At 43.6% G+C, this 256,667-nt stretch overlaps 2 protein-coding genes and 1 long non-coding RNA gene across 9 annotated transcripts; 1 reads left to right on the top strand and 2 right to left on the bottom strand.

Annotated features, from left to right (window-relative positions):
* Positions 1-47,986: 47,986 nt before the first annotated feature.
* On the bottom strand, positions 47,987-51,284 carry LOC310895577. Its single transcript, XR_014580775.1, has 3 exons — positions 50,977-51,284; positions 48,866-48,949; positions 47,987-48,427 (listed from the first exon to the last, which is right to left on the bottom strand). It is a non-coding gene; the product is annotated as an uncharacterized lncRNA (long non-coding RNA).
* A 16,876-nt stretch (positions 51,285-68,160) lies between these two features.
* On the top strand, positions 68,161-162,142 carry ZBTB10 (zinc finger and BTB domain containing 10). 5 transcript variants are annotated; one of them, XR_014579209.1, is made up of 10 exons: positions 68,161-69,395; positions 76,228-77,125; positions 89,054-89,227; positions 91,354-91,529; positions 94,327-105,301; positions 129,625-129,776; positions 133,464-133,933; positions 141,391-141,496; positions 141,847-144,623; positions 146,438-162,142. XR_014579209.1 is itself a non-coding variant. In XM_083822991.1 (5 exons), the coding sequence occupies exons 1-5, from the start codon at positions 68,388-68,390 to the stop codon at positions 94,630-94,632; spliced, it is 2,562 nt and encodes an 853-aa protein (XP_083679117.1). In that variant the 5' UTR covers positions 68,161-68,387; the 3' UTR covers positions 94,633-107,112. The 5 variants fall into 5 exon arrangements, 1 of the variants encoding a protein (XP_083679117.1); XR_014579211.1 differs by having other exon boundaries at positions 129,625-133,933; positions 141,847-142,755; positions 144,483-144,623; XR_014579210.1 differs by having other exon boundaries at positions 129,625-133,933; positions 144,483-144,623.
* Positions 145,297-248,203, bottom strand: ZNF704 (zinc finger protein 704). Of its 3 annotated transcripts, XR_014579213.1 has the most exons (10): positions 247,527-247,939; positions 230,274-230,521; positions 186,176-186,279; positions 181,723-181,955; positions 178,187-178,287; positions 175,769-176,030; positions 169,557-169,661; positions 164,028-164,122; positions 160,966-162,316; positions 145,297-145,853 (listed from the first exon to the last, which is right to left on the bottom strand). XR_014579213.1 is itself a non-coding variant. In XM_083822995.1 (9 exons), exons 2-9 carry the CDS (start codon positions 230,498-230,500, stop codon positions 162,205-162,207), a joined length of 1,239 nt encoding a protein of 412 aa, XP_083679121.1. In that variant the 5' UTR covers positions 230,501-230,521; positions 248,062-248,203; the 3' UTR covers positions 159,352-162,204. The 3 variants fall into 3 exon arrangements, 2 of the variants coding, with proteins under 2 accessions (XP_083679121.1, XP_083679120.1); XM_083822995.1 differs by lacking the exons at positions 145,297-145,853; positions 247,527-247,939 and adding an exon at positions 248,062-248,203 and having other exon boundaries at positions 159,352-162,316; XM_083822994.1 differs by lacking the exon at positions 145,297-145,853 and having other exon boundaries at positions 159,352-162,316.
* Between the last annotated feature and the right edge of the window lie 8,464 nt (positions 248,204-256,667).

The raw sequence follows: 256,667 nt of genomic DNA, 5'->3' as shown, positions 1-256,667 counted from the left end.
TGGGGGAAGTGAGAACAAACAGCACGCAGCAGCCAGAGGTACCGACATTGCCACAGGGCCACAGGAACCTCTGACACACCCCCCTGCTTGCATGGGGACCTAAAGCCCCTAACCTCTTCTGCTGATGTTGCAGGTGAGCAGTGTCAGCCCTCGTGCTCCTATCCTGAGCACCCCCTCCTCACCCACAGCAAGCAGTGCCACCTCCTACTGCATCACAGAGCAAAACTTGTTTGCCTGTCCTCTCCGAAGCTGAGCCTGAAAGTTTATGGGAAAATGAGGAACACCTGGTAGCTGTTAACAGGAAGATGAAGGCAGCGGAGCAAAGCCTGTTTCACATCACATTCACGTGCTGCATTCTGCACAGTACCTGGAAAAGCACAGGAGAGGGCTTTGCCACAGCGGGGACGTGAAGGCTCAGCGGCTTTTCAGAGGTTTTCATGTTCCTTGTGAAAAACTGACCACATGGGACACATGATATGGGATGCATATATCCCTTGGTGAGCGTCACTTGGCCATGTATATGAATTATGAACACTAAACATTGGGGTGCGAGGCCAAGGTAGGCTCATTCATACAAAGGCTGTTCTGCAAAAGCTTTGTGGATCCAGCATGGGAAGCCCAAATTGTTCACAAACAAATTGGTTGAACACATTCCTGTTCTTAAACAAAACGCAACTTCTGTACCACTGAAGATCACCTCCTAAAAGAGCAGACAGCGCTAAGTGTGCAAGCACTGGTGACACATGCAGCTGTGGAAGCAGCGAGGTTTCAGTTAATGGACAGGAGTGACTTACACCACGATGATGGATGCTTGGGAGAGGTCTCAGAGCTGCTGAGAGCAGCTTTTTCTCCTTGGGACTGTGCAGGGATCTTGTGCCCGTAACGGCAGAGGTCTGAAGATAACGAGAGCTGGCTCATTCCAGGTTGCTTAGTTTCCGTGGTAACGATGATAAAACTCATGTCACATCCCGCTCTGCAAAGCCATGTCCCAAGGCCACTGCAGAGATTTGCAAGGCCCTGGAGGCTGGGAGCCCTGCTCAGATGTTTCTCTCAGGCTCCTTGGTACACTGATACATAAAGTGCCCTGGCACAAGCACCTGGTGCAAGCCGGGCTGCGTACGAGCTGCCTGCTGCGTTGCCTTGCCGTTCTTCCCGGCTGCAGCTGCGGCGGTTCTGGGGCAATGGGACTGGAGGTCTGATTAGCAGGGTAAGTCAGGGAGGTCTAGGAGATGCTCTGGGTGAGAGCTGCTCATGAAGACAGGCCAGCAGACGTTAAGTGTTGATGCTCTGAGGGCTTTCTTGCCCATTAGACACCATATTCTGAACCAGGTAACAAACAAACAAGAAAGTGTGCTTATTGACAGCCCCCAGGAGCAGGCACTCCTGAGGCGGTGTGCTGCCTCTCCCCTGTACCTTGCTAGAGCCCTCTCTGAATCTGAAACACCACCTCTCCTCCCCTGTGGCCACCATCAGGTTCCCATGCTGCAAGGAGCTCCGGAGCCGGAGGGGTTCGTGGTGTCCGTGCTGTGCAACGTGCTCCTCGCTTGTACTTCGCCTGCTACCAAAACAAGGCCCACAGGGAACTTAATGCGACATAGGAAAGGCTCTGCTATCAAAAGCTTTTTTGTAGAACCATCTAGTTTGGGAAAGGCCTTCAAGATCACAAAATCCATCCATCAGCGTGACCTGGTGAGTCCCACCACTAACCCATGTCCCTCAGTGCCGCATCCATCCCCACGTGGAGCCTCCACCACCTCCCTGGGCCGCCTGTTCCGATGCTCGAGCACCCTGTCTGTGAAGAAATTCATCCCAATGTCCTGTCTAAACCCCTCCTGGAGCAACCCGAGACTGTTTTTTAGCACAATATGTTTTCAGCAGAAAGCAAAATAAATTCCTAAGATTCGTGAGGACGGAGAATTAACCCTGACTTCCTCCGCTGATTTCCTGCACCAGCTCCCAGCGCCGTCAGCCAGCACAACTCACACTTCTTTGGTCTGTAAACACGTTTCAAGGCCATTTGAGCAGAATGAGGTGTGGGCGTTCGGGCTGATCTGTTCAGCGTTTCCCAGCTGGCCCCATCCTCCTTTCTGTCCTTGAGTTTCCCAGCTATGTCTGCGATAAAGTGTGATTCCTCTCCGCTGCCTCACGCCAAAGTCCCTCTCCAGGGCGGCCGGCGCTGGCTTTGGCTGGCAGCACACCTGAAAACACTCGCACTCAAAGAGAATACCGTGGTGTATGGGTGCCAGATAAATGTTTTCACTTCCTCCGATGGAAAATTATTCCCAAACAGAGCAGTAATAAAACCCCTTTGCCAGGTGTTCGGTCCCACAGATGTGAGGACACGCACGCTGAACCTGCCTCCTCCTCTAAAATGCAAAAGTCTTTGGCCCGGTGCAAAGTGCATGGAAAGATAAGCCCCAGGCCTGCAGGTGGAGCACTGGGGCCATTGCATGGTAGCATCAGAAGCTCCTAACACCTTCACATTCCTGTACACAATAAATACAGCTGCAGAACACAGCCCTCTGAAACTAGAGGGCAGCTGCACTTTGGTAGGGAACGCGGTACAATTGATACTAAAGAAAGAAGAGTCAATGAAGAGAAACACCAGCTGCAAGTATTAAAAATACTTTCCTGAAATAGATTCTTTATGTAAAAGCCTTGAAAGCAACATTTTAATTCTCCGAAGTTCAAAACCACCTCTGAAGGAGTCACAGGAATGTAACAGCAAGGCTTTGCTCCTCCTTGCAATTCAAAATTGTGTGTGGTGGGTCAAAACCTCTGAACCAGCCCCAGCTTTACAGTGCTTGCAGAGCTGGTTCAGCTTGGCTGGCAGAAGGTCAAGGTCTGGCTTTCAGGGCTCGGATTTGTGTGTTATCCTGCACAAAGACATTCCTTCAAGAGAGAAAACTCTGGCACAGAATAAGCCTCTGGCTTTTGCTGTTATGAGTAAGACACTTTGTGACTCCGTGTCTTGTTAAACGCACCTGCAAGGATTTGGTACCCTTCTGTCTTTCAGTTCACGTCCCTCACAAAAAAAAAAAAAAAAAAAGGTGCAGGGGACTTATGGCAGAGGTTGATAGGATCATGGCTGATGCAGCAAAGGAAAACAGGCAGCAACCTCCTCTTACAACACCAAAATGAGGAGGCATGGAACAAAACAGTTAACAGCAGCAGAACAGTTGTTCTGTTAACAACAGATAACAGCATGGAAAATGCTTCTCAGCGTAAGACAGCGTTAATTGTGGAGCATCCTGTGCATGATTAGCGGAGTTATTGGAGGAAAAAGGAAAAAAAAAATTATATACTGTTTGGTACAAATCAAGGTACCTGCTATTGCTCAGTAAACATGTTTGCTTTTCTTAAAGAAGAGATGGAGATGATGGTCAAAAGATGACATGTTTAAAATGTTAGAAGTGCAGAGCATGAATGTGAGCATCCTCAACAGCGACCATTGTTCCCCGACAGCATCCAGAGAGTTTCTGAAGCTACCTGCTGGTGTACTGGCCACTGTTATCAGCTTCCTCTTGTTGGACGCCAGCCTGAATAAAATTAAAAGCTGTCCTCTTATGTCATTCCACCCAATATGGGAAAAGATGAATCATGGTGACACTTAGTAGATTACAGACACTAGGAATTCTTTGATTTTCCTTCCCCTTTTTTATTTCCTGGCTGACTGAAATTTCCTAATCCCTGAAATACGAAGCTATGACTCCCCGTAATTTAAATTCCTTAATTGTGGTTTGGGTTTCTTGGAAGAGAGAACAAGGTTCACCCGCGTGCTCAGCTCACACCCCATCCCCACCCCTCCCTGGCTTCACTGAGCCCTGGTGTTGAGAGCTAAGGTAGCTAGGGCCGGGATGTTGTAACACTTGCAGGACGTTTTGTCTGTCTCTTTAAAAAGAATCTCTCTAACTGCAAGTCTTTAAAATTTTATTACTCTTCATGAACCTTATGCCCTTTCCAAGGCTCGTCCTTGTTTGTTTTGCAGAGCAGAGCCGCGCTCCCTGCGAGCTGCCAGCACGCTCCTGGCTGCAGGGCGAGCTCGGGTATCTTGTCTGCACCGCAGAGGCATCCCGACCCCAGCAAGAATGGGCCCTTACTGTACCAAATCCAGATCCCAGGAGCTCACGGGCTACATTTCAAGACAACATGTAGCCTGTTACTTCAGGCCATCGTTCAGACAGGGATCTCCAACAGCAACGCTAGGCTTTCAGCATTCAAACCAGCGCTGAAGAAAGGGATGCCCGACCTTCCCATGCTTAGTTCAGGCTGCAAAATCCACTGTGCATTTTAACAGACCAGTTGTTTCAGCCACCGTCTCCGTTGCCACAGACCCAGCCCCTTACCAGTTTGAGCTGCAGGGTGGGCAGACCCACAGCAGCTTTTCCAGCCGCCCGATGAAGGTCCGTAATTCCCCTTCCAGTTTCGGAGCCTCTGCAGGCGCTTGAGATTCCCAGATGCAGCGAAAGGCAGAACTTGGCACAGGGGTCTATTTTTGCTCCCGTTCTTTTTCAAGAATATAATCTGTTAAATTAAATCAAACATTTCCTCCTGAATAAACAAACCACTACATATTTTCCTTTTTTTCCAAATGTACCGTTTAATTACAACAGAAGAGGGTTTGGCAGCTCCAGCTGAAGACTGCCCCCGAAGCAAACAAACAAGCGAGCAAATAAAACCCTACAGAGCTCCTCAGAAGTCTATTTTTATATAAGGGACTACTTTTTTCAGTCTAATTTGGTGATGAAGCTTATGTATAAGATACCAAAATAACAGAACAGAGGATAATGAATATTCTGAGGTTAGCAATACCACAGTCATAAATCACAATTTATAACCAAAACACAGCAGGGGAGCAACTTCAAAGAATCTGATGAAGGCCACCTCACAACACCCAGACTTTGAAATACCCCCAGATCAATAACTGCATTAGAAGAACATTAGCGTTGTCTGAGAAGTCTGGTATATTTCCAGGACCATATTGTTTTCTCAAAGAGCAGATGTAGATAAAGATGGTTTTTACTCTAAGTAACTCTTTCAAGCCAATGATATTTGTTTTGCATTTTTTGAATTCTGCAGAATGTGTTCCAACATCCAATGTTTTCCTTAAAGCTCAGCTTCCAAGAATTATTTGGTTTTGAGGAATTTAAACTTATGCTTTTCAGTAAGATTTTAGAGAAAATTCTCCTTCATATTTGAGAAAGCCTGAAAATGTGAAGTCTCAGCCACTAGAGTTAAAAAAAAAAAAAATCCATTGTCAGATAAAGACCTGGTATCTCCTTTTATATGTCAAAATATATAGACTGATCTTCAGGAGCAAAACTTACCAGTTTGGGGGTTCAGCCATAGTGTATTTGAACTTAAAAACTCTACTAATTCTGTTTGAAAATGATTTCACACTTTTCCAATGAAGTGATTTAATTAAAATAATAAAAATAGGAAGCATGTTCACGAAATAATGAAGGAAAACATACAAACCACTTAAATGTATGCTATGGAGTCCATGATGTGTATTCCTAAGGGCTGAATGATGTCCAAAAGCGATAAAAACTCATTGTAGGGGATGATATTCTGAGTTTTTTAATCAGACATTGTTTGGAAAGTCTTTTTAGCAGTTTCAGCTCAGTCCTGCACACTACTGTCTCAGCAGCGCTCTGCCCTTTTTGGGAAAAGACACCCAATCATTTCTGGCTTCAGTCACCATCATTTTCCCAGAAAAGGTTACTTGGAATAAAAGTCTTAAAATTATGGCGGTGGTTTCATTTAAGGTTTTGTTTTGTTTTGTTTTAATTGTTCAAACTGAATTGGTTGCATTGCATGGGTAAAGACCTTTTGTTTTGTAAAATAGCCAAAAGGAACCAAAATGATGATTATGCACTCCTGATTGCATATGCAGTAGCAGAGAAGTAAAGAAGGAAATTATTTTTGTTCCAAAATGCTGAGGCAGAACTGGTATGATCAACCACAAGATAGACCAAAAGTAACACGAGCTGCTTTACGGCTCCAAACAATCAGTGCTTTAAAATGCTGGCCTTCACATGAAAGGAAAATAAGGAGAAAACAGAACTGAGATTCTTTTCCTTTGAAATACTTCCAGTAAAGGTGACTCCCTAATTTTGCCTGCCAGAGATAAGAAAGTATTTAGTGAGCTAATTAACCCGCCCTTCCCATGTAAACCAGCACAATGTCAGATTTCCATACCCGGCCATAAAACCCTCCTCCCGGCACGGGGCGCGTCCCAGCCCCAGCAGCGCAGGGACCCCCGGCACTGCCCGGCTGCAGTGCAGGGCGAGGCGGTGAAGAGAGGGGATGGGGAATGGCAGCAAGTTCAAATGCATGAAGGCATCGGAGGGGAAGGTGCCGTGAGGAGGAGTGTGCGCACTGGAAGGCAGCGGGTGTCCTTCCAGTGTCCTGTTTGTGCCTCCTTTCATCCTAAATCTGCCAATGCTTCCAACCTGACAGTAACTTCCCTACCTACATTTTGTAAAAAGTAATCATATTTATTGCAGGATTTGCAAGACTGGAAGGAAAAGCAACTTTGGCATCCAGACTGTTCCCTGGGGCTAGGTACCTGCCTCTCCCTGCAAAGAGGTGCTAAAAAGATGATGGCGCATCTGGTAACGAACTTGGGTTCAAAGGCACTTGAGCATACAGCTGTGCTTTTCCTTTTTGGCCTGTTCTGTTTTTTTTTCTCTTCTGGAAACAGAATTGCACCCTAGCTACAGCAGGGAAGCCCTAGATGTTTTTTTTTTCTCTTTTCCTCCTTATTAACCCAAAACAATGCTCCTTTCCATCACTAACCATCCTGTAGGCCCTTCCAAAGTGGCTTTTAATATTCTTTTCATCCTGAAAGAAATTATATGATGTTTTGTTAAAATGACATTGCTAAAAACGGTGCAAATTACCTATTCTAACTAACTACCTTTTCTTTGTTTACAGGATTTTTAATAACAGGTTAGGGATTTATAACGATGGTCCTCACCCTAGGAATAAGCAGGCTGTCACCCCTGTAGTCCAAATTCCTAATAAATACTTCCAACATAGCAAGATCATGCTTCCACCTTGGACTCTGTGGCCCATTTATTCTATCAAAGTTGACACAACAGAGCACGCCTGAGAGGCTCGGGAAGTGCTGCACTGAAGTCTGATGGAGGATCAAAGAGCAGAAGTCTCAGAGTGAGCACAAACTCCTTCTCAACTGGGAGTCTGTAAGTCTCGGAAGAGGTTGCTAAAAGAGTGCATGAGAAATCTGCTCCTTTCTAGCTCCTCTTGCTTGCCTGATTTCTTTCTCTCTTCCATCAGCAGCATCTCAACTCCAACTATTTTTCTTCTTAACAATGCCCTTTCCTCAGGCATTTTTTTCTAAAACCACAATGTAAGACCTTTGTGAACAAAACCCCTTAGCTTCTCTGGGAAAAATTAGTAAAGATGCAGCTTAAATTATCAAAAGTGTTATTTCATTAGTGTAGCTGTTTCCAGTTTCCCTGCTCAACTATACTGGCAAGATCATTTTCATTATCCTTGTGTAAGTCCACAGTACCTTTAGGACTAACTTCAATCCGTTTCCTTTGCCCATGCGTAGATCTGGTCTACAGTTGAGATGTTATACCTGTTCCCTTTGGTGCCCAAGCTCTGAAGAGCTCCAGCTATACGGCCAACTGCAGGCATTAACAGAGACGTAGTCTTAATCAGTGCCTGCTGGCCAGCTTTCTCAGGAACTTGGCTGTCCGTGGTTTCACCCCACAGGCAATATCTCAACACAGCTGCAGCTTCGCAATGCTCTGCTGCCGGCAGCTCTTTTAGCTTCTAGCTCTGCAAGTACAGTCGAGCACGTTTCCATCGTGTTTCTCTCTGCTTTTCCCTTCCCATCTCCCTGTGCTCCATTTCAAAGCTGGCACTTGTGGGAAGAGAATCCTTTAGAAGTCATCCTATACAGAGCGGTGGGTTCCCTGCAGAAATCAGAGGCAGAGGTTAAAGCAGAGGTAAGTTACAGTCCATACCTTGCTAAGCCACAGCGTACTCGGGTTTTAAAACGATCAGTTTTGATGTGGGATGTAGTTTAAAGGTTGACTCGCTAGGCCCCGGGGCTTCCAAGCAACAAGAGAGCTGCAGTTGAATTTGAGCTGTATTTTCCATGAGAACCTCCCTACCACTTCCAGTTTTCTGAAGCTGAATAAATCCTCTCAGAAGTCTGTATTTGCAGAGGCTTTTGGCTTGGCACAATGATTTAACTTTATTTCCCAGTGTGGGTTTTATCTTCTGTTTGTTTGTGCAATTTTTTAATGGCTTGGACTTTTCAAGTGCCTAAAGTGCTGCAACAGATGGGTACAATAACATTTTTATTAGAAAGCCTTACCAATTTGCTTTCTCCTTCAGCCCTTTCCAGCTGCTGATTTCTGGTACCAGCAACTGAAATGTACATCCGGTGTGTTTCCTTCTATATGCATCAAAACAAGAGTACGGATCCCACGCTTTCTGTTTGGGTCCGAATTATGCCTTTGAGGGCCCACATAAAACCCCAGTAACATCCCTCTAGGTGCCTAGCTCCTATGTCAGGGCACATTATGTGTCCACCAGCGTACCTGCTTCGTAAAGGGTGAGAACACCCAAGCTTTACAGCCTGCTTCTTTGCTTGCAAGTCCCTATACCATGAACCTTGCAGCTCATTCCTGTCATCACTATACAGTTCCCCAGCCTCAGCTTCAACCTTTCCCTGAAGCCTGCAGAGCGGGAGCTGGACCAGGGACTGTGCAATGACCCAGTATTAATGACAAATGCTAAGCAGCTTCAAGCTGCTGATTTGTTGCTAGAAATATTCTTCTTCAGCAGTATCGCAGGCTGGCCTGACACCACTGTGTCCTGCTTGCCAGAGAGCTGGGACTAAGGGAGAGGAAACCCAGTGCTAGGTGACTTCAGCTATTGTGGCTAGTTTTGAAGAGAGTCAAGGTAAATTGTGTGCAGTTTTACCTCACAGGCCCAGCTCCAAGGAGATCTTCCATGCCTCATGGTTTTTTAGGCCTCCCATGTAAAAAAGCTTGCTGAGCTAATACTGTTACTTTGTCTAGACTAGGCAAATCCCCCTTCATGTAAGCAAGGGATTAATCAAGGAGTTATCTCGTTAGCATAGCTGCTACCAGTTCTCCGAACACAATGAGTTGCACCAATAAAAGTACTATTTTTGGCCAATGTAATCTAAAAAATTTCTAAGTTCCTAGCCTCATTATATTTTTCAGTTGTATTATTTCCCTACATCCCTAACAGAGCCATAATAGTGATAACCGTCTCAGACCCAGATTTCAAGCAAGTCTTGCTGCATCTAACAGAATGCCTGCAACTAACTAACTTTCTTTCTTTTTCTTTCTTCCTTTCTTCCTTCCTTCCTTCCTTCCTTCCTTCCTTCCTTCCTTCCTTCCTTCCTTCCTTCCTTTCTTTCTTTCTTTTTCTTTCTTCCTTCCTTCCTTCTTCCTTCCTTTCTTTCTTTCTTTCTTTCTTTCTTTCTTTCTTTCTTTCTTTCTTTCTTTCTTTCTTTCTTTTTCTTTCCTTCCTTCCTTCCTTCCTTCCTTCCTTCCTTCCTTCCTTCCTTCCTTCCTTCCTTCCTTCCTTCCTTCCTTCCTTCCTTCTCTTTTTCTCTTTCTCTCTCTCTCTCTCTCTCTCTTTCTCTCTCTTTCTCTCTCTTTCTCTCTCTCTTTCTCTCTCTCTTTCAACAAAGCCTGTGAGTCAGTCAGCATTGCACTAGAAGCTTGACTCGGATATATGAACTTTGCTTATGTATCTTGCTATCCACAGTAATTTGTATTACTGAAGGAAAATGCTGAAAATACTTTTTGCACTATTCCTACAACTCCTTGACGAACCGATAATATTTCTGAATGCACACAATGAATAAAGTAGACCATAGAACAGTAAAATGAGCAAGTAAGAAGAAAAAGTTAATGCTTTACTTTGCTGAGAGCTGCTAGTGAATACTGCCACACAACCAGGTAACTTGTAATATTTTTCACGGGTAAGAATAATGCTGTGAATTCACTCCAATCCTTTTTCCTTTTGACAAATAATTGCTTAATTGCAACTTCTTACAAGAATACGCTCATCTTTTTAGCATGCGTTAATGTTAAGCAAATATAGGAGTGCAGAGATCCCACTCTAAAATTTCTACCTGAATGAGAACAAGTGAAAAGCATTCAGCTAAAGAGTGTAGTAAGCCTAAGACTAAACATATGGCAACAACAGGAAATAAATTAAACAGCGGGGTCCACATATTCTTCAGCATCATTGTACAATGCAGCAGTGTTGTAGTAACCCTGACCCTGGCATTTGTCAAGGTTCTTGCTGCTTTGTCCCATATTCCACAGTGATATTTGCTAGTAATGCATTAACAGAATTTACATTCCCAGAGCATGGAAATACTTTTTTTTTTAGCTCCTGACATTATAGACGTATCTTGAATCAACAGAGCTTGCCACTTACTCAATAATTAGAAATACTGTGGAAGGCAATATCTTCACAGCAAATGACTTTACATAATTTGATAATCACTAGGTCCCAAACGTTATTCTTGCTGTTAATCCATTCTGATTCGTTTTCCATTTCTACCGTATTTATCATCATATTATTGTTCCAAGGTTCTTCTTGATCTTTGGTTTTGAGACCAGCTGTACATTTTATTGCTCACAGTTTAAAAATAAATAAGTAAATAAAAATAGATTAAATATCAGTTGAAACGCTATGCTTAAAGAACATGTTTCAACTGCACTGTATCTGGAGGGTTTCCTGGGCACTCCTGTTATCTTTCCATTTTCCAGTCCTCACGGTAAGTCAAAGAGAGTATATAAGTGTAATTCCCCTCTCTGAGGTAATAATAATTAGATTTTACTTCACTTCCATCCTGGCTACAAATACATAGCACAGTGCCTCTTCATTTTACAGCTGACATTTATTGAATATGTGTCAAAATGTTTTGAAAATAGTTCATTATTCAGTGCTTGTGCTTTCCATGCTTCTTGGGTATTAAGGGTTCTCAGATTCAACAGCTTTTGGACAACAGATAAAGATAGTGCTAGCTGACCTGCATTTTCTTCCACTCTGTTTTAGTTTAAGTGTTTCATTCTTGTTAGTATTTTCAGTGTGAGTTACACCTTGGAGATGCCCTCAGGTCCTGCTGCAGGTGAGGAGAGGGAAAAGTGACCACAGAGCAACACAGAGCTCCGTGCACATACCTGGGGACGGGCAGACCAGCCCCCAAAACACCCCTTTTCTTGGGACTTTCTGCCCAGAATTCCCATGACACACTTCCACACCTGTCATAGGTGTGTACGAAATGAGACTTCTGTACCAGTGACAATGTCCTGTGACAAGGTGGCAAGGATCGCTTGGGCCTTCAGCATGGCGTGGGGCCTTCTGTTGGCAGCGAGGCGGGAAGTGCAGATGCCTGCACCAGAGCTGAGTTACCCCTGATGCAGCTCCTCCTATTCCCCTTTGAATAAAGCTGACATATCTGGAGCTGGAAGCTTCAGAAGAGAAGAAGGCAATTTCCACCAGCTTGGTCTAGATGACCCTGTAGGATGACTCTCCCCTCTGATACCAAAGTGGTGACCTGAGCAGTGAAGATCATTCACCACCCCTGCTGGTTATGCAGTAGCTGGACTTGTAGCGGGGTTACTCAGTCAATGGGATACCTCTGAAGTTACAGGAGGAGAAGGCATCTTCTCCCTCGTGCCTTCAGAGTGGCAGTAGGTTTGCCAAATTGTTGCTTCATTTTTCTTCCAGGTGAATGCAGTTTCCCTTGTGTTACACACAGGCTCATGGCCTATGTTTGGGAGTGTGTGGCCATTAAAGACGCCCAGAAAGGTAGGTAAAGCTTTACACTGTTGACATTTGTTTTGGCAGAGGTTCTTTCAGCCTAAACGAGACCTTTGTTTCAGCTGACAGTCCAGCACAAGGCTTGCCGGTGCTTTACATGCTTGACATTTTTTGTGGCTAAACCCCATTTTACATGGCAGTGATATATCATCAGGAGAATACGGAGCTTTCTTCCTCGACCTTCTACACTTCCTGTTCTCACTTTTATAAGTAATTTCAAATATTGCTACCTGTTATGTTCCATTTATATTCAACATATCTCTCATGCCATTGTTGCCACTCAAACTGGCTACCTATGAAACTGAGAATCAAGATTTTTCTTTTGCAAAGAAAGTGCATTTTAAGCTTAAGTATCTCTCTTATTAATGGAAATTTCAGCATTACCCGCAACATACTGCTCCTCTTTCTGTCTTTACTTACTGTATGGAATACGCAAGTTGCAAGCAACTGCTCAAGAAGGGCTTTTCCTCCAATAAAACTGATCACAATCTGTGACTTCTCTGGACTTCGGGTTAAGTCTGTGATAAACCTGATAAACTCTTTGATAAACTGAGACATAATGATCACCAACCAAGTAAGGGTGTTAGATTCACAGCCTCAGTGGTCCCTATGGCTTTGCTTTCTACCAGTTTTTGAAGCAAATGGTGTCACAGCCGTGGTCATGCCACTTTCTGCCAGGAAGGGCTGAGTTCCCCCTCTCCTCCTCCTCCCTCGTTCCTAGGGCAGAGATGTGAAGAGACTCTCCCTCCAGGCCTGCCTGCCAAGAGCCAGGCTTGTCACCACTCGTTGTCTGCAAGTCTGATACAAATGCCCATTCACCTGAGGGATGAGAGTCTAAAGGCGACAGCTTCATTACCCAAAGACCTTCAACTGACAGGCAAGTCTGTCACTAAATACAGCATTTTATATCCTCTGCCACAGTCATTCATTTTGCCATAAGTGTACCATTAGGCAAGGTATTAAAAATAGACTTAATTTATGTTATAAACAGAAGATTTATTGCTGCACATACTGAGACCTTTATGGAGCAGTGAACAACACAACCATTGTCCCTGCAAAAACAATCTGAAGGGTTGGTGGGTCCCCACAGAGGACCCTGTAGGGAACAGGATCTCCATCATATGTTCTCAAAACAAATTGTTTCCTTAAAGTTTGTTTACATGAAAGAGAAACATCCTCCATGGATGCTCATGTGGACAGGGGAGTGCCCTCCCTCATTCTCCAAGACCCCATGTCCTTTGTCCTCCCTCCAGGAGGTGAGCAGATTTGGTCTGTGTTGTGCCTCTGGAGTCCCAGCTCACGTCTGGCAGACATTTGTTACCAGCTGCTCTTCCCTGCTGGGCTCACACTGGCTAGGTGAGAAAAGCACAAAGCATAAAATCACCACACCGAGGTCTGGCCATAAGAGGACCGAATACAGTTGAGAAAAGTCCAGAAAGACCAGCCTTGAGACGTCTATGGGAAAAAGAGCATCTGGTCTAGAGAAGGACGAGCTAGACCCAGGCAAAACCTCCCAGGTTAAACCTGATTTATCTCACTTAAAGGTATTATATCAAGCGGTTATGGCTTTTTTTAATTTTCTTTGAAGCAGCTGGTGTTTTCCCAAGATAACCCACTCATGGCCAAATCATAAGAGTTATATTTAGTGTTAAACAGAAAGTGATAGGCAATGATATTCCTTTAGAGCATGTTATATTATGACTAAAATACGTCAGTAACAGCTTGCTGAATCAGAAACTAAAATATCCACATATTTTGCTGGAGATCATCAAGAGGGCTGTCACCCAGTATGTGGTTTGCACAGTCACCCCTGAAACAACCTGACCTGTGTGACTATCTACCATGTATAACGCAAACCAGGTTTTGGGCTGGTTTTAAACATTTTTAAACAAAGCTTTATTTTATTTTACATTTTTTGTGTGTGTTTTCTGAGTGCCAAGATCTTCATAGTTCTTCAGAGCAGTAACTTGGCACACCAAATGAACGCAAGTAAAGGGCTCTTCTGCTGAGGTTTATTTTGCCTGTGCACAGTGCACTTGGGAGTGTTGGTTCATGGTTGTGCTGGGCAAAGACACAAAGAAAAGGGGCAAGCCTGCCTCCCGTGCTGGGCAGGGAAGGGGAAGAGAAGCTGGGGGAATGGCTGAACAGGCACAAGCCTCGTCATGTCGGGTAGATGCAGAAGAACAGAACGGCAATAAGCCTATGCGAGTCATCGAGGTGAGCTAGCTGCTTGGTGTCAACACCGAGCACTAACACAGCCTGAATCCGTCTAGCAGCCATTTACCTGGTAACTGATACTTTGGAGTTCAGATACCAACACTGGAATTTTTAAGCAAGAAAAGGCATATAGTGTTTGATAGTCTTAGAGGAGGCATGAGCTACAGACGACTGAGTGTGCTGCTCACCAGTGCTCTGGACTGAAGTAAACTCAGCGGGTACAGAGGTGGCTTCAGTGGAAACCACATCTCACAGCTTTTCCATGATGGTGTGAGGTTCCCCTCTGATACGCAAGGAGCCCTCCTGGGGCAGGCACCCTAGTGCCAGTGTATGCCACTGCCAGTGGAGCAATGCGGTGAACTCTGTGGGTACATGCCTGCCTTCCTGCCTGTGCCATGAGGAGCAAGAGGTGCACTGTGCGCCTGAAAACAAGGACCTTCAAGAGATATTAAAGGTCCAGACCGTGCAGACTGTCAGAGGACTTAGCCTCAAAGGCACTGCAGTGGGAGGATCGTGGGGGTGCTATAAACAGGCTGAGTACAGCCCTCTGCTGTGGTAGCAACCACACCATGTGAGGGCCTGCACAAATTCAGCAAGCTTACTCTTAAATGAGCTGGATTTCTGCTCCCACCCTCCTGTTGTAAAAGGCTGCTGTAAAATATGTTAGAAGTCATGCACTCTAGCAAACAAACTCAGGCAAACTGAGCAGCAGGAAAGTCTGTGCATCTCCTATATTTTGCTGAGTGCAATTTTTAGAAGGAAGGATGACACCTCCAGCATCCTGCCTGCCCAGGGAAATATGTCATTTCCAAGGAGCTACAGGGAGGATCATTGTCACAGAAAATTACCCTCTTGGCTTTGCTCCAAGCCTTTAAGGCTAAGATCTTCATTTACATCAAAGACACTGTAGAAACACACTTGGCTTGCAAGGTAGCAGAATTTGGGAGAAGCGATGGACAGAGTGTTCACTTGTTGACTCTAACAGTAGCAGAGCTGTCTCAGACACCGCTGCTTGGCTGCTTCCTGCTCACTGAAGACAAACGCAGACCCAGATATGCAAGCAGAAGCCAGGAGGTGGGCTGGTGACCTCCCAGATGTGTCTGCTCCAGGACCCTGCTCCACCCGGATTCCTGTGTGTGAGGGTCAGATACAGCTTAGGGCTGATGCGGCAGGAGCCAGCTTTCCAACATACTCCTGTTGTATGACTGTTCTGTTTTGGACAGGCTGTATTCAATGGCACTGCGGGTTTATTCCTAGCAGGAGCAAAAAATAATCGTATGAGTAAGGTGGTCCTTGGCTGTTCAGTCATGTTTGTTTACACGGAAGTGCATACATGTTTATGTCCCCAAAACAACCTGGACTTGAACAGTCTGCAGTTGTGTTGCTCACTCTTTCCAAGGCTGCTTTTCATCTCAGCTCTCCTTGCCCAAATTTTTTGTCCCCAGGAGATCTGTCTCAGGGCAACTCTCTCCATTACTTTTTTCTTAATTTTCCTGGCTTCCAGCCCCTAATATTCTTCAACAGCCAACCTGATTTCACCAGCACTTGCAACCCATTCCATCAGGCCATGTTTTAGTTCCTGGTGATTTTTCAGGCCATGTATTTTGTAAGTTCCTACCATTTTTAGCTATCACAGCCTTAGAGGCTTTCCATCTAACATGGAGAAACCGTACACAGATTTTCCAGTGTTTTTAATGACGTCTATGTTATCTATCTAGAGAAGGCTATTTAATTTCAGCTTGAACTGGCCCCTGTTTGAGTAGTAAGATACACTTATAATCACTTTGCATGGATGGTAAGTAGTAAAGGCCAGATCCAACAGGACTCAGGAGAAAGTTTGCAGTGAAAAATTATTGTGAAATAAGCAGAAGCATGTAGAGCTGCATACTAATTATTCTGTACTTCCTCCTCCATTGCTCTTAACATGCTGTGAGTTCAGAGAGGTTTATCCCATTTTGGACCTTCAGGTGCCTAAAACGGTATTCATTGCAACCTGTTCAACTTCCACAGCTCCACCTCAGCCAAGAACTTCCTAATATCAGGACTTGTTTCCATTTCCTTCTGCATTTCATGCTGCCACAAAAACATAAAGTGCTACCTCTGAGCATGCTGTGGCAAAGCCCAGACTTGACGGTGGAGCTCAGCACCTACCCAAGGCTGAGGTGCCTGCGTTTGGGAAACCAGGTCCTCCACGCCCATACCCGCACCAGGGACACCATCTGCTGCGAGCACGCCTCTCGCCCACAGGACAGCTCTGCACGAAGGCATTCCTGCTCCCTCTCCCTGAGCACGCTTCTCTGTGCAGGTGGTGGCAGCTGGGCCTGGGAGAGAAGGAGCCACTGACCAAGTTAGGTGATAGAAGCACTTTGAGACCTAAATTGCCTTCGTAACTCTGGTTTTCTGAATTATCAGAGACTTTTAGCAATGTAGGGTATTACATTACTAATCATATACAAGTATCTACTACAGGCCTGATGCAGGGTAGCATGGATTTGCCAGAAATATGTCCTTCCATGCATTCCTGCATTAACAGATTGCTGAGAGTTCAGTGTATTAGTGATTATGCAGCTATGGGGAAGTGAAGCAGACACTTATTAAACATTTTAAGATGTTTTTCTTACCAGTCAATAAAGTGCTGATTATCACCGTCTTTTCCATAATCAGGAGATTTGTTATTCATTAATTCTCAGCTACCTACTAATACAGGATTTACACTTTACAGAGTTTTTTGGTTGGTTGGTTGTTTTGTGGGGCTTTTTTATTTTGTTTTGTTTTGTGCAGCCAGCCCTTTACAGAGACGTGTGTGTATGTGTGTGCAGTCATTTGATGATTTCTGAAGAGGCAGCTGAAGGTGAGAGCTAGCTGTAGGCCAGGTAAGTGGGAGGCAGGAAAAAATTTCAGTCCAAGCAGCCAGCAGTGACCCGAGGAAAGAGCTCTGCCTACGTCATGAGTAATGCAGCTTGATAGGAGCAGATCTGCAGAGTGAGACAGCTCGTGCTGAAAACCTGGCATCCACGCTCTGTGCCTTTCAGGGGGTTGCTTAAGCTGAGTTCTTGACTGGATCAGCGGACCAAACATGCGCCTGTGGTCTGAGCACATCAGACGTGCTTGTGGAGCACACCTTGCAGCTTAATTCATCTGAGAAAAATCTAGGCTCCAAGTCTGCTACACCAAGTGTAGGGGACAACTGGACAATTTGTTTCAAAAGCACGTTCCTCACCTAAAATGCTAATGTATATACGGCAAAAGAATGCTTGAAATACTCAGAGAAGCAAAGTTATCCCTGTATAAGAAGAATGAAGGTACGGGTTCACTATAAATTGCAGCTGATGGAAAAAACAACAATAACAAGCTGTTTGCAGTTTCTTCTTTCTGCATGCCTCTGCTTCTTTCCTGGTAGACCACAAAGGAAGCTTGGGTGCTTAGCTCTGCACTCTGGACTTCACTAAAGAAGCCAGCCATCCAGAAGTAGGATATTGCAATGCAACCTTGCAGTATTTAATAGTAAGCAATTTTGCTTTAAATTAAACATTACTCAGCTCGTATTTCAAACAGGGGAGAGCAACATTTTGCTTTCAGTTACTCTGAATGCATACCAAGGCAAGATTTATTCGATAAATATTCAAATAAACCGTATTCACTGAATTAGTTTTTCTTCCACTCTTTACTTCTGTTTGCTATCAAAAGTTCCATTATGGATTCAGCTCAGTTTTCCCCTGGAGGCTGTAGCCACAATAATATTGCTTGATGCAAATAGGTTGTGGTGACTGAAATTTTTACTCCAGCGAGCATATTGCTTGGAACAGGCTGCTCCCTCCCGCGGTCCAAAAAACTGCGAGGGGATGACTCACACTTGACAACTGCTACTGATCTCATTTCCCTTACTCACACCCCACAGTTTGTGTACGGTTCTATTTTGAATACTGGGATGTGTGAACGTGCCCTCAGTCTTTCTTTTCCAGCCTTGGGAGCAAAGAAGGGATTTTCTTTCTGTTCGCGGGCTGTTGCTCATCTCACGAACGTGGGGTCCATTTACAGCAGCACGATGATAGTTTTAACTTCGGTTTAACCCACAGCAGCTGCATGTGGTATTTTCAGAACTACTTCCTGAGCTTTTCCAAGATAGACGACCAGGTGGAACTGCACCAGGCTGGGTTTTAAGGAGCGACATGCCTGCATTACCCACTCGGAGCCGGCGGCCTCCATGTGTAAGGATCTGCAGGCACACGACGTGCTTCCATCCTGGCATGTAACCAGAGCACTCTTGTGGTCTTCCCCGCTTAAAATCAGCCACAAAGGTTTCATGCTGCAGTAATCCTCCTCGGGTCATGTCTACTGTAGTGGTTCTCCTGTTGCCCTTCCCTCACGGCCTTTGCGCTGCAGGTGACCTGCTGCCGGCTTGCCCTGCCTGCAGTCCTGCTGGGCTCCGTGCAGACAGACGTCAATACAAACCCTGACACGGGCACACAGGCATGCTCCTGCCTCAGGAACCAGCACACCGGGCCTCGTCTTCCCTCTTGCCCCGTGCTTCTGCGTTGTGTTTCCTCCCGGAGCCACTCGGAGGCCTCAGAAAAGGAGGTGACCTGGGGAGCTGCGTGACCCCGGCTACGGCAGCAGGCGGTTTTGAGAGAAGTACTGAAGAGACCAGTCAAGCAATAACCCAAAGCTACAAAGATGACTTGGAAACCTGAAGAGAAAATTACTTATTGCATAGCCCATATTCTGGGATGGACTGGGTTTATTGACGTGAGTCACACACACACACAATATTCACTTCAAGCCTTCCATTTAGTAGCGAGCATATACTTTTCAGTCTCTGCTGTCATCCCACAGCTAAGCAGTCATTTTCTGTTGAAATTTTAATAAAATCTTCAGCAAAAGCTTCCATCATGCAGGTTAAGGGAAGGTAAACAGGTTTGCTCGGAATAAGGCACAGTTAGCTGGTGCTCCTTATCCTAGTTTTTTTGCCATGCTAGCAAAGTCAGGCCTTTTCCATTAGGGAGGAAGCAATGACAATTTGTGCTTTTTCCAGGCACGCTGCATTAATATTGTAAAATCCACAACAGCACTACCTAGGCCTTGGTGCACAACACAGGCCAAACCACTTGATGAGAATATCTTTTTGCAAAAGCTCTGTGCATACACCAGGCCTCACCGCGTTGCCAATTCGATAGTGCAGACACACTCCAGGGCCCAGCAACTTATTTTTCTATTGCTGCAGCAGCCACTGTGCCCAGTGCCAATATAACAACATATTTCCCCCTCACCTGATCCTTTGCAACACTGTCATGAGCCCAACACCTGGCAGACAAGCTGTGAAGTATTTTATAAAAGGGCCAGTGTGGCACATCAGAAGGGTCCCTGTGTATGTAGGCAGCCCGAAGCTGGGTCGCCCTCCCCAGGCATGGCCACAGGGGACTGAGCTACAGACATCCCGTAGTGAGCAGTGTGGCCACGTAGAGTACACAGCAGTGAGCAAGCTCTGTATCAGCTTGCTCCTGGTGTATGGGCCAGGAAATATAAATATATCCTGAGTGACTACGGGCAAGGTCTTCTTAGCCCTGCAGGAAAATGAAGGAGGAGAACTGGAGAAGGTACGAAGAACTGAGAAATGGTAAGAGAAGAAATAAGGAGACACCAAGGAGGACCTAAAGAGAGCAGTGCACTGAAAGCTCTGCTACAAAAATATAAATAATTCAAGAAAACTGGTGAGAAAAATATCAACGGAGGCTGTGGTGTGAGCTCATTGCACAAAATAGAGCAGGGGGGAGCTGCACTTAAAAGATTCCTGATGCTATGAGAAGAGACTTCCCTATCCCATGAAGTTTATTAAATATCCAAGTTTAGACCTGTAATAAGGCCAAGCACTAGTACTCAGCTCCTCTGTTAATATTTAATACCTATTGCCAAGAAAGAGGATGCTGTCTGGCAGTACAGCTTCAGTTACCAACAAATTAATGAGCACAGAATTACAGATATCTGGTTATTGCTAGACAAGTGTGATTGTGACAAAGTGTTATACACATAAGCTGTCCCGTGCTGCTGCCATTTGCTGAAGTAGCCCCCAAAATGTGCATAGTCAGTGACTAACCACATCACTGTATCTGCGTATGGTAAAAACGAAAGCCTTTTAAATACATGTAAAGCAGAGTTCAGTCCTTCTATTTTAAGGGGAAGGGGGAAGCACGTCTAAAGATCAGGCACAGCAGCTGGTGACAAGTGGACATCTTGCAAATCGAGGCCTCAGTGTGCCACATCAAAAAAGCCTATGAGGATGAGAGCTTCAAGAAACTACAAAGGTGAGAAGAACGAATTGTTACGCTATACATGTACTTACACACATCGTAATCTCAGACAGACAGAGCAAATCAGAAATGAGTAGTGAGCTTCAGCATGAAGAAATGAGCTTGGAGGTGCTATATATATATTAGTGACCTGCAAAAGAAGGTTATGTGTAACAGCTGAGGTGCCAACATTTGCCAGGTAACTAATTTTGTACCTAGGTGACCACAGATAGGACTAATTTCTAAATGAGCTGGGAGACTTGTGTGAAACATAGCATGGTGAGAGACTGGAAAGGTTAACGTGAACTTATTCCAAAACTGTAATAGAATAAAATGCAAGTATGTAGCTGAGTGTCGTGCAATGCCATACTGCTAGCTTTTCATAACGATGTCCTCTCTGTGCAGGATGGGTGCTTTATACCCAAGTTATAGGTACTTCTGGGGTAAGACTGTTTCTGTTTAGTATTTATTTAGTGCCAGGATGAAGGGAGGCTATATGCCATGTCTGAAGCCCAAAAATATTGTTACAAGACAGGGCATGACAAGGGCATTTTATCTGCATATCTTTTGCATTTCTCACTGTACTTGGACCTGAAATAGCCATTCCTGGGAGTGGAATTTTTTCAGACATGTTTTTCCTGCATCCTACTTATACTAATACTGATAATAGTAGCTATAAATATAATAAATATAACAACATCAGCAAAGTAAGAATAGCTTTTGTGCCATCTATACTAGTTCCTTCCCTCTCTATTTTATTGAACAAGACACAGGAACAGCATCGCCTGTGTTGTGTGTCCTTATTTGCTTCCGCCTTCAAACCATGGAGCAGGTTGAAGTCAGCTCTTTTAAAACGCCAACAGAGCTTATGGCAATGCTGCTCTTCCTACTACAGCTCTGCTACAGGTCCAGGCAGACTCGATGAGATCATAGCCAGTAGTCACAAGCACTTACTGTTTTGTCTTGATTTCTCGAGTGCTGTATCATTCATCACAACACCATCTTGGAAAAACAGATAAGAGGTCCCAGTTGCGTTTTTTTTTTTTTTGTGTGTGTGTGTGTGTGGTTTGGTGTGTGGGTTTTTTTTTTTGAGTGTGTTTTTGTTTGTTTGTTTGTTTGTTTGTTTGTTTGTTTTTACAGTTAGCTTAATTTTCCAGCTCCTGGAAATAACTGATTAGATGGAAATCTCATCTTTCACTGAGTCATTTTATCTTCCTCTTCCCTGAAAGACTTTGAAACACCAAAGGCTCAAAGAAATGAGAACAAATAACCCCAAAAGTTCCTTATGTCTCTGAGAGCCTAAGTAACAGTTTTGAGGTCTGATTCATTATTTGGGGGTGGTTGAGGTTAGAAATTATGCAACCAACAAGCCTTTCAAGTCAAACAAGTACAGTAGCTGTAATTACTGAAAAACTTGTGCAGAGAAACTTCTCCAGGTTAGGCACACGTGTCTTGAGGCTATGTGCATATGTATACACATAGACGTGTATGTATGAATGAATGTGTGTATGGTTTTTCCCGGAAGGTCACTTCCATTGAAACCAGTCACCACCACCTCAGACAGGGCAGGCTTAGCCATAATTTTACAATTAGTGTATTTTGTACGGCAGTAGCTACAAGCCCTCCACAAGTATCCGTAGGGAGTGCAGCACCGAGCCTAGCTAGACACTGTATGCACAATTTACATGGCAACGAGCCCCCACCCGGCTTTGAACAATGGCCATTGTCACCCTCGGAAGGGCTGCAAGGCGCTAAATTCGCTCGCCCATGCTGCAGGGTGCGAGCTCCATCCTTTCATTCCAGGGGAGCGCTGATAACACCTTGTCAGGAACCGCCAGCTAAACACTTGTAAGGGAAAAAAAAGACAAGCCTACTGCTGATAAAAGATAAAACCGCCACATAAACTTAACTGAGCTCCCCTTATCTTGTTATCTCTTAAATTAGCAGAGTTCAATCTAATTAAGTGCTCGCATGGAAGAAGCCCAAGTTGTGGTGTGACTAATCAGCTTGGAGCCTCTTCCAACCGCAGCGCCATGGGGCCCTACAGGAGGGAGGGAGAAGCCCCAGCTCCTGCTCCTCCGGGAGGCTCCGCAGCCTCCCTTCCTCCTCCCGAGAGGCTAGGCAGACAGACAGGCAATTTATGGATGCAGTTTGTACCTCCAGAAGGAAATTCTGCTGGATTATTGCAACTCTAAAAACAAACCCAGCAATCAGCATATATATACTTGTGCCTTTTTGCTGTTATCAGCTGTATTTATTACGGCAGGACTGTTGCCTAATACAATTAAACTGATAAGCTACATTACATCGAAAGCAGAAGTTTCTATACCAGATAAGGCCTAGGGAATCAAACCTTATGAAGGTTTATATACAAGGGCAGTTGATAACCTACTGTTACGGATTCTTCCAAAACGCCCAAGAACTAGTTAAAAAATGTGTGATTCGGAGCAGACCGGGACCCCAAAGCTGAGGACCAGTAAATTCAACAGCCAACACCACACAGGGATGCCATGTGTTTAGCACTTGCTCCTGATGGTTTATGACCTCCTGCTCCACATACCTGGGCCATATAATGACTACACCTTATATATAGGTGGTCTTTTACACAAGTCTACAGCAAGGCCTGGAATTTGCACAGCTGGATGTAATGATCAGTTGGAAGTGCTCTGTCACCATGCCACAGATTTATTCCTGTACTGATGGCTACAGCAACTGTTATATGCTGTCATATTGTCTGGCATCAGTGAAGCCAAAAAATAACCTTGAGTGCAGCATGGGCCTCGGTAACTCATGCCCAGGTCTGCAGATGATGCAAATACTGAAATTGAGACTTAGCACGGCTGTTACAGAGTGTCTCTAGAGCAGCCCAACATACATGAGATAAGTTCTGGTGCTAGTGAACATCACCTCCAGTAGCACCAGACCTCTTCTGACAGGTTACTGGGATTTGCTGCCAGCCCATGCACAGCCCAAGCCCCAGCGAGGCTGGGAACCTGCACGCTCTGCTGGGAAGGAGAGCAAGCTCTTGTATTTCTCTCCGTTTGCCTGGAGGGGGGGGAAGCCTGCAAATGAAAACGTCAACCTGCTTCTCCATTTGAACGTACTACAAGGAGGAAAAAAAAAAAAAAAGTAAAGAAAAAAAAAAGCTGAAATGGAAAACAGTAGAGCCTCCCGCACTGGTCGGCCTCAGCTACTAAGGGGGGAGGGAATGGGGGGATAGAAGCAGGCATCTGGTGTTCCCAGTTGTCATCTGAGCTGTGAATATAAAAACCTGTGAAGCTCAAAGGCGGTGAGCCCCGCACAGCTCCGGGAACAAAGACCAGCTCAGCCCCTCACCTGCAGGCCAGCTCGGTTATTTGTGTCCTTATCTAGGTGAGAAGGTGACACCCCTTTATGCCCCTCTCCCCCTCATTTGGCTGTCACAACCTCAGAGCTTTGAAGCCCCCTGCCCACCCAGGAGGTGAAGCAGTCCAGCTTATAAATCCCCTTCACAAATCCCCTTGCCATGACTCTTGGAGAGGATCGTGGTGCCTGCACGTTGCCAGAGGTCCTGGGGGCTCTGAACACCTCGAGGGAGCAGTCCCACGTCGGTCCTGCCTCACAGCAAGGCCAGGCCCGATCACAGGGCCTCACCCGGAGGTGGAGGACAAAGTGCTGGCGTGCAGACGGTGCTCCAGTGCGGCTCTGCACCGACTGCTGTGGCTGTACACACATGAGCAGCCTGGAAATGGCATCTCCTGTCATTCTGGGCAGGCATCGCAGGCACTGACACCTCCGCCAGTGCTGGCCACGGAGCCTCCACGCATCAGAGGCAGCGCAAGCGTTCCTCAGGGCTCAGCACACCCTTGCCATAGGAGCCCTGCTGCTGGGGTGTCTCACACTGTCACGCTGAGCTCCGTGCGGCTGAAGCCAGACGAGTACGAGGCAGAGGGGCATGCGGCCATGCAGCAGTTTTGTTTCGAGCTGTGGGAGAAAGGGGAGGGATGCGGCCATGAGAGATGTGGCGGACAGAGCTGGTGGCACCTTGTCACAGTTAGTGCCCGCGCCCAGCTGCTGCCTCTGCAGAAGCAGCCAGGACCTTTCCCTTTTGGTACTGAAAGCTGCAAGAAAAGGATCTTGCCTCTCTTCAGTGTCCTAATGGCCACCTCCCAGACTGGGATAACTGGGACCACAGACTTCTGCGTGGTGGCAGCTGTTGGCTCACAGGAGGAAGGGACAGGCAGGAGCTAGGCACTCACTCACCTCATTTTTTTGTTGCCTCCTTCCCTTATTCCTCCAGGGCAAGAACAAAGCCGATACATGCCTGTGGGGAGGGATGGAGTTACCAAATTGCAAGACAAAAAGTTACACTTGAAAACTGCTGCAGTGGTTACAGCATGTATTATGAACATAAACACACACACATATATCTGTTTCTTCATCTGTTTAATCCTGTTTAGGAGACCACAGCTCCCGACATACGGGAGGAAAGCAGGAACAAGCAGCACATTAAGGAAGGGATCCCGCGTTGTGTCAGCCGCAGCACGTACACCCAGACTCCGTACAGTGGGCACAGAGTCACACTGTCCTGCCATCAGTATCTCTTGTACATTTAAAGCACAATTGCCATCATATTCTGACGAGCTTTAAAGCAGATGCTGTTAGTGTAGGTGCTCACCACCAAAAGCACTTTTTTCAGATAAAAAGCATGTCATGCGTGAGCTACCGTGAAGTTTCAGCCATTTAAATATCTCTTGGTGTTTAAAACAACAAAGCGATTCTTTATAGATTTACCAGACCATGGTTAAAATAAACAGTAGTGGCCACACAAAATATTCCCATTTCATGTCCCATTTTTAAACAAAAAGAACCAGAAGCTGTTGGTGCAGGATCAATCTATGGTCTTGACTGAATAAAATTAAATGGGCTGTATAAAATAAACCGCTCACATGCAGCTCAGGTGCACGTTACTTCAGCCACGTGCTCCAACACCCAGGAGCTACCATCCGTGGAGATGTCAGCCATCGGGCAGCAGTTCTGGCATCCCTCCTGGCTGTCCCATGTGCGCAAAGTGTCTCCACTGGCTGGTTTTCGCTTTAGAAGGACGTAGGGGGAGGCAACAGCTGTGGCATTGTCCGGGTCTGCCACCTCTGCCTCCACAGCTGCCCTGTCGGTCTCCTCGCGGCTCCCTGGCCTTCACCAGCACAGGGACGCGCGGCTCTGTGGGGTATTCCCAACAGCTGCCCCTGCCTGTTTACCGTGAATGAGTGCGCTGACATCTCTGCTTGGTCGCTCCTCTGACACTCGAGGCTGAGCGGGATCGTGCACTGGCAAAGCAGCAAATGTGTTAGAGGGCAAGGAGTGGCACCCTCTGCCAGCGGGAGGAAGGCAAGGTACCTCAGCAGGCTGCAGAGCAGCTGCTCTGTTTGGCACTGGATAACTTGGGATAAGTCCTCAGGAACTGTGGTACCACACAGAAGATTCAAGGGGACTGAGAACCTGGATAAATCAGGCTTACATTAAGCAGGTTTATCTCCAAACACAAGCAGAACAAGCACTTGCAGGGAGCCAGGGACTGCAGCTACCCACCTTGCCAGCCTCAGACAGCCAGGTGTCCTTGGCAGATGTAGCCTGACTCCTTATCCAAAAACAAGAGTAACAAAACTCGGTGTCATGTACAATGCTGAAATCCTCATCTGACTCCTAGAATTAATTATTTCCTCTCCTGTCACCAAAGATTGGCAAAAATTACATGCTCAGCACATGCAGGTGGGTAACTCTCAGTGTAGTTAACCAAAGAGTAGAAAATAAAACCAAACCCAATAAACATATTATGGGCAAGGAAAAAAAAAAAAGTATAAGCTTAATAGGAAAATGTCATGGATAAATGGATTGAACAGCAATTGGAGATTTAGAGTTTAACTCCAGACATGCTATGAAGTCTTCTCCGAAAAGCCTGCTGCAGTTCAAAGCAGAAGCATGTGGGTTGTTCCTCTACCCTCCCCAGGGCAGATAAGCAATCAAAACAAACGCATTTATCTGAGGGATCTGCTAATCCTCTGCATAAACAGCATTTCACCATGCAAGTTATAGTGGGCTTAGTGTTCCTTGAGCATTGAGAAGCTTAACGCTGCACTGCAGTCATTATCCTGTGAGCACCACCACAAAATCCAAGCCCTGTTTGCACGTCCTAAGGTTACCCAGGGCAGGACATGGGGACAAGGGCCATGTGCTCTCCGTGTTTCAGTCCACCAAAATCCCTGCTGCGTGGCCACGAGAAAAGCCAGTACGTGGAAGGAGGCTGGCACGGGCTTTGAGGGAGACAAAGGATGTGTATTCACTTTCCCTTATCTTAGCGAGCATATTCATGAGGACGTCTTTCTCCCAAATCCAAGGAGTTTGATAGCTTTTTCTTTCAGTGTTCTAATAACAAAAGCTGTGGGCAGAAAGCGCTGAATTATGGCACAGCACGAGCCTCTGCCCTTGGGGGCTCAGGGCTAGAGGCAGGGAGGCAGAGCTTTACTGGGGCAAGGCGAGCAGAACCGCCTCGGAAATGCTGCCAAACCTGAAAGATGAGGGGATCCCAGCAGAGCATACCCTGCAGCCCCGAGCAGCCACGTGTGCTGGCTGAGGACGTTGAAAGGTGAACAGAGAGGGTCACCCTTCTGGGAAGTGAAGGCACCTCCCCTCGGCAGCCTTCGCAAGGGATTTCTGCCACCCTGCCACCTTGCCATGGTGCCCATGGGCATGGCCTTGCCCCTCGCAGCTACAGACCTTCCTGGCCCTGGCCCTTTCCTTCCCTACAGGTGCACGGAGCCAGCCTGGAGGCATGGCTTAGCCGGGGAGGTAAAGGTCTCTCGCTGGATCTGGGGCCTCCCAGACACAGGCGGGTTTTATCTGGGAGCGCACTTCTCCACACTGACCCTGACCACGTCAGTCCATTTTGAACTTTGCCTCGGCTTTTGCAAGTGAGCTGCAAAGGGCTGGAAGGAAAAGGAGAATCTCCAGAACATGGAAGTGCCCCGCCGTGTGCTCCCCCGAACGCAGGGCTTTAATTCCGAAAGAGGAACCAGGCAGGACTGGTAGGGAAGCTGAGGGAGAGGAAAAAATAAAAGCTTGTTTCCCTATCTGCCACACTGGAAGACAGCAAAGCCACTGCGTAGGGCGTTACCCAGACACAAGGAGCTGAAATCTGGTTGTCACCTGTGGCAAAACGAATCCACAGTCAGACGGGTCACCTGCTTATGGACGTGCCTCCAGCAGTGTTCAATATGGACATGGACAGACAGGGACAGGACAGACGGAGCCTTAGCCAAAACCATGGTGTATCTCGAGTACGGCCTAGAAATTGCAAAATAACCATAACCTCTGCGAGGAACAATGCTCCAGAGAAACCTCTGAACCAGGAAAGGGAAAAGGAAGGGCTGAGAGGCTGGGGGAGCTGATCTCCTGAGCTCCTCTCGAGACACACGAGGTGCGTGTGGTGCTGTGAGAGGCTGAGTCAGCGCTAAGCAGCCCTCGGGTAAAGCTCTGCCGGAGGGAGGCTGGGCCCAGGTGGGCCCCGGCCATCACATGCGGCGGGAGGGCGTTATCACCCAGACCTCAGCAGGGAGTGGGTCTTTCTCAGAATGAAAAAGGCGGCTTGGCTTTGATCCTATGGTCTGGACTAATCTATCTCTGTCAGGAGCTGCTTCTATTTATCGCTGCCCTCTGAAATGCCGTTATCCCAATCACAGCGAGTTAGGTGCCGTTCTTTTAAATACGTGTGCATAAAGGCAAATTGATTTTCCAAAAGCAGGGAGCTGATGCCAAGCCTGGGAAAAGATGTAATCACAAGCTTTTCAGATACCATGCACTGGGCATTCATTAAGCAGATTTCATTTATAGCTACCAAAGGTAATTGGGGATAAAAGGTATCCTTTTTCCCATTTGATAACTGAGGTAACTGAGGCACAGAAAAAATGAAGTGACTTGTTCAGGGCTATATAAAAGTCTTGGCTGTGGCTAGGAACAGATACATTACTGGCTCCTAGCCCCAAGCTTTTTTAGTATCTTTGCTACATTTTCCTCTCAAAAAATCAGCCTCCATTGAAGACCAGCAAATTCTGTGAGAACAACATCAGAAAGGTTTCTGCAAGCAGCAACCTACCGAATCCTGCTTTTCCTGCAGCTTTGCATCCTGAGAGCCAAGCTTCTCACCCCCGACAGACTCCCACGACACCAACACCCTTCCCCCCAGCTCCCTCCCACATCTGCTTGTCTCCCCCAGCCCAGCCGCAGCCCCTGGGCAGCCCTGGCGTTGCCTGAGCATTGCCCCAGCATCCCCGTGCTCACCACCCAAAGCCCCCGGGATGCCGGGCTCTTCAGCAGAGCAGGCTAAAACACCGTAACCAGAGCACTCATCGCTACCTACCGCCGTGGAAAGCGCTGCAAATTTTCCTGTTCAGCAAGCCGCTCAGTGGGGCATTTTGGAAACAGTGTAGTTTTTTAATGCCAGTCCTGTTTATCTCCCACAAAAGCAAGGCAGACAATGAACTCCGTTACAGTGCTGCTTCGTGGATGTCCCCCAGCAGTGTGCCGGCTCCCGGTGCATGTGTCACCACAGGAAGGCAACAAAACCACGACTACCCCTGGCCACAGGCTGGTGGCCACGCAGTCAGGCATGATCTTATCTCAGCACAGACCTTGGGGCATGCCCCGGCTGCTCCGAGGTTCCCATCCCATGTTTGTAGGAGTGGCACTAGTGTAAAGTGCACTAATGACCAGGGATTCAATAGAAGTCATTAAAAGGTGGTTAATTATACAGTTGTTTTCATGGCTCTTCACGCATTGTCTTGTTTACTGGCTGAGGCAGTGATATTGATAGGAAAGATATAAAAGGGGAAAAGTGGCCCAGAGTTATCAGCCTGCCCTTCTGTTTGCCTCACACCAGCAGATTTTGCCTCACCCTGGATGTGACCACAGTCCAGCAGAACACACAACCTCTTTACATTACATTTATTACTGTTGTCTATACCTGCTAAAGGGTTGACCAGATGATCTTTAAGGTCCCTTTCAACCCAAACCTTTCTACGATTCCATGAATCTATTACTGCATGTACTCTGATTACTTTTTTTTCTTCATATGCTCTGTGTGGTTAAAGATGTACCTTAGTCTGCCTCTGCAGGCAGAAGATTATCAAAAAAACAGGGCGTTTAAACCAGGTAGCATGGACTGAGTGAGAAGCCTCAGAGTCCTTCTCATGGCATCAGCACAGCCATCCTTCTTAAGGTCTTGCCGTCTACATCAAACTGAAAATAGCACACTGTCTAGTCTAGTCCAATGGCAGAGACTGTGATGGCACTTCAGGCACGTTTTCTGAAAAATACTGAAATTCCTTCCATTGGAAAAGATCCACTTTTCCTTCTTTTGCACACTCCAGCAGTGACAGTAAATGCAATAGCTAGGGACTGCCAAAAGCTTGTAAAACTTGAAAACTGAGAACTGCAACCTGCCACCTTGGAAGCTGGGAATAGTGGAGTGTACCTTTGTGTACGCAGAGGTCAGCCACAGAATGACAATGAGGTACATCTGTGAAACAACAATGGAAATGGACAAACATGATCACAGGATGCACCTGTTAGGGTATTCCCAGGAGAAAAAAGGGGCACGAATACCATACTGCAAGATTTTGCTTAGGGAACCTCTGAAATCTTGATAGTGACTCCTTTCATCTGCACACACAGAGTATGATTTTAAACTAGGACACATGAAGAGAGGAGTGACCGTAACTCTTCAGGCATGGTAGTAGAAACTCTAGCTTCAAGCAAAATAAACCCTTAAATCATAATGTGAAGAGCCAGGCCACGTGAGATCACTTCTCCTGCTCTTTATCTTCTACTGCTTTTCCTCATTTTCTCATTTGTTGTTCCACTGTCATCTCTTGTCCTCTCCCTTCCCCTCAGACCTCCCCACTGAGTGCTCTCCCCTCCAGCAAATGCTCCTCATCTTCACCTCCTACTCTCACCGTGTCTCTCCCACTCTCAGGCCTTGTTCTCAGCTGGACACCCAAATGATGAAGAGACCTTCATCGTGCAAGAGGACCAGCGTGGCAATGAGACTCGGAGAACAGAAAGTTGAGGAGAGGCCTCTACTTTGGGCTGAGTGTGACTCCTGGTGTACGGCAGCGTTGCACGGCCTGATGGTGCTGCTCGTGCCATTGCCCAGCTGTAAGGCAGAGACTCGACAAAGGGTATCAGCTCCTCATGTGGAGGAGAAAACTTTCTGCATGACCGCGTGACGGGGCTGCCTGTGACTCAGGGGTTAGATCCAATGACCCAGGTGGACCCTTCGAGTTACTTGTTTCTTCATTACCTCTCACACATCCTCAACATCCCCAGATTTGCAATCTAGGACTTTACCATGGGAAAAACAAAGCCTTCAGTTTAAGAAGCTCTGCCTCCAGTTATTTAGTTATTAAGAACAAAACAAAACAACAACAGCAAAACAGTTTTGCTGTTGGGCATAGTTTGTTGTTTTCTTTAATGTGTAGGTATTTCTCAGATCCTTCTGACAAACTTGATAGTAATCAGCTCATTATTCATCTCGTGCTTTAAAGATCATTACTAACCTCTAGAATTATTCCTGCCAGCAGAGCAGAAATCCAAGCCCCAATATTATGTAGTCATCCTAAATTGTATTACCATAGCTGGGAAGGGGAAAGTAGTTTGTACCAGACCTCATTTTAAGGTGGACTTCCATAACTGCTCAAAGTTGAAGGTATTATAGCATTCGAAGATATTATAGACCTGTGGAGAACTACACTGTGGCTGAATGCAGTAAAGTTCGCCTTACAGGAGGCAGCTTCAACACCTTGACCCAACGTAGCAGGTTCAAGTGATCACAATAGATTCAACAGGAGCCATTAGCTGTGATCTGTTTCAAGGGTAATCTCATATATGCCTTTGAAAGACATTTCAGATAGAATCAGGTTCGTTACATGACTCCCTCTTTGTGTTCTTTGGGGTCACTTGTGGTTGTTAGTCATCCGTATCTCTCTCTTAGCCAGGTGCTTTCCATTTAATGCCAAGATAATGCTGGACGGCGTGCCTTCTGCACAACGGCAACAGTAAAGCCCCCGCGACGTCCTACCAGCCGGGCTGCCTTACTTAAATCACCGTCCGGCCAGGTAACCACTCACACGTCCCAAGCAGATGAGCGGTTGCATCTGCCTGGAAAGAGGAAGAAAACCCTTACAGGTCGTTCTCTGCTGCTGGCAAAACCACATTCACTGTAACAGACTATCACAGCACAGCATTTATTAGTGGGTAACTGTCGCGTTACCTGAGAACGCCCAGAATTACCCATGAAATTCCCCAGGAACCTCAGGTGCACCTTAGAGTGGCTTGTTAGTGGCTTATCCTGCTATACAGCCCACTGCCCTTCACCTTCTTCATGTCAGAAACAGATGAACCTAATGTTTTTCTACTACAAAAAAAATAAAAAGTTTGTACTAGAAGAAGAAGAAAAATGCTTAGAATTACATCTCTAATTGCTGTTTTATCTTACTAGCGTTTCATTTTTTTTTTTCATAAAATATTTACCAGATGCGGCTTCCTTCTTGAAGATTGCTTTTTCACATTTCCTCTTTAGAAACCTAAAGTGTGATTTAAGCCACAGTTTGTGGGCAAATATTTGTTTCCAGTTCCTTTTCTTTCATAAATACCAATGTTTTGTAATCCAGTTTGCTTCTTAACAAAAGGAAGCAAATAACTAGATGCGAGAGCCCCCAGGTGATTTAAAATGCATTTCTTTGTGACTTTTTATTATTATTATTCCTCCCTTTTATGTACCTTCCTAAGTATTTAACGAAAAAAGGAGTTAGGTGGTTATTTGCATAGCATTTGCTTATTTTTTCAGTTCTCACCATCCACCTGAGACAATGTAGATAAAGCATTACCAACAAGCCAAACAGATCCGCTTTTGGCTTAGGCAGCTTAAGCTCTTCCAAACTGAGTAGATGCATCATTTTTGCTAAAGCATCTTCTGAACAGACGTGGTTCTACTCACTGGTGGGTAGGTAAGTTCTTTGTGAGTATTAGCGAGTGTGGAGAGAGAACACAGCTGTACAGAAATTAATTACTTTTGCTCATTCACTGGACAAAAACTCAACTGGATAATGATTTACAGCTGATGAATCTTTAAGCCATTTGTTGCTACTTACTGGATTACTAGACATCTTGCTTCACAGAAAGGGGAAAAAATTCAGAAATGTAGGCTCGCAATGAAATTCACAGTAGGCATTGCCCTAAGCTTGTGTCAGCGTAAGAAAAATGTCAAGGGCGAAATGAGCATTAAAGCTGTTCCACTCACTGGAGACCAAGTCCCTCGTTAATGAGTTACAACCATAAAGCACTTCTAAGCTGTACTGCCCTATTTCACTTCCTCCTCCCCGGCACTGCTCTGCGCTGGCCACGTGTACCTCCTGGAAATGGGGGCAGGCGATGGGGATATCTAAATGAAATGAAACAGGCTCCCTTTGCAGAAGAGAGTGAGTAATACCAACCAGCAAGAAAGAGTGTCCATTCGTACCTTTTTCATTTTATTTCCTCTTGATTTTATTTGCTGATGACACCAGTACTGGTAGCATTGCTATTTCCTTAATGAAGATGGAAGTTTGTTTCGTTCTGGTGTATTTGGAAAGTTTTAGCACTAGTTACCATTAAAAAAGAGATGGTTAAAAAGAACATTAAAGGCTGCAAAGCCAAATACTTACAAAAATTAGCCCAGACCATAATGATTAAAATGAGAGAGCGCATTTACACAAGGGTCTAGTTGTTAGTCACACAGGAACTTACTGTTTGAGTGGAATTCTTGCCTAACTGGGAATGGGATGGTGAGGAACAGTCCATGAGTATTTAGTCTACCTATACTTTCCAATCCCCCTTCTCCTACCCACGACACACTACTGAAGCCTTGATCCGAAGGCACAATTATTAATTTCTTCCCAGGCTGTCTTGCAGAAGTGCCATCTTATTATCCAAGCACCCAACAAATTAATTTATTTTTTCACAGTGCCTCTCTGGGAAGAAGAGAATTGCTGTGAATTTCTCACTTCACATCTGACAGCTGAAACATAATTAGCAATGCCCACAATATTTTCATAAATCAAGCAGCCGGATCTCAAGCAGGCAGTCTGGAAGGGAGAAAAACCAACAGTAGCAACTTCTGAAAAGTCTGATTTTAGCAGCTTGTGCAAGATTTCTGTGAGCCAAGGACAGAGCAGAGTTCTGCACTGCAACATCTGTTTCCTTGCTGTGCCTCTTTCAGCTCCTTCAACTAATAGAGCCAGGTCCAACAGCTTCCTACACTCAATGAACCTGACCTATCTCCAAAACAGGTCCATGATGTCCATCACTTCAGCTGGGATCTCAGGAAAATTCCAAGTAACCATATATTTAAGCTCCTGAGCTAAAAAGAGAGCAGGAGTTTGACTTCCCTTGTGTGTAGTGGCCCATTGGCAATAGACCTCAGCATTTCCCTGGATCTCACTAGCCAAAATTCGAGGTTGGCTTTTCCAGTTTCAGCTCCACAGAAGCCTTCCTGACCGGTCAGGAGATGCCAGGGCTTGCTCCCCAGTGACACCAACCAGTTGAAATGGGCAAGTAAGGATGATCTCAGGCCAGTTCAGAACGTACCCCAGGTCGTGACCATAATTATCCCCTTAGAATAAACAACAAAGCATACAAAGTGGGAGATGAAAAAAGATGACTTTGCGGTTCGGTGTTTCCTGCTGCACAGATGTATTTAAGGTAGTGTAAGTTCCCTCACCCTCGTGATGTGACCAGTAACACCTTCCTCTATATTGCTTTCTCACTTACTCACTGATTCATCTCAGCATTTTTAATTGTTGGTTTTAACAGCAGAAAATGTTGAGAAATGAGAGAAATGAGAAACCTTGTCTCACGTAAGGGTCACCCCTTAACAACGAAGCAGTCTCTAGTTCTATTAATACCCACCTTACTTAAGCAAAATATTAAGAAACTGAAAAAAGCAAAACCTTCTGACGCAGAAGGAAGTGAGAAGCTCGTGTACGCTAGACTTCTCCCAGACAGGTTTACATCCCTCATCTCCATAAAGCGGAAAAGTCTTAAGAAGTGGGGCATAACCAATGAAGTAACCTCTGGGGCAAATCACACTGAAATTATTCATTAATTGTTGCATTTCTTCACTGCGTAGACTTTAAAAAAAAAAAAAAAAAAAAAAAAAACACATGCCTGACTTGTTATGTTGTGTTTGACTGTGGTGAGAGAAAGCCTCAGCATGGTGTTTTGCTGGTGCTGTGCATCCAGCTGGCGGTGGGCCAGCGAAGCAGCGGCGCTGAGCCCCAGCCCTCATCCACAGCCCTCAGAGCTCCAAGCAAGAGCTCGTCCAAGGAGCAGGGAGCCGGCTGTGCCGCCCTCACTGCCTGCGTGGGCAGGGAGGAAGCCAGGAATGCTGCGGCGCGGCTTGGGGACAGAAGATGGGGAGATAGCAGGGGCCACCAGCGGGTGTGTGGGATGAGGGAGCTTCCTATTCCTCCTCCTTGGGCCCTGGGCAAGGACAGCCCAACCTATAAACAGCCATGGGGGCTGTCTGGAGAAAAAAAGCTCCTTGCCCTCTGATGGGAGAGGTGGTGTTTGGGGAGAAAAAGATGTTTGAGTTTTGCCTGAAGCCACAGCTATTTTTAATATAGCTGCTGGACTGTTTTCCAGTCATAAGGTGGAGCGGGTCTTAAAGCATGACAAACTGTCACTGGTTAGCACGGCACACTCACTGCAGGGGATGTTGCATTTCATGCCTCAGTTTACACTGATCTCATTCGTAAAGTGATCAAAGAGAGCTATGAAGAAAAAGAAAAAAAAAAAAACCCAACCTTCAGCCCTCCTAAAATGTCTTCTGTTTACCTTTTTTGCTGCTTTTTAAAGTAAACCTTGAGTGAACAATGAATTTCTGCAACTCCACTGGGCTTTAGTTTTTCCTCATGCCAAAGATTTAATGGAAAAATGACTCTAAGAGGGGAGGGGCCATGGTGTCCAAGGGAAATATACATCCACTGCAACTCCCCCTCATTTCCCCTTAGGAAATGCATTCTGCCAAGAGATGCCAAAGGTAAACTGTACCATATGCCTGACACCACATCCACCTGGCTGACATACTAGGCTCAAAACAGATGAGAAAGCACATAAGGAAGCACACACATACACAGGCAGAAAATGCCATTAGGAACAACCTAACCGGTTAGGGGTATCTCTGTGCATTGGCTACATTTACATTTCAGATGAATGTGCAACCGCAGTCACATACAAGCTCAGGGACCACAGGCAGGTTGCGTTACATACAGAAATCCTACACAGTGCCGATGCTTAGGAGATGCTTCAGGGAGTCAGTTCCTGTGGTGGTATCGCACACACCACAGGAAGCCATCTCAGATCCACAGGAGGCAGGAAACCTTCAGCCTGTCCTCCTGCAGCTCATGCCCTGGTGGGACAGTCTAGTTATTATTAAAAATGCAAACATAAAGTTGGCTGCTGTGTCTGGCAGATTGGGTGTTTAAAGCCCTTGACAGTGGAAGGTCAGCAGTAGGTAGAACAGCTACAGATCTGGTTACGGACTTGCTGTAAGACCCAGACACAATTTGCTGGAAAGTTCGAAGCAGATATATTCAGCCTTTCTCAAGGCTGAGCTTAGAAGCCAGATGAAAAGGCAGATTCAGACATTTCACTGCTCCATCTCGGTGTGTGGCCCACAGGACTTGGACTCAAACCTCTGGTCTGAAAGGGGGTCCTGTTGGCTGGCTGTGTGTAACTGATGTATGCACACTAGCACGTACAGTCAGCCATAGCACGGAGACTGTAAATACCGTGGATATTACGAGCCAGGACACAGACACTTGCTGTTCCCAAGACCTCCAAACCTCCTGCAGTAGCCCTGGGTTTCTCTGTACCTGCGATAATATGTGAGAAGGAGAAATTTTACAGAAACAGTACAGCAACGTGCTTTGTTAACCTGTATGACTAAGGCTGTGATGTTTGTCTTACATTTTCTACTCAAGATAAGAGCTTTCCTCCACCAACTGCTTTTCTTTAGTTCTGTGTGGACTGGTTTGCCTGTAAGAAGCAATATATAAACAGAAGTTATCATTTCTCAAAATAATTTCCTTCTATCTTATTTGCACTCAGTGTTTATCCCTTTTAAACAACTTTTACATCCATTTGCAAACGTGCATATACACATTTGTATGTAAACATACACATAAGAATGCACACATACAAATACACAAATTCCCTACAGAAATTAACAATTCACAAATTCACTAAATGGTAAATGCTAGTTCTTTAATACTCTTACATATACTGTACAATATACTATTTATTACAGTAGAGCTGAGGAGTTCAATTAATTACTGTTGGTACAGTAATTTTTATTTTCTTAGATTACATTTTCAAGCTTCTCCTCTTCGCAATGTCTGATTAGTTTTAAAATACCAATAAATGTCCAAAGTGCAGTGGGAACTTTGCATAGTTCTTCCTTTACTCTTTGCAGACATTTTAAAGGAATAAAATCACTTTGAAATGCTCAAAATATTTTAGGTTCTGATTGTTATTTATTGCTCTCCTCCTTTTTTCCTTGCTCAAGACCAGTGTCATTTCTGATTGCCTTCCATAAAAAGTAAACCTGTAAGAACTGACACTTGAGGGGAAAAAGAAAAAAATGACCTGTGAAGATTTTGCATATTTCCTCTATGAATTCATTCCTGTGAAGTCATTTACTGAGTATTTCTGCGTCATCGATTCTTGAGAAATTTTTGATAATATTACAATCTGATAATTTGAGAGGTAACGCTTTTACTGGCCGACAGGTCTCGTGGCATTTCAGCTGGGACAGAGCCTCTGAGGCCACCTCAGGGTAAAGAGAGGTGGCTTTTTAAGAGTGTCCTTATGCCTTGGCAAGTCCCGGCTGCCTTATTTCATGTCAGGCAGCACTCCAGTCATTGACTAACTGTAAGTTCTGCAATGCACAAGGACTCTTTGAATTCCTCCTTCTGAGGGTGACTCAGACTACAGGAATTTAGGCTTAAAGTAATTCACGCTCAGTTACCTTTATAACTTGTCCTTTAATTAACTGATGCATGCAAGAAACCTGTTCTCCTGGCTATTCAAAAGGTGGCTATTCAATATTAATCCATGGTCTTGTACTGTATCAACAGTCACCAACACAAATTATTGCAGCTACCTGACTTGATAAGCTTGGACACAAGTGAAGTCACTGTAAATAAAGGAACATTGTTTCAAGCCAGCTTCTCCTATGAGCATGATTATAGATTTAAGGCCAATTCAAAACTGAGTTCCTAAAACATCATAGGATACTGATGACTATTAATTGTACACATCCTGAGCTGATGAAAATGATTATCTTTAAGAATAAATGAATCTGTTTTCTTGACCTGAACTCTGGTGGGAGCATTCACCAAAACACATAGAGCCCCAGCAAACTACTGCATAGTAGTACACTGACACAATAGCCCTGAATGTCTGCCTTCAGGATTACTTAGGCAACTCCTCTCTACTTCTGTACAGTGTTAACTGCCCGGTAAATTCCAAAAATGAATGTGTTTTACTTATGGGTGGAAAATGCATGATATTTTCTTAACCAGCAAATCTGGCTTGTAGGCCTGTTCGGAGCTGCCTGTTCCCACCTCCACACTGTTATCGTGCTGCTTTCACAGTTGTGCCAACACTGACTGTTTGCAGGGCTGCCCTATAAACAGGACCAGTGAACTGAACCGGGCTGAAAGACCTCCAAAATAAAACAAAACAAAACAAAACACATCTGGGGCTGCACTGCTGATGAAGAAAATGTTATGTGAAGCTATGGCTTCCCTCAGACTCTCCTTCAAAATAGTCTTATTTCTTTCATGAATAAAATACCTGAAGTTTCCTTACTATGGCTCCATTTTAATTCTCATTCAGGTCAGAAAGTATCAGCATGTCAATTTTTTACAAGGAATAGAAATTCCACTTTTGTATTGGGGTCAGTTAAACAACTGGGGCTCTTTCAAAGCAGGGAAAAGTACTTATAACGGCAGACAATGAAAACAGTGATTCTTAGTGGTATTTTTGACCTCTGGTGTTCATTTGTTTCCCCTTAAGACTTTACTTTTTCTTTTCCTTCGTTTATCTTGTGGAAGGATCAGACCTGCCTCACCTCATCATGATGTTTTCCTTACCTCTGGTAGATATGAACACAGAAGAAGGCCACGTGCCTCCATCTGCTCCCCTGCTGCCTCCCGAGCAGTCAGAGAGAGGGAGGCTGACACTTTATGAAGAACTGAGCCCATGTGGACCTGAAAATCTGCTCACCTCTCATCACTGGGGCTCCTCTCATCAGAGGAACCCTAGTCTCCTCTTAGAAAAGTTTCCTTCAGCTCTCTGTCTCTCATAAAGAAAGCTCAGGTTGACTCTCTCTCTGTCCTCCAGAGTGATCCAGCTACAGCCCCTATCTCCCAGCATCCAGGACATCTTACCTCTTCTCCCCCAAAGTACTTGACCCTCTGCACATCCTCCCGAGACCTGGTGGCACCAGGCCTTCCACCCTCCCACTCCACTTACATCCAGCACCCTAGACATTGCTGACAAATGCTGGCTATCCTCACCCAGCCCTTAGGCAGCAAATGGAAAACATACAGAGAAAGTCCAGACGTTGCACCTTCTCCTGCACCCCCATAAACCCACCTTTCACTCCGAATACCCAAATAAAACCCATTCACACTGCTTGTCCAAACTACATGACTTCAGGCAGACAGTTGCCTACCGTGGCTCTGAAACGATATATTTACTGTAAGCAGAGACATATGTTTATATAAATTATTTGCAAATCTGCACATGAGTTCATTCAAAAGTGAGCGTAAGATGTCACATGTGGAGATGTGAAGAATTTAGCAGCCCGATACCTGACGTCAGCCCACCTCTGCAGCCAGCTGGAGCGATAGCTGTGAGTGGACTGCTCCGGCCACCTTCACTCTGAAACCAGCTGCCTCCTCAGGGATAGTATTTTGGGTTTGTGTGGCAGTGCTTTGGTGGCAGGGGGGCTGCAGTGGTGGCCTCTGTGAGAAAAAATGAGGAGTTGCCCACATGTCTGGCAGAGAAAGGTCCAGCTAGATCCAAAACAGACCCCAACACAGGACAGTAAACAACATGGGTGGCACCTCTGTGAGAGCATATTTAAGAAAGAGTAAAAAAATCACTGAACAACAGCATCAGGGGGAGAGGAGCGAGAACCAGCCCTGCAGCCCCCCAGGTCAGTGCAGGAGGGCAGGAGGTGCTCCAGGCACGCAGCAGCAGTTCCCCTGCGGCCTGTGGAGAGGCCCCTGGTGGAGCAGGCTGTCCCCCTGCAGCCCACGGGTCCCACACGGAGCAGATCTCCACGCTGCAGCCCGTGGAGGAGCCCCCGGTGGAGCAGGTGGATGTGGCCTGGAGGAGGCTGCGGCCCATGGAGAGCCCCCGCAGGAGCAGGCCCCGGGCCGGAGCTGCAGCCCGTGGAGAGGAGCCCACGCAGGAGCAGGGGGTCTGGGGGGAGCTGCCGCCCGTGGGGGACCCGTGATGGAGCAGTTTGCTGCTGGGGGATGGACCCCGTGGTACGGAGCCGTGTGGGAGCAGTTCTTGAAGAGCTGCTGCCTGTGGGCAGCCCCCGCAGGCTCAGTTCGGGAAGGACGGCATCCCGTGGGAGGGACCCCACGTGGAGCAGGGGCAGAGAGAGAAGAAGAAGCTTCAGAGGTGAACTGACCACAACTCCCATTCGCCATCCCCCTGAACTGCTCAGGGGGAGGAAGTTGAAGAGTCATGAGTGAAGTTGAGCCTGAGAAGAAGGAGGAATGGGGGGGAAGGGGTTACTTTTATTTTTGTCTTTGTTTTTCTCCTTCCTAGTCTGTTTTTAATTGGCAATAAATTAATAAATTAATCTTCTCCAAGTTGAGTTTGTCTTGCCCATGATAGTAATTAATGTATGATCTTCCTGTTCTTGTCTTGACCCACAAGTCTTTTTCGTCATGTTTTCTCCCCCTGTTCTGCTGAGGTCGGGGAGTGAGAGAGCAGCTGGGTGGGCATTGAGCAAGTAGCCAAGGTCAACCCACCACAGCTAGACATAGACACCAGGTAGGAGTGAAGTTCAGTGTAGATGAAGAGCAAGCAGGGTACACCAAAGTCCAGATTAGGGAGTCCCCTGGGCTTTGTTTTGCTTTAATTCAGACTTGCTGAACTTGGTTTTCCCCAAGTCCTGTTCCTTCTAAGATGCCTTCACTTCACACAGTTCTGGGTAAGGAAAAGAACAAATCCTAAGGCCAAGCTTTTCAATGCATAACGCAGAACAGGAATTTCTACATGAAAAGTGTTGTCAGAGTTTGGAAGTATATCAACATGGAAACGAGGACCTTTTACCTTCCAGCAAGAAAAACCATCTTCCAGCAAAATATTTAACTCTGCTTTCAGACAGACAGTCCAATGTGGGTGAAGATGTGCTTATTTTGGTTAGACTCTCCTAAACTGAACTGTTTTGTGTGTGGTTAGGAGTGCTGGATGCTAGCTCAGTAATTTGTTAGTGGCATCTTGCGGTAAGTAGTTCTCGCGAGGAGGTTGACTAAGCAGCCAAAATGTAGGTCACCTGTGGGTGGAGTTCACAACCTCCCAACTCCACTGAAATCAGGATGCAGAAGCTTCTTCTCCTGCAGAATATTAAATTTGTCATGAAGCATGAAAACTTGGCCATTATATATAAGCATTCAGGAAAATAATTTAATTGAGTACTTGTTTATGTGTAATGACTTGTAACTCTTGGTCTGCTCCTAAATTACTTTTATTTAGGAGAATTTAAGGCCATGTGCAAAGACGTGGATCTTACTCTTCAGGGTTTAAATGTGCATGGGTATATTCGCAGTTTTAAAACAACAACAGCAACAAAAAAATTCTGTTAATAAAGTCAAAGTTCATTAGTCATACTTGAAAGGTGTGTCCTCCCCATTGCACTCACGGTAGTTCAGAGTGATCTTCTGTCTCTTAAGCTCTGATGGTCATTTGACTGGCAGGGCTTTGCAGCCATGGAGGGTGAGAGCTGTGAAGTTCTCCATCCAAGCCTGTCTCCCAAATGCCTGGCCAAACATTCAGCAAGGGCACTAAGGAGAAGGCACACATTTCTCAGACAACCATTTTAAAGAAGTTGTATGGCATAGTGCTAATCTCCGTCCTTCCTGATGCACATATTTCAGAAAACAACCACAACAAAACCAAAACAACAACAGAAAACAACCAAACAATGAAACAACAACAACGAATATCATTTTTCTAAACAAAGACACCAGAACGACACACCCTTTTATGTCTGCACACCCTCCATAGCTGCCTTAACTCCAGGCTAAACCACTTCTGTATATCTCCATAATCTTAAACCTTAGCAAATTAGAAAATAAATAGGTGTGTATGCATTTGAAATAGCACTTTCTCCTCCAGGCTTTATCTCTCTCTTAACTCCTGAAGTTGTCTGACAAGGCTGTTTGTTGGCGTCCCATCACACAGATCTACAGTGAAAAGGTTTCAGCAGTTTGCAGTGCAGATGTACCATTAGGATTGTCACTGGGATGCTCTGGGGGGATTTGTGAAAAACAACTGCCCCTAGAGAAGACATGAGCAGGTCTCTTCTGTGTGCAGAGGCTGCACAGGCATGGGGTAACTGTGTATAGCACCTCTGATAGAGCCCATATCAGACTTACTGATTAAAAAAACAGCTTCAGTTATCTCTCTGCCAATAGTAAACTCAGCAGGGCAGTTAAAAAGTGGTCTGTGTGATGTCTGTGTGAGATGTGCTGGTATGCTACACGGAAAAAAAAAAAGAAAAAAAAAAAGGAAAAAAGCTGGTGAGGATATCTGAAGACTTTCAACAAGCAGAACTTTTATTCCCACCAAATAATGCAAACAGAAACTTGTGCTTTATATTTGTAGTCTACTACCTTGAAGCTGCAACAGCGGTGGTTCAGGCTGGATATCAGGAAAAGGTTCTTCACCAAGAGGGTGGTTGCGTGCTGGAACAGGCTCCCCCGGGGCAGTGGTCACAGCACTGAGCCTGCTGGAGTTCAAGAAGCATTTGGACAACGCTCTCAGAAACGTGGTCTGATTTTTGTGTGGTCCTTTGGGGTCCCAGGAGTTGGACTTGATGATCCTTTTGGGTCCCTTCCAACTTGGGATATTATGTAATTCTACCTGGTGGGAAAAGGATTAACTGTAAACAAAGGTGTTTCATGAAAAGGAAGCACTACTGCTATCAACACCAGCCCTGTAAATACATTTAAATGTAAATTCCTGTTCTTTCTGCTCAGTCCAAGCTGTCAGACTGCATTGGGCATAGTCTCCCATCAGGCTGGTCCCTTCAAAGGGCAGGGATGAACCCGAAGTCCATGAACCCAAAGGAGGAAATAAAATATCAGCAAAATGACCAGCACAGACTAGTCAAGGGGGTGGGGGTGGGGTGCTGGGGAAATAAGAAGTTATTAGGCACTAAAGAAACTTTACAGGTAGAAACACAGATGTCCAAGAAGAGGTAGGTACCATGGGACGAGGCAGGTTTCTTGTCACTTGGGTGTGTAGGCAGACAAATTCCACCCAGGTAGCACACTAGGCATCAGATTGCTTCCCTGGACCAGCTGTATATGGACACCGTGTAGCCTACATGGGAAATATGTGGTGGAGCATGAAACTCATCTCTGATTTTCCAAATCCCATTGCCTTAACTGCAGACTCCTCTACCTCCAGTGATTCTGATCGCACGAGGCTGTTGCTTTGCCATAGCTATTTACTTCTCTGGAGTTCCTCCAAATTAGCACTGATACGAGAACAGAGATAGGCCCTTCCAACACAAAATAAACACGGGTAGTCCATAAATGCTAATCGCGCAATATACGTTAGGAGAGTACAGACTCCCACCCCAAAATGCTGACAGCTGGAGATTGTTTTCTTTAAGATCAAACACTGATTATTTTAATAGGCTTTGTCTCAGTAATCTGTCTTAACATTATGGTTAATATCTGACAATTATGCCAGATTAACATCCAAGAGTAATGGAAAGACTGAGGTGTATGTGTTCAGAACGGACTCCCATGAAGATAACATAGAGCTGTTTGCTGTCAGGGAAAGGTTTTCTATTATAAACAAGTACGTTGCTATTAATGTTGATGTATAACTACCTAGGAATAGCAAGTGGGCCCTTTGCAACTTTAAATGTTAAGTAACTATAGCATGCAAAAGCTAAGGCTTTGAATATAAAATTTATTAGGGTTTCTCTTTAAAAAAAAAAAAAAAGTAGATAATATAACAGCAAAAACCTGCAATGCTCTGCCTTTTCTTGTCTCCCCATCACATTGTTGCCCTACCTGTCGATTCAGTATTATATACATGCCTGGTCAAAGATTGAAACCAACAGAATCAGATTTCATAGGACGCTCGGGTATCTAAGGAAAGATGCAAGGGTGAGACAATGTACAGGAAGGAATTCAAACCCAATTGAAAAATAATAAAAAAGAGGATCTTCAGCCTGAGAATGCACAGTATGAGAAACAAGGGGGTACACGGATTTTATTTATATAGTCGTGCTTCATTAAAATGACATTCAGTAAAGTACATCATTAAAAATAACCCCAAAGATTTCAGGTTCCTTAACTAATGATGTTTCTGCCCAGCAAACTACAGCTACTGAAACATTGCAGAAATACTTCCATGAAGCTGCACCAAGAAGTCATTGGACAATACATATATAATATTTTAAGTACAACATTCCCCAGAAATATATTTTTTTAAAATCTGCTGGTTTTGCTGCTCATATCTTATGAATGGTTGGGCAGGGAGTATGGATGTGTGTACAAATACTGAAGTCCAGGACATTGATAAAGGCACAGATTTCCACTTCTGTTGTATGGCAAGTGTTTTGATCAATACAAAGACCTCTTATATTTCTGTGTTATTACTGGTGACCAAATCCTACAGTATAGTGAGAGAAGATATCTTTGACCTGTTGTTTGCCATGATTCTTCATAAGTTATTTAATTAAAACACATCATTAATACAGGATTTCCAGTGTGCACTGATGCCCTTCAGCATTCAGCCTGTGGTTCCTAGGCTCTGAGTATGATGATTGGACTGATACTGGAGATAGTGCTGTCAGTGCTGCCACAATTAATCGACAGTGCAAGCAGATTTCATGGAACCGCAGAATCACAGAGTGGCTGAGGTTGGGCAGCACCTCTGGAGACCATCCAGTCCAACCACGTGCTCAGAGCAGAGAAAATTGCTCAGGATCATGCCCACCTGGGTTTTGAATGTTTCTGAGGATAGAGATCCCACAGCTTGTCTTTGCATCCTGTGTCAGGGTTTGATCACCCTCATAATATATTTTTTTTTCTCTTAAAATTAAGCAGAATTTCTCGCATTTTAATTTGTGCCTATTTCCTCTTGTCATTTCATTGGATACCACTGAGAAGAGTCTGGTTCTTTCTTTTTTAATTGTTATGTATTTATTTTGTATATGTATTGTTTATTTGTCTTTTTATTATATCTGGTGTCAGATTTGAATTAGAATTAGGATAGTTCAGTTGGAAGGGACCTACAAAGATCACTGAGTCCAACTGCCAGGTCATAATGTTGTTATGTGGTTATTAAACATTATTCTGTCTTATATCTTGTTGTTATGCCTTTGTTACACCCTCCCATAAGATACTTCTCTACATTGAAAACATACCCCTCTGCTCAAAAGCCTTCTGTCCTCAAGATTTGTTTGCTTTCTCTTGGTGACCTTGGTGGCTTCCTAAATGCTGGCCCTAACTCCAGGATTCATTTGAGTTCCACAGGACTGCTCTTCCCCTTAACGTTATTTGGATGCATTATTGCTTGATGGGACAGCAGCACTGTTCTTTACAAACACATTGTGAAACCAAGCCTCAGGAACGACGTGATGAATATGCTGTTTGAACTACGTTTCTTTTCTTACTCACACAGAAGCCCATATGTCTTTTAAATACAGGAAAGAAAAACGCCTTCCTTTTGGCAAACAATGTAAGAAAGGTTCTGTGGGAAGGAAAAAAATAAAATAACAAGAGGTGGAATATAGATGCCACTTCATCATAATTTTGTCCCTGGGAAGCAATCCAATCCATATGACATATGGCTCAGATGCTCCGTACAACCGCTAGAGAGTAATCAAGTTCAAACACGTCTCCCCTCTGGCAACATACCACAGCGACTATGTGCACCCCAGCAGCGATTCGGTCTGCTCGCGTTTGTTGTTTACCTCTTCCACTAGCAACATGTGGGAGTAGCAGAAAACTTGTGCTCCCTCCTCCATTTGGCACCTTGGCCACAGAGCCTCCTTGGAGGATGGGTGCTGGAAAAACCATCGCCGGAGTTTCTGCGGTGTTCACAGCTGTCCCTCGAGGTTTAGGAGCTAGAGGCTGTGTTTTGAAGCATCTGTGTAGTCCACAGCCTGAATGCTGTGTCAGAAGAGCACTTTAGCTATCACCCAGTAAGGGCACTCTGGGTGAACATGCTCTTAGCTGGCCTTTGGGAGCCAGACAGCAATTAAAACCCATGGGACCAGGTAGAAAGCCGGTGAGAGGAATCCTCATGATAGCCTGGCAGCTGGCTTGTTTTGTTTATGGGACGGCAGAACTGATGTTCAGATACTACATTCAACATCAGACTACCTGCTGTGGGATAAAAGCTCGCTTCTCTTCTGCTGCCAACATGATGTCCTGTTCTCTAAACCCATCAATCTTTCAGAAACTGAGAGCAGCCTCAAATCCCTACCTCCAGCTGCCAGTTCTTTGGCTGTGAGGCTTCCTGGCTCTGCACTTCAGAGGCTTCTCTGTCTTTGTCTGATCCCAGGAGCTTTATATCTTGCACTGACTCAGTAAAACCTGAGTTATTTAAAAAAAAAATGGTATTTGGATTGCAAATTCAGGCATTCAAAAACCAGGAAATACTAGCTAGCTAGCTGAGACATTTCAGCTTTGTTCCCTTTTCATCCATTCTGTACTGCCCAGGCTGTCCTGTCAGTGAGCATGACAGCTACTGACTTTAATTACAGATCTGACATTAACGTCAACACCATCCTAAGCATGCATGGGGGGAGCCTTTGTAACCTAAATAACAGTAAGCCAGTCCTCCTTCCTTCCTTCCTTCCTTCCTTCCTTCCTTCCTTCCTTCCTTCCTTCCTTCCTTCCTTCCTTCCTTCCTTCCTTCCTTCCTTCCTTCCTTCCTTCCTTCCTTCCTTCCCTCCTTCCTTCCTTCCTTCCTTCCTTCCTTCCTTCCTTCCTTCCTTCCCAGCCACAGTAACCCTCACCATTGAAATATTGGCAGAATTTGGAGCTCTGAACCTTGCATACTGCATACTGAACTGAGCTTCAAGACTAACACCATACACCAAGAAGGAAAGCTGTATTCTTTAAGCCATGGAGAGGATGCAGAGCCCGAGCTCAAGTCTGAAGGAGTGTTGGTGTAGCTCCTGACCTTGTGATCTTTCTCCTTTTTGCAAAAGTTAGACAACTTCTGCTGTACATGCTGCTGCACAGAGTAATTAAGATCTTGGGATGTGGGCCATGCCTGCTTGCCATTAGTCTGTTCATTTCTTTCTGCTTAGGAGCTGAAGAGTAAGAGAAGTATTGGTGCTCCACTACCAAGTTGTTCCTGGAGCATGTGTGCTGTGTGAGGGAGGTAACCCAAAATCTCTTTCTCAACCCCCCATATTTTTTCCCCTCAAAAAGACACCCTCAGGTTGGGTGTCTTTGTTCTACATAAACAAATTCAATGCTTTATATTTGGAGAAGAAACTTGCATTCAGTTGACAAGTGATTTTCCTCAGTGAAGAGGTTCTTGATAATTATTTTCCTGAGTAAATAGGCTAACTAGTTTGAGTTACAATTTAGTACGAGTGGGCACCTTAAGCACTTTCTTGTCTCAAAATCTGGTGGTTTTATAAAATGATTTTTAATGTTTTTTTGATAAAAAATAAATGTGGAGCCAACACCCACTACTCATTGCATTCGTTATCCTACTTCTTCCCCAACAGGCTCCATTTGCAGTGTAATTAATGAAGTCCCTTATCATAAGGATTGTTGTTTTGTGACTGGCTGGTTTGTGTAGATAAAAACTTAATATAGTCCATGGTATGCTTTTCCTGAACAGTATTTTGTCAGCCATATGCTTGCCCTCTGCCAGGTTCAGATATACAGCCCAGCTGTCAGGATCAGAAGTTGTTAGGACAGATCTTGTGCAGTCAGACTCAACTCTCTGCTCTTCCTGGTAAATTATTTATACAGGGCATGCTGGTACATAATTTTATTTTGAGACACAGACCCTCGTACTAACTGTTATCAAAGCTGCCCATGGACTGAAAGATGTTAATGCAAGGAACACACACACACACATTAAGGTGGGCACACGATTTTGCTTCCCTAGCAACGATGGCGAGTTGTATGTTGCATGCTGACAGAGAAACAGAAGGAAAACAGCATCAAAGAGGCTTCACATTTGATTGCTCCTGAATCCTCCTGATTGCAGGTGTGTCACACACAGCAGTGACACCGCGGGGTGGCAATTCCAGTGGGAGGGCTCCTGCTGTCAGCCCAAATGCATCGCAGCCGTTTGACAAAGGGTGTTGAAGTGGTGCAAAATCTTTCTGCCAGTTCAAATGTGTTCAAGAGAAGTTTGAAGGGGCAATTTTGTCCCCAAAGACTTTATTTATATATTTATTTTCTGGTCACGTGCAACCCATCCTCTTCCAGATGGCATTAACATTACAGTTCTGCGTAATTCAACAGAAATAAAATTGTGAGTTCACATCAGACCCAGGTTAGGTTTGTAATGGGTAGTTACCCAGCATTGATGGGAGCGGAGCGATGTCCTGATATACAGAATAATCTTTGTACATGCAAATGGCTCAAAAGTTACAAGAAATAAGGTCTGATTTCAAGTCTTTTCAACAGTTGTATACTTCACCTTTGGCAGGCCGCTGAATTTCTTTGTCTCCCCTTTCTTACCTGCAAAACGGGAGCGATAATTACTTGCTGGTGTAATGAGATATGGATGACAAATGGGAAGGATTGCTATCACCCAAAGAAGTCTTAGCCCCTCAGTGTTAATTCACATCTATTAATTTGCTCAGAAGTACCCTGTTAGTCACAGGAGTTGCAAAAATGCTTGCTTCTGCTGCCACATATGTAGGAGTAGGTGAGGATTAACTCTCCTGAAGTTAATAACAAAGCCAGGCTGAGTAAATGCAGAATCAAACCTTCCCAGTAATGAAACACCCCAGACCCACTCTCACAGGAGCTGAACTTTCTCCAGCTACTTTCAACACCATTATAATCTCCTGTGACAAAAGTCACTTCTGCTCCTTGTTTTCCTTCAGGGACTCCCACAGATCCAACATTTCCAAACCCAATCTCTTTCCCAAGTCAACAACTTGATTTTCTCACCTGGAGAGCTTAGGTCACCAGTCTTGGTGTGCTCATTTTTTAATTCCCATGGACAGATACTTCACAACAAGAAGCTTTCACCACCTGTAGCAGGGGTGAAGATCACACATTGATTAAATCCAGCCACTCATTTATACAGTATCTATTTTACTCAACTATTGCTGAATAACAATTTCAAAAAGCTGAAAAGCAATGATATGAGGAAATCTTATACACATGATTTCCAGTGCTTATGGATCAGTGTGCGTGTGTGTGTACTACATGTCATCTCACAAAATAAAGAAAATTCTCTAATTGGATTTCTATAACATTTTTACGCCTCTTCCACAGGTTCCCAGCCCAGCCTGAGGTTCAGTGAAAATGTTGCTACCTTTGTGTAAAGTATGCATTTTTTTTTTTCTATTTATTAAGGTTTGAGGCACATATTATTTTCTGGGAATAAACCAAGCAGTCAGTAGCTCTGGTCTCAGAGAAACTCAGAGAAACTCAGAAAGCAGCCCTCAGGATGTGGTGGATGAGGATGCTCCAGAGCACGGATGCATGGAGAACAAACATGTCCCTGCACCAGGGATGGCAAACACTTGGGGTGACAGGCACCAAATACACTTGAGAAAAGACTGCAGCCTGTTACTGCTGGGACCAGTCCAGCTCCACCCAGGACAAAAATGGCTCCATTAATGCCCTGCACTGCCCACTAGGTACGTAGCCACAGCAAAGGCTAAGGGCAGAGGACAGCAAGCTGCAAATCCTTGCCTTATAAAGAGCATTTTGTCTCCAGCTGGCACCCGTGTGGTGTATACACAGGGAGAAACTGAGATGTTCCAGGCTCTGCTGTCATCTCGGGAGCAAAGCAATAACACACAGCCCCGTGCCTTCTCTCCATGGAGCTGGATGCTGGTGCTTGGCTTCTCTCTTAGCATCTGCCTTCGATGGGAGCGAGGGCAAAGCGCTGCACTATGTGGGACAGGCGCAGGGCCTGCTCCGGGCTGCTGGGCAAGCTGAGGGAAGAGAGGCACAGGGGTGCTTTCACTCAGCTGTCGAGCCCAAATGTCGAAGTCATTTTTTCCTGTCTTGAGAAGCATTCATGCAGCCCTGGTCTCAATGACCGACACCTCGCCGTATCCTGGCGAAGAGGCAGGACAGCTTGCTCGAGGGAACGGCAGAGGAAGGTCACCTCAGCGCTTCAGCCAGCTCAGCTCACGTCTTTCTAGCCAAACACCTGTGGCGGCACAGGGGAGCGGCCTTTCATCCCCAGCATGTATTTCGTGCCAGGAGAAGGCAACGCAGACGGGGGTTTGAAACACCAGCCCACAACCTGAAACTCTCAGACACAGCTCGAGGCGGCAGAAAGGCTGCTGCTGACAAAGGGAACGAGTCGTGTGCGATTGCTGTACAAAACTGTGTCACCATTGGGCCTGTTCAGCAGGGTGGGCCTGGCTCCCTGCCCCTCTCCTCCCTCCCTGCGGAGTTACAGGGCCTTGAAGGAAAAATCAGGCTGGAGGGCCTTACACAGTGCCTCTTCCAGGGAGAGATCAGGAAACTTTGCTTACAGAAACACTGGTCAACACCTGCTTTGGGGCACAAAAACATGTGGCTATGGGTGGTAACAAAACGCTTGTGCCCTACCGATCTGTTAGCATTCACTTCAGACCTTGCAAAGCCTGTGACCCAATCCCCTCTCATTAACAGAGATTTAGACTAAATGTGTATTATTTCCCTCAGACATATTGCACTGCATATGCCAACACATATCCTGTATTCAGTTCTAATTATACAAGCAGTTACCTTTTCTATTTACAGAAGGGGATGCTGGTCACGCAAGCTTTTTTTTTTTTTTTTTTTCTTTCCATTTTGGCTACATGAGTCCTTCTGACACAAATAAGCAAAAAACTTCTGGATCACTGGATTTTTGTTGAGAGCCACGTGTCAGCTTCAGGCTTATGTTAACTTGTTTCCTATCGAAGCAGTTCTTGTGAGCCCACCAGTGCTGTGTTTTCACAGCAAAGATTTTTCACAGCAAAATGCCACTGTAACTTCCTGTATGATCTGAGACAGGGCTGTACTCCGTGGCCGACACCTGCAATAAGAGAAGGAGGGGACCAGAGACTTACCACGTTTTATTGTTTTGATTTTTGCTTTTCTGGCCGGTGAGGGCTTTCGTGCCATTCCTAGGTCCAGCTGGAAGTAGGCCATCATATCCCATCCATTCCCTAGTGGGAGAAGTGCCTTGAGGGTGAAAAATATGTACGTTTCTATAACATATACATAGAAATATACAAGAAGGAAACACTTCCAGGGTATTTATAGCAGACTTGATACTTTTTAAGTAGCCTCAGAAGATCTAGGGAATGCTTAGGAGGGAATCAAGACAAAAAAAAAAGATCTTAACTTAAATTTGGAATTGTTTTTTAACCCTCTCCCTTTTCCCCCCACGAAATAGCCATGTGTGTTCTGCAGCCTGGAAAAAGACCAGCAGCAAATTCTGAAGGACAAAGAAGATAAACAAAGAGTGGTTTAAATTAGGAAACTGCAGATTGATGCACAGCATGCGTGGCTACAGCGAGAGTGAAAGCTGAGGGAGAGGCTTCAGGAGGCAGGCCTGAGTTTTGCCAGGAGCAGGATAAAGACTTGCCTGCAGCCTGGAAAGAAGCTGGGACCAGGAGCACCCAGTTCCACACAGCTGCTATATTTGCAAGACTAAAATTGTTTTCTGCAAAAACTTCAGTCGGGTTGATGTGGTATCTGCAGTTACAGTCTGGACTTCACAAAGAAAATCTAAAGTGAATATAGGCAGGTGATATTCACCTTTTAGAGCGGAGGGAAGTCATTTTAGGGGAAAAAAAAAAAAAGTTTGTAGTCAGTTCAGCTAGTGGGAAGGGCTGAAAATCATGGGCTTAGTAAAAGGGGCTTGATTCATTTTCCTAAAGAAAACATTTACTGTCCTCAGGGTGCCCTAAAGAGTCCAGTCTGACCCCGTTTACTACTCGGGTAGGGCATGGGCCTTCTGTAGGCCTTCTGCTTTACCCAGGAGTGTACGTGAATGTCTCAGAGAATCGTAGAACCATCTAGGTTGGAAAAGACCTTAAGGGTCATCAAGTCCAACCATTGACCTGACTTCACAAGTCCCACCACTAAACCATGTCCCTCGGTGCCACATCCACACGTCTCATAAATATCCCCAAGATGGGGACTCCACCACTTCCCTGGGCCACCTGTTGCAATGCTTGAGCACCCTCTTCATGAAGAAATTCCTTCTAATGTCCAGTCTAAACCTCCCCTGGTGCAACAGTGCCAGTCAGGACACGCTGGAGTACCAGCTACCGGTGTCCAGCAAAATTACCCAGGTCCCAGGCTGTCATAAGCAGAGCACTCATGACATTTTGTATAATGATGTAGTAGAAAAAGTATGCATACTGAGCAGGCTTGCTCACCGGCCCTGCTTTGAGCAGGGACTTGGACCAGACGATCTCCAGAGGTGCCATCCAGCCTCAGCAGCTCTGTGACTGTGTGGAAGACAGCTACATACTGTCTCTAAGTTATTATTTCTCCTCTCCCAAACTGTATTACACAGCTGATGAGCATATAATTGATGTCATAGTCAAGGTATTTGCCAGAAATAGTATACCAGTAATGGTAGTGGTAGACAGTAGACCACAGCTTGATTCTTACAAGCTTAAAAAACAAAGCCTTTGCAAGTCGTTCAAACATTTTACTTCAAGTGTAGGATATTCGCAGTTTAAATGCATTGTGTATAGCGGTGCTAAAACAGCTAATCATCTAAGGGCATTATAGTATGCAGATTTTAGGGAAGCCAGATGTTGTTTGAAGAATAACTAAGAAGATGTAGAAATGCTCACATTAATGATAGAAAAGAAAGGAATACTCAAGTGCCAGCAGCCTATAAAATAGCCCAAGGAAAATCTGGAGTGAGTTATACCGAAGGAATGTGTGTTAAGGGAGGAAAAGAGAGGGAACATAACCACACAGAGAAAGCTTTGCCAGTGCAGGCCATGCAGGACTGGTTAGAAATGTAAGACGGGATCTAAAAGAGAAGGGAATATTATCTAGCTAAGGTAAAGGTGGACATAAACAACCCATAACAAATGGTGACAGCTGAAAGGTTGAGAAGGATATAAATAAATGAGGAAGGTAATTTATTTGAGGAAGAACTGTAAAGGAGATGCAATCACATCTTTAGCGAAGTGTTTTTTTAAAAAAAAAAAAAAAAAGTTTTTCTAAGGGTGATCTCCAAGTGGAAATGGCATGAAAAAAAAAATTAAAAATTGAAAACTCTGAAGTGTCTAACCTGAAAAGAAAGGAAGGGAGGGAGGAAAGAAGAATGGGGAGCAGGGGCTTGGTGGGGTGGAGAGAGTGGGAGGGAGAGAGAGAAAGAGAGAGTTTAAGCAATGTTCGGTCTTTGACAGATTTTTGGAGAATGGAGGAACTCATAATCCAACTGTGTTAGGAACTAAATTCAGGGCAGAAAAGATTCAGATATACATGTATAATAAAATGTAAATTTTGTAAAGTGCAAGCGGGAAAAAAATGAAAGGTGTAAAAATATATGCCGTTCATGGCAAAGAAAAACTGCCACCAGACACATGGCCAAGTTCACCTTTGCGTTTGATCTGAGCTTGCCACAAAAACTAGGAGGTAACTGGGGAGTCCCTCCACTGCTCTGGGAGGCAGGATCCTCTTCCTGACCTAAGTCTGTGCCGAGATCCTTTGCAAGGGGTAGACTGTTACAGAGAGTGCTATCCTGACTCCGCCTCTTGAAGACTTTGTTAGAAGAATTTCTTAGGCAACTGTAACTGTTTCTTGACTACTTTATTCACACGGTGATGTTGGGCGTGGGACCAGGACAACGCAGTGAAATACAAAGGACAAATTCTATGGCATAGGCCATAAACTGGATGAGAGATCATACAGTGAAGTAACAGTTAAAAATGCAGCAAAATGCATCTGCACAACGGGAGGGTGAAAACAAAAGAAAGACCTTGGAAAAGAGATAACGAAAAATAAAAAGAAACAATCTTGCAAAGGTAAGTTTCACCATTGGGCAAGGCTGGTATCACTGTAGTCATTAGCCAAGAATAAAAGCCAAAACCAAACCTGGAAAGATGGGTTTGATTTGAAGAATTAGGTACTGGAGAGAAGTCTGGACTTTCTCCAGCTCCATTCAGCAGCCAAAGGTGTGAGCAAGACGAAAAACAGAAACCAGTCAATGCTAAGGAGTGTCCCAGATGCCAGAACGTGAAACAAGAAGAGTGAAGACAAAGAATTACAGAAGTAAGAGACACAAGGTCCGCAGCCAGCTCAGAGAAAACACTCCCTGCCTCAGATCACCGTGTTATTCACAGGAAATGCTACGGCGATGGAATTGATAGAGTGTTTCGCAGGGAAGTTCTTCCAGCCTGTGGTGTGACCTAAAAGAAGCTGAACCAAATGTGGTTTGATCCAGTGGCCAAAGCTATAACTTTCTAAAGAAATTTGGCATTCTGTCTGTGATGCTGCAGGCCACATGACCCCGGTGCAGACCATAAGCTGAATACCACAGATAAAAAATATTTTGCCAACATTTTACAAGAGCCTGCAGTGAAAAAAAGAAAGTGTTGGGGAAGAGATTTTCTTTCCAGCTGAGCTCCTGCCTTCTTCCCACATAGAAATATCCCTTTCCAGACTTCTCTGGTAGGATATGACCAAGGGAACCTCCTCTTTGTGGAGGAGGCAGGCTGACAGGCACCTACCCTCACTGAAACACGTAGCAGCTAGTGTCTGTCCCAAGTCACAGCATCTGCTGGGATTTATGGAGAAAACAGCCATGGTCACTAGCACTAAACCAGTGTATGTTACGTGTTCTGAGAGAGCTTGTCTACCTCTGCTGATCCCAGTCTACAAGTGCTTTGCAGACTCACCCCATCTCTCTGTTCTCCCTGATGCCCCGCATGATCTGGAACAGGAGGCTGCTCTGTTCCTGCCTTTAGCTACCCCATTGACTCATAAAGTGTTAAGTCACACATATAGGATGCTGAAGAGGAGACATCATCCATGATAAATGACCTCTGAAAGCAAGCTTTGATGATGCAGTCATGTAGGCCCGTTGGTGATGTGACAGACTGAAGACAGCTGATGCTGGTTGTGGGATTTTTTTCCGTGTTAACTCACGGCTTCGATGCAGGGTCATAACCTCAAAGAAGTGCAACTCCACTGTCCTGTAGCCTTGAAACAGTCAGAGGCATCTCCAGAAACTGCAGGTGAAATGTGTGACCCACTCATCATGGCATGGCATGAGGAGCACCCTCACAACTCAGAAGCAGGTTGCTGCTGCTGCCTGGATGCTTGCAGAACAGGCACAGCACCATGGCTCACCAGCTCAGCGTGGGCAAGGCAGCTGTGGGTTTATGGAGGAGTACTAGAGAGTCTCTTCTTAAAGACACAGACCTGAAAAAATGAAATTCAAACCATGTAAACATAGTTTAACCTATAATACGGACTGGAATATTGAGCAAGAATGTCAAACCTACCACGTGAGTCCACATGCTAAGTGATGAAAGTGCTTCATATCCACCTCAGAGTAAGAACATACACATGGGGATCAAAGCGTAGCTGGGGCATTGCCAGCTTATATCCCAGCTTGTTTGCAATAACGGGAGCATCTGTCTGTGCTTCATGCCACTGAATGCTTAATTGGAACAGGACACCTCCATTTTTCCTGAACATGTTGGTAGGTCCATAGTAATAATACTAATGCTAACACTAACACCACCACCACCACTAGTAGTACTACTAGCAGTAGTGGTGGTGGTGGTAGTGTACTACTACTACTACTAGTGATGGTGGTGGTATTAATGTAGTAGTAGTAGTAGTAGTAGTAGTAGATGATTCCAGGGACATATATATTTGGAGGGGAAGGGAAGCAGGAAGCACCTAAGGGGCCTGTAGTTCTCCTCTTCCCATTAGCATCATCTGGTTTAACATGCACTCCAGGCCATGTAATACTAGAACATCCTTGTGACTCCGCTTCCAGCACAGCCAGCAGCTGCGTTTAGCCTCTGTTCAAAGGACTGAGTCTGCATCTGTGTTTTTCGGTTTGCGCACACTGGCCAAAAAGCCATCTGGTAATAAGTGTGAAGCCACCTTTGCTGGTAGGTGAGGGAGCAAGAGTAGGGGAACCTTGCGTGATTTTAATTTCCTTTATAACTTGACAATATGATTATTTATTTATTTATTTGTGATGAGGATAAAACCAAAATTACACTAGATTTGCAGAAACATTCATCGATGATTCTTTTCCAGAAGTCTGAAGCGAAATTTCCACTGTGTAAAAACATATTACACTGGAGTGCCACTTACAGATTAGTTATGCCAAATATAATTCCTATTAGACTTTCAGGAACAGTCATGATTCACTCTAGTTCACATTTGATAGTTCTGTTTTCAAAGCACTGCACAGTCAAGAATTAATTATTTCACTCAGAACAGTAGGAAAAATCATTAAGAGCATTTGTTAATTGAGAAATATAACCAAAGAAGGCTATTGGTGATGTTTTTGCCAAGAATTTCAGAAAATAATAAAAAATAAATAAATCAAAAACAGACATTTGAGCAATATTGAAATAAGATTTACTAATTTCTTCAAACGTGCTTCTAGAAATAGCAGAATGTCATACTTCTTTTAATGGCAAGCGTTTCAGTATACTTTCCATCACATCATAATTTGATAGCTTTTTACTTTCGAAGTTAACAGTTGCTCAGAAATGAGGATTAATTCATTCAAGATTCAAATAGTTCACACTAACAGAATTAATCTTGCATTTTTGTTTTCCCACATTTGTTTGTGACTTCTATGTCTGTTGTAGATTTAAAATATTGGCTTTGATACAAAACATGCATTATTTATGAAATACTGGACAAGGGGCAAGTTGCTAGCATACTTACTGAGTTATTCCTCAAAATATTGTAGAAATGTTAACTAAAATGCCCTAACTCAAACTCAGATCAGCTTCAGAAAGATCATTTAATACCTGAGAAAAGTTAGGTGATAGGTTTATGCAAAACTTGTCAAGGAAGATCTTGTTTTACATCAGGCTAAATTCAGAACCCTCTTCCCCCGGGAAATTAAGAAGTGTCAGTTTCCATTTTCATCCTGTTTTATCATCCCAAAGATAGCTGGCATTTCAACATTTTCTGCATGAAACCAGCACTAACCACTACTTATTCATCACCAAGAATCAGACTTCAGCAATAGATGCAAATTCTGCTGCAGTTTTATTTCTTGTTACACTAGTCAACCAAGTTGTTAGTATTCTTCACCAATGGTTACTCTCCCACACTCAAAGATACCAGAAGATGCGTTTTACTGTTTAAAGGCAGGTCCTGAAAAAGCACAGAACACAAATTCCAAAGCTTTTAATCAAGAAATTTCATGGTAGAGAATCAAGTTGAAACAATGCTAAAAACCTTTGTTTCCAGTCATCTCAACATTAAACTTTCATTTCCCACTGCTCCATGTTTTAAAAAGCTTGTCGGTTCAAGTAAAGACGCCCTGTTCTTTGCCACAGGCATGGCAAGCTGGTCACACTACATCTTCTGTAACATACCAGCCAGAGAAGTCAGAGGGAAAGCATCATGCTACAGTGAGAGCTGTAGCACAGGAATTTCAGCCTAATGGAGAAATTGTGGAAAAAAAAATAAATTAAAAAATCACGTCCAAATTCAGATTTTTTTTTTTTTTGAAAGCACATCTTCTGACGTAAAACACAATTTTCTGGCCAGCCCTAGACTGCTTTCTTGTCATAATTGGGAAAGTGGTGCATGCAGCATGAAGTTAGGCTCTTCCCATTCCTACCCGCATCTGCAAACTAGGTGTTGGGTGAATGACTTGCAAAGAAAGGGCAGAGAAAGTCTTGACTCCAGGTTCATCCCAACTCATGCAGCAAGTAGGAGTCAGCCAGGCACCTAAGATGAAATAAACGTCACCCTTGAAGTAAAACAATAGTCTACCTTACCTTACTCCAGGAGGGCTGGGATTCACCGTCCCGTGTATTAGCTGTACATCTGGCTCGGAATACTTCTTTGAACCAATTTCAGGAGCAAGCAATTTGCAGATTGATCTATATTTAGAGTTGTGCCAACAACACAATCCAGCTGTACTGAAATATGACCCAAAAAAGGCTCTTAATGTGAGCTTGGTAAATTAGCCTATTTTACAGCCAGGCACAGCTAGAGTCAATGATTTATAGTAAATCACTCACAATTCTGCAGCCCGCATCCACTGCAGAAGAAAGAAAACAATAGAATAATCCTAAATAAGTAGTAAAAAATTTTAAAAAATGAATATATAATGCCTGTTGACCTGAAACAAACATTTCATTCATATTGGTGTAGATTTTTAATTTTGAGCAGAAAGAGTAACAACTCCAGTTTTCTCTTACACGCTAGCCTATTCACGTTCTCCATTGCAGCAATACCCAACTGCTTTTCAGTAGTGCATTAAGCAACACATTGTTTGTTCTCCCTTCCTCTGCCCCAGGGGAGAGGTTTGCAGAATGATTTGCTTTGATAATTTGGGTGCTTTTCTTTAATGTATATGTTGCAATGCCTTTATATCATAGAGGCTGGTTAAAGAAATCCTGTTTGCATTTGTACAATGATCTTTGTGATAGTCTTCAGCTCCTGAGGGAGTTCATTCCACACTCTGGGACAAGACTTTGAAAGCCTTTAACCTCCTGAGTGGAGTACATTGAGGCCAATGAGTAAACATTTTTTTTCTTGATTTTTGCCTTGCTTTTCGGTCTCGAGCTTTAGCCCATCCTTTGGATCAGCAGTCTCCAAAGCAGGGTGCAGGCCCCCCACGGGGTGTGCAAGACAACCCACTGGGGTTTGTGAAGAAAACACCTTTTGTGCCATTAATAAATAAAATAAGTTTTAAACGTTGTGTTTATTCCATCCTTATTGCATCCTTTTATAATTTCTATTTCTACTTATGTTTTATAATGTACATAGCATATTAGTACAGTAATACATGTATATAATTCATAATTAAATATACATATAATGGGGAGCGCGTGCTCAACATTTTTTGTTGATAGGGGTGTTCGATCAAAAAAGTTTGGATACCTCTATCTAGATCACGGTTCCCTGATGACACCACGCCCTAACAACACAAACTAAGATCTTGAGTTTCTGTTGGTGTTCTGTGAATCAATGCAAAACCAAAGATAGTTGTCAAGCATACTTAAAAGAAGCACTGTTGTTGTGGAGAATTGCTGTGGCCTTCCCATGCTACATGGATTTTCCTGGTGCCGGAGTCTCATGCGGATACATTGTAGGACTGTTGTCTAACCAAGGGGTGGTAGGAATATGAGAAGTGGCAATACAGATCTGCCAGCACAAGAGTCTCCCACTCAAATAGAGATAATTAAACACTGATTGCTTTATGGGTTCCTATTTGGGTATCAGGGAAAAAAAATAAATGAAAATTCTCACAAACTGTGGACTGAGCTAACTGTGGGGTTATGCATTCACACAAATTAAGCTAGAGCGGATGTGTAAATTCTCTGAGAAGTTTTCTGTGAGCACCACCTCCAACTTGCGGAGATTTTTGACCCAAGAGTTGATGCCATCATGTTGTGTCCTTAAAAACCCAAGGCAATTGCCTAAATGCGCATGTGAATGCCATCGGGTGACCAGTGCTAAGTGATCTAGCATTAGCACCTACTTTTGAAAGTGTTGCCTTCCAAAATCAAATCAAAGTATTTCTGAGGTGCCAGTTGTAATTCTTAAAATCCTTGTGTGTGTTGTGTGCCTGCAGGGCTCTTTTATTTACTCTGCTTTGACACAATTAGTTCAGTTATGCCATATGCCTAATCCCTAAGAACACCTACAAAATAAACTTACGGAAAGCCAAGTAGGCACTCTGATTTAATGCGGGTCGTACTGTAAATTCACCCACTCCCTCACACACAAAAACAACGAAATGCTTTCTAGTTTACTTACAACTTCCAGAAACGCCTGACTAGTTACACGGAGGTAAGCCTGAAGTCTTCCTGACTGAGCCAGAATTTTCCAAGCATTAGATTTCACGTTTTAGCAGTATTGTAAAAACAGATTTTCTTCCAAGTAAAAGCAGGCATGGCATTCTGAAACATCCTCTGGAAACAACTGCGTTCCTGGTGGCAACATAAAGTTGCAACCTCAGGTGCACAGATTAATTGATTACTAATTAATAGCCTGTCCATACCACAGGGAGGAGGGAAATAAGACGTTAAACAAGAATACTTCAGGCAGGCACCAGCAATAGCTCACAGAAGCTATCTGCTGACAGCAGGATATGATAGAGAAAAGGATATCAGCACCCGAAGCTCCTGGGACATGCTCCAGACCCATGCCATAGTGAAGGGAACAGGCACAAACATTTGGGCAACACCTTGCCAGGCACTAAAGGGGACACCCCAAGAAAGCCATGGATATTATTACTATAATTATGAATTAAACAGGGGAATTCAGGGGGCGTAAGGTCATCAACGCTGCTTTGTGGGAGCCCGTGCAGCACTCTGTTGGTACACACTTCAGCGCGGTGGTATGGCTGAGGGCTTTGATGGGGTTGGAAATGTACATGAGGGAGAGGGATGGCATGAGGAGAGTGCCCAGGCTTTGCTGTGGGCTGCTTCTCTTGCACTAGCGTGCTTTGGGAAAAGAGAAAAGGCAGCACTGGGTCGGAGGATGACTGGTGAAGTGCAAAGGGGACTTAAGTAAGGACAAAACTGAGCCTCAGGGCCCTGAGCCCACTCCCATCCTCCTGGGGGTTTGGCTGCCTGGGCTCGGGGCCAGCTCTAGGGACAGTGCAGCTGGTGACCTTGGGGAAAGCTCTTCCCGAAAGCTCTGCCGGGAGGCCTCAGCAAGGGCTGTCCCTCCTTCCCCTCCTTCCTTACTCCTTCCTTAGGACCTGTTTTTAAGTGGAGACTTCCCTCGGTCACCGCCCGAGTTGCGTTGCAGCTGCACTGCGGTCAAGCCTGTGCATCGCCTGCAAAAGATTCTGCAAAGAAAATCATGTGTCCATGTCTGGCATTGGCAGTGGCCATAAACTTGCAATGGTAGAAACTGCAACATCCCATAATGAGTAGTAGATCATTAATCACGTTTGGGAGTGTTGTCCTTGTTCCTTACTGACCTGGCATTAGCATCCTCGCTGACAGATTTCACTCAGTTTGAGGAACTTTGTTATAAATTTGATTTTCTGAGTGATAAAAAATATCCTGTAAAAACATTTTTAAGAACTACTTGAATTCCCCCCAGCAAATATAATTACAGCTGTTGTATAGAATTGCAGAATTAACAAAGTGTGCCATAACAAATGTGTTTGCTTAGTGTTGTTTTCTTGTCTTCTCCATAGACGTGGATTCATAAGGATCATCCTACAAGGACATTTTAATAAGCAAAATTTCCAAATTTCATTCCTGTCCATTACTGCATGGACTAAATCCACCCAGTTGAGGTTCTGCAGCCCATGATAACTGTAATAACTGCTCACTAATTAATACGAGGACAAATTAATGGAGGCAGAGAGATGTTTTCTAGGAACTTTGGTAACATAAGACAGAGTACCACTGACCTGCTGGCAGATTTAGAAATCAGCAAAAATGAATAAGGTTATCTAGGCAAACAAGCGATGGAAAGCAGATATTGTAACAAAGAGATGGCTAAATTGGATTACCTGAAGTCAGCAGTCAGAAAGTCAGGAGGAGGCTGCGCCCTGATTGAACGGGCACTGATCAAAGCCACGGGAAAGTGCCGTTGTCTGAACACCCAGAACAGGAGCTTCGTGCTCTTGATTAGAGTGCATCTTTCACAGCTCATTCACTCGCTGATAAAGCACATCTGTCTGAGCTGCAGACTGCAAAACGCAGGACTGTGAAGGAGAACCATCAAAGAAACACAAGACATGAAATACCAAGAACGGACTATTTTTTTCAGTGAGGCAGAACGTGAGATCCTATGGTTATAGGAGCTGACCTACATCCAGAGCAGAGGCCTGACCTGAAGACAGACAAAAAGGATCAGATCTTAATAAGAAAGAATCATCAAATGTTAGGTAAAAACAGGATACATCACTTTAAAAGGCGGCTGAAACTAAGAGGAAGTTCATTGCATTTGCTAAGGCTAAACTGTTGGTAAGGCTGTCTAAAAGCCCCAGCCTGAAAATACAAGGAAAATGTGTTCATGAAAGCTGTGGAGATTAGGAAAATACTGAAAAGGAGAAGAAAACAGAAAGTGGAAAATAGACTCTGCAACGTATCTGCCATACAGCGACCGTTCGCCAAAGACAGCAGGGGAATCTGCGGAAGGAGTGGAGCTGCCACGTGTCCTCTGGTTCTGTCAAGGTGAGGGTGCAGCCAGAGGGGAAGGCTCTGCGACAGGACGGACGAACCTGGAGAGACAGCGATGAGGACAGCTGCTCGCAGCCAGCCAGACAAAACTCTTTGTGGAGGCCTGTGTGCCACTGGGCCCCTCTGGGTTTGAGAGTAAGAGGAGTCACGCACACAGCAAGCATGAGAAAACGTGGGAACCAGGAAAAAACGCTGGACTCTGCGCTGCAACGTGAGCTTCTCTCCAGTGGTATAAAACCTGTGAGACACCAAGCCCCAAATGGACTGTCGCTTGGCTGACAGATATCCTGCATTCGGGGCTGAGGTTCTGGATAAAACATTATGGATTTAATTCTGCAGGACTACAGTTGTTGATATTCACCCGTCAGACCCTTTTCACACTGTTTTGAAGAATAAGAAGGCTTTAAAAGGGTTATAAATTCCATCTTTGAACACTTTAAAAAAAAAAAAAAGGAGGGGAGGGGGTGTATAAATTACATCACTGAACACTCTCAAATTCTTTTATAGTGCCAGGCCAATACAAAAGCACTTAGTATAAAAGGGAACTAAGCCAAGAATGTGTAACAGAAAAGGCATGAACATGTTTGGAAGAGTTAAAATATCCAGCAGCGTATGCAGGACTAAGTCATGCACTGGCATTGAGTTCGCAGACAGGTGTGCCAGTCGGTGACATTATCGTTCTTCCAGTTGTTCCTGAACAGCCCTCAGCCGAGAGCTTCCACCCCCACAGCTCTGTTGGCAAAAGCAATGATGTGAGTGCTCCCTCACCAGCTTCCAACAAGTCAGATGGATTAGCCGATGAGAGGGTATAAACTAACCTGCTCGCTTGGCCTGGAGCAAATTAAAGACCTCTTAACAAACCCTTTTACCAGCAGAGCTATGCCAGCAGTAACCACGGCATCTGAGATGGAAAATGGCACAGCTAGATCTGGAGCAGAGTGTCTGTCCAGGGGCTTACGAGTATTCACAAGTTATAGCATCTGATATGCATAATACTCGTCCATGTGTATGTTTTGTTCTGCAGCAAACGTAACACAAAGTAATGCAAATATACCTAAAGTTCTTGTGTTGCGGACTAGGCTGACTCACATTATCTCCTGCTTGCTCCGTGCTAAAAGTGCAAGGCAACAGTTACCAAGTGGTGGATGGTGAGTTTTAATTCACGATACCTTCCTGACCTGTCTGCGGGCACAAGGTGTGATTGTGCAAAATTAAGTACCTCACTGCATGTCCTGATTAAGGTTGTAAATTACTTTTCCCGGTATCACTTACAAGGTATTCCAAGAGGAATAACTGCACAAACTCAATTTGAGTTCAGTTTACTACAGAAACTGCTACTGACTGTAACCCAAATGGTCTTCTGGGAGTTTACAAGTTCTGTTATTGGGAATGGGGCTTACACTTCCAAAAGTCTTCTCTGATGGTACTCTGGAAGCAAGGATTGCAGCACAAGCAGAGGCACCCGTGTCAGGTTGAACCGCAATGAAAATTCAGCACGGGCTCCTTCCCAAGACAGCTGAACCTGTGCCACCCAAATCCACTCGGGTACATCTACTTCAGCTGCACCTGGACGTGCAGCACAGACAGAACCTCAGACCAGTGACGGCATCGAGGCTTGTGAGTCCTTTCTTCCCCGTCTTCAAGCATTATTTTCTCTTCCTGGTACTTGTTCTGTGGCATAGTGCTGCTCATACTACAGAGTGACTGCTTATGCTATCTATTTTCAGCTATAATCTATTTTTCCACTTTTGGCGTATCAGGACAAATGTGCATTCACTTCTGCCACAGTAATAAGGCTCCAATTCAGCCATGCTCACTGTGTTGTGTGATCCCCACAGCAAATAATCCCATTCTCTAGAGTAATGCTTTTATTTGTGAGACAAAAGCGCCTCTCCTCTTAGTGAATTTCTAGCTTCAAAAATCCCTTAACATGCAGAAGTATTTGAATTGAAACTTTCATGTGCCTGGGAACATAGATTTCCAATAATACAAAAGACATGTTAGTGGAGTTTCAACTCTTTAAAAAAAAAAAAAAATCTTGAATCTTCTTTGTTGTATGGATATCTGTTGCAGAATTGTGCTCTAGGAATCGGATAACATCCCATCGGCCTTTGAAGATATCTTGGAGGAGCCAGCCTCATCGTGAAAGCGGTTGTTAGGTCTTGGCAGGAACTTTGGGACACAAATCTCCCCAGAAATAACATGCTGTTAGTATGAGTAGCATTTTGCTGAAAATGCCACGATTGGTATACCCTGGAACCGCACGATGTCTCCCATGGCACGATCTGCTTCTCACTGATTTCTGTAAGAGTTGACTCAGAAGTTAAGTATTCTTCTCAGCTGCGACCAAAGGAAACGCTGGATGTGTGTATAAAGCTCACTCCCCCTGTGGCTTGCATACTGTCCCCAGTCAGCAGGATATTCTATATCGTGGGTTACACAAGTATGAGAATTTAATTCTCAGGGTCTCATACAATGAATTTTATCCTCTAAGAGCAAAAGATCCTATTCTTTGTGTAGGAGCTTGCCATTTGTTCACTGAAACCCTAATTCAGCAGAACATACAAACATGCTTTTAAATATTTTGATGGAATGGACTTTAAGTATTATTACATATGGAATTTATCAGCCATGACATTCATCCACTAAGTAGCTCTATAAACCTTTCTCCCCAGATATATATATGCAGTTGGAATGCTAAACAGGATTGTATGCACTATTCACTCCCTTCCATAGCATTATGCCCACTTAATTATTTTTAAACAAAGCAATGCCAGTGACTGGCAATGGCATAGTTTAGATTTGGGTTATTCTAGATTTGGTGCAAGACAGCACACTGCAGCAGCAGCATATGCAACACGATGCATCGATTGTTAATTCCGCTCTCCCATGTGAGGCGTGAGAGCTCTTCATTTACAGGAAGCTGAATCAGTTTATGATTTTTTTTTTTAACTAATGAACCGTGGGAGACTTGCTTGCCTGTCTGTAGTATAGGAGAAAGAAGCGGAAAGAACCATGGGGCTATCAGAGAAATAAGAAAGCTGCAAGTTTTATCCGTAGGATTAGATTTGTGACTGAACAAACCAGTTTTGCTGTCTGCAGGACTAGGGCAGTTAACCACTAAAGAGTTCTCTCCTATACTGTCTCATCAAAAAATGGAACAGGAAAGAGATTCTGGTTGTTGTCCAAACTGATGAACTTTGGTAGTAAACACCACTGACTCTCAAGAGACTATAGGGAAAAAAGGTGTGCTAAAAATCACCAGGAGCTGCACATCAGTGATCATTTCTACCTAGGAACCTTAGTAGCACGTGGGTTTGACAGGGGAACTGAAAAACTGTTGATGAAGAAACAGTGAATTAATGTTACTACAAAATAAATGCATTCTTGCTACAGCATCTCAGGATGCTTTTTGAAATATTTAGTCCCATCATGAATATAATACAAAACTGCATTTGCAACAAAGCAGTCTAAAAATAAAAACTTCTGCAGCAAAGATAAGCAATTTAATTATTTTTTTTTGTGACTTACTCAGTGACAAGAGTGCTATGCAAAAGTTAAGATTACCTGGTGAGACCTGTGTCCATAGAGTAAAAGTATCAAATTCACCAATACAATCTAAGTTCTGTTGTCACAAGGCCAGTAATGACCAATTAAAGTAGCCACAATGGTTTGAGTTCCCCACGTTGAGCACTCTGAATGGAGGAGGAACCCCTTGGAGGGAGCTGGCAAAGCAAGACAGTGGTGAGGTGATTTGGGAGGAGCTGTGCTACTAAATGGTTTCTGTGCAAAGAGTCCCGGAGACTCTGAGATGTTGTCCCTGAGCAGCCTCATGTATCGCTGGGGTCGGCCCCGCTTTGAACTCCAGAGGTTTCTTCCAATCTAAATTATTTTATGATTCTCTATCAATTTTATTAGCATTCTAGATTACCCATTGCACTTAAATGCAGATTATCCTTGCACTCCAACGTCGGGACCTACAGCTTGTTATCCTCCAGCTCCTCCTGTGCTGCCTGAGCATCCCAGTTCGCTCCGAGATGTCCATTTCAAGCACTCCCCTCCTGGATGCAGGGTACGTTCCCTGACTGCAACGCCTTTACCTCACGCATGAGTCCCGCAGGGATTCTTCGTGTAAGCTCACGGCAACCTGCACTGGTTTAAACATTCGGTAAGAAATAATCCACAGCAATACAATTTTCAAACGACTAAGAAATTCAAATGTAGGCATGTGCTGAGGCAGACGTCAGTGGACGGACACGTACAGACAAGGACCATGAGCTGCAGGGACGCAGCAGCACTGACACATCGCACAGCCCGAAAGTGGACGAGCCGCCAGTCCCGCCTGCGCTTTATGGACGCTGCACCACGGGAAGCTTTTGCTTCGGTGGACCCAGGTTTGAATCGCTATCTCCACCCTGTGCCCCGCTGAGGCACAGCAAATTTCATCTTGCTTTATCTCCCGTCCCTCCTCTCGCCCCTCGCCTAAATTTAGAGCATCCCTCCTGGAAATCCGACACTGCCTTTGACGGCTTCTGTGTTTATCCATGGGTGACTCTCCCCTCACCCCTGGAATTGTAGGACGATTTTCTCAACCAGTGCAAACTAATTTTCCACCAAAGGTCTCCTTTTCTCAAATAATAATTTGGCAGGAAAGTGACATACTATATGGCACTACCTACAGCATTTAAAGCAAACCCTCCTCAGAGGTTTAGGTTATTTCTCTCCCCGTGTCTTTCACAATACTGAAAAGAGTGAGCTCTCCGAGCGCTTTGAGGCGGAGGATTATCTTTTTTGTCACCGAACACTTGCAGACACCAAACCTGCGGCACCGTACCTCTTCACCTGGAGGGGCCCAGGGCTGGAGGGTGCCAGGAGGGGAAGGCCAAAAGGGCACTGCAGGCCCCGAAACACCGTGAGTGGGATAGGGGGCAGGGGGCTCGGCCGGCCATGGGTCTGCCCACGGATGGTGCCATAAAACCATGGGATGGTTCGGGTGGGAAGGACCCTACAGATCATCTAATTACAACGCCCTGCCATGGGTGGGACGCCTCCCACAAGGTCAGGCGCCCGGTGATGGCCTTGGCGCCTCTGCTGCTGTCCTGTTGCTGGCTCCTCTCGCTCCTCCACTTGTGTCTGCCCCGGAACCACTTGGTTTTGCCCCAACTCCCCTCACAAAACCGCTCGGTTTTGCCCCAAAACGCCTTTCTTCACACGTTCACTCCCCTCTCTCTGTGGGGCGCTCGGCTACCGTCTGTGTGAGCCCCTCACCACCCACCCCGCCCTCCCCGGAGCTTCCTTTCACCGATTTCGGTTTTATTTTACTTTATTATTTTATTATCAACGTTAACCCCTTCGGCGCCGCCGGGCCGCGCGGGGCGGGGCTGTGGGCGGGGCGGGCTCCCCGCGCGCGCGGCGGCTGCGAGGCGCCGCACGTGCCCGGCGCCTAACGGTCCCGCACGCGCCCAACGGTCCAACGGGCGCAACGGCCGCTCCGTCAGGCGGCGGCGGCGGCACCGGCGGCCGGGCGCTCCCCGCTCGCACCGGGCTGGGCTGGGCTGGGCTGGGCTGGGCCGGCGGCGGAGCACGGAGCGGCCGAGCCGCTGCCGTTAACACGGGACGGGACGGGGGGGGAGAAGAAAAAAGGGACGGGGGCCTTGGGGGGGAGAGGGGAGCCCCCTGCGCGTGCGCAGTGGGAGGAGGGGGGCTTGGGGAGGGGGGCTCGGAGGGGGAGGAGGAGGAGGGGGGGGGCTCAGGAGGGGCGGGGCGGGGTCGCGTGACGCGCCCCAGCTGTCGCGCGCCCGCCCCCCCCCCCGCCCCACTCCCCCCCCCTCCCGCCGCCGCCGCCGCCGCCCCCCGCTCGCGCTCCCCCTCCCCTGCGGCGGGCCCCCCGGTGCATTGTGGGAGCGGTCCGTTGTTCGCTTTGCCATTCGGCCTGATCCGGGGCCTGTCGGGACGGAAGCGCCGCCGAGCCGGATCCATTGTGGGCAGCCCGCGGCGGCGCCCAGCTAGGCCGGAGCCGGGGGGGGGCCGGACTTTGTTTCCCTCGGCCGCCGCCCCCCTCGCTCCCTCCCTCCGCTCCCTCCTCCCCGCTCCCTCACGGCGGCGGCTGCGACGACGGGCGGGGGGCGCGCGCCATGTTCGCGGAGATGAACCGGCGGACGCTGGCGTTCCGGGGCGGCGGCCTGCTCACCGCGGCGGCGGCGGCTGCGGCGGCGGCGGCGGCGGCGACGGGCGGAGGAGGAGGAGGAGGAGGAGGAGGGGCCGGAGCGGGCGAGGCCTGGGAGCCGCAAGCCCCCGAGGCGCTGAACGGGCGCGGGGCGGACGAGGAAGTGGAGCTGGAGGGGCTGGAGGCCGAGGAGCTGGAGGCGGCCGGCGACGAGAAGGAGCTGCTGCTGCTGCCGCCGCAGTCCGCCGCCGCCGCCGCCTCCTCGCCGCCCCCCGCCGCCGCCGCCGGCCCCATGTTCGCCGAGCGGAACCGCCGGACGCTGGCCTTTCGGGGCGGCGGGGGGCTCCTCGGCGGCCCCCCCGCCGCTAACAATGGCTGCGAGGCCTCGGCCTGGCCGCGGAAGCACTTCAACGGGCGGGGGGCGGACGAGGAGCTGGAGCTGGAGGGCGCCGAGGGCCTGGAGCCGGAGGGGCTGCTGGAGGGCAAGGAGCTGGTGCAGGACGGCGGCTCGCTGAGCGACAGCAGCGACGACGAGGAGGACGGCGAAGGGGGCAGCCTGGGCGACGGCAGCGGCGCCGAGGGCGGCAGCTGCAGCAGCAGCAGGCGGTCCGGGGGCGACGGAGGGGACGAGGCGGAGGGCAGCAGCGTGGGCGCGGGGGAGGGGGAGAGCATCAAGCACTTCCCGCTGGCCCGGCCCAAGTCGCTGCTGCAGAAGCTGCACATCTCCTTCCAGGGCTCCTGGCTCAAGGAGTTCCCATGGCTCTACTACTGCCAGGAGACCGGCCTCATGTCCTGCGCCTGGTGCACCGCCGCCGCGGCCGCCGCCGCCCCCCCCGAGCTGATCCTGGCCGGCGGCCCCGTCCCCGGGGGGCACGACGAGCTCTGCAAGGGCACCCGCAACTACAAGCGGGCCCTGCTGCTGCGGCACCACCTCTCCGCCGAGCATCGCCTCAACGAGCCGGGCAGCGCCGAGCAGGTAGGGGACGCGGGGGGGACGGCCTCCCCTTTCGCCCAGTTTTGTTTCTTTTTTTTTTTTTTTTTAATCCACGCTTGCCCACGTGTACGGGCTCCTTTACGCGGCTTCCTGTGTTCGTCGCGGCTGCGGCCGGCCTGGGCGCATGGGGGCAGCGAGTGCCCCGTGCCGAGCCCGCCCGCCCGTCCGTCTGTCCGTCCTTCGAGCCGCCGAGGTAAGCCGGCGCAGCAGCGGAGGGCAGCCCGCGGCGCTGCACTGATTGAAGGCGCCGGGCACCGCTTCCTCCTGCGGTCCCGGGGGAGGGGGGCAGCGGCCGGAGCTGGGCAGCACGAAATCCCGCTCCTTCGGGGCCCTTCCAGCGCCCTGCTCTTGGTGCCTTGCTCGGGTGGCTCCGGGCTGCGCCTCCCCGTTTAAATCTTTCTGCCGAACGCGGTGCTTTAGATTGAGTTACTTTGCCAGAAATCTGCAGTCGCAACTTGGTGTTTGTTTGAGATAAACATGTGGTTTCCCGAAAGCCACGTTAATACGCCAGCTCTCCTCCAGTGCTTTCGGACTAGTGAAACTCTTCGTGCTCCCTGCCGAATTCAAAATCACTGCGTTTCTTCGCATCTCTTACATGTAAGGCAGAGCTGACTGAGAGCTTTCCATCCGCATATGCTCTGAAGAATAGCCTTGCCGAATCGCTAGCCTCCTGCAGCCTTTCTCCCGAAGGATGTCTGCACTGCAGAAGTTCGCTCAGATTGGCTAACTGGCAGTAAAGTTGCCAGCAGGCACAAGCTGCTGTGCTCCAGGTTAGGTTACTGCTTGACCTGTCAGATCGAACCCGAGCTGTTAGGCGGAATTAATCCCCGCCTGCTCTGCTCTCGCTGTTTAGAGCTGAGTTTTCATTAAAATGCCTGCCGTGGCTGCAGTGATGCATCTGGACTCCAACTCACAGCGTAGCACTTAAATTGAGCTTGTCGCTCGAGCACGTTAAGGAGCTCAGGGTACCTTGGACAAGAGCTGCTATTCTAGTGGTTTGGGTGCGATATCAGAATGACAGATAAATGTTAGGTGAGCATGGGTTCTCTTAGAGCCAGTCAGAAAAGGGATACAGGTTTAATTTAAAACTCCTGCAGGACTTTTTTTAAAAAAAAAAAAAAGTTATGAAGTAATACCAGTTATCCAAAACAGTATTTTGGGTCCAGAAGTGCAGCGTTCACATTTAAGATGAGTAATGCTGCCTCTACAGTAAGTGCATTCACGGACTGAAATTCTAGGGCCCCTGTTGTTACGCACGTCCCATGGCAGGAGGTCGCTTTATCAGTTTCCTGCAATCTGAGTTTTGCTATTCTCTGCAGTATTTTGGCCTGACTTGCCTTAAATACCTTCAGCTTCTATTTTGAAGCTCTCATTTGTGATTTCTTTTATCTCCTAACATTTCAAAAACATTCTTTTTGGTCAGCGTTAGCGCGGTATGTTCTGTGCCATCCTGTTGTGAATGATTACCCTGCAAAGGTATGTCCTGTCGCTGCGCAGCCTCCATCTCACTGGATAATGCTACTTGGTGGCACAGTTGGAGGTTTCTCTTACAGCCCTTAGCTATGTGTAAATAAAACATATTCCAGGTGTTGTTTTTTTTTCCCTACTAGGCTTAATGCTCTTTCCTTCTGACCTTCTATCCCTGTTGTATCACAACACTAATATTGGGGAGGAGGGAGGAGCGGGTGGAATCTTATCTCGCACATCACAGTAGCCTAAAAGTTAATGTATTGTTTATATTTGAAGATTAACCTTTCACTGTCGTGGGAATCTTCATAAAAATGAGCCTCTGACTTTATACCACTGATAACTCGAGAAAAAATAATTGTAGTAACTGTAATAATGAATGAAAACGGTAGGATAGGTAAGATGTGTCAGTGGTTCTTTTGTACTTACTGATGATAAGGTTTGGACAAAGTAAGCTTTCAGTAGCTCTAGAAAGAGTGGTGATTTTGAGTAGAAAACAGGGCTGGATGTGTCCCTGTGCAAATACACTTCAGTTAAAAACTTGCTACGAGGGAGGAATTGCAGTTTTTCAAGAGTTCCTGTAGGGTTTTTTTGTGGTGCACTTCTGGGTTACACTTGCCTTATTGCAAATGTGATTAAGAATAACTGTTTTCTTTGCACTTTTTGTTTAGTTTTCATATCCTTTCACATTTTTAATAGCACTTCCGCTTATCTTGATCCATATGTTTAATCTAATACCAAAACAACAGCCATCTTTTTATCTTAACGCCACGACGCCAGATACTCGGAACAAAAGTGGGTAATGTGTACCCTGACCGTATTTCCAACGCACATAATGAGGCAGCAAAGCCTTTTAAATTTAATGAAATTTGGGAGAGATCTTTTAGTCTTTGTCTTAGAGACAACACCACATATGTATTCTTGACTTGACAAGCTCCAACTGCAGGGCATGTTTAGCAGCTGCTAATAAACATATGGCGGAGTGCCACTGTTGGAGAGCGGGGAGGAAATTGTAGGTGTTGAGACAGTAAAGCAGTGGAAATTTCTATAGGTCTGTTGGATATTACACATGAAGAAGTGAGTGATGATTTCAGTTTATTTTTGGGATACGTTTAATTTGGAATGCCAAAATACATCACAAGTGGTTGCAGCTGCTGTAATTCAAGGGTATGGAGCTGTCAGGGGTTGGTGCTTCTTCCGAAGACCAAAATCGTAACTCCTTTCTTTCTCATCTAGTTTTTAAAATAATCTCTCTCCGTGTTAAAGTTTAGAGAGAGATAAAATTCAGCAAGAAACTACCTTCAGATTTTTTAGAAAATGGACTTTTTTTTTTTAAACTAAAAATGAAACAATGACACTTACTGGGAAATGACTGCAAAATATTTTAATTCTGTGATGAATTTAGATCCATGAGTTGCAGATTTATCGGCAGTTGTTGGTTCTTCTCTTTAAAGCTGTTTCTTAAACCTTTTTTTTTTTTCTCTGGACATAATTTGAAGCCGAGCTTTGGAAATACTGCCAGAAAAGCTTTCTCCAGCCTAACAGGCACGTTGGTTTAAAGCAGAAGCTCTCCAAAAGGAGGAAGGCCTTTGATGTGTTATTTTTTCCATGTGAACTGTAATTGTTTGCTTTGTGTGAGCGGTGATGAATAGAAGTCGTGCTTCAGATGCAAAAGTGGCATTGTAGTGGTCTAAGTTAACTTCTTGAGTTACTCGCAGCAGAGCAGCCAGGAGGGAGTCAGGACCGCGGGGCAGGGGCTCCCGCCTGCCCTGGCTTTGCACAGTGCTCCCACCCGGCGTGGAGCCGCTCGACTGGGTGTCGGGCAGGGGCGTAGCAGCTCCGAACCGCTGGGTTTCGGGTGATGCTGCAGCACGTCAGGCAGCGGTGCAGCTGATAAGGCCGCTTTACGAGATGATTTTCCTCTGTAGCTGCATGTGCTGGAGAAATTCCTGACAGCTCGTTTTTGTTACAAGGTCCATTTTTCAGGTTGCGAATTGATTTGGGGGTGTAGAAAAGAGTCTGTAGAGCAAGGTGTGGTAATGGGGAAGGGATTACAAAAATGTGGCAAAACTACTTTTGGTATAGGTACAGCTGGGGTGGAATCTGCGCTTGGGTTGTTTTTGCTAACCTCCCCCTGCTCTTGCTCCCAGGAGGCAGAGCATGCTGATGCACAGGAGGGAAAGAAAAGCCGGTTTCTAGTAGCAGTTTTTGGTAGTCTCTTTCAGCTACTGTTAGCTTGTAGGCAGGTTTAATTAGTGAGTTATACATATGAAAGAGTCATTTGTCTTTGTGTATATTCAGAGACTGGTTAACTGGAACTGAGCTCAGTATTAGTTTCTCTGAGCAGTTTGTGTTCTGTTTAGACCACTTCTTCGTGTTGCACGCAGAGTGAAGCTTTTCAAACTTACTCTGTGAATTCCACACGTGAGAACACGATTCTTCATTTTCTAGATTTCTAACGAGTTTTTAAAGGTAAAGTGGTTGAGGTAACTTAAGCCCGGGGAATATTTTTGTCTGTATTCTGAAAATATAATTTGACATCTAAGGAAATACTAGTTTGTGTTTCTCACCAGAAAAACATTACCCTTATGATGATTGCTATGAACATAACGGGGGTAATAGAAGCTTGAAGTTAACTTTTCTTTGATTTTTCTGTAATTATCTTCTTAACTCTAATCTAGTAGATTGTATTGTACCTCTTCTGTACTGAGGGGAGATGTCTGAAACTCTCCAAGGGGGTTATTATGTTTCTTCCATTTTTCTCATGGTAAATGCTAACGCTTGGTTTCCACAGACTTGTTAGCTGTTGGGATGTTAGGGCTTTCATTTTGTTTGAGGTGCAGCATTAAGGTTGGCTGCTCCCGTAGCAGCAGTTAGCCAGTTGTGTTCAGTATTACAATCAGCTTAAAAAAAATCTTTCTGCACCCCATTCTGTAAAGCTCTGGGTGCCTGTGGTAAGCATATCTCTTTGCCCCGACACCCCCCATCTGTATTTCAGATGTTAGTTACACTATGTCTCTTACTTCCACTCTGCCTTCCGTTTTCATAATGAAGACTTCAGCCTTCTTTCCATAGCACATAAATCTGCAGGTCCTTTTTACCATGCTGGCTTGTCACTTTCTTAAAGAAATGATGCACTGTAAATCTCACTGTCCAGCTGGATTTGGTTGCATACACATCGTCAGTTAAAACGTACTCTATCACTTCTCTGTAATCAGGCATTGTAAAAAAGACACTGTAACCTGCCTCCTGCAGATTATTTTTAAGCTTTATGTGGCGTTTAACATGTTCCCAGATAATGAAATTCCGTCAGCTATTGTAGCCTGTACCCGACATGTGCTGTGTACGACGCAAGTCACTGATGTTTGATTTGGACTAGAGTGACAACACTTCGGTACCATCATTCTTGTTTTAATCTGATGCAAAGTCAGGGTGATTGGCACTTTGAAACTACACAGTGCTCTGAAATCCTCAGAACTTAATGTCACACTTAGTTGTTGCGCATCTGGGATGTCATTCCCGTTTCAGCAGTCTGATCTGGGAGAGTACTTGCTTTTGTCAGAGAGCATGTACTAAAATGCATTAAAAAAAAGTGTAAAAATGTATATATTAAAAAAAAAAAGCTGAGGCTGGACAAAGATCTGTTGCTTGTTTTCATGTAAAAACCTAATTGCTACTGGGTGCTTTCTGAGAAGAGATTTAGAAGCAACTCGAATGTGACAGCAAACTGAACTTTGTCTGCACGAGATGCTGAAAACTTTGTTTTGGTTTTGTTGGGCATTATTTGCTGCTTATAGATGTAAAATCCCTTTTTGGAGGGGGTAGTTACAACCTCAGTTGTTCGGTTGGCATCCCAGTGATCAACACTGGGACTGTATCTTGAGGCGAGTACTCATTTAATGCGCTAATTCCTGTGTAGTGGAGAGTGGCTTTTTGATATAGCTGCTGTAGTCCCGAAATAAGGGGAGTACTTTGCTTTACGATATATTTTAGCCCCAGTACACATTATGGGTTCTCGAAAGCCCATTACCTGTATCTGACCTGTAATGCTGAGGCAGTGGAGCTTTTAATACCTCTACCTTTTCTAATACGTGTGAGTCTCTGTTTTGTTTTGTTTTTTAAACAGAGGAAACAAACCAACAAACAAAAAGCGTAATTGGCAAAATATACTCTTCTCTCATTCAAAATCACTTTGGAGCCAGCCAGTTTTGAACTGTTCTTATTTGCTAGAAAAGAAGAGTCTTAGAGATCCAGCACAAAAACGACCCTGTCATCATCAGTGCTCTTGATGGCAGCACCGATCAATCAGTATAAGTATGGTCTCAAACATGCCAGTCTATGTTACCTTCTGCTTGCTTCTAGCTGCTGCTTTGTACCACATCTGAATCATCACTGTCTAAACATCAGTTACAAATTGCCCCAGTGCTGTAAAGACCTCTTGTTACTCATCAGCCTCTGCCTGAACTAATCTTTAATAACTCATTTCTTGGTGTTGGATTGTTTGATGCTACCGTTAGGAGATTTTTGAAGTCACTTTTGAGATCTCTTCTTGGAAAGGTTGTAGAGAGACACATAAGTACATATTGTCTGTATGATTAAATATTTAGCATTTAAAGATGTCGCTGCTAGGAAGTTTCAGTGAAGTTTGATTCAAGAAAGCCTTAGATAATGTCGCTTAACTGTTGTTTGCAGTATTCTGTCCACTTGTCTTCTAATACAGCTATTTAATACTAAACCTGCACAGTCAGAAAATAATTTTAAAAAGCACCCTAATTTGTAGAACTGTAGAAGAAATGTAGCTGTTGTTGTAACTACTCTGACAATATGTTTTCTTAGAACATATAGAACAGGTAGAGATTGGGAGATAAGACATCATATATTCATCTCTCAGCCTGAGCAAATGTTGAATCCATTATCAGGGTTGTCTTTTGACCTGTTAAAGTGGAGAGTTCTAAGGAAAAACAAAGAACTGGATATGGGAGAAGCATGTAGTTAAATCTTAGGAAAGGGACTCCACATCTTTAATGTATATGGCTTAACAAAGACAAGTACTTAGTGCTCAACTAAATCTTACCTTACTTTTGGCCCAAATTTTACTTCCTTTGTCCTTAGGGCAATTTTGCTAGTTCTGTCTTTGTTCCATATGGGAGAGTGGGGGGCGGAATGAGAACATGACTCTTAGTTTACAGAAGTATTTTTTTAATTATATATTCCAGCCTGTCTTTATGACCAAGATTATTTAAAAAAAAACACTCTAAGTTTAGTTCCATATCCTTATAATAGCATTGTATGATTAAGGAGAACATTCGTTAAGAGCTAATTATGGCTTTTTTTTTTCTAATTCCAGGAGTCAGAGTTACCGTCAGAACTGAATAATGAAGGATACTGTGATTTTAACAGCAGGCCAAATGAGAACTCTTACTGCTATCAGCTCCTGCAAGAACTAAATGAACAGAGGAAGAAAGGCATTCTTTGTGATGTCAATATTGTGGTGAGTGGGAGGGTCTTCAGAGCTCACAAGAACATCCTGGTTGCAGGCAGCCGCTTCTTTAAGACTCTGTATTGCTTTACAAACAAAGAAAGCCGTAACCAAACCACTGTTACCTATTTAGATGTTGTTGCTGTTCAAGGTTTTTCTGTCATCTTGGACTTCTTGTATTCCGGGAACCTCGTGCTCACGAGCCAAAATGCCATTGAAGTGATGTCAGTGGCCAGCTACCTTCAGATGACGGAGGTTGTCCAGTCTTGCCGCAATTTCATTAAAGATGCCTTAAACATAAGTATAAAATCAGAAGCTCCGGAGACCGTTGTGGTGGATTATAACAGAAGATCCGTTAGCAGGGATGGTATGTCTCCAAGGGATCAGAAAGTTGCCAGTTTCTGGGCAACACGAAACCTTACCAACTTGGCAAGCAGCATAAAAACTGAGAACGATGGTTACTCTATTGATGAGGCCCAAATGGAAAGCTACCAAATGAATGACTGCAGTTGGGTCCAGGACAGCTCACCTGAAATGGCTGAAAACGAATCTCAAGGCGAGGGAAAAGTTTTCGTGTGGAACGACATGGGCTCACAGGGACAATCAGTTCAAGAACCCGGAAAAGCAAGAAGGAAAAACCAAACGGCAAAGAGATTTATTTATAATATACCACCTAATACTGAAGAGAACTCGGAAGATTGCTCAGTGTTGCAACCGTCAGTCCCGTACCCAGAAGAAGATTTGTCTTTTATTAAAGAAGAAGCAGGTAAATATCGCGTAGCATCAGTCGTTATTTGAAAACTGAATTTTTGAACAAAGCACACAACAATGTAATTTTTATAAGGCTACATTAGGGTCTTTTACTGAAAATTAGCACACAGGATAATTCAGCAATCTGATTCTCTCTTGGACCGCAGCAAAGTGTCTTCAGCTAGAAAAAAGATTTGCCTTAGCCCATGCCATGTGGTATGTAACATACTTTTTACAACTGACTCTTGGGTTGCGGCTCCTTACCAACTAGTAGAAGCTAAACTCTTCACATCTCTATTTGATCTGTGGCTACAATTAGGCACAAAATCAAGGAGCAATAACTGATGGGCAATAATGCTAGCTGGTTGCATGGAGATTGTCTTTATAATTTTCTTTCACTGGCAAAAGATTTTTGGGGTCGTCTCCCTGAGTCTCAACAAGAAACAGAAATGACCTTTCCACTACTGCTTGTTGTAAGGATACCTGGGAAAATGCACAAGGAGTAATCCTGGCTAGTATAATATTGACTCTTGCAGCAGGTGTAGATATGAGAAGCAGATGGGAAAGAGATGCCACGATGACTTACAGGAGAGAGCATATCTTATTGTTGAACTGTTTTGCAGGCAAATCTTGAAATGTGACTTGATTCACAGCGTTTTGTTTTTTTCAAAGAATATTGGTTAATGTAAGTGCTAGAATAAAATTAAATGTATTTAAAGATAAATACAGTCACAAAGTTCTAAGCAGACAGTTCACAGTGTATTTAGAATTCAGGGTAGTGTAGCTTTTAATTATTATTACATCATATGAGTAGCTGAAACACATACTTAAAATACTGCTGTTTACCTGTATCACTTCCAGGTGGATTGGCAACTTTGAAAGTGTGACTCTGAACCTTGAATTTCAGAGCTGACTCCCAAATACAGTTAAATTAAAGGTAGATGTAAGGCAGCTGGAACAAAGTTCTTGAGACGCGTCTGTTTCTAAAGCCTTTTAAAATGAATGACCCCTTCAAGCATCTCAGGAGACTGTGGGTGTCCTCTGCCTCCCAGGCTCACAAGGTAGCATTAAGAGGAGAATAACTTAAGGAAAAACAAAGTCACTCAGACCTGTGGGCGTAGACTATTTTTGTAAGCCAGCGACAAGACAGAGTTGAAAGCAACCTGAGTTCTCAGGAAGGCCCAGAAACCTACATTCATTTTGGCGGAAGGAGGGATGACCTTAGCTTCTTCCTGTACCCCCAGTCTTGTTGAAAAACAAGGCTGAAAGAAATCCAGATCAGTTCTTCTGGGGCGCTGAAGCTCCTCAGCTCATGGTGCTGTGGAGCCTTTCTCTGTTGCTGGCAGCTGCCGAGGTGTGAAGAGGCGGTGGGTGGGTAGCAGTCCAGCAGAGGGCACGTGGTGCCTGTGCTGTGTTGTACCAGAAAGGATTCGTGTATCGTATAGACGTGAGCACCGCGACGGCATGTGACAGTGGAGCGGTGCAGACGGGAGCTATGGATAGCTCTATCTGTGGGAGCAGGAGCGGGCTGTTCAGGAGACGTCTGTTGTCAGCAAGTGGCACTGCGGGAGCAGATCTGGAGAAGCAGCTGTGCTGGGGAGCTAACACTGGCTCTGTGAGGGTAAAGGGGGGTTGCTTTTCTGCAGCCTTCATCTCTGAACTCGGGGTAGGTCCTCAGTAGCTGTTCAGTTCGGCTTGGGAACACACTTGTGAGGAGAATTTCCCGATCTTAGTGTACTTTGATTCACATTGTGGAGCATTCTTGGGCTGCGCAGGGTTTCTTCTGCGTGAAATGAAAATGAAAGCTGTGTTTGAGAAACGTGCCTATTGTGTGTCAACCACAAACAGCTGTTGGGTCTGCAGCACCAGGTTAGGTACAGCCTGAAGTAAAACAGCTCGAGCTGTGCGTAGTGGGGATGTTGGGTCCTCAGCACCCGCGTAGCACATCTGCCTGTGCTGGGCCGCACTGCTTGCTGAAACATGTTTAGCTGCAATGGCATGAGAAAGGGCAGCAGAAAGGCTGGAGCAGGAGTGGGGGACCTGAGGCGCTGTAAATCGCACAAATACCAAGTTCCTGACACAATTTAGCATGTGTTTTTTACTTCTGATTTATTTGGGGTAGACAGTCAACTCTTCTTTTTACTGTTGGAAATATCACAGAGAATAAGTATGCATCTAACAAACGGTGTCTCCTGCAACAAAAATAAATGCCTGTACGCATTCTACAGAATTTGAATAGCTGTTCTGGACCTTCCACGTAGGAATAAGGGATGATGGGGGCAGTGCAATAATGATCAAACAAGTTCTGAACTTGCTCAGTTTTTTTTTTTTTGGGCAGAAACACCAAGGTTTCCAGTCATTCATTGTGCTGAAGCATTAAATTACAAAATATATTCCATGCAACATCTTGATGGAAAGAACTGTGTTGGAGGCATGGGTCACGGTGAATTTGTGCTGAGGTGTCTGCCCAAAATCACTGAAAGCTCTGTGATTGTAGGGGATAAGTTTATTTTTTTATTAAACTATAAAACAGCATCAATTAATGATCTCCTTGGTACTTTGACTGCAATGTAAGTGATCCCAAGTACATAATTACATCTTTTCTATTAGTTCTAGAACTATTTTGGAAGCCATGTCTAATACTTTAATATTAAGACCTTTACTTTTATGAAGTTCTTTTGTGTATGCGTGTGGTTTGGAACGAGGAGATGCTGGAAGTAGAGCTTGGTACAGCTTACTTTCAGCTGTTCTCAGTGCTTCAGCAACCAGTGTTCTTTCTCCTTCGCTGCTTGCTAGCTTTTTCTTTGCTCTATGTGGGTGATAAGTGCATTTGTTCTGTAAAACACTCTTCTTTAATGGCTCCCTCCAGCCCCAAGTAAAGGTGCAGGAGGGAGGAGGAAGAGGGATAAAGAACGGAGAATTGGAAGAATGTCAAGAATGGGTTGTAGAATAACCTGCAGGTTATATGCTAACTTCTCAGTTGTGGATTAAATTTCCCGTGGAGATGAAAATCTACTAAAAAAAAAAAAAGGCACTGGGAGTTAAAAATCCACAAAAAAAATGTTTTCTGGAACAGATTTAAAACAATGCAGTTGGAAGAAAAAGAATGAATGGTAAGTTCTTGTGATGCAAGCTAAGAAATACACTCTCGCTGTCCCTTTGGCTGCTAAAAGAGAAAATGAGCTGCTTCTGTTACGCTTTGTAGTGTGCTGCTGGGGAAAACTAACACCAGCTGTGGTTATTAGATGTCTGATTACATGCAAAGTGAATTGCCCTGTCCTTGGTTGTGGTTTTAGGTTGTTTGGCTTTTCTGTGAGGGGAGAGAAATACCACAGGCGTGGTGGAAGGGAAGCCAGTATAAGAACATTCCGCTCATTACAAAAACTTAAAAACAAAAACCAAAACAGGATAAAAAACAAAAGCCACTACCTTGAGTTCTGTAGTAAATGGACTTTCCAGTTGGGTACTACTAGGTAAGTATTCGATAAACAACAATAAAAGTTTTCTGAGCTGTCACCTCTTGTCCCAGTAAAGCAAACGTGCTAAACTGCTGCTTGCTGAACGTGCGTTTTCCTGCAGGCATCCATCCGTAAGGGTATGTCAGCTTCTCCTTCCTCTCATCCTGCGTTGCCAGTGAGTTTGTATTTAACACCTTTCCTGCAAGAAGTAGCACTTTGGCCTTCAGATAACTCCATAAAGCTCAGATGGGTTTTAAATTCAGTGTGACATTTTCCTTCATTTATCTGCTTTTACTGAAGCCTTCAAGCATTCTCCAGTTTTAGCTACATTAATTAAAATAGCTGAGCTTCTCCCCGCTGAAGGTACCATCCATCTCACTATTTTCTGGTCTAGTTGATAATCTGTTAAAAATGTCTGCACTGTTTACAGCCGTGGTGCATCCTACAATTAACCATTTACCATGGTGGAAATAACCGTGCAATCAGTCAGTACCTCTCGGTCAGTTTGCAGTTCTTAAAAGCTCAGTGATTCCAACTGGTATTTTTAGTGTCTGTTTGTAAGTTTATTACCACTTCTTGAATCTGGTTTTCATTTGGGCTTGGTTTTTGGAGTGTGTGTCCTGTTCTTAGGCTTCAGAACACAACTGAAGTATTGCTTATGCTTTCCAGAGCTGACCGTGTTGATTCTTACGGACACTTTAACGGAGTATTCCAGTAGCTTTATGACATTAACACTGGATCACTTGTTAGCATGATTTTCAGGCCATATAATGCTGTTACGCATTGGATCAGAGGGGGCTCAAGGCAAAAGGTAACAAGGACAGGATGAAAACAACCTTCTGTGGAACAGGAGTTTTCTGGATAGTTTCATAGGAGTTCTTAAGGATTTGAATTCAGTTTGCTATTAAAGCAACTATTTTTCCAATATGTTACAAGCAGTGTCTCAAGCTGCTTACAAAAACGTAGTGCTAGTCACAGTTCTTGTCATATGCTGCTCCCTCAAGTCATGACTGGATCAGGACTTTGCAATAAGAATAGGTAACTTTGTATTTAAAGAAATGGAGCCTGATGGATTACTTTTTGTAGAGGTAAGTCCCATTTGACTGTCCCATTTAGAAAGAAAACAAATATACTAATAGAAAACTAAGCTTATTTTTCTCCCCCTCTTTTCTGATTCTATGACTCTCAGTCAGATCTTCCTCAGACGTCCGGCTGACACCCTGATTGAAAGATTTAAGTTGCTTAATGGACATTTAACCTCTATGTGCTTCATTTCTTGTCTAAGCTGGAAATGAAGGCCCGGGGGGGGGTTTTGAAAGGCACCTAAAGAGAATACAACACCTGGAAGTCAACTGCTTCCCTACCCCGTAAACTTGCCTCTCCTCGGGATGATCCTGAAGACGAGTAGATTCTCATGGAATGGACAGCCGCTGACCTCATAACTTTAAGGAATGTTTTGTGTATTCATATGTTGGGTTTTTCAATTAAAAAAAAAAAAAGGGCAGATGGGCTGGGGAAGAAGGTTATGTGGTGTCCACGGGCACTTGGATTCCAGATCAAGATTTGCACTTTGTCATCTGATTACACAGACTGTTCAAGTTCTGCTTTTTGCTTTTGCCATCTGCTGTAGAACTACTTTTTGTCTCAGTGCAATTGAAGCATAGGCAATACATTCAGTTCTAAGAAGTTATCGATCTGAAGAGTTGACTTGATCTTTCCACTACCTCTACTATTTATGAAATAGTGATGAAGCTGGGAACAGCGACATAAATAAAGAAAAACAGGGGCTGCGTATCTTCATGATTCATTTGGGGGACACAGCTGTAGAAGTGAGCTGTGCTGTTCCTTCAACTGCATTCCCTCCTGCACCTCAAAGATGTAGCTCAGTAAGTCACACCAAATTCATTTAATCATATGCTGAGCAGTGAAAGTGTTTTTGATCCAGATGTTTCAGATCCTCTTTGATCGTAGATGACTTCAGTGTGGTGCTTTTTTCTGAACTATCATGAAGATAAGAGTACAACTTCCCTGAAAAAGCGCTTCCTTTTCCTCCAGATAACCATTACCCTAAAAAAAATAAGGAAACAGTGGATAAAAACAAGACTTTATTTCCTGCATTCTTGTCTTCACATGTATACCCGCTCCCAGATGACATTTATGAAGCTAAAGGATAGGCAAAGGACTCTTAGTAATGGCTGTCTTCGCTGACATGGTACAGAAAAGCACTAAGTTCCTTATTTACCCTGCAGGTTTTCTGCCTTGATGGGCCTGTTCAATTCAGTTAAAATACCATAACGCCCCCTGAGAGCTTTTTGTGCTAGTGTGACCTTGTCACATAAGAGTTTGTAAAAGTATGAGTTGACCAATTGCTGTTCAGTTCCTTGGGTTGTTTTTTGTTGTTGTTTGCTGTTTGAGGGAAGGTGTAGGTCACCCTCAGTGTTGGTAGCTGTAGTATAATAGGTTGCAAGTTTCAAGTGGCGTGTAGTTGGTCTAAAATCACTCCTTTCAGCTCTGTTTTCAGTTTCTCTTTACTGCTGAGTTCTGGCTGCCCAGCTGCTCATGCTCTGTGTGCTGGGTGGGTTCTGCAACTGTAGAGGACTTGGAGTAGTTTTGTGGGGGTGGAGGAGAAGTAGGCAGCATTTCTTACTTGTGCCAGTTTCTGGCAGGTATCAGTAAATATATCCAACCAGAAATGTGTTCATATTATAGAAATTTTATACTATGAGTAGAATACTATGGCGTAGCAAGTTTATATTATGCTTGTTTGGGAGGGTTTTCCTGTTTGTTTTTTTTAAGCAGATCGGTGTTTTTACAGATCTGTGCCCCGATCTTGTACCTTGTGTTTCTTCAAAGCTCTGTGTAAAGACAAAATCTCTCAATATTCTTGGACAGAGTCAGACTTCGGCAAAATCTGTCTGGAATGAATGATACTGAGATACTCAGCACAAGAGTTTGGGTCTGTTGTGGTGCTGCTGCTTCTCAGGTTGCCTGCAATTAGAGAAGCTAGCATAAATTGAAACACTACTTCCTTAATATTTCCTTTCAACTATTTAGCATTAAAAGTTGTTCTGTTCAAAACAGTCTGCGTAGCAATGGTACCTGTGCTTATGTCCTTACGTAAGAATAAATACAAATCAATACAAGTTGGTCCTTGGTGTATTTGTCTTGACTACAAGCGACGCTGTGATAAGTTAGCGCAGCCTAGCAGCAGCGAAGGCTGGCCTCGTACTGGCAGAACTAGCAAGAACTAGCAGAATAAGCAGCAGAGCTGGCAGAACTAGCAAGTCCCCTGTGCTGGGGACTGGCAAGGCAACACTTGAAATATTGTGTCCAGTTTAGGGCAGCCCAGGTCAGTCAGCAAACTGGAGGGAGTCCAGTGAAGGGGCACTTGAGGTGGTTAGGGGGCTGCAGAACGCGTTCAAGGAGAGGCCCAGAAACTGAATTAGTTCAGCGTGAAGAAGCCCGAGGGGGATCTACCTGCAGTCTTTGACCACCTTAAAGGGATTCTAGAGAAAAGGAATCCAGCTGCTTTGCAGAGGTGCACAGCGAAAGGGCGAGAGAGTCCTGTCACAAGTTGCAGCAAGAGAAATTCCACATGTCCAAGCTGTTGACCACGAAAGCAGTTGGGTTGGAGCAGATTGCTTGGAGGGTTTATTGAATCTCCATCCTCGTGGATATTTAACACTTGGTAAGGTTCAAAGCAACATATAATCCAGCTTTGAAGCTAGCCCTGCTGTGAGCTAGGTTGAACTAGGTGACCTTCAGAGGTTCCTTCTGATCTCAGCTCTTCCTTGAGTCTGTTCCCTGAGACCAGTAGCTCCCCCCCCATAAATGATGTGGATGAGGATAGTTCTCACCCTCTCATGTTTCGCTGTTGTTGCCTTTATGGGGATACCAGCAAACTGGCTTTGTAAGCAGTGACAGACTGAATGGCACCCCTTTCTTGTGGGGGGGGGGGGGGAATATTATTTGGAGGGAATAATGATAAGCAAGCTGTAAAAGCGGGTTATTTATTTGGCAACGATTGCTGGTTATCTGGCAGGGTTAGTTGATGACAGTTCTGCCTCCATAGTCAAGGCAGTAAACCAGTTTTCATGAATGGGAGCTAGCAAAAATTAAGAGCAATTGGGAGTGGTACATGGAGTATTTGTAAGATTGCACTGGCAAAATATCTTAAGTTTGTCTGAGACGTGTGTTGCAAGAGGCAGCTGAGAAGTAATCTGCCTTGACCCCTTTTCAGAAGCAAGGTTAAAGATGTGAGTAATGCTCTGGGAACAAGCAGTACAATATATTTTCTTTCCTCTACCTTGCCAGTATGTAACTCTTGGCAGCACTGTTTTTTTTTTCCTGTCACATTACTTAACATAAGCAACAAATCCAGCTCTCTGAGAGCAAACCAGATTGTATCAGTAGATTACCAGTGCTCTCTTTACGATCCTTGAAAGCTCTGGCCTAATCGCTTATCTGATCTACTTTCTGGCTTTTTTTTTTTGAATTGATCTGAATAAGCAGTCAGTGTCAGAAAAGTTGGGGGAAAAAGCAGTCCTATTCCTTTTCTTCTTCCTTTGGCACTGTTTTTGGTGGTAATATGTATGAAGAAAACAGAAGCTGAATTCATGACAGGTAACTGTCTGCTGTGCAGTTTTGTATCCTTTCCTCTCATGCACCCTGCCGCCATACCCCTTTCTATAGCGACCTGTTCAACAGCTCAAATCATTGAGCTTCTCAATCTTTTCCCACTCCTTTCTTGAGGAGACTCCTTTCCTTCCCAGAAGTTCAGCTTATTTCTCGTTTCGGAAAAAACAAAACTATGTCCAACTAAGGATGTTCCTGCTCACATGTTCTTCATGGTGATATTCCCCTACCTGTTGCCCTGAAAACTGAAATTCAGCGTCTGACTTGCAGTTATCCTTTTGCCTGAGAAGTTAAAATGTAAAAGCCTTCCATGAAGTTCTGCTGTGTAAAAGCCCACACGACCACTTCATGGTATTTGGAACAGCCTTAATCTCTTCTCAGACTGACATGATGAGAGTTTTAATGCTGATAGTTAATCAGTTTGTGTTCTGTTTTATTATTGGTATTATTTTGGTTTGTGGTTTGTTTTTGTTTTTTTTTAAGGTCAGGTTGCTAATAGAAGCCTCTTCTCCACGCAGGGTGGAAGCATGGGTGGATGTTGGAGGCTAGCTGACATTTGAATGATTAACCTACGCTTATTTTAGGAACGAACAAAGCTGTAAAAAACTATCCTTAGATTAGGGGAAAGCTGTGGTCAGATGAACTGGTCTGAAGATACAGATTATTGCTCCTAATTACCCTGTTTTTTGGCCTTTCTCACTACTGTGTGCATTCTGCTGTGCCCCCCACCCCTCCCACCTGGTCTGCCCCCACAGCTGGGCATGGAGTTGCTTTCGGCCTCCTGTCAAAATCATCTGGGGTTGTGTTAACTTGACAGGAACAGCTTGGGTGGTGACTAGAGCTGCAGGTTTGAGAGGAGCCGCAGCCTGGGTGGGAGGACTGGGAGCGGGCGCTGCGAGCCCCTGGGGTTTGTGGCATCCCGCACGTGGCTCAGCAGCAGTCGGGAGCTGGTGGGGCTGTCGGCTGCGCGTCCGCCTTGGGGCAGCTACTGGAGCCTAGGCGCTGCACTTCGTTACGTGTAATTCATGTCTTCCCTGCGTGGACGAGCCATGAGATGCTAAAAATGCCTTTTTAGTGTTTTAGGCCTGTTAGACGTGTGCTCAATCTAGAAAGTAGGTTTTCTGGGTCAACAAATTATTTTGAGAAGGAATAAGCATTAGGTTTAATTATGATCTGCTTAATCCTGTGTTCTGCAGAGACTGAGATGTCTGTAGCAACCTCTTATCTCTTGTGGTATCTATACCAGTGTTCTTTCATGTTATAGCAGGTCTTCTCTTCAAATTGTCGTAGACAGACAGACTTAGTAGCTTTTTATCTGTGCTAGACTACAGCTCTGAAGTCTCTGGCTCTGTGCCGGGCCTCATGCTAAGATCTAGGTCTCCCGAGGGATTTGAGCTCCTAACTTCCCTCAAAGTCCGATACCAGCTGCGAGTGTAGATGTTCCTTGTGAAATTCCCCGTGTGTTCTCCTAGATCCATAAGAGCCATCAAAGTGGCAGTGTTATACATGTGCTTGGCTTGGTAGACCTTTTACTTATGGCCAGTCTTTGTATGTTTATTTTGAAGGAGGCTGTGTTATATTGCCTGTACACAGCATATGTGTTACACCTGCGAGCAGTCAAGGCCTTGGTCTGCTGATCTTGTAGGTCCTCCTAAAAAGGGAGGGGACGAGGACTGATTAAAATACTTTAATTGTTGCTCTTCCACTGTACAGCTAGAGACAGGACAGTCTGGGGGAGGGAGGGATAAAACCATGAAGAAAAGGTCTAACGTTTTAAACAAATTATAAAAAGCGTTTTGCTTTTCTATTAGCTCCTGAAGTCTGCTTTAGTTTGGAGGCTTTTAGCCTTGAAGTCATCATCTTTGCTTTTGCCCGGAGCTGTACAGCGCTGCTTCCTCACTAATCCTTTCTCGCATATTACAGAAGGAAGGTTTAGTGCTCACCTCAAAGGAATGTGGAGTTGGCATGCCTATAGGGTATCTGTTCTATTGCTTGAGCTGTTGAGGTGGCGTTGCGGGAGTATATAGCTTCAAGTTAGCGTAAGGACTTCTTGCCTCTTTTGGACGTAATGACGGCTATTGGAGTTTGTAGTTTAAAAGGTTTTTGTTAAAATGTTGTCCTCATTACTTTGTTTTTTTCTAAGGGGGAGGGAAGCTTAGTCTTCCCTGGCCCTTTCTCCCCCCCACTCCCCTTCTCTCTCCATGCCAAAATAGCTAGGTGGGTAAGTTAAAATACTGACATTTCTCTTACCTCGTCCATTCAAGCTGTGATTTTTAAAAGCTCAGATAGGTGGAATAGCTTTTTGCTCACTCTGTGGTTTGGCAGTCACAGTACAGCTTTGCTTATCATTTGCCGTTGTGTAAAGGACATGGCAGAATTCTAGGTTTCCTATTTGTTAATTTATGTCCTTTTGAACTGTCATCTTCTCATGTTGCAGCTGCAACTGCTGCTGCCAACTGTAATACTGCTTGAGTGTTAAATAAAGCTAGTATCTATGCCTAATGCTGTAAGGATAGATAATTTGTACTTTTCTCCAATAAAACGGTAAGTTATGAGTGTTTCAGTGTGCTGCTTATACTACTGGCTGTATGAAACTGTAGCTTACACTGAGAGAAGTTCCCTTCCCAGAAAAATCCTTGGAATGAGCAGTATGGGGACAAGTGAAAAAGTCTTTGGACCACGAAAACCTAGAGTCTCAGGGTGGAAAGTAAAAATAGATACATTTGCTGTGAAGTCCTTCTCGTGGTTTCTGACAGGAGTGATGTTGGGAATCCAGCGTGGTGAGGATCTCAGCACCATCCAGACAAATAAAAGGAAATCTGCCAGTTTCCATTGCAGTTTGTTTATTTAACAATTATGTGCCTGTGAGGAAAGTAATGGATTTATAAGTTCATGTTTTCCAGCAAACTCCTGTCTTGGGGATTGGGGGGGAAGATTGATTTGCTCTCTTGCCAGGGGAGTCTCTGACCTACAAATACAATTCTGTCAAATGCCTAGTGCAGTTTTTGGTGTACTATTTATAGTCCTTTTCTGTGTGATATATAATAGTGATTCTGTATTCACGCATGCAAATATTACTTGTTACAAAAGTGTGGAATTAAAACAAGGAAATATCTTCTTCTTTTCAAGGCATTGTTTGCTTCTGACTAATTTTGTTCTTTTAAAGGGGGTAAAAAAACTACAAAGGCCATACAACCTGCAGGAAGAGCTCGTCTAAAGACCAAATGTAAACACACAAACTGGTGTTTCAAGCTGGTATATTTCTAGTAATTATGGTCTCTTGAATTGATGTGGTTATAGAGCAATGGGGGTGATTATTCAAAAAAGGATTTAGACATAGCTGTAGGATACTTTGTATAACTAAAGGTATGTAAAACACTTTGTATACCACTGAGATAGTTTAAAGCAATAAAGCAAATCACACCTGTGGTAGAAAACAAGTACATTTGTACCAACTAGTAGACTGCCTGTGGTGGGCCAGATGGAGTCACTGCACTTAGTAGTTCTAAAGAGAAACCACTGGAAAACTTTTTAGCACTGGCGTGATGATAGCAAGGGAATAAGTATCCTTACCATAAAAGTTCCTGTGGTCTGAAAAAGGCTTTGAATTTTTTTCAGGTTGGGGTTGAAAAAATGATGCCATGGAGAGCAAGGCAGAGATCTAATTTCATTTAAAACAGGAACACAGCTTCCTTCATTTCAGTGCTGAAGATTATGTGAAAGAGGATTATAACCATTACGATTTTAAGGTTTTAAACTTTTTTGTCGCAGTTGAAGAAAGATGCATATTTTAAGATACAAACTGACTGATTAGAAGGAGGGAAGCTGAAGTAATACTGTGTCTGTAATAGGTACTTCAAGTGACTTCAAGTATGGACTGCTGCCGGGTACTTCAAGTGACTTCAAGTACGGATTGCTGCCGGGTACTTCAAGTGACTTCAAGTACGGATTGCTGCCGGGTACTTCAAGTGACTTCAAGTATGGACTGCTGCCAGAATCTTGGCCAAAAGAAGCTTGGGAAAATGGCAAGTATATCTGATACAGAGCAGGTTGTTTTTTGTCGCTGATAGGAGTTCTTGTGTGTTGCTGCAGGTAATACTTGATTAACTTCCACAGAGATTTATTAGATTGTGTGTTTACATAATCTTCTCCCACTTCATTTGCCCTTTTGCATAATGTAAATAAGACTACTTCTTTGGAGTGAGAGAGAGAGAGGAATTCAAACATACGGGAAAGTTAAAACAGAACATGACCTATATTGACTCTTGTATTGTGCCTGAATATGAAGGTACCTGAAGTCTTTAGTTGTCTGATAGCTTTTTTGTAAGCTAGCTACAGATTAAATAGGCTTTAAAATTGAACGCTTATTTAACTTTGTATCTTTGTATATAATTTTAAAAGCAGATCTCAGCATACTTCCTAATATTATAAAAAAACTTACAGTATTGGCTTTGAATACAATACAGACATAACTAAAGCCCTCATCAGTCAACTTTGTGGTATGTAGCCTACCCTTTTGCAGCTTGCGTGTCTTATTTATTCAAGTGAGCGATTACCTGTAATTATTTTCTGTCTGAAAACGTTTGGAATGTACCAAAAAAACACCACATCTTAAACTGTTATTGCTAGATCATCAAAATACGCAGTCTTTCTTAAAAAAAAAAAAAAAGAGGACCTTGAGGATGCATAAGACTGGGTAACAGTAATTCCTGCCTCTGTACGACTTTGAGATATTACTGGTATGTGGTTTATGGTTTACTTCAGATATTTTTGGTTTTACAATGGAAGAAATTGGGTCATCAGAAGGTGAAACTCACTAGTGGGTAAGGGATTCAAACTTTGAGGTCTTTTGAGGTCTGCCTGTTATTAGGCTGTTAAGTTCCCATACATCTTACAGCCCTGATGTCTGTGTGTCTGTCTGTCATACTTCAACAGAAGTATATAAAACTACAATTCAAACCCCTTTTTGAACTTCTTTTTTTTCCGTGTAACCCCTTACATGACATCATGGTGACATGCAGCTTGCATGGGTGCTCAGATACACCAAGACAAATTTTTGAATGCTAGCAAAATGTAACTTCCACATTATGATGGAAATTAATTTTTGAAGCTTTTTAAGTGGGAGGCATTATCTTAGATAGAGGTGTGCACGTAACAGACTGGTTTTGCTTTCTTCCTGCCAGCTTGCAAGTTAGAAACTCTTGTACATAGTCACGTGGCAATAGACCTTTTTGGATGCTTCCTTTGTAGATGGTTACAATCACGTTCATAAATTCTTATCTCACCTTTCTCAAAACCTTTGTATTCCTGTGTGGCCATCTTCATAACTGTCACAGCATCCTGTGCCTTTCTATTTCATATAGCAAGAGGCAGCTGTAGTAAACCTTGGTTTTGCAGATAACTTTTGGGCAAGCTGTGTTGTCCCTGGTCCAAGCAATGTTAATAGCTCTCTTTTTCAGAAGAAAGAACTGGGATATTGCTAATTCCAGAAGTTTTTTATGCTCTCACTATTTCTTCTGCCGTTAGACCAAGTTAGATTTTAGGGAGAGGCTAAGTAAGTTCTAACAGAGTAATCTAAACCAATATCTTATACCCTTTTAGCTGTTCCAGAATTATGCTACCTTTTACTATCCTCTTTTTTTTTTTTTCAATATTCATTCTTGCTTGGTTATACTTTTTTTTTTTCCTTTGATATAGATTCAGATCTTAGGGCAGGCACTTCTTGCACTTGGTTCTAAATAAATTATTGGGAGAGAAGATCAGAACTTTCTAAATGTCACAGTTACAGCGTTTCTAATCGTGAATAAAGTGTTTTCTGGTATAAATGACTTCTGGGAAGTGTAACACTGTTAATCTGTAGTTAACTCACTCTGACTCATGAAATAATACTACTTTTTCAAAGAATTGATCTGTACTCCTGTTCTTAAAATTCCTTGTTTACAATTATGTATTTTTCTAGCAAGATCATACGTGCTGGACCCACCGGTAGTTGTGGTTTTCTGCAGGCAGGCATTGTTCTGATTTGGCTGATGAAAAGTCACGTGGGTGCTTTATTGTTTTGGCACCTGCTTATTTTTGTGCACCAGGCAGAACATATTGAAATAATCTTGTGTTTCATCATCTTTTCTCCTGATGGCTTATTTTCTTGTAGGCGATTCCTCTGCTTTAATCATGAACAAGTTGAAGTGTCCACACTGTAATTATGTAGCCAAATACAGAAGAACACTAAAGAGACACTTGCTCATTCACACAGGCGTGAGATCATTCAGTTGTGACATCTGTGGGAAGCTGTTTACTCGGAGAGAGCACGTAAAGAGACATTCCTTGGTAGGTAACATCTGTGTGTGTGTGTGTGATGCACATGTACAAGCGGGGTCGTCATTACATTGTGACAAATGTAAAACTGTTTTATATTAATCTGAAATGAATGAAGATAAATGTCTCTGTCATAACTGCCTCATATTCTTACTCCATGCAGTAAGTGCATACAGTAGAATGCAGTACCAATTAAGACAGTCTCTGGAATTCTGATAGATAATTTCATGATTACTTTGAAAGGATCGTGAGGGTTGCAGGATATGCAAGTATCCTGTAGATAATGAAAGGAAATTTTGCTGTAATGTTACAGCAGTGGAATAGCACATCTGCATATTCTATGATGTTGCACCACTGTTTTCTGTGAGGACACGCTGTTAATCAAGAATTGCACATCTTGGGGTAGTTCTGAAATACTTACTTCACAACTAGACAATGCTATTGTGTATGATGTGCTTTAAGATTTAGGTTAGAATGAAAAGTATGTGACATACAGACAGTAAATAAATACCCTTCTGAATTGACATTTTACAAGTACCATATACTCAACAGTTGAGCTTACCTGTTGCATAATTGGGAATCAATTTGAGTACTACCTATCTGAAGGTTCAGAGAGCCTATTATCTGTCTTGGGTTTTTAGCAGGTACTTTCTAGTCTGTAAGGAAACAGGTGAGATTTCATTATTATATTTACTGTATAACATCTAAGGTGTGTTTTAGGGGAGTAACAGAAGTAAGATCATATTGGTAGTGAGAAGGTGGTAGCATTTCTCCAAGCTGTGATCTCAAAAATAAAACAAAAAACAACAAAGAACTCATTTTGCACATACTCAAAATAGGCTACTGCGTGGAATAGAGTAATTTGAGCTTTTTCTCCGTTTTGATGTCTTTCCTCAGTCCTTTGAGAATCAGTGGGTCAGCTTATGAAGGTTTTCCACAAAGTCTGCGTAGCCTCTTTGCTTTTGCCTTGTGGTTCCTAAATGAGTAGAAAATGTGGTTGTGAGCTTTCAGGTTTTCATGTGGATGCAGTAAAGAGCTGTTGGTGCAAGTTGTCTTAACTTTCCTTTCTGTCCTGTGCTGTCATAAAATAGACTTTCTGTTAGCCAGTAATATTTTCAAAAGTAAGTGATAATGGGAGTCATAAGAATATAATTCTAGATGATGCTTAAGACCACTGTAGTAATCTTCAGTTTTCCTTAAACTGTTGTACAGGTACGCAAGGCATATGTTAATAGTTCCCAAGTAAACTTTGGAACTGCCATCTTTCTTACATTCTGCTTCACTTCTCTCACCTTAAATACACCTTTCCAGTCTGAATCTGCTCCCTCTCGTCCTGCTGGTGTGGGCCACTGGGCGTAGGCTTAGATGCTTGAAGGGACAGGAGTACCTATGATGTTGTTGAGTCTGAAGGACACTGTTCTGTAGCATGTGTAGGTGACTGCAGTGATGGATGTGGTGATGGTATGTGGCTTTTTTTGGCTGGGCAGAGGAAGTAAGGTTGTTATTGCCTTATTGTTGGTGATACCATGTGTCCCAGGAGCTAATCTGCTTCTTCCTCCAGAAGATAGTAACAGTAGGTTGTAGTTGTTGTACAAGGATAAGTAGAGTTGGACTTTAGGTTTCTGTCCTGTCCTATCTGACCAGTTTTTTTAAACTAAGGAAGTTTTACTGGAAAAGGAAGTTTTACTGGAAAGGAGGTGAAGTCAGACAAAACGAAAATCACTATAAAATGAACTCAGTTAAGCCCCGCTGATGGATTTGGAACTTTTTTTTTTTGCCATTCAAGGAACACCTCAGGCATTTTTTGCTTTGTGTGAAACAGTATCATAACAAGCTTAGATGCTGGGGAAAAGGGGAAAAAAAAAAAGAAAAAAACAAGTTGTATCAATTGTACAGATTAAGAGGGACTGAAGTAACTATTTGTATCTTGACCTTGCTTTTTTTCCGCATGTGGGTGGTACTTTCTCTTGTATCTAAAAGAGCAACTTTTTCAACATGACCTCAAATGGGGTATTTAAGCACATAATTGTAACCTGCTGTGTGGACACCAGACAAGAAAAAAGCCTTCAACTTCATTTTTTTCCAGGACAACAACTATTGTTTATTGTTGCCCAGTTGAATTACTTGCAAGAGTAACGTACTCTTGAATTCATTTCTCCCTGTTCTTAAAATGTATAACAGCAACTACCCTGTTAGAATTGCATTATTGGCTAAATGTTAAAATTTATGTTTAGTCAAGGTAGTCAACAGTGGTCTTCTAACTTTGCACACAGGCTCACTCAATGTCAAGGACAGAAAATTCAAATGGGAGTGAAAAGGTGTTGTCGCCTTTGGTTTTGCTTGGCTGGCTTGGGGCTTGGGGGTGTAAAAGAGGGATCTTGATCTTTCAACTCAAACAGAATTTAAACTCCTGCTTGTTTATAATTTTTCTGGGCTTAAAATTGTAATGGCAATTTTCTAAATGAGCAGCATGTCTGTTATGATACTGAGCACAACGTAAGCGCTTGTACTTGTTCGTAGCGCCATTTGGTGTCTTGGTCTGAACCGTGAGCAGTTGTAAAATGAATGCTCACCTGCTTACTGGACAGGCAGCTATTCAGCTACCCGCTGCACAGTGAGGAGGTGGCTTAGGTGTGGGAATAGCTGATGTAGTGAGAATGGAGCTCTAGCACTGCTCTTCCTCTGAACAGTGTTGAGGTAAAAAAAAAAAATGTTTTTTGTTAGTAATTAGTACTAGAATACTACTGTTAATATGTACAAGCACAATCTGATGTACGTATTTTCACCTTGTAATCTTTCTCTTCCTTAGGTGCATAAAAAGGATAAAAAGTATAAATGTATGGTGTGTAAGAAGATCTTTATGCTAGCTGCCAGCGTTGGAATAAGACATGGATCTCGACGCTATGGAGTTTGTGTAGACTGTGCAGATAAATCTCAACCTGGAGGGCAAGAGGGAGCAGACCAGGTGCAGGACACAGATTTCCCTAGGGATGAAGAATACGAGGAAAATGAAGTGGGAGAAGGTGATGAGGAGCTTGGTGATGATGTAGAAGAACAGAATGACCAGTCTCGATGGGATGAATCTGGGGAAGTTTGTATGCCTTTAGATGACTGACAAGAGCATATGGCTTCAGGGTGCCGGAAATGGACGCTATACGGATTGACTATTTGAATTTCTGGACTGAAGGCTTGCGAAATATGGTACAGGCTGGATGGTAGTTATGTTGCTGTGAAAAATGTAGGGTCAAAGCCTTATAGCAAAAAAGGATTATTAATTTTTTTATGATATTTGCACAGGACTGTACAGCATACAACCATTTGGTTGAATTATACAGAGTCCTCACATCTACAGTCAGTTATCAAAAGAAAAATGTATTTTTTATTATTTATAGGATATAGCTACTTGGGTCCTATTCAGACATAGTAGTAACTGTACTTACATTACACATTCATGTATCTGTTAACATGAATGAAGAAAATTGCAACTTGGTATGGAAATACAAAGACAGCTTCCCCAAATCCACTCATACTTTATTAATGAACCAGTGAAGCTAATTTGGGATAGTGGCTTTGTTCCCACAAGCATGTCTTTGCCATACAAACCTTACCTCTCCCGTACTCCGATAGGTGAAAGCCAATTACTTAAATATGCATCACAGATAATGCCAACACCTTATTGAAATTTGGTTTTAAATCTTTTGGCTCTAAGCCAGCAGGTGGTACAGGTGATAAGCACTGGAGATGTTAATGATGGCATTAATTTAGAGTCTGTTTCTTCACAATTTTGAATTTTCGAGAAAGTTGCTATTGACTTACCAGTTCCAAAATAATCTTGCAGAAGAAATGACCGATTATTAATTTAATAGACTGATCAGAGAATGGGTAACTCTTCTGCCACTTAGTCAAAAGAGATAATCATGCTAAAAAGTATCTGATGTAATAAAGCTTCCTTTTCCCTCTAAGGTTCCCCTCACTCCCCAAACTTTTTGACTCCCCTGCTGTATACCTCAGTCCCACAAAATGAAAATACAAGAAATGGAGAAAGTGTCATATTAAACAACTTTTTGGTATATAATTTCTTGTCCGCTTTTTGGCTAGTTTATGTGATATGAATTGGACACTAGGCTATTGTGCCCATCGTCTGTCATTAAAATGAACACAAACTATTTTTTATTCTTTTGTATTTAATGGGATATTGCTAGCATTTAATATAAATCAATTACATTTAACTTGTTGACTTAATTTGCTGGATTTTTTTTAAAGAAAACAAAACAAAGTCCAAAGCAAAATAATGCTCTTTGAGTTGTCTTTTTCAGGATGATATGCTCCCTATACTCTTTGTTTCAAATTTTCTATGAGGCATTTAAACTTGAATTTTTGTAGCCACGTGGATTTTTTTTTCTTAAGCTTGTAATATTGTACCAATGATTTCAGGCCTCTTTCACAGGGAGGGGAGGGCATTACATCTTTATCTTAAACTCTTCGGTGTTGTCTAGAGTAAGGCAAATGAATTCAGGCAATCATTGGAACAATACATCTGATGTGCTATTATGTCACAATGAGTAAATATGCAGAGCATTTATCATAACACATAGCTAGGCCAGTGTGACAGTACTGTATAAAAACCAATCGAGGGTCACCATATTCTTCAGCTTTGTTTAATTTTAAAATGAGTATATTTTTTTCCTATTTTATATCAGGTAACTAAATTATGCTAGTTGTGTGGATAACTTTGAACTATGCTTTGACGGACAGAATCTTAATGGTGCTCCATCTGATCAAAGTTGGTATGTATTTAAAGAGACAAGCTTTACTGTTGTCCTTTACATCAGTAGAACAGTAACGTAATGTTAAGACATTGTTTTTGCTGATTGAAGCTGAGATAAGTTTGAACTACAGTTATATGGGAATTAAAATACTTTTTTATCATCAATTTGCTTCATTGTTAGTTTCCACATTATTGTAAACCTGACAAATGATTAGTTTTTGGGGGTGGGGTGGGCGGGTGGGGTGCTTTTTTTTCTTTTACACTGAAGAACACATCTTATTCTCATTGTTCTAGACTGAAATGAGTAATGTGTAATTCTGGTGGGGTCCAAAGTAGAAATTAGTTGGGCAAAGATGATATGAATGAAAAAGTATTTTAAACGTTTAAGTAATGTTCTGCTTTGTGAATATGTAAGTATAGCATAAAGATTTTTCCATCCCATTTATCCCCTTTAAAACCATAGTTTACAATTGGTAGATCTGTCTATATATATAAATATATATATATATATATGAAATTCACCTAAATCTGCTTTATTAGAATACTGCTCACTTAATGCTTAGAAACTGGACCTGGCTCTACACTCTTAATGTATCTTCCTTTTGTTTTTGTTTATTTTGTTTGTTTTCATTTGTTTTTTTATTTTTTTCCCTTGAGGTATGAACTTTTTCTCTTGGAACTGAATCTTCTTTTACTACTTAAATCATTTATGTATATCTGGTAAATTATGACCAAATTTGTTGTTAGACTGCATACAGTAAATTGAAATATACACTTGGTACACTACAGAATTGTTGTGCTTTTATTCTGGTTACCTTTGCAAAAGCAGGATTTATTAGAAATCAGTGTAATTTATAAATATTTTATTCACTGGCCTTAATATACTGTTGCATTGTGACAATCATTGTTTCCTTGGTAATATTTAACTGCTTGCCTTCAGAAGCTGCATGTAATTGCTCTTGGTAGGGTTGGAGGGAGAGGGATGACTACTGACATGTGATGCTAGCTCTTTAGGAAATGGTGTGAAATAGTTTAATGGAGATCCACTCTTCTCATGCTGGAGAAAAAAATTTGGTTGCTATCTGCTGTCTTTATTTTCTGATCTGTTTCTTCAGATGCTGTTTTAAATATATTACTTCGATTGGGAAGCTCTAAATTAATAGATGAGTTTCCTAATAATTACTGTAAAGGGGATAGCTCAAATTTCTTTACTGGTGTAAAAAGTAGGAAGAAATTTGTTTGCACTCGAAATCATCTTCCTCTTAAGAAATGCTGGAGCTATGCTGTAGTAAATATGCCAATTTTAAAAAACGAAGAAAAAGGGTACTGCCCTGATAGTGCCTCCTGTATCAAATTAAACCATCTAGAAATGTGTCTAGTTTTGCTTTTTGTCTTCTGATGAAATACTTTTCAAACCAAACACGAGAGTTGCTTGTTTGGGGCAATGCTATACAAGAGCAGGTTTCTGGAAAGAATCCCGCATGTTGAAGTCAGACAAATGCAGAATTCTGGTGTTAGGATTCCCCCCTTTCCGTGGCTGTTCTGTTGTAAAGAAATGCTGTGGAGAAGGTGGGTCTTCTCGGTTGTGTTCTGGTGATTGTCTTCTAGAAAGAAATGCGCAGAGCACTTTCTGGCAGGAAGCTATGATGCAAGACCGAATGAAATCACTAAGTAATCACCTTGATTAGAAGTCCCTGTCAAAGTAAGTATAATTGAAGGAAGACAACTTAAAAACATGCCTTACGCCTATGTGGAATTAGTTACTACAAGCATTTTCCAGTTGTAATGTCAGATGCAGCTTGCAGGCAAAATGTTTGTTTTTCAATTGCATGTAACATTTGTATATTTAAACTAACAAGCAGATCTTCTAGTAAAAAAAAAAAAATCTGAAGTGAAAACAGTTTTGAAAGCTGAAGATGATGCTTGGTTGCCAGTACTATGATGCACCCTAAGAAATAGGGGTTAGAATTATTGGTCCTAATAAGTGTGTTGGTACTTTGCAGATGCATATACTTCTGCCAATGCACAGTTTTGAGTTCCTTATTGTCTGTCCCCATTCCTTCTGAAAAGAATGAGCATTATGAGGTGAAGAAAACTTTGGGACCAGAACAGTGGAATCTGAATGGCTTTTAGTTGTGTGGTTCACCACTGTAATTCTGGTTAGCAGAAGATGCTTTCTTTGCCTAGCTTTAAGTTGATAAGTCTTTTAATTTAATTCCTTAATATGGACAATCTCTCTGGTTTGCTTTGTTGGAGTTTTTTTCCCTCACTTTTCCTGTTTTAGCAGCTTGGTAACACAAGTTTCCCATCTATTCTATAATATTTGTGTAGTGTGCTGAGTCCATGCAGATGCAGAGTTCTCTTCACAAGACTGTACATTATTGAGTGGTCCTTTTTACGTTTTTATATTTAAATGGCTGTGGAAACTAATGTGAGAAATGACAAGAAGAAAGTTGACACCTACCTCCTCGTCCCCTTTGAAAAACTTGCCATGCCAAAAGAAAGTGAAAAAGGAGAGAGATGTTGAACGCAATGTGATAAGAAAAAGGCTCTTGGATTTGAGTTATTTGAGTAGTATCATTTAGTTATTTTAAGGAGTATTTAAGATGCACAATTTGGTGACAGCCTTCTGATGAAGAAAGAAACCCAGTTTTGATTTTATTTGTCTTCTCCAGATTGTGGTTTAGGCTCTGCAGCAATAGTACCATTGAGCAGTTTTTCTGGAGGTAATTACCATATACTCTAGTCCTAGTATCCTTCCTCACTATAGGTGTAATCTGTTACCAGTTCTTTGAGAGATTTGAGTTATATGTAATTTAATAGCACATTACTGAGTTGCACTAAATAGTACAGTAAAGGTTAAATATTGACACAATGGATAAAAAGAAATAAGTTGATTTTCATATAACTTTCAACAAACCTGTAATAAAATAAGCCTTTCTGTAACAAAGACGACATGGGCTTGAAATACAGGGGCAGGAGCATTGGTGAGCCGAAGACTTTGAGGTGTTGAAGATCATGTATGTAATTCACTGTTTTTTTAAATGCTTCATGTTTATATATTATCGGAAGGATAATATGGCAAAAAATAAATAAAAAAAACCTAGAAAATAAAATTAGCTTAAGTACTTTGTATTTAGCATTATTGGAATTGGAAACAAATGTTTAAATTAAGCTAGACATAATGTTTTGCTTACCTGAATTGCTTTGGATTAGCCACTTCAGAATACAGACTTAAATAACTTTGCACATATTCATACGTAAACAATTCCAAGAATTCTGATAGTTTGTGCACCAGTTTTTAATTTATACTGCAAATGAATTTAAAAAAAAAAAATCCATTCCATCTGTTTTTTCTGTGCCGTGCCTATTCACCCTTCATAAGTAGATGCAGAGAGACTTCTTCAGATGTGTGTTAACGTACAATTATTTCCTGCAAATGACTTAATCTCTGCTTCTGACGTATAGAGTTTAAGGTTATAGATTAAACTTCATTCATAATAAGGCAAATCATTTTAAGGTAACTAATAGACATGTACCAGAATCCTAAAAAATATCTACCTAAAACTGGATTTTAGACAAATTTCAGCTCAGTGTTGAGAAGATCACTTAATGGGTGCCATAGACATAGCCTGATGCATACTGAAGAGATTGGCCCCCTTCAGAAATGGTCGTTCTGTGTGAGCCCAAAACCTTTGCCATGGTGGTTTTTTTCCTTCTTTCCAGCCTCACCAAGCTCAGGTGATTGGAAAAAGTATTTTCACCTACATTTCTCAAAACTTCTAGGCTGATTAATGCTGGATGTGTTTGAACTGATACTTATCCTTCTGTCATCTTCCTAAGTGAACATTACCGTCATTGGGTTATGCACAAGTGGATTCCTTCAGTTGTTCAAAAAGTGATCAGCCCTTTGTCAGTTCTTTCAAGGACTTGAGAATTTCAGCGTTTTGTTTGCCCTCTAGATAAAGTGTTAAATTCTGTGTCCTCGACAGATGTCTGCTTGTACCTCTTGACTTGGATGCTGGGGTTTTGTGGGGGCTCCCTGATGAGCTTTTCCTATTCGGTAGCTCTGCACAGCTTTCTATCTGATATGCAGAGAAGATGTATAAGGAAATTATGGGGAAGAGTCTCTCTGGTTTGGGGTTTGGTTTGGGTTACTGGAGAGTAACTTGTAAGCTGTTAAACTTTTGCATTACTTTTAAAGTCTGAGTGGTGTTTTTCAGGGAATTGCTTTTAGCTTTGAATATATTTTCAACTTTTGAATGAAGTGCTATGTAATAATGTGAAGCTATGTAATAATGTGAAGTTTTATTGTTGAATTTATGTAAACTGTTGTTTTGCATGTTAAGAAAATATACTAGGTGACCTTTGTGTGCTAGGTGACCCTGCCTGGCAGGGGGCTTGGACCAGATGATCTCCAGAGGTCCCTTCCAACTTCAGGCATCCTGTGATTGTGTGAAAAGAGCTTCAGATTCAACACAATAACATTAACTTTGTAGTTCTAGCTAGAAAGGAGTATCAGGAAAATACGTATGTGAAAATTCAGCAAATTCAATCACATTTTATAGGAATTAAAATAAGGATAGCGAGCGCCAGTAGAAGACAAACTGCAAAGTTTGTAATAAGATCATGGAAAGAGTCGGAGCTGAGTGAAATGGTCTCTAGCAGCTTTCTTAATGGACATGAAGTCTAGCTGCATTCATCAAGGGCAGGAAAAGATGCTTATCTTTGCAGCATGGTTGGATTAATGTTGCTGTAAAACTCTTAACTTGTCAAATGCTGACCTTTGAAAAGGATAGATTTTTACGTGAAATTTATAAGCAGTCGACCTTGTTTTAGCCCTCTACCTTGGAAACACCTAAAGGACTGGCTGCTAAGAGTTACTAAGACTTGTGCTGAGAAACAGCCCAACTTATTTTCAAATCAAACTAAGAGGTGTTTTTTTTTTTGAGAATGTGAGTGATTATGTCATCTTAAAGTCTTTATTTTCCAAATTCGTACAGTAGAGGCATAATACTGTTCATTCAAATATTCACTCTTAAGATTTTTATTGATACTGAATGTCAAAACTGTCAACTTCTAAACCTTATGTTTTTCAAAGAAAAGTTGTAGCATTAATATTGGAGCTGCATTTGCTTCAAGGTACTATTTGTACGGAGAAAACATTTCAGAGAACTTAGTCTTTATATGCGCAGAATGAAACGAAAAAGTATAATTTTCATGTTCAGATGCAAGAAGCATTTTGTCATTTCTGTGATTTGTTAGAACCATAAAACCTCATAAGAGGAGCGAGATGTGATTAACATCTCTTATCCTTGAAATGCCTCCAGCTTGGAAGGCTTGCTTGTTACCAGACAGTGTGTGCTGCATCCTCCCAAGATACTGTCTCCTGAGGTTCCGGAGCATTTGAACACACCTAAAGTTCCTTCTTCTGCGAATAGATTGGAAAATATTACCAGTGAAGAAATGTGTCATGAAAGAAACCCTACCTGGGGATGTTTTTTCTTGTTTCTAATTGCTGAAATTTAAGAAGAATGTTTCTGAAGAACGTTTCTACTTTAATTGAAAGACTCTTTTTTTTACTTTAAGGAACTATTTTGTTATGGAATGCTGATTTGATGAGTGACCTGCATGTGCTCTTTGAGTGTTGTCATAACTCTTCTCTGTAAGTTATTCTCTGCATCCACTTGAAAAATTAGACTATTGAGGTCATAGGTTATAACATTAATATGTCTATGCAGACAGCGGATGTCATCTTCTTGCCCAGAAATGTAGGTAATTGGAAAAGGGGGTGGAAGGTTTATCTTTAATTTCTGAGTAACTGTAATTTAGGGAGACACTTGCTTTTAAAGCTTAATTAGATGTGTTATGCCAAGCTATTTATAAACTGCATGGTATATATAACATTAACGAGGAAGTTTGCAAAAGTTACCACTGCCATATTTAACTGTATTTCTTCCAAATCTACTGGAGTTTTAACCTCAAGGTCATTTTTGCCTTCATTCCTCTAACATAATTTGCAACTTCATAGCATCTACTCACATTTTGGAACTGGCATGGTATGAATATATAAAGTTCACAAAGCAGCTGGGAATAACTTTTTTTTTTTCTGTTGAAAGGTATTTTTCTGCCCCGGATTCTTCCTGGAATGCTGTTTTTCCCTTTCTGGAAGACATGGAAAGGGATATGGTACACAGTGTATGCGTGCATGGGGAAAAAATTGTTAGCTTGTAGGAAAGGCACGTATTCAGACTAGAAACAGACTTTCCCCCTGGAATTGTTTTTGTACATTCCTCTGAAGCGTTTTAGTTTTGGACCCTAAATAGTAGTATAAAGAAACCACTCGTCATTCTGAGCTGATACGCTGATTTTGGTGCTTGTACACCACTTAAGTAAATAAAAATAGGATCTCATTGCAGTGCTACACAGGTCTTAACTGTAGTTATCATTGTTTGCACTGCCTTAATAATATTAGCTACCTAAATGGTATGATCCGATTACGGTATTTGACAGAGCTTTTTAAAAGCCCATTTATTGTCCATTTGCGCTGTAGCCTGCTGGGTAGTCTTGGGGAAGTTATTTCACTCCTGCATATGTCTTTCTGCAATTCTGTCGGTGTCTCTGTCGTCTCTGTTCCTAAAGCTCTCCGAAGTGCTGAGAGGAGCACTGCTTAAGAACCGAAGTATTGGAGCACCAGTGCAAATCTGTGGTGTCTAATGAGAATTATTGGAGGTTCCTTCTCTTTGATGTACACTTTGAAAAGAATCTAAAACTAAATGTGGTTTTATGTTACCACATCAAATGGTTTAACTGTAGAGTCTCATCATTGTGATGGATGATGACTCATTTCTTTATCATCACAGGCTAAAATCTCAACCAACTGTTCTCTAAGAAACACTTCTACGTGTTTATCTTGCACTAAAGACTTTTATTTCTGTTCACAGGTTGGAATTCTCCCGTCTTGCTCCTAGCCATCTCTTTTTTTCTAGTTCTGTTATCTACCTCTAAAGCGATTGCCCATTTAGATCCACATAACTTCGTTTCTCGCTGGCAATGGAGACACAAATGCTCTGGAAAGAAGTTCTGTAGCATGAACCCGAAGTGGAATTAGGGAGAACTGGGTCTGTAATGCTTGACGTGAGCTGATAGCTGCAAAACTTGGTTGCTTTAATTAGCATGATTATTTTGAGGAAGAATTAAACAATAGAATTATAATATTCTTTGACATTTATGTATCTCCTACTGGGCTAGATGGGTGTTTTTGTTTTGGGGTGGTTTTGTGTGCGTGTGATTTTTGCCTTGCTTTTACTCATGTTAATGAATATGATTTGCTTTCCCCATATCTACCAAAAGTAAAAGTTAGAGTAAATATTTATAGTGGTCTTGAACATTGGCCAAACAACTCTCACTGAAAATCATCCGCAAATCTTTTGAATGCTGAAGATGGCTAACGTGGTGCAATTCTTAATAAATAACTTGGAAGGAAACGATACCTTTTAGTTTTGGATTTGATGCTGGGCTTCTTGAGCAATTCTTACAACATTTTAGGGAAAATATCTTAATGTAGTTTGGGGGTTGTGTGCAGACAGCATTTAGAACCATATTGCACTAATTGTGAATTTCTGCAGGTCGTTTGTGTTTCTATTACTTGATACAGAGCTCTCAGAGCAACGTGTTTAATAACAGCAAGTGAGCACGTGATTGCCAGACCTGACCCAGAGCCTGCCAGTCAGCTCGCCTGAGAACGGCAGGAAGCAACTGAAAATATCATAGGAGAGGGAATCCTTCGCTTCTGCACAGCAGGGAGGAGAACCCCTGCTTTTAAGAATTCCTTTCACAGTAAAACTGCATGGAATTAGATTTATGTACTTTGGAAGGCGGAAGGACTGAGTCAGCCCTGCTGGAATTTGAACTTTTGTGCTAGGGCGCTTAGATATTTCTAGTCTGAGCTTACCCCACATCTCTTCTAACAGTATACGAGAGCTTTGTTACTGCGCTGTAGCTCTGTCTGCAACCTGGTGTTGCAATGAGAGGCGCAGATTTTGTTTTTAAACCGCCCGGCTTAAATTCCAGATTTAAAACTTTAAAAGCAAATGAACAAAAAAAGAACCAAACGAAAACCTGATTCCACTCTGCTTTTGAGAATCCGCTCAAATGAAAGACATCCTGGATGAAGTCTGTATTTAATGCAATTGATACAAAAATAAAAGATAAAAATACTCAGTACCTTTTCACATGCAACAGGGGCTTTCATCCTGCAGTTGTTTCTTCAGATAAGCAAGCTTAACCTTAAGTTGCTGTCCTTTGTTCCTGTCCAGAGGCTAGCTGAGAAACTCACTTTGAAATGCGGCTGCTTTCCACCTCTCAGCTGCCTTTCCTGTCCCAAATCAACCATCAGTCTCCTCATACCACATTTGGCTTATTTGATAAGTATAGTTCGAAACTTGGTAATTTTTATGCTGTAAATAATTTCTTAGAGAGGAAAAAAAAAAGCCATACTGTTTTTCAGGTGCTAAAAGGTTGTTGCTGGACATTTGACCTCTCAGTGTTCAGGATGGCCCCAGCAATATCTTATTAATGCGTTTAATATTAATGTAATATCAGCTGTGCCTGAAAGCAATCTCCAGTGGTTCCGTGCCAAAATGTGTGCCTTTAGGCACAACTGCAGTTATGAATAAAACATGACACAGAATGTACTTGTCTTACAGAAGTGCAGCAGATCTTTCAGGCAGGTGAAGTGGAGGAAACGGAGGTACCAGGAAAGCGCGAGGTACTGAGATGGAAAGCACCGTCAAACGGCCTTGCGGCATGAAGGGCTCTTTGCCAGGAGGCAGTAACGTGCCCCTCCTATAGAGCCTCACTTTCTCCGTAGCGTTCCCTCTGAGGAGCAAACCCACATGCACGTCAGGTGTCTCGCTTTCTCTCCAGGAGAGATAACTCTCCCTGTTCCTTAATTCTCACCCTTCCTGAAATAATGTGGGGAAGAGTATGACAGCGCTGAGACTTGAGTTATTCGGTAAGCCCTACGTCGTGAGAGGTGGCGTATGCTCAGCTGTCTACGTTAGATACCAAGCTTTCTCTTTTTAATAGAGCTCACGTTATGTAGGTGATATGGATGACAGATTGCACCTTTACAGATTTTATGTCAAGCCTGTACTACTGCGTCTCGTCGCTATTAGTGGAGTTGGTGACTGATACGATGGATTTATTGGCATCCCATATCTTCTGTTGTTATCAGCTAAAGAGCAAGGGTCGGGGATTAAATTTCTGATTTAAATCCTTTTTATGATGTTTGCCTGCTAAGCTCCCAGTGCTAATAAGCTACTTTACTCTTAAGCTTTATCAGTTTGCTACTACTGTTGTTAAATCTAAGTGAAGTACAAGTCAACCTTGTTAGGTCATCGTGGTTTAAAAGAAATAATGAGAGAATCAGCACGTATGCTGTGAAAAGGATGTCTGCTTTTACTCCCAGCTCTAGCTTGTTTATAACTTACTGTACTCAGACATTATTTTCAGAATAACAACAATTTTCTGAAAACTTACCCATGCCCATTTTCTCACATAGCTGTGACTCAGCAAACCATAAAGCAATCCTAACCCATTTTTTTAGTCCTCTTTTTTTTTTTTTTTTTTCCCAGCTTACTCTGAATGAGTGTGCTTTAAAAAAGAACTCTGAGTTTCCTCCTGGCTGGCAGTACTTGAGGCTGTAGACAACAAGCAAAGAGATGTTGCACGGGCTGTGAACGAGCAGGGTATTTCTCCTCCCTGCAGTCTCATACATTCTCACCTATTTTCTTTGTTTTGCTTCAATATCCTACTGTTGCTCCTTTTTTTTTTTTTTTTTGATGAAGCTGAAACCAACAAAATAACTATGTTTACTGTATCTTTAAAAATTCCTTTTTAAAAGTTTTTTCTGGTGTGTAACGTTTCTATCAGAAGTGGAGACAGAAACTGGAGGGGGATGGAGAGGTGTGTGTGGGGGGGAAGCAAGTGGCAGTGGTTATAGCAGGGTTAGCTCCCTGAAATTGTGGATGTGATTAATGTGACTTCTTTCTAACATCATAGAAGAGGAAAACTGACAACCCCTGCCCTAGAGCTTTCCAGATTCATTCCTATGCATAGGGTATTGTGATACTTCTGCTCTCTTAGGGCAGAATATTCCTCTGAAAATCCTGAGGCACAAAACTGTCTGCTGATGAATGTTCGGTGTTAGCGTCTTGCTGAAGAAGGCTGACTAGGCAACAGCTATCGCCATGCTGGAAATACTTATTTAGCCATTGTCTGTTACTGTGTGTTAAATACTTTTTGAAATTGTGGAGACTGAACATTGGACCAAATCTTGATACGACTTCCTTATACCCTGCTATCCTAATTTTGGTACAAACCATGTTTTTTTTCTTTTTTTCTTTTCCTTCTGTTGGCTGTGCAAGAAACTCCCAGGTGAGATTTGCACACACGTGAGCTGTCAGACACGACCCGAGTGCCTGCTTTGTTTGTTGCAGACCAGTTTGGGGCAGGTGGGCAGAAACTATGGCATGGTAAATCTCATTCAGCTTTAGCTCTGTGCCGAAACTCAGCAGCTTTCCAGGCCCCTGAATTTGAACCTGCACAGGATCCACTTTTTTTTTTTTTTTTCTCTTGAAGAAAACCCAAGTTGCCATTGGCTTTTATATCCTTTCCCCTGGGAAAAGTATCATTACTCCAGTGCAGACGCTTTCCTTACTGTTCTGGGAGTTGCAAGGTGGTGTCCTAGAACAAATAAACTATGGTAGGTATTCTGATAAATTGTCACCTGGCATAAAAGAGTATGTTTATATACAGCAAAGCTTGTTCAGAAACATTCTCCTATCCATCTTTCTATCATGCTGTGTTCATAGTAACATCGAATGCAATCTGACTTTGGTCTGATCAAATCTTCATCAAGTTTGTAAAAGTTAAACATTAATGAGAGCCTGACAAAACTTATGAAGCCTATTCAGAGTGGAAAACAAATACGAAAAACTAAGCTGTACTTGATTTTTCTTGCACACAATTTCTTAAAATGTAGTTGTACAAGCTCGTAGCTAGGGTTAGATTGGAAACCACTCGTAATGACTCCAGCATTCACAAAATCGCGAATCAAAGCTTGATCATGCAAAGTGTGCAACTTCATCAACCAAGTTTTATAAACGTATTCTAAATGTGTGGCAACAACTCAGCCACCTTCTGGAGCTGGTGTCGATTTTGCTGTGATAACGCAAAGCAGGGACTGATCGCACCCCTCTCACAGGGGGAGGAATGCCTCCAGCTGCGGGAAGCGAGTCGGTGCCTTTGGCCGGGCTGCCAGGTTTAGCGAGGGCGGGAGAATGAAGGGGGGAAGAGACAACTTTGGGGCCTAAGATTCAAAACAGACAACGTCCGAGTTCATTCCTACCTGCGCAGCATCAGCTGGTGCAATTTAAAGAAAAAAAACCAACAGTTATGGGTGGAGACTTTTATAGCCACTTGTGATATAACATAAAATGCTTCACCTGGTGTATTTTTGAGGTGTCTTCCCCCCAGCTGACGTGCACCATCTGTCAGGTTTGACTGAAAGCACAAGCAGAAAGTAATTGTGGGAGCGCCCCTCACACAGCGGATCACAAGCCTTCGCCCTCCCGGAGACACGGGGCTGAGACTGAACCCTGCTTAAACAGGGCGGCCAGTGCTTTTGTTTCTTGGCAATGGACCCTGCTATGAATGCAGGAGATTAATTTCAGTCCCATCTTCAGCTTGCACCCTTGGTGAGGGTCCTGTTGCTGATCAGTTTCCCATCTGGAGTGGTGTGGCTTTTCATAGCTCCTGTACCTAAGCTTTCTCCAGCAAAACCTGCACAGTCAGGCACCTGTGGCTTACGTTAGGTGTGCAGACTACCCAAGTTAATATGGAAAAGCATTAACTTTTTTTTTTTTTTTTAAATCATACAGAATTTAATTTGTGATTCCCATGTAAGCCAGGGAAAGGCAGCTATCACCCTAAAGCAGCAAGGGCCAGGTGCAGGGCCTACAAAGAGATGTTCTGAAAAAGCAACCCTGATATTGAGCTGTTTCACTTAGTAATGGCATTCTAACACTTAAGTCCAAGTGCTTTTTAATAGACCTGTAAGATTTTGCAACAGTTCACTCCAAGTTAATGTAATTAGATATGCCCTGGCCTCTGACCAGGTAGCCCTTCATTACATGCCATTGTTCGTTTGTTTGGCTGTGTATGCCCTTACACAGACCTGCTGCTCTTAGCAATTGCAATTCAGAGTCGGGGATTTCAAAACAAGCTATCCAGAACAAATATTTAATTCTGGTTCATTCATTTTAACCTCTTAAAATGCTACTTCTTTCATTTGAAGAAGCTTAATCAAATGTTTCCTGAATTTTGAGTTCAGTTTATAGGCCCCGATTCATTTAGGCCCTAAATATTTCAGAATGTTTATCTTGAGCGCTTTCACAAATCTAGGTCTTAATTCATGTAAATATGTGCGGTCTGATGCATTCCTACTCATCACTCTGAGTATGCTAAAATACTGGCCAATTCAAAAGAAATCTACCGTATAAACGTAAATGCTGAACTCCTAATTAAACACTTATTACTTCAAGTCATCTGGAGCTTTGGGTGTTTCTTGACAGTCTTAAGAGTTTGCAATGGCCTTAATACAAAACAAATGCACAACAACTCTAGTGTGGGGAAAAAAGTAGCTAAAGAAATCAGTCAAAAGCGGCAGCTTTACCTTGTTGGGCAGCTGAGCTCCACCACCACCGCACTCTCATCCCCCTCCTCAGAAGAAGAGGGGGAGAAGAAAGTATGCTGGGGAAAAAAAAAAAAGCTCATGGGTTGAGATAAGGATAATTTAATTAAAGGGAGAAAGAAGAGAGGAAAAAAAACAAAGGCTATGTGGAAGCACAGAGAGAAAAAAAATTTTCTCTACTTCCCATCAACAAGTGGTGTTTGGCCACATCCTGGGAAGCAGGGCCTCGATACGCATAACGCTTGCCTGGGAGGACAGACGTCTTCATAACAAGAGCCCCACCCCTCCTTCCCCTTTTCCACCTTTTATTGCTGAGTGTGGCATCGTGTTACAGAATATCCCTTTGGTTGGTTTAGGGCAGCTGCCCTGGTGATGTCCCCTCCCCACCTCTTGCCCACCCCAGCCTGCTGGCTTTTGGGGGCTTGGAGGGAGTCCTGATGTGGTGCCAGTATTGTTCAGCAATAGACACAGCACTGGTGTGATACCAGGGCTGTTCCAGCTACATGTGCAGAGCACAGCACTGTGTGGGCTGCTGCAGGGAAAGGTGACTCCATCCCAGCCAGACCCAGCACAGCAGTGAAAGCCATTGCTCTCCACGTGCTTTCTAATTAGGCTGGCTGGTAAACCTCAACTTGAGCATCCTATTTTCAACTCATAAAAGGCTGTGAAAGTCAAAGTTAGGAATTAAATTCTGGTAAAGAGCTTATATCACTTCACTTCTTTTTCCAAAAGATGTCAGTGGTTTTGTGTAGCCCTTGCTGGGCCTCTGGTATTTGTTTTCTTTGCGAAACGTCTTCAATGGAAATATCAGCCACCTTCAGCCTTGTAACATCTTCCATAAATAACAACTTTCTTACCATTTGCATTTGTGTAAAATAGTCAATCATCCAGATTGCTGCTGCGTGGATTTTAATCTGTATTCTTTATATTGGCACAAAGTATTCTCTTTTTAAATTTATATATTGAGTAACATTTTGGAAAATCAGAGGGAGAAGAATAAAAACACAATGGTGTTTGTAGTTAAATTAGAATGTGTCAAAGAATGTTAGTCTTCTTTTTAAGTCACTTTTAAGAGTGAGTTTTCAGTGAACAATTAGTTCTTTCTTAGAGACGAAATATCTTCCTGTAGGCCCACCATTCCCTTTCAAGTATTGCCTCAGATTTTTTTATCCTTGTCAAGAAGTGATGTAAGCACATGTGATTTGATTTGCATGGAATCTTGACCAAAGTCAAGTAGCAGCAAGACCCAATACTTTGTCCTTCACTTTTTTTTTCTTCTTTTTTTTTTTTTTCAATAGAAGACCTTGGCAAGATTACATTTACCTTTAATCTACATTTTTTACCAAGTGCCAGTATTGATTTTAAAGCAAACTGTGTTGTTGAGTCACACTCTTGTGTTCAGTTTTGTCTCTAATTCTCCAGTCCCCGAGATGCTATTTGATTTCAGGGTTGTATTGCGTACACTGTATTGCTCTAGCACTGCTATCTATGCAACTGCCTTTGGTCACCATTGGGGAGCACGACAGTAAGGAATACAGCTTCAGTCTGAGCCAGTAGGGCATGCCTTAGTCTTACAATACCCAGAGAATTCTGAGTGCCTTCTGAAATTTTGCCTTGTGATAGACTATTTTCAAACAGTTTCACCTCTCTGTACTTAATGATCTTAATATTCACACATTAACAACAAAACAAAAAAACCTTATTCTTAAAAAATGCCTTTAAAATGCCTTTGTGACAGTCATAGGTAGGTGCTATCTGCAGGATTATATTTAAATACTTGACAGAGTTTGCAGATGTTTTCAGAGTTTGATTTTCTGTACCTAAAACCTTAGCATGGCTGTCACCCTTTCCGAGTTTCAGCTGGATGTTATTTATTTCTGCCTGCTGCTGCTAAAAAAAAAAAAAAAAAAAAAAAGGAATAAAAATTCTGTGTTTTTTTTCTGAATTGTGCAGTCAGAAGAGTCATCAAAACTTGCTTCTGGGGGGAGACCAAGCTTCTTAACAGCTTAAGTGAAATGAACAAAGCAAAAGTATGCAGGCAACATGTTTAATTAAAAGAAGAGAAACCTAATTGCATGCTCTAGTATGCTCTTCACTAAAATAGTGAAGTTTAATCAGAACTGGGGAATGTAGCTCCTAGTTTTAATTTATGTTGACGTATATGAAACATTCATAAATAATCTCTAGCCTTAACACAGGCATGCTTTCCCACCTAAACAAAGGCACGTGCAGGATTTATGGTAGCGTCAGAGACTCACCTCACCTTGGTTGTCTACGTTCATCTTATCTGTTCCATACATCGGCTGTAGAACAAGATGAACTTAACCCAGGAAGCACTTAGACTTTGTTTAATGACTACAAAAAAAACCCTTTCAAGTGGAGCTACTGCTCAGTTCGGCTGTCCAAACGGGTATTTCATATGGTTTAGGGTATCTGACTTGCCCTTCAGCTGCTGGTCAAGAAGCATGTGGGACTCAAAGTTCCCACATCATATTTGCCAGTCCTACACGGGTGTTTTGGAGACCCTAAGTACTGAATTAATACCATAGGCTGTAGTTTGGTTTGACATCAAGAAACCAAATGCAGGTGTCTACATCTGAGGTATCTGTACAGTCAGTACAGAGCTAGTCACTAGCCCGACTGCATTGGAAGCTCAGGCTGAGATGTAGGCTAGAAGCCATCTAGCTGACACATTGTTGAGTCTTTTTTAGGGTAAACAGAATCACTCCATAGGCTTATTGACCCAATTTAGATAGGTAGACACGTATTTAGGTGTCTTGATCTGGAGCAAATGCCTACCTTTTATTTGAGCAGGTAACAATTCCATTTGACATGTCTATTCGTTTCTGAAGGTTCATGAGGCAGAACAGCAGACAGGCTGAAAGCTAAAAGAGAAGCCTAGTCAAAACCTAGAGCAACGTGAAAATGTGTGTGAACGTGAAAATGGCCTGGAAAAAGTGTTTTGTTAGCTAAATGTTGGCATGTACTGCGATGCTTCCTCTGGTTCTCTGTTGAGGGAAATGGGATTTGTCAAGTGCACAGGGATGCACGGAGAAGACAGTTGACGGTCATCTTCAGCAATCTAGAGAACTCCAGGTTTTTGTTAGCCACTTGTGCCAAAGGGTAAGCCTATCTGTCCTTTATCCTTCATTTCACAAAACGAAGTGGTATGGCAACTTTCAAGTATCAAGTGTATGAGTCAGCCACGGCAAACAGAGCCACAAAAAGCTGGGTGATCTTAAATCTGCCAAGGAAATCCTCAGATTGGAATCCAATTCTCTAGATAAGGATTTCTTTAGAAGTGGCTGCTTCTTATAATTATATTCTTAACATCATAATGTGCAGAAAATATCAGAATATCTATCAAGTGTGAGAAGCTGTACTCACCTTTGATAGATTCACAGAGTATAATAATTAAAGGGAGTCATGAGTTAAGCAAAAGCTCAGCAAAACAAACTGATGCTGACATACACAGATAATGTCAACTGATAGCTGGTTGGCATTATGAATTGTCTTATAATTATGTAATTAAAGCAAGTCCGTACAAACCTTAACTTTCAGGAAACTATAAAAATACATGTAGCTATAAAATTATATTTAGCCATTAATTTCTTGTCAAGTCTGTCATACCTGCTCATAAAATGCTTAATGAAGAAGCTTGTACATGTACAGTCTCATACATTTCTTCTAGAAACTGCAGTCTGTAACAGTGCAGTCATAAAAACAAATTACAACTGTAAAAATACATACAATGTTTTGCTCTTCGTTCCTTTTCAAATTGAAATTGTTATTACGCTTTCAGTCTTTCAAAGGCAGGAAGGCACTTGGTCTATTAAGCTAATCCCACTGATTTTGCCAAGACTGCAAAAAATTCAGGTTTTGTGTGCAGGAGATCTAGACTGGAAACTAAAACTCTTGGTTACTGGGATTCAGATTTCTTTCTGAGTTTAATTTCTGTTCCAGTATCAGAAAAACAAATCACAGGGCTTCACAGGGAAAATAGATAGATATTAGTAGGTATCGAGGCCCACCACGTTTTTTGTTTTGGATCTTGCACAAGTAGATATGGTACACAACACACAGATATCTCGCAGCAGACGTGGAGGAGCTGATGGTGAATGAAGGCATGCCAACAGATTCACAGTAAGAAAGATGTCCAGAATACAAGTCTACAGAACAGACTTAAAGCTACGGTCTTTAGCTTAACTCTCAATTGCACTTGAAATCAACTAAATTTTGTACCTGTAGCCTGAGGACAGATTTTAGTTCTATATAACTGAATTTCCAATTCTCTGTCCAGAGGATCCAGGGTCATAAATCTATAAAATAAATAAATGTGCAAACTAACTTTCCAAAAACATTTTGCATTGTTTCAGGGACTAATCTTGGAGGGTTCTTTGCCTGCTTTCAATAGACTGATATTTTTGCCAAATTGGGCTTTACAAGGCATAGTTCACCAGCAGCCCTGGCAAACTGGGAAGGCCTCAGTTGGCTGGAGGTTAGTGAATGTGATTTCAGGCTTCAGTAAGGGAGGCTCCAGGGAGTTACAGGCCTGTCATAACCTTGGTACCAGAGGAGGTTGTGGAGCAGATCATTTTGAATGTCACGACACAGCACGTACGGGACAATCGAGTGACCAGAAGCAGCCGGCATGGGGTTATGAAATGCCTGACTAACTTGGTCTCCTTCTACAACATGCAAGGATGCAACATACAAGCAGGATGACCTGCTTACTAGATGAAGGAAAGTCTGTGGATGTTGTTTACCTGTTTTTTAGTGAAGTGTTTGACACTACTGCTATTTCCTACATCATTCTCCCAGAGAAAATGGCTGCTCATGGCTTGAACTGGTGCGTGGTTCACTGGGTGAAGGCCGCGCCTCGAGTACTGTGCTCACTTTTGGGCCCCTCACTATAAGAAGGACATCGAGGTGCCCAAGGATGTGCAGAGAATGGGAACAAAGCTGGTGAAGTCACTAGAAAACAAGACTTATGAGGAGCAACTGGGGGAATTGGGGTCGTTCAGCCTGGAGAAGAGGAGGCTGAGGGCAGAACTCCTTCCTCTCTACAACTACCTGAAAGGAGGCTGCAGCGAGGAGGGGGTCAGTTTCTTCTCAGGAGACAAGTGACAGGATGTGGGAAAACAGTCTTAACCAGGGGAGGTTTAGATTGGATGTTCGGAAGAATTTCTTCAAGAAGAGGGTGGTGAAGCATTGGAACAGGCTGCCCAGGGAAGTGGTGGAGTCCCCATCCCTGGAGGTATGTAAGAGACGTGTGGATGTGGCACTGAGGGACACGGTTTAGTGGTGGGACTCGGTAGGTCAGGCTAATGGTTGGACCTCATGATCCTGAAGGTCTTTTCCAGTCTGGATTATTCTGTGATATTCAACAGATGGGCTGTTACAAGCATTTTTTTTATTGAGTATTTCCCTTCAAGGTTGAATAAACTAAACAGAGGAATTTATGTAAAATTAAAATGGATAAAAAACAGCCATTTAACAGATGCAGAAATGGCTAAATTGTCTGTTATGAAATGTTTCTCAGGGCTGGTTTTGTTATTTTATTTTATTTTATTTTATTTTATTTTATTTTATTTTATTTTATTTTATTTTATTTTATTTTATTTTTTCCTCCTGAGGAAGCACTGTTTCTTAATAGTTCTTATTGCAGCAGCAAGTCCCTCTCCCACACAAAAAAATGCATGTTTCCCCAACTTCAAACTCCAAGTATATTATACATCTTTTTTTTTTTTTAGTATTTATTTATTAGAAGGGCTTAGTTATCCAATACATCTACAATCATAATGCATTTGAGTCCCTCCAACTGAAAAAAACGTAGGATATCTGAGGATGTGTTCATTACTAACCTAATATGAATTTAACCAGTATGCAGCTGCTAATATTATTTAAAAAATGTGAAACAGTAGAATAAAGCAAAAAGAATAAGATACACTGGAAAATCAAATGTCGCCAATATCAATTGCTCTGCCTCTTGCTTTATACCAGCAAGATCCCTTCACTGGGAAAATCCTTCTGACAATTAAATGAACCTTAAGGTGTGTTGGGGGCTGGCACAATTTTACTTCCTTTGTTGTTCTCATACTTTATTTATGACCTGCCAACTGCTTGTTAAAAAAAAAAAAAAAAAGCACTCTCAACATTTAACAATGCTTTCTTTATTGGAGCAAAGGAGTTTGAAAGCTACTAGGACACTTTTCTCTCTAAGGTTTAGTTACAGTACTATAAACAGCAATATAATCTTAAATACTGGTCTCTGAAATGATGGTGTTCTCTCTTCCCAATCACATAGATATAAAGATGTATCAGCAGTGACAAAGGGCTCTGTTTGTCCCCACATTAGGATGAAGGGCTCCATATTCCTAGTATTTATGCATGTGTTAATCATGCACATAAAAGCTGACTGACTTACCGGCGCTTCCTATGTATATTTTTTGAAAAAGGGCTAGTGTCATCATTTCCACCACAAACTTCTTCTAAACTTCAGCCCCAATTTTATAATTTATTTTTCTGAGTTAAGCAGAATCCAGCAGCGAGTTTAAAACAGTGTGCCATTTGTGTTCACCACTGTTGTCTGCTAATGATCTTGTCCCCAGCTCAAAGACAAATATCCATTCTGCTGATGAGCTAATAATTTGCGTTTGAAGAAGGCTTAAAGTTTATAAAAGGTAACTGTTTTTTGTCAAAGTTGGGTGTTTGACAAAAGCGGATTGGCATTTAGAAAGCATGGGCAAGTGAACTCAGAAATGAGGCTGCATTTTGCTTACACCGTGACACTTCAGCTCTGGGTAGCCAGAACGAGGAACCTTTGGCCTGCTGGCTCCTGTTTGCCCACAGGAGGATTGCTGTAATTGCTGGAGGGGAAACACTTGAGGTTTATAATGCACACTGACGTTGGTCCTTGTGGAATGTTGTGCAGAACAAATACCAGTCTCTTAACAAAGGAATTAAAAAGTGCTCGTGGTGCTCCAGGCCCTTACCTGTCTCACAGTAAAATGACGCTGTGACCTTTTGAGCTTCCCTGTTCTGTATCACAGTGCACTTTGGCACAACAGACCCGGTCGGGGCATAAGCAAGATCAGACTAGCAACCAGGAGCCTCCCTGCTCTAACCACGGCTCTGGCACCATCTGCCCAGGCCATGCTAAGGGACTTGGAGGTGAGTCCTCCTGAGTCACACCCAGCTGGTGGTGGAGGACGTAGCTAAGCTCAGTGGAGAGGTGATATTGCCCGAGCGAGCAGAAAGGGTATCAAGCCACAACAGCTTCATGGCTGAGCCACAACCACCTCCTGATGTGCAGCATCAGCTCGCTCTTGTCAATAGTTTAAGCTCATGTAAGGAACCGGGAATGGGAGCAGCTCAGACAGGAATGCATCGTTTATACTGCTCTGCTTGTTCCGGTAAGAGGTGGCAGTAACTTTTGGAGACATGAGGGTAAGGCACTTCTGCTGTACCCACTGAGATGCTACAGAACCTGTCTGATGGTGCCTTAAGTCTCCACTAGAGATATACTTAAAGTTCAAAGAAAAGAACAGTCAGCAGCATCAGCAGGCATGCAGCTGTTCACTAACACTGTGCAGCACATATGGACCTCGGTAGCTGTGGGTCATACTCTGGTTTTTTTTGGTGAACATGCACGTGTAGAAGTCATTGCTTCTAATATTCACTGTTACACACGCTGTAGGCAAAATGCATTGCAATGAGACTTGCTCAGTCCAACCCCCCAGCAGAGGTTAATGCAATTTATTCACAAATATCATAGGACTCTTTTAAGCTGTTAATGAGGGGATCCTGTTATACCCCGTGATACTTCAGTCTCATTCCGTGTTATTGCAATGGCTTTGAGGCGTGCACAGGTATCATGACTCAGCTAATACGATCTTAACTTCTTACACATGCAGGCACTGTAAACATGCCACCATACACGCCTGTGTGTATGTGTCTGCATGGGTAAATCCCTTCAGCACTAGGAAGAGAAGAGAAGGCAGGAGGAAGGTTTGCAGGCAGTAGCTTGTTCTGTTTTCCCCTTTGTGTTGTCACACAGGTCTAGATTTATTGCTCCTGTTTCTAAAGAAATAAATATAAATATATATATTTGCGTCTTGTTCTTCATCTGTTTACATTGACAGACATTTAAACTACTTAATGTGCCCTGGTGCTGTATTTTAGAATATTAATAATTTCTCTTTTCTTAATTTTTCAGTCATCTGCACAACACACTACTTTCACTATTTGTTTATTCAAACAAGTATTTCAAGTACTAAAAAAAATGTCAGCATCACAGTGTGCTAAAATACTGTTTTAACCTCTGAACAATTTAACTGACCGATATTTTCCTGGAGGACATCTGAATCTCCGTGGGTTTTCTAAATGTCTCAAAAGGCTCACAAAGGTGACATGTGATGTTAAAACTGGCAGCTCCTCTTTAACAGTATGGCTCTACCAGAACGCTTGGGGTTTATGATCTTTGGGAAAGGTGGAAAATGAGAGGCAGAAACTTTACCCTGAAAAGACAAAAAAAAAAAAAAAAAAAAAAGGCAACAGAGGAAAATGTCTTTGGTGACACATTTTATCTGTTTTAATCCACCCAAACCAGCAGTAATTCAAACCTTTCCAACGTGCAGTGTGAGACGATCTGCAGGAAGGAGTGAGCCAGCCGCGCTGGTTGGAGCTGCGGCTGCAGGACTGCCCCGGGACCCAGCTGCACCTCCAGCCCCACTCCTCCTGCAGGGGGGCTGTGGGACCCCTCAGCACCATCTCTTCCTTCCTGTGAGCCACTGCTAGCACGCCGTCTGCCCTCTGTGCAGCTAAATAGGGCACGTTGCTTGTGGCTATTGATCTGCGTGAAGATTTTAGTATTGTGGCTGGGAAGCTCATAAAGACTGGCCATACCCAGGCTAGTTATAAGTATTTTTGTGGTCAGTGCTCAGTATTGTACGTCTGTGGTTTATGTTTCAGCATGAGGATATGGATACAATTTGCTTTCCAGCTTTGCACATCTTTACTTTCCAACCCTTTCCACAGGGCATGATAGTCCTGCTTGAAATGCCAAACGGGCTCATATGCCTAGTGCCATGGCTCTGCGGCATAACCACGTGGCTCTGCTGGGAAGTGGCGGCGTTCCCAGATATTTAAGAGACATGTGGACATAACACAAAGGGACACGGTTTAGTGAAGGGACTCGGTACACCAGGTTCATGATTGGACTTGGTGATCTTGAAGGTCTTTTCCAACCGAGATGATCATAGGATTCTATGTTAAGTGTGGACCAGTCCGTATAGGTTTTGCAGTTGTTGTTTGTTTGTTTGTTTTTAATGTGGTTTTATACAGGAGAATAACAAATGATATCTGAAACAAAACTGAAAATAAGAACTGATTTAGCAATGACAGTTACATCTCCAAACTTTCTCTTCTAATGGGTTTTTAATGGTTTAATGCTTTGGGTTCAGTGCCCACAAGTTTTGATCTATGTCAGGTGCTTTAAAACTATACACGTCCAGTGCAGCTGTAGTCTAAGAGCTGCAAGGTTTCTGCAATTTCTTTCTGCACTAGTTGTGCCAGTAGCAAATATAATGTATGCTTTACTCCTTTCACTTGGTTTTGAACACTGCCTTCTTTTTCAGACTCTCAGTGTCTTACACCATATAAAGATCAGGCCAATATGCAAGACTGTCAGTCTCACAAAATGGAGTTGGACATAAAAACTTGGCTCTTCTCTGGACCATGGCAGAGCACTCTAAGCACTGGAAGTGCTATGAGCACACAAGGTCATATTTAAAATATAAAATAAATGTGGCTGGGATCAGGTTGAGGGAAAATTGCTACCTTCTCCAGCAATTTTCCTCAACGCAAGAGGTTGCAATATATTTTTCCCCTTTGCACCTCAAGGAAAGGGAGGGAACGAATCCTCCTAGGCTATTTCATCTGAGGGAGTGGAAATTCACTGAGTAAACTTGGATCAAAGTTTTTACTCTCGAATTCTTCACAGAATAATGGCATTGTAGCCAGAACCGTAAGGGCAGTAACTGTGACAGTTACTGAATAAATGAGGCCGGTCAGGCTGCAGAGTCTGACTGGAGGTGATTGTGCTGCCTCGTCAGACTGGTTGGGGAGCAGGGTGCAGCGCACCACGGGGCAGCCGCGGCGCAACGAGCATCCCAGGGCAGGGAAGGCATCAGTGAGCTGGGGAGTCACACCTGGGAGATCTAATACGAGCGGGAGCTGTAAATATTTAGGATTAGATGGCTACCTTCACCTTCTACGAGGCTTTTTCTGCATGAGTGGTGGGTTTTGGTTGGATGCTTTTTGTCCTGCTCTCTTCGTAAATTGCTGTTGGGGAACTGTTGGCTTGATCGTAGAGCAGTACAAGCTTGTTTTTTCCAGAGTTCACGTGATAACTGGAATCACATAGTAACAAAAATGTTCTTACTTCTGCCAAAATGTAATGTTTCGATACTGCAGCTAATACGGACAGCCACTGTTCTCATTTGCAACAAGCAGATCACCACATACCGCTTCTGAGCTCTCCGTCTTGATGAAGTTACCGACAGTGGGGAGGTGCCAGCCCGGTGGGGTTTGCTGCAGTTCATTTTACACTGGATTTTTCTTCTCAAGATTTGTGTTGCAGGAATCAAAGGATTGCAATAGAACAGAACTTTCCTAAAGAAAAAAGAAACAACAAAACCCTAAAAATACAGGCCCTACAGCTTGCACAGTGCTTGGAAAATATGAGTCAAGTCCACCCTCAAGCTCCGAAACCAGAAAGCAAATAAAAGAACTGAACAATGTTGCTTAGAATAAATAACCACAGCATGGGCACCTGACTGGGGGTGTGTGCGTGCAGGGGGAAACTTCAGCTTTTTCTTTTTTTTTTTTAATCCTCAAGCTTGGCACATCTGCCACAAGCTAGATAAACAATCATTATTGGAGTCAGGAAAGGACAAGCTAATGTAAAACAGGCTGAGGGCATAAATTAGTAGTCATAGTGATCTGTTACAGGTGAGTGCTTGTGACAGGAGTGACTTGAAATGCCAAACAAACCTTCTACTGAACTCCTGGGAACGTGGTTATCCAACCTCTTTATTTTAACCTACAAATTAGTGACAGCGATTATAAAAAATGCATATAGAGGAATATAAACACTGGAAACTGTTGTAAAATTTACTAGTAATCTTCCTTCCTTGCATGACTTCTCTGCCATCTTAGTGCCTGTGCAGCCACGTGCAGCGCTGGCTAGAGTGAGCAGTCACAGTAAGTCAGGCCTCTCTAAATCAGAAGTTAAGAACACTTTGCTTTGAGCACTGATTTCTTTTCTAAATTCCAGTGTTTCATGGGATACAATTTCTCCTTTTTCTTCAGAGCTAGCATGAGATAACCATTAGAGTTACCTCATAGCCATGAGAATTATTAACAGCAAAGAAAATAAAAGGTGGAATTCTTGCATAATCTCGATCTTGAGGTTTTTATGGGGGAAAAGAAAAAACGTGGTGCAAGACTAAAGATAAAATGTTGACCGCTGGTAACAAGAAAATGGGCTCATCTCCTAAATGCTTTAATTCTCACAGCAACTTGTAAGAGCAAACTTTGCCAAAACTTGTCAGGAAATGTCACGTTTCTTTATATTTATTTCTTGGGTTAGTGCTGGCTCGCAACATTTCAGTTTCAAGGGGGTTCGTTAGGCTAAAGATGATGGTCGCAAGGACACGGAGGAAACTGCAGCGGATGTCAGAACTACTGGCCCACATCGACAAATAATTAACACTCCTAACTTAGACCAAATTAGTAGACCTAATAGAGCATGCACACAATATTTATGCTCTGAAAATATCTGAATGGGGGCTGTTTCTGGGGTGCCCGAGGGGCAGTGTGACAGCGTGTTTGTTCTTACAGTGCAGCCAGCCTTAATCATCATCTCGTGTTTCTCGCTTCTCATTGCAACTATCTGCCTAAAAAATGACTTCTGTCTGAAGTGCTGTTAAATTTGGAAAAGAAATATTCAGCTCTTATCCCTGAGAAGTACGGTCTGCTTAGGCTCGTGTTGATTTGATCACAGCAGGATGAACTGCTCACGTTTAGATTTATTTTTCAGGTGTAAAGCTGAAACGATGACTCTATAAGCGTTCTTGCATCTTTGCAATATGGGCTGCTTGGGTTCCACACCAAAGCAGGTTTATTTGATGGCTGAACTGTCTTAACAGAGCTAAATAGCTTAGACAGCAAATCTTTATTTAGATTTAATTGCAGCAGAATCTAATTAGCAGTTGTATATTAAAGTCTTGGGAAGTCTCTGATCTCTTCCACAATCATCAATACTGCCAAAACTGTGCACTCCTGGAAATCACGAGACTGACTTACATTGTGAGATTTTTGCACATATGACATGTATGCCATTTCTTCAGAAGGAAAAAACATAGCTGTCGCTCAAAAAACAACAAAAACACAAAAGTGGTTTGAAGGGCTAAATCCAGGAGAAAGCAGAAAATATTGGCAGAGCCAGCAAAGAAGAGACTTGCCCTCGTGTGAGCGGCAGTCTACTGAAGCATCAGTTAGATCCTGTAAAGCTTCAGAGATCTTGCTGCTATCAATAGGAGGAATCTAGGAAACATACTTACATCTCAACTACAGAGTCATAATGGCAAAACTGTGCCCCTGGCATGGGTGGGTACAGCCCTACTCTGCCTGGCTGCCAAATTATGGGGTGGGCCCGTAGCAAAGGCTCCAGATAACGTGAGGCTGTAGGTTATTTTTCAGGTTTCTCTGCAGCAGCATACAGACACCACTCTTTGGTTTACCTGATCTGATGTGCAAGAGACAAAAGAAGTTGCAATACTCCATTGGAAAGGAGGGAAGTAAGATCTTCGGTCACCTATAATAAGCATTTTGTGTCCCTCTTCCCTTCAAAATCCCTGGCTGCTGCACTGCTTCCATCAGGAGTAAGCCCAGGTTTAGAAGTAAAGAAAAAAAGAAAAAAGAAAAAAAAGAATGTGACTTTTTTCCTTGAGTTTACCACCCTTACCTTCCTACAGCTCCACTGTAGATGACTGATTTCCCCTTCAGTCCTCACCGGGACTGAGAGTACCGCCTGGCCTCTGACTGATTCAGGAATGGCTCTTTATTTTGTCAGGGGAAATTTGCCCAGATGCAGAACGTGCAGCCTCCATATGGTGTCTTTCTTAGATGCAGCTACTGGCCACAGCCAGAATGTGGAAATGAAGCCTGTAACTTCCTTTTTTTTTTTTGTTTTTTTTTGTTTTTTGTGGGTAAAATGGTACCAGAATGGGATGAAGACCTGGAACTTTTCTTCTTCCGTCCCATAAGGACTTTATATCTGGGAGGGGACTTCCAACCACAACTGTTGTTGAGAAGAGAAATACTGAGCTAGTCCACTACTCTGCACGTCTGCCCTCTGCTCTTGCAATGACAGCATCTGCCCAGTTTCCACCATCTGGCCCTTGGGCATGTAGATCCCTTCCAAGGAATGCCACAGCCACACAAAGAGAAATTCCGATGCTCAAAACAATAACACACCAATATTCAATGCAATTCAGGCTAAACAACAAATAGCCGGTTCATATTTCTCCCCAGCAACATTTGGTGAGCAGTGAGATGCAGCCGTGCTCTTGTACTGCAGAAATGAAGAAGACAGAAATATCTACAGATTAATGGGGTCAAGCAAAATGCAAACTTCTTTTTTCTCCTTCTGCATGGAATTCTACATCTTTTCTACAGCCTTTCTCTGAATTTCTTCTTTTGACAATGAGCAGATGGGAATATTAGCCCTCTACAAGTAAGTTTTGCAAGAGAATCCAATCACATACACAGTATTTCAACCCACAGCACATATTACAGCCCCACTTTGAAAACAAAGCTACTAGTTATGGTGCCATAACGTTATTACTGATAGTACGATAGGGATTTGGTATATGACCCGACTCCTATCTCATCACCCTATCAAACGTTGTCTTCTGCAAAGTTTGACTAAGCATTAACTCAAGACATAAACCCTAAGGAATCTTCCCAGTATTTTTAACTTTTTCTGGTTTGCTGCCATGCATAAAAAACCCCATTCTACAAACTCCTCTGCTGTCACTTCTGTGAATGAATACAAAACACTTTTGGAGCCATGGCAAATATAGGCTTTTACATTGAGACTTTTAATTTATTCCAGCTCCATAATTCCTCATCTATTACCATGTCTTATTTTCCTAATCCAACCACCTGTTGTTTCACATAAAAGACTAAAACTATCTGCCTGTTTTGAGGGTAGGATTCAGGAAAGACATAGCAACAAGATGATCATTCAATCTGCGCTCTCCAAACAGATAACTAAATTCAATCCCCAAATGAAAGAAAGATGTTCAGTTGCCCAAGGAAGCAGACAAAGCAGCTTGGTAGACTGCATTTCTAGTGATAAGTCCTCTGCCTTTAAAATCTGGACTGTTCTCACAGCTCGGAACACACCCTTAGGAAACAGCAAACAGATTTGCCCAAATACGGGGAACCACACACAGTTTCCAAATAAGGAATTCTCCACGGAGCCTTAAACAAAGGAAATCAGCCCCTTTTCCTACAGTAAGTCAAATGAATCACTTTTCCCCTAGAAGAGGATTAAGTACATTTTCCTACATGAACGCTGTTCTGAAGTTCCTACGCTTTCGGTTTTGATTTTGCAAAGGGATATAGAAATGATGTCTGAAGTTCCAGCAGGCAGGCTTGTTTCTCTAGCTTCTTTATGTACTCTGCTGCAATTGATTTTGGGAAAGTCTGTCTATCAAGACAAAATAGAAAGCATTTTTAAATACAAGCTATCTTCCTGAAGTCTGTAGAAAATATGTTCATATGACAAATATTTGTTATTCCTCCCAGAAAAAAGGGAACAAACACATATGCGTATAACTCATTAAGGAAAATATATTAAAAAAATAAAAATAAAAAAGTGAATTAACAACTATCTAGTCTGCTTTTGCCCTATCGACGCTCTACTTTGTAACAGGCTTTAGGAACCTGGTACAATCAAGGTCAAAGATTGCTACGCTTGCATGGATTAAAATAAAAGCCTTTGAGCCAGTAGCTGACGTGCCCTTGCCTTGCAGTTCCAGCAAAGCCACCTCTACCTCTCTGTTACTTGCAGCACAAGCCTGTTATCTCCTAGACACGACCGACAACGGCATTTATGTACAAGCCTTCAGTTCTTGTCTGGAATTCTGATTTTCCTCCTATACTAGTGCTTCGCATCAAGTTCTTACTTGCAATGTGCTAAGAACTGTTTAGCCCACAGGCAGACCTCTCAATTAATGTTGCAAGATCTCCTAATAAAATCAGGACCTAATTATTAGTGTTTTACCCTCTCTACCCCAAGAAGCTGGTAAGCAATCACATTTAATGGGGCATCTCTGACCATCTTACACCCTAGGTATCTTCCCTGTACCTTTGTGGACAGCAGTGACTGCAGCTGGATGGTCCCGGATCATGCCAGCAGGTCCCTTATTGATATTCCCCCAGAGCTGGCCTCAAGATCAAGAAGACCCTATAAAGAGAGCAGCACAGCTGGAATTCCCATGCGTCTCATCTGACACCCACTTTTCAGCTCTAATCTGAGGGCTGTGTCTCAGCTCAGAACAAGTTTTCTGTTTTCTGGCTTCCTCGGACTTTTGCTGGTGACAGCAGCACAATCAACGACCAGTGTGAAAGGAATACTGGGAGAAGTGAAAAGGTTGTTTTGGCTGTAAGGACATAATGTCCTCACTATAAAGATTCCTCTTCTACTTGTAGACAGGGGGAAGGTGGGGAGGAGTAAATGAGAAGGTTCACGCATCTCCTGCTTCACCTCTCTATGACACAGTGGAGGGAGCTGCATTCCCCATCCGGCCTTAACAGGCAGCGCTGGACAAAACCCACTCCAGCCACTACTGCTCAGTTACACTCTACCACTCTCTCTCAGCTGTGCTCATCCCTGGGAAGGCTCTCTCTTGCCAGGCATATTCTTGCCTCCTCCTTCTCCCACCCACCAGAGTTTCCCTGGCAGCTGTGTCTTAGCCTTGCTCCAGCCCTTAGGATGTCTCCACCTACCACTTCCTGACATGAAAACCCTTTAGATTTATACCACATCTGCAAACTTGGATAACATGGCACAAAATGCTGAGCTGAATCACCTCTCTAAGACACGAATGGGGGAAGGGATGCAGAAGTGACTTAATGCACCTTGGCAGCTCTTTTTCTGCTTGGATTCTAGGGGATCAGCACACACCAGGAACTGAATCTGGTTTAGCAGCCCTTGAATTCCTTTAATTCATTCCAGCAGACCCTATAGCAAACAACAGTCACCGCAATGAGCAGCTTCTGTGTGGAATATTTATGGCTGTGCTATGCAGCTCTCAGGATATGACAGTTCTCCTACCACAATGGTGATCCTTCGGGATTCTTCAGCTGCAGTAACCTGGCCTTGAGTGATCCTTCGCAATTGTCTGGGCCCTTTATGCCTTTCACTTGTGCACAATACAAGTACAAATAGGCTGGTTAGGTGTGGAAGGGTGGAAAAGCTTTTAAGACAGACAAAAGTCAAGAGAAGGGGTGGGGAGGTGAGGGCCTCAGTCCTCTGGGAGGATATGTTCCACAGGAAGCTCAGCAAGAAGGAGCAGTGTGTTTCAGGCTCCCTTTTAACAACTTCTTTTATTCTGGAAAAGGCAGGGAATTAGTTCAACGCATCATTATTTAGGAGGTGGCTTGTTTTGCTAGCTTCATTCCAAGTTATTAAAAATGGAAATACCAAAAAATGAAATCAATCTTCCAGAACTTCACTCCACCACCAACTAAAAAGAAATAAACACTTCTACATTTTATTTCAAGCTGGTATTTCATGTACTTTTGCACAACTGCAATGCTCAGGCTGTAAATGCTTCAGGGAACTTGAAAGAAAATTATTTCTAGCAGATCTTAAATCACAGACATATTTCTACTACTAGGAATTTCTCACTCCGTACAAAAATGAACTTCGATGCTTTTAAATATAGCTCTTCTTTATGTACTTTATAACGTTATAGCAGGAATGAGTTCATAAATATTGAGTATTATAACCCAAATAATGTCAAAGCAATGAACTTCAGGATTCCTAAAGAGCAAAGTTGTAGATTTATGTAGTTTAGGCAGTGGGGACAGAAGAAAGACACAGAGACAAAGACAGAAAGGTCGTTTATTAAAAGTTGAACATTCTACAGAAACAAATATATGAACACATTTCTAATACTGTAACACTCAAAATTTATGCTGTGAGCACTTTTGAACCTCTTAAGATTCATGTGTGGAATGCAGCATATGCTGGAGGCCCAAAACAAAAAAATGCATGCAAATATTTCAAAGAATTAATATAAAACGCTATGGGATTCCTGCATGTACTGTAAATTATTCTGACTGTAATTTCAAGGCTCTTTATACATGAGATGATATAAAGAAATATAGATACAGAATATAGAAAAGTTAAGCAGTGACATGAGTGATGTCCATCAAAATAAAAGACATGAGAATTTTGAGATTTTATTCTACTGCATGATAAATTAAGCCTTTCTCTTCCTTTTACTGTTTTTCTTTTATTTTTTTTTCTCTCACAGGAGATCAACAATTATAACGTTTCCTATTCAAACTACATTCCTGCCCCTTGTTTCTTGGAGGCTATTAAAGTCCACATCACACCAGCCTAATTATCACGATATAAAATTATACCCTGTTTAGTTTCTGAAAGACAAACAAGCTCCGAATCCAAGAGAGGATTCATAGCTGTGAATCAGTTAAGGAGACTTCCTCCAGTCTCAAAGATTTAGATGCGTAACTTATATTTAAAGGTACCTAATTACCTTTAAGAATTTGAGCCTAAGTCCCTTGGGGTTAACTTGTGGCTCTCTCCTTAGCACTTCCTATAGCAATTTCAGAGAGATGTCTGTGTAGTTTGCTGCCGCCAGGCACTGAAGGAGGGAAGGAGTCTCTATTTCAAACCTGTATATGCAACTAGGTATCAGAGTTAAAAGCTAAACTGCTTCAAACCTACCACTGGCAACTTTCAAAGCTCCATTATGAATTTAACTTCTCAGTACCACTGACTTGACCTCGCACACATCTGAAACCCACCTATTGCCATTTCTTCTTACGCCTTTCACCTTCCATGTGCTTGAATAAAACCACTTCTTTCATGAACCCAATATAACATGCTGCTGTCCTCTAAGAAGCACTAGGCTTTTTTCTTTCCTCTGCTGCTTTGCAACATCCTAGCTTTGGAATGCATCCAGTAAGCTCCTTAAGCACATGGAGTCACAAGTACTCAGCACAGAAGGGTATTATATAAATAATAATAATAATATAATTAATAGCCCATAAATGGGACCTTAAGGGGCTTCTAATCTTCACGTGTTTGGAAAGCAACTTTGAGAAACTATTTAATTTGGGTGAGAGTTCTTAGCAGCAATATAATAAGCAAAATATCAAACAAGTTTGTACAATTACACAGCCAAGTGGGCTCCAGCACAAGGCAATATGTGTATACAGTTCAGCTGTGGCAGAGCATTGCCCATCCCTGGATTCCTAAAGCTGATTTTTTAAACAAAGTTTACAGGGAATGTGTAGGATGTGTTACTCTTATGCACTACGGACTTGAAACTAGGTGCCAGGTTGGAGGAGTGAATCATTTTGGAAGCGGCGGATTTCTTTTCCTGAAGTAAGAAATGACATAATGTATGCAGCTACACACACACTAGCAATATACTATTGATGCCTATATTTAATGGTCTTGATTTTTTTTTCAGTTAAATGATGTCATATATAATTTCAGCACCCCTGGTGTTTCAGTGTAAGTACATTTTGTTCTCTGTTTACATGGAGGGTTTCAGTACCACAACTGCAAACAAAATGAGCAGAATTTCGTTAACAGTGCTGCTGTAGTCTATGGTCTTGTGACTTTGAAATGTTGCTTATGTCTAAAAATATATAGACAGAGCTGAATAATGATTTTTGCTTCAGAACTATTTGACTACGTCATCCCCCCTTTTACAGCTGCTCAGCAGCAGGACCTTCTAAGAGGTATTAATCACCAAGTTTTCTATGAAAAACACACATTTTAGTGAACAATTTAGAATGGAGTATTGAAAAAATGGGCTGTCCTGAAAGCAGCATTTCGAAACATGGGTAAGACACGGGCCACTTCTGCATGCAGCATCACAACACAGAGAGTATCTGCTTATGGATGTCTGGGCAGAGATGAAACCCTCACCCTGACAAAGCACCCATCTCCTCCGTGCCCTGCTGCCATTAGGGACCTGCCCTGCGCACAAACCATCCCCTTGGGCTGACGGTGGAGCTTTTGGGTTGAAAAACACAGAATTGTCCATAACAGCCCTCAATTTCCCTCACATTTCCCCTCAGGGTTCCTCACGGAGGCCTCCGCGGGTTGACAGGGCAGAGCCACCGCTCCCGCCCTCCCCGCCGCGCCGCCATTCCGGCCCCGCGGCGGGAAGGGGGGCGCTGCGCCGACATAACGGCAGCAGCCGCCATGGAAATGGGATTCCCCTCAGCAAGATGGGCGGCAGGGGGGCGAAGGGGGTCTGGGGGGGGCCGAGGGCGGTGATCCCGCCGCCCTCGGCCCCCCCAGACCCCCTTCGCCCCCCTGCCGCCCGGCGCGACCCGCTGAGGGGCTGAGAGAAACCCACGAGAAGTCATCCCGAGCGCTGCGTCACGATGTTTCCTTCACGCCACGCAGTGTTGTTTTTGGGGGAAAAATAAAAAATCATAAGCAATTAAAAAAAAAAAATCGTCCAAATTTAGCACCGACTGCATATGTGTATTTATTTTTAATAACATAGGAGAGCGGCAGTGTGGAGTTTTCCTGGCTAAAAGGGGTGGAATTGGACGTGGAAGGGGGGAGATGAGGCACTGAGGAGAGCAGAGGCTGGAAGGGGCAGCTCTTGGCGGCCAGGAGAGAAATAGGATGGGATCTGGTGGGGGCAGCTGGTGCTGCAAGTCTTCCCCTTTAGCAGCAGGAAGGAATGGAGTATAGGATATGAGGCCTGTGAGGAGGCAGGTAGGGAGGTAAGTGGTGAAGCAGGAGCATGAAATTGGGTTTGTGCGCAAGGCAAAGAGAAACAAACACAACAGGTCGAAAGGGAGGAATTTCAGAGGAATGTCAGAGCCGGAACAAGGACAAGGGGAGAAAAACACAGCTATCAAGTGGGGAGAAAGGAATGTCCCCTACTGCCAGATCAGCTGGGCTGAAAACGATGAGGTACACCCATGGCTTGCTATTCCTCTGCTGTCAGCAAATAGTGAGACCATCAAGTGTCTGCACTGCTCGTCTGTGTAAAAAATGACAATTTTCCACTGATAGAGGTTAATCCCCCAGCACAAATGGCAGAAGGGCATGCTGTGTAGTCAAAGTGCTCAGCAACCCTGCTAACGATCCTAAGGTAACATACACAGAAATTCAGATGGTAGGATGCGTGACCTCTCTCTGCTTTCAGTACGGCCTGCAAAATTATGGTGCAGGACGCGTCCTTAATTTATCTTCCCTCTGTATGTTCATCACGTTGCAGGTTTCAATGGCATGATCTCGGTGGTTTTCCACAGGACGCCTCCCTTCCTCAGTGCATAAGGTGGATGGTGCGCAGGGGATGAATGGCAGCCGGGCAGTGACGGGGGATGTTTCACTCACTGCTTCACTTTTGCAGAAACTGGAGCACAAAGGGTGAGTGACATGGGGGAGGTCTCAGGAGCAAGGAAGCCTTAATATTTAGTTAGACGAACATTTCCTGTGATATCAAAGGTAGATTCGGTTTCCCCGTGTCACATCTGCCCATACACTGTTCTCTGCCTCATCGTGGCAGTTACCAGCTCCCTAAGTGCGGTAATGCAACTGCGTGTGGTACTGCAGTGCAGATGATTTACAGGCCAATCTCATAAATAATTGCATCAGTGCTATTACAGAAGCAGTGAACTGTGCTGTGAGAGTGGGACTGGGCAGCTGGAGGTGTGGGCTGAGAGGGGGGGAACTTCTTTTACTGCTTTTGCCGTGGGAGGAAGATTTCCGTTAGCTATACCCTGAGTCCCTCTTTGCTGGAGTAGCAATGATGGTATAAGAACTGGCCCCTCGCCTCTGAAAGGCATGTAACAACTTCTTCGTTAATGCTGGTGAGTTACTCCACTGTCTGAGCCCCCAAGCAACACTGGTGAATAATTCTTAGTGCGGAGCAGGGTTAGGGCAACATTCAGCATATAAGGACACAGGAGCACAGGCAGAATGCAGGAGAAATCAGGTTGTTGACCAGGAGTTACACAAGTGGTTGCTGGCTGTTCTGCTCACCAAATGATGCAAGAATCCCACAGGAAAAAGAAAAACAACAACAAAAACCAAAACAAACAAACAAAAATCTAGAACATCACATATAATTAAAGACTGAATCCTTGCACAGTTGTGCACAGAGCTAAGTGAAGGACATGGCTCTTAACCCAGCATTTGACTAAAATACTAATTTCCTTTTAGATATTCTGTTCATCCCAAAATACCTCTCTTCCAGCCTCACCGTGTTTAGATCTGGTTAGGATGGCTGCTCCTCCATTTCTCCCTGCCTGTAGCACCTAGGAGGGTGCTGCTCACTGCATCCCCATGCCCACGGAACCGGGGTGAAGTGGCAGGGGCCTCCTGCATCCTGCATGCTGCCAGAACATCCCAGCCCAGTATAGACCTTCTTCTGCCTCAGCTGGACAGAAGCTGCTGCATTCATTTCCTCCCCCTGAAAGCAGCATGTGAGCTGAGAGCTGTGCAGCCTCAGCCGGCTGCGTGGGTGGGGAGAGGCAGCCGGCGTTCCCCAGGGAAAGGCAGGCTTGGGTGTACACTATTGATTTGCCGGGGGGCAAAGAAAGAGCAGAGCATCTGGGTCCTGCGAGAGGATGGCTTGCCCCACCAGAGATCAATCTGCCAGAAGTTAGAAGGGCAGAAGTTTCCTTTGTTCCTTTTGTCTTACGGAAGAAAAAGAGAGATGAGGAAACAGGTTTAAGGATTCTGGCCCTGGGTATAGGGAAGGGAATAACCTCTTTGTTTGGTGAGTAGCACAGCCCAATCCAGCAGTGCCAGGTTTTTTAAAGAATTTTAATGGTGTCTATAGCTGAGGAAATGGTGACTGCTGAGGGTGGGGGATCTAGAGAGTTTAGTGCATGTTAGTTGGGCTACTTTTGGTTTGAAATAAGGGCAGCTTCAGGGACAAGTGGCCAAGTTCCCAAGCCAGTATTTTGTGGTTTTACAATCACACTTTCAAAAATGTTTTCTCCTTCCTGTTGCTGTGTGGAAGATCCACCAAAATAGTCACGAAGATTGCCAGTACACCAGGCAACAGAAAAAATATATATTGCTAATAGCATCTGTTTTGCAGTCTGTGTGACATATAACACCAGGAGACAAGTAGGTTTGAAATGCACGTGTGTTTTCAATTGTTTTTAATTTGACAGTGACTCTTTGAAAACATAACATTGCCTCCAGAGTTTATTTTACATTTCCCAGTAAATAAGAGTTATGCTGCCAGGCGTGGTTACTTCGGGGTTTTTTTAGTTGTTCCTAAAATCATGGTCTAAAAACTCCTAAAATGCAGATTGTAGTGTTCCATATTTTTGGAAGGACTTGTTCATTGTGTCCCCACAGCACTCCATGCTCTGCTTTACTGTTGCACCTTTGTCTGTTAAGTCTGTACTCGAAGAAATCGTATTTCACAACGTGGTTTTGTTCAATAAGAAAACATGAAAAGCACATTCCTTTTCTGGGGGGCAATAACTATGATAAAATAATGAGCTAAACAGGGCACAAGCGGTCACGGGTATGTCAGTGTTCATGCTGCTAGCATGCTTTCTGGGATGGCTTTGGTCCATGCACGCAGTACTCCCCGGGCCGTGCCCAGAGACCATTCCCAGGAGGCAGCGTGGGGACTTGTTCTAGGCAAAGAGGAGAATGCTGCCACATGAACACAAGCTGGCAGCAGAGTCAGAGGACAGGCGCCGGGCAGGCGCTGGACGTGTTCAAGTTACTAATATGAATGTTGTGGAAATGAGCTTTAAAGGAGGCAATTCCTCATTTTCAAGTGGAAGGCAGAGGAGCAAGCAATGAGGTGAAGCATCCAGGATCAGCAAGGACATCGTGGGATACAACACAGTCTTGGGGTACAACACAGATCTTCTGTTTGTTAAGTTTCAGGGCCGTAAGTTCACAATGTTGATGTTTCAGGCAGACCTGTTTGGACAAACAGATAATTACTGTGAAGCACTGCCACAACTCTCCACTTCATGAAGGACGTAGCTCTCCGGCACCTTTCCTGTGTAATGCTCTTGGTCCTACGCAAAATCCATTAGGAGGATCTCCAGCCAGTGGAATAAGTAGGGTGCACAGGCCTGCTTGCCTGGTTATTTTTATAGAATGGATAGTAATTTAAGTAACACAGTGCAGACTTGAATCATATTTCAACTGCACCAGATACATCTGAGCAGTCTTTTAGTCAGAAAAATGTGCGTTTCCTCTGGGATATGAAATATGAACTACGAGGTAAAGGGAGAAAGGGAGAAAGAAGGGAGATACAATTTGTATTTTCTTCTCCTGCTAGGTCTGTAACCTCTGGCAGTGAGCACCATGTCACCTGGGTGTGTTAACACCTCAGAAGTTACTGTTAAGCCTGCCAGGATTTGTCTGTGAGAGACCAAAATTAATTCGAAGGGACAGGGAGATGTTGGGAACCTGTCTTCTTCAGCACACAGCTTCAGCTATACAACCACTAAACTTAGGATTACAGCAGTTGTAAAAAAAAAATAAAGTGCATTCCAGATTCTATCCCCTTCCCTCCCCAAACCCCAGACATCATGGTTTCTTCCTAAATAATGTCTGTGGTCACCTATTTAGGTTATTTGCAAAGCTTCCGCTTACCACAGTCATTTTGTAGGAACGAGTGTGTTCCTTCAGTGCCAGAGCATATGGCTTTGTGATAATAAGAGCAGAAATAGGGATGGGAAAAAGACCAGAAGAAAACAGAGGCCTCACCTAGTGCTGCCCTTTTATTAAACAGACTGAGAAGAGAATCAGGGAAAAGCCAGGCAGTACTTCATCCCAAGCTATCACATCAGTTAAGACTGAAAGCAATTACTGACAGATTCACAGGGTTAAGATTGTGGTTAGGGCTGGATGATGTTTGTTCAGGCAGGAAAGCTGCCTATGCAGTTAATTCCAAGCACTTTTAATTTGTCTGATTCACAGGTTGCCACACCTGAAAACAGTGAGATCCAATTTAGCTTGGAAACAGAACAAGGGGACCCACGCGTACCTTAAAACTTCCTTCCTTAAAAACAAGGCGGCGAATGCAAGTCCTCACTTCTAAAGCAGCTCTGCTTTAAATTCCCTCAGGTTGTCTCCTCTCCACTCCTGTTAAGCTGTGTGAATACCAGGGAAGTGTAAGTCACAAAGACTTTCAGCGGAGCGTCTTGCTGATCATCAGAACAGTAGTTTTGTACTCCGAAACATCTCTCTGTAGAAGAGCAGGTGGTCTGTACTGCTAAGGAAGAGACTGTAAGCATGCACATGATGGAGAAAGAGCCATTTCCAGTGTGAGGTTGGATGCATGTGGAATCAGGACACCTTAATCCAAGCTCACGCAGATAACGCACTGAATTCATGTACTCATTTGTCTTACGAGTTTGAAATTTCCAGAGGTGCCTCTGGGATTTAGTTATACCATTTCCAGTGGCACCAGGGTGCTTAAATGCAGTAATGAGGAGTACAGACCTTGTGGGGTCACAAAGAGGAGTAGAGCTACGTGACTTTGGGAACATGTATTTTCAGCAAAAGCTCTCCCAGTGTGCTCCCAGCTCCCATAGGTAAGTGAGAACTGTGTCCTTCGCTGAGCTCTTTGAACAGCTCCAGCCATCGTGCTTTGTAAATTGTCCTTCGAATGCTCTAGTTTTTCCTTATCAGCATGGTGAAGGACAAGCTGCTTTTGAAAAGTTTGTTGATCCTACTCTTTATCTTATAGGAAGTGCATCCTGGCTTGACCTAAAGAAGTCCACAGTGCTTCTGAAATGAGCTGTCACTGCTTTTGCGTATCTCTTAAGTGCAAGATTTGGTGCTTAGTACTGTAAATGTCAAAACCCTTTGACCCACACGTATCTGTGGCCACAAAAATGTGTATTCCCTTTCTATTTCAGTCTTTCCTCAGAACTGTGGAATACAGAAAAATGGTAAAATTTCCCCAAAGAGTTCCAGTCATCAAATAAGAAAATTGCAGTAAATCTGTAGGTGAACTTAAATGAAATCTTACAGAAAATTCAAGTGGATTTTTACATAGCATATTTAAAAACAAGTAAGTAGCCAAAAATGCACTTCATCTTTGGAATTTCACATGAAAACCACTTCTAAAAAAAACCATCATTGTTTCTCCTTTTTCTCAGTTCCTGGGGCACTTGCCACAGCTTGTATTTTATGTGGTGAAATTGGTGTATTAGTCACTGAACTGAAAGAAACAGAGGGATAGAACTTGTCCTTCATTTATCTTTTTTTATTTGCTTACTTCTTGCCCTTCAAGCCTGATTTGATATCTTCTGTCCTAGTCAAAGCACTCCTTTATTTTCCATCCTCAAGCTGCCAGCCCCTTGGAGCAATGCACATTTTAGACACTAGTAACCTCTCCCATCCCACTTTTAAGACTGGTGGGCTGAACTTGTCCAGCTGTTTCTGCAGACCCTATGATGAGCACAGACTATTTCATATTCTGTCTATTCCTTTCTTGCGGTTGCTATCCCTACGAGCCCATTCTTCAGTTTCCTATCCCATTTAGCACTAAAAGCAGGATCCAGCTCTTGAGGCACAATGAAGGGCACTAAAAGGACTCAGAAGTTTATCTTTACAGCAGACCAGCAAGCACTGGCCTTTCAAAAAGCAGGATCAGCAAAAGGGTGTCTCCTATTGTTCCTCCCTAGAGCAAGCTTAGAGCAAGCAGAGAATTATGCAAAGAAGTGAATTCCACTCACACGGACAGCACAAATAATTGAACGGAAGCGTTCTCGGTAATGACTGCAGTTACCTCAACAAGCAAGATGGGTGCCTTGGATATACAGTCCAAGCCCTGTTAATTCCGGATGATCACTTGTCCCCTTGCTTTCCCTGTACATTTAGTTCATCAAATTGATTTGTGTTTTAACAGGGGCAGATCAAAGAAGTTGCCACCAGACGTCTTTGTCAGATGTAAAAAAGCCTGTCTTCAAATCAGAAGCAAGTTGACACAAAATGTCTGGTGGCCTGTGCCCATAAACAGGTGAAAGTCATTTGCTCAGCTTACAAGGAGAGTTCTGTGTTATAATCTGCTAGGGAGATATTACCATGTGCTCAGAAGTGGTTTACGTGCATCCTGACCGTGACCGTGCTGGAACCAAGCTAGTTTGAGAAAGCCACGTTTCCCGTCTGGTGCAAGATGCGGCCTCTCCACCTGGGTGGTGTCTCACAACAGAGGAGTTCCCAGCCAGCGGAGAGGATTTAATCTGCACTCCTTGCAGCCTGCGCAGTGCCAGTTTGAAGTGGCCCTATGGTGACGATCCTAACCTGCCAGCCCTTTGGGCTGGCTGCAGCACCCTGCTTTCTCAGTGGAGAACACCCTTTAACCCCACACCTCTTCCCACTCCCAGGTGACAAACCCTCCATCTGCACCATCTTGGGAGCCATATCCATTGCTCACCAACGAATGCCTGTGGGATGAAGCCGGCATGAGTACACTAAAGTAGGTTGTCCTTCTGTCCTCTGCCAGCGTTCAAAGAAAGCATATGAGCATTCCCAGATCTGTAAGAGGGAAGGGTACTTCCCAGCAGGGCATGTTATAGGAGAGAAAACATCTTCTGCCTTACTGCTTGGCTTCACAATCCGGCATTTGGGCACAGAGTTGTTGCTGTTGTAGTTACCATTCATTTCAGAAGCTTTGACTTGATTTGATCTCAACGAAAGTTGCAAGCTGAGCAAGTAAGAACTCAAGTTCTGATATTTCAACACTCTGTTTTTGTGTCAGGTTTAGGATAAAGACTCAGAAATGTGACCCATCTGCCCCCCTCATTGAAGTAGTTAAATATGTTATCACGTGGAATGTTTCTTTTTGATGTTCTCCAAATCAAAACAGCTCATTTCAGCTTTGTTTCAGGTGGAACTGTATGCCTACAGGTAGTTTTAGTGCTTCTGCTTTGTAGACATCAAGACTGTTCAGCACACAGTCACAATTCTGGTGCACTGTTCCATTTCAGCCAGAGGAAAAAATACATTAAGAAAAAACAAACAAAAAAAAACAACCAACCAACCAAACAAAACATCTTGACAAAAAGAACCATCCCACAGAGAAGAAGAACCAAGTAGCTCAGATTACATCTCCCAGAGAGGTATTGCGGGGCTTAGGCACACACAGGTTACTACCAGACTGATCCTAGTTGTTTCCAGTGTGTTCCAGCAAACCGTGTTTGAATTGAGATGTATGATTCACTAATTAAATACTTCATCTTTTTCTTTTTTTTTCCCTAGAAAAAATCAACTTCTATAAAAAGTTTTTTGGTGTAGGTTTTAAAGCAGCTGTGGAGCTTAAGATATTTGACAATCAAGCTATTATTTAAAGATCTTAATATAGATTAAGGATACTCAGACTCAGTTCTTCAAAGATTTGGTCAGACAAGAAAGTGTTCAAATATTTACTGGAGAGGACGATAATAAACTGGATTAATCTCTACCATATTTTTCCTAGACAGAAACGTCACTTCAAACATGATTCCCCTCTGGTGGTGGCCTTCCCCTCCAGTAACCGAGTTCTTGGTATCTGCAGCACGAGCAGAACAGTTCTGTTGTGAAAGAAGGAAATCGGCAGAGCCGCAAGTTCTGCACTGACTCAGAATAAAACTGAAGTCTCAGAAGAGGAGCTGAGGTTGAAGGATGCCCTTCAGAAGTTCCAAGAAGGCAGTTTGCTTTGAAATGGCCCCAGTGGCAGGGAAGTGTTACCGTGAAATTGAAGCAGAAGTCCTCGGTGCTGCAGCTTTCGCAATACTGAAGCGCTGTGCTTTCACCTTCTGTCACAAGTCGTTAGGAACACCAGTTGCTGTTCAGACAGCCCAACTGCTGACCGCACCTCGGGCAGAGGTACCTCTTTTCTCATTCCCCTGGCTTTGGCTGTGCCTTCAGACAGCTGCGCTGAATTTCCCAGCGACGCCCGCAGTTGTGACCCCTGCAATGAGAATCCAGTAATTCCTCCCGTCTGTCTGGACGAAGAGCTGTGGTATCCAAGTGTTTCCTCTGAAGTCCACGTGCCTCCTTCTCCCCCTTACCCTTCACGTCTGTGCGCTGACACGGCGTTTGAAGTCGTCAGGTGACCACTACACACTGCAGAGCCTCCTTTCGGAGTTTTGGGCTTGTAGTTGCCAGCACATGCTCCCCTTCCCTCCAGAGTGACCTGGAGTAACTGGGAGGCGTCACAGCCCTTTCCTCTCGCCAGCTTGCACTTTGGATAACGACACCCTGCTTGCTTGTATCCCCTTTGCAGGTTTGACTAGACACAGTGTGCGATTCACAGCCCCCTGGAGCTTGCCATGTGGAAAAACAATACCCTTGTGTACCCGAAACGTTCTTTAATCCTTCTAGATTAAATATAGGCGGTGGGCACCTGAAAGGAAACAGAGAAAGCGTCTGAACAGACTGAACACAGCCTTGAGTCTCTAGGCTATGAAAAAAGAGAAGCCCTTGCACATGTTACTGAAATTCGACTCCTGATGAAACACGCACCGCACAGGCTCAAGATCACACCTTAAGATCAGAAGAGAAGACATCAAAACGCCAGGCAGACCTCCGTCTGTCTATCTCGTTCTCTCCCTGTATGACCAAGTACGCCGCAGCTGCGGGGTTGGAGCCCAGTTTACCCTAAGAGATCGGGCCACTGAGGGATTTCCCTGCGCACCACAGCTCTGGGCTCCTGGCAGGAGGAGCCTGCCTGTGGGGTTGTGACAGCCCAGGGAGGCTGAGCCGCTGGAGGAGCCTGCAAGAGCCCCTCTGCTTTGTGCCACTCACTCGGGGAAGACTGGGCACAGAACCACACAGCCCAGATCTCATGGGAGCAGCATCAAAAGTTACTTACGTCACTCCTCGCTGAGAGTCAGACAAAATCTGACAAACCTGAAAAGGACAAAAGAGCACCGCTGCCCAGCAAAAATCGGCCAACAGAGCTTTCACCACTTTCTTTCTTCCCTCAAGTAGATCATAGCAGACTCGAATCACCTTGTCCCCTCCGTCCCTTCGACATCTGTGTGCCAGGCATCCAGCCCGGTGGGTCAGCTCCTGCCAGCTGTGCCCAGCCACGCTTCCCGGGGGAGCAGGCAGCCCTTCGGAGGTCTTGAGGGACCTCCACGGTCTGTTATGATCCCTTCAGGTAACGTTCCCCAACACCTGTAGCCGTTCGTCGGCTTGCTGATGTTAATGCTGCGAGAACTCTTATCAGATGTATTTATTAGTGGGGTTGTTAATGTTTTGGGAAGGCACAGGCTGGCTTGGGTTCAAAGGAGGACCACGAGAATGGAAAATAAGCCCTGCAGGTGCTTATTTCAGGAGCTCCTCACTAACACACCTCGCTAAGGGGAAGGTTGGTAAAGGGTGTGGATACTCGCAGCCGCAAAGGGTGTTTTAGCACAGGGCTCTTCGGTTCTGCACAGCAAGCTCCAGTTTCTGGCTACTGAAGTTAGGACCTCCTACGATACATCAAATGAAGCACATTTCTGATCACTGGGCAGAGGCTGGGGGCATCGATAAACTCGCCAGTGCTTGAGGCTCTAAGGAGAGAAGAAGGAAGGTGTGCTGCACCATCCGGCACGCACCCATGTGCAGAGGGGAGCCGGGTGTGTGAAGGACGTGAGGCAGAAAGATCTGGAGCTCTGTGCTTTAACTCAGTAACATGTGAATTCTTTGTTCCTGCAACACAGTCGGAAAGTTAGCAGTGGAAAGACGTGCTTGAGGTCTTGTCGTGATCTGAGAATACCAGAAAGTGAAGTGCTGCAACTTGTGTTATCATTAATGGATTTATTCGGACGTGGAACAACATAAACAAGAGACAACTGTGGTGCCATTTAATTCTGGGGAGACAATGCGGCCTCTGCCAGAGCATCAAGCAAGAAACCCAAATGCATTTTGTCATTCCAGTCTCTGCAGATCCCTCGTTCAGTGGCTATCGGCGCAGGACTCACACGAAGGAAAACAAAATGAAATTACTCATTGCTCTTTATAAGTGTTGAACATCTCTCATCTTCACAAAGAATGTGATCGTGAAGACGGGACAGTGTTAGGGACGGGTCTGGTTTTGTAACTGTGGTGTGGGAGCAGGGCTTATCTCTTTCTGGAAAGCTTTAGCCCCATGCTGTTAGCTGGAGGCTGCCGAGGACGTGCTCTGAGGAGTTGGGAGATAGATAGAAGTCAGGGAACCTGGAGGGGAAACCGATACTGAGGGGGAAAGGAAGATCTGAAGTTCTTCGTCGTGGTCAAGGAGAATAAAAGCTTGCTTTTTCTGGAAGATTTTTTGCTTTGTGGAAGATTTGTGAAGGCCGGGATGAGAGTTTTAGTTTGAGCACTCTCCTACCTCCTTTCCGTGGCTCTTTTTTTCCTGAGCTATCGGGACACTTATTGTACCTGAGACAGGAATTCAGCTTATGTGAAGAAGGTAAAGAAGAAATTATTATTGATTTCTTTTTCAAGTCAAAAGGCTTAATTAACAGTATTCCTGCTACAGACTGCTTAAATGTGAGGTGGCCTTTGACATTTGTCGAGACTCCTTATGGCACTCAGGAGTATGGCTGACTGCTTGGGGCCATCTCTATGCTGTTCACAGAATCACAGAATCATCTAGGTTGGAAGAGACCTCCAAGATCACCTAGTCCAATCTCTGACCTAACACTAACAAGTCCTCCACTAAACCATATCACTAAGCTCTACACCTAAACGTCTTTTAAAGACCTCCAGGGATAGCGACTCAACCACTTCCCTGGGCAGCCCATCCCAATGCCTAACAACCCTTTCAGTAAAGAAGTTCTTCCTAACATCCAACCTAAACCTCCCCTGGCGCAACTTTCGCCCATTCCCCCTCGTCCTGTCACCAGGCACGTGGGAGAATAGACCAACCCCCACCTCGCTACAGCCTCCTTTAAGGCGCCTGTTCCTCCTGTTCCTCCAGTGTTCGTTTTGAAGAATGAAGACGAGATTCCTTGGCAAGCAGGGTCGGCATTTTTCATACACTTACAGTGCAGGAACACTCCTCAAAAAACCCTATGGCCTAAAACCAGGGGCATAATTAGGTCTTCCTCTCTGTAGTTCATGTTCTTGAATTGTGTGAAATTACGACTATAACTGATGAGTAAAAACAAAACGTTAGAGGGAGCTTTCCATTTACAACATTTTTACTGGGAGCCGAGTCCACCCTAACCTCGGCAGGCAGGAAGGATTTTGTGAAGGACACGCGACTTTGCCTAGACTTCACAGACTTAAACTGGCGACGTGAGGTGGAAAACTGGAAAATGAGGTGGCAAAAAGTGCATGTTTTTACATATATACGCAGCAGGCACACAGTCAGTCACAGCAAGGAGGCATGTGCTGCACCGGTTCAAAGGGGAAGAGCCTAGTGGGAGATTAAAGGGGGGATAATTGCAGACAACCAGAAAGTTTTATAATAGAGGTGCTAATAATATACAGCAGAGGTAGGAAACTGCAAGGAACAGAAATGAGGATAAAATGCAAATAAAAGAGATCCTTTGATCCATCTGGCTTTCTCCCCGTATAACAGAATTATTTTATCACCCTCTTACTTCATTTCCCTTCCACTTTCATCTTGCTTTCCTCTGATAACTTCCTAGTTCCTCTGCCCTGACACCACACCGGGTTTGCCTCCCTCCACATGTCTCGAAGCAGTGCAGGATGCGCCTTTATCAGGGGCTGACTCGAAATACGAAACATCTTCAGTGAGAGATTGTACTTCTCATTTTACCGCCGATTTTGGGAAGCAGCGGAAGAGGTGGTGGAGGGAGGAGCTCTGAAAGTCCCCCCGCATAGCAAGCCACATGGCTTGTTCAGCCCCAAATGCCAAAACTCCTGCCCACCATTCTGGGTGAAAACATAAACATTTAGAGAAAAGAGAACCTAAGAAAGGAGTAGCCTGGGAACCGAGCCTGGGAGTGGGATTTTCAGAATGTTTTTTTGCAAATTTCTGATTTTTACCAAAGCCAAGGAAGTAAAAACCATTTCCCTTTCTCCCTCCATCCCTTACTCCGTATCCTCTTTGCTTTCACAGGTCAAGAGGTCCGTGACCAGAAGGAAGGAACCCAGCCCTTTCTAAACAGGACATCATTTGAGTCCCCTAACAGAAATCTCAACTCTTCAGGACTTCAAAAAGCCTGGTCAGTCCTAGCTCAAAGCTCAGGCTAAACGTGGTTACGTGAGTCACCGCTTTACTGATTTCATACCTCAACATGAGGGGAAATAACAGCGGTGATACAAATGTGCAGCAGAGTAAGGAGCCTGCAAGGAACAGAAAGGAGGAGAAAATTAAGGAGGGGTGAAAAGAAAGAGCCAGTTTCTGCTCTAACATGGCCAGGAGGCTTGTCGATGGCCTGGAAAAGGCTGAAAAGCATTCTGCTTGTCTGGCAGTGACATCTGGGGGGGCTTGCTCCGTGCTCGTTGTGGGGGTGAGCTTTAAAGCACGGTAGCTTTAGCTAGAGGGACTCACGTGTTTATGTTTGAGTTGCAGTTCCAGCTGCGTGGGAAGGTGAAGACATCTTTGGTGTGCTCCCATTTCTGAGGGTGCCCCGGGAACGAAGGACTAATTTGGAGGCAGTGCTCTTCGTGACGACACTGAAACGAATTTGGTACCACTTCTGGGGGAGACTCAGAGCACCCTTTTTACTGAGTGCTTGCATGGGTAACGTTGGTGAGGGCCTTGCTGCCGTGAGGGTCGGGGGCGTCCTGCATCGGCTGCAGGGGCGAGCTGGGTGGATGGAGGTCAGGAGTATCCCAGGTTCACCCCGAAAGCTGGTGGCATCTGCCTCCTATGACCTGAAACGGGCTCACCTCTGAGGGACTTCAACAAAAATGCCTGGTTTCCCACTTGTTGACTAGTTTTCTTGTCCTCTGGGAGAGAGGGATGCTCCATGCCTTGCACGGCACAGGATAGTTCAATATTAGTGGTAAAAGGAGACACGTACAGCTCTGGTCTGCAACGATCTGTGATGAGATTGCTGCTGCTGCAGCAGCTCCGAAAGCTTTGCGAGGAATTTTGCTAAAACTTTCCACAAGTTTAACAACTACCTCACCTGAAAGACTGGCCGTGTTTCAGTGATGTGTAAGATGTAGGGTTGTGTGTGCTCAAGGGTTAAAAACGAAAATTAGAAGGGGAGGGTCTCTGGGACGTGCTCTTGTATTCTCGGAGTTCCCAGCTTGGTTCCGGAGGGCCAGCTCACCCGTATTTCTCCAGCCTTCCCGTGGTGTTGACTTCTGCCAGGTATTTTTGGCGGCTGCAGCTTCACTGAGGGCCACGAGAGGTCAGCACTGGATAAGTTTGCATCTCCGGCGAGTGGTCCTGAACCCTCCCCGGGCAGACGAGAGCGTCACACCCGGGTCGGCAACACCAGGGAGCACCGAGTCGCTTCCAGTAACAGGGGCGTGTGCGTCCCAGCCTCAGTTTGTGCACGTCTTTAATCTCGTCTCTGCTAACACGGGCTGTTTTCTAGTTATTTTTCCTTTTTATTTTTTTTTTTAATTTTTTTTTTTTCGGTGGGTTCTCATTTTCAAAATGAATTTGGGGGAAATCGGTCTCTAAACCAATTTTAATTTATGTATAAAATATAAATATAAATTATTATTATATATTAAATGTTGCTTATGGCATTATGACAGCAAGCTAAGCAGTCTGCGAAGCTACCAGCTAAGAAGTCTGGGAGGGAAGGGTCAATCTGCTTCTAGCCAAAAAGAGAAATCTCACACACTACTCAAAAATACTGAAGGTAAAGTTTGGTGGATCACTGATCTGCAGAGTCGGATTTAGACACTTGGAGCTATGCCATAAGGCTGGTTCAAAACAAGCCTGGTAGTTTAAGCCAGACCTCGGTAGTGTTTCCTCCCTTTCTCCCTGTCCATAAGGGTTTTGTTTTGTTTTGTTTTGTTGTTGTTTTCTTTTGTTCTACAGCTTGGCAAAAAGAATTGAAGTTTTGCTTCGGAGCAGGACACAATATTACAGTGGCAAAGCTAAGCCAAAGAGTAATGAGAAATTTGCTTGTCGTTTGTCTTGCCTTAAAACAAATGTGTTTGAAAATTCTTCTCCTCCTTCCTCAACAATTTTAAGTGAAAAAAAAAAAAAAAAAAGATTTCATTTGTTCATGTTGGTATCATCTGGGGATAAAGCAGGAAAGTATAACTCAGGAAGGTGCAAGTTCTTTCTCTCTCTCTCCCCCTCTGTTTCAAAGCTAAATTTAGAACATAAATCTTAGCATAATGTTTACTTTTTATTTTGCTAGCCAAAAGGAAAAATGTAGCTTAGTCTTCAAACCAATACGGCTGTTTTTATAACCTAAATATTTGTCTTGGCACCATAAAAAAGAGTGGGTGGGAGGGGGAGAAAAAAGTTGGCAGCATAGGCAAATAAAATAGAAATTAATGCATTCAATTAAGGGGCACCAAAATGATATTGCCATTCCTTAAATAGCACTTTCGTTGCTAAAAGGTTGTTTCCAGTGTTACAGGTTCCCAGCAGGAACAAAGAAGTAAGGTTATAACGTAACGATTCTCTAACACCACATTTGGAGAGAAGGTCTCAATGGTGCTGGTATTAAAAAAAAAAAAGACGATGGCAACATTTGAAGTATAAAATGCACAGGATATTTCAAGAAAAATTGTTTTCTTGCAGTGAAGAGCATTTGAAGCCCAAATTTGAACCTAGTGAATTGTTTTAGCTAAAAGAAATGAGGTTGGAGGAAGTTTCTGATGCATGCAGAGAAGGGAGCATTCTGTCTCAAATTTTCTACAGGAAGTACATGAAGGCACGAACTATTTCTAAACCAAACGCACGTAAGGCAGTCACTTCTTAAGGCTGTTCGGAATTAACTCAAAACGGGGCAGAGGCTGTGGAAAGGGGAGAGGAGGGAGTGTGGGTATTCAGCTCTGCACCAAACTGAAATCCCCGTTCTTTAACACTTCTGCTTTGTACGATGCTTCAGCCACATTCTTTGCACAAAGCTAACTGCAGTGGTCGGCGCGCCCATCTTCAGAAATATCACAACAGAGATTGTTGCCTTTTAGAGTGGCATTTAATTCGTGGGATTTAGTCTGAAATACCACTGAAACACTTCCTTGCTAATTATGGCTTCAAAATCCCTTCCTTTTGCAATCTAGACGAATGGGCTGTAGGATCACCTGGTTGCAGGACCCTAATGACACAGCTTTGGGTACCACCCGGCAGGAGGGGGGTCTCTGAAGGCGACAGACTCCTCCAACAGAAGCACCGAGGAGCACCTTCCACTCCAGCAATGCCTGGTACGTGTTGGATTAATGCACACTGGGGAAGGGGACGCTCAGACCGGCCTGGTGCTGGTGCTGGTGCTGGTGCTGGTGCTGGTGGGCAGCAGGGCAGGAGCTCCTCACCCGAGCTGCTCTGCCTCTGCCCTGGAGAACAGATGAGCTTAGAGATCTTCCTGACTAGAGATGGACGGCTGTTGGTGCATGTGTGTGGTGAGGAGGTGTTGCTGGAAGGGAGAAAAATACGAACAGAAGAGTGATTAAACCACTCATTAAATTTAATAGCCCTGCTATTTATATTGGAGTTGGCTTTGCAGCAGAGGGTAGGAATGCATTAGCCAAAGGAAAATCTAAATATGACCTAACAAAGCGAAGGGAGTTGAGAATTTGGACAGAAACAGTATTAATTTATACTTTTTTTTTTTCCCCCCCCACAAACTACTCCCTGTTTCGGGAATGTCTCTCCTACTTGTGAGTTCAAAGCAGTAGCTTCATTAGCTCTGCCGTGAGGAAGGCTTATTCTGTTCAGACTAATCTTTGTGTATCAGGAGCGTTCCTTCACGTGCACAGGGAAGGAAGTCAGTGCCGTTTGTAATGAAGTCTATGCAAAGGCTGTCATTGACTTGTGCAGGTTCTTGGCTGATGTGCTGGCATTTGTGGCTGTAAAAGAACTAATTTTCACACAAACAAGTTGCAAAGTAGTACATATGGGTTTTATTACATGAATAATTTGACATACTCCTTGGTAATTGGTTACAAGTGCATTTAATTAATGTTTTGTGGACATCATAACAGTCGGAATATCTCAGCTGAACAGTCAGTATTTGGCTGAATTCAAGCCAGTGCAATTCATGACATAACCATAAACAGGAAATTACAGGTCTACGATGAGGTTAGACTAGATAGATAGCAACAGCATAATTATTGTCACATCAAAGCATTACAAAGTATGAAAGCCCAATATTTCAACTATCTCTAAAATGGTATTTGTACAAACCTGTTGTAGATACCTAAATGTAAGGAGTCATCACGTCGGTAATGCATCATGTCTTTCTCTATTCTGGGGATTTGTTTCAATGTTCAAAACCATTTGGGGCCACAAGAAGAAATGTAAACATCTGATGGTCCTTTGAAAGTCCATTCTGAGAAAATACATTGTGTGCCACAGGAAAAGTGCATTCTAACTGGTGTTTCTGCTATGGCCAGTTCGACTCTCAAATTCACATAGCACCAGGTATTTATCCATTTCTGCAGTAAAAAGTTAGAAAATCTTTGTATTAACTCAGAAAAGAGAAAACAAAGTCAAAAGGTTTTTTTTTTTTTCTTCTTCTTCTTTCTTTAGAGGAACAGCAATTAAATAAAAAACCCACCCAACATTTAAACAGTTACCTCTTATGTACAAAGGAACCAAAAGCTAGCAAAGCGCATAGCCAGAGAACAGTCTTTATTTATTTATTTACTCTCTTCAGGTTCACGTACCTGAATATCTGAGTTTATTTACAGGTGGACAGCTATCCACAGAAGTAATAATCAGAATACTTCTATTTGGCTAAAAGTCGTATAAAAAAAGACAAAACACTTTTTTTTTTCTTCAAATACTTTCCAAATATATATATATATATATTAAAAGTATTCAGTATTTCCATTAGTGCCAGAGTTGGAAGCTCTTTCTCGTTTTAAAAAGTTAACTTGGTGATCGTAAGTGACGACGGAGGCCTGACCGCTGCGCTCAGAGCTGGGATTCGAGGCACTGCAGCTGGAGCTGCACCAGGCCCACGGGGCAGTTGCAGGTTGAAAAGAAATGCAGTCGTGTCTTTCTGTTGCTCTTACAGGCCACGTCCTGGACACGGGACCTCCCAGCTCCGAGGAGCCCCCCGTGCTGCACCGAGCACCCCTACGGCTGCCCCTGCGTGACCCCCCAGGGCAGGCCCTCTGCTGATGGCCACGGGCACACCTACGGGCGGTGTGGCAGCAGATAACCCATGAAGACCTGTCCTCAAGCATTTTTTGTCACGTCAGCGCGTTCTGTGCATCACGTTTTAGGGGCCCTGGTAAGGAACATGCTTTTCTGTTAGGCAACATACAAAAAGCACTGCATTTTTTTAAGGATGGTGTTTAAAAAACAAAACAAAAAGAAAACCCAAATCCGCCAAAGTACTGTAATTACTGTTTATGCAAACGGACAGATAGCATGGTCAGGTAGCTCAGTAAATGGGGAAACATAATTTCCACTCTAATTCTTGTAAAGAATATAAAATTAAGGGCCTTAGCCCACCAAATACAAACACATACTGTAAAAATATTTTTCAATTAAGCATAACGTAGATGAGTGCACATCTCCAGATAGGTAAAAATACCACTGCCTTCATACCAGTATCAAATATTTGAATAGGTTGCATATAAACAAAATCTTTCTTTGTTGTTCAGTCCGGGCTTGCTTTACTCTAAAGCAAGGGTGTTCCTAGTACTTTTTTTTTTTTTTTTTTTTGGTCTTTCTTCCTTTAAGATAAACCATATGAACACACTTCATTCATTGACCCTATTGGGCTGATGTATATCACAGCAACAACCCCAAATACAAGTATTAATGCATGCGATACCTTTCCCTCCGTTTAATTACCTCAGCTACAAGAACAAGACAACCGTGTTCATCTTTCCACTGCCTTCCAACAGAGGGCACATTCACACCGAGGCCTGATCCTTCTCTCTTGCACACCCCAGCCCTGCGGCCCCGGCGGTGCTCAGGGTGAAGGACCGAGTGCTGTGAGCAGGGGATTGATCACCTGGGGCATGGAGAAGTGGCGCCAAGGGCAAAACTGGGGCTGTAGGGGGCTGGAAGGGCTCTCACAAGGGGGGAGATGCTGGCTGCAAGCCCAATTTGCAGTGGCCTCCTACTTGGCATAGCTTCTTCCAGCCTTGCTGCCACCGACCCCGTGTGAGACAGCAGCTGCTGGTCCTGCTCTGCTGCCCGGGCCTGCAGGAGGCTGAGAGGTGCGAGAGGTGCCAGGGCTGGAGCAGTCCGAGCGAGCACAGGGAGCGCATCTGTCCCTCTGCTCGGCTACCTTGGGCCTGGGGCCCAACCTGGTCCCCTGGAGCGGGGAGCAGCCGGGACAGAGCCAGGTCCCTGTCACTCCGCTCCCACCTCTCGCCTTGTCAAAGCTCAGGAGCAAAACAGGTGAGAACTAAGTGCTAACGGAGGCGGGAGCGCCTCCGGCTCCTGGAGCTTGGGAGTCGCTAACCTAGAGGAAAAGGTTGGAACGGAGTTGACTCGAGATACAGGATGCAGCTGGATGAAATGCATAGTTCGTGTGTATACATTCATTCGCACGGATCAAAGGGAGCTTCCTCGCTGTAGTTTGATCACCATCTGCTTTCAGCAAAAACGCGATCTGACAAAGCTACGGGAGGGCAATTAAGCACACATCTTGTGAGTTAATCGTAACTCAATGTTATTTCCCAAAGAAAGAAGTAGCTTCTTTTGCTTCTTGCTTTTTTTTTGAGATAATTTTAAGTAGGTTTTCCTTCAAAGACTCCTGTTTCTTCAAAAAATGTCTAACATTACCATGGATTTTGAGAGATTCCAGTTCAGCGGTGGCCATCTGAGTACCAGCGTTGATAAACTTGCTCTGAGGTTTACCAACAATTACAAGCCCTAAAAGACAAGCGAGCAGACCAACAGAAACCTGGTTTTAAAGACGGCAATGAGCTAGATTAAAAAGTGATTAAAACGCTGAAATTCTAGTTAACTAGTAGTGCTTTTATGCTTTTTTTTTTTTTTTTTTGGCAATAGCTGAGCTAATATTTTGAAAACTCTACGAGTTTGCTCGCGGCTTTTATTTCAGTTAACACTTTGGAACCTAGCTGCTTCCCGGCAGGAACATCTGTTGTCCTGAGCATCCCTGAACACACAACAGTGATGTACCAGGCAGGATAGACTTAAAAACAAGCAGAAAACCTGGGTTTAAATGATCATTTTTAATCTTGTTTTCCATTTGTGCTTTTTCTTTTCTTTTTTCTGAAGAAAAATTGCGTTCTCATTTACTAAAACACAGTGATGTGCAACAGAATATAACGCCAACAAAGATTAGTGACTTTTACTAATCAGAATGATCTAAAAATATTTAATTCAGAAATATTTAATTCACTTTGTTTGTGATTCTTCATGCTCTTGCTTTTTCATATTCTTAATTTTTACTTTAGGAAAAACTGGTTCATGCACTTATGAGATGATTTAGATTCTTCTCTGCAATTTTTAGTCAACTGTATCTAAGCAAATTGCACAAAAAGCATTTTTAAAACTAGAAAAAATGTAGTAATCAGGATTTTCAAGGAGGAGAGTAAAATTTTTAAAACACATTTGGCAATCACAGTGAAGAAATACTGCCTATAGCTAGTGAACTGATAATTCACAGCAAAATGAAAAAGCAAAGTTTTTTTTCCATACAAATAATGAATATTAAAAGCACAACAGGATGAGGGCTCTTTCTGGGCTCCTTCTAAAACCCAGTGACTGGAAACAATGAATTCATTTCCTGAATTATTCCAATAATTTGAGAAGAAACTATTCCTTCTCTACATTTAGAAAAAGTGACTCTGTCAAAAGCTGGTTTAGTGCATTAACAAACTCAGGAGCTGGTGCTTAGCAAATTAAATATTTCAGTAGTCTTTCTTTAATGTTTCAAGTACGAGCACGCGGTTTTTAGTATTTAAACTCAATTTTCATAGACTTTTAGACATTAATATGCACACTGCTAATTTCACACATGTTTTTAAGAAAAATATTTGAAATGTTTGGGGTGTCACCACTTGCACTAAGAACAACTCCCTGCGTAGCTGAAATCTATTTGAAGTGCTCCTGATTCAGCATGCAGGAGCAACTCAGATGCAGACACAAAAATTTTAAACACTTTTTTTTTTTTTTCATAGAAAGTAACAGCAAAATTCCTAGAGGAATTTCGGAAAGCCTGAGCCTATACATTTTTGATCAAACACTAGGACATTTCCAGTGGCAATGGACTGCAGAGGCGTTTTGATGAGTTATGGCTGTGGTCCTGTGCCTCCCACCGTTCTCCCCAGCTGCTGGCACTACGGGCAGACACTGAGGGAGCTAGCAAAAGTCTGCACGGTGGCATTTTGTTGTTCTGTGGTGTGTTTTTTTTTTCATTTTTTTTTCTTTCTTTTTATAAGAAACAGTTGTTAGCCATGTCCAAGTGGCTGGCAGTGGATTTACCTTACCTAAATCTGCAGCGCTGCTCACAGGCTGCCCCCAGAGGGCAACGAGTTACCAGCTTGCCAGTAAGCATGAGCTACATGCAAAAGTCTCTCTCTTGTAAGCCTTCCTTCAAACACACATAAAAACACAGAAAGCAGTCGGGCAGCACTGCCGCTGTTGTGCTGCTGAAGGACAGCCACCCACCAGGATCCCCTGCTCCTGATCGTCTTCTGTAGGGGAAGCTTGATGGAAAAAGGGCAAGGTGACACATTTGCAACTCAAATGGAGCCTGCACCCACGCTGCCAGGCTCAGCAGTCAGCCTTCCCTCGTGCCTGGGGATGCAGAAACGGGACAGCGGGGTGTCTGAGGTCACACACTCGCTGATCAGCCAGGGAGCGGAGAGCCCAGAAGGATTCGCCTTGGGAAGGAGGGAGCATCACGGCTCCTTGTCCCCTTTACTGCTCTGTGCTCCACTCACAGTCACCGCAGACTTCCCCACTTCTATTTGGAACAAACACAGTTCGGACGAAGTAAAAGAAAAGGGGTCTTTATTTTTTGACATACTCCACAGGATTCTGCGCTGGGGCAGAGGAATTGTTCTTTGTTTAAAGCACTGAAACTGGCACCTAAAAATACTTAAGCTAACCCACATGCAGCAGTATTAGGGCCCTACGTTTGACACCAAGATCAGGAGGAAGACGATTCCTTCGTTAGCACATCTAGGAACAAGAAGATTGTCTTTAGGACATTGGTTCCCCAAACTGGAGGGGGAATAAAGCCAGAAAAAAACAATGGGAATACCACTGTCAGCCTGAAAGCAGGACTGTTAGCATAAGAGTTTGGAGAGCTCCTGCTGAGAGCAGGCAAACACGTGCTCACATACGGCTTCTGGTGCTCACACACAGCTTCTAGTGAGAGGTGGGTGGAACTGGACGACCTCTTGGGGCCCTTCCAACCCAAACCATGGCCGTGATGCTGTGATTCAACGATTCTCTAATTCTGTGGTATATCCTACTTGTGAGAGTTCAGAGACCAGAGGCATCTCAGACTGCCCAGTACGCAGAGTTGTGTTAGAATAGTGAAAACCTCTCTTTGGTAATTAAGAGAAGCTGATTTCAACTTTTCTGGGAACTCCTCTCATTTCAACTTGGCTTATTAAATGACTTTGCACTTCTTTAAACTATTTCTTAAGGCCCATATCAATTAAACTAATGCAGGTTTTGTATCCAAGCAAATCCAATGGCTAGAGCTTTGTCTCCTGCTTATCCATATTCCATTTTAAATCATGCAACCCATTAATATATTGAATTTACTAAATAATAAACCATTTCAGAGCCTACAATATTCCTCAGCATTATCATTAAAAGATTTCCAATCTAAATAGTTTATTTGCTGTGTTTTATGGAACTTGCATTTTTATCAAAACATTTGAGTGTCACGGTTAATTTCTAGGTAAAACTAGAGTAACAAAAATGTTGTTTTGTACATCAAAAATACGTGGCCCAACAAGTGAAAAAGCACATAAAGTGCAATGCAGAGCACATTAAAGCTCTGTGAAATAGATTTACACTGAATGAAAGAGGAAAGGAGCTGGTTCTAACAATATTAATGCAGAAAAAATGTTTTTAAGAAAGAACTTATATTTACTCTGTATTCACCAAAACAATATCTGATAGGAAACAAAGGAAAAAACAATACATGCGGGCAGGTATTTCCCTTTTGTGATTGAAAAGAGGCAAAGGGATGCAGGGATCTAAATACTGCAGTCTTAGGCAAGCACGGGGCACTGGAAATCCTGTATTCATGAACCCGGGCAGCTGGGCTCCTGCTTTTCTACTGACTTAACGTGTGCTGAATTCACTCCTGTCTCTATTGGAAATGCTTTTTTTTATCTTTTTCTAATATGAAATATAAGTAGCAGATGACAAGAAGGTGTAGTTGCTACTTTCACAGAGTTTAAACAATCGCAGTGCCATTGCTGTGAGCTCGCTCGAGCTGCGTGCCGAGCCTTTCCTCCCCACCACCGCTGCACTGGGACGCTTGTGCCAAGCGGCGGAGGATCTCCGCTGGGAGCCGGAGCTTTCTGTTCAGGAAAACTCCTGCCTGTGTCCGGACAAGAAGCACGGCCTGGCTTCCTGCGGCCCAGAGATCTCACGCAGGGGTAGCACCTCCCCATCGCACCCGCCAGTACAACGTGCGTGGCCCCGAATTACCCCGACTGACTTCAGACTGGCTCCGGGACGCGCCTGGGGTGAGGGTAGGACTAAGGTCCTGCGGGGTGGCTTTTCGTGCCTCTTTCCTCCTCCTGTACCTGCTTAGCAGAACCGCGGCACGGTTGAGGTGCAGCCTTAGGACTCACTGGGCGTAGGATTAGCGAGCCAGTGCTGGCCACGTGAAGAGCGGAGCCACAAACCCAGCAGGTCATGCACCGACACAGCCTTCGGGCATTTTGTACAAATCTGTGCTTTTAGGAGTGGTTCCAGCCAGCACAACCCGGTGTATTTTGCTGTAGCCATATTTTTGCCAGCAGAAAAGAGAGGCTGAGAGGCTGGGGGCAGGGTCAGTAGCCCAAGCTTGGGCCAGCCCAAGCTGCTGTGAAGCCAGGTGTTAGGTGAGGTGTAGAGCTCTAAATCTAAAAGAATATTCCCCAAAACCCGGGACTGACAAAGACAACATCTGGTTCCTTGCAAACGCACTGGTGGCTGGTGCCGTGTTTGAAATCCCACTGGGAAAGCGATGGAGCAGTGCCCCCTTTGTAAGAGCCTGCCAGTAAAACACCCAGGAAGGGGAGGAGTCGGGTTTTAAGCCTCCCCTACCTGAGGGTCAAACCCAACACCGGCCTGGTTTTAGGGCTTGTTGCTGGATTCCAGCAGGTCTTGGGAAGAAGCCTTTGGCCACGTCACGGGGCAGGGAGAGCCCAGAAGCGAGGGTGCCCCCGAGACACAGCACGGCTCTGGGAGGAGGGAGACCACTGCCTCTGCTTTCTGCTCTGACAGCGAGCGCCGTGTTTTACTCAGGGACCTTCCGTAAACGTGCCTGGCATCGCTGGCAGGGATCACACACCGCACAGCACCTGCTTAAAACAACCTGTCCCCAAGACACACGCAGCGTATCACCACTGTGGCATCACTGGAAACCCACCCGAGACCTTCCAGCAGCAGTGCAAACATCTCGGGAAGCGTCCGTCCCTCTCGCAAAGCCCACAGCACACTTCTCTTTGCAAGCACTCGGAGAGGGAGAGTCACAATTCCTCAGGCAGCGACACTGCAAACAGTCACACAGGAAAATCCCAAACCTTCCCCCCACGGCTGCCGCCCACGGGAGCCGCCCCAGTCGATGAAGCCATTCGCAGGGATAATGGCAGCTCTCCGGAGAAAAAATGTGATGCTTCGAGGGCTCAGCTTGTTACGACGCATTTTACTTTTAATTGTGTAACAAGACTTCTTATCAAGCTTGTCATTTAAATAAAATGAGCCCTCTGCGACTGACTGCTTCAGACTAGCGCAAACGTGTGAGAAGGAACCTGCGGCGTGGCACCCGTGGGCTGCAGACAGGGCTCACGCACGCTTCGCAAGGGTGCTTTATTTCAGAGCAACGCTTTCTGCTTTTCCTCTCCTCCTCAGAGTAATTAGAAGGATTTCCTGCTAACTGTTTGCACGACTTGGGAGGGGAAAATGCTTTTTTTGACCTTCAATCTGTGTGAAAGACGATCAGTGCAAAAGGTTGCGTTGATGCTGTTTGACTCATCAAATTTGGTCTTTTCTGGTCAATTTATTCACACAATCCAGTTTTTAGTAACTGCGGTAATTTTAGTATCTGAACATATTTGGCTAAAGATACTTCTGAGAAAAAATGATTCATTCGGGCAAGAAGGATCCGTCAGCAGGTTACGTACGCTGTTACAGAAAATAAATAAAGCCAGGGTTGGCTACTGATGGGGTGGCAGAATCCTTCCCTTCTGCCCAGAAAATAGTGCAGTGTTTTGGCAGACGGAATGAATTTGTATCAAACCCTACAGAGATGAGGCCGCAGAAGCGACAGCACACTACAAGGTAGCATCTGAACGAAGACAGTGCTGTAAGGTTTGCTGTGTGTAACCCCTTACTCCCAAGCCTCTGGTCTCAACACGAGTGAAAATGGGCCAAGAGAGAAGTTTCGTTCTACTTACTATGCTTCCCTGAGCTATTTTGTTTCAGGCTGTGCCTCATGGCTCAAGCCCGTTCCAGTAACGTCTCTGAATTTCACTTTGTCCTTCGGCCCTTTACTAGGAGAGTCAGAGGGAAACAACCGAACACCTTCCTGCTCAACAGACCCGAGCATTTCAGCCTGTCATTTAAATATGGGTTCGGAGAACACGATGGGAACAGCAAGAGTGATCGAAAAATGGCAAGTAAGTCATTATTTAACAGCAAAAGTCTAAGTTAGCAAGACACCAGCCTGGGAAACCTCTGTTCTGGGGACCTCACAGTGCAGATGGAGAGAAGTTGTTCTCTCCGAACAGGAGAGCAGCCCTCCGGTTGCTTGTTCAGCCCCCAGAGCAATCTTTTTGTACATATCCACTTCCTTGAGGAGCTCTCCGCTTAAGAAGGAGCAGCTCATTCAGACCGTGCAGTACAACGAAGGAAGAAATCTCTTCCTTTTCAAAAGAGTCTGATTTCAAGCCAAGTATTGCTAATTTAGGAATGTCTTCACAATTAGAATACAAACAGATAAAGCCCAGTAATAAAATGCAAGAGACAAAGCAAAATTTACCCAGAAGTAGGCATTTTCCTAACGTCACCGGCAGTTTCAGACTAAACAATTTCTGTAACCAAAGGCAATTTTTTTTGTCACTACTCCAAAATGGGTATAGCTTTGTAAAGGTGCTTTAGGTTACTTCTGCTGTGAGACAACACGCCACTATTCTATGTAATTTACAGCTTTCCCTCTCTTCCTTTTGGTTCTTATGAAATCCCAAATTCTGTTTTGTAACTTACAATGAATGGATATAAAATTACACCAACGTTATCACTTCAGAGAGGTAATAAGATCCCAGTGCTATAAAAGCTCATTTTTTAAAAAGAGTGCACACTTTGCAGTGCTGTACATACGCACACCGCTTGTTTCCGTAATTTAGCCCTTTGTAAGTATTGCACCTTGCTAATAAGGCTACCATCTATTTTCTCTTCAGTCACAGTACTGATGCTCTTTTAACACTAAAAAATCACACAAAGACAGCGTCATCTGTGGCTTAAAAGCACAACATCCTCAAGTTTTTAGGTAAAGTTACTTATTTTCTTGCATACTCAGAACTCTGTGCCTCCAGCTCCCCGGAGGCGTGCTGAGCGCACAGGGGATATAGGTGGGACGACACACATTTCTGATTCTCATGCATTTTTTTCTGATGTGCTCAAATAAGTCCCGTTGACCTTGATGGCAAATAGACACCTCTACATTATCTAAGAAATGCTTTCACGTGTTAAAATGCACAATTAAATGTTTCTTCTTTCTCGCGTTCCCTTTACAATGCAAAAAAATAAAATCCAAGAGTCCTCTAAATTCATCTCGTCTCCTACATGCACAATACGAATCGCGTAAAATCAGAAAAAGATTGTCTTACAAAGTGCATATTTTGCTCAAAGCCGTATGAACATCAGCTCCTTCTGCAGCCTGATTTCAGAAAACCACAAGCCTGGCTTTAGGAAGAGGGAGCAGCACATCCCCTCGGCAAAGCGAGCGCAGGAGGCTAAAGGCTTCCTCGAGCGCCTCGGTGGTGCTGAGCCTGCGTTTGGGACCGGGCAGCCCCTGTCTGCGCAGCCAGCCCAGCCCTGCCCTGGGGATCACGGGCAGCCCTGCCCCGAGACATCGCCTGGCGTCAGTGCCACAGCTCCTACAGGCACGTAGCGACACCCAAAGTCCTGACGTCGAGTGGGATTCACACGTTTAGGTCCCAATACTGAAGATATTGGCGTGCATTTTTATTCACTTCAGTATATTTAAGGATTTGCAGAAAGAAGGCCCAGGACAACAGAAAAAGATTTGACAGGAAAAATTATTACGGACAAAAAAATAATTCTGTATAAATAAGGAAAACATTGAGAACTTGCATATGTATTCTTTCAAAATACTGGTTAACATGGTTCGGTAAGACCTTGGGGTGACTGAGGCTGATGCCTTTGCAGATATGAAGAGTTTGGTGGTGGCATTGTTTCTTTTAATTTCATGTAGAAATTAGCACTATGCACAGTGGAGAACTCAGTACCTCTGGGATATCATGCTAGTGTACAATTTTTTTGCTTGCTGAAGTAATTTGGTAAGTAATTGCATTACAGACAAAGTATGCTTTGACCAAGCAGCTACATGAACAAGAACCCTTTATATTTACAGCAGATTTTGAAAAGATTTATACAAATGTATAGGTTTATAGTACATTTAGGATATGGTTCAAACTCACTTTCTGTATTTTTGTATCAGCTAAAATGTCTGGTTTGTGTTTGGACCTTCGCAAGCTATAGTGCCGAGTGAGATCACATTCATCAATTAATGCTTCCTTCCAAGCATTAATAATATATTAATAATTCAAGTAGTGACATATTGCTCTTCAGATTTTGCCTAGAATAGAAAAAAAAGGAATCAAATTCTTACCCATCTTCCATTCAAATAAAACTGCACCTTGCCTTTACAACCCTCCTATGCTCCCTGAGGAAATTTGCATTAACCTTATCTTTTTTTTTTTGTTAGTCTTCCCAAGGCATTTTGTATAAACATTTTAGTAACGTTTGTTTATCTGAACATTACACATTACATGCTAATGGCTGGAGGATATAACACGGTAAGATAAAGACTGGGAGGTCAATCATACATTTTCGAAGAGGACTGGTTTCAAATGCAAGTAAGAAAACCTGGCCTTCCCGTTTGGCAAAGACGGCAAACACATTCCAACATGTCAGAGTCCATCCCTGGCAAGGAACTACATCAAGAAGTTTAATTTAATATGGAAACCCTGCCCCATTAGTCTAATATTTTGTACAGTCCAAAGTAACAGAAAAGCTGAAATAGTGTCTGCATTGCTAAATTAATTTCTATCGAGGGTATTTCAGATATCTCACGTTTACATTCAAACACTGAAGGAAAAAAGAATCTTGGCATTAAAATGTGTTGAAAAAGCAAAACCCTAGCTCGTTATTGAATTTATCCATTCCATTTTAAATGGATTCTTGCTGTTAGTATAAGCAAGAACAGGAGCAACAAGTAGTTTATTTTTCATGGTGCCATCAGGAACAGACCCTGTTTTCAGGGTCTTTTGGGATTGTTACGCAAAATGGCCTGTGTGAAGCCGAAAGCAGACAGGTAGTGCTTTTCATATCGAGCTACAGACTCAGGAAGTTGCAAGCTGAAGATGCAAGTCCTTTGTATCTTGCGTTTGGACAGAAGCGAGATCGCTGTCTACGCGGAAGCACTGTAGTCCACGATGGGAGAAAAGCCTTCAAGAGGGCACGATCAGCTCCCGTGGCACACTGGCTTTTTTGCAGCCCTGAGGAAGTTTTTCAAGGTCAAGCAGATGCAGCCAAGGGCTGCTTCCATCTAGCAGACACAGAATGCATTCAAACCGTCAGCTTGATTAGTTTCTGCTAATGACTTACTCTCTAATTATGTTGCTAAAGGTGTCACAAAAGTCTCCTACTCACACTGGAACAACATCTCCACTACGCTGCTTTGCAGTAGCCCCATTTTCCACCAGCAAAACCCTGACAGATGCAGGTTAGATCCAGCACTCTGCCAGGTCCCAGTTCCAGCGTTACCACCTACAGGAAGATTGTGCATTTTTGAACGTGTCAATAGAAGACAAAGATGAGACTTCACAAACACCTCCTGATCAAAGTAGTTTAAGAAAAGGAGCAGCACACCGTCTCCCTACAGATGACTGAAATTTATACCGACGGAAACAAGCCTCTCTGGCAACCTGCTGCATCTCTACACATGGCCAGCAAGCTTTGTGTGTCTTGCCTTCTTCCCAAGATGGTTTCTCAACATACGACAGAGAGAGGATGAAAGAAATGACTTTGTGTGCCACACTTTCAGATGGGTCTGCCTGTCCTGCGGTCTGGGCAGGGCCACTCTACCTGGTCCCAGAAAACCATTCAGACCATCTTACTGGGTCCCAGCCCATAGCAAGACACAGAAAACCACTCAGACTGTCTTACTGGGTCAGGATGAATGAAAAAACCCAAATGCAGCGACAAGGAAGCACATGTTGGACCATGACATGGAGCCAGAACCCGTTCTTAAACACAGGTTCTGCAAGAACTTGTTGCTAAACCTTTGCCTTCCGACGTGTTCCTACCTCTTTGTTACCTTACACAACGAAGGGGAGAAGGAACGAGGAAAGTAGGTGACGGAGAAGGGCTGCGAGGAATCCACGCATCGTCAGAAAGCCGGTGTTCATGCCATGCTAACAATGTGGGTAAGGTAACCCAGCGGGAAGGCTTTCTGCTCAGCGCGGTCACAGAAGCAGGCCCCGCAGCTCTGGCTCACACGACGATGGGCACCTGCTAAGGGATGACGGGCACTGCTGACAAGCGCAAACCTGCACGTCGCTTTGTGGAAGAGTTTTTGCTCACTTTGCATCCAGTGTATCCTTCTACACTTGTGCAAGGCACTAGAGAATCAGGCACATTGGGGTGGAAACAAATTTTTATGAGTAAGATGATCGGAGCTCGGAATGTCCAACGGCTGCGATTTCCTATAGGAACACAATCACGTTTTAAAACTGCATTTCTTCAAACACCTCCTTTTCCAGATGCTTTTGTTTGTTTAGGGGTAGAATAAATGGGGACAAGAGAAACAGCTTTGTTCTAGGAAGAGAAATCCTGGGAGTTACGCTGCTGACAGCCACTCTGCCACTGATGCCGACAGTCTCTGTAACCAGCATCACCGGCAGCAAGCGGCTAAAACTAGCAGAACAAATCCTCCCACTCGTGTGTCTCAGAGGGAGGTTCTGGCTCTTGCCATCAACGCGCACGTGTCCAACCACCTGCAGCACACAGACACTGCATAACGAGCTCTGGCCGTTCCTCCCGTCTTTGGGAGGTCAGAAAGAATGACCTATAAACTGCAAACAATTAGAAAACAGGGGAAGTGGCGTGCCCTGATGGCGCTAAACAAGCAAAGCATTCAAGCTAGCCCCTTCTTGGGAAGCAAAGAGAGCGAACTCTTTCTGGAAGGATTGTGCAGAACTGTGACATGAACCGGGCGTTAGCAGGACAACAATACCGCGTGAAACAACACCGAAGCAATATACTAAAAAATGGAAGAAGTTATTTCAGAGTGTGCTCTGCGATGCCAAGACAGAGGAAGGCTTTGCTGATGTTTCTGGTCTTGCTGGGTGTGTTAAGAAGGCGAAGGGGATCTTCGCGGATGCCGGAGCGCAGTCAGCTGGGTGCCTGGGTGCCCTGAAGCAACCCGAGTCTGAAGCCTGACGCAGCTCAAGAGGGCTGTGCCATCTTCCTCGCTCAGGCCGTGAGCGAGACACGTTAACCAAAATGCCACAGCCAAAAGGTGCAGAACTGGTTTAATATAAACTCTGCTGATTAAAGTTTGTGTAAAAATACAGAAAATTTAGTTTTGTCCCGGCAAAATTTATGCTGGATTGAGTGTACTTTCTATCACGATGGATGATTTGCAGCTCTTGTGCCTCTACGTAATCCATAGCAAATCTGTACCAGAGGGCGCTCTGGTCTGGCACGAAAACCAATCTTCTGCGCAGAAATCTATAAAGAATAATCTTACTACAATAATTCGTAAAGTGCCCTCAGGAAAGGTGCTCGTGATGCCTTGACATTACGGAACCAACATACAATCTAACACATTATTTTTACAAAATCCTCCAAAGCAGAAGGGCAAAACACAAAAGGAAGGGAACAACAAACATATAAGCAAATACTGTTAAGTCTTACAATAGTCTAATTAACTATGAAACATTTTATAATTAGTCTTGCAGGGCTGTAAGAACAGGGGGAACATTGGCAGGAGTATCTTTGAAAAGGCCCAGAGTTTGTAAGTACTACCACAGTAAATACAGAAACAGCAAGCTCAGTGTTTGAAGACGAAATTTGAGACTATGAATTACTACGAGGCATTTTACTATAGACACTGAAAAAATACAACATCCAAAGAAAACCCACGAGCCACATTTTGCTGAGGAAAAAAGATGATAAAACAGTGGCTATGTATATCCAGTGACATTAACCGTCTGGTTTTAGATTTATAAAGAAAACAATCTTTCTCATCCCTGTTGATCCCAGATATGCATATATATATGTATATATATAGGTGCATATATATACACATACATACACACACATACATACATGTATATATTTCAGGGTCTAACTAGATTTCTATTTCCTTTTTTTTTTTTTAATAAGAGAACACAACTGGGCTCAAAAAAATCAAGAAATTGTGTGCATGCAAGCATATCCTGCTGCTTGTGCATGTAAATTACACAATTTGTAAACAACTGCAGAAATAGCACGTTCAAATTAGGCAGCTGATTGCCCAATTAACTTGCTTAAAAAAAAATCAGATAACCATCAGTAGCTCCTATTATATATTTACTTCTCAGCATCACTTTGCTGAATTCATAGCACATACCCTCAACAGCTGCGTCGTTATTTTGTGCTTTAACATGGGCATAAGCAGCAGTGCATGCTCAATGAAGTACCAAATGAACTTTGGACCAGATTTTAGAAAGCTGTTTAGATACTCAGAGTCCTTATCCCAGGGAGGATGAGGCAGATTAGACAATTTAAAGAAATTAAAAAAAAAAAAAGTCTCATTTCAAACGGTATGAAAAGAAATCCAGAAATTTTGGGCCTCTATACCTCTATTAAGAGGCAAAATTTTGTGTTGTTTTTTTTTTTTTAAGGTGTCTTGTTTTGTTTAACAGGCAAGCATTACCTAACAGTATACATTCATATCCTAGTAAATCCTCACTTTATTTTTATATTAAAATAAATGTCAATTAATTCCACATAAGTTGAGACAGAACACAGCTTTCCACATTCAGGTGCATACTTCCTAATGGACAGAGAAACTCTATCCAAGTACTGCGAGTACAGAAACTTGTTAACGTGTATACTGAAATGAGTTAAGAAATGGACTTTTACCATAAATATGTTGCTCCTTTGCTGTTGTACTTCTTTTTCTGAGATGATGTTGTGGACAGGGGGTATTTTCTTTTCTTTGCCATTTTTTTGCGCAAAATAAATTTTAGCAACTTTAATAGGTGGAAAAAAAAACCACGCTGAGCAAACCATTACCTCAACAACAATCTCTCAAATATGAGAAAAGGAAGCAAGAGCAGAACTGCTGGGCTGGATCATGTCCCTGAATAGGTATTTTATGTAATCCTAGTGGCTGCATTTACCAGTTCGCTACAGGCCTTCTGCAGCAACAGATGTGCTGGTCCAACTGTCAGTCCTCCCTAGGAAGAGGGAGAGCGGTAAGAAAAGCTACTGGACCCCCATTATATTCTCGTGAGTTTCAATCGAGCATCACTGAATTTCTTCCCTCCACTTCTGTGGTGACGGTATCTGCTGGTGACTTTCCATTGCCGCTTTTCTTCCTCCAGAGATCAAAATCCAATTTGGTACTTGAATTACTTTGTTCCACTCCACTGGTCTGTGCCTGGTTTAAAAACCTTCCAGGAGCACTGCTTGTCCTTCTTGAAAATTCAGGCTTTTGTTTTTCTCCTATAAACAAACAAACAAAAATCCCAACTCCTCCCCATAGCCCCTTTCCAAAAATATAATATAATCATGATTATTCGTATCAGGAGAATTACTTAGCAGTCTCCAGGCTTAGCACAGCTTTTGCTGAGTAAACTGTAGCTTAAAGGACTCTGAAGTGTTTATTAGAAAGCTTTCAAAAAGAGATCTTCATTTCAGGAAAAGAAAAATTGTTCAGTTTAGCAAATACAGATGTTCACAGCAAAGAGACTGAAATGGTTAAAAATGATCGTAAGGAGCAAGTAGCTCAAAGAGTTAGCAAAAAATTAACTTTTTCCTTTTTTTTTTTTAACAGAAAAACACTAATAGCTGCTCTGGTTTCGATACTTAGTAAGACAGATTTTTGTTATATGTTCTTGTTTTTGCTTTTTATTTATTTTTTGCTCTATTGCTCCACACAGGTTTTGATTAGTGCTTCTCCTTGGCTACAAGTGCTTCACTTTGAAATACAAAGCTCTCGTTTAAAAAAAAAAAAATCAAAACAAAACAAAACGAAAACCAAAAAAACCCAACACCACATCACTGGAGGGAAACCGGGAAGTGATACAGTGCAGCTGTAGCGATCTGGTCCTGCTGTTTTACTCCCCCATCCCCAAATCCTCTGCGGAATTTCACTCGTTAGTCGATGAACCTTTGGCAGGCCTTCTTCCACCGGCAGGCAGTACACCACATATCTCTGTTCTCCATCCCATAGACCTTTCGACACTTTTTCCCCTCCCCTCTAGGCTTCCTGTTGGAGAGAAAGGGAAGCTCGTTAACGTGATGCTTTTGTAGCTTTGCTTTACCACCCCCAGATCAGGACAAATGAGCTAAATGGAGCGCAGAAGGGTGAGAAACCCCAGTGTTTCAAAGAGATTTGGGGACGTTTGCGAGGTGACCAGGAACTGGTGAAGCTGGCAGATACATGACTGCAGTCTGCAGCAGCTGCTGAGCCTGCTCCTGATCCCAGCAATACACAGGCTGAGCTTGATCTCGAAACGCGTTACTTTAGCCACACAAAGTGCCAAGGCGTAAGGGATAACCCCAGCTACTCTGCGGCACAGCCCAGGTCACACATCAGACACGGGCGCTCTTTGGTACAAATACTTTGCATAGCTCCGAGCAGCAGACCTTGACTGCGAGCACACAGCAGCTATGCAAAGGAGAAGAAAAGCTACCAGCTCTGAAGATGGCAAGTCCTTGCTGCATGGTTTGCTGAGGCTGATAGATCAAAGAACACCAAGGTGATTAAAACCAAGTTTCAACCCTTGCCCTCAGCAGCAAGGCGTCCACGTGTGCTCCTTCTCCTTCCTCCCCAAAGCCAGCCAGGCAGGCGGTACCTGCCCCTAAAGCTCTAACGACCGTCATGCGTTCCATCCTGCAACATACTTAGAGTTCACACGAGAAGTTCAGAAAATGATCGAAGTAATTGCTAAAATGGAACTTTTCTATTCCACTTGTAGCAAACCTGAGGAGCGATGCTACAAGGAGAGACCCAGTGCTCATTACAGCACTGCCATCTGCCCTGGCATCCTTAAACCAAGTAAGTTTGCAGATAAAATTGTTTAATACCTGTATTAAACACTGCATGGCATACATGGGAATTGCCTGGTGACTACTCTCTTGCATACGTATGCATTGTTTTATTATTGAACATTTATTAGTGGTCAGAATCCATGAACCGGGAAGATCCCAAGTTTGGTTCAGAGCACGTGCAATGATCTGAGAGTCATGAAGAAATCGAAAAGCTTAAAATCTTCCTTTTGGTCTTTGGTTGCTTTCTAGGGTACAGTCACCTTCTAGGACTGAGAGATGAAGCGTTTCTTTACTAGAAGAAATCCAGCATTACAGTTGAATTTTTAACATAACTTTTTGAATGCTTTTTTTTTTTTTAAAGCAGACTCCAGTCAACCATCATCTTTAATGGAAGTGAACATAGCTCACATCCAGGAAGACGAGGCATAAAGCTCTGCTTTATCTAATTTATTGTAAGATATACTTTTATACATGTTTTTAACTAGAGTCAAATACCATACTGAATGAATGGTGATGAACACACAAGAGAGCCCAGCCTTTCAGGAAAAAAAGCAAAGCCATGCAATGAAGTTCAGGATGCTTCAACTGAACAGTGGGTCTGCGTAACATTGATTTACAGGAGAATTTAGATCTGCATCTGAACTCCAGATTCATCTGGCATAAGGCCTGCACTTGTGCTTCACAGTCTGCACTTTTCATTTCTTGACAACTCATTTTCCCCCAGAACTTTACTTTTGATGCTAATGAAAAGCATAATAGGCCTAGAAGGGTTATCCTGAAGTATTTTAGCGAGAAGCTGCCTGACAACTGCAATCACAGTTGGTGCTGTAGTTTTTCTGTTTCTCTGGCCACTGACATCTTATTTACTAAATAACCTCCAAGTTGTGAAGCTGCTGGTCTGTCAGCAGGAGCTAATGGTCCCGTACCTCAAGCCAAATGCTACTCTAGGCGGTGATGAAAGAACTGTGTGGGACTGTTTCTGCTCTCCACTCCCTGCAGGACGATTATGAGTTGGTGAGACCTGTCAATACAGACAAAAAAGCTGCTTATGAACTGCATACAGGCACGAATGCAATACAAACACACCTTTAAGTCTTTGGCAATCAAACCGCTGCTCTTTGTCACAGGTAAATAGAACTATTCCCAGAAAATGTAATTAATGATACGTGGTGGCAAAGATACCCGGGAAAGGTTAGCATATAACACACAAACACAAATAAGCTGGAGGTCTCTGTACAAACACGTCCATTTTGCATTAGATACATATTAGCTCCACTTCATTTTTCTGTGCTTCTAGCCAACCCAGCAGAGTACATTGAAATACAGATCAGCATCACTTCAGGTTTTGGGAAATACAGAAAATGCATGCATTCATTTTTAAGAACTCTGAATGGCTCTTACTAAAACTTTCTCCAATGTAAGCAGAGGAAATACCTGGAAAAGCAAACTCCAGGCTGTGCTAAGATGAATACCAGCAACCCCTTATGAAACGAAGGGATTTTGCATGCTGCTCTGGTCTGTGACCTTGCACTGTTTGTGGATTCAGCCTTGGAGAAGGGGCTTTGCTGCAGGCAGTTACAATGCAGCCCCCTAGGTTCCAATGGGGGCACAAGTCAGCCCTTCTGATCCAGGCTGCTAGCAAGCCGTACTGAATTATTTCTTTTATTCTGCACTGTAAACCTTCCCAGCAGGTTTCCTCTTCTACGAATGCTCCTGAGTGCACGGCGTAGTTTGGTCTTCTGAGACTTCACAAATAAACGTGCTGCAGGAGCCTGGGAATTGGGGCCATAATTCAAGTAGCCAGATGCCATAAAGCCTGGCCTTAAATAATTCCTTGATTATTTACAGCTAGGGACTTATTTTGCTCCTGGGTGAATGCCCCAACCACCTACATCTAAAACGAGAAAAAAATGGCACTTTTGAACAATTCCATTTTGATTTGTACAGAATGCAGCAAGCTTCATCAGGTGCACACAGTCGCTGCCTACTGCATCCAGTAATTGCAGATATCATCATAGCTCCTTGTATAACCACGACTTTTCGCTCCTGCTCTCCTCAAGTCTCGTAATATCTGTCTGGAAGAACTGACCTGATTTGAGAGTAGTTATTGAATGTGCTTTGAGCATTAGTCTGTTTTATAGCTATTGCACAGTAGCAAAAAGCTATTAGAGCAGACACCCTTTCAAATTTCACTTTTGGCTGGCACCTACAGAAATTTCTGATTTAAGTGCATGGGCAGCTCACACTGCACAGGTTTAAGCCATTACCAGTATAGTGCTTCATATCTCAAAAAATTAAATAGATTTCCTCTCTCCACCTGCTTACCGTAACTCAAGTTTTATACAACCAGAGGCTACCCTGGGTCCTTCTGTCCTATCAGTCCTCACTTCTGAGTGCTGCCTGTTGGTTACTACACGCTGCCTCCCCCATAAGCTAGGGGTTATCCAAATTGCCTCTCTCATAAATACAGACTTGCATTTTGCACAACTGAAACACACCTGGTCTTAAGGGCCCCACTTCACAACTGGAATACACATGATTATGTATGGAGTATTCATGATTATCTTGCCTTTTTGTCAGTCGTTCTCCATCAGCAGTGACTTTATATTTTCACTTCCAAAAATGCCCAAAAGCACCAGCCCCAGTGGGGAGGTGATGCTGGCTGAGTGGATTCCCAGTGGACTACTGCTGCTTGAGATCTGACAGCCAGATCTTAGCTCACTTAGTATGTGCTGCGTTGGCACTATGCACTTTCAGTTGAGATACCTGCTGCCTTTCAAAATCTACGCGTTAGACTTCTGCAGTTGCCTTTAAACAGAAAAATATCATCTCCGTCAAGACCGGTGTGAGGTTTCTTCGGCAAATCGTGCTTTATGTAAAATCATGCAGATTGACATTAACTTTCTATCCTTTATTAATCACTTCTCTTGTTTAATCAGAGAATGATTGAAACATTGAAAATGTTTCCTTGTTTTCGTATTGGCAAAGCAGTAACACTTCTCTGTTCTTTGGCACTGGTTTTTAAATATCACTGCTAACTGGTACTCAGTGTATTTCTTGGCTATCGTTGAAGAGAGAAGCATTCTGAAGGCCTCCTATGATATGAGCACATTACCCCAACTGCTTCCAAACACAGAACAGATTCGAGCAGCAATTACAATGTGCAGACAGCCTCCCCCAGCTCTCCAAGGAGGGTCTCAACACTGTGGTTACCATGGATGAGGACAGCAAGGAGGCTGAACTGCACCAACATTGGGCTTCAGTGTATTTCGATGTGCTTTGCAGCAAGTACAAACAATACCAGTTAGCTGCACTCACTTGTACACTGCGCTGAGCGCCAATTAAGAGCAGGGCCTGAGACCTCAGTCCTTGGAGGCTTTTCAACTTTGAAGTGCTGTTTGCACAGAGAATTAACGTGAAATGATATTGTTAGGAGGGAAGACTTGGAGCTTCCAGCTACAGCTCCTAGGGGAAGCTGTAGTTACAGGGAATATCTGTAAACACCAGATTACCCAAATCTCCTGCACAATCTTTTTGGGTCTTAAGAGCAGTGAGGTAAGAATCAGTATCACCCAGCAGAGACCACAGCAGAGTTCAATAATGCTTTTACAGGACTTCTGGATAAATGTGTAAGGTTAGATGCTGTGAATTCTCCCAAGCCAAAAGCAGTTGCATAATGAATCCCAACTGGTCCAGCTGTACGTACGGGTTGTTCGGAGGTGCTCAGGAAATTGCTGATAAGCACACTCACATTCACAAAGGCCTTTTGGTGCTCCTGCTGAAGACCACCCAAAAGCGAGGGCTTAAAGCAGTTTGTACTGCACCCAAGTTCCTGGGACAGCACACAGGGAGTGTTCAGTGTCATGTGAATTCAGTGCCCACAGGAATGAATGGGGAGACACCAACGGTAAGTGTCAAAAATCACCACCCAAAAAAATATTTTGAAATTTCACCTCTCTCTGGGACTGAACTGCTGACACCCAGGCCTAGGAAGGAGCCTGTGTCAAACAAGGGCTCAACAGCACTCTAAGGGGCCCGGGACAGAATTGCTCCATCCCAACCTCCCTGATAACGTGAGGAAATTTTTAGACCTGTGTGCTTTTGTAGATCTGTATCTAATTTGTTACTACTCAGTGGTTTGTCGTAGGCCAAAAAGGTATCCCTAAGACATTTTAGAAAGTGGCTGGAATAACTATTAGGGGTCAGAGAGAAAGCAATGCCTTGGACTTACTCTCTGAGGTTCCCTTGCTTGCTGCAGACACGCACCTAACCTCAGGGACCAGGTACATACAGAACTGCATGCCTGGTGCTCAGAGCACGAGTTTATGTTATGCTGGCTCTGTCACACAGGCTGCTCGCAAATAAGCCTCATGTAAGGCAGAGAAAGTCCACTATACCCTTACAGCTTTCCTGAAGGGGTTACACTCATTGCAAGGGTGGGATCTGATAGGCCCCTGCTTTTATAAGGTAATATCTAATTTACTTTGAAACAAAAGAAATGCAATTTTCATTTAATATGCAGCTTTTTAGTATCACTGTGCATTTACACCCTCACCATACATAATTTCCCACTGCAGGCAAGCCTTTAATTCTTAAATAATCTCACTGCTGACAGAATATTCAGACGTGTGAACTTAAGTTCTACCTGCCTCCCTTTTTCTTTTTGCCAAACAGCCTTATAAATGTTATTAGATACAGATATAAAAACAGTCCGTGTGGTTCCCTGAGTGGTTTATAATTCTGCTATCATCACTGCTTCCCCAGGTTTTTGTATTGGGATTATTTTTGAATTGTACTTAAACCTATGGCATCTTCACACAATTCTCAGAAAGTGATTTGGCATTTCTTGAATTCTTTTGAGCACTCTCAACTCTACAGCCACAGATCGACGTCGTTGCTCGAGCCGGTAAACTCGACACATACATGTCTAATCCTGTCCTCTTAAGTGTCTGATTTACAATGTGGCTAATTGCACTTTTAGATTCCCAACACTGCTGGCACCAATTTCTGCTACTCCACAGAAGGAGCCAGATTCGTAATTGCTCTGTATCAACCCCATTGTTGTGAAATCAAATACTTGAGGAACTTTATAGATAGCACGCTCTGTCAAGGCGCTCATGTTCAAATTGCTGCCAGCGTGATGTCTTTCACTGTTAGTTGTTCCTTGATGGAATTTAATAAATATTCATTGGCAGAGTGCAATGTAATTGATTCAGCCACTTTCATTTTTTATCAGCCCTGCAGGATACCACAGCCTCTGCAGAAAATCTCCAAGATTTGCCAACGGTTGACAGTAAGAAGCTTTGGAGATGCGCTTGGTGAAGAAAAGGGAGGGAAATAGTATCTGTTATCACCATGCCTAATGTTCACTGTCAGGAAGAAAAAAAACTATATGGCTCTTAAATGAGCAATGTGCCTTATGCAATACACTGTAAAAAAATCATAAAGTACAATATTAAATGAAATGCTATGATATGAAGCGGCTTTATGATTAGCAAGTAATAATTTATACTGAAAAATGCTTTCCAATAAAAATTAGAATACATTATATGCATATTTATTTCTATTTGTAATACAGAAGAATTTCCATTACTTAAAGGTAGTGATTTACATTTGTTGTTGTTATTCACCATGCGAGGCCCCAGAAACCTAATCCTGTTGAAGCTTTCATAAAGGTTTTTAACTCCCCCTACAGTATTCACACCTATATTGCCTTGTGTTTAGGACTACTGGAAGGTTATGTTTAAGCAAGCATTCCATCTCCATAGTACTGTTCAGAAATTAGGCCTTGCACACTAGCTTTTTTGAAGAAAGGGTCAGAGTTGAATTTGCAATAATACTTAATTTAAAAGCTGTGAAACTGCAGTATGTAATAATAGTAAAAAGCAATATGTATTAAATGCATCTTCTGTGCAAAATTAGAGAATTTTCTGCTATCATTAGAGGCTATGTATACGTTGCCTACTAGAATCAGACTTCACACTTCATTTCAGTGTTTCCTTCAGTTGTTTTTGAAATATCCTTCATCTTCAGAGTTCGTTTAGATAACAGCCCCACTGTTGGACTCAAATTAGCCTTTTAGCTGAACCATCACCTTGCTGGTTTTCCCTCTAGTTTCACGAGCAATCTCTTAGTGGCACAAAAAGAAGCATACAGTGGCAGGCTGTGCACCTGCCAGAATGCACTTTTGTAAGTGTATAGTTTAAAAAACATATACTTTTGATCCAGTTCTCTGCTTGTAGGTACTGATGCAAAAAAAAAAAGTAACTGTCCCGAATTCAACATACTGGCAAGAATGCTACAATCATGTAAATCATGTAAGCAAACTGGGGTATATATTAAATTCATTTATTTCCTGTAACTGTTACATCAAATTTACTATTATTATGAGACACTGTAAAAAAACACAAGAAGTTCTAAAACTTTTTTTTTTTTTTTTTTTGTCATTCACTTACTGGAATGCCGGTGAAGGTAACTGGAGGCGACTGCCAAGAGATGCTAAAGCTACTGCCATTAGGAGTGAATTTTGTTGACCCTGGAATGTTCACCGGAGGAGTGGCCTGTTTGAAAAGAAAATATTATTCCAGTAAAAGAACCATTCGTCTTCCAAAGCATTTCAAGGGATCTTTCACTCCTCAAAACTGTAAATCTGCAAGAGGGGAAAAAAATTTCATCGTGCTGACAGTGACAAGCATTTTACTCTGTTGCTGAGAGGGATAATCACAGATAAGCCAGTAAGGAAGGAACATGTTTATACACCACTGTTCTTAAAATCTTGTTTAGAGAGAGATGATAGCTCTTGCAAGAATCCACACAAAACCTTTACAAGCTAGATCTCATAAAAAAAAAAATGAAATCAAGCACCATATAAAAAAATTATTTAATAATGCCAGCCAGCAGAAAAAAAAAAAAGTATTAGAAACGATTAACCTTCCCACAGTGATAAACAAGGAAGTATTTAAACTGGTAGCAGCTGGTTTAAGCAATGGAAGATTGCCTGGAGAGTGTTTTTGGACAACAGGGTTAACAGTAAGGGTTGGCCGTTTTCCGTTCATCAGATGAATGTTCCTAAGAACCAACATAATTAAAACAGCCTTTCTTATTAAAAACAAGGAGCTGAAAATCATCCTTGGGATTCAGTAACAGCTAAAGCAAATATCTGAAGGACTCTTACAGTCCTGGGAACTCTTTCTTTCTATCCGGGTTGTAACACCCAGTAACACCCTGGGTTGTAGTCCCCAGTAATTACAGCTTACAACTGTTCAGTATCTTTCATCTTATATCTTCCTTCATCTTTTCTCACTGGGCTCTGTGTCCTCTGCAATTCCATTCCCCACTATTTTTGAATCCCTGTTTGTTTGACAGAGTCAGGAAATTTGTAACTCTGCACTTACCCTGCTTCGCAGGAGTGCGAGCAACCCCCATCAACATAGGCTTCTTTTGACTCTTGAGATTCAAGCTTTCATCACAAAAAAGGGCCCCTTGGTTTAAATTTATAAAGAATTTGCTCTTAAAAATGAGCTTTCCTTCTATCTTTCAGTTGCTTGTGCCTTACAAGAGCACAAAGCATTTATTTAAGCCGTGTTTATGTTCAAGGCTGCTGGAGTTGCCTCGCTGCTTCCCTGAACCACGACGCTGAGAAGGAGCGATGACAAACTACAGTCTGATCGTCCCCATTAAAGATAATCTTCAGAGCAAACAAGTGCTGAAGCAATCCCTTGGAGCCTCTCCAAGCAAAAGAAACCAAGACCACTGAATGACTCCATCTACTGCAGCTATGCTCTGCATGCTGCTGAGGCTGCAGACAGCTCAAAGGGAATCAATACAGACACACCGCCTTCTCGAGGAAGTACACGTCTCCTGAGCTCAGTAACATAAAAGCCTCACTGAAAGGCACTGGGAAAAACGTAGCGACTCCAGGTGGTACCTGCAGTGCTTTATCACAGCCCTATTTAAACAAGAGTGGGTGAAAATAAAATCATAGCATATCCTGAGTTGGAGGGGACCCACGAGTGTCAGAGTCCAACTCCTGGCTCCACACAGAACCACCCAAAAACCAAACCATGTGTCTGAGAGCATTGTCCAGACACTTCCTGAACTACATCAGGCTCAGTGCTGTGACCGCTGTCCCGGGGAGCTTGTCGCAGTGCCCGACCACCCTCTGGGTGCAGAACCTTTCCCTAACACCCAGCCTGACCCTCCCCTGTCCCAGCTCCATGCCGTTCCCTCGGGTCCTGTCGCTGTCCCCAGAGAGCAGAGCTCAGCGCCTGCCCCTCCGCTCCCCTCGTGAGGGAGCTGCAGGCCACCATGAGGCCTCCCCTCGGCCTGCTCTGCTCTGGGCTGAACAAACCAAGGGACCTCAGCAGCTCCTCATACGTCTTACCCTCTAGACCTCTCACCATCTTTGTAGCCCTCCTTTGGACACTCCCTAATAGTTTTATGTCCTTCTTATACTGTGGCACCTCAAACTGCACACAGTGCCTGAGGTGAGACCGCAGAGCGGAGCAGGACAATCCCTTCCCTCGACCAGCTGGCGGTGCTGGGCCTGAGGCACCCCAGGGTACGGCTGGCCCTTTTGGCTACAAGGGCAAACTGTGGACTCGTACTGAGCTTACCACCAACCAAAACCCTCTGCAGCGCTGGACGCCAGCCCTAGTCCCTCAGCCCATATGTACATCCAGGATTACTCCATCCTAGGTGCAGAATCTGACACTTGCTCTTTAAATTTCATATGATTGGTGATTTCATAGCACTCAAAGTTATCAAGATCTCTCTGCAAGGCATCTCTACCCTGAAGGGAATCAACTGCTCCTCCTAAGCTAGTATCATTCACACACTTACTTAGTGTGCACTCAACTCCTGTGTTCAGGTTACTGTAACTGATGTAACCCCAGTTACTGCAACTCTTGAGCCCAACCCTTCAGCCAATTGTTCACCCACAATACTGTGTATACATCCAGCTATACACTAGAGATTTTGTCCACAAAGACACTTTAAGAGACAATACCAAAATTTTGTTAGAATCAAAAAACAAATCAAAACAAACAGAACAACAACAACAACAAAATCGGATCCAAGCTCTTCCCTTTGTCCACTATCGGGTAATCTTGCCACAAAAGTATATTAAGTTAGCGAGGCATGACTTTGCCTTCATGAACCCAACACTGGCATTGAATCATGGCAGCACTCTTGCCAGAAGGAGCTGGAGGCAGCAGGTTGGAAAGTGAGGCAGTGTCTGTGCTCAGCATCCCCTGGGATGTCAGTGCCAGCATGGCTGCTTCCTGAGGGATGCCAGTAAGACCTGCAAGCGGAATCCTAAATGCTGAAAGTACCCACCTGTAGCTACTCTGTAGATAAATTTAACAGGTACAGGCACTGGTTTCATAATGAAATGTTAAGTATGAAAAGTTTCAAATTGCTTTAATTTTCAGTTTCCTAAAATACTGCGATGCTCAACTCTTTTTTCACAGTGCCTAAATATTTACCTCAGAAATGATGAGATTTAGACAACCAATCACCTTGTTCTTTGATTCCCATAAGCGTATCTTTGCACTGTCCCTTTTTTCAGGCTAACATTTTAGACAATCTTTTCCATCAGGTAAGCAACCATAACATTAAAATGGGTTGAAGAGTTTCTATACCCATGATTTCACTTCGCTTGGAAATTTCCACCTGATTTCCAATCAAAATATATTTATGGCCAATTTATAATTAGCTACTCTTGTGCTAATGCTCTTCATGGGCAGCAATCCCCCCCTGGATGGCACCTCTTCATTCTGATCACCTTCTTTCTACCTGTTCCAGCTGAGATCATCCTTGAACGTGGGTGACCAGAACCATACTCTGGATCTCAGCTGAAGGTATATGAGGGTCTTGTACAATGGCATAAAAATTATTCATAAGAAATTTATATTTCTTACCTGAGACAACTTATAACTGTTTTTTTTCCCTTCACATCTCCACTGTTGTTGACTCACAGTCATTCTGTGCTTGCTTAATAAATAGAGATTTCCTCCTCTTGTGATTTTCTAACTACCCCAGTTTAGAGCTGAAAAATCTCATTAGTTCCTAAGGTGCAGGACTTTGCATACTCTGCCACTAAATTGCATCCAAAAATGTATTATTTTTAAGATCATCCAGTCATGTAAGCATGATCCACAAATCTCAGTACTGCTGACATCTCCTGAGTTTGTTATTATAGTACTTGTCTAGTATCAAAATGATTTAATGAAAATGCGACCAAGTCCAAATACTGCCTTTTCATACAACTCCACTAATAACATCCAACAGTCCCTTCAAAATAACTCACTGTTTTTCTCCCTTACTTCCCAGCTTCACTCCTACACTAAAATTTATCTCTAGCCAAACAAATACTGCCTATATGATTTAAGATCAAACTCTCCTCAAATCCAGAAGGATTTGTTCTATTGTACTGCTTCTTCTTTGTTGAAAAAAAGCTACCTTTTTTTTCTTGGATCTTAGGTTGTTCTAGCATAGTCTTTCTTTGGGGTTTCTCCACTGCAGTTTACTTCATTTGCTGCATTTATCTATATTTCTTCAATTATTGTTCTAGATCTTTCCTCACCCATATGACTGGGTCTGACGAAACAGTCAGGACTTGCCTGATCACTACCATTTTACTCCTTTCTTACTGCAGGTATTCTGTTTGTCATTTTCCGGTCATACTAGAAATGCAGATTAACAGATCTGTTTAGGATTCCTGCAACCCAACTTCGGATTCTGCATTTTTTTTCCTTTTATTAATAGGAATTCTGGGATAAACATTATCCAACCTCTCTTATATAAGTTTCTTGAGCTTTGAATTTTGCCTCTTCACTTCTCCCAATGAAGTAATTTCCACTTTCATGCTCTGATTCATATGAAAGATTGTCTTCATAACTATGTTCCCACTGGATACCTTTTTTTTTAAAAATTCTGATAAAAAATACAAACTTCATCAAAACTGAAGTTTAGAAATTCTGTACATTGCTCACTCCAGCAAGCAAAATGAAGGAATGATAGTGGCATTAAAGATGCTGATGTCACCTTCCCTTCTTTTTCCTTTGACACAACAGATTGGTCATATGAACGCTTAAATGGAAAAACAGGGTTTAATTCTTCCTCTTTCTGGTCAGAGTTGAATCTCCACCTTCCCTCCCAGAATTGTTTTCTGGCTGGGCTGGAAAGGACTCTAGCACAGGATCCCACTGACCTGTTCCACATAAGCTGATTCGCTGGCAAGGAAAACCTAAACATGAACTGGGGCAGGGACCCCAGTTTCTCACTTTCAACATGAGAATGCCTTTAACAGTAAGCACAGGGTCATTCCCTGTTGATGAAATGAAATATTCAAAATGCAGCAACTTGAAAAGGAGGCATCTGTAAAGCTCAGACACATGCAGGTCGATACCATAGAATACATCAGCCCAATTCCAATTCAAGCAGTTGAAACATCTGAACCATGATTTCCTTAATCAAGTGCTTTACTCAAAGTCTGGAAAAAAAAATGGAAAGGGCTGGCATATCCTCTCTCTGCTATATGAAGGAGGATTGAGCGAGTCTTCAAACTGCAGGGAAGAGTGTCATGACTGCCAATCCCAAATGCAATGAGCAGCCAGGACTTGGTGCCTCGCTCTGGGAGAGGCAGGGCTTAAAGCAGCCTGAGAAGAAAGTCCTTCTCCTAGCTGGCTTGCCCAGGTTGGTGCACTACCTGATGCAGCTCCTACCTGAGGTGCCAAACTTCCACCCAAGCTTTCCACAGTGCCTGGGAGTCCAAAATAAGCCTGTGGACTCTGGGTAGTTCCCTCTGCCCTTTAATGGGACTGTTCCAGACAAACAACAAAAGGGCTTCATCTGCACTGTGCTGCATACAAAAGTTATTGCATCTGATAAATTTAACAGAGTTCAGTTCTCTGGTACATATGCAGGTCACGGACCACACCACTTCAAAGCCTTAATTCTTCTTTTCTCATATGGTATCCAGACAAAAAAAATGTCAAATTTTAGTGCACTTTTACAATTAATGCTTTCTGTCTGAACTTAATTGGAAGTTTTTGGAACAGCACTTTGGATCTCATTGGATTTTTGCCATTCGCAAAGAATTACCTTTAAGGGTAGGAGGATACCATATACGCCTTTCCATTTTTCCTGCTCTACTTCCCATATGCAAACTGACATCTCGCACTGTACAAATAGAGGAAATGAATTGTTCCTGGCATCTGCTGGGTACTTGCCTCCAGACACAGTTTCAGCTCTGCTTGTATGGGTAACACTCTGGGAGGGATTCAGCTGACTGCATGAGATCGCTTACAGCACAGGAGGCCATGTTAGAACACGTCACCTTGGCCTTTCCTTACAGTCAGTGGAGAAAGTGGTTACAGTCAGTGAGTAGTCACTGGAACACACAGAGCAGCTCTTCTCAACCTGAAGGATATGTGGCTGGACAGACAGTACCCCAAAGTCCACTGCCTGTGGTGGGAGCATGAACAGCTAGCTCAGAAGAGGACATTAGATTTAAATGAGACAAATCTTGCTGGCTGCCCCATAAAACTTTTTAACCCCCTGAAACTAGGCTTGGCTTTTCAAAATCCAAACATAGTGATCAGACATTTGTTTCTACGTTAACGAAGTTAGTATAAGCAGTGGAACTCCCTGTCACTCGCGTTACCTGGTAAGCATGGTCCGTGTGTACGAGGTAGAGGTTGGTAGGAGCTGAGCGGCTCAGAGGTGTCATCAATTTAGTCTCAGTTTTGGCACAGGAAGTTTCGGGACGGATTGCATCTTGGGTGGGAAACGAAGGAGGAGATGCTAAAGATGGAGAGACTGGGGAAAGACTGCTTAAGCCATCGGCTACTGAGTCCGTGTTGAGCCTGATTTCTGTATAGTAAAAATCCTCCTCTCCATCACTGTAGTCAGACTCTCCTACACGTCTGTATCGAGACAAAGAATAATTGATTAAATGAAAGCAGGAATCCTAAGGCGAGTTTTAAGTCCTACATGCATGAGCAAATATATTCATACTGTTGATAAATTAATATTCCCAGTTTCAACTCTGCCTACTTGATCAGTATTCTGACCGCAGGGAAGGGGAGAGGAAAAGAAAGTCATCTAGTCTGAAGGGAAAAGAAGCAGGAATCAAAACTTTTGTTTTTTCCTCTATGTTATTCTTAACTAATTCTTTGACCTTGGACTTGATGATTAACTTCTATGCTTCCGCTTAAATATCAGTATTTGCTTCCCATTGCTAACCATTGAAGTTAACAAGAATTGCAAAGCCCTTTAACTTCATAAATGACAGAGAAACCATAGAAGGACATGTCAAGATAACAGGCATGGGCAAGATATATTTTACTAACATAACAGCAAATAATTTGTTATCTTATCATAGGTTTCTTAAATCAAATACAGTTATGGCCATGGTTCACTGTAACTTTCCTTGGCATAATAGAAAAAGCTGCTCAGTAACACTGCCACCACACAGCTCCCTCAGACACAGGCAGAGGAAGGACATGTAAGGGCTGGCTTGCCAGTGCTGGACCTTCTGGTCCTACTCTCCAGATGCAGACTTACTGAAGGGGGAGATACAAGAGGCTTAAATGTCCCTGCATCCCCTGGCACCCTCTGCTGTGTGTTACAGCACAAGTGCTGGGAGTGAAGCAGCCCAGCCAAAAGCAGCAGTTCCCAACAGGCTACGCGTTATCTCAAAGTCCCAAACCACCACTACTTTATCACATTCCCAAGCCAAATGCTATTCAGATGTAACTCACAGCTCATACATGCATATTTTTGCCCAGTCTTCCCCATGGGAAGCCTGGGAGCCCTGTGGGTCCTCCTGTGCATGCCCACATCAGGGCTGAATGCTGGACTTCTCTTTTTCCAGGCATGCACCCCAAGAGCAGCCCCTAGCTTATTTCTCAGCCTGCTTGTCCATATAACTCCATCTGTGGTCCTCTTGCTATCTCAGTGAACAGAAAGCACAGAGAGCAGGGTTTCAGCACAGTTGAAAGGCTCTGTCAAAAGTACTATCTGCTGGACCTCATTACGTTAACCACCAAAAACATCTCTCGCCCCAGTAGTTACAAGTTCCAAATTCTAGGGAAGTTCTGCTGTTTACTTTTGCCTGCCCCAGGCCATGAAAAGCATGTCCCAGCAATATACAGGACAAAGAGAAAGATTTATAACGGCGTTTATAAAGAGATTTTTTTCTGGTAACCTCACTCTTCAGAACCTCAGCCCAACAGCAATTGCTGCCACCTTTGCAAGCCCACAAGTCTCTCCAGAGCTCCATACCAGACTACACCCTCATGGTCACTTTCATTTTTAAGCACTGTTTAACAGGCTTACACAACAGATATATTCCCATACATCTCACAGGTGAAGATCATAAGAAGGGGAATAAGAAAAAAAGATTCAAAGAACACACACGTGTAAACCAACACCTAGATCCCTTTTCATTGCCCTGATTGCTTTCTCAATGACACCACAAGGCAGCACGAGGACCCCCTGTAATTATATATTCAACAGCTAGGTCACTCAGTGAATTGCACAGGAGATTTTACTTGAAAACTAAAGCTCTGAAAAAAGCTTGTGTCATATAAGAGCTTTTGCTTCTAGTCCAAATAAACACAAATTAAGTTTGCAGCTTGGTTTCATTTTCGTTTTTTTTGAGTTGGTTTGAATCCGAACCAGTGCAAGCACCCAATGTGATATGAAACAAAACTGGAAAGTATTCATGCAAGACCTTGAAACCTGTCATCTTTCACATGGCTTCAGTCTGCGTGTGATGTGCAGAGATAGCAGATATGGAGTGAAAACAATTCTCTATCAAATATTGCTGAGTTGCACTGACATTAGCGATCCACAGCTGCATCTGACCTTCTAGCAAAGTTCACAAAAGTTCAGAAAAGAAAAGTGCCTTGCTGTTGGAAAAAGTTCCTGTTCACCTTAACACACTGCTCCACAATTTCATCAGAAACCTGGGAATCTTAGAAAAGACAAGGATAGTCTGGTTCATCTCCCTGGCAAAGTGCGACGGCTTGCCTTCTACACCAAATCCTTTTGTCTTCAGAAGACACCGGTCTCTTACCCAAGGTGAACGGTCCGTATGTGTTTCTGAATCCCTGCAGCTGTGCTCAGTACCTTTCCACAGTTTTTCCACAGGCATTTGAACATCACCTTCATCGAGTTCTGAAATTTATGAGTAAAGCAACATATTCTTCTTAGTTGCACGGAAGATAGATAAAAAAAGCAACCCAAAACAAACACAGAGTTACAAAACACTGTTTTATCTGTATGCTAAATCGCTGAAGGTCTGGAGTGTCCAACTCTGAATTTGTAACACTGCAATTGGCTCTGTTGACAGTGCAATCCCACTGGACCCAACAAATTCCGGTGGAAAGCCACTGGAACAGCTTGTGCCAGAAGTTCACCTCTCTCTGCTCTTTGGCATGGCTTTTTAATTTGCAAATTCCAGTTTGTCTCCCCACAGGAGGAGGGAGACAATATAAACACTTTCTATGATTCTTTGGAGTCTTATTTTCACAGAACAACTGTGTGGATGAGGGTTTTTTCTTAAATTAAGCTCTTCCTAAAGCAAGCTTTCAGGAATATTACTGCTAATGAATTTGGCAACACAGAAAAAATACGGTGCCAGAAAGCCACAGCTTCTGCTGTGACAACATTCATCCACAAGCCGGCAAAAACTACTTTTATTACACTCTGAGGTTCCTACGACCCTTGCCTGGACAAGTGAATGAGAATTCCATCTAATTTTGTTAAATGTTTTTAACGACTATGTGTATAATCTCATTTTAATGAGATTCTTGTGCATGTATAATTTCATTAGACTGAGTTGTCATTGATTTAAAGCACGGCAGACAAGACTGTAACCACCCCCGTCTTCACTATTTTGAAGACTGGAGAAAACAAATCATCAGTTTAAAACACAGTACGTGGTAACAAACAGCACAGAAGTTACAAAAATTTACAGATGTTTTAAAAGCCAATATAACCCCCAAATGACACCAACTTTATACATTTCATATAAAGATTGTTGATAACTAAATAATTTGTGCTTCCTCAAAATCATTTTCTCTATTATAACAGAACGTATTATTAACGAAAACATGAGGAAGAGCTTCAAAATATTTTATTATTAACCTATAATTTTAGTTACATGGAAGATTAAATGAATATGCTCATGTAAAGTTCAATTAAAAAAAAAAAACAACAACAGACCAAGCATATCTTTAGAGTTAATAACATGCTTCCTTTGTATCTTGAAGAGAAATCAACTTAGCGCTTTCTTCAGTTTGGACCCTTTGGAATTGCATGCGAGTAGATGTAAGTTTCAGCATTTGCTACAAAGATAACAATTAGAATAAAGTTTTTAAAAAATCTGAGCTGATGGGCTGTTTGAAACATGAGCTGATTGTAGTAGCATGTTCTCATAGCTACCTGGCAGTCTAACAACTCCTGTTTTAAAGTACAGATGCTAGGTTCTTCAAAACCTGAGGTACTTATCATACCTTTTGTACAAAAACCTTCTACCTTGGAGTAAGTTGCACATAAATTCCCTGCATATATATATGTTTTCTTAATCTGACAGTACAACTACCATTCAAATAAATACAGAACTGTTTCCTCCTAAAATTAAACATAATCTAGCAATTCTAACAGAAACATTTCTTACTTTCATAATAAAATACTGAATACTGTCATCAGCTTAAAAAAACAACAAAACACAACCAGCCACAGTGGCAAGACGAAGATCACGTTTTCCATTTACATCTTAGGAATTCTGATGTGGTGTCACGAACACCGTATGTACCTTTATGAAGACAGAGTGATTTAACATCTCTCTCTAGGGCGTTTTTAGCTTTTTTTTGTCAATGCTAGGAATTTGAAAAAAAAAAATAAAATTTTAACATTAACCAAACGAAATCTCACACAGTAGAAATATGGAACATAAACCACGCTTCCATTTCTGACCAAATTGCCTAGTAGGCTTTAAAGTTTTATTTTAGAAAATAATGGAACATTATAAGATTTGGTGGGGAACGACTACCTTAATGGAAACTTTTAAGCAATTTTCTTAGTGGAAGTGGTTGCTAACACATAATGGAAGAAGTGTTAATGAGTCAAAGTAAGGTTACCAATCACTATTTCCATGTCTATTCCTTCTGATTTTGAAGCCCTAAAGAAGAATTAACCCGAACATTTTTATTTCAGCTTCTAAATGTGTGAAGATGTACTCAGACAAAGTGCCATGCTGGGGCCAGAATCAAAGAACCACAGGAAATGCTGTTCATCTATAACATAGTTTAGCAGGTATTATTATTATTCACCTAAACTAAACATTGGCCATACAGAGCAAAATTCACGAGAACGGGAACAGATAGTGTAATATATCTGTGGTGTGTACACAAATAGAAATATTCAAAGACAACTTACATAACAATAACGATGGCAGCTGTAAAACCATCTGTCTAATCACAGCTGAACAATAGGAGTGATGATAATAAGCATAACTTTAACTGAAAAGTAAAAGGCAAACCAGCACACTTCTGCATTCCTGCTGCCACACAGCCCAAAATCATCTCTGCCTTTAGTTTAACGACCAGGACTAACTTCTAATTTATTATAAGAAACGTGTCCTCCAAAATATATATATTTTCCTTTTAAGGAAAAAAAAAAAAAGGCATTCTACACCCTTCTCCCACAAACACAAGCAGAACAGTGTGGGTCAGCAAATAAGCAACTTCTGGAGCAAGAAGATAAATCTGAACACGTTTATACGATCATTAAAACTTCTTCCTGCTGGTGGTGAAGCAATTAACTGTCTCAGACTGAGCCAGAAACAAAGTCACTAGGGGAGAATAAATTGTTTTTCTCTTTCTTACAAAAAGCTCTTTTTCATCTTGCTATGTAAAACCTGTCCTGTTGTGTTGGGAGGGAAGAGAAGTTGGACTAGTGCCATCTCTTTGTTTTCTTTTTCTTCGAGAGGAGCCTGCTTGATAGCATTTTATTTATGGACTTTTTTTCTTTTTTACCCTGTGCTTTATTTAGTTTGCTTTTGCACTCCTACCAAGGATAAATTTGGCCACTGCTAATACTGGATCAAAAGCCATTGGGTTTGATCTCCCTCTCCTGTTTTCACCCCGTACGTTTGTGCAGAAAAAGGTTTGCAGTATTAAGTCAACTGACACACCGTCAGACAAACAGCACTTTCAGGGAACATGAAATATCAAGGCCATACCCAGTCTTTGTGATGACACGTAAAGGCTGCCTGTTGCATCCTGCATGCAAAGAATTTGCCACAGTGGGACAGAAATCCCTTGAATGGCCAGAGGCGACCCCTTCTGGAAACCACGTTGTTGTTTTCCGAGCAGGAGGCTCTGCAGAACCTCACCATCTGCCAGCAAATATGTGGCACTGATGGCAGCGTGTGCAGTAGGTGAGGAGACCGCAGACACAGGGACTACGCTCAGCACCTACGTTCACTGGATGCCAAGGAGGGATATGCACACAGAGCTGCCTGGGTGACCCACTCCTTCCTCACAGCAGAGTAGGTTTACCAACGCCCCATTTGCCTACGGGTACGGAATTTAACAGGAAGCTAACCTTTCTCTTCCTAGGAATGGGTTCGTCAAAGAGAAGGTTGCTTGTTTCAGCTTCATCAATACCATCATCTGGCTGGGAAGGCGTTCGAAAAGCTTTGAAGCTGTCAGCTGACAGAGGTGGAGATGGGGTGGATGGGTTGGACTGGTCACTGGGAGCATTCCAGCTCCAGTATCCACTGCTGCTGGTACTAGAAGGCACAAATCCTCCTTCCTTCCAAGATCCATTTAGGGATTCTGTCAAGAACAACAGCCATCATCAGTATCACGTGTTTAGGGCAAAGAAGCACTTTTATCTAAGGTTTAGGTACCATGTTGGTAATTAACTGGGTGTTCAGTACAGGAAAGTGAAAGTCTTGGTCACATAGAGGACAACCACATCTATCCCAGAGCACGTGAATTACATTTGTTAATAGCCATATTCCACACTTGATTTTGTAGTTAAGAAAAAAAAGATATTTTTCTAAAAATAAATTCTGGGTCTAGAAAAATAAACTGTTCTGGAGCATAAACAGTGATAAGCACTCAGATACTTAATGCACAATTAAGGAAAAACGTTCAAATACATTCTCGACTTTAAACACCAACACACGACTGCAGCGGGGTGTAGGAGCAAGCCCCAAGCCACTGCACCACCAAGAGGAGACCCCTGGGAAGAGGATACAGGTTCTGTGCCCCAGGACACGAGCTGCATCTGCAAAAACATCATCATCATCCAAGCACTAAAACACCAAAGAAAACCGTAATTACACTCTAACTGCCTTCTCATAATCTGCCAGCTCACACACCTCTGCCTAATTTGCATCCTGGTGTAGCTGGATGCATCGTTAGGAGGATATCCCTTCTCCTTCACAAAGGTGTGCGGCTAGGCACCTGGTTTCAGACGTGGCATCCCTGGACCCCGTCCCGCCTGCTCGCTGGAGGAGCCCCTTCCTCGCTGCAGCAGCTACCCCGGTGTGAGGCAGCAAGCCTAACAACCAAACCCATAGGTTTGGCCACGCTGTGGTGGGTGGGAGTTGTCTGGGGCATGGTTTGAGACGTATTTCACGTACTGAGGTCCTCAGGAGCTAGACACTGGCACGTCACTCTTCTCTGCCCCCAAAGGGCTTTTGGCAGGAGGGGAAGGTCCAGGTCCCCAGCCAACGCATGGGCCGAGCACGCCCAGCAGTGTAATGCCGAATACCGGGGGGGGCTCTGCCTGAAGCTGCAGCTTGAACCGGGTTTGGGCATGCCTGCGGGGACGGTTTGGTGAGGTCTCTCCAGAAGTTAGGCATCAGAAGTTTTTCTCAATGGCACTGTAGGTGTCCGAGCATTGTGCAATACCCGACTTTGGAGTTGGCAAGGAAATAAAATAAATAACGTTTCTTTAACGGATAAGATCTTAAGTGTGAGGCAGGAGTCTTTTCAAGTCAGTGCCTGCATTTAAGAGTTCTGCAGAAGTCACTCCTTCATTCCTTCCCAATTTCTTACAGACAAATTTAACTAATGACATCAGCAAGAACATAATGTCTGCCACCTGCAACCAGAAGCTTAACCTCAAAATCAATTAAACGAATCATTTTTTAATTTTCTTTTACCTCTAGTTCAGTTGGTTTTGGACAAAGCCCTTAATTATTAACATCAGCTGCTCGCAAAACCTAATTCAGTGCTTCATCATGTAAGCACACGTATAAAAATACCTGCCTGCACGGGCAGTAGCCAAGTCCCTGCACTTACAGATCAGGGCCACTGGCTGTAAACCCCACTTCTCTCTGCAAAACAAAATAATCCTGTTTGGAAAAGGACACATAATTCCTGTAGCTACTAAATTAACGTATGAAAATGTAATGTTTTGGTTCATGGTTACAGCCTTCTGAATTTTCATGCGACTGTAATTGAGGTGGTTTTTGTTTCTTTTAAGTATTTGTACTTGAGTTTCCTGCCAAAGCCAAGAAGTACATCTGGTATCAACTTGTGAACTTTGCATAGTTTAAAAATTGCATTTGTTCACATAAACAAAGGAAACAGCATTCTTTCAACTACTGTTTTCTGACACATTTAAAGTAGTACTTCATATTCTCGGGTTTTACAGCTCCTCCTCACCTTACTGAGAAAGAGATTTAGATCAAGAACATTTTTAAAGTAATATATGAAAGAAAAGACTGAACTAAGTTGACAACAGGAAAAAAACAAACAAACATTGGTTCTCATTAATGCTAACAAATCTGTCGACGTTTAAAAAAATTTAAAGTTTAAAAAATTTTAAAAGGAATTTAGAATAAAAATAAACGCAACTTACTCTTACTTTGGGGCTCTTTTCACATTGCTGGAGTTGCGTGAAAGAGAACCAGACCAAATATTACTCAGCTGCAGGGAAACGGGTTAAACTCTGATCCAATTTACATGGGTGATCACCCCCAGCAATTCCAGCAAAGATCAGACTTTCATATTAATGTCAATATTATTTTCTACTTCTAGGCAGAATTCCATTTTTTAAAAGAAATGCTCCTTTAATTGCACTACTACTTACCGCCTTTTTTTTTTTTTTGGAGAGGGGGAGGGGGGGGAGGATTCATAATTACTAAATTTGTATTGCTAAGATCAGAGCCTAGCCTTGCAATACCGATTGAGTTTTAAATTATCAAATCCTTGCACTTTTATTGAAGTCTTTAATAAGCCTCCACTCAGGCAAAACTAAGATATTCAGGGAGGACGTGCCCAACAACAGCTTCAAAATCTCATCTGTGACTACTGAAAACATGCGAACTGCTTTTTCAAGCTTGTCTTCCCAGATTTCGGGAAAGATGCAAACAATCTATGTGAAGGAATATCAAAGAGCACTCAGATTGCAAAAAGAAGTATCAAACACAGCTAATAGCTACTGTTTACCTCTTAGCAATTCAAAAAGGCTTGTCTGGGAGATCTTCCCAGCCAACAGATGCCAGCTAAGGTGCACTGCGAGTCCTGACAATTGTCACCTGCTGAAGCTGGTGGAGGTGACAGAACTGCCTTGTCCCACAAGCAAGCACCCCCCAGTGACAGGGGATGCTAAGAGGGACACGTAGGTGCCTCAGACGCTCCGAATCCCTGCCTGGGACATCGGTGCACATCCACCTTCTCCTGTGGTCTCAGCTGAGCTGGAGTGGCTGCGGAATAGTTGACCACCGTGTCTTCCTTCCCTCCTGAGGGTGGGCAGCCTCCAGCCCTGCGGCAGGACAGTCATGGGGACTTCTCAGGGCTCGTCAGAGCTGTGCTAGTCTATAGACATTGCTGGCTTTAAAATATCTGGAAGGTGTGTGCAAAGCACACAGGCAGCAGCCATGGATTTTCATGGCTTGACTTCCAGCTACTCAGCCAAAGGGGCAACACTTAAATTTTCTGGAGAGAAATTAAAAACCCCATGCTACTCACATAAACATCTTTAAGCCATGACATTCCTCATAGGATAGATTTGTTTTAGGTATGACATCATTCAGGGGGTCATCCCTGATAACAGTAAGATTCGCAGAGACTACTTCCCTATTAATTTGCAATCCGCAAGTATTCCTCTCAGCACTCCACTCGTTTACAGTAGGAGAGCATTTAGTGTATATTTAACAGCTACAAGTGAGTAAGAAAAGCAAGTGTCACACAAACAATGGTGGTACATCCTCACAAGAGTGTCCTAATTTGAGATTATTCCTTAACACGTAACAGTTTTAAAAACCTCTTGTAACTCCAGTCAAGCTTGCACGCATTAATTATGATTCATTAGCAATTTCATTATTATCGCTCACATTTATTTTTATCTGTGTGCCTTCTGCTATACCATGTATAATTTGTAGTTGAGTAGCCTTGTAGCCTTTGATGGCAGACCACCAGAGCTGCACAGGGCACAGAGGAACAGGGCAGGAGCCGAGGGCCTACTCCTGCGCCGCGGAGGCAGACCTGTGTCACCGCAGGCCGCCAGCACACGGCCTCTCCACAGAGGACCGGGATCCACAAATGCTTTGCCTCATCGAAGAGTTGAGTAAAATCTGATTGCGGTGGTGTGTGGGCAAGAACAACCACCGGATTATTTACGGTGTGTGTGCAAACGCAAACAGGCTGTTTGGAAAGGCAGCGCGTCAGTGAGAGCAGAAGGTGTCCTGCGGTGCTAATTCCCCCTCTTCTTCCTGCCCACGGAGCGGCTCCAGGGGAAGGGAAGCAGTTTTTTCCTTCTTTCTGCCAGGACTGCACCCAGGACCTGTGCTCGGTGCTGTCCCAGCACACAAGGGCCACAGCCAGCTGACAGCCCCTCGCACCTTCTCCTCTGCGACTCCAGGAAATGAGCTCCCAGCACCACCGCTGGCAAACACGACACATTCTGCTCTCTTCCTCCCACACAGATAACCACACTGCATCCCTCCCCTATAGCCCGTGTACTCAGTTCCCGGGTTTGGGGCTTTTCAGCACAACCCCTCCTGGCAGCCCCTGACAGGCATTTCTCCACAGCTTACCATTGGGTCGGACAGGAGGGCTGCGAACCAAAGGGCTGGTGGATAAACTGGTTAGTACCATGGCTGCTGTTACTTTATCCATGTCCAGTTCTTCTGAAGATTTTCTGAAAAACAGTGAATAGGAGGCAGGAAACATGTCAGCAGGTGTGTATATATATATATATACATACACACACACACACCTATATATATATATTTAGTATAACAGACCAAACCCTAAGATGGCAAAGCACAGTGACCAAAGTTCTCCAAGTTTCTGCCTTCTGTCAACCTGAGCACGCCAAGTGGCTACTTCAAGCACAACAGCTGGGTGTGAATAGGAAAAGGAGTGGAAAAAGAGAACACATCTTGACAGAAAGTTGCCAGGAGTACTGCGACACTCCATTAGTTCGACTCCATTCCCTTTTCTCAGAACTTCAGCTAGTCATATGCTAAAACCAAAGTCGGTGATTAAGGTTTTTTCTTGGATGAGGACAGAGATGCAAAAGCAGGTTAATACGACCAGTAACATTAATAACCCACATTGCTCTCTGTAGGGTGAGGAAGAACTGGGAACTAGAACAAAGGGATGACATTATTTCTTTGTTGCTTCATCTTAATGCCCTTAACTCTCCTTTACTCTAACCCTCAATTTTTCCTGATCAGATTATTAACCAATTATTTAAAATCCACATACATACAAATTACGTTCCCTTCATCTATACTGTCCTTTAGTTTTAATCATCTGTTCAGCCACCACCAGCCACAAGGTAAGGGTGAGTCTACAGAAGAGGTGATGCTGAAAAGGGTGCTCTCCCACCCGACCCACAGCCACCGGCAGCAGCTGAATTAATTCGACTTATTAAATTGGCAGAAAACTGGTACAGGAAGAAAAAAATAATAAAAAAAGGAGTTTTCTGCTGGTGAAATGGGTTTAGTCAGCCCAGTGAAGGCTCAGCACCAAGCACCCAAGCCAGCGGGACAGCACCGGGTGGCTGGGAACCAGCCATACGCCGCTGCGTTGGTTCATACAGATAAGATCAACGTGTTCTGTGGGAAAAATATAAATAAATAAATAAACAAATAAATCAGGCAAGAGGCAGAAGAGAGGGATCATGTTTGTGCACTGCCTCAAAGGAAAGGCAGAGAGAGCTCCGTACACGCCAGCAGCACCCATCCAGCCACAGCATCCACAGCCCCAGGGCATGCAGAAGGGACAATAAGGGAGAGGAAGACAGGGAGCTTTCCAGGGGAGGGAGGAGATGACCTGGAGACAAGGGATGCCTCAGGAAACCAGACTTCAGTGATCCATCACTCAAGGAGTAATGTTGTTTTTTTTTTTTAAAAAAAAAAAAAAACAACAAAACAAAACCCCAAAAACCTGCAGAATTTCTTTTGGCTGTAAAAACATATATACTATAATTCTTTTTTCCCCAAAATACCACTCTTCCAGAGGGGTTCAGCAGTACAATGCAAAATTTCTGAAGAGTCAATGTATCAGAAGAAAACCACGAAACCCACCAGGTTTACCAGACTTTTGCTTTCCATCCTTTTGGGACTGCGGGACACACAGATGAGTAACCAAGAGCTCTGGAATTGCTCCCGACATGTAAAACTCACAAGCTGACACATTTCAGATGCCAAGTTTATCCACTGACCTGCGTGCAGCTCTCCCCCAACAGGTGAAAGACACAGTTACTGGAAACTATGCTACAGTCAAAGCCTCTCGATATTTTAGTGAGCCTCAAACTGCTCCACGGACCAGCGCATAGCTGCTTTTTGGCTGATGCAAGGACCCACGTGGATGTCTACGAACACTTTCCCATGCTAACAGCTTAGCTTTCATTACTGTCTTTTGCAAGACATCAGTACCTGGAACCCGGACACTGACGATCGTTCCTGCTCCGTTCCAGTTATAGCCACAGAAATCCTCCTTCCATTAGCCAAGGCTTTTGCAAAGAGCACAGCAGCCATATGGTCACCATCAGACACTGGAAAAGGTCTTGGATACCCGCTGTGATCCGCTAATACCTGAATCCATCACCCATCAGTTCTCATCTGTAGAGGAGTGTGTCACCTGGCACGCCAAACCCCTCTGGACGCAGAAGCCTTCTCCGCAGGGATGACAGGGAGGAACTACATTTTCTGGAGACCAGTCCTGCAGTTGGTTTTCCAATTCTCTGATACTCCATTATGGAAATCCTCTCTCTGAGAAGCATTTAGCTGCTCCGTAGTCCACCCACACAGCGCCCCACCGACTGCCTCTACTCATTTATCCTGCTGCAGATGAACCAGTAATATTTGCACTTCGGCAATTTATGAGGAAGGAACAATAACAGGTTCCTGATATGCTGGGAAAGCCAATCCCTGGTGTTTGCCATCAGCTTTCCAACAAGGCTGCTCTGCGTGTGTGGCAACAGGATTAACATGACCCTGCCCAGGCCTCTGCAGAGTTACAAAATCCCGCAATTGCAGTTGTTGCAAGCGTTTGCCAAGTTGGTGTCAAGATCTCAGGGTCTAAAGACCCAGAGCTAATCCCAGACACAAAGTTCCTCCAAGTGCTCTATAAATTTAACTTCTTCAGGCTCTTCTGTGTCGACGCCTTTTTCTCCTCTACAAGGACTCAGACTGTTGTGCTGAAAATCCACCCTTTGCTCTGGTCTTGGGTCAATAATGCCCCCAATTGTCAGCATGAGCACCTGTGTCCATGTTTTTTTCCTCACCTGAACAATTTAACAGTTTTTCAGCCTGGAAAGCCCAACGAAATAAAACTTCATTTTTTTTTTTTCTCTGCCCATGTCGAATCCTTGCTGCTCCTCGGATGCACCCAGCCACCCAGGAATGCTGCACTCGTACTTCCCAGCCACAAGAATTTCAGCAGCTCCAAGCGCTGCCTTATGTGAAGCTGCTCCCAAACACATTGTTGCAGTTTGGCTCCTAAACATAAACACACATATTTCATGCATCATTCAGCCAGCACCGCTGTAGGAACAGCAGCCTTGGAGAGAGAGGCAAAGCATAAAACTGAAGACAGGAACCGCTTAAGCCGTCTGCATTCAGTCAGAATCACATGCGAGTCAAAGCCTTAAGACTGCCCCAGTCTTCTCCAGCTTTTCGTGCTGGAAAGCTGAACCCGCACGCAGCTGTTTGACGGTATTTGTACTCAGAGGGGAGGATAGCTTGTCCATTACCAACTGATTGTTCACAAGCCATTTATTTCACTATTGCTAATGTGAATTTCTGCAGACCGAAGTTATAAACCCTGGCACTGCTTACACAGTTATTAGGCACAATGAAATCCAAATCAGCTGTAAAATCATCTACTACACCAGCTACAAAGATTTCTTCTTTCCTCTGCTCCCACAGCCCGGTTCTCAAACACTCTCCCAGTTTCTGGACATGTAAGTTCGCATCAGCCCAGCCTGCACTCGAGACCAAACAGTTTGGGATCCTTTATTTCCAAGTCTTCATATTTGTAGCGATGCCCAGAATCCCCGGAGCATTTTGTAAGTCCAAATACAAGCCAACAGCTGGATTTTAATAAACTAGCCCAGATATAACTCATGGATATTAGAGGACCTCGGTGACAGACCTTTTACCACTGTCCTGCGTCTCTTGGCTTAAGGGTTTCCCAGTTCCACAGCAGGAAGAACAGTTTCACTTGATCCCTGTAATACTCTATACCTGGCCAGCCTGGTATTTAAAATAGCCCTCTTCTTTAACAGCACGCTCAAATTAAATGTAGATATTACCCTCACTCATTCACCATTTTCATTTGTTTCACTGATGAATGTACCACTTTTTTTGAAAACCATACGATAATGTTAAGAAACTGTTACATCTTTCTCAGAGCTCTCTAAACTTAAGACCCAAAAGATGAGCACAAGAGGGCGGAAGGCAAGTCCAAGGCTAGGCAAGCGTCCCGAACCACTCACTTAGGCAGAAAGTCCTCATCCAAGTCTCTGCAGACTGCCTCTGACTGTGGGCCTGGACCAGCCCCAGATGGGACTTTTCTTCCGGCAGTACCTTCTGCAGCATCACCCCGACCACATCTGCAGTCCCTTGCGAGCCTTCATTTGGGTTTTAACATTGAGCTGACCCACCAGAGCCCCCCAGAGAGGCACGCTCCTTTGCTTTTACACTGTGATCTGGGATGTTCTGACCTGTCCTCGCAAAAAGCCCGCGCTGGCTGCTATCAGCCAGGTAGAAAGAAGATACAACCCCCGAGCTCCTGCTGCCTCATTCCCACAGCCCATGACCCCTCGCGGGACTGAATTCCCAAGCTGAGCTCCTGGTGCAGCTCCTCACAACTTGCTGCCTCCTGGAAGTCCCCCTGATCTCCTCAGCCCACCTTCACAGGTGTCTGCTCTGCTCCGGCCACACCTGTACCCCTTGGTTCTTCTCTCCACTCACCACAGTATCACCTGCAGCTGGAGCTCTTCCACATCCTGTGCAGTGATGCTCAAATCAGCGAGACCCAGGCTCGCTGTTTGAGCAGGGAAAGAGCAGTTAACGGCAGGACCAGAGCCCGGCGAGCAGAAGCTCCAGCACAGGGACACGAGCCCGTGCAGAAGGGAAGGGTATTTCCAATTGCTTTAGGTGAAAGCTGGCTGCAGGAGCTGGTGGTCACAGATCCGGCTCTGCTGAGCTTGTCTTTCCTTATTCTACTTTCTAAGCAACACCCATGTGGCCAAAACATTCAGATTTATCAAAAGGCTTACATTTTGCTTTGTTTTGGCAGAGACTTGCACTTATCTGTTTCTTACCACTATCCTCACTAACAGGACACAGTAAAAAAACAAACAAAATCTTACTTTCAGCACCTGATTATAAGCACATCACATCAAGGTGAGCACTACAGCAATACTGATTGATAAACATGTTGCTACAGGCTTTTTTTTGTACAGCAAAAAGGTGATTAATCATATAACGAAAACTGTAATCAGTGTACTAGTAATAGCAGAAGTCCTTCTGAAAGGAGAGAAAATCCCCAATTATGTTCTACAGGTGAAATAAAAGGCTTTAGATTTCTTTAGTTCATCATTAATGGCAAGGACAGTATGTTAACGAGGAACCAGCACGAAAAGCCATGCATGTGGCTGTGACTCAGATACCTCAATAACCACAACCACTCTTCTATATCGAGCAAAGACCTACGATAATGTGCTACAAGACATGATTAGTCCATACAATAGCTTATGTTCACAATAATACTCAGTTACCATTTAACAACTCAAAATACTGACAGTACAGACAAATAAGTGAACTGATCTTGCTCATTGCTGTTGTGGTCGGTTGTTGATTATGAAGATTAAAAATTAACCTGCTTTCCAAACAAAGAGAAAAGCAAAACTTGTGTAAAAAGATGATGCACAGGAACAGTCAGAGGTCCTGAGCACTCTTTGGGAAAAGCTGTACCTTCTCACAATGAAGCAAAACTCAAAGGAAAATATTTTCAAAGATTATATTAATTCAGTACAGTACTATAATGACAGAGCTGAAAACATAAGGGATCATTACTATTTATACATCTGAAAAGAGAACTGGTGTTTGATATCTGAAGCACAAACACAATAATATAATGCAGTAATTAGAAGCTCGGGATTTATGCCTTTGCTCATATTGGCCAAACATGCAATTAACCTTTTCCACACGGTCCTTGTGATATTTGTGGACTGCATTCATGTAGAGAATAATTGCCCTTTCTGTGTCTCTGCTGTTCTGGTTACGTACAAGCAATTTTTTAGGATACTGACAGCTACTAGAAATTAATTATGATCAAAGTCTTTATGATACAAATACAGGAACTTTTCTTCTGGAAAATATATACTTGAACTTCTTAAGGAAAAAAAGAAAAAGGCATCAAAGGCCACCTCTAAGCTCTCCAGCTCCCTCAGGCCAAGCTGACAGACTTGGAGATTCAATTATTCAAAGCATCTTTGGAAGCCTGTCTGGTCTGCTCGGGGCTGCGGAGACTTCATAGAGTCATCAGGAGCGCAGATACTGACTTTCTATCTGAACTGTGATGGTTTAAAAACAATGAAGTGCCTCTGCAGATCAGTTGTACCAAATGGGAGGCACTGCTCACAGAGCGGTTCTCGGCATCCTGGAGGAGAAAATCTGTTTAACAGAAGAACTGACGGGAAAGGGACTGGTAATGACGGGAGTGTTTCGCCAGTCTTTCATGCTTCCTCATGTCAGATAATGCAAACACTTTCCCCCAGCACTGCAGAAAGAAGGACTTTAAAACCAGATATTTTGCTGGTTACCATTAAAAGCATTAGAACATAACAGAAAATAACCTATTTGTTTTAGTGACCGTGTTGCAGGTTCAGACAACCAGGCAAACACGAGTGGTTGGTTCGAAGGGTGGCCGATGTAGGTGCAGCACATACTCTAGACTTGCTCTTTGGACTGTGGCTACTCCGGATGCCTTCAGGGAGCACCGGCATCGCCTGACCAGAACCAGGAAGGCTGCTTTACAGTCAAGCGGTCACCAGAAAGGTCTGCTTAAAGCTAAGTCTGCCAAACACATGGAAAATACCTTTTTAAAACAAGTCCTTCTTATCAACGCCTCCTCTGACTTCTCCTTAACGTCAGCTGAAGTTTGAAATGTGTTCAGATGGGAGCAGAACTGAACTCTAGGTTTCCTTCTCCGATTTACATCACATGGGCAGCAGTGCGCTGGGGTGCAAGGTAAGAAACTGCTGTCATTACTGGCCAGTGAGAAGGTCTAGTTTTAAATGCTTTGCACAAACGGGAATAGTTAAGAAAGACAAATTCAACACTGGGAGATAAACTGTAGTTGACACGAACAATTTATTTTATATATTGAACAATTTGATCGAATTAGTAATTTTTACTTTGCAAACAGCCCTGATTTATCAGGGAAAGCCATCTTGGCAAAGAGCCCCAAGGGCAACAACAGAAGTCGATGTAGGAATATGACTGAGAATAGGAATAGTCCACTTCAACACAGCAATCAAATAAATGGTAATCACTTGATACACGATGAGTGGTAAGCAAAAATTACATTCAGAAAGGAATAATAGCATCCTGCAGAGAACTGTTACCCCTTACAGTCACCCACAATCCTTGAAGATTGTCTGGGAAGATTTTCTGTTCCATCTCCTCTACTTTAAAAGGCCGCTTGCTGATGTAATAAATAAATCAGTCTCTACAACCTGAGTCTCAACAGTGCCCTGAAGCAACAGAGCAATTATTCCGAATATTATCCATTCTATTCATGTTCATCCCTTTTCTGCCTTTGCTTAATGTTGCTGTTCTGGCTTGTTCATAGGCATATCCACTTTCATCAGTGGGGTTGCTTCTACAGGGTACTGCTTACAGGACAGGACATTTTGCACTTTTGAGCAGCGATGTGCTCAATGGGCAGAGCAGAGTGGCTGGACTGCTAGAGAAAAAAAAAAAAAAAAAGGAAGTGCCAGGTCAGTGTGACGTGCTAAGGAAACCGCTGATACCAACCGATAGCCCAGGGAGGGGACAGGACACCCTGTGTCTGCAGGCAGCCTGCAGTACACTGCAGCCAACAAACATAACTGACGCTTATCTTTACATCCAACCTGATTACTGCGCAGATTTACAGCATTTTTCTTTCTTTGTTTTCTCTATTTTTTCCCCAGGACAGATCATTACTGAGACAACAGCACTTCTGGACACTTTTCAGGCAGGCCAGCGGGGCATATGCTGCAAATATCAGGCACGCATCCGCTCTCACACTTCCACGTGGGACCACATGGTCCAGCACTCGGTGGCCAGCACTGCCCGTTTCAAAGGAAGATGCAAGAGGGACCTTCCCACGATAAACACACCAACCCAGGAATTATGGATTTCCTTACACTCTGTGACCAGATTCAGAAAGCACCGAGAAAATGCTCTAGATCTTCCAATACATTTGCAGCTAGCTATGGCTCTACTCTTCATTGCCATGGTATCTTCTCCTCTGTAAGCTGCCCTCCTGCCTGCATTTCATTCGTGTTCCGGGGCAAGGAGCACTGCAATCTAGGTATGTTATTCAGGAGACAAATATTACCTTTTGTCACATTTGGTTTGGTTGCTTTTCTGATCGTTATGTTGTTTTCACACCACCAGCGAGGGAGAACAGAAGCTCTAAGCACAACTTTATCCTAGGACTGTTTTATTTGCTATGACGTCCCCGCCTATAAATTTCCTTTTTGAGGTGAACATACCCAGTATGTGTACATACTGTTTCAATGTGAACATACACAGTAGCTTCAGTTTTCCTTCACACCAAGCTCTTTCTATGTTTATCAAGCCAGAGATCAGGACACGTTTCAACTGACTTCACTGATTCTGTGCCACGATGATTCAGGAGAGAGATAAGCTCATTTTCTCTCTGATCAGTGATGTGTGCAAGAGCTAAAGAAGAATTGGGTCCTTCTGTTTTAGGAAAGTGTGCTAGATTACAGACTGAAATAGATATTAAAAAAACACCCCAAATTAAAAATACATTCTGCAGTAAGTAAAATCATACTGCATGTACTCTACACTGCATAATCCCTTCCCTCTGCACAATCTCATTTCAGGTCACATGTAGTTTACCATTAAGTCTTTGGGATTTTTCATGCATTTTTTTTTTTCTTTAATCTCACAATTACAGGCAAGAGGTTTCTGTTGTCTGGTTAAAATTGCAATTCCATCTTGACATTATGAACTGATAAAGTGTTAAAATTGTAAGCTCTCCAGACCTAGGTAACACAAAGTGTCTCAACAAGGGCAGCTGGTCTTTGGTCTCTCAAGAAACAAACACAGCACAAAGACATCTCTCTTCTGAACCCTCTCTTACAAAGATGACATATTTAACCTTAACACCAATCTTTCCTCTTGCCTTTGAAACAACTGTTAGACCCTTTCAAAGATCTCCCTAATAACTTACTTTCTTCCACAGGAACCGAGTGCAAACTCACAGATGGCCATCTTCTCACTACAGCTGAGAAGAAATCAGTCTTCCCATCCCACAGCTTAAACACTCCTCCTTCGCTGCACTAACTGAAGATATTTTAGAAATTGTGTATATGAAAGCAGACAGTACAGAACTACAATCTGACAGACATTCAAGGAGATGGGGGACACCCTCCTGAATTCTTGCTCTTCATGGTTTACAACAGTCTTTCCAACTCTGTTGGAGCTGGCTTACTTTTGACTCATTAAGGCTTGGCTAGAACCCAGGACTGTTGCGCCTGGAGAAGAGGAGGCCTGGGGGGATCTCACCAATGTGTATCAATACCTGAAGGCAGGGTGCAAAGAGGACAGAGCCAAGCTCTTTTCCATGGTACCCAGCGCCAGGAAAGAGGCAACGGGCACAGGCTGGAACACAGGAGGTTCCTTCTGAACAGCAGGAGGCACTTCTGTGCTGTGTGGGTGACAGAGCCCTGGCACAGGGGGACCTGTGGAGTCTCCATCCTTGGAGATCTTCAAAAGCTGGACATGGCTCTGGGCAAGCGGCTGTCGGTGTCCCTGCATGAGCAGGGAGGTGGGACCAGATGACCTCCAGAGGTCCCTCCCAACTTCAACCATTCTGCGATTCCATGGGATTCTGCTTCTGTTACCCACAGTCTGATTACCGGGCTAAAAAATTTGTCTTCTTTCATCTGTGTTTCCCCAGATCTGTCCTCCCCCACACCTCTCCCCTCCTCTAGAAACGATATCCTTGTTAGGATTATTTGTTAACTGTCCTGCATCCCAAGTAACAGAAGTCAAAAACCACAAAACTAGACCTACAGTTGTACTTTCAAAACATACCATGGACACATGTCAAAGTGAACGTGATGTTTCACACAAATCTGGCAATGCTGCAATTGGGAACGATCATGCTTGCTGGAACGGTATAAAATGAAAGCACCAGCCACAGCAGAGAAAACAGCGTTATGCTGCTGGTGATAAAATAAAGAATGCATGCTCAAACACTGACCCAGAGTGGTTTAGAGAACCGCATTCAGTCTTGTTTCTGCTTATAGGTAAGTTGCAAACTCAGTGGCTGTTTTGCTAATGGCACCACTACTTTACATTGCATTACATTAAAGATTGCCAAGCAGGTTGCCATAGTTCACTTATTCTATGCAACATTATTGTACCTACAACAGATCTTCAGATCTACGATAAACTAAGGAAGTAACTTACTGCAGACCCCTCCACCACCAATAAATGTAGATTTATTCATTTTAAAACTATTGTAGCATTTAAACAATAGCAGCACCTTAGTGGTGATTCAGGACAACTATACATGTACATATGAATATACAGCCGTGTTTTAACCCACTGGGAATTCATTCAAGTCCTCATGAAATTTCTGAGCTCTGTTTTTTCACCCTTGATCTCCTCTTCAAGCAAATGGAAAGCACTCCCCTTTTATGGAGATGTAACAATGAAAAACAATCATAATCTTCACATCATAGAAACTTAGAATCTTCTAGGCTGGAAAAGACCTTCAAGATCAAGTCTAACCATCAACCTGACCTACTGAGTTTCATCACTAAGAATGTGTTGATTATGTTTTTAAAATACACGCAACAATCTTGGTAGAACAAATTGGACCTGAAGTTGGAATCTAACCCTGTAATTAAGACTACTGCAACACAGTTATATCAAATTACCAAAAAACACAGGTTGCACAGTGAAGCGAGTGGGTAGATAACATACAGTTTGAGAGCAGGGCAAGATTTTATCTTTAATAATCTGCAACTAGCAATATACAACACACCTTCCAAGCGGCAGAGGACACAGAAAAAGCTGGCAGTAGCAATCATCATCCATGGTCCTACTGGAATAGCAGAAGATTTGGGCAAAACCCAAGCTGCAAATTATTGCTTAGGTAAACTACTTGCAAACAGCTATCTATGATCCGTAAAATCATTATAAGAAAAATTACCACAATCAATATTTGTACTTTGAATGAAGAGAAAAACTAATGTGTGGAGATATTATGAAAACAAAAATGGATTAGAAAGTACAATGATTTTTTTTCCCTAAACCACTGTGAAAACACAAAATAGTTCATTTAGATGGATTAAAACTGAAGAGAGGTATTAGCAATATTTATAAGTACTCTTGATAAAAATGATTTTCCAAGGTGCTTTTCACATTAAACACTGATTGTGCTATAATGTGTTTGCTTTATGAGTCTGTGGGTGTTTTTTTTTTTTCTTGTTTTGTAAGTTACTTGAATGCTTTGCATTTCAAACAACGAAAGGACTGATATAATTGGCAGTACTGGAAGAACGTTATCTGGCTTAATCCTACTTTCATCTTTAGCATTCTTGTCTTGAATTCATCCCTCTTTTTCATTATGAGAAACTGAGCTATGGCCTGCAGGTGTCAAAAGGAAACTGAGAATACAATGTCTAGCCCCAGTCTAGTATTAGGTCCATCTTAGCCCCAGTCTAGTATTAGGTCCATCTTGTTCTCCATTTTTTTCTGTTAGTTGGAAACATTTTCCTTGTTAATACATGTATTTGTTTTCATCTATATATGAAAACCTAACACTGTTCTACAAAGTCAGCAATGTGAAATTCGTTCTCGCAGGCTTTTAAATTACAAAGTAGAGTATGCTTATCTTTTTTTTTTTTTTTTTGTCTAGGAAAATGCTGCTGTAACAAATACCAAAGGTAATAATAACCATGACACAAAATGGCCGGTCATCTACTGTGGGTATGGTATTATGCTTATGTTACCCATTCTCACACTTCCATACAGGTACTGCTGACACTGAGAGGCACGTGAACAACAGTAATAGGCACCTAAAGAAACCACAACAAATATGTAACTGTAATGAAGATACCATCTTCATCTGTCCCTCTGTACTGTTCCTACAGTAGCTGTATTCTACATAAAACTACAGATGCACATTGTCAACATTTACCAAGGCCATTCGTAAGATGGAGTTATGAAATGCCCAAGTTACGGTTCATACTATTAATCCGTATTCCTACTTTCAAAAAAATGACAGACTTCGATGACAAATGGCATCCTTTTCCATTACAGAATTCTTTTGTCTTCCTACTTCCATATAGAGACATGCATTCTTTGCCACTGTTAGACAAGTATATTTTTCATCTTTTTTCTACTTTCATACTATGAGCATGAGCCTAACAGTCTAGTTTCTTCACCTTCTCATAACAAACCTACAAGTGACTGATCATGCAGTGCCCCATGATAAAGAATGGGAGTATTTAGAGCCATTGACATATAAACTATAAATAAAGTATTTAGGGCCACTGACATACAAACTTTTCAGTTTGTATGACAGCAGGTTTCGGTAAGATACAGACCAGAGGCAGATTACGTTACTGTCTCTGGATCCATTATCTGCATCATGTGCCACCTGGAGCACTGCAGCTAGACATTATCTCTGCAGAGCACTAGTGTGTTTCGACAGTTTAACATTTTTATTTAAGGACTAAAATGTCTTTAGAATCTACATAACATCTGATTTTTTTGCAGAAAAGTTACGGCGGCTGGACTTATTCCTTCTCCTCCGCACATCTCAATACGGACTTAAAACCCTGACAGAGCTGCAAGGCCCCAGCAGAACTGCCAGCACAGCCTGACTCTACAGCCTGCTCTCAACCCCCAGCCTTTGGCTCCTCAAAACCAGTGAGCCCTACTTTCCTCTCTTATTTCCCTCCTGCAATCTCTCCTTATACACACGTTGTACAGCCTTGTGTCTCTTCCCCTCCCAAGCACACAGCTCGGTAGGTCACCGGTTCCCCAGCCTCGCCCTCGGCCTACCTCCCTCCCCTCCCGCGCAGAGCCCTGTTGTAACTTTAAGTTTATATTAGGAACATGCCCCAAACGTGCGTCCCACCCCAGCTCCTCTGACCTTCAGAAAGCCCCATTCTCGCTCCTGCTGACCGACCCAGCGGCATAGGAAAAGGCACGGGGTTCACTCCCCATCCCGTCCCTGACAGGATTTTGCTGCCTGCGCAGCAGTGCCTGGCAGATGAGCAAATCTAGGACAGCGTCTTTCTTTACAGCATGCTGCGAGTAAGGAAGCACGAGTTTATCTCAACAGGCTGTGCCATCCTCAGCTTGTGAAATTAATTCCTCTAGCTCGTGCCACGGCGGCTGGCTCAGAAACTCCAGAGTCAAGTTCTCATCCTGAGGGGAACAAGCTCTGGGAGTTACCCACAGGAGATGAAGTCTGAAACAACAGCGGTGTAATGATGGCCTGCAGATGAAAAGCACGACCCCACAACACAGTACTCTACCATCTGATTGCTGACACTGTTCAGGATTTTGTAAATTATCCAAAACTCTTACTTTCCACATGGAATGAAGATGCTGCTGTTATAAACTTGCCTACTGTGGCCGGAGCTTCACTACCAGATTCAGGCTCCCTCCTCAGTTTGCATCGTCAGATAAGTATCGATCACAGAGAGCACACAGAGAAACCAAATTGAAAAGAAAAATCAGGGTGCTTCAGGCATTGCTCAGGAGGGAAGAAAGGAAAGGAGGGCCTCAAAGAGCCTGACTTGGGACTTCAAGAACTTCAGGACTCACTGTGGCCAACCGAAAGAGATTAAAACAACATTTATGGCAAACAGGTTGGAAAGTGGCCCTGTTGTGCCTCAAGGAAAGCTGCTAGTGGTCAGGAAATACACAGCAGAGCCTGCTGCAGTACCTGCAATGGGTGGAAGTCTTACCAACGCTTCGACAATGCACAGAGCTACTTTTTGGTAAACTAAGGGGGCGGAGGGGAGAGTGTGTGTGCACAGGAATTAGAGAAGTATAATTCTACCACTCACAATTCTTTTTGTGTGTTCTACATCCCATCTGCCAGCCTCCTGTGTAGAACCTTACAGGTGAATTTTTGATTCATTAATTTCATCTAAAGTAAGACAAATAGCCACGCATAAGATGTGTATTTGTCCTTCTCTTAAAGGAATGTCTTAAAAAGAGAATCATTCATTTGCAATGTCAGAAGAATTCAGTCACACACAGGATCCACAAACAGGATTTGCTAACAAAAGTTATTCAGTTACAGCTATAAACAGCAACATGCAGAGCACGATAAATCACTTTGAAGCAAACATATATGTCACAACCTCCAAAAAACATTTCACAAGCAAGAATAAAACAATAACACCAGCTTTAGGACTGATTTTTTTTTCTTGCTCTGTAACAAGGGTCGTGTTTTGAAGAACTGAAAATAAACTCAAGGGCAGATTCAAATAGTGATTATTTTCATATGTCTGCTCTCCTAACTGCACTCCCCACTGCATGCCACACTGAAGGGATACCCTGTCACAAGCAATACATCAATGCAGGGATCAGCACGGCTGTTATGCAATGGACCCATCTGTGGTTCGTCTGCTGGCTCTGACTGCTTGCCTTGGGAAAGCGAAGCATCTCCACTGCAAACACTAATCTTAGCCTATGTCCCAGCTTTGAATCTAAAGGGCTTTCCTTACTCTTTAAATAACTCTTAAGTATCCCCTCTGTGTGACGCTTACCTACCTGTCTGATGAGAAGCATGTGGAGCCCTTGTGTTGCAACACCAATTGCTCCACCTCTTCAACTACCATGCTGGGAAACAGCATAATTCCTACCTTTGCAAAGCAAAAACCCAAGAAAAATCCTGAATGGGAGGGAAAAAAAACAAAAGCTCCACCCTCAACAATATCTCCTCATCCATGCTGAATGTCTGATGACCAAGTGTTTTTATAGTTCGGCCACACAACACAGATCCCAGCCAAGGAGAAGGAGAAAACTTCTCCATCCGGCTCCTGCGGGTCCTGCAGGTCCCAACCACCCCATCACTGGGATGTGCAAGGCTCTGCTGGTTTCAAGTGGACTGGCTGCTGCACTTCTGCCTGGGTAAGGGTATTGTTGGAATCTGAAAAAGACTTGTCAAAACTATCATCTCTATAAAATATTTCATGAAAATCTAAAGCAAAATAAAACTATGTTGTTGCATGTGTGTTCACAGTCATGTTCTTCAGAAACGACCAGTAACTTGGGGCATACAACTTAGCAACTTGGAAGGACGATTTTTTTCAGAAAACATTCAGGCAGCAACTATCAAAACCAAACTAAACAAAACAAAACAAACAAACAAACAAACAAAAAAAGCAGTTGTTGCAATCACACAATATGATCAGCAGTCTCACACTCCTGAATCAGAGATGTACAGAAGTAAAACTGGTTTCACATTATAGGCTCAAGGGCATATGAGTTGCACAAGGAAGCCAAGATGTCTACACAACCTTCCTGAAGTATTATTGCCACGATGAACAGTCAAGATTTTGTATAAAGTAAATGCAGTAACCAAAAAAGTAAGCAAAAAAAACCATTTTTGATCCATTGTCTCATTTTTATTCCTCAAGATTAAGCAGCCGCATTCTCTGTATCTTTTTTTTTTTTTAACTACCATTGTTAAAAAAAAATCACAGAAGATCGACTAGAGTTAGAGAAGCATGTAATGTTTTAAAAGCTCACTTCACAACAATTTTTACAAGTAGCTTAAGCTGAGAGTATCACCCAGCATGTGAGGGCTGTGCTTGTTATTGGAATGCTACCAAAGGCAGCACAGTATTTCTACAGTACATGTAAAAAGTAATAGCCAATATTCCTCTGCAAGCATGGGTTGGTTTGGGGGTTATTAAAATGTATACTTTTAAAAGGGGCATTTGCTTCCAAAACTGCAGGAAGAGAGACAAGTGTGAAAGAGACTTTATCTAAAGATAGTCCCCAGTGATCTGAAGGCCTGTTCCCAAAACTGAATCACAGGGACAAAACCTGTAAGTATTTATCTTTTAACCAAAGGACCCGCGTTTATCTTGAGCTTCAACTTCAGCGTCAACTTCTAAGGACAGAGTTTGTACAAAATGAACTTTCTGAGCTTTTACATCACAAACTTTAGCTGTACTCTTAAATAAGGCCTTAAAGTGAAGTTTATCTTTCACTTCATTTGTGAAGTTGCATAAATTAATCAAATGATATACAATATTTTTACTATGCTTAAGTAACTGGCAAGCCCAGCCCTATGAAGGTTGTTATTTACATTGCTTCTTTATCAGCTTGTTATTTTTATTGCTTCCTTATCTTTACTGCATCTTCAAGCTGCATCTTATTACAAAGCAAAGTGGTATGTATAGACTGGAGGATTTCATCACATTACAGATTGCATTTTCCCATGTTATATTGTTGGAAGAATTCATGAGCCAAAATTTTATTTCAGTAGCCCGTAACCCTTTGTGTTACTAAATAAAAAGTAGACGTGCCAAAAGGGGAACTATTTTTTCCCCTTTATTGAAACTTCAGAAATATTTCATCAAGTTGCAGTATGTCTTCTCTCTTTGTTAAGATGTAGTTTGACAAGATAACTTTAAGAAGTTGAACTACAGCTTGTTAATGTGCCATAGCAATCGATTATGTAACACCTTTTAAAATTCACTTATAGCGGTGACAAGAATATAGTTATTGGTGGAAAGAGAAAATAAATACCTGCTATACTCAGAAATCAGCTGACAGCCCTGGTGAGTTGCTACTTGATTTAATTTCCATTAATTTTACACTGGAGAAATTCCCAGCAGGGAACAGAAAGGATGCTACGAGAAGTTTCTGCAAATACTTTGCTCTTTTTAAGCCAAAAGCGCAAAAATCCATACTTTGGTGCATGACTGGCTAAGCCCAGCCCTTGTGGAAACAACCAAAAACAGAGGAACAATCATTGCACTGCATGAAATGCTTTGAGAAGCCCTCAGATTGGAAAAATCAAATGAAAACTATGTTTTTTTTTCAGATATTTTACTTTTTATTATACTTGCCATAACTATTAACAGTTTAATCCTGTAAAATTCAATTCCTGCCAACAATCTTACCAAAACTCTTTATTTCTTTTCTCTAGAACAGAACCTCAAGCCACCCAGAAAATGCCTGTTTGGCATTTATTACAGGATTAAAATGCATGTGTATTGTAGCTTCGACCCTACAAAAGGAAGTGTGATGATTTGATTTATTTTTTTTTAAAGAAAATGGAGCATACGATTAAGCAATAGCTAAATGGACAAATTGCCCTACATTTCCAAACCAAGAAAAATGTTCCCATTTATTTAAAACTAAATTCTGGAAACTGTGCACTGGAAACGGCCACATAAAAACGAACATGAGGGGTCACTTCTAAACAATAGGTTTCAAAATAAAAGCTCGTGAAATGCTCAGTAACTAACAGGAGCACAAGTGAAAATGCATCTGTCCAGCACGACACAATAGAGGTATACAGCATTAACCAAGACAGCTCCAAAACAACCAGCATGGATCCCAAGAGGTAGGATATTCGTGCAGAGTATAATATTGTACTTTTTTCACAGAAATCACGCTACAGCACCCAGATTGCCAGCAGTAGGGGAGCAAGTCCCATCGGTCCCACGTTATACTAAACCTGCAATTTAGCTGATCTGGGATTCACAAACCAGGCTTCCTCTCATATTAATCTCCCCTGGTATCCAGTAAATGTATGAGCACATCAGAGAAATAAGGGACAGGCAATTCTTGACCCCACGAATCCTCCCCCCACCCTCGGCCCCATTTTCTCCGCCACACCTGCAGTGAGCAGGAGCTCAAAAAAAACACCAAAGCAAACAATAGAAAATAACATTCAGAAGGCTTCGGTAACAAATCTAGGACACCCATGCCTGCATTTCTTATGTTTTTAAATGTAATAACACTTTGCCTCCAGCTAGATGAATTCTGTTTCCCGGGAACAAAAAGGATGCAGTTGAGAGCACTGAACGTCCTCACTTTCCCGCAAGCCACTTGCGATCACACTTGATTTGTAGTTTCCACATGCTTCCTTAACCACCTTAATTGAGGGATGCTTTTCAGTTGCAGCTCTGAACCCAATTTTGTGTCCTTATCAGAACTAGAATGAAAGCAGCACTAAATCTCCAAGTCTCCACGCTCAAAAACTTTAATTTTAACTTCGTTGTCCAGATGCGTGTGCTTGGTGCTACAGAAGTGCAGGCAAAGAAGGGATTCGGGCCCAGTTTAGGACACGTGCATTACGTGTACGTGTGGGCTGTGTCTGCGCTCCCACCACTGCCAGCAGAAACCTGGTCACGTCACCAGCAGAGCACTGGGAGTCACTGACCAGCCTTTACGGACAGGATCAAGACCTATCTTGTGTAAATTCAGGTGTGCAGCATCTCTGAGGTGCCCCAGCACATCCCAGCTGGCTCCGAGCTGCTGCTCCAAGACCTTGGTGTCCTCCTGCTCAGCGCTTCCTTGGGGCAAGATGAACTGGCCTCTGACCGAGGAAGCCTCCTGACCACAAAGCTGGCTTGTGCTCGGTACTGACACGCCACCACCTGAAATGCAGACCCTGTTCCTGGCAGGTTTTCCAGAGTAAAGAGATCTCCTGCACTTCGCCAACAACTTTTACAAAGGTACTTGCTGTTGACTGACACGCTTAGTCATAACTGCATTCCTAAAAAGAGCTTAATCGTAACTGCATTCCTGAAATTCACATATAACCTGCCATGCTGTACTACTTAGCTCCTTCCAGCAGATCCCTCAAAGTGCAGAAGAAGTACAACAGTCCTGGTTTCACACAGGGAAAGACAGCAGAAAAAGAGCAAAAGCATTTGCCCAGCATCAGCCATGCAGTCACTCTCAGCCAGGAGCCAGCACCATCCCCAGCTGCATTTCAAGGCAACTTTCCCCAAACAACTAATTTCTACCTTGCCAAAATCAAGGTATGGGGACAACTCAGCATTTCGAGGTTTGGGTAGCAGGCTTTTTTGTTTGGTTGGGTATTTGTCTGAATTAAAACAGGTTGAAAACTGTTTGCTGTCTGGAAGATTAAGTCCATCCTTAAGCCCAGCTGTATATAAAGCGCTGTGAAATGCTGGAAATTAGGCAGTGTTCATGCAGCATTACAGGTTTTGTTCAAAGGGGCATGCTGGGTTGGTAGTGCTGAAGGTACTTTGAGTTCACCTCTGAATGAGCACATTTTGGTACTGCTCCCATTCGCAGCACATTCAGCCAGCCTCTGCTCACAACCAAAATTTGAAGGGGGCACTGTTATCAGAGTAACCAGGCATTGTAACTCAAACTCTGCCTCTATTTATTTTTGTATTTCCCTTTGTTTGTGTAGCTTGCTGGTACACCCATCAAAAGGAAGTAGCTGAAGTACCTCACATCAGGAATGAACAAAGCTATAAAGCTGCTACAGACAACAGCAATAATTCGTGAGTGTTGCCCTGAAGAAGAACACAAGAGGTATCTTATGAGAAACCAGAATAACGTCCAACATTTACACTGCATTCTGCTTCTTAGCAAGGTCCCGGAGCATTACATGTGCCAGGCGCAGCTCTGTCTCACCATTTGCACGGCAGATCTCACCCTAGTATTTTAATCTTTGGGAAGAGTCAGCCGGGTGTTTCCGAGGATAACTTCACTGAAGGTAAATGTACAACCATGCCCACACCTCTGCACGCTGCAGCTAAGTAGGAGGCAGCAACAGTTCTCAGGTCACTTACCTGATTGTCAAGCGGCCGCTGTGACCCATCTGCAGAACGGCATACGTTCTGCAAGGAAAACTCCTCTGGATCTTCCTTCACAACGGAGGCAGCATTTTTAAATCCCTTTTAAAATCTGCATAAGGAAAATCCTAGCTACCTTGTATTTAACGCAGTTAAATTCTGAAAACAATGAAGGCCCAAAGCTAATCAGTTCTCAGACATTTTCTCATGGATTATTAAAAAAAAATAGTCTAAACATGGCTTCTAGAAATAGAAGAATATGCTTGCTCTTCCTAGCAGTCCATGTTTTATATTTCAATTCCTGTTACAAATGGAAGCCCAGTCACAGAGTGGAATAATGCAGCCTTACCAATGTTCCCCTGTACATAAACAAGAATTATCTGTCTTTATATATAAAGTTACATCACCCACCGTCCACAAAAACACACCTCAGATTGTTGCTGAAAACTAGTAGCTCAAAAATGTTAAGGGACAGGATTGGAGGAATTTAAAAAAATGGAATGGGGATGCTACGACCTGCTTATCCTCTTGGGAATGGCAGTCATGCCGTTCTCTAACATAGTGAAAGCAAACTACAGAGTTGACTCTTTTGTTTTTCACTGATGCTCAATTTTATTTGGCAGAAGCTCTCATAGGCCTTTAAATAATTCATAACGCAGCGCCTGTTGTTTAGTTCAAGGAGGGAGCTTGGAGAACGTTAATCCAAACAGAGACGAATTGGCACAGCTGTAAATCTGCAGGACGCCTCCCCGATGAGCTCATCCCCTAGCAGTGCAAATTAGAGTGACATCATGCTTGCCAGGCTGCGCACACGCACTCACACTCGCTCACTCCCCTTCTCCTCCCCACGTAGGATTGCTGCTGCTTTTTCACAGAGTTTTTTCCATAGATGATCAATATGTACAGCTCATCCTAGGCAGAAGAAAGAAGCCAGAGGACCTGCCACCGAATCCAGGGTTTGTCCCACTAGGTTGTCGCAGCTCCAGCACAGACGCAACAGAACACATCTTTCTATCTGGAAAAGAATGAAACTGAACCTTGGTCGGTCCAGCTCAAAAAATCCTGAAAAAAAATTGTAAAGTGACATGCCTTTGAATAAAATTCATAAACACTTCTCAAAGGACTGCTAGACACTTCTACTTGATACTCATCCAGCATGTCTCCGTGACCTTTTGCTCACAAGAACACTCTCAAAGCCAGGTCTCACAAACATTTAGCACAGACAAGTTTGAAAATGTTCATACAGCCACACTGCTGAAATCTCTCATTTGCCAGGGTTTCAGTTTGCCATCAGACAATTACGGTACAGGTATGAAAATATGCGACATTGGTAAACTGTCAGAAGGTATTAATACAGGATAACGTACCAGACAAACTAAACAGTTAATAAAAAGCCCACAGACAGAATTAATATATGTGAATAAAAAGCCCAGTTAACAGTTTTGGTACCAAATCCGCAGGAACCCAAGGTGTTTGCTACTTATCCATGAACAGGAAGGGCAGCTGTACTTGTTTGTGCTCGTGAATATGCCAGGCAAGGTCTGCAACAAGCTTTGTAACTTCAGCAACATAGCAAGCATCAGTATTAACAAGCTCATTTAGGTCTATTTCATGCTCCTCAATGACTTGCAGTTGTTATTTTGCTGCAGACGTTTATACCATTTCTCATAGCAGCAGAAAGCACAGCTCAGTGTCAGCTGCAGGCAGCAATACCCCACAGAACTGGAGCCGCCCCACCGGCTCCTGACCCTTACTGGTCCTGAAACCAGTTCCCAGTGAGTAAGGACCACATTATATCTATCTATATGTACTCTATATATATATACACACATCATATATATATATATAAATGCACATACATACACATATTGTACTAAGGGCGCATTACATAAACCCCCAGATGAGAATGAAATAGGCACATATTCACAAACGAGACAGACTACAAAAAAAGTTTTACATTTTCTCACCATGCATCCTGCCTAAAACACACAACAAAATTATCCTTTCTGCCATGTCCAAGTTTGAGACATTCTTTTTCTTCTGTCCACTCGTAAAGGCTACGTGCTGCCATTATGAAGCCAACTGTATATGACACGGAGGAGCTTTCTGTAAAAGCTTTTACAAAAACAACCTGCCACAACATACCCCAAGCTAAGTAACAGAGCCTGAATGTGCGGTATCACCTCCTGCCCGGTAGTCAGGCCAAAATCAAGGGACCTGGTTTGTGTCCAGCGTGAGAGTGACAGAACACGGCCCCAGGAGGTTTATGGGTTTGCCATAGTTCAGAATTATTGGGCTTTCTAGGATTCATGCTGCTTGTTGAGCCGTGCTACCTAAAACCCACAGATGGGAAGAAAAGGGCGTGCAGTGGATTCTTGCTAACACAGGAGAAGCCCTGCAGACAGGAGAATTAAAACAGGATGCTGAAACAGGGATTATACAGCTCTTGAGACGAACAGGAAAAATGCAAAACGAGAAAACAAACAACACACAGAAGTAGTAAACTAGGCAGACGGCACGAGGAGGTGGCAGGAGCTCCAGCCTCCAGAAAAAAAGCTCGAGGAAAAAGACAGACTTCTGGGCTTTCTGACGCTACACAGCGTTTTTACAGAGTACAGTGGTGTCATTCCTGGACTAGGATCTCTTTCAGATAATGAAATAAAACAGCGGAGTTTTGTTGCTCACTGAACTGCTGGGCAATTTTTCCACAAAGGAGCATCCTCCTCCTCCTCCTCATTTAACACTGATGCAAGTACCCAAGTTCCAAACACAATTTAAGACTAAGAAACCCAGAATACAGACGCCCGGAGCAGACGAAGCACCCAAGAAGAGCATGCTTTGGCAGCAGCACTGCACGGGACAAGGCGAGCGGAGCAGGAGAGCCTGGCTCGCCTCAGCCCCCAGAGAGAGGGAATCCCGTGGGACCTGCCAGGCAAACAGCAGGTAGGAGGCGAGGAAACATTTTGTTTGGAGCGCAGCAGACTCGACAGGCTCGTGATTCGGAACAAGTGCATCATCCGTCCCTTCTTCCCTCTCTGCCCATTGAAAAAAGGCCTCTGGAAATAACAAGCTCTGCAGTGAGAGACGCACAGCTCCTTTTGCTCAGCCCCTGCGCTACCTGAATGCCTTGAAAACCGGCTGAGAGCTCGGGGCAGAAGCAATGGTATCAGAGAAAATGAAAAGCAGTGAAGCAAGGGGTGCACGGGCGCATCAGCTCCCCCCCAGCTCTCCTTTCCCCTCGAGGAATCCTGCCGGTGACTATGCAAACATTTGCACGGTGGCGTGCTCGAGATTTCTGAGAACAAGCAGCAGAGGAAAACAAACCAAAGCACCTCTTCTGATCCAAGTGCACGTTTTGGGTCTTGTAGATAGACTTTGTATTGTAAGGAACTGATCTGAAATCTCCATCTTAACATCACACTCTGTGGCAATCAGCCCCCCAGATCCCAGTTCTGTGGCTTTGGTATGGCACGGCTTGAGGGCACGTACTTATCTGTCACTGCTAACTCTTCTCATAACGTCAGCGAGCCAAAACCTCTGCCCCCCTGAAACAGGACGCCTCATATTAATCTGGAAACCGGCTACGCAGAAAGAAAAACTTTAGGGGAAACAACAGATCATTTTGTTGCTTTGCTATTACTTTGCATTTGCGTTTCATCTCTCACACTGTTACCTTGGCCCAGAAGAGGCTAACGAAACGCATCAGTAATGCTTCCACTTAAAGAAGTCATTTTAGATTTGCCAAGTGGAAAAATAACTTTTTAGCTAAGCTTTATCCTGTCTTTCTTTCCATCTGCATACAGCCCCAGCAAAAGATTTAATGCAATTTAGTGGCTAATAGCATACAATTTCAGTCTTCAGTGCTCTATCAGAAGCACTGATCTCTGAGCAGAAAATACATAAATGAAGAGTTACAACATGAAGAAACTCCACTGACATAGAGGATTTGTATTTCTGCTTCTTTCAGATGATGCACAAACTGAATCCCACATGGATACGCAAAGGGATAAGCTCACTTTGATTATTTATTATTCACAACATTCTTTTTTAAAATAGTTCATTCTGTATAGAACATAAAGGGGATGCTTTTTGTAAATCATTTTAATGATATTACTGCAATGCATTTAAATAACAAGCTTAAATTCTTTGCAACTTTTTAAAGGTTGGTTTAAAAAATACTCCTGGAAACACTGTAATTGCATTTCCATAATGGCATGTATTAATTTATATTTCTCTGATCTACACAACACAAGATCAGAGCCAAGGAGCTCTCAGGCAGGGACCTAAACCGCACACTGGGTGGGTGCCCCATTTCTGCACCGGCTGCAGAAGGTACACCTCCAAAAAGCAGATAGAGAAAGCCAACCTATGGTGTAACACCAGGCAGAAGTGGCACGTTAAGAGAGACCTGAAGACCTGTGGAAGAAACCAGGCTGTGCCAGACATGCAAGAGCTTGGCACAAGGGAAGCATCTGGAAAATGCACAGTAAATTGACTTCTGGATGAGATAACCAGAAAGACTTCAAGAGTTAAGGTGGTCAGAAGTAACCAGAGTAACCAGTAACTAAAACACTTTAGACAGAGATAAAAATTGGAAAATGAGAGGTGCTGCTGTAAAGCAGGAGAGGAAATGAGTACAGCGTTTCAAGGAGGAGCAAGGCTACCCGGTGGAAAGGAAAACCCAGAGGTGAGAAGGGAAGGGAACAGACGCCCAAGGAGCAAAATTGGCAATCAGCAGGGCAGGGAGAGGACAGACATGGGAACAGCAGGGCTCCTGAAGTACTGGTGGGTGGAAAAGAAGGGCTGCCAGGCTAGCACAGGATTTCAGAAGCCATCAAAGAACACAAAAAAATGCTTCCTCACCCACTACTTAGTTTCTTTGCTTGTACAATTTCTCTTCTATTTGCCAGTGAAGCATTATAAAATATTGCTAATAGAAAAGGAGAAAGAAAATCAGTACAGGTCTTATACTGGCCTGCTTAAACTGGGAAAATTACCAATTCACCAAAGCATAGCTCTTGTTATTATTTAAAAAAAAAAAAAAAAAGGTTTTAAAGTAGAGCCAAGTTACACTCTGCTCTAAAACTGCTTATTCTACAATTATAAATAGCACCAGCATAATGAAAAGAATGCTACCTCTGCTCTTCTACTCTCCTCCTGTCCCTAACACCTGCTGTAAAATGAGGAGTCGACTCTGGTTAAACATAGCTTTCCCTGCTTCAATAAAATAAGGCACTACTGTATTTTGAGGAGCTCCGTTAGTCAGAACGTCATTTAATTCTAGCTGCTAGATAAACAGTAGCGAAGAACTGCAGGTCACAAATGCGATGTTTCAGATCACTGCCTCAGTTATTAAATACAAGATCTTCCTTTGCTGAAGCATGCAGTTGCATAATCTTTTATTTAACAGGGACACAGCAGTTCCACTTCCTTCTATTAACAAGACCTTCACATTTCCAATACGGTTTTGTTTTGCTTAGGATGCAATGGATTCCACTGCCTGGAACAAGAAATAAGAGTTTATCGCTCTTATCGTTCTGAGATCTGAGTCCTTTAAACATTTTCATGCAACCCGACCCTTGAGATAGGATGCTTATGTTGGAGAGCCACACTAAAAGATGAAGCACTGCTTGTGACTGGCAGCAACGTGCAAGAACCAGGGACACTGTATGGGACCACTGTGATGGCAACCGTTCTGTAGCAACACTGCATTGATTTTTTTTTTTTTTTATATAAAACACAAACATTTCAAGTTTTTCGAGAAGCTATTTTTAAAAAAATTAACCTAAATCCCACTCTCTACAAGGCGCTCTCTTAGACGCTTCTTTGGCAGACACTTCAGGCATGACCGCTTGCAGGTATCTCACAAGTGGAGATGCAGCAAACAACGGAAGGTCTGAATAAGTTGGAAGTAACTTGGAAAAATTAGAACAACAGTTCTGAAATCACTATACAGATGAGAAGCGGCCTAATGCACAAATTCTTATATTGCTCATAGCGCTTTGGGAAGAAATTCCCCTTTGTGGTCCCCCTGACACCTCCAGCCCTGGGGCACACGGTTACAGACAGACGGCCTGCTGCAGGCACTGCCTCTTCCACCCCAGGTATTCCACCGCCACCCCTCAGTGCCCACGGACCTACAACCACAATTTACTTAACAGGTCATTAACAGCAACTATTTTTGAATTACAAAATTCATCTCCAACTACAAAAGGTATCCCACCTTTTTTAAGCTACTCTAGAAATCCCCTCAAGCAAATTTACTTTGGCCCAAACATTCGCAAATTTGGGCTCTGCCTCGAGGGCGGGCGGGTTGTCTATAAGGGAGCATTATAGCTAGGGCTGTTCAGCCGTCTGAGGTCAGTGTTCTTAAAAACAAACAACCCTTGGCTGTACGATACACTCAGAAAATGTATGTACCTATAAAGTCCACGATGATTAAATGCAACTAGTTTACTTACTCTTGTCTCAAAACCTCTGGGAGTTCCCACCTGCTCGCAGGGGGCTTGGCACAGGACATCCCTATGGCTGCAGGGAGCATCGTGCTCAGGAACGTGTCCTTTCTTACCTGAAAATCGTACCCTCCCTCCCCTGTTCACTTCTATATGTTGGGCAGGTGAGGTTAGACTTGGGTAAGTGAAGTAAGGGTTGGTATCACAGACACTAAGCTCTTCACTGGTAAGCTACAAAGAATGACTGTTTTTTTTTCTTTTCTTTTTTTCTTTTTTACATCTTTACTGCTGTTTTGTTTGAATATCAACCTGGCTAAAGAATCTCTTTTAAAAAGGATGGAAATATATGGAAAAAATGTAAATACAAATCTCAGTTCTTCATCCACAGACAATTAAAATTTGATGCTTTCAACACCTCATCTTTATTTGCAGGACTGATCAAAAAACAGCAATAACCTAAAAATGCTATTTGTACTAGGACTGATAGTTGCAATCTCCTTCCAATACTAACAACTCAGTCGTGTCCATCTAGACAATTCACTTATCCCAGCATTTCCAGAAACTGGGCAATTCCTAGTCTGACAAGCTCATCCATGGGTCTCACTTTGCAATGTCCTGGACAAGTGCAAGCTAGGGTGCTCAGAACCTTTAAAATTAAAGCCACGTTCTGCATGGCTTATGCAGACAGGTTTTGGGAAAAAGGCAATAAAAAAAGACATTTTAAAAATACATATCTTATTATTTTACCATCCTTGGAATCCAATTAAGAAACAAGTAACAGAAGCCAAGATTTTTTTTGTTAAGCCATTAGACATACAAGGTAGCAAGGAAACATATATTTCAGGGTGGAAATTAGGAGACATTTCTTCTCAAAAAGAGTGCTCAGGCATTGGGACGGGTTGCCCAGGGAGGTGGTGGAGTCACCGTCCCTGGGCGGGTTCAAGGAAAGGTTGGACGTGGTGCTTGGGGACATGGTTTAGTGGGTGATATTGGTGGTAGGGGGATGGTTGGACCAGATGATCCTGGAGGTCTTTTCCAACCTTAATGATTCTATGAAACTGACTTCTGTAAGAGAGGTATACTCTGATATGGAGTAGATATTATTTTGCTTTGGTTTGGGATTGGACGTTTGTCCCTATTTTTCACATCAACTTTGAAGTGGGATTTCAAGTGACAAGGAAGTATAAATGAGGCATAACGTTTAGCAACAGAGAGTGGCTGTTGAAAAGCAGAAGTTGGAGAGCCAGGGCTGGAAAGTTTCTACTCCTAATCCTGGCAGAGCCCCTGCCACCCTCAGCATCCATTTCCTCCTGTTGTTTCACTTTCTGAACATCTTTAAAGTGGTTTTGCTTAATGTTCTCTCTTTATTTTAAAATGTGTCAGTATTTATACAGCACTGAATCATAAAATACTGTACTAACTGTTATTATTTTTACTAAAAGCAGAGTTGCTGTCCTGGACACATTCAAGTGGACGTGATAAATTTGGAAGGGATCAACATCTGTGTAATTCTTTTTTCCCCAAATATAAGTTGGCCTTTCTCTGTGCATGCATGAAGAAGTTCACGTATAAAACAAAAAGTGTATTCTATTTTAAATGATACAGGGTACTAATCACAAGCAGCGAGGTACATAAGTACGTAACAGAACGCACGTACGGACGAGGGAAAGCACTCAGGAAATGATTCTTATTGTATATAGTTAGCGAAACGGCCATTCTTTAAGTGTGTAGTTTTTGGATGCCAGAAGTTTCAACTGGACAACAGACCTTAAAACGTGGAGAAGGAAATGGTGTTTCACTATTACAGAGATTCAACAGGGTCATCTGTCTAACCATTCCCAGCTGTAACCTGAACTTAATTCCCATAGAAAACAACGAAAGCATCTCTGGGAGAAGGGAGGGCAGAAACGACCTCCGAGACTCATCTAAACCACAGTCACTTCAAAATCAGGTTCTCTACAGACACACATACATATAGGTATTATACACTTACAAACAATTCGTGCTTCACCGCCACTACTTTGCAACCTGGAGTCTGTCAAAACCTACCCAGTGCATCCGCGTCGCAGCGAGCAGCCATCAGGTGTCAAAGCTGCACGTATGGAGGGTTGCCAACACCCCCAGGCTTCCTTTCGAGCACAAAACCGTGCATCTACTTTATATCTTCGGCAATCGAAGCATTCAAAGCACTGGGCACTCGGAGCGTGCCTGCCTGCTGTGTTTTGGGGAGCCGGCAGGGAAGGAGGCAGCGGCAGGGGGAGCAGCTGAAGTGTGCGCAGCAGTGATAGCGATCTGCGGTTACGGACGTAAATTAGCAGAGTGAAAAGTAAAAGACGCTTGCCTCCCTCTAAACCCAAGGCAACACAGCCGCTCAATGCAAACATAAAAAAGAGACAGCTCCATGTAAATTGCAGAGCCGGCAGTGTCAATGAGACTTTTGCCTTTACAAGTGAACAACGGGTATGCCTTCTCTGTCCCAGCTAGCTTTAGTGCCATCCTTCACGAGCAGAACTGGCATTTCTGGGCTCCCAGCCACACATGAACTACAACAGATTGGGTTAGGTCCAACCCTGAGCCCATACAATGTGCTAATGTGGAAAATATTACGCTCCCTTTCCCAGAAAACAAATGCTGGATTCAGTTTTCAGAACCTGTTACTTCTGTTCCCAGCTGACGGTGCCAGCAGTCTCACCTATTTATCCCGCTCACTCATCTCACGGAGCTGCTCAACATGACCAGCCACTTGTGCAACCTTCTTCACCAGGGAGGACAGTTTTACCTTCTACACTGAAACTGGAAGAATCGAGGCAGGGAAAATAAATAAATAAAGCCACCAAAAAATGTTGATGCTTAAAGGGCACGATCCTCAGATTCCTCTCACGCAATATCAAAGCCACAGGCATCCCGAGCTTCCGCCTGCGCCGCTCCCACGGGTTGTGCCACCGCTATCTGGGGCTCGCCCCTTCCCGGCCCCAACCCCACCACCCAGCTCCTGCGGGGGGACATCAAGCCCTTGCCCCAGCCTAAAAGCCAGAATGTGCATCCCCGTGAAATGGGATGTTCATTTGAGAAGGAGGAAGCCTGGGTCTGGCATTTGCTTTCACCTTTGTTCATGCAATTTGTGTTAAACTATTGGATAAAGGGTGTCCCTTCCAGTCACCAAAACGAGACTGTTCTCCACCTCGGAAAACAATGGAGAGAAACAGACAACAAATTTGGGGGGGAGGCAATAATTATTCTCCACGCCCACAGGAGTACAGGTAGGGAGCAATGGATGTAAAAACAATGAGGGAGGTTTCAGCTGTAATTGGAAAATATTCTGGCATGAAAACATTTAAACCCTGGAACTGACTGCCTTTCATTATTATGACCTGTCAATAATTAACAACTTTTAAGAACAGATTACACAAACAGTTATCAAAAGGGATACAAACATTTGATCTTGATAGGGGGGCAGAGAAGACCTACATGACCTGCAGAGGGCCTTCTAGCCCTGATTTTGTTGTTTCAATGCTATAAATCAGAATATGCCAATATCTATCATATTAGCATCTTCTAAACATATCTCTGAGTTAAAAATATTTAAGCTTCTACTGTAATAACTGAGCAATTATTTGGCATAGATGATGATACAGGAAATCTGGCAACGCACCAGAAGCAAAACACGCAGTCATGCATCTCCTGAAAGATAGAGTTGGGAAAAGTATTCAACATATTTTTTAAACAGAACGTGGTACGAGTTTAAGGTTGTTAAAATCTGTTCAAATATTTTTCATTAAAACTGCAGCAGTTCTGTCAATAAGATAAGGCTCTAAGATAAAGGCAGTTTTCCCATCAAGACAAACTCTTCAGCATCTGCAGGCACTCACCCACAGATTCTTCTACCTCCCCACTAAAATATAATTTCTGTATCAGCTATGCACTTGCATTTGTGCAGAACCAGCATAATGAGGTCCCTGTACTCCTGCGCATGGGCTCCTATAAAGGTCTAGAGATAACCATGCACATTCGAAGCTCAAGTATAGTGAAAACAGAAAACAAGTCATTAAACCTTGCAATACATATTGACAAAAGCGGTTTAAGAACAGAGGCAATTTGCCATCTATTCGTAATGATTGCTGCCCTCCATGCTTTGTGTTGTCTTGTGGTTGGCTTATTTCCCCACCCATGCTTACAAAGGGCATGTTGTTTATGGCCCCACCACAGATGTTACCAAGTTTTCACTACCATTTTTTTTTACTGAGTTAGCATTTTACAGAAATATATCCTAGCATGTACATAAACCTTTACTTACTTAGGAAATGCTGTTAGTTTCAGCTAGATCACAGAACTGAAAAAACTCACCACCAGACAAAGCAGACTTGAAGTTTGGTCTGTTGCTCACACCTTAAATAAAGTAGATTTTTTCCCCTCATAAACAAAAAATAGATATAATCAGCTTACGTAACAGATGTTGATAATTTTACAAAAATAGTAGTGAAAAATGATGATTGAGCTCAGGTATTCAGTTGGCTTGCTTTTGCTCCCAGCTACTTCCTTCCCTCCACGAGCTCACACTGCTATTCGCAGCCTTCCTTTCCAATGCATTAGGGCAGGCAAAGGTTATCTGGACACTTTCCACACACACAAATATACTCGGCATATAATATGAGAATAGGAGCTTTTAACAACGCAATTCCTTAGTTCAGCACAATATAATTTATCCTAAGCATTGCTCATATAACATATCATAAAGGCACGGGGAGAGAGTAATTTCAGAGTATTTGGAACTGCATCTTTTGAACAAAGTTAATGGTGAAGAGGAAGAAAAATGTATTCCTCACCAGAACTGAGGAGAAGGTTTTAGAAGAGCAACTATGAAAAATGTAAAGTATTTGAAAGAGGGTGAGGTCTGGAGCTTCACTTGTTTTTTAAGGGATGGTTGGAGCAGAGGCATACCCACAACAGGAGCAGGAAGGGTAGAACAAGTGGGAGGAACAGAGCATGCAGCGATAGATGTGTACGTGGGAAGCTGTATAGCACAGTGAGTCAACAGGAGGCTTTGCAAAGTAGGAGGGCAGTTCTAGGCCAAATGCTTAGTAAGTTAGCATGACATCAAGGGATACATTTAGCTTGGACAGGCTTTAATTTAAGAAGCTCTTAAGCAGCAGAATATAATGGCTTGATATTTGCCACTGGATGTAGGGATGGGAAGAAGGGCAGCTTGGTTTAAGTCTGACTAAAGATTTTCTTTTCTGTATTTCTTGTTTTTTTTATGTATTTGATATCAGGTAAACAAAGCATACTTCTAGGAGCACAAGAGCCAAGTACAACTAGAGCCAACAGCAGTTTAAAATGAGGCACCAAAGGATGCCAATGAATCACAGCATCAGAGCCAATGCATTCAGCACCTCCCCAGGCGTAACTGAGCAGTCCCTTCTACCCCAGGGAAAGGTCTCAGACAAAATGAGAGCAGAAATGACCACCATGGAGGCCCAGCTGCAACTGCAAATCCCTGTCCTGAAGAAGGAAACCCCAGCGTTGCGGGGCAGTGCCAGCAGGCAGGACCACTGCTGCCTCCTCAGCAATGTCTCACAGCACCTACGTCCTTCCCTGGCTTGTCATTCCAGCTCCACACTGTACGCAAACTGCCTCTCCAATCCCTCTGCCACAATAACGACAGGCAAACTTAATTAGTACTGCGAACAGTTTGGATGTCTGCACAACAGGTTGCCAAAAAGAAAAAAGAAAAAAGAAAAAAAAACACAAAGATAACTAAGAACATTTGTTGCATAATGTAATTCAAAGCTTCTATCTGTAGGACCAATACAAGCCATGTTTATTAATGTTACACATTATGTCTTAATTTGAAACATAAGCGAAAGCTTGTTTTTGTACTGCTTTAATTTTAATGATCTATTATAGAAGTATAGTACATAACCAGTTTATTTTTGTAAGACCAGTATTATATATCCAACGTAGATTTTCTCTCCAAGCTTCTTACTCAGACCAAAACATAATAAAATGACAAAATCGCTGCATTCGCCTGCATTTATTTGCTTTAGGGACTGGCAAGAGAAAGCAATGTATCTTCATCATACTTAGAATTTCTGTAAACATCATGAGAAAATACATACCACAAACCACAGATAAGTGTAACCGCAAGCCTTTTTATGTGACATGTTTTAAAGGGTTAGATCGATTAGATTTTTACTATTGCTGTTATTATTAGAAGTATTCCTGTGATCTAGAAGTACTCTAACTAGGGCAGAAAGGTTAAGTATCAGCAAGATGTGTCTCAGGATAACCAGGGATGAGTGCATGTCACACAGACACAAGCTCACCCACTGATATTATATAAATATACACACAGATCATGTGTATACACATACACACTCACACAGAAAAACATTAAATGGCTACTCTGCACTTACTATCGGAGTAACACATCCGTAATCACAGAATCCTTAAGGCTTGAAAAGACCTCCAGGATCATCTGGTCCAACCATCCTCCTACCACCAATGTCACCCACTAAACCATGTCCCCAAGCACCACGTCCAACCTTTCCTTGAACACCCTCAGGGACGGTGACTCCACCACCTCCCTGGGCAACCCATCCCAATGCCTGACTGCTTTTTGCGAGAAGAAATGTCTCCTCATTTCCAACCTGAACCTCCCCTGGTGCAACTTGAGGCCATTCCCTCTAGTCCTATCAGCGGCTGTCTGTGAGAAGAGGCCGACCCCCAGCTCCCCACACCTTCCTTTCAGGTAGCTGTAGAGAGCAATAAGGTCTAATCTTGAAGTTAAGGGCACAGTGACAACGAGCAACCCCCATAACTGTCAAGTAAACTAAAGGATATTGAGAAGTAAGAGGCTGCACGGGCACGGCTACAGCCCCCTCCAGTTGAGGTGCTCCAGCAAGCCCCCAGGCCCGTCGTCCTGCAGACCTGTGATGGGCAGGAGCTGCACCCTTGGGCTGCCGGGGAGAGGCAGCGGGAGCAGTGAAGGGCAGAAGAGAGGAGCCATGAGGATGGAGAACCCAAGTACAGCCATGGAAACAGGAAGGGGCACTGGGGCTTCAAAGAGATACTGCTGATCAAACAGGCACGTTGGCGAAAATTCACGTAACTGGAAGAGAACACCAAACCGCTTCATCCAAGAGGGCATTAACACTAGAGGTGATTTCAGGCCAGTGACTCTCAGCAGTTAGGAAGTAAGGAACATCAGTCAAAATGTTCTTTTTAAATCACCAGCGCTTGAGCTGGGCCCTGGAGATGACCTCCAGAGGTCCCTTTTGGCCTCAGCCATCCTGTCAGAAAGTGTCATCAAACTGTTCTTCACGGCCACCTTTCAGCAGAGGCACACAAAAAGGCCACGTACGTCCTCCTCTCGGCCTCTTCCTTCCTCCCCCAGCCAGCCACCATGCTTCACAGAGCTCTGTAAGCAGCTTTGGGGGGAGCAGTAACCAACTTTTGTTGTTATTTTGTTGAAAACTTCACTTAGATCTTCACTGCCTCCCTCAGCTTCATGGAAAGAATCAGATATTCAGGGGGAAAGCAAGAGAAACAATCCAAATTAAGATAAAGGGGAAAAAGGCACAAGCAGTGAGCTTAAGTCTGGGAGCGCACTATGGGATAAAGAATGGCTTTAGTATACCAAATTAAGTAAAAGGCTACAAAGTATTTAAACTTTTGTGGCTTTGTTTGTTTGTTTTTGTTTTTCAATAGGAAAGCGTTACCTAAACATAGGCTTTATTTCATTACAAACAGTAAATGACAGCAGCTTAGGCCCACTAAACAAGTGCAAGTTCAGTGACTCTGATGCCCCTGAAGACGAGACGTGTGGGATCCTGAAGGTGAAAGAGGTTTGAACTGCGAGCACGGCCACCAGCAGCACCTGGATGTTTTCCATCCATGTTTTTCATGTTCAAGGAAACAGCTTTTTCTAAATGTTCCAAATAAAATGGCATTGGAAGTAGCTCAGCTGATCATAATGACGGGACATCTGCTGATGGTGGAAATAGCACCCTCTGTCCTTCCTCAAGCAGCCAAGATATTAAACCGTGCGTAGCAAAACAAATCAAATACGCAGCAACGGCATTATAATATAGCCTATTAAAAGCATCAGTTGGCTAGTGACTCCATTTACCATCTTGAATACTGCTGTTACCCCAAACATCCATTTTCTCTTCCTGTGTCAACATGGCAGCAGCTTCAACACAACACGCCAGTGCTAACACTGCCGAGAGCGATCGTTCCCCTAGGACAAGACAGTTTGGGAGCCCAGCTGCATCTGAGCTTCTGGTATGCTCCTTGAGAGAAGCAAGGGCAACCGTCAGACACCCAGAGTTCATGATGATGTGTAAATAAAAAAAAGAAACTCTGGTACTGTATTCTGGCAATGTTATTCGATACATTTTACTTCAGCTTCCTAAGGAGATTGTTTTGAAGATGTGGTTATTGAACAATTTCACATACACAGCCACTAACATTGAAAGTTTTAACCCAAAGTGAGTTATTTTTCTAAACACAGAAAAGTATACAGAAAGTATAAACATACATTTTCTGGGGAATATTAAATATTTTTAGCAAGATATCTCATTTCACCTACTTTCACTCTATGGATGGAGCAGCAAGGTGCTACAGGATTTACTTTTCTCTGGGACCAGTCAAAACACAAGTTCACGTTTCACCCCTAGCTTCCTCCTGGTTTACCAAAGGATGCTCTGTTCACTGGTTACTGAACACTGAATGCCCAAAGTTAGACTTGGTAGACTTGGCATTGCATCAACAGCAGGATTTCCTATGACAGCACTTAAAATAAAGGGATACACAAAATCACAAGCCCTCCTACCTAATGAGCTCGACTAGTGTACTTGAAGAACAGCAACTAATGTTTACTGTCATTGTCTCAAAACTGAGGACTAGTCATTTAGCACGTATTAAAAATACACCAAACAGAAACGTTAACTCTTGTAAGCTTACAAGGAGCATCCCCTCAGCTCTGCAGAGTAACTCAGCATTCCTTAACAGTACAACAACCACCTGCAAGAACGCCCACAATGCCCGTTCTGTGCAATGCATCGCCATCAAGCGCTGCTGTTACAACCAGGCCAAAGGACGCGCTTCTTGGAAAAACTAGCAACTTACTGAAAATTATAGCTGATTTGTGCAGATCTTGTGTATTTATAACACTTCTGTTCCAACATTTTTCCACAACTATTAAGGAGTAAAAAGGGAAGAGTTGGATATATTCAGCTTATAAAGATATAAATATATAGATATCAATCCCTTGAAGTCTGCTAAAACCACAGAAAGATGCAGTTCTGCTTCAAATAAAATTAACCCATTAGAAAAATCTATAGTTAATTTACATACATATCCTAATCACGTTGAAATACCAATATTAAGATTAAGTGCTGCATCCTTTCACATTCGTCTAGCCACAAATCTTTAGTAGTAATAGGCAAAACAAGTACCTGATGTATAAAAAAATCTCATAGTAGAGATTAGGAAATCTTTATTACAGAAATTAATAAAAGGCACCTTAAAAATAGCCTTTCACCTGTGCAAACCAATATTAAGCAGAGAATGAAACCAACAGGGTTAAACAAGCTTCACCATGGAATAGTCATCTTAGGAATATGAACAAAATACTGAAAAACTCTTGTTACACACAATACAAGCATTCTACTTTAAATATAGAAAAGTCAAACTTTCTACCTCCTTTTTTTTTTTTTTAAAGGTGTAAAATGAATGTTTGCATGGAGATGATGCCAGAGGAGTTAAAGGAGTTAAACAGAAAATTCTAAAAATATTTTAAAAATAACAATTGGTGATAGAACTACTCTCAGAGAGGCAGGCTTCATGTCTTTCCTGGCCTGAACAATACAATGTCAAAGATCACTGCATAAACCAGAATATTTTAACTTGATAGCATTTAAATAAAATTATGGCTATGAACATGCTTCTGTGTAACCATATACATAGTATCCCATTCTTACACGTTTCACAGATAGACAAGTTTAAAACCATGTACCCATTGACTTTTTTCTTTTTTCTCAGCACAGATGGCATTTCAAGAGGGATTTTTTTGTGCCACAGCTAACACAAACCACAAAGAAATTACTCTTATTGAATATTGCCTGCTGTTTAAAGTGTTTTGAAATTACACTCCATTTTTTAAGGGAACTGAAGAGCTGAGAACAAGACATGCATTCACAGCGATAGCTAGCAGATAGAGCAGCAATGACTGCTGAATACAGCTCCTCAAGAACCAGCACCCAATGCTGGTTGCAGATTAAGGACACATTTTTCCTCTGTGTCACATTGGAAGAATTCATTGAAATTTGCTTGGTAATGAGATCATTGTCCATTGGCAACTTTGGTCACACAGATGAAATAATTCAGCCCTTAGTCTGGGCTACCATCAAAATAAGATTTTAAAGAAAAGTGGCTACACTTCTATAGATGGAGACAAATCTTCTTTGGTGCTTTGAAAATACGATTTTCTAGAGAAATGGAAAAATTATTGTTATGTGTACATATACACATGTTGTTTATATATACATATACAGACACATGCAAAATCTTCTAGGCTTCCTTTTGAAACAATGACTACCTAAAATAATACAGACTTCAACATCAGGCACTGGGAAAACTTAACATTACCACAATTAATTGCACAATCAAATCATCATGTGTTTATTTTTCAATGGAATTTCATTCCTTGGGAATTCTATCACACGCCTGCAGTTAAAAAAAAAAAAAAAAGGCAAATAACATTGGCCAAAAATCCAGATGGCTAAAATCATATTAATGGTGTGTGAAGTTCCTCTCCTAATAAAAATTAGAAAGGAAAAAAATGTAGAAGAAAGGGTGCAATTTAAAAATTATGGAAACAAAGCAACAACTAAGAAGTCTGTGCGATGGATGACCTGTTGCTACAAAAAGCCCCACCAAGCAGAAAACACCTTATTCATGAGAAGCAGCCTTCATTCCCATTCTTGATGGTTCAATCCCTCATAAATCCCATCCTGCTCTCACAGAATCGAGTAAAGCAAAACAGGCTGAAAGACCACAAACACAAATAGCTGGCATTATACCAAGTTGTGTGAAAATCACTAGCAAATGCAGGCAACTATTAGTGAAGAAAAGAAAAAGCACTCTACTTTATTCATGACATTAATATTCCCTCTACTCTAGGCATTACTGAAAAAAAAAAAATATCTCATCCAAAATTCACACTTTAGCAAGAATACCACGCTGACAAAATCCTGCTGGATAGGTTAGCCCACAAATCTAAGAGTGGTGATGAAAAGATGAATTGCTCTAGTCACACACCTGGAGCACATGCAGCTGTGAAACCCCAGCCTGTCTACGTTATTTGTAGCTGACCACGTTCAGCCACCCTGTGCAAGGGACTGTCCTGACCGTGTCCTCTGCTCCCCAGCACTGCTGAGACTTAATCTACCATCTGAAAGGTGAGCTTCCAACAGCTTAGAATTAGTCACAAACACACCTACGGATACGTTCCCCTTCTCCATCTCAGCATCATAAGAAGCTGGTTCAACTATCATGGCAGCAAGCACTAGGCAAGTGATCTGGAAGACCCCAGTTATATGAGCAAGGTGACTTTTGGAGTTCTGGTTTGGCTCTGGGGTAACTATAGTAAGCACCTGCAGAGTTTTTATTTGCAACTTAATCTACGTTTTTTCAAATCTGATTCTGCTACACCACTTCTGTGTGCTTTTTCAAAAGCTCTAGGGTTTAATATACATACACAGTCCTTCTAAAAAGTGAAGAAAAATCAGTATGAGAAAGCAGCATCCAGAAATGCATTAAGAACAACACATTGACTGATTCTCTGACTGCTTTTTGGATAAACTTCTGTTTTCTGTTAACAGTCAGATCCTAGAAGGCATGCCTATTTTTCTTGCAGCAGACCATGACAAGCAGTTCACCATCAATATTAAACATAATCAAGCTCTAATGACTTTTTGGGTGAAATCCAATCAAGCTGCACACAAATTTAACTAAAGAAGTCTAGCAAAACAAAGCAACAATATAATACTTCAATAATTAGCTGGTGCGGTTATTTGGAGAAGCTGATTTTAAACACATGGTATTGCCAAATACCAGCATTTTTACAGAAGCCCTGAAATACGGGAATTACTCTGGGAGTAATTTTCATTACATGAAAAAACAATGGTTTTCAAAGTTTCCAACCATCATGGATGCATAGAAGACAAAAAAATTACTACACTCAATCTATAGGGTGGTTAAAAAAAGCACAAAACACTTGTGATATATCTCAATGGTATTTTGAGCTGGAAGGAAAGCTAGCAATAGCTTCAGAAGCTTGCAATAAATCTGAAATACAGCCTGGGTTCTTGGCTTTCTGTTTTCATCCGTTTGACCGAAAAGCATCAGCACCCTGGGGGTGTTTAAGGAAAGGCTGGATGTGGTACTTAGGGACATGGTTTAGTGGGCAACGTTGGTGGGAGGGGGACAGTTGGATCAGATGACCCTGGAGGCCTTTTCCAAGCTTAATGATTCTCTGACTCCCTCTGATGTTGCCTGATCATTCCATTCTGCCGAAATTATGTGGCATGTAAAAACGCTGCTCTCCCATGGAGAAGCTGAAGGTTTTCTACAACAGAGTGAGAAGAACCACAGAGGACGGCATCTGAATAAACAACATCTCTGGGTAAACGGAACAGCACAGCGTCATCGTTGGGTTCTTCCTTCCTTCTGCAAGCACACTGTGAAGTCCTCCCCGTGAGGGTATCACAGCTAAGCAGACACTGCTTCTGATGGCAGAGTCAGGCTCCTGGAGAGTTTTGGCGAGGAAAACATGCAAATGTTCCCACTGAAATGCGTGGTGCATAATCAGTCCCACCCAGCAGGCCTCGCAGAGGAACAACAAGCTCCCTAACCAGAAGACTGCCCAGAGCTACATTTCCTGAGACACCAGGCAAGAAAACCATTCAGGGATGAAAACGCAGCGCTGCCTGTGCTGTTTCCTTATAACGATGGTCAGAAAACATGGCTACAATTTCTTTTGCCCCAGTTTTCTGTGGCTATTGTACAAGTGCATAGAGAGGCAATGGGGGAAAGAATTCCTAGAGACACTTCATTTACATTATTTCGATTATATCACACATTTTTCCATTAAATTGCAAACTAATTAGCAATAAAGTATAGGCACACGAATAAAAATTAATTCTGTAATAAGAGCAACTGTTTTTAAAAAAGAAAGAGTTGGGAAAATCCAGGAAATTATTGTCATCCTAAATGACACTGCTCAGTAACAGTGAACCAGAAGGCACAGGAACTAGAGGCTTCTACTGCTCAATACCTATTTCCTCACTATAGGAAGCACTTGAGCAGATGAGGTTTAGCTTTGGCTTTTCCTTTAAGACAGTGAACAACATAGAAAAGTTGGACGTTTGGAAAGTTTTGGTTTCCTTCTTTTTTTTTTTTTTTGTTGGACATACAGTACAGGAGGACTGGGGAAAGGGTAAATGATATGGTAAGGAGGTAATACAAACTTCACAATATTTTCAGATTTTCTAGCAGAAGGTTAACAAAAATGAAATTACTAAAACACTCCCACCCAGCAGAGGGATAGGAGTGATGCCTGCCCACTTTCTCCTTTGATTCTCTAATCCTTCTGGATGTTTCAAGTTACTCCTTTCTGCGACACCAGAAAAGACAGCCTTTCTAAGTAATACATAAAGGTTGCGAAGACTTTCCAGATATAGCTGTTCTAAACACATCTGTCTAAAAAGGAGTTTTAGCCCCATCACCATTTCCAGACATTTAGCCTTACATTTTACTCAAAAAAAGGAAACTTCATCCCTTGCTGTCCATCCCTGCGAGGCACGAGCTTGCTCCCAACGCCATGACTCCCGTGCTCACAACTGCGCTATCAGCAGCCCAGGCTCTTTCTCATCTTCCTTGCCGACGTGCTTTGGGAGTAAGTGTGGATCGTGGTAAGTAACTGATGAAAATAAAAATGAGTGAAAAGACTCTGTTAACTTGTACACCTCAGCCTACTGGGGACATCATCTTTGATTGCATCTGACCTCTGCAGATGGAGCTGCCCAAAACACCAGCAGACCTGTGCTTGCTTCTGCCTACAATGCAACGCTATTATTCCCTCCGTGACACCACTCTCTTTTTAGTAAATGACCTTTCACTACTGAGATCCTAGGGATATGTTCTGTGTTTGATCACTGACGTTTGAACAGTAAGCCAACCTAAAGCATATTTTCCTCTACTGTGTAGATAAAATCTCAATTCTCAGAGATAATTGCAGTTTATAGTTGAGTTTTCAGACTGCTTTCTCCAAGACTCCAGCCCTGTAGACACTAAAACTACTGATTAAATTTAAACTTGGAAAGGAAAAGCAAGGAATTCAAATTTCCTTATATTAAACAAATCATTTACTCAAGCTGAACAGTTTCATTTGCACTCATCTGAGTTTCAGAAGTAGGAAAGCTATATAACTTGTTTAATTTTTGTTCAAAACGAGTAAATAAAGAGATCTGAAAAGGGAAAGACTTAATGCTGTTTATCTCATATTTCATTTTTGCATTCCCAAACATAAAAAAAACCAACTTTTTTTTCCAAGAAAAAAACCTCCCAATCTCCTATTTGAATTCAGCAGACACTTCCAATACAGCACATACTATTGAGAGAGACTGCAAGTTCTACAGTTATAATGCAAGATGAAATAAAAAGCGTAAACACTAAACTTAAAAAAACGATTTGCATTTCAGTATTAAAATTCTCTGGTATGTAACAAAATACAGACGCCAGATCTGCTACATTCATCCCAATGCTAGGCCTTTAAAGACCTCCGAAGCACCCCAACCATGCCAGGAATGCTATGGTTATGACACCCCCCCTCCCCGACACATCCATGACATCCTTCCAAATGCAACAGAAAAACCTAAACCCACACCTTCCACCCTCCAGGAAAGTACATAACTGCTGGGCTGTTAATTACTACAGATCTATCCCTTCTCTGCAGATTTCATTGAAAAACAGAATTCTAGTGTCCACGTTTTCCATTGGATTCCTGTTTTCCCACACACACACGACACAGCCACCAGACCATCCCTTCTCTACACTTCCATCTACACTAATTTCAGCACACCTTAGTTTGAAGCACCTGAGATGCCAGGGAGTGCGATAAAATATTTTCACATCCTTAAAATGTTGGAGTCTGTAAGCAATAATTAAAGCACTGCAGCACCAGTGCAGCTGAATGTCTGAGAAGCAATATTTATTATGCCAATATTTTCTGAGCTGTTGGCGATTGTGGATACAGTGGTTCACGAGGATTTTCATTCATATTCATTGGTATCCTTAAGAACAGATGAGATGGGATGGACTTTGTTTCATTTAGTGGTCAAAATGAAGGATATTTATACATGTTACTAGCTCTTCTGCAGACCCTTTTCCAGAACATTCATACACTCCTGTTAATGAGGATTCTGCAGTATGATAAACTTCTGTCTCAAAATCACTGGAGTAAAACTTAACTTTACCCTTTACTTTGGCATTTGAAGTAGATAACCTCCTCAGCTCAATCAAGGTTTTAAAACAAACATCAAACTTCATTTCCATGGCATTTTTCTACTTCAAAACACCAGCTGAGTTTGTTCCAAAGAGCAAATGAAAACTGAAGATCACATGGAGTTGGACTAGATGATCTTCAGAGGTCTCTTCCAACCTCGGCCATTCTGTGATTCATCTCTAATTCTCCCACAGGTTTGTAAACATCACCTGATTAACACAAGATGTCCAGCCAACCCTGCCAGGGGGCGAAAGGAGGAGGAATTGACCTGGGGGAATGAGCAGTTGCATCAGCGCAGTCCTAAAGAGAAGACTGGAAGGGGCTTAGAAAGAGGCAGGAGAATTCAAATGCCTGCCCTTGCACGCCTCTATATTCCAGAGAATACGGCTTTTCAAACTGTGTTGAAGAGGAAGAGAGACTTGGTATTCCCTTCATTACAACAACAAATATTTCATAAGTTCCCCAAGCAAAGGTTTTTAGAGCTCTTCCTGTTGATGTTAGACAGACGGGCCAACAAGTCACCTCCAATTCTAAGGGAGAATTAAATTTGTCTTCCAAATCATGGCACAAGCGACCAAGACATTTATCACACTCTTGAGTTTAGACTCTAGGTTTGTTTTCTATTTCCTTTTCTAAATCTGCTAATATGGCACCTTGACCTGCGTGTCGGAAAACGTGCAAAAAATTTCTCATAGGTACATAAAACCACTTATCTGTTCACAACAAAATACAAGAAAAATTCATAAGACACCTTTGCAAATGAACACATTTCTTATCATCTTATTACCCTATGTTCAAAACTAGTGGCATAATTAGTTCTAATGAGGTATTAAAGACATTTATTCATTCTCTTTTCCACCCTGTTGGGGAAGAAACGTCCATTGCTCAGAAGAAGGATGACTTGACTGCTCTGGATTATCTGCATGAAGTTAAACAAAAAGGCTCTTAAAGCCTGTACCTTCATTTCTTGAATTGTAAAATGGAAATGCTAACATATACTCTGAGAAGGAAGTTGGACCAGGTGACTTCCTGCAGTCCCCTCCCAGCCCGAATTTTCTGATGATCCGATTTATATTGAGACACGTAGGCATGAATGAAAAGGGCAGTCAGCCATTACAAGGCTGATTACAGGTGAAGTAAATATCGTAAAATTTTTAACTTTAAAATGTATAGCTTTTTACTAGATATTTGTTGGAAAAAAAAAAATCCTATCAAAATGCTTGTGAACTTTGTGGTTTTCACAACTGTCATCTATGAGAGCCAGAGAAAAATGATGATCCTGTTCTGGATGACATGGCAAAACCAGATGCTTTATGTTGGCTTTTAGAAAGCAAACAAACCAAAAAAACAACAAAACATACAGTTTGACTACTAAATTTTTAAGTGACATCATAGAAAATAAACATGGAAGAAATTTCTCTGAACATTTTGTGCAAGTGAATTTTCCAGGCAGGTTAAAAAAATATGTATCTTTGCAGATAGACTGATGCCAACATGTAATCACAAACAACAAAAAAGTCTCCCGTGCATTTGTCATCTTGCAAGACAGAACACCCAATTTGTTGTCAGTTTTTCACCACTGTTACATGAGAATCTGTAGCTTTACTGGATGTTTCCTTTACACTCATTTTCAGCACTTGTCTAGAGGAATCATTCCCCTTCTCTCTGAAAACAGAGAACCCCTTCCCCCAAAGTTCATGGTTCTAGGCTATTTTCTAGCCCCTTCTCTTTAAATCACTAGCTAGTATGCAATTCTCAGTTTCCCCTTCTCTTACTATTACTCTACTTAAATGTCAGAACGAAATAAAAATACATAAATAAACCTTGAATTTCTTGCTGTGATATACATCATGTCTTAAAGAACAAATATTTTTTTTCCTCAAAATATTTCCCTATAAATAGCTTATAATTAAAAGTATAACTGCCCAGATGATAGTGCTGAAGTCACAAAAAAATATGTGCATTTACAATAGTTCCTTAAGGAATAAGAAATTAAAAAGCAACACCAAAATCCCCCAATCCCTATTTTGTACAAATTCAATTTCTCTATGCCACTTTTTTCTATTAATTCATTTCACAGACCGCATCATGACCCAGCTCTACCCCTATAGAAGAATGTAACAGAAAATAACATACTACATCCTCACTATCCCGAATAAGGCACTGCACATTCCCATGAGTATAAGGTGGCTGTAGGTATGAAAAAATAAAATAACATTGCCATAAGCTGATTCTAAGTCTCATTTAGAAGATTACTTATCAGGCGCTGCTGAAGCTGGGTCAACAACCTCCTCCTGTTAAGGCATGTCCACTTCTGGGGGTACTTCAGTTGCAGCACATGATAAAAGCAAAACCATTGCAAAAGCAATACAAAGTCCTACATTGCAGACAGTCTCAGCTCCCACTACTACTGTAAAACTTCCGCCACATCTTTCAAGGAGAGGAGTTGTGATCAACTTTGGACTACTTGTACATGAATACTACTAGCCTTAATAGTTCGTAGTACCACTTGTCAAACTTGCCTTCAATATCCCAGTAGGAAAAAAAAAAATTAAACAAAACCCAACTTTCCCTACCTTGCTGGAGGCACATCAATATTTGAAGAAACAACCTTGCGCTTCTGTTCAAGAAGACAAACAGAACGAGTGTTTTCCTTTTCATACTCATGAACTCTGCTCAGTTTTTTGGTCTCTGCTGTTTTTAAATCTTCCTCCTTTGTGGTGAACAGGAGAAACTGTTGGTCTGGCAGTTTTTGACTGATGTCACTTTTCACATCCTCCTGTTGAAATGCAGGGAAGGTCATTTCACGCTTGATGCTGGCTGCCTGCAAAATTAAAAGCAATTATTAAATTTTCCTCTAATTCTCCTAAAAAGTAGGGGGCGAAAAGCCCAATACCCACAGGCATTTACTTCTAATTAGCTCTCTGAATCATAGAATACCATTTCTTTGTCCTTCATAAATTCTGAAACTGCTGTTAATTTCTCAACAGTGTTGAAGACAGTCCAAGAAAATAAGCAGTACTTGGCCGTTTTGTAAAGCAATCAGTTACCTCTTAATGCTAAACAGAATTTAAATGAATTTAAATAATGTAATCCACAGTACGTACAACTTATATTTACTGTATGTTCATTTGTGTTGTGTATCTATCCAGAAGAAATCCTTGCCACCCTCCTCTTAAAATCCTAGTAAAGACGACAGGATTTATACAGATGGCTTTCTAAAAGGCAACCAAGCAATGAAGAAGCTTCCGACAGCCACGTACGGGATTCTTTTAACAGCTATTTTTGTAAATGAGGATTTCTCCATGAGCAGAGAGGTAAGTTGTCACGACCCAAGTCATCTGCTGGGCAGCACAGAGCAGCAGGCGATGCCGGCAGGACCTCCATGAGGAGCCAGCCAGCTCCGCCACCAAGGGGCATGGACACACAAAGGAGTGGCCTCGGCTCCTGCAGCTGCTTCACATAAGCAAAACGGATTTCTTAATCAAGTCATTCTTTCTTGCCAGCACGTAAACCAAAGTCTGGGATGTACAATTTCCCCTGAAACACCGCTCCCCAGCCAGCCATGCTCCTCAGCTCCACAGGGGAAGGCCGTCCTGCGGACCCTTACAGCCCATTGCTCCATGCTGGGTGAACACCTTCAGCCTGCTAACATCCTCACACCCATATGAGCACATGTGGACAAGACAGGGCTAACCAGAAGTACCTGATCATGTATTATTTCTAGGTGTCTGTGCTTTTACTATCAGGAGCGTCAACCACCTACTTGCTGGAAGCCCCAGGGCAGGCCCCAAAGGCCAACAGCCCCCGGCAGGACAGCCAGCAGAAATGCCTGGCTTGAACAGACGCGTTTCCACAGCACATGAACTGCCCCAGAGAAACCCAGACATCTCCTCGGACCCACAAACTGGATTTTTAGACACCTGTAAACTATTGCTGAGCTTTACAGTGGAGAAATCCAGAATGTGCTACCATCAGATACCAACAGCACGAATAAGCAGAAATCCTTTCCTGTGTAAACTCTGCCACCTTACTCCTTCTTCTTTTCATTGTGTTCAACAAAAATACTGCAGATGTAACAAATATTGACATCTATACATAAATAAGAATATATTCTTCTCCCCACAAATCTATTTATAACTTTCAGACCTTAGCAGATATAAAAATGGTGCAAGCTATTGTAAGTTCATAGGAAAGACAATCTTGTCAAGGTAATTTTGTTTTGTTATGCAAAGCGTATGTCACCATTAACACGTAAATACTTAGGACTGATGATTTAATGTCTCTCATTCTCATGTTTCCATGGAAGGGCTTTTGGCAGTTGCTTCAAGAACAAAGCTGGAATTGTTGCTTTATGAATGTAAATAGTAGAAAGAATTAGTCATTTTACACTTCTTCACACACAAACAGATGACACATTACCAAGAAAATTTGCCTGGAAGACAAAACAGTCAGCATGTGATCACACAAAATTAAGCGAAGATATAAACAATATAAATTTAATTATGATTTAATGATTATTTTCAGAAAACTTAGATTTAAAACAAGTCCTTTTCTGAGGACTTTAACAGATGCTGAGGTGCCTTCCATTTGCATCAAAGTTAACTTAGAAAAAGTGAAGCACTAAAGAAAAAAATATATCTGAGAACACCCAGCTTCCACTATCCGGCCCCTAGACATCAGACAAAGCCAAATGAAGGTATTCATAAAAACGTGAATCCCACTGTGAATCCCTAGCACAGGCAGACTCCCCTCTTACCTACCCTCCAATTCCAGACTGAACGCACTACTCATCAGGACTTTTTTTACCCAATAAATTCATGATTTCATTAAAGGATTTTTTTTTTCAACATACGGAACTATTACATTTTATTCGTTGTCAGCAATATACTGTCACACATTTGTAAGTTTACTTTACAGACCTAGTGATCACAAAAGGTTGCAGACTTGCAGACTCAGACTAATTTAACGGTTGGACAAATAAAGTCTAAAGCAAAAAGCAGAATACCTGTGCTGTGATACCAGATTGTCTATTCATATATATATATATATATATAAAGTATTCATATGCAGTTCAAATATATTCAAATAATGGTTTGTTTTTCAAATGTCAATATGCTGAAATAAATACCCAGACCTATCCAAGCATGTGAAAGTGAAAAAATGACAAAAACCACACAGGCAAATATTCCGAAGGTTGCAGGTTCCGAACTGTTGCTGCCAAACAGTTCAGGTCCACTGGTTAGATGACCAGAAATGGCAGAAGACCAAAACTATTGCTTATTCTGTTTTCAACAGCTACTTGAAAAAAAATGATTAACATCTTTTTAAACATCCCCTTGACAGTGATTTCAGATAAAGAATATTTTCTGCTTTAAAAACAGGTGGTGATGACACAAAGACGAGACTTTAACTCGGTAGCCACTGTCCGGTAACTCTCTCCTTCCCTGCAGACAGGTTTTTGTCTTTAATTCATCCAGGTCTACAAGAAACACTTCCACTTGAGATACCTGCCTACATGGTACCTGACCTTTTTACAGAAATCCAACCAAATACATAAGCAGACGCAGATGTGGGAGCATCAAGTGCCACTAGTAATTTGACTGATCAAGTTCCTCACTTTTTGGTAAATCCATTGATTAACCATCGGGACTTCTCTGCCCTCAAGTTCTGCTTCGCAATTATTCACAGTTCTGAGATATCATTGTCAATTTCTAATGGATCTTTGCAGATAAGTTAACTATTCTGATATATCTTACCAGAAACATTTTTTCCATGGATCCCTCATAGCTTTTTAAGCATTTCAAGGCTTTTGGTGGTTCTGTAAAGCCACATCACATTTCAGCAGAAACTTGGAAGGTCTAGCGCAAGCAGATACAGCCTCACTGACAGCTGTACGCTAACACGGTTACATCAACTTATTCCAGCTTACTTCTGATACTTTGCACTTCTCTCTCCTTAGCTGCAAAGCAGTTGTTAAACCACATGATTACGGTGTTTGCTAATGGTTTGGCTTTTCTTGTCATCATACCTTAGTACTTGCCACCTTACTGCCTCCGGTATCAATGGCTGATAAGAACTTGCAGAGTTTTTCCATACACACAACTAATTATCACTCATACAAGCCATTTTATGCTAGGGTAACTGCTTTTCTATGTAATTCATTGCATATTTTTGCCCTCAAGACATCAGTAACCTTCAGCTTGCTTTCAGCTAAGTGCTTTGCAACCTGCCCTCGGGCAACTGACGTTGCTTGGAAGCTCAGGTACAAAAACACGAGTTGGAAGCAATCTGCAAACTTTAATCTAACCTTGTCTATATCTGCAGTTACCATCACCTCCCTCTGACAACTTCCCTCCTGCAGTGGTTGGGCACGTGAAACTGTTGATACGCGTGGAAATGACAGCTCAATGTTACCTGTAGCCTCCTCCCTGCAGCTCCACTCTGGCACTCGCATGTGCTTGGGTCCCTCTTTTTTACTCTTCTTGCTGTTTTGCAACAAGTGCTGGCCCTCCCACTCCTTCTCCCTTGAGTTTTCAACATCAAACAGCGCGAACATTTCCACAGACTTCTTCTGAGACATGAAGCAGGCCACAGAGCCTCCTCCCCTCATTCGGTCTGCAATTCTCCCCCTCTCCGAGGTCAGCGGATCAGGATTGTGGCAGCTGCGCTCCAGCAAACTGGAGGCAGGCGCTGCTGCAGCTAGACAGTTTGGTGATCTTCCCATGAAAACTGAAAGTAGCTTTTTTTTGCTTTAGTTTCTGAGCTGAAACTTTGCTAAACGCAAAGCGGAAAGAGTTTTAGTTTCTGTTACGAAGTCGCCAAGACAGTATTTTGGTTGAGGTTTTTATTTTAAGTTTAAAGTGCTTTCTTGGTTTGTTATTATTTTTAGCTAAAGTAGTTTAATATTCCATATTACAGCTAAAAGATTACCAGGACTAGCACTAGAAAAAGGAGACCCATCTTTTATTTACAATCAAACTGAGTGACTTCAGTTTGGCAGACTATACATGTCACCTCAAGTACAACCCCACGGGGCTTTTAGCATCTTCCCTCAGTTTTGCCGTATTGCTGCTTAAAAACTGAAGTTAGTTAATTTCAGATAGTTTACAAGCATTTACCAGGCATTTAGGTGCCTGCTTTTCCTATACAGAGCAAAGAATTCATCTCCCAAGAATACTAGAATTTACCTGTATGTGATGCAAATGTATAGAAACGCCCCTATAAATGTTAAACCTGACTCCTACGTATGTTCTCTCAACCCCCCCTACTTTCTTGTTCGGTACCTGTCAAATCAGGTGGACTCATCAGGAGCACAGACCTTATTTTTAACAGGCTTTGTAATGGTCTACAAAGACATGGTAACAGGAAAACAATCAGAAGAGCTGCCATGCCCCACAAGGCACACACTTTGCTGTCAGCTCTACAAACACCTCAGGGGCTCGTTCACCAGCGAGGAGCCAGGAATCACAACGCGATGGGATGGCGCAAGAAGAGCACAGCCACCCAGCACTGAGCACCGTTCATCTGAGTTGGAAATGAGGAGACATTTCTTCTCAGAAAGAGCAGTCAGGCACTGGGACGGGTTGCCCAGGGAGGTGGTGGAGTCACCGTCCCTGGGGGGGTTCAAGGAAAGGCTGGACATGGTGCACAGGGACATGGTTTAGTGGGTGACATTGGTGGTAGGGTGATGGTTGGACCAGATGATCCTGGAGGTCTTTTCCAACCCTAATGATTCTATGATCCAACCTCTGCGAAGCTGTGCTGATTAATGCCAGCTGAAGATGCCCACACGCGTGGGCTGCCAGGCAGTCACCCAGCAAACAGAAGCTCACCAGCTAACTCCCATTTGTCCTCACATGTCTGCTGGGACTCTAGAAGGACTAAGATGTACAAGCAGGTCCCCTCTCTGCACAGTTCAAATCCCAGAGGCCTGGGTAAATTAAATAATCTTGCTACTATGGCCTATTTGTGCCATTATGGTTTTTTTGGATTCTTTTTTGTTGCCAAACAGATAAAGGAGCTCATTTTACTACAGAAGTAGCTCTAAAAACATTAAAAAATATATTTTATGAGGGTGGAGAGTAAATAAAAGTTGACCGAATCCAAAACTCCCTATAAAAAATGCCAGTGGGAATATGCTTTGGGAAACTAACGCCAAAAAAAAAAAACAAAAAAAAAAACCAAACAACCAAAAAAACCCGCCAATACCTTATCTTAATATTCCTGATGCCATTGCCACGCTTCCATTTTTATACAGACTTCCTTTTCTCCCTCAACCCAGAAAGTCATACTTCCAGTATTTCAACTAGAGGTCACCATAATTGGATTCCGCCCCAGTGTCACCTCATTCCAAAACCAAGATCCCTAATAAAACACCCCGGCTGCTTTCCAGGTTAGGAAGGATTTCATTTAAAACAAAACAAAACAAAACACACACCAACAGTCACACTGCTCCCATTCTGGATAAATTTCCATGGTTGACAGATAAATATTTTAATTTAATTGTGAGCACTTGGCTTATGTACAATATCAACACTATATAGCTGTTAAAGAAGGCACAGTTCACGATAAGTTTTGGATTGCTGTCTGATTTATTATGCAATTAGTTGGTCTAATTTCATCAACCCTCCCCCCCCACCTTGTGATTACTGGTAAAAACACTAATAGCCACAAGATGGCTTAGTACCATCCCACCTGCCGCACAACTCTGTCGTATTTCACAGGTCATTTTTCCATTCTGACTTTGTGACCACCTCTTCTACTTTCTGAAATAAATGCAAAGATGATATGTGTTAGGGACTGCCAACTTCCATCTGGCAAGAAACCACAAGTCACTGGGGTTTTTCTGTTTGTTTTTTTTTTTTTAAACAAGGGTTTACCATTTTTGATCTACCACTGAACAAATATGCAGTTCAAGGGCAGAGAGGAAGGAGTAATCAATGTATTCCAGCCTAGCAATACTAATAGAAAGTGCTAATGCATACATAATAATAATAATGAAATGAATATATTCAACATGATATACATTCAGCCAAAGTAAGAGATCATTTCTTGTTTTTTTTCAAGCCTATTTTCAGGCACAGCCTGAACAGCCGGCTATGTTCTAGGGACAGTGATAAGCCTATCCATTTTTCTGTAAAAGAAAGAGATCAGAAGTAGAGTTCACAGCAAAACAGAATAAGCAGCAATGAGAAACACTGAACTTATTACCAAGATAACATCATACAAGTAAAAAATATTTAAATTAAATCCCCAGAAGGACAAAGGCTTTGGTTTATTCTTACTATTTCATGCATTATTTGCAGTTGGAGTTCCTTTAGCAGTGTTCTTTCTGTAAGCAGGATCTCATTTCTGTCATCCCCAAACTGCCTTCTCACCGGAAGGAAAGAACACACTGTACAAACTGAATTTCTATTTCACCAGAAATCTCTATTCATACAGGAATACAAAGAGATAAGACAGTTTCTTGTAATGATGCTTGGAAATAATTCAGCCTTGAATTTCAATGTGTTATTACATTTTGGAGTATACTTTGCATTTAATTACTTGCTTCACCAGCTATTGCTCATTACACATAAACCTTGTCAATCTAATCACTCTAGGCATTTGTAAACTGTTTCTCTCTAACAATACCTAAGATAATGCATTTTAAGGTCACTGTACGTGTTCTCTCCAATACATCAGTGTGACCATAGTATTCGTTTTCAACCTGGGTAGGATGAAGTCTGTATCTTCATCATTTGACTGAATATACAAAGTGTCCAGAGAATGTATTTTCTAAATAGTAAAACGTGAATCTAAACATTTATGTTGTATGGATATACAATATGGCGCTGGCAGCAAGAACTGGAGTCAGCAAGAAGTTTCTATCCCTTCACTCTAAGTGCTGACATGACATTATCTGGCTAAATTTAACTTATCTGCAAGAAGTGTAGACCCTTACAAGCACATACCCACATGCTTACAAGTGCATACCCACATTCAAAATCCAACACTCATCCAGGTACGTACCATGTCCCATACAGAACAACCACTAATTTGTGACATCTGAAATTCAGCAATAACTCACATAAGCAGTATTAAAATTGGATAGAGATATGTTAATAAGATTACAGGGGCAGATGGAATCGTAGAATGGCCTGGGTTGGAAGGGACCTCAAGGATCACCCGGTTCCAACCCCTCTGCCACAGGCAGGGACACCACCCACTAGATCAGGTTGCTCAGGGCATCATCCAACCTGGTCTTGAACAACCACCAATCCACGGCCCTTCCCATACATCATTTTCAAATCTAAAAACAAATAACTCAGAGACATTACAGCCTTTTGTGCCTCTATCACAGGAACAAAGGGACAAAATCATGAAAGAGGTTTGGCAGTTTCCTCTTCCATTCTAAATGCAGCCATAAATTTCTTACAGAAAAGTACACACGACATCTCTTCTAAGATAGTCAGACACCAATTAGTAACAATCACCAAATATTAATACCAACTATCGAATGCGCGCATCTTCACAATTTGGTTGCAATGTTTAAATCTGAAACAAACAAACAAACAAAAACCCCCTCAGTGCTCGGTATTTTGGATATTCTACAAACATATGTGGATTACTAGGGTCAGTTGCACCAAGGCTCTTTCCAGCCTGAACCTCTCTGGAAGATAACCACCACACATAGAAGTCCTTGGCAGGATCTCAGCAGAGGCCCTTGAGCTCCACCTTCCTTTTCTTAAACAAAACAAGGAGAAGCACTTTGCCTCTAGACACCTAAAAATTAAGAAGCTGCTTTGGAAAGCCTTACGCAGAAGGAAAGCAGAGGACTGTATCTGCCAAACAGGTTCATTTTTCACTCAGCAATCCTGTTACTGCACGTTAAGCTTTGCTAAGCCCGCTCACCGTCAAACGCTCGGGTTTCCACCGGACGCAAATTAAAAAGGGCTTGGTTGGCCCAGAATGGGAAGCCATAATTGCTTTCCCAATTATTGGTTTCCCAAATGGCGAGTTTAAAATTAACTAAGCCAATTATCACGTTTCCCTGAGGTGGCATACGTGCCTGGCTCTGCGAGTCGGAGGTCCCTGCGAGACACTACGTGCTTTCTGCCTCCGGACACCGGACGGGAGAGGGGCTGACAACGTGCCACCGGGCTGGTCACGGAGCAGGGAAGGACGGAAGAGTAGGGTACACTGGGTTTGTCCGTCCATCCTTGGGAAAGCTTGAAAAAACGGGAGCTAAAAATGAGTGTGTTAACACGGCAGCAGACAAATTCATGAAACTGCAAGTTTTTTCTCTCTCATTTCTGTTACGGGGCTAGCTGTAATGGCAAGCTGTAATTACTGAGTGCCATCAAATCAGGCGTTCCTATTGCAATGGCTGAAGGTTTGAAACCTCACAACAAGGTATTTTCTGTGAACATCTGTGAACATTCCGTGAAAGCTATTTTTCCTGTGAACATCACTTTCCCCTGAAACGATGATTTTTTTCTACTGTAGCAGATGTAAAGAGGGTCTTAGAAGCTAACAGAGAAGTGTCTGGTGTCTTTGCTGACCCTGATTTTGGTTCTGTCTACATTAAGAAGTTGGATGCAACAGCTTTAGATCTAAGTAGTTTAATAGAGCCTTGGGTATGGACTCTGTAAGGACAGAAATATCCATCCGGCCTGTATTTGCCATATTACATGCGTAAATAAAATATCTCAATTAAGGAATCTACATTAATGTTTTATCTCCTTGATTTCAACTCTTTCAAGACCACTGCTGAAGGTGTATGAGAAGCTCTGCTTCTCTTTCCATTTTCCAGTGGTTTGGGACAAGTAAGAAAGTGGTTCAAAACAGGATGGAGAAATACCATCGCTTCTTCGATAACCTCGTTCAGGATTAAGCAAGCAGAGCTCCCAAAATCAGAGCATCTGAGAGGCAGTGAGGAACCTTCCACGCTTAGCAGAAAGATTTTGGGAAGGCTGCCTCACTGGCTCCTCAGTAAGGAACACCGGCCTGGTTCATCTGCATCTGAAAGCTCCTCTCTGCATGGACTGAGGTGGAGAGTGAGTGTGAGTGAGAGGACAGATTAGCCTCGTTTGCAAGATCACTTGCAAATAAGGTACAGAGAGGTGTAAATCTTCTAAGGTTAGAAGCGACTGCCTCAGTTTGGAAGCAGCCAGCCAAGATGAGAGACTGGAGCCTGCAGATCCCTTAAAAGGGCGTGAAAATTTAATCCATTTGCCTAAGCATCTTCGGGGAAAAAAAGGGGGCTTTTTTTCTTAATTATTATGATTATTTAAGATGGGATTTCAGGTGTATCCAATTTCTGAATGAAACAGACACTGGACAAAAGCTTCAAGGGTCAGTGCTGATCCCTGGAGCTTAGAGCCTGGAGGAGATACTACAACACCAGTACTATGCACATGCTCTTGTCTCCTCTAGCTCAGCTATAGCCGGGAAACAGAAAGCCTGGTCCTCCAGTGCAGACTAACACATAAGGAGCACTGCCACCAGTTTACAGGTTCTCCCAAAGCTATGTTTGGCTCCAGACAAAAACATTGCCAGTTTTCCTGCTGAGTGGGAGAGGCGCCAACAGAGGAGTTTATTTTTGGGCCTGACTACACAGAGAAGTGGTATCACAGAGTTTCATCTCATTATCCCTGGAAGCAAGGGAACAGCACTAGTAGAAACACGCAGAGGCAAAAAGTGACCCTCGCTTCCTCAGCCACTCTAGAAACCAGCCCCTGGCAAACCAGATGGGCGCAACATGTCTCATGCAAGAAGAGCCTTCACCAAGAGCCTGAAGAACAACCAAGCCCCAAGTCCTGCACGTAGCCCGCCCAGTCAGGTGGGTGCCGTCCTCAAAGGGAGAAGGCTCGCTCCCTTCTCTCTCTTTCCTTTTCCTCCCTCATGCCCTATCTGTGATGTCCCACCTCTTCCCTCACAACATCAAGATGCTTGGCAAGCCGTTGCCTGATCCACTGTCTCCACTAGAAGCCTACAGGCTCTTCGCTGCACTCGTTTCCCTCTGTTTCGGTGAGTTATGGCAGCCCACCAAAGCACGCGCCAAGGCCACCAGTGCATCGCTGGGAGGAAGGAACGAAGGAAAGATGGGAAGGGGACGCTTTACCCCTTGTCATGCTGATGAAACCTATCAGCTCGCCACAGCTCCTCAAGCAGCACCTGGTTTTACCTGGCTTTTTGGGCAGCAGGGCCCAAGCGCTGCTGCTCCCACCGAGGGAGCAGGGGGAAGAGGAAGGCCTGCAGAACAAGCCACTCTCCTCCTGCCCTGGCAAAGGAAGAACACCTGCCTACAAAACCACTGGCCATGAATTTTGAAGCAAAAGATCGCTCTAAACCCTTGGCAAGCACGATTTCACCTTAATACCTTTCCTGCTTTTTCCATACAGCTCTGCGCCACCTCCCACAGCCCTGTGAACCAACAGCAGCTGAGGAACCACCACTCACCCAGACCGTACGAGCAACAGGATCAGCACCACGGCGCTCTCTTTAGAAGTGTTTTACAGCAGTAAAAAAGTTGTTTCAGATTTTTTGCCTCATACAGTACTTACATCAGTCACAATTACATGAAAAAGAGACTTGTTAAGAAATATGGGGTCAAAAAATTTCAATTCAAAGACAGTTCTTCTGGCCATTTCAAAGGCATAGGCACAGATGTACAAAAGATCACGTTGGCCCAAACATTTATGTCACCAAATTCACAAAGTCTAACTTATATAGAGTTATCACACAAATTGTTCTCTATGTCAGAATGACGGAGGCATTAGCCACTTCTGCTGAAGCGGAAAATTTTCTAAGTAACCATCCAATCTTGAAACCGCTCGTCGTAATTGCAATGTCTATCTAAAGTTCAAGTAACCTTTTCCCACTGCATTAAAAAACACGTTCAAGACGGTAAAATGATGAGCTATGTAATTTCTCACTTCGGTATCTAATCACCGAGGCGTTTTACCTTCCCTGGTTCTGTGTCCAGTGATGGTAGCTGCCTCCTGTAGTCTGAAGCAATGAGTAAGACTGCTGCAGAAAGGCTTTTAGACCAGTGAATGCACACCTGTGATTAGGTAATTGGGCTGAAAAGCCAAATCTGCTTAAACTGAAGGCATTTTTTCATCAATTTCAGCTGGGTCAGGATTTTACGGAAGTTCGACTCTTTATCTTTTGTGAAATCAATAATAAAAAGATCTGTATTTTTTTTCCAAAGTTCAAGCAACAGAAGCTGTTCAGTTTCCTGTCTTCATTAGTTTTGTTGTCAAACAACAAATACCACCCACACATGTACTTCTTAATACAATGAGGCGAATGTCACCACGGCCCTCATTTCAGATTGGGAAGTCTGGCGAGTCTCCAGAGCGGTGAAAGTGAGCGGCTCGCAGGCTGCTGGTTGGGGCGGGTGGCACGGGGCTCCCACATCGCCAGCACTGCCCCACGACACCTAAGGTGAGCACCCCACAAGTTAATGCCCACTTTTTGTTCACTTTGTACTTCCTGTTCGCTTTTTACAAATAAACAAAAACACTAATTACAGTTTCTCTCTTCGCCTACCATCCTTCTGTACTCTTTTGGCTGACCTCGAGCAATAGGAATGGCCAAGCTGCTCGCTATTTTTAGGAATAAATTCTTCAATAAATCACTTGAAAGTATTACATATACTCGAGGGTAATGATGGGAAAGCCAATGGGCACTCTTACTCTGAGAAAAAATAAATAAACCCATCATTGCTCAATCCGCAGCAGTATTTACAGAGTGGACACCAGCCAGGACCAGCATGCTGTCGACTGCCCGAGCAGCAAAACCCCACTTTGATACGGCCAGGTGGCATGGTTTGGGACACGGGTTTATTGTCCCGGTCCCTTCAGATCTCTGCAGTGCTCTCGGGGGGACAGAGTTCCTGCTCGAACAGTGGGGAGCACACAGAGGAGGGTCCACAGGCGAGCCACGGGACCATCGGGCTTCTCGGTAGCCTGGGGTCAGGAGCAAGGCTGGGCAGCGTGGGGATGGGAACGGCACGGGTGGTCTCTGCCTCCGTGCTTCTCGCAGGGTGCATCACACGGATCGATGGCTGGACCGTGAAAATCACTTTTCCAGTGTGGAGCTTTCAGAGGCAAAAGGACAGAGCAGCACACACCTACCCTCTGGTACAGACCACGTACCAGATCGCTCTGAGCCGAGCTCAGCCGGCGTGAAACCAGTCCAGCAAGCAGGGAGCAAAACTGCTAGCAGCTCCGCTACACCTCCTTAGTCTCACATAATTGCAGTTTTCTAATACAGCTCCTTTTAAGGCCAGAGTAGTTATCCTTGGTCCGTGTCCAACAAACAACCAGAAAATAAACCGCATCAAAAATCGCCAGCAAATTACTCCCATTCATTCTTTATTATGGGAGATTCAGGAAAAAAAAAAATCTTACAATCTCACCACCCCCATCTCCGCCTCCACTAAGCCATACTATGCACAAACTTTTTTTACAATTTTTAATAAGGAAGAAAAAAAATCCCAAGTTTACTTGGGCAGTTTCCAGACCAACTTCACTCGCCAGGTTTCCACTCGAGGTCAATAACTGAACGCAGTCGGAAAGATAAAAATGATGTTTACTTTCTTGCAAAACCATGGCTAAGCTGCTGATGTGAATAACTGTATATTGTCTTAACTTACTGGGCTGCCATTGTCTATCAGCATCCATTTGCTCTCCCTAGTGTTACACTTCAGCTTCACAGGAGCAGGTAGAGCAGGACGATGCTTGCTGTGGGTCCGCACACAGCCCAGCGTAACAGGGTCCTGCTCCCAGACCACAACACGAGGTCTACGTTATAGAGACACTTCTAAAAATACTCACAGCTATTATCATTACAAGTCTGAGAGAGAACTTTTCGGTTTACCCTTAGCATGCAAGTTCCTAAAGTGTTCTTGCTAACTCTCCACCACGAAGCAAATCTGGTATTTGCTGAACTTTGCATTTTGCAAACTGCCAGTTCAAATATATTTGTAAGGACATATGAAAGCTAAATTAAATAGCACTTTACTAATCATAAAAAAATCAAGTTTGTTTTGCCTGAGGTGAGACTACAATCCATTCCAATAGTAAATCTGAAATTTGATTTAAAGGATGACAACGAATTAATACCTGGCTTTAGAAAGAACGCAGAGAAAAGGAGCTAAGAAGTCAACCAAGCGAAACAAAGCAACAAAATTAGAGGCAACTAATTGCTTCCAGACAAAGTCTGAAGATTCTTCTACGTTCCATGTATTGCATGTACGTCTCTATCAAGAAGAACAAAAAAGCATGACCAAAAGTGTACTTTTTACTGGATTAATCTAGTTTGCTACCAACAGCTGCCACCCGCACTTAGACCCTTTAACAGCGCCTTGTCTGTGCTCTGTATGTTGCTCTTGCTGCAATTTCCATTTCACAAGGTGGGACAAACTGAGGGCACCTCAGTGTGCAAGAAGTGAAATCTTGGTTTTCCAGCATGGGTTTTCATACGCCTGTAGGGTCACATTCTGGGAGCTGAGTGTTTGGGGAAACAACTACATCTGAAGGAAATTCATCCTCCTGAAGTACAAAAGTACTCACACACAAGCCCAACGCCTAGAATGAATAATTTTGCGGGTGCTTATGGCAAGGCAAAGGGTACAGCCCATGGAAACACTGCTGGAGGAGCAGGAGCAGCCCCACGGCAGGCTGGGTTCAAAATGCCCCGTTTCCATAGTTTGAGCCTGGGCTCAGAACATGGGCTGGAGATGAAGCAGCAGCTCTGGTGGGCTAAGCAGAAGCCACTAAGCCCTTTACCATTTTAACAGCAGAGAAAATACGGTGACACGACGGCAAGTCATCACAAGCCCGTGTTTGTTACCAGCCCAAATCCTCAGTCCCAGCGCTCTGCTGGTTGCAGCGCTGAGGCTTGCAGCGGGGCTGGCTGGGGGCTGACAGACCCCATCCACCACTTCCTCTCGTATCGCCAAAAAGAGCAGTTTCCACAGCGTGAAGCAGGCTCAGCAGAGCACAGGTGCGGCTGTTCATGGTGCCCGAACCAAGCCAGGCACACTGCTCTGGGGTCTCTACACAGCACGTGGCATCCCAGAAGCATGCAGAGCACAGCGGAGGGGGGGCTGCTTACCGAAGGATATCAGACCACCACTTTTCCAACTCAAGCTTGGAAAAACAAAAACTTGTGAAACTGACATGTGTGTACAAAATAAAACACCCTCCCCACGCACACGTATTGATTTCGCAGATTTTAATGCAGCGGGAGTATCAGCAGGAAGCATTCCGCTGGGATTCAGAGGAACTCCATACAAAAGATGAAATAAACAGGACTGCAAATTAATCCCTGCTACAAGACCAAGCATTGGGGATTACGCTACTTTTCTTTCTCGTCTAATTTCAAATGGCTATAAATCTAGATGCAGCCAAAGCAGAAACTGTGGGCTGCACCAGGAGAGTTTCACACGCAAAAGGAGTCAGTACGACCAGCGCCTCAGCGTTACTTGTTTTTCCAGTACATATGAACGAGCACATCTGGCAATAACAGAAATACCAGTAGCTCTGAGCAAGGCTTTACAGGCACCAAAGGTTTCCCCAGCTGTCCTTGCACTACTCACCAGCTACGTGCAGCATCAGGTCAGAACAGCAGGGGAAAGGGAGAGGGGAAAAAACGAGTGCTCTTCAGCGTCCAGCCTCCACCTCTCGCATAACGGTGTGGCCACAGCAGCAAAAGGAAGCAATCTCTCCCTCTCCCTCCCTCCCTCCCTCCCTCATATTTATTCTCTCTTTCCAAGACCTTCAAAACCATAGAAGAGATATTTGTCTTTGGAAAGTACTTCTTCCTCTCTCCACACTTGAGAGTGGTGGTCAGGAACTGACCGCCATGGTGCAACCACACAGGGGACTTCCTTCCACTGGAGAAAACACAGCTGTGACACCTGGTGGCGTGGCTGCTGTTCATTTTGACTCCCGGACCAAATTCTCAGGCTCCTTCAAAAAATACCAATTCCTTTGCAGACTCTTTGACACATTCATCTACCTATCACAGGCACTCCACAGAGGTGACTTTGTGAAGAGCCAGTGATATCTCTAGACTCAAAATGCCACTCCACCAAGGGGAGCAGAAGTCAGGTGTACAACCATGTGTCGTTTGTACCTATGCCACACATGCAAACTTTGCATGCCTCTATCTAATTGCATTATCTGAGAAGAGCATACTGCAAGAACAGCACCCAAACGATCTTGCTTTTGACTCTGATTAAATTCTAAACTTCTTTGGGATGTCTCCTGTTCTGGAGGGTACTGGACACCGTGACAATCCCTGTCCCACCTCCACAGCGGATCCCCATCCAGCTCACTTAGCTCCTGGGGGTGGAAATGCTCCTGACCCCATGCCAGCTCTCCGTCTGCCTGGAATCCAGTTTGACTCACCGCGGGCACACCGTGCCAGGCCTATTATCCTCTCGCAGTTCTGCGGTCAGTCCCCTGCATTCATTTCGCGCCTGCTTTTCCTACTTAATCTCTTCCTTTAAACCTGCCTGAAAGAACCCTTAGATTGAGCTTTCTGCACTCCTACACCATCAATCCCTAAAGAGATGTACAAAAAGCAAACAGTTTAATTTCTTTAAATTATTAAATTTCAATATTTTTCCAAGTTTATAGTACTTAAAAGTGTAAGCGCTGAAACGGAGCAGGTCACGACAGTTAGAAATACCCTTGCAGATGCAGTAAATACCTGCACCTACTTACTGAACCACAGTGCTGCGGAGGACTTGAGGGCTTATTAGATATAACACACGCTGCTCCTGTGACCTCATCTATGAGGCAGATTTACTTTCCAGGGGTGAAACCACCTGCAGGTGTGATGTTCTCATATCCACACACAGCCTTAGGTAGAAGAAATAACAGCCACCTCCACTTGTACACTGTAACAGACCTACACTGATGGTGTGCTGAGGCCGATGAAGAGAATGGCAGCCCCAGGCAGCCCTCGTGCAGGCTGCCACCAGGTCGTACGACCACTGTTTCGGCCTGCCAGGCTGACCAGAGGCCCTTTGCCCCCACTGCAGGGGCTGCCTCCATCCAAACCTCTGCTAACGCCCAGCACCCAAGTGCCTGGTGCCATCGGGTGCTGTGGCAGCATGGCCCGGCCACCCGGACCATGACCACGCGTCAGACAGCGTGTCTGGCAGCCGAGCACACCGGGCAGCGGCACGGAGAGCCTGGTGGCCGAACTGGGCTGGGCTTGCCTTGGCACTGCCGCATCGAACTTGCCGAAGCAACACGGGGAGAGCTCGTGTTGCTGCCGCCTTCCCTCTCTGGTTTTCTTTCTCCCTGCGGACACAGGGCAGGCTCCGAAGGTAATGTGGCACTGCTCCTCATCTCCTGTTCAGCAAGAGCCGCCACGCGGGTTTTAAACAAACAAACAACACAACCAACAGATCCAGAGGGACACCACTTAAACTCTCAGGCGTGTTTATTCTCCTCACTCGCCGCTCAACCACCACGTGAACGCCCACACAGCGGCGTGGGTCACCCCACGAGAGCACCGCCGACAGAAACCCGCAGGGCAGCGCGGTGCCACCTGAGCACCGCAGGACCCCGGCACCCGCTGCGGGGCCGGACCCGCTCGGCCTGGGACCCCCCGGGGCTGGGACCCCCCCGGGCCCCGCCGCCCGCTCCGGAGCCGGCCCGGCGCCGCCCTCCCGCTGCCGGCCGCTTTGTCCGGGACTTGTTGAGCTCGGGCTCCCCGCGCCGGGCAGGGGCCGGGCCGTGCCGAGCCGCTCCCGCCGCAGCCCGGGGCCACCCGGCCCGGCCCGCCCCAGGGCCCCGCCGCCGCCCGGGACGCACCTTGGGGCCGGCCCGGAGCGGGCCCTTGCCGCGGGGGGGGCTCCCCAAAGCGCCGCCGCCTTCCTCGTCCTCCTCTTCCTCGTCCACCTCCACCACCACCACCGCGTCCTCGTCCTCGTCCTCCTCCTCCACGGCCGCGGCCGAGCCCTCCCGCCGGGCCGGCCTCCAGCCGCTCTCGGGCTTGGGGGGCCGGGCCCCGTCCGCCGGCCCGCAGGAGCTCAGCCGCCGGCTGCCCATGCTGGAGCGCTTGGCCAGGCGCCGCGCCTGCATGCTGCCTCCGCCCGGCCCGGCCCGGCCCGGCACGGCCCCGCTCCGCGGCAGCGCCGAGCCCGAGGGGCGGCGGCGGCGGTGGCGGCGCTCACCGGGGGGCGGCGGCGGCTGGGGGCGGCGGGCGCGCCGCGGCCATGGGGGGGGCCCGGTGCCGGTGGCGGTGCCGGAGCGCGGCCGCCCCGCCGCTCGCCCACCTGCTCCCGCCGCCCTCCCTCCCTGCTCCGGCCTCCCCGCCGCCCAGCCCGGGCCGAGCGCCGCCGCCCACCTGCTCCGCGCCGGGCCCGGCCGCGGCGAGGGCGAGGCCGAGGCCGAGGGGTGCGGCACCGGCACCGCCGCCCCCCTCCAGCGGCCGCCGGGGCTCCGAGAGGCCGGGGCCGGGCCCGCCGGAGGAGGCCTCCCCGCCGCGCCTCCCCGGGGGGGTCGGGCCTGGGCGGGGGGGGGGATTGCCGCGGTTGTTGCAAAAACAGCGGGAAGGGAAAAAATGCAACTTTGGGGGGAAAAGAAAAAAAAAACAGGCTTTTTTTTTCCTTTTTTTTTTTTTTTGTTTTTCTTCTGTAAGATGAAAAGCTCGCTGAGGAGAAACCAACCGGGATGGCCAGCAAAATCACCTCTACTTACCTTTAAATGACAGTACTTCTGCACTTCAGTCTTTAAACTACCTTTCTGAAAGTTCTTAAAATTCTATTAATTTGTTTCAAAACCAAGAGCTTTTAGTTTCCCCCACCACCATTTACATTTCCTATAGCTTTCCATACAGTTTATTAAAACCTCCTAACATTAATTTAGTCACCCTTAGGCTTCTTACATGTTTTTCTTAACCCTTTCTCTTGAAATAAGTTTTGAGTCTTCGCTTACATGTCACTTCTGAGCCACATATATATATTTTTCTCCATTTACAAGCAAATCTGAGTAACTCCATTTCCAGAGGTTAGTACCTGTCCCCACACACATTCAGTTTTAGAGAAATGCTAATATCCAAAATGTACCCATAATGTGTCAGCGTGGAACCGAGCTTCACCTCTAAGGCAGGCTGTCACTGTCAAAAGTAATGATTTTTTATTCACGTTGGAATACAACACGCGGTGCTTGCCATGCAGGAAATTACAGGTAATACAGTAACCGTTCTTAAAGAAATAATGAAGTTACTTTTCAGGTCTAACTACGGAAGGTGTTTCAGTTTTCTCCACCCAGCCCCACAGAACAGCTGCTTTCATTCATTCTTTCCAGGTTTCCGGAGACGGTGTGTTTCTGGACGAGACCCGTAACGCAGTCACTGGCAAACTGTACCGTATCTGGTTTTTCAACAGTATTTCTTCGCACGCCATGAAGTGACATTTCCAGATGTTTCACCACGGCTTTTATCAGCTATGCCACATCAGCCCAGCCCACCTGACAAACCTCACAATGCCCAGACCACCTCACAAAGCCTCTGCTGCCAGCACTGGTGAGGATCCGTCCTCCTGAAGCTTCACACGTGTGGCAACAGCTGTCGGCGCAGCCACCTCCAGCCTTGTCCTGCCCCTGCTTAGCTTCGTGGTGCCTGCTTGGTGGATCAGACATGGTTTTATGAAGGTGATGTTGCATAAAGGATAGATTTGTGGGGGAAAAAAAGGATGAACTCTCTGTAGTTTTAGTTCTATGTTGACTGTGTGACAAAAAGTTATGCTTCAGGTTTGTCTTAAACACGAATTCCACCCTGAATTTAAATGGCATTCCCAGTTCCTTCATACTCATACCTCAAAGGCACAGATACCTACAAACAGAATCGTTGGTTTCAAATTATTTCAAATACCTTCAAATCACCTGAATACCACCTAAATCTAGTTGTGATCTTGTGTAGTGGCCTGCATTCACAGTTATCTAAATTAAAACCCTGTTACTGAATGTCACATTCCTACCTGTCGCATACCAGGGTGAATCCTGAGAGACTTCACTGAGGTTTTCAAAAGCCTCTATCTTTTAATTGCAGCAAAAATGGAATAACAATTAGCAATGATAAATCAAATGTGCTTTCACAAAATTGGATTATATATGCTAGCATGAACACCCCGAAATAACAGCACGGAGACCATAGGATCTCATGTAGAAAGTAGTGATGATAAAGTACAGCTGGGCTCGCACAAGCGCGCCTGCTAACTTCGGTGAAACCCCACAGCTCAGCCTTCACCTGAACCTTGCACTCAGATCTTTGGTCGGGTTAGCTGCGGACCCGCTGAGGGGCAGCTGACTTGACGCCCCTCGCTCCGTTTGGGTGGATGAACACAGAAGCAGGGATCGTTAACCAACAACCGGATTTCCAGCTGTCAGTTCAGTGACTATCATTGCTGAAGTTCCCCGCCAGGCTCTCTGGTTTGGCAGCGTGGTGGTAGGGGGGAGAAAAGAGGCTCAGAAAGGTCTTGGGGACACGCGAGACCCCCCAGGCCTGCCTGCTCGCCTGCTGGAGGGGCGTTCCTCCCTCTGCAGAGTTGCTCCATCCTGCAGCATGCCGCCCCTTCGCCGCAGGACTCCCGCAGGTCGCGGCCCCTCAGCTCGGCAGGCAGAGCAGGACCGCGGGTGAGCCCCGGCAAAGTTAGGCAGGGCGAGGGAGGAAGAGGGTAACCCAGTCCTGCTGGAGGGAGAGGGGGCAGAACACCTTCGGGCTCAGGAGGGAGAAGGAAGGGCAGTCCGGAGTTCGGCGGGCAGGTGGGCAGGGCAATCCCAAGACGGGGCTCAGAGGACACGTACTTTTGATTAGTAATCTGAGCTGCTGCTGATGCTTTTTACTCCTGCTGGGTTATCAAATGCAACGAGAAGCCGGTGTTGACAACTCTGCAACAGATTGGTTAAAGATTTCTAGCACTTCCCAGGCGAGCCAGATTGGAGCTGTAGTAAGAATAACTTCTCTCACAATATTTGATACAAACAAAGGATAGAAATGACTGCTTGCTCGATTCCTTCCAGCCCGTCTGACATGCAGTATGAACGGGACTGAAGCCGAACCTATACTGCCCTTTCAGTGCTTCCCACGGGAGTTAAATTATGGAGAAAGTTTTCTAAGGACGGTCAGGGAGTCCTAGCTATAGGACTCTCCAGTGTCTTTAATCTGCTACATTCACAAATAGTTAAAGAGTCAAACGTAAACCATAATCTGCTATCACCCGTCAAATTTTTTTCCCTCAGACTCAGTGTTAGCGCTCTCGGGGTGAACTGCTGAACAATTCTGGCCCACAGCCACGTCCCGACATCTAGTAAAATCCTCGTGATGTACGGGGCAGTGTGGTAACACTTAGCCAAACAGAGACATCTAATGATGGCACTGCAGCGTAATACGCCTCTCACAAACGTACAGGCTCTGGCTGTAATAATAACCGCTTCTGTGTCAACAATTTCCACGCTCATTAAAAGTTAATGTGCGCACTCCCGTCCCCTTTGTGTACACAGCTTTCCAACACAGCAGAAATGTTCCAACTGCTTCCTTGCCCCTCACCTGAGCAGTCGGTTCGTATTTCCAAAAAAAAGCAGTAAGTACCCCCCTACAGAAAGATATGAAAAATAATTCCACCGGCAAGTGTACGTGTATTTATCTCCTCCCTCCAGCAGTTCTTCCAGAACAATCAGTGAAGGTCAATGACAGCGACAGCTTTGCAGTTCGTCTCCAATAATCATTGTCTAACTTCTTTCGGTAAATCCGCCGGGCAGTTCCGTGCGCTAGGCGCAGGAAAATTCTCGCTTTCCCTGGCACTGACTTAACCAGTCCGTACTCACGAATGTCTGGCGGAGTTCTCTTATGATACCTACTTTTCCCAGACACCTTGTGCAGCCCATCTTTCAGCTAAGTATTCTCATGGTTTAATTCTTCACTGAACTGCCTGACATTGTGTCTCATTCAGCTATTGCCGCTTTCTATCCTGACCATGACTGCAGGCAAACCTTGCCTGACACGAAGCTGGGGAGAGAGCCTGGTTTGCTTTGAAAGGCAGAGGTTCCTTTAGTCTTGGAATATTTTTGTCCCCGAATGCCAGCTTTTTTATCACTAGAGGCAAGGTCCCCTCTGCTCCTACCTCCTCCCAGACCGATGCTATGCTTCAGTTCCATGCCTTTAAAAAAGCCTAGCACCAGTAGCAAGCAAAGAAACCCCCAATTTTCCACGCACTTAACCACAACATTTTTCAAAACACGACCTGCTGAAGTAGTCAGTCACTTTTCATTTGTTAGTGCGCAACAAATCTATTTGTTTGAGCCTTAGTATTCAGACCAGCACGTGCACTAATCATGTGTGTCCCTCTTCCCCCATAACGCCTGGCATTTGAGCCCCTGCCAACTTCTTTATGTGGGGACCTGCCTTCTCCACACCCCCTTTGTAAACTTTGCATTTGTTTTGCTTTATAGTGAGCATTGAAGTTCTCACTCCAGCTGGGAGGACAGTCAGGCACCTTCGAGAACAAGGCAATGATTGACAATATTAGGCAGAAAATTGTCTACCAGATGCTGCTCAAAAGGAGAGGTGGCAACCTCCCGACCCCCTTCTCAATAAGCGAAATCATCGCTTCTGTGCCTTGCCTCTGCCCCAATCATCAATTGAGCGGGGAGCACAAGGTCACCGCTGCGTCTGGCTGTTGTGCAGCGAAATCCCGCCCTGCAGACAGGGCTATGCTATTGCTTGAAGGAGGTTCCAGCGCCAGCCATGCATTGGAATGAAGCAGCCAAATTCATCAGCAATTAAGCATTACTCTTCCCAGTTACTGCTCTGAAACATTTACTAGCTCTGAATAATCTCACGGGTATGGAAGGGAATTCTGGACGTTCCATCCTCGGACTGCGAGAGAATGAACATCAACTAGAATGGCACGTCCTTTTTAAACCCCCTCACCAACGTTTTTGTTATTAACTATTTCAATCAGGAATTTCACAAAACTGACACAACTATGTCTCTTAAAGGCCTTGTTGCCCAGAAAAACAGGTCAGCTCATCTGTTTCTTGCTAGTACGAATACAATGGCTACGTAGCTACAGATCGCCCTTTTTCAAATCAAGTAGTCTGAGTAGCAAAGCCATGAATTTGAAAAAAAAAAAAAAAAAAGACTAATATTTTCCTACTTAATTAGTCCAGAGGGACCAAGGAAGAAAAAAAATAAAGAACAAGAGGAAGAAAGGGAATGAACACAGCACAGGACAACAACAGCAAAAAATTCAGTCTGCAATGAGAGCAGGAACACAGGAAACATAGGCCTCTGGCAGGCAAATGTTTGAGCACACACTGGAAAGAAATGTGAATATATATTTTACACAAAAACCTGTTGGGGGGGGTTAAAGTGGTTTGTGCATAATAGCAATGGGTGTGAATAATGATCCCTAAAATGCTACCAGAATAAACGGAAGCACATAGAAAAGGAAAGACAATAAGTGAAACATTATTTTCAGTGTATTCATTGCCTTAATTTAGGTGGAACTTCCCATGTAAGTTAAATTAAACATATGTTAAAAAATTGCAAGACTGGCATGCCAACTTCCCCTTTCTCAGTGAAGTGTCAAAGAACTCAGCTTGACTCTTAAGAGTCAAGACTGAATTTGCAGAGGTAGCAATTACAAAGAAAATAACTAGCTGTTCCTTTCAAAATGAACAAATTAGATCAAGCACTCGGGAAAACATAACAGGACCACATAAAACGGTACTTACAGACTCACTTTTTACATGGAAACTCCACCGTAAATGTTGTGGAATCAAGGAAAAGAATTATATAGCTGTCAGTCAATGTCAGCAATAAAAACATTTCATCCAATAAATTAAGCAACAGATACAATTTTATTTTGATCATACTGCTACCTATCTTATGATAGCATAATTTTATTTGCGTAAATTCTCAATCTTGGAAATGAATGCTCTCTGCTTGGAAAACAGCACTCCAGATTTCTGGCTTGCATTACCACGCTGACATTAACCCCAAAGGCTCTTTAAGTAAATTCTATAGTAATTAGAAGTTAAGGGAAACACCAGCTAGCCAGATAACTTGGGGATCACCCAAACCATGAAAATTTTGTGAATTTATTAACTGAAAGCCAGGACACCAGTTTGAGGGTTGGAGCCACGCTCCACGGTGTACGTGTTCCCAATTCGCAGTGGGTACACAGGGCTCATTAAGACCCGTGTTTGCTGTGTTTTTCAGGGAAGTTCCCTGATGGAGGTTTCTCTGGAGGTGCTCCTGGGGAGTCTTCCGAAAACCTGACAGCTTGGACGGCCCGTTTTCCCCTAACTAAAACCAAACCGAAACTAACCCTGGAAAAGCCACCTCTGAGTCGCTTCTTTCCTCCTCCCCCGCCCCCTTTTGGAAACAAGCCGCCCCATTCCCCTAGGGAAATCCGCCTGACCTCTTCCTGCCTCTCCCTCCCTGCTCTCCTCCAGGAAAATAAAATAAATAAATAAAGCCACCAAACACCCCGGAGCTGGACAGGCACAACGCCGTCTCGCTCGGCACCAGACCTCTCCCCGCCTTTCTCCGTCACACACCCGGAGACGAGCTGAGGCGGGCAGCGGCGCCACCGGTCTCCACAGGCTCTCCGCGCCCACCGGCCCCTCGCTCCAATGCCCCCGGCTGCGCGAGGGCCCGACCGGCTCCGTCGGTCCCGTCCCCGTGCTCCCGGCCGCCATCCCGCTCGGCTTTTCCCTCGGCTTCCTCCTCCCGCCCGCCGCCGCCATGCGCGGCCCCCTCAGCCAGCTCCGCCATTCCCGCCCGCCGCGCGCGCGGCCCGTTGGCGGCCGTTGCGCGGCAACGCGTGAGGGGCGGAGGGGGGGAAAATGGCGGCCGGCCGGCGCCCCTGGCGCTGAGGGGAGCCCCCGTCAATAAGCCTCCCGCTAGAAATAAGCGGTTTTATAACTCGTAAATAAACATCTCAAAGCCCCCGTTAGCAAATTAGTATTGCGTAAGACTTTCAGCTCCCTTTTAAAAAAAAAATCCAAGTAGAGCGTTTGTAACCTTCGTCTGTGGTGAAAATAAATAAGATTTGGAAACTTGAAATAAGTAAACAGTCGGCAATCGGCAAATGCATGCAAAGACCAAAACTTTGCTCAGTCGCATCTCATCGTTTTCAAGCTAAAATTTGACCAACTGGAAACCGCAGTTTATGAGCTGAGTTAGATCGGGACAGTTTGTACTCCCTCAGTTACATATTTTACAGACGTAATACCAATGTAAGCGTGTAACATTAAACAGGCTGTGGGTTTGGGGCAGAATACACTTCCTGAGCTCGCAGTGCAGTCAAGGCTGCGACTTGCAGCTGCGGCGAGCTCAGTTCCTAAACTGCAGCAGCCCTCCCCAGGAAACAGCGAACATTTTTACATTTCACGTCCTAAATCTCATTTATTGCTCTGCCTGGTGGCTGGGGCTTTGCTTTCGTTTTGAGAGGGAAGATCTGTTAAAATGAAAAAAAAAAAATAATAATTTTGAAGTATTTTAAGTATTTTCTTGCGATTGCTTTTTCAAGAGTAATGTTCTGGCTGGAATTATTATCTTTTAATTATTTTTTGTTGTTGTTTATAATTGGCTGAATTTTGTTTAGAGCCACCAGAGTGATTCTCTTTTGCTGGCTCCCTTTGGTAGCGGTGTGTTATATCTTAATCAGCGATTTGTGTGAGCAAGAAGGAAACCTTGCGGGTACAGAAAGTGTTATTAGATACAAAGGGTTCTTTTTCGGTTGTGTACAGAACAAACTTATTTGTGTATAAACATTTTTTTATATATTTTTTTTAGAATATGAATGAGCTGCTACTCCAGGCTTTGTTGTGGGAGGAACAGAGCAGCGGGGTGGGAGGTCGGGGCGGAAGGAAGAGGAGAGCCCAGGGAGAAGCCACCCGAGTAACCCTGGAGGCTTCCCTCCTCTTGGTGTTAAAGCTGCTTGGTCAGAACGTGCTAACACAATGCAAGGCTGGTGTAGATGGCAAAATAATGAGTTTTACTTGAGCTACAATTTATTGAAGCATCTACTGCCTTGGCTGAGTTAGTCATTTGGAACGTGTTACTTAGATAAACAGTCTCAAAGCAGAAAACAAAGGCAGAGCGAAGCGGCTCAATAAAGCAACATAGAGAAGGAGCAACACAAAATAGCAGAGGACGGCTGTAGGCACAGAGGAAGGACAGCGAAAGAGGAGTGAGGGGCTGGCGGGGTCAAGTAGTAGGAATGAAGGAGCAGCCCCAGGGCATGGAATGAAAGCAGAGATGATGAAACCGATAATTTTGTTTCTGATATTTATTTCTTCATATAACTTTCCCTCGAACACAACTCTTTTTCACAGGGAGTTTACTGGGATAAAGGAGAAGTAGGTGATCAAATGAACATTACACACCTCTAAAAGCGGCTTGTGATAATTACCCATGACACATGTAAGTGTCCTGAAGATGTCTGATGCAGCTTCTGATAACAACTTGGATCACTTTCTTTCTGTGTCTCTATTTCTGTGGTCACGTTGCCCCTTCTGCCTTCAGAAGTTCAGTTGGCTGCAAACCCAGACTTAAAAGACGTGGGACCTAGATTACCACTTTCTTACAGGAGCAGGAAGTTCATCTTGCAGAACAACTGGCTCTATTTTTAAAGAAGAATTAACCTCTTCTACCACAAAGCATTAGGTGAGCAGCCTGTCACACAAACCATTATTTGAGTATTTTAAGTTTAATAACTAAAGTGTAGCACAGTTATTTCAAAAAGATTAGTTAACCAACACCATCTATCCCTACTAGTTATCTGCAACTAGATTACAGAGAATGATACTCCGTTTGCACATGCATTTTGCAAACTTACTCCTCTGTTGTATTCTTTATTTTGCAAATTGCAGACATTGAGATGAAGGGTCTATAATTTCCTAGCTTGCCTTTCTCTTGGAACACTGGTGCTGCACTGGCAC

Source organism: Anser anser (assembly GCF_964211835.1).
Source record: "Anser anser genome assembly, chromosome: 2".
Classification (NCBI taxonomy): domain Eukaryota; kingdom Metazoa; phylum Chordata; class Aves; order Anseriformes; family Anatidae; genus Anser; species Anser anser.
Note: the sequence above shows the minus strand (reverse complement) of the source record. Positions and strands in the feature narration are given on the sequence as shown.

Coding starts and splice junctions, on each gene's coding strand:
- ZBTB10 (XM_083822991.1), top strand. CDS start 68,388: ATGTTCGCGGAGATGAACCGGCGGACGCTGGCGTTCCGGGGCGGCGGC. Junction 69,396..76,227: donor AGCCGGGCAGCGCCGAGCAG/GTAGGGGACGCG, acceptor TTCTAATTCCAG/GAGTCAGAGTTACCGTCAGA. Junction 77,126..89,053: donor TTTTATTAAAGAAGAAGCAG/GTAAATATCGCG, acceptor TGTCTGTAATAG/GTACTTCAAGTGACTTCAAG.
- ZNF704 (XM_083822994.1), bottom strand. CDS start 247,796: ATGCAGGCGCGGCGCCTGGCCAAGCGCTCCAGCATGGGCAGCCGGCGG. Junction 230,522..247,526: donor CGCTCCGGGCCGGCCCCAAG/GTGCGTCCCGGG, acceptor TTAATTTTGCAG/GCAGCCAGCATCAAGCGTGA. Junction 181,956..186,175: donor CCCTCCTGTCCGACCCAATG/GTAAGCTGTGGA, acceptor TGTTCTTGACAG/AATCCCTAAATGGATCTTGG.